The sequence below is a fragment of the Hippopotamus amphibius genome, chromosome 8, assembly GCF_030028045.1.
Source record: "Hippopotamus amphibius kiboko isolate mHipAmp2 chromosome 8, mHipAmp2.hap2, whole genome shotgun sequence".
Taxonomy (NCBI): Eukaryota; Metazoa; Chordata; class Mammalia; order Artiodactyla; family Hippopotamidae; genus Hippopotamus; species Hippopotamus amphibius.
In genome coordinates, this window is record NC_080193.1 from 98,704,159 (window position 1) to 98,992,516 (window position 288,358).

The following is a 288,358-nucleotide window of genomic DNA, read 5'->3' on the forward strand; positions in this document are numbered from 1 at the left end:
ACTTAACGCCCTGAAAATTCCCTATTTCTCCTTCAAGAGTCAGCTCTCACTTCACCTCCCCTGAAAAATCATCTGCCTGCATTCCTCTGTGTTTAGCCCTGTTATAGACCTACGGATTTTGTCTCTCCCTTGACACTGAGGGCTCTTGATTCACCATAATGCCCTCAGTACCCAGCATAATATCTGGGACCTAGTGAGCACTCAGATCTTGGGTGCTTTGTGTATATGAGAGGCGGCAAATTAATGAATAAGTAAATAAATATGAATAGCTATTTTATGGTGACAACTATAGAACTCTCTGGAAGTAAGTCCTGACATATAGTAGAAACTCAAGAGATATTTTCTAAATTTGTAGTTTTGAGAATTTTAAGTCTGGATGCTACAAATCATATGAGCCTGGTGGTCAATGGCATTCTTTTTTTTTAGGTTTTCCTTTTTCTAGAAATGAAAACTGCTCATTTCAGTCTCCGGCAATAAAAAGCTCTGTTTTGAGGTTGTTGCATGTCTCTTAAACTAAACAAAAATCAAACATGGAAGATCAATGAAACTAATTAAATTGTGGGTCCTCAGCAGAAGTAAGGGAGAGAATTACCTGTATTTTCTTATTTAAACCATACAAATACCCTCAGAGGATTGTAATATAATCCCCACTTATCTGATGAATACACTGAAGATCAAAGTAAACTAGTTTCCCCCAAAGGAAAAAGGAAGGAATGGACCTAGATGTGGCCCCAGAGCTTTCTCTTCTCCTGCAGATTCTGAAAGGGGTGAATACATACTCAGGGCCTGGTAAGTGCTCAGAAATGCTGGCCACTGCTATGATGAAGGTGGTGGGAAAAGAAGGTATATTAATAATTCTTTTCTGCTTATAAGAGTAACGTGCTCTTCATAGAAAATTAAGGTAATATTGACAAGTAGGAAGAAAATAACTAAGAATTCAGGCACTCAAAGACATCCACTGCCAACAAGTTAATGAATGCCGCTAGAAATTAAGCTCCACGGGGCAAGAATTTTTATCTGTTTTGTTAACTGCCATATTTCAAAAGCCAAGAATCATGCCAGGGCCATATAGTAAGAGCTCAATAAGAACCTGCTCAGTGAATGGATGGAGAGCTTCTGAGTCATCTTCATAGGTGCATAAATGTGTGTGCATATGACTAGAAGACATTGACAAACTGAGTTTATATTCTACAGATAGGTTTTTATCTTATTGTTCAGAAAGGGAATTTCCTTTTTATATAAAAAATGGATAGCTTCATGGAGGAGTCCTCCTCACGGGGGCGTTCCTTAGTTTGGTGGGCTCAGAGGGGGCTCTCTAGGGTCTCCTGCAGCCTAGGAGAGCGTAGTCCATTATTACTTGTTCCCAAGTGGGAAGGAGAGCTCTAGACCTTGATTTCCTCACCTGCAGAATAAAGTAGGGCTACATGCTCTCTAGGATTTCCTTCCAGGATGTGGGATTTATATAATGAGACAGTCCTTCATGTATGACATTTCATGTTTTCTTTGCAGATGCTCTTAATAGTATTGAGAATTCCATTTATAGAACTGCCTTCAAATTACGATCAGTGCAAACCCTGTGCCAGTGTAAGTACAGGCTCTCTTGAAATACTTGAAGTAACCTGACCCTGATGTGTAATGTAAAATTCACAGAGAGCCAAAAACTTCCCCCATGTGAGTGACTGCCTGATCCAGAAAGTTGGACCTATCTGTGTGTTTACCCCACTTGTAACAGAGAAGATGGAGTGGGGAAGATACACCTGTGTGCTCAGCCCACATGCAGCTTTGCTGACTGACAATAGATAGTAATTCATGGATGAGGATTTTAATTCTTTAAAACAAATTTTCTTTCTCGGTTTCTGGAAATTTTTTTTTTTTTTTTTTTTTGGTTTCCTTCTCGGGATACCAATATTGACGCAAAATAAAATTACAAAATAAGTTAGTTTAATCTAATTTGTAGATTCAAATATAGACATTTCTAAATTCCTTCTACCCCTTAAGGCTTGCATTTTTAAGTTGTACCCCCATCTTTCTCTGAACATGAAAAGTAAATTCAGATGAATAATCCTCAGGCCATAAAGTTTAAAAATCTCTTGAAATTTTTCTGAGAACTGTTCTTTTACATTAAATTTTATCTGATTGAATGCCATGGTTTCTATTTCTATACTGTTATAGGCAAAATAAGGTAAAATATAGTAAAAATGTTTATCCTGTAAAAAGCCTCCAAAATGAAATGACTTGGGTCCTGGCTGTGAAAAACATCAGGCATTCAGTGTATCTAAAGTTATTGATTTCTAATAAATTTTATATTGCATGTAAAAAAATCACTTCATGTAAAATGATTTATGACATTTATTACAGCAGACCTAAATGAAATTGTCATATATATATATGACATTTCTCCTAAAGATTGAAATTTTTTATATTTTACCTTCTGCCTAATAAGTTAGATAGACCAGTGATTTTCAAATTATGTTCCACAAAGTGGACATGGGTGTGAAGTAGGGCAAGAAAGGCTTAGCGAAATGGGAAAAGGAAGTATAGGTAAGTTGGAAAAACCCAAAGACTATCTCATCTGTCATAATAACTCTGTTTTTCTCTATCTTCAATACTGCACTTTTGTAAAAGGGTCCTTAGAAGAAGGGAATCTTGGCTTAAAAAAGTTTTTTTTTTTAATCACTGATTAGACAAGTCACATACTATTCTAGAAATCAACAAAGGCAGAATATGCTCATTAAAAATTTACCCTCAGTTATGCTATTTTCCTGGAGAGTGTCTCATATTAAAGAAAGTTAGCAGCCAATGTTTATATGAGCCTCCATCATTAATGCCTGGTTGTGTACCAATAGTATAATTTGAGGATGTACCTTTTTGAACTCTTTATTACACACAGCATCAGAAACAGTGAATATAAATAACATTCATGGGAAATAGTAACAGTACACAAAATCAGAAGTTGAAACGTTCTACCTGTAAAAGATAGCCAAACACTGGAAAACAAAAAAACTCCCAAACACCAAGATAAAGCATATCGTGAGCTCCAGGCAGCAGGCTCTGGAGAGCTGGAGAGCGTCCCTGCACAAATCTCGTGGTGAGATGAATGGACACCACTATTATCTGTTTTGCTGTAATACAGAACTCTCAGCAGAAGACACAGCATCCTGTGTACAGCGCGCCAGGCAGAGGTGATAGGTTTTGCGATTGAATAACGATAAGAGTTTGCAGCCTCCACCACCCGCAGCCAGGTTTTTATTAAAGTCACATCCCCAAATCTACCCCTCACTTCCTTAGCCTCTCCCTTGAAAAGCTGTATCAGAGAACAAATAAAAAATTTTATTATACTTGCTAGATTTGTTATCTGTGAGCTTGATTTACGAAGTAGACAGAAGCGCAGAGTTTTATCACTGCACAGGCTGAAGCATTTTAAATGCCAGCAGCTCTTGGTGCCACTGACATCCCCATCTCTCAGATGGCACAAGTGGGTGTTTATTCATTTTGTCTGTCATCCTCCATCTGCAAGAAACCACAGGGTTAGTTCTATTTCATTCTTCCTTATATTCATTGCCTTGTAACATTTTTAGGAGAAGGTGATAAAAAATATGTAAGAAATAAACCATTATTTTCCGTAAGCAACTTTGGTTTTATTAGGTGCCTTCCTGGATAATAATACTGAGGAGACCAAGATCAAAAATGTAAATATTACTAAGGCAAGGGTGAGACCTAAAGAATCTAATTCAGCAACTGCTCTTTTATAAAGATCAGTTTTTTAAGTAAGGTTTTTTAAGTAAGGGTTTTTTTTAAGTAAGGCATTTGCATTTTAACACACAATATTCCTTCTCAAGCTAGGCTATGGATAGGAAAAAGTGATATTTGAATGTGAAAGGTGAATTTTCTTGATCTACTTGATAAAGGGTATAAAATTTTTTCCCTTCTTTTCACCACGGTGTCCTAACTTCCTTGGAAAGCTATTTTCATGTTTTTCACTTTTTTCCCTTTTAATTTCCTTTCATAAAGCCACATCCTAGAGGTTATACTGGGAATAATGTTTTAGCTATGCTTTACTAACAATTGCACTTTTCTGAAATCAAATCAACTGTCAGAATAGGAATGCCTGAATTACACAAGGGAGATGTATTCAAATAGTGATCATATGTAGTTCCCTTATAGCTGCCATAAAAAACAGTCTTAATTAGAGACTAGGTGATGTTTACTTTTTTGAAGCCTTTTGTTCTGATCAGAGATGATGCAGTGTTTCCTTTGCTTCCTGCAGTGGACTTGATTGACAGTTCTCTGATTCAGCACGTCCTGCTACATCAGAGTCTCTGGGAGGCAAGAGAAAGCACCCTCTCTGTGCAGCAGCTTTTTCAGGCTCTGCAGGAGCTGTTTCAGAGAGTCAGGGTGGAAAAACCAGGACAAGTGCACCCCAGAGCTTCGGAACTCACTCTGAGCCTTCTCACGACGATGTATGACAGGTGAGGGCGAGGAGACCACGCTGTGACCTCACAGGGTGTATTTAGTTGCTTCTGGTCATTAACCATATGGGGTTGCCTAATGTTTGCTCAAGGTTTGATATCTAAGAAGGCTTCTTTGCTTGCTTGTTTGTTTTCCTCAAATGTATTACTCATTCAGGAGGAGAACAAAAAAGTACATGCTTATCAGCCGCACTAATATAAATGACTCATGGACAGCAAAAAGGGGGAAAATCCACATGTTTGTGCAAACTCATTTCCACTCTAAAGAAGCATACACGCCTTTTGCTAGGGCAATTATGCATCTATATATATCAAAAATTGCACTTTTCTCTTCAGTCCCCAGTGGTTTATTTCTTTGTTTATTTCTTTATAACCAATTATCAGTTTCTGTTAGTGGGATAAGGCGGAATAACCTGTGCATAAATGGCTAATCTTTTGTCTCAGTCGGTCTGGGCTGCTACGCAAAAATACCATCGACTGGGTGACTTAAAACAACAAATATTTATTTCTCACAGTTCTGGAGGCTGGGAAGTCCAAGGTCAAGGCGCTTGCAGACAAGTGGGTCTGGTGCAAATCCACTTTCGGGTACACAGAGGGCAGGCTGTGTCCTTCTGGCTGTGTCCTCACATGTTGGAATGGTCAAGGGACCTCTCTGGGGTGTCTTTTAGTAACAGCAATCCCATTTATGAGAGTTTCACCTGTGTGACCTAATCATCTCCCCAAATCCCACCTCTAAATACTCTCACTTTGGGGGCTAGGATTGCAACATATGACTTGGAGAGGGGAGGTACGTAAACATTCAATCTGTGGCACCCATAAAACAGTTTATACCCTGTCAAAGGCTTATTTATGTGTGCTTTAGACTCAGCGGGGGCATGTGTGTGTGTGTGTGTGTGTGTGTGTGTGTGTGTGTGTGTGTGTGTGTGTCTGAACTCCAGTTTATCATTTTTTTGCCCCACTTCAGTTGTGTTTATCTTATGTGGTCTTAACCGGGGAGGCTTCATCCTGTAGAATGGACTTTTTAAAAAATTCAGAGTGAATATAAAATACTTGGAAATTGCAGAAAATAATAAAGCAGAATAAATATCACCCCAAAGCCTGCATCCCAGAGGCTTTAACCTCTTGATGGGTTTAACCATTTGGCAAATTCCTTACTAGTTTATTATTTATTTTTTTGTTCGTGATTTCAGTCTCCTTAAGCATTAAAATTTTGGCTGTCCTTTCTAGTACCAATGCCTGCTTCTCACAGTCCTCCTGCGTTTGATATAATGTTTTGCAGGTTTGGAATCTGCACAGCCAGTGGGCAAGTGTGATGAGGCTCTAAGTGAGGGCTTGAGAACGGGTGGATTTTTTTTTTTAATGTGAAGATTTGCTCTTTCTGCCTGCCTTTTGGTCCTTGTCTCCATTATTTGGTCTCCCAGCATGTGAGCCCTAAAGGAAGTGAGACTGCCTGGTCTAGGAAGACAGGGCACACCTCTGGGTCCCCAGCGCCTAGGACAGTGCTTAGTACAGAGGAAGCACCCAATAAACATTTGTTGAACACATGAATGGATGAATAAATGAAGGGTGAAATATTTTCATTCAATTCTTAGTCCTGTCAAATTCTAGATATGGGAAAACAGACCATGAAAATCAAAAACTCATAACTCAGCGTCAGAAATGTCCATTCAGGGACTTCCCTGGCAGTCCAGTGCTTCCACTGCAGGAGGCAAGGGTTGATCCTTGATCGGGGAACGATGATCCCACATGCCTCCAAAAAAAAAGAGAAAGAGAAAAAAAATGTCCGTTCATAGTCATGGTTTTTATAAACCACTTCACCAAGAATAACCCCACCTTTCCCATTCTTGTCTCTGTGTTTTGTTGCCATGCAGAACGGGAACGGGTTTTCTCAAGCTTGCACCTGCAGCCGCTGCCCTGATTGCCCTCTCAGGGGACAGTCCTCTTACAAAATACAGAGGTAACATATGCGGGAGTTTTGAGCATCTGAAGTGCAGTGACTGCCAAATCTCTCCACCATGTTATCTTCTTCACTCACTCCTGTGTCCCCACCACACGGCTCTGGTCCAGTGTGTACTTGGCAAGGCTTAGAATTTTTCAAGATGTTGAAACCCTCTATGCTTCCTAACTGTTCATAATGTGGTTATCCTTGATATTTATTTGTATGGGGATTATTCAGACCCCAGTAGTTATTATTCCTTTAAAGACAGACTCTGCTCACATTGCCATTTACAAGCCTTGTGGTCTCCGTCATCGATGTGCTGAATTATCAAAAAGTTGAAATGTGAATGGATCTTCATTAGTTATCAAATTGTGTAGTTTGGGAAGCCTTCAAAATAGCAAGCAAATAATCAAGAATTACAACTTTCCCCTTTATACACACAAATAAACTGTTTAGAATTCAAAGCACATATTCTTCGAAGGTCTATGGCAAGCATTCAATTGAAAGATTTCCTCCCCACCTTGTGTGTCTAGCTCTTTTTCAGCTGTATGCAGAAAATAACAGGGGAGGTTATGATTCTGGGGCACGCATGACTCGGAGGATTTTGAGAAATCTACTAACAGATCTACAGCAGGTAAATCTCTAATACTTAAGAATTCTAAATTTATTCCAGTTATGTTAGTCACATTTATTACTAAAGGATCTGATTTTTTATGGTGTCAATTCTACCTTAATATAGTTCTTCATGCAACCTCTCTCCTCTCTAGCCACTGGTATTATCTCAGTGTAGGCTGATCTATTGCAATTGCATCCTAACTGGTTTGCCCGACTCTAGCCTCCCCTCTCTCCAACTCTTCCTCCACACAGCAGCCAGTAACTCTTCCAAAATGTAAATATAAATGCCTGAAATTCTTCGTTGGCCATATTCTGTCATAGAATAAAACCTAAGCTCCTTAGCGTAACGAGCAAAGCTTTCATGATTTAACTCAATCCTTCTCTTTTCAAAAAGAGGTAAAATCATGATACTTATACAAGTATAAAATGAACATGTATTCAAAATTTTATTTAATGTATTAATTAAAAGAGGGCTCCAGTAAGATGTCACAACTAGTTGAAAGAAATAAGGCAAAGAACAGGCAAACTGATAGATTAAGAATGTTACAATGAATTTGCAGGTGGACCCAAGACTGACTTTGGGGGAAAGGGGAGGATTGTCCCTCAACTAGGACAGAATTTATTTGCATGTCTATAGATAATGATTATTCGCCTTGTGATCAGTTGTCTACAAGTGAACGTTAATCTCTACAAAATTATAAAATAGCCTAGTTGAGGACAATGATGTACATCTCTATAGGTTCAGATAATCCCCATTGAAAAGATATCCAGTATTTTTTTTTTTTTTTTTGGCTGTGTTGGGTCTTCGTTGCTGCCCTTGGGCTTTTCTCACTGTGGCGAGTGGGAGCTACTCTTTGTGGCAGTACACGAGCTTTTCATTGCGGTGGCTTCTCTTGTTGCAGAGCACAGGCTCTAGGTCTGTGGGCTTCAGTAGTTGCGGTGCATGGGCTCAGTAATGGTGGCTCGAGGGTTTAGTTGCTCCACGGCATGTGGGATCTTCCCGGACCAGGGATCAAACCCGTGTCCTCAGCACTGGCAGGTGATTCTCAACCACTGAGCCACAAGGCAAGTCCTATCCAGTGGTTTCTTTTGCGTATTCCACAGTGTTTAATTTTTCCTTACACTCCTTCCACCCTTGTCTCTCCTGCACATCAAAATCCTTACTGTACCTGACATGCGCCAAGTTCTCCACGCCGGGCTTGTGCAGGTGCATTTGTCTGCAACACCACTGCTTCTCCTTTCACTCCACAAATACTGTTTGTCTTTCAAGATCACTCAAATATTAGTCACCTCCTCACTGAAAGCTTCTTTAACTCCCTGTACATAACTTTGTTATAACACTCGTCTAATTTTGCTGCGATTATGTCCTAGATATATGCTTTTCTCGCTAGGCTGCTTCTCAAGGGCAAGGATTATATCTTATTTATCTTAATGTCTTCAATGGCTTGAAAAGTGCTTGATACTAAGGCCTTCAACAGTGCTTAATGAAAACATAGATGAAATGCAATCCTGAATATTCAAATGGTTAATTTTCATCATTTCCTATGCTTTAAGAATGTGCAAGTGTAGTGTTGTTTTTATCTATACTAGGCAAGGGAATTTAACCTCCTTAAAGTAAAAATATTTCTTAAATGTTAAAATGATGTAAAATGATGTAACCAAGCAAGGTCTTCTGCAAATACATTAAGTAGGCTCTGGATTTTCCTGTGTATAAGTGGTTGCTGTCCCTCTGTATCTTTTACCCCTATTATGAGGCGGTCTCTATTCTTCAAGTCCCCGTAAAATCCCCAGAGTAGGTTTCCTGCACTGTGAAGCCATAGTAATTTTCTGTTAATTTTTCCCCTGGTCTGGACTGTAGGGGAGGAAATATTTCTTTTTCCCTTACCCATCTTAAGTTCTATGACTAGGGTCCTGTAAATTAGACTGATGAAAGACAGAATTAACGAGAAAAACAAACCACAGTTTATCAATGTGTATGGTGCACATTCAGAACCAAGGATTCTGAACTGGGGATAATTATGGTAGGGGTGGGAGGTGGGTAAGGAGAAAGATGATCAGACAGGGGACATGGTTTAGAAAAACCTATCCAAAATTACCTTCGCTTTGATTTGGTCTTAATGTTAATAGCTTATGTTCATAATTAGTATTTAATTTATTCTGTACATTCCAAATAATACTTAAGATGTTCATGTTTCTTATGTGTGGCAATAATTTTTTTTTAACTTCTAAATATCAGATGTAGTTACTTAAGGGCTGTTCTGATGGTTGCAGCAGCACATTGATCCCATCACCAGTTTTCTGCTGACTTCAGGTGTGTCTCAAGGAGCTACTACTCCCCAAATCTCCACATTTTTGGATTCAAGCTGGGAGCAGCCAACGAAAATCTGGGAAAATCTGTCCATCCATTTATGCAATCACACTTAGACAGAAGTGGTGAGGTGGATGTGATGAAAAAAGACGGATAAAGGGGCATTTTCCTTCAGCTGAAATCCTGTGCTGCTTCCTCACTACTACAGCTGCCCCTAGGCTGGCTCCCCATCCAAGAGGCCCTAAAAATCTGCCCTTGTTTCAGACTCAGCTGAGGTCAACGAGCTGCTGAAGTGGCAGCTCCTGCAGTGCTGTCTCCCCCTCATGCATTAGTAGGCTCCTGAAAAAGTTGTTAGGAAGGCGGAAATTTGCATAGCTAATTATCATCCCATTGACTGCCATTAAGAACATGGAGAGGAGTTCCCATAGAAAATTCCAGGCCCCACTGTGTGATTCCCAAGCCCTCCCCCCAAAATCCTAATTATCATTTCAAGTGGTGTTCTGCCTGTACCATCCAACCACAGTGCATCCTTCCTTAGAACACCTGCAAATTAGCCAAATGGGCAATTAATCCACAAAATCTTTGTGCGCACACTTAAGAGCCAAAAATGTAGGTTAAAACCCACTACAGAAGTGAATTTTCTTTTGACTCGTGTCGGAATCACAGAACTGGCAAGAGGATCCACTTTCCTTATTTTGCAAATGAGGCTAAACGCCTTTCTCGGGGTTCAAGGATGCCATCCAAATAAGTGGTCCAGTTAGTTCATCAGCACTCACAGGCCAAAATATGGGTAATGAGTTATTTTCTCCAGACGAAAGCTTAAAAACACATAGTACTTAGTTCAGCTGGTGATGGGGTTACTATCAATGTAAAGTACAAGCCATCTTGTCACCATTACGCAAATGTTTGTTGACTCCTGCCTGGCTAATTGTCAGCAAAGTGGTTCTAAGTGACACTTTCCTGATTAGAAGAATGTTTATTCGAGTTGATGGACTCAGCAGGAGGGTCTTTGAAATTACTTCTGAGCTTGGGGGCAATGCCTGCTGACAGTCTGTGCTGTAGAAGACATCAGATGTGAAATTGGGACCCGTGACCAAATGGGCATAAATGGAGGTGACAGGTACATGTATCGGTGCATATAGATAATGTCAGGGCCAAGTCCCTGGCCATGTCGGCGGTCACAAGGGGTTCTTAGTGTTTTAGTTAAACTCCTTAATGTGACTGATTGAAAGATGGAAACCATTGAGTGAGGTAGTATAAATCAAGCCATTGGAATACACGTCAGGTCTCAGCATGGCAAAGCTTTGGGGAAACCCCTCAACAGAGCAAGGAGTCTTGGAATGAAACCTTAATTCTGCAGCTACCTTGCATTTGTTTGCTTGTTTGTTTTACCTTGAGCAAAATATCAGCTCTCAATTACTCCTTGCTTTAAACGAGGATGATGACTGCCCTGCCTCAGAAATTGGCATTTGTTAAAATGAGGTGATGTGAAAGTGTTTGAAAAGGTTTTCCTTAAAACTGCCCTGAACTTGAACACAGTGTCATTGTCATATGTAATTCATAGGTGAACAAGGGCAAAGAAAGGTTAACTATTTGACTGGGGTCGTAAGATGAGAAACAGTGAAAGCCCTCCCTGTACTGCCCCTATTGCCAGACTTTCTCCTCACTCTCCTCCTCCTCCCAGCCCACTTCCTCCCGCTCGTTCCTTCACCCTCTCTGTTCATACACTGCACAAAACCCACACAGGTCCCATTTGCCTGCATTGAGACAGCTCCTCCCGTCTCAGACCCCAAACTTGTGACTCCATGGCTGTGAGCATCACCGCTCAGGCGTGACGGGTGACCACCTGCTTCTCCATTTCTTAATCACTGACATGGGGTTTCTTGCCTCTCGTAGATCCCGACTGTCGTGGGGGAAGGTCGCGCTCTGTGCTCTGTGGAGAGTGCTACACGCAGCTGTTTCCAAGGGGTGAGTGCCATGCACACGTCCTTGGGAGCTGGGGGGAGACACAGCCACATTTAAATTGCAGACCTACTACTCCCCACCGCATTGCAGACAAGCTACCTTAGGAGGTAGACTTGCCCCGACTTTGCACGTGGTAAACTACTTCAGCAGAGCTGACAGAAACAGAGCCAGAAGAGAAGGTGAAAATACATTTTCATCTCTACAAGAGACCAAAGCGTGCCTAGAAACACATCTGAGTGTGCCATTGTTTCTCAGGTGCTGAGCTCAGCCATTAAAGAAGAGAAATTCCTATCCTGGTTACAGTCTGAGCCTCCCATCCTCCTGTGGGTCCCAACCTGCTACCGGCTGTCAGCCACTGAAATGGTCACTCACCCTGTTCGGTGTAGAATCTGCAGGAACTTCCCCATCACAGGACTGAGGTACGGTCATTCATCACTATTACACGGACCGTCACTCTCCAAATGGGTCTAGACTTGGAGCTGCGTCTCTCCAGATTCTTTTCGTGGTCTTTCTCACACGTGTAGAACTCAGTTGATTTGGGGGGAGGGAGGGGGGGTCAGTAATTTCCTGTATGAGTGATCCTGCTTATAATAAATTTTATTTTACCTTCTATAATTAACGGAATATTAAGTTCTATTGACACATACTCTGACCACGAGATATTTTTATTCCTTAAGGGGAAAATTTTTTGTCTTTTGTTACCAAAAACCCCTTTTAAATACTTTGGAGCCAACCATAATAACAATAACAATAGTTTACATTTTTTTGTTTGCTTTTTAAAAATTTTATTGAAGTATAGTTGATTCACTCTATTGTGTTAACTTCTGCTGTACAGCAAACTGGTTTGGTTATACATATATGTATTCTTTTTCATATTTTCTCCATTATGGTTTATCACAGGATATTGAATATAGTTCCCTGTGCTCCACAGTAGACCTTGTTACATGTGTTACATATTGAACAAGTGTTAGGTTGTGTGGTTCACATGGTTCATTTCATGTGAAGCTTCTTATTACTGTATCGAAGGTGATGTCATTATGCCAAATTTGCAGCGAAGCTAAATAACTTAAGCTTAAGCTCACATGGTGAGCAAGTGGCAGAGGCTGCAGAAGGAATCCAGTCGCTGCTTTGCAACTGTGGTGCTCTGCTGCCTCCTTGTGCAGACAGCGGAGAACATTCCTTGCACCCAAAGGCTTTGTGGGAGAAGCTCATACCAGAGCTTCTCTCAGCCTCCAGGAAAAGGAAGCTTTGAAAGCTAGGTTTGGACATAGGAGATTCAGATCTTTCCACAGCTTTGAGGATGACAGTCAAAATCCCATCTTGGTGTTGAAGGTCTCCTGTAAATAAAACAACAAAGAAGTGAAATTTGAGTTATTATTTAAATAAATAAATATAAAGTAAAAGTAAAAAAAAATAAAGATACGTGAGCAACGTAAATACCATCAACAGATGAATGGATAAAGATTTTGTATGTATATATATACAACATATATTGTTACAATGCAATATATGTTGCATAAACATATATATACATATATATACACAATGCAATACTACACAGCAATTTTTTTAAAAATTACCATTTTCATGGGCATGGATGAACCTGGAGGGTGTTATACTTAGTGAAATGAGTCAGACAGAGAAAGACAATTACTGTATGATATCACTGATACGTGGAATCTATAAAATAAAACAAGCTAGTAAATACAATGAAAAACATGCAGACTCGCAGATGCAGAGAATAAACTAGTGGTTACCAGTGAGGAGAGGGAAGGGTGGGAGAGTGACTGAGGTACAAACTTCTATGTACACAGTAAACAAGCTTCAAGGATACACTGTACAGCACAGAGAATATAGTCCACATTTTCTAATAACTATAAGTTGTTTATAATATATAAACATTTTGAATGTTGTATACCCAAAACTAATATTGTGAATCAACTATAACTCAATAAAAATTAAAAAAAAAAAAGACCAGATGGGGAGGAAGCCTGCAGTTGTGGGCCAGTCAGGCGGCCACCATCACCTTGGTGCGTGAACACAGGTGTAACAGGGCTGGAGATGTGGTTGGGTTGAAGAGCTGGGGCAACTTGGGGGCTCAAAACAGGTAAAAGAAAAGGGGGGGGGTGCCCAGGAGGGGCAGGAGGAGTGATATAAAATAGGTCAGCTGAGTCCACTAAAATACTGGAAATCAGGTTTTAATTTTGCTGAGAAAATGAATTGAATTTGTCAAGATTCTGAGGATACAGTGAAACTTCACTTATGACAAACTCTATGCAAATAACTCATATTGAAACAATAAAACACACAAATGGCCCTAACTGTTGGAAACAAGTCAAACCAAAGAAATCTCCATAGTACAATGAAAAATACACTTTTTTTATTGGACAGTGGGCAAACAGGAACATGATTTTCCATGTTATATGTGTATCATAATCATTTACTCAATAAACAAGAATTATTTAAGCAGTTACTGTGTGTCCTGCAATGGGTCAAGTACAGAATTCACTTTGCAATTACGTAAAATACAACTTTTACATTGAAATATTTTTTCAAAATCATTATGTAGATCATAAAGCATGTATTATTATTTTTATTTTATAAAGGAGTCTCAAAGAATTTGAATGACTTGTTCAGGTCACTCAAAAAAAAAAAAAATAGCAAAGACAGAGGACTAGAAGTGCCATGCTTTAAATTTTAGATTACACCCCTATCTATTAAGACTGAGATTAAGCTTCCTCTTAGAAATGCCTCTGTGTGATCGATCCTTCCTCCTAGAAATCTAAGGCAATGTACAGTTCTCATATATGCCGACAGCTGGGTAACCCGGGCATCGCCATTAACCTCTAGACCTCAGTTTCTTTGTAAGCAAGAGAAGGAGGAGTGGGTCAGATGATGACAGGCTTCTTTTAGCTGTAACTTTCTGAGTCTATTATAAATTGCTTGAATGTATTACAGTTCTAACCTTAAACCTGTGTTTTTGGCTCTCAGAAAACTCCAGCAACAGCCTCAAGGCTTTTAGTTTCCGTGAGATTCATAAACGTATTTTAGAGCAGAAGTGTTTGCAGATCTGGAGGTAGCAGGAAGAGGGCAAAGACCTGAGCTCCTAAACTAAGAGAAGCTACAAAGACCAGAGATTGTTCATATGCCAAGCATTCAATTTTAGCAGAATGTGTCACGTGTATGCTCTGTGATAGCCATGTAAGTTAGAGATGAGATTAGGGGAAAAAACTTGGTTCACTATGAGTAAAGGCATCAACAACAGACCAATCCCATTATCCACACTGCACACCTTCTCATGCACCTGTCGATAGTTTGAGAGCATGGAGGAACTAAGCCACGGGTAGGGTCAGCATATTGTCCTAACGAGTCCATTGCAACCATATGGTAATGCTAAATAAAGCAACCAGTATGGGTGGCTCATCAAATCATCTTTACAAAAAATATGTTATGTTATACACTTCATGTCACCCCAATTATGCATGTTGAATAATTTTCAAAGCTTTGTGAAAATTTTGCAAGGCCAAGAGGGCAGGATTTACTAGCCTCGTTTTCCTCATTGAAGAAACTAAGTCATTCATTTAGCTTCACTCAACAAATGTTCATTTGTCCATTGAAAACCTACCATACACCAGGTATCTTCAAAACAGTGAGCTTAAGTTTCCATTTCAAGGTCACCTATTAATAGTGGTATGTGACTCAAACTCAGGTCTTCTGCCTTGGTGGTCTATTACAGGTTTTAAAATAGCTGGCTCTCCATTCAGATGGTATCCCTGGGCGCAAAGCCTAGTTCTACCACTTGCTACGTAGTTGTGTACCTTTGTGCAATTGCTTAAACTCTCTTTGAATCAGTTTCTTCAAAGGAGGATAATAATAAGACTGCCTTGCCTTAAAGCACTTTCATGGGGATTAACTATGTCAACACAAGTCCACTGCCAGCTGCATAATAAAGGCTCAAAAATGTTTGCTACTATGATAGCCCTTCCACACTTTTTGTTAATATCCTACCCTGGGACTAGGTGTCGGGGACAGCAGTGAACAAGGGCCATGGGAACTGGCCTCATGCCACTTGCATTCTCCGGCGCTGCCTTCCAGCGACTTTGGTCAGAAGCCCTTCTGCCATCTGGCCTCAGGAACATTCCAAGTGTTTATTCCTCCGTTCTCCAGACTTGCCTGCAGGTCTGCTAGACCTGACAAGCCTTAAGCCCTTCTTCTTCACCCCAGTCTGCATTACCATGCTCCTCCTTTTCTTTCTCCCTGGGATTTCCTCCACGTTAATCTCTCACCCAGCATTCTATGCCCAGCACGAGTCTCACCTCTTCCATAAAAACGTATGAGACCGTGCCAGCCCCCGGGATCTCCCCCTCTCTCTCCTGCAGCATGTATCTTCCACGCCTCTCACACGGCGCTTCCTCACATGGTGCCTAATTTTGCTAGTTAGTACCTCAAGCTTCCATATCATGTCTTTGGAGCAAGACGTGAAATTGGAAGAGCATAGGCATCTTGTCATAGTTTCCTTTTTGTAACTTTGAAGACAGGTTGAAAACTCAGATGCTTTTGGGGGCAAGGCAAGTAGGACTGATGAGGGCAGAAGGCTGGGGAGAGGCTGTCTTAAAGGTGAAGCTGCCACCTTGCCCTCGCCCACTGCTGCCACTGTGAAGGAACGACTTTATGCCGCATGCACCGAAGTTGAAGAAGGGAGTTAAAACATCAGGGAAGAAAAGTATAGATCTCTGATGTTGCACAGACAAACAATATGATCCCATACATCCTTAAAAGTTATTAATTCATGACTGTGAGGTCTCACCAGCCCTCCCCAATATCACAGCGTTTTCCCTGAGTGCCAAAAGACACCCTTCCCTACCGGAGTGTCTCAATATTTCCTCCTCTCCTGCTGACCTCAGGAGATTTAAGGTTGTAACTGCTCATAATGGGAAGTCTGCAACACTTACGTGTTAAGAAACTTGGGTGTGGTGGTCACTCAGTCTTGGCTGGTGAGGCACTCCTGCTCTTTCACTTTATTCTTCTGACATACAGATTTCTGATAAATGACATGTTTATTTTACTTTTTAATTTTTTTGTTTATTTACTATTTTGGCTGCTTTGGGTCTTCGTTGCTGGGTGCGGGCTTTCTCCAGTTGTGGTGAGCCAGGGCTGTTCTTCGTTGTGGTGCACAGGCTTCTCATTGCGGTGGCTTCTCTTGCTGCAGAGCACAGGTTCTGGGTGCACGGGCTTCAATAGTTGTGGCACGCTGCCTCAGTAGTTGTGGCATATAGGCCTAGTTGCTCCGCGGCATGGGGGATCTTCCTGGACCAAGGATAGAACCCATGTCCCCTGAATTGGCAGGTGGATTCTTAACCACTGCACCACCAGGGAAGTCCTGATGCATTTATTTTAGATTCTTTATCATGGTTTTATTTTCCCCAACACCACGCAGGAATGCAGGTCCAATATCATCATATCCCACACATTTTCAAGAGAAGCTAGAATTCAAACTTTTTGGAAATCTCCCAGTTTTCTTAAGTTGGCAATTAAATTCAAATTATTTGAATGCATTGTGCAGCTACACAAATGTGGCTGCAGACTTGAGTCTGTCCTGAGGGTTGTAGCACACAGTACCCTGCATGTAAAAGGTGCTTCGTATTTTTGGGGAGGGGGGAGGATGAATCAAGCCTCTATGCTATAGTTTGTTAATAAAACGATATCAGTTTAATGCCACATTATAAAAATACCAACCAACAAAAGACTTCCTTGAGTAAATAAACCACGAGTCATTTAGTATCCCTATAAAGTTTGGGAGAATCTTTATCCTCACTTGATAGCATAGACACCTCCTGTATATTTTAGGATGCTCATTCTCCATCTGAATAATGTTTTCTTTGCTCACCTACTAGTAGTGATGTAAGTCACACTTCCATTTTAATTGGCAGATACCGCTGTCTGAAGTGTCTCAACTTTGACATCTGCCAGGTGTGTTTCTTATCTGGTCTTCAGAGCAAGTCCCACCAGAAGTCTCATCCTGTGATTGAGAACTGTATTCAGGTAACATCTAATGCAATGTACCAAACTATTCATGAATCTTATCAGTGAAAGCTACAGCGATTTTAAAACTTTCCCTCCAGGAAAAACATAGATTCTGCTCCTTTCATAATATTTAAGACTAAGGAAGTGGCAAACTCAACCTTAAATATCTCTCAATGTACATGTACTGTCTTTACACTGTAGATTTTAATAACACCTTTTGGTGATAAGAAAAGGCCAGAGTCCAGTCTGAAGCCATTGACCCCGTACTGTGTACTAGAAAATATCTGAGGAGCAAGAGGGGAGAGGCATTGGAAGTGAACACAGATTAAAAAGAAAAAGGTCTGGTTTGGTAAAAATGACGCAACAAGGCCTCTAGTTGCTAGTACATTTCAGGAGAAGTTTTTTGTTTTTGGTTTCTTAATGTCCTTTCCTGAGTGCTGTGCTAAAATTCAAGTGTTTCCTCCTTAGGAAAAACAGAAAAGAAAGGCTACTATCAGTTTTGACTGGAAGAGTATGAAACTAAGACTTCATAGCTGATTTTCTAATTTTATTTAAGAAAACTGTAAATACTTAGGAAGAGAATTCAGCTCTTGCTAACAAGAAAGAGAAATGGGATACTTTTAAATCAGAGAGCACTTAAATTTTTCCAAAAAGAACACCCTCTTTTAATCACCAAGTAGGAATCAGTTTCTCCGGGCAGATGGCCTCACCCTCAAATTCCACAATCATGAAAGATGTTGACTAATTACCTTTACTGAGGACAGTGTTCCCTCATCATCTCTTTACCATGAATGGTCCACAAAAGTCAAGTGCCTCAGTCTTGCCAAATAATTATCAGTGGATGTTGCTTTACTAAATTTTGTTAACTCAGCTCCTCAGGTTTATTAGCCTATGATCTTCCCATTTCTAAATGCCTGGGGGAAAAGAGGTGCCTTATCGATGTTAGACTGACACCATGTGGTCATTTTGTTACTACACTTTAGGTTTCAAGGGTTGAACATTTTAAAACATCTCATTCCTTTGTTCCCTTTTGGCTTACATATGGGATCAATGGGTGGGCTTCAGGTGGTCTGTGAATCTACTGAAATTTTATACAAAAGTAAATTTATGGGCATTTTTCTGGAAATAAATTCCCAAAGAATTCCTCCAATTAGCAGCCATATTAGTCTTCTTTCATACCCTCTGCTAGCTTTAGATTTCCACATTCCAGGAGAGGAGTTATTACCGACTTTAGGGGGTATTTAATTTGGAAATGGATATTATATGTATGTGAGTAGAGAGAGAATGTGAAGAAATTCAGGTAGTAAGGAAGTAAGATGATTTTTCTGGGCACGTAAAAGTAAGTGAAATAATTTCAGAAACTTTCATGGTGGCCAAGCCACCCAAGTAAGGAAGAAAGATTGATGTGAAGACTGACCTGACACCCTTAGTACCTTTGGCCGTTCCAGCAGATGTCAGCAAAGGACAATACAAAACTCCTCCTCAGGACCTTCCGAAACAATCTGCTCCAAGGGCGATGTAGGAGGAAAGAAGCTGCGAGAAGGCAGTGGCTGCTGGACCAGGTGAATCCAAGGGATAAGGCCAACCATGCGCAGGCCAGGTGAGTGTCTCGGAGTGATGGTCCTCTGGGCTGGCAGCCCAGAGCTGGGGTGCTGGGTTATGCAGCCAGCACAGGGCCTCTGCAGCAGGGGAGGGGTTAAGATGCTGTTCTCCTCTAGAAACGACCTTTAATTTTAAAGTAGAACAAGAGGCAAAACTACCTTTAAGTGGCCCATCCAGCCATTTAGAGTTCTCCCAACTAAAGACCTCAGACAGACGCAGAATATTTTTAATATTAGAGAATTTGAATAACTTTGACATCTTTTGTTTTTGTTGGCTTACTTTGGAAAGCCTAAGTCAGAATTAATACTTTATTTTTTAAAAAAGGAAAAAGAAAGACACATTCCATCACTCATAGACGAGTGCTATTCTCATTTCAGTGTTACCAGATCAGGAATTATGCTATAGATAAAGTTTTTCATTCTTTTTTTCCATTTACATTAAATGGAGAGCATTTTCTTTGTCATTTGTCTCCAAAATATCATTTCAATAACCTCACTCTCATCCTTATAAGGAAGTACCTTAATTCACAAGCAATCCCTTAACATTTTGGTTATTTTCAAATTTTGCCCTCCACCAACGTTCTGTAGTCAACATCCCTATACGTGCATTTCCCCATATTTTTAATATTTTATTGAGGTAAATTCAGTCAAGTAAAACCATTGCATCAAAAGTTGTGAATTTTGCTTATCTTCAAAATTTAGAATGCCAAACTATGCTCCAGAGGGTTATCTCAAAGGATACCCCAGCACCACTGGTATCTGAGATCACCCATCACATAGCTGAGCACCAGCCTAAAGATGACTTTTTAAAAGTCCCCATGATCTTAACTTTGGAAGTAACTGCTTCTTTATAATTTAAAATTTCAGAAGATAAAGGAAAGAGGTAGTGTTTCCATGGGCTATGATCATCAAACTTTTGGGAGGAAAAATACCAGAATAATTCATTCACTCTTATTTTATCTGCCAGTAGTATAAAAATAGATCACTTTAATGAAATTGGTATTCATTTATTAATTTCTTTTGTAATTCTCTAAACTTTTCTCAGACATATGCCAGCATATTTCCATCTTTATCCCAGATCCTATTTCTGTGGTCATTTTGTCACTTTACACAGTTTGGTGTAACAATATATTTTTTTAAGCTCTTTATTGGAATATAATTGCTTTACACTCTTGTACCAGCTTTTGAGGTACACCAAAGGGAATCAGCTGTATTTATACATATATCTCCACATCCCCTCCCTCCCATGACTCCCTCCCACCCTCCCTGTCCTGGCCCTCTAAGGCATCACCCATCATCGAGTTGATTTCCCTTTGTTATACAGCAACTTCCCACTAGCTATCTGTTTTACAGTTGGTAGTGTATATATGTCTATGCTACTCTCTCACTTCAACCCAGCTTCCCCTTCGCCCCCCGCCCCCCCAACCCCGTGTCCTCCAGTCCATTCTCTGCATCTGCATCTTTATTCTTGCCCTGTCACTGGGTTCATCAGTACTTTTTTTTAGATACCATATATATGAGTTAGCATACAGTATTTGTTTTTCTCTTTCCAGCTTACTTCACTCTGTATGACAGTCTCTAGGTCTATCTACCTCATTACATATAGCTCTATTTCATTCCTTTTTATGGTTGAGTAATATTCCATTGTATATATGTGCCACATCTTCTTTACCCATTCATCTGTTGATGGGCACTTAGGTTGCTTCCATGTCCTGGCTATTGTAAATAGAGCTGCAATGAACATTATGGTACATGTTTCTTTTTGGATTCTGGTTTTCTCTGGGTATGTGCCCAGTAGTGGGATTACTGGATCATATGGTAGTTCTATTTTTAGTTTTTAAGGAACCTCCAAACTGTTTTCCATAGTGGCTGTACCAACTTGCATTCCCACCAACAGTGCAGGAGAGTTCCTAACTTAATACATTTTTACAGCTCTTTAAAAGGAAAATTACATGTTGACTTTGCATTAGATGCTATGTCTTCTACCTGTACCAGATTTACCTAGCATGTAGTTATTAATGTATTTTTTTTAATTGGGGCATGGTTGTTTTACAATGTTGTGTTAGTTTCTACTTACAGCAAAGTGAAGTTCCCTGTACTATATAGCAGGTTCTCATTCAATGTATTCTTAGAATTAGGGAATTTGAATATCATCTTGATGTATATCTTTAATATAGTACAAATAATTTAAATTTAAAAATAAAAACAAAGATGTCAGGTGCCAATTCATCTGTCTTCTTCAAGCCATTTATTTCACCTTACCCTGGCAGAGTAACAGACAATTAGCAGAGTAAACTAGGACAATGAGTCATCTGGATTCACTGAATACTTGAGATTTTGTCTAAATTCCTCCATACTCTTAGTTAGAACACAAACTATGTGCATTTCTTTTGGCCACAGAAGCCTGACTGATCTTTTAAAAAGGTGAAATATGATGGCATGCCTTACCCACTCATTTTCCCCAAACTTCCATGCCTTAAACCCCTCCATTAGCTACCCATTGTTTTTAAGCTAAAAACTAAAAGTTGTAAGATGACTTAGAAAACGTCTGCATATTTGAGCTACCCTGGGAATCTCTCCAGTGTCATCTCCCCACCGACCTCTGTGCTCCAGCCCTGATTTCTCTCTCCTTCCCATGAGACTAAGCCAGATCCCCCCACTCTTAAGACTTAAAGCTTTACTTTAAAGAATTTGTATTCCTAGACCCCCTCTCTGCATGGCTTGACAACTCACCTCCTAAATACTCACAAAAATTCTGCTCAAATATCATCTCATCCTTAACGCCTTTCCTGACCACCCACTGACCATTTTAGCCCCTGTCCCCACTCTGGGGCACTTCCAATCCTCCTCCCTTGCTTTATTTTCCTTCAAAGTACTTCATTAGCATCTGCCGTTCTGTATATTTCACTTTTATTTTTCAATTTTTTTGCTATAATGGAAGCTCCATCAGGGGAGGAAATTTTTATTGTTTCCAGTTGTGTTTTCAGAATCTGTACCAATGTCAGAATATGATAAATGCTCAATAAATGTTTGTTGAATGACTGACGGACCAAATAATAAAATGGGTGGATGTGTGATAGAGGGATTAATGGATCTATCAATAAGGTGGGTCTTTTAGAACGGGGTGTGAAAGTGTCATAATGAGTAATTACCCAGTGTTGGAAGACATTAGTGAAGTTTGAACCTGGTGCAGAGAGACACAGAAGTCTTGTTCTCAGTCAGCTCAGTGTGTGGCCTTGGTGAATGTTTCTAAGACTTGGTTTCTTCACCTGATAATAGGGATAACCTGTCCTTCCTACACCCAGAGTAATATTTGTGGAGATAAGATGAGGAAAGGGAATTGAAAGTCCTATGCAAAGCTAAACGTTCTTTTTTTTTCTTTTTTGATCTTTATTGGAGTATAATAGCTTTACACTGTTGTGCCAGTTTCTGCTGTACAATAAAGCGAATCAGCTGTATTTACATGTATATCCCCATATCCCCTCCCTTTTGAGCCTCCCTCCCACCCTCCCTATCCCACCCCTAGAGGTCATCAGCATCATCAAGTTGATCTCCCTTTGTTAGGCAGCTGCTTCCCACTAGCTATCTATTTTACATTTAGTAGTGTGTAAATTAAACGTTCTTTAAATGTTGGTGTGTTGTATTCTGTTCACCAGAGTACAATTTAGTTGTTCACCAAAGTAAAACTCTACTGTAATAATTTTCACTTTAGCCTAGATACTGATGAGTTCAGAAATTCTGATTAGTGTTTGGTCAAGGTGAAATTAACGGGGAATATTACTATTTCACATTGATAACAGGCAAAATTACATCTTTGCTATCTATTAAGCTGGCACATAAGTACTGACCATCTTCTAAGAGATTTATGGTTGTTGCCAAATGATAATATTGAATTCATTCATTGATTCAGCAAACATTCCTCATCCTAATAAGCCTCCTTCCTTTCGATGTGGATTCCATACAATAGTTTACACTGATATTTTCACTTGCAAAAACATAACTGAAATCCAGGTGCCAGATATCACCACTATTATTAAATATTTTGGGAAGTTCCTACAAATCTAATAAAAAAGAATATAAAAACTGTGAAAAAGAACAGACAAAATTATTTCCACTTGTAGCTAATATGATTGTGAACCCTCAAGACACCCCAAGTAACTCTAGCAAAAACTACTAGAATTAATAGATTTTGAGTGGTGGAAAATAAAATGCATATGCGCAAATAACTTTTCACTGTATCAGCAAAGCCAGCTAGAAATTTTATAAAAATATCATTTATAATACCTGTAAAACTATTTTTAAAAGAAACTAGAAAGAAAATTAACAAAAAAGATACAAAACCCATGTAAAGAAAGCTGTAATATTTCATTGAGTACAGAAAACAAGACCTGAGCGAAAGGGAGAAACATACCAATGTACGCAATTAAAAAATTAACCTTAAAATCGGTACTCACGATGCTTCTTTGGTCATTTGCAGACATGCACAGAGTGGCCAAAAAATTTGAGCTGGCTGATGCACAGCTGCGGTAGAACTGAGTGACACCCTGCCTTCTGGTTTCAGCCCTTATACTATAAACATATGTCCTTTACACAGTCTATTTTATGCCGTATTTTTCACATTTTTGTGTATTTCGTTGGTGATTTCACTGTTGCGAATGGCCTCCAAACATGCTGCTGAAGTTCTGGCTAGCACTCCTAGATGCAAGAAGGCTATATGTCTTAACAAAAAATATGTGTGCGAAGCAAACTTCATTCAGACATGAGTTTCATGGTTCAATGTTAATGAATCAACAGTATACTTTAATGAAGATATCTTTAAACAGAAACACACAAAAAACAAGGTTATATATTGATTGGTTGTTAAAATATTCTGACCAGAGACTTCAAGAGCTTAACTCTGTGTTTCCCACAGAATCCACTGTTCAGTTTTCACTAATTTGTTGCTCACGTGACTTCATAGAGCATAACTAGTGTGAGGAATGAGAATGAACTGCATTGAAATTAAATACGTTTCCAAATAGAATCCCGGTGTTTTCCAAATAGGATAAAATAATTTTGAAGACATGTTGAAAGGATAAATGTACAAGATTTATTTTAAATTTACTTAAAATTGTGAAATTAAAGAATTGTGAGAAGGGATGTTCTTCAACAGACGTTAAAACTTACTCTAGAGCCAGCAGGACTAAATCATACAGTATAAACAGAAATGAGTATGTTGATCTGAGGACAAGAATACAAAATCTGATTATCGATCCAAACATAAATGGGAGCCTAACAGGTGATAAAGGTGGTATTTCAGTTCAATGGAAAAAGATGCATAACTGGCTATTCATCGGAAAGAAAACAAAAGTGGCTCTTGTTTTGCCTCATAAACTAAAATAAATTCCAAATTGATTGAAGTTTAAATGTAAAAATAAAGTAAAAATATTTGAAAAATTTAGGAAACCTCTGGTTGGAGGAGACCTTTCTAAGCAAGCAAAACAAATAAGGAATTATGAAGTAATAGACACACAGATATATGTGACAACATGCAAATATAGACATTTTCTCATGGTAAATGATATTATAAACAAAATCAAAAACAAGTCTCGGACTTAGAAAAATATTTTCACTAAAAGGATAAACTATGCTATAGAAAGTTCCCTACAGATTGAAAGAAAAAACTGAAAAAGAAGAAAAAGGAGAAGGAGAAGAAGAAGAGGAAGAGGAAGAGGAGGAGGAGGAAGAGGAGGGGGACGAGAGGGAGGAGGAGGAAAAAGAGGAGGAGGAAAGGGGGAGGGGAGGGTGAAAAGGGAAGAGGAGAGGGAAACAGAAATAAGGAAGAAGAAAATGAGGAAGAGGAGGGCAAGGGTGAGGAGGAAAATACACCAAATACATAAATAGGCAATCACAGATGAGGAATTCCAAATGGCCATTAAACACGCAAAAATATGCTCATCTTTACGAGTGGTTAGAAAAATGCAAATTAAAGGAACAATGAGATATTATCACTGTCTTTATCAGAATGGCAAAGAGTAAAGGAATAACATCCAGTGCTGGTGAACAAGGAAGAAATTAGATGCTCTTGAAATTTGGTCGAAGTACAAATGGCTATAGACTTTCCAGAAAATAATCTGAAAAATAATTCATTCAATGAATCTTTAGCAGATACTCTTCCAGGCACTTGGAATATATCAGGGAACAAAAGAGATGAAGAGCTCACGAGGCTTTCATTCTATTCGGTAAAACTAGACAGTTAAAAATAGGCATATACATGAATTATAATAATATATTAGAAGTTAAAAGTACTAAAGCAAAAGAAAAAAAAAGGAGAGCCAGATAAGAGAGAGCAAGACTTAGAGGGAGAGTTGGTAACAAGTTTAAATTGGGTGGTCTTAGTGGTCCTCAGTAAGAGGTGACATTTGAACAAAGCCTTGAAGGAGGTGAGGGAGTGAATCTTATAGGTACCTGAGAAAGCATACTGCTAACTAAGACAGCCAGCTTAAAGTGGGAGTGTGCCTGGCAGCTCCAAAGACCAGCAAGGAGGCCAGTGTGGCTCAATGGACTGAAGGAGGAAATATTGAAAATGGCCTAAAGGGGGCAGCGTAGAAGCAAGGCTATATAAATATTTACCTAAATTCTTCCCTAATATTTCTATTTTGAATTTTAATTTAAATGTTCAACCCATTTGAAATTTATTTTAACACAGGTGTAGTTTTACTTTCTTTTAGATGGATAGCCAATTTATCTTTTTCCACTTAAATAAGATGCCAACTTTATCACATATCAGGTTTCCTTACATACTTGAATCAATAAAATGTATACTCTCTTCCTTAGATCTAGAGGTCAGTTCTTACCCTTATACTAGGTATATGGTCATAGTGTTGCTATATTAAGTAGAAGGATAAAGTTGCTATTATCAGAAATGGGGGAGGCCGTAGATGGAGCAGCTTTGTAGGGGAAGATCAGGAGTTGTTAACACTGGGATGTCTCTTGGGCATCCACATGGAGATGTCAAGTAGGCAGTTTTCTGTTTGTGTGTGGAATTTGGGAGAAAGTCTATTGGAGATGAAATTCGGGAATTTTTAACATATACAGTTTTTAAAGCCATGGGATTGTATGAGATCACCAAATAGGCGGAAGAGATATAGATGAAGAAAAGAGGAAAACTGAGAACTGAACCCTGGGATACTCCACATGACACAGATGGGGAGAAGGTGAGAAACCAGCAAAGGAGGCTGAGAAAGAGTGATGGATTAGGTAGGTAGGAGAGAAACCAAGAATGAGGGATCCTGGAAGACAGGTAAAGAAGTGTTTCAAGGAGGTGGGTGTGGTCTACGGTGTCAAACGCTGCTGCCAGCTCAAGTAAGAACTGACCTTTGGATTTAGCACTGAGGAACTCATTGATGACCTCAAAAAGAGTATTGTAGGACAGCAGTTGTAGAAACAAGTCAGACTGGAAGTAGTTTAAGAGAGAAAGGGAGTTGAGGAATTCAAGATACCAAGCAAGAAAGTTCTTTCCAGGATTTTTTTTTTTTACTGTAGAGGGAGCAGAGATAGTGCAGGTAGTAGAGTGTCTGAAGTTGTTATGTTGGAGGTTCCTTAAAAAACTAGAAATAGAACTACCATATGATCCAGTCATCCCACTACTGGGCATATACCCAGAGAAAACCAGAATCCAAAAAGAAACATGTACCATAATGTTCACTGCAGCACTATTTACAATAGCCAGGACATGGAAGCAACCTAAGTGCCCATCAACAGATGAATGGATAAAGAAGATGTGGCACATATACACAATGGAATATTACTCAGCCATAAAAAGGAATGAAATAGAGCTATATGTAATGAGGTGGATAGACCTAGAGACTGTCATACAGAGCGAAGTAAGGCAGAAAGAGAAAACAAATACCGTATGCTAACTCATATATATGGAATCTAAAAATATAGTACTGATGAACCCAGTGACAGGGCAAGAATAAAGATGCAGATGCAGAGAATGGACTGGAGGACACGGAGTTGGGGGCGAAGGGGAAGCTGGGACGAAGTGAGAGAGTAACATAGACATACACCAACTGTTAAACAGATAGCTAGTGGGAAGTTGCTGTATAACAAAGGGAGATCAACTCGATGATGGGTGATGCCTTAGAGGGCCGGGACAGGGAGGCGGGGAGGGAGTCGTGGGAGGGAGGGAATATGGAGATATATGTATAAATACAGCTGATTCACTTTGGTGTACCTCAAAACCTGGTACAAGAGTGTAAAGCAATTACATTCCAACAAAGAGCTTTAAAAAAATGTTATGATGGGGAAAATAACGGCTTGTTAGTATACTGAAGGGGATGAGTTTGTAGCAGGAAAACTTGATGATTTGGTGCAAGATAGGGGAATTGTTGGAGCAATGTCATCGGCAGCCAAGCGGGGATGGAATCTATGCACATGTTGAGAGATTGGCTTTAGAAGAACGGTACCTACTAAACATAAAAAAGTACACAAGATTTGGCCCTTGATCCATTTTTGGAACTCTGTCCTATAGGAATAATAGCTCTACTACATAGAAAATAAGATAAACATTGTGACATTGGAGAGTGGGGCACTAAACAAACAAACTGAAGATCCCCTGGTAGAAAAATGGTGGAATATACATGATACAGACGTACAAGAGAATGTGATGAATCTACTTAAGAACAAATGTTAGCGCCTATCTACTATACTAGAGGGCATTCATCAACATATATTAAGAGAAAAGGGCAAGTGGCAGAATCATGTGTATGGAATGATGCCATTTTTGTTTCAGAAACAAATACAATATGTATTTTGCTGTTTGTAAGTATCTGTATGAGTACAGAAAATGGTGTTGAACAACCCCAAGATATTAAAATGGCATTAAAATGATTTGAGATGGGGTAGGAGTGTGTTACTCAGAAGGTATGTGACAAAGAAGTTATGGGTTATGCTTTTTTCTACCCCAAAGTGCCCGATCCCTTAATACATAATTACTGTGTACCACAGAGTAATCACCTCTTTCCCTGTACTCTCATTGCATTCTGTGGAAATAACTGCACTATGTCAGAAATGATTGTGTATTTGTCTGTTCATTACATGTAAAGTCTCTGTGAGCAGGGAGTTCTCTGCTTTTTTAAAAAGTCTTTTTATCTGCAATAACAAGATGGTAAGTTGCTTTAAATGGTTTTTGAATAAGGGAATGAAATTAAATGGAATTGTACAAAATGGAATATGCCTGACCTTAAACTAGTCTACTCTATTCTACGCTCTTTCAGATATGTTGTAATAAACACACATCTGCACTTAGAACCCCTAGTATCTGACCTGGACAAGATGACCTGGGGGATTTTCAGTAGTCATCCCTGAACTTCTTTGCATTCTTATTCTAAATTATCAAGAAGGAGGGAAATTGAATTTTTGTTCCTGTTATTAGCTAATTAGCTCTATATCAACTAAGTAGTTGGAAAAGAGCACAGAGAAAAAAGTTGAACTACTTTTGTTATTTTTTGATATTAAATTGAATAGCTGATTTAACATTTTCTAAAAATACTCTTCTCAATGTCATACCTGATCATCACAAATTATTACAACCTCTCATAAAATTCTGCTTTTATAACAGGCTCTCCATTCAGTACAATAGATCTGAAGTACCAATGTATGTAAGTCCAACTGGACCAATAGAAACAGCAGCCGCAGAGGACTTCAAACAAATACCTCAAAGAGTATCTCAGGCTCAACAAACCAATGGCAGCAGCCCACATCTTCAGGTGAGTCCACAGGGGAAAAGAACAATTAAGGCACAATTACTGAGTAAAGTTTAGCTTTGAGGGGACTCTTTCCAGGTCTACATCCTAAAGGAAAGCTGTATTCAACTTTGATATCTTTAAATTACTCCAGTGTCCATAGATGTTAAGTCTCTGCCCAAAACTTCTAAATGTAGCTTACTTACAGACAAGGCTTTCTTCTGCCCACAGTGCCTTAACTTGACATTTCAGTATCCTAAGATTAGATGTAATTAAAAAGTAGGGGAAAAGGGAAAATTAGTTCATCCGTACATAAAGAAAATGTTCAGGAATTTTCAAAGGGAAGAGTCAAGAGAGGGAAGTGAAAGAAATATGAGGGAAGAAACTTTAAAAAAAATCCCAATGAAATTTTTTTCATCAAAGGAATTTGAAATGCTTCTTGTTTTCTTTTTTAAGCGTACATTCTGCAACTCCTTTATCGTGTTTTCAATCAGTCGTTGATTTGCCCTCCCATGTGCAACTCCACTTGTAGGTTCCCTTCATCACTGTAATCAGTACAGTCAGATCCTAAGGAAGGTCTTCAAAATATGATCATCTGTTTTGATGTTTTTCAATCATCAAATAGAAATGAGAGTTCTCCTACTGGAGTTGTTCCTGGTAGAAGTGTGTGTGTGGAGAGTAAGTCTGTGACCACCCAGGAGTGAGCAGCCTGTGCGGCTGCCTCCAGGTGATGTTCTTTTAGGTCTGTGTGTGTTTTCATCGGCAGCTCATGCAGCTGTGCCACTCAGACACCCCTCACTGCACACCTGATACCACCTCTGGCCAGAGGGCCAGACAGAGAGCTGGAGTTACACGTGTGCGGACAAATGAAGAGCTGCTCCATTTCCTGCTTCGAATAAAAGAGGAAGAAAAGCCATTTTCACAATGTGGACAGTTTGTTTCACTTTAACGTTGCTTTGTTCTGAGGCAAGAAATTTAAAAGAGGTTTTACTGTTTTGGTTTCCCTCCTTTATTTCACTTTCTTTTTACTCCCTCTCACCTCTTTCTCATTTTTAAAGTTACTATCTTTTGTATGTAATACATTTCTTTCTTTGATTTTTTAAAAAACGTTTTTGATTATACAAATAAGACCTGAATCTGTTTGCCCTACAGAAAGTTCAAATATTACAGATGAAGGTAAAATCTTTTTCAGCCATAATTCCCAGCCCAAATCTCGTTCTTAGTTTTCCAGAGGTAATCTCTCTGGGGTATATCTTTGCAGACCTTATACTATGCATACAAATATTCAAATATTCATAAACACGTGTGTGTGGTCAAAGAGGGCAAATTGCTATTATCTATTAAACTTAAAACCTGGGAATCTTGCACATATATGCACAAGGAGGCATGTACTGCTTTGCTTATTGCAACATTGCTTATAATTCTGAAAAGCTGGAAATGGCCTAATGTCCTTCCATTGCAAATGACTAAATCAACCATGGTGTCTATTCTCTGGTAGGTCCATATGTGCTAACCTGAAATGCTTCTCAATTGCAGAACGATATGTACCATATGATAGCATTGATGTTAATGATATAAAGTTCACTGATTCAAAGTGATCTATATTAGGCATGTAGAAACTGTTTAAATACTTGAATGAAGAGACACACAGGCACCGGTCACTCAGAAGGCCCACAAAGAGCATGTACCAACCAAAGGATGTGACTTCAAGTCTGTAGCTCACTTTTTTCTTCCTTCCATACCCTCTTCCTCTTGTAGGATGTTCCTGTGGAAGAACGTTCTCAAGGTGGCCAGTCCCTCTTCAGATCATTTGTAGGGAGGAGATGAGGCCACAGAGTATAGCCACAGCTGCTTATAAATGTAGAGTAATGAAATCCAACCTCCCATCCAATGTGTGGGAGCCATAGGCTGGTACATGGTACCCCAGGAACCTGGGCCAGGCTGGGTCAGGTCAAGACTTGCACTTGGGATGCAGTTCAAGAAGCAGAGTGTGATGTGAGAGATAAGGTTTGGTGAAAAAATCCTAGATGGGAACTGAGCTGATCATTATTCACTCAAATAGACTTGGTGAATGCAAAGAGTAGTGATGAGTCCAAGTACACACGCAATGGACAGAGAAGTGGAGCAGGGGAAACTGGACAGCTGCATGCAAAAGAATGGAATTAGAACACTCCCTAACACCACACACACAAATAAACTCAAAGTGGATTAAAGACCTAAATGTAAGTCCAGACTCTATAAAACTCTTAGAGGAAAACATAGGCAGAACACTCTATGATACACATAAAAGCAAGATCCTTTTTGACCTACCTCCTAGAATCATGGAAATAAAAGCAAAAATAAACAAATGGGACCTAATGAAACTCAAAAGCTTTTGCACAGCAGAAGAAACCACAATGAAGACAAGAAGACAGCCCTCAGAATGGAAGAAAATATTTGCCAACAAAGCAACTGACAAAGGATTAATCTCCAAAATACACAAGCAGCTCATGCAGCTTAATACCAAAAAAGCAAATAACCCAGTCCACAAATGGGCAGAAGACCTAAATAGATGTTTTTCCAAAGAAGACATGCAGATGGCTAACAAACACATGAAAAGACGCTCAACATCACTAATCATTAGAGAAATGCAAGTCAAAGCCACAATGAGATGCCACCTCACACCTGTCGGAATGGCCATCATCAAAAAATCTAGAAACAATAAATGCTGGAGAGGGTTCAGAGAAAAGGGAACCCTCCTGCACTGTTGGTGGGAATGCAAATTGGTACAGTCACTATGGAAAACAGTATGGAGGTTCCTTAAAAACTAAAAATAGAACTACCATATGACCCAGCAATCCCACTACTGACCATATACCCTGAGAAAACCATAATCCAAGAAGAAATATGTACTATAATGTTCATTGCAGCACTGTTTACAATAGCCAGAACATGGAAGCAATCTAAATGCCCACCAACAGATGAATGGATAAAGAGATGTGGCACATATATACAATGGAATATTACTCAGCCATAAAAAGGAATGAAATTGAGTTATTTGTAGTGAGGTGGATGGATCTCGAGTCTGTCATACAGAGCAAAGTAAGCCAGAAAGAGAAAAACAAATACCATATGCTAACTTGTATATATGGAATCTAAAAAAATGGTACTGATGAACCCAGTGACAGGGCACAAATAAAGATGCCATTGTAGAGAACAGACTTGAGGACACGGGGTGGGTGGCAAAGGGGAAGCTGGGGCGAAGTGAGAGCATAGTATTGACATATATACACTACCAAATGTAAAACAGATAGCTAGTAGGAAACTGCTGCATAAAACAGGGAGATCAGCTTTGATGATGGGTGATGAGTTAGAGGGATGGGATAGGGAAGGTGGGAGGGAGTCGCAGGAGGGAGGGGATATGGGGATATACATATAAATACAGATGATTCACTGTTGTACAGCAAAAACTGACACAACAATGTAAAGTAATTGTATTCCAATAAAGAGCTTTAAAAAAAAAAAAGATAAAGTTTCAGTATAAGGTGGAAGGTAGAAGTGAAAGATTTCTTGAGCCAAGAGAAATAAAATAACCCAGCTGTTTTTTGCAGATACCTTTGGAGAAGGAGACGTTCTGGGAAGAAACTTAACTCGAACAAAAGACTATTGTCACTTATTTTTAAAACCTAAAACTCTTGTTCATGTTTATATATCTTTAAAGAAAAGTGTTATATAAAAATGAGATGGCATGACTGCACTTTGAGCATATGAACACCAGTCACTTTTTGAAAAAGAAATTTTTTGGAAATATCGTTATCAGGTTCTTATTATGAATTTTTAGGAATATGGGTTAAATTCAAACCCAAAACTTATTTTCTCTATTTCTCGCTTCTCTAGACCATAGTCAGCATTAGGAATGAATTGTGGAGGACTCATGACTCCATTAACGCTCTCCATAGGGACAGAAGGTAAGAACCACATGTGTGTGGACAAATACTAACAGCAGAGACACATCAATAGCCTTTCACTTTGCTTTTATAGGAAGAAACTCTACAAAGCTTTTACTGTGCTCTTTTTTTTTTTTAATTTGCAAGACATTCCTTAAACAAAGAAATCCTATGATTCCAGTATGAAGGTAAAAAGAGGCTTTGACACTATCCAAGTAGTTAAACATAACAAAAACCATCCAGATAGTTACGTGAAGTTTGGGGTTTTGATTGACTGATTTTGTTCCCTGAAGTTTGGTTAAGCATTTTCAGTGAAGTATTGTGTATGTCTTATGTGAGTCTTACCTGCTTCTAAAATAAATCAGTGCATTTCTCCAACAGCATATAACTTTCTCGAAAATTTACTAGGTTGTTTGGAAACTGTCTACCATCTTATTGTGTCTCAAAGGACTAATCATTCCTTTAAAAAAAAAGCTTATTTATTTATTTGGCTGCACCAGGTCTCAGTTGTGGTATCTGGGATCTTTTAGTTGGGGCATGCAGGATCTTGTTCCCCGGCCAGGGATCCAACCCGGGCCCCTTGCATTGGGAATGTGGAGTCTTAACCGCTGGACCATCAAGGAAGTCCCAGGACTGATCATTCCTTGAGTTCCTATATCATGTGGGCATTCCTTTAGAAGACAGGATTCCTGGCTCGTCAATAAGAAGGTCCCCCTGGGGGAAGACCTTTGTTTGCAGGCACAATGCCTGGTATCTAGTGGATGCTCAATAAATTAATGAGTAAATATATATTAATAAATATGTATTAAAATAAAAGTAGGTCATCAATAAATTTATTGTGCATCTAGTATATATGATATATCTAACATATATGTGTATGTGTATATATATATGATGAGATGTTCTTCACAATATAAAAGTGTGAAAGATCACATATTTAAAAATTCCTCGCTAACTCATGAAAAGAAGCTTAATAACACTTTTAAAGTAAAAAGTAAAAAAATTAAATATTTAAGTAATAATTTCAAATTTAAAAATAACTTTGATCTTTTTCATGGTATAAGAAAAATAAATGAGAAATGAAATGAAAGAAAATAGTATAGAAATAAAAAGGCAATTTTGAAACTTAAAATGTAGAAATAAAAAGGAAGTTTTGAAATTTAATTCTTTAAAACTTAATTCTTAAAGCAATTATCTCAAACAATTATTTTAAACTAAATGATTCCCTTTTATATCGTTCATACACACTACATACACCACTGGTCTCCTAGTAAGGTATTTATCAGCACAAAGAACACCAGTGTGAGTCTGATTAATGAGTAAAATCTATGTGAAGGCTTTATCCTTCTTCCTGTCTGCCCCATTGTTTTTATCAAAAATTTGGATAAAATGGTAGAGAGCATGCTTCTCAAATGTGTGTGACATGATACCAAAAGGTGTAGATAATAAGCTGAATGACAGACTTGAATCACTAAGATGTAGTTTGGAATAGTGGGGCAATTAATAAAGACCAAGTTTTAAAAGATTAAATGCAAATCCTACAGTTATAGGGCCAGGTTCACAACAAATAGTGTGCAAAGACCTGAGATATATAGTCAACTGTAAGTTCAGCCATAGCCCACGTTGTGTCACTGATTACTTGAAAAGCAATGCAGGGACTTCCTAGGTGGCGCAGTGGTAAAGAATCCACCTGCCAATGCAGGGGACACGGGTTCGAGCCCTGCCCTGGGAAGATTCCACATGCCACGGAGCAACTAAGCCTGTGTGCCAATTGAGCCTGTGCTCTGGAACCCATGAGGCACAACTACTGAGCCTATGTGCCACAACTATTGAAGCCCTCGTGCCTAGGGCCCGTGCTCCACAACAAGAGAAGCCACTACAATGAGGAGCCTGCACACCACAATAAAGAGTAGCCCCCGCTCTCAGCAACTAGAGAAAGCCTGTGTGCAGCAACGAAGACCCAATGCAGCCGATAAATTAAAAAAAAGCAATACAGTCTCAGGCTACAGTACAAGGAGTATCCTTCGAGTATTCATTATCTATTTATTACTCTGTACTCTGCTAGATACTGATCAAGAAAAGTAATGTTCCACTGCTCTGTGCAAGATTAACTTGCCTTGTGAATTAAGTTGCCTTTATGTTGTATTTGAAGACCTGATATATGGGAGATTCAAGGTCCTTAGCTCCAGAAAGCAAAACTACATATAAAGATGTAAAAGTTTAGAAAGACAGATTTCAGATCATTTGAAAGGAATTATTGCTCAAATAATCTGAGCTGTTTGTTAACAGTAGATCTTTACCTTGAAAGTATTGGGCTCCCAGTTGCTGGAAACATTGGCATTGGGTAAATTATGTTCACTGGAGATTCCCTGAGAATTTCTCCATTAAAACAAAACAAAACAAAACAAAAAACCAGAATAGAAAAGAGCTGCACTTCTGATAGGGCTTTCCCTACTTTCACCTAGATTGTGGAAGGATGGGAACACATGCCTTCTAGATGTCCAAACATGGTGGATGGGCCAGAGAGAAGGAAGGGGATGGAGGTGATGGACAACATGGGAGAAAGAGAAACTGATGTCACTACTGGTCATAGCAAGCACAACACTCCAAGTACAGAACATACTGTCTAGAGAGGACTTATGAGAATGTTTCTTTGTTGTCTGCTATATAAAATCCCTGGGCTGACTCCTTTCTGAAAAGTCCATCATGAAGATGTACTTGAAATTCCAATTATGATCAAGGATTTTAGAGTCAGACTCCTCTTTCACCTGTGTGACTGTCTGGAAGTTGAGGGCCATCTTTCAGAAATGCCTTCTTTGGATAGGAGCCCCAGCTAAATTCCAAGACCTCTCCAAAATCTGTGGCAATTAAGAATTTCAAAGGCTCTACCACTGAGAGATGTTGTTGCATTTTCTGCCAGGGAGCTGATTTCTACAACTTCCACAAGTATGACAACAGCACGGGTCAAAGAATAAGATTGTACTTTAGAAAGCCAATTTTAATTGTATACACACACTAATAACAGGAACTATTTTAGGCCTGGGCCGGAGGATATGGCAAGAAGCAAAATAGAAAAAGAAGTTGCCAGAATAAAGAGACAATAAACAATTAGTAATAGAGTAAGTAAGATATAAATAAAATAACAAGTAAAACAGGTAGTATGTCATATAAAGTAACTGTCCAGAAGTCTGAAGGCTCAAGACTAAGTCAAAATCTAAGATCAAGTCATGTTCTGTAGCAACTAGACATGGCAAAAATCCATGGAGACAGGGAGATGGGAAGGACTAGGGAAGGAGATGGGAGGTGATGGAGGTGAGATTGGGGGTTCTAGTCTGCTGTTTCAAGTAGAGCAGTGAAGGAGAGCCCCACTGAGAGTATGACGGTGAGGCAAGGCTTAAAGATGAGGGGAGGACCTGAGCGAGAACCTGGGGGAAGGAGAATTCCAGGCAGAGGGGACCAGAAGAGCCAACTCTAGGGGAGATCATGCCAAGTGTGTCCAAAGAGTTGCCATGAGCTCTGTGTGGCTGAAGGGCAGTCAGTGAGCAGGAGGAAGCAGAGATGAGGTCGGGGAGGGAAGCAGGGTCTTGGCCATCTTGTTGAGCTTTGGCTGCCTCTGTAAGGACTTTGGTTTATTCTATATAAGGAGGGGAATATTGGAGGGCTTTGAGCAGAAGAGTAACATGATCTGCCTTATGGCGGTATTTTTGGTGTTTTTTTTTAAATTTTTTTAAAGATTTTTTTTTCTGGATGTGGACCATTTTTAAAGTCTTATTGAACTTGTTACAATATTGCTTCTGTTTTATGTTTTGGTTTTTTGGCCCTGAAGCATGTGGGATCTTAGCTCCCTGAGTAGGGATCTAATCCACACCCCCTGCATTGGAAGGCGAAGTCTTAACCTTTGGACCACCAGGGAAGTCCCCTGCGTTATATTTTTAAAAAATTACCCTACAAGAGTGTAAAGCAATTATATTCCAATAAAGAGCTTAAAAAGAAAAAACAAGAATTACCCTGACTATCTGGTTCATTCTGAAACCAATGAACAACTAGACTTAGGAAGAGAAGGCAAGATGGACCCACAAGTCACAAATTGCGTCATTGTTCCTTCCCTGTGGTTTTGGTCCGGTGTTAGGTACTTAGCCATGACATGTATGCGCTCATTCTGAATGGAGTGCTCCTGGACAGAAGGATGATGAGTGAAGTCAGTATTCACATTTAGTGAGCTGCTGAAGGTATGCTGTCAAAAGTAATCCATGAGATGCATGATGTTTTCGAAAACACCTCTAAAACCAATGAAATTCTTGGGGGAACTGTGCATATAATAGACATGAAGGACAGCTGTACATGGTGAACAGTTTAAAGCGGGATTGATCAACGTTAGGTAATAGCTGAGGCACAGGCTTCTCTGGCATCTTCTCCGAGAGAGGACCCAGAGTACATCTCGCTAGGGCTCTTGCTTCTTCTTGTGCTCGCCTCTTGTCCTTCCAACCCGTTCAGACCTGTCTTCTTTGCAGGCTTCTTAAAAAACAATTAAACCGATACAAAGACAAGTTGCAAGCCATATATGCCTGCCAGCAAGAAAAAAGTTGCAGATTTGAAACAAAGATTCACAAACTCACAACCAACCAGGATAGTCTGTGGACCAAGCTACAGCTAATGGGACAGGATCTACAGGTACAGAATGTGGGAGACACTGGCCGCCTGGGCCATCTGGAAGTCTGACCTGGAATCCTCTGGCTAAGGTTCGGCTGCAGCGTGAGGCTTTGCACCTCACTCTGATCAGCCTCTCCCCTTTCCCTCTTCTCTCCATACCCAGACCAACTCCCCCTCTCATCAGCCAGAGGATATCTTCCCCTTTCTGAAGGTAATGCCATTGGGAGAGAACAGCATCGGAACCATTTAGAAACAATAGACCTGGGGCAAGGTGATTCTTTATAGCTTTGTTTCTCAAACCTTTAGTTTCAGCATCTCTTTTAGATTTTTACAATTTTTTGAGGATCCCAAGGAACTTTTGTGTTTACCCTAATCAAAATTAAAATTGAAAAGTGGTTTTAAAATAAATTTATTAACCAATTTTGAAAATGAAAATAATAAACCCATTATGTATGTGACATTTTTAAACAGTAACTATATATACTTATATATATTTAATTAGAAGACTGGCATTATTTTACATTTTTTACAAATCTCTTTAATGTCTGGCTTCATAAAAGACAGTTGGATGTTTCCTAGCTGCTTCAGCGTTCAGTTTGTTGCAAGATGTTTTGGCTGAAGTATATGAAAAAATCTGGCTTCCCACAGATTTGCAGTTGAAAAAAAGAGGATTATTTTAATAGCCTTTTCAGATAATTGGAGATCTTCTTCAATACTACACCAAAACGTGATAAATGATTGTTTCCTAAAGGATGTTTGCAATATTGACTCTGAAACCATGTCTCTTTCACATCCTGTTTCATTAAAATGCAATATTCTGTTGTGCTTTTTGAATGACTCTTCTATCCAGGTATGATTTTATACCATCATACATTGGTTATTTGAAAATTCACCAAGCTGTGCTGAACTTCCTAATGCTCACCCATTTCATTATAGAAAATTAAAAATAATCATATTCCTTTAACATTACCAAAAATCTCATCAGAAAAGTCTTTAAGAATTGGAAAGCAGGCAAGCTCATGGTAGTGGATGCAAGTTTTCCAAAATTCTAAGTTTTGCTTAAAAGCTTAACTGTTAAAGTTGGCAACACATATCATTGTTTTCCTTACTGTCACAGTCCCACTTCATTCATTTTTGAAAAAAATGTTTGCCAAATACCCAAGTTTAATTCTTTTGCACAAGAAGCAACTTTTATATTTTGGTAAACATCAGATATGTTTTTTGTATACTTCCCATTTCATCACATACAACATTAAGAAGACGTGTTACTAAGAAAAATAAGAATTTTTGCTGCACCTTCAAGGATATTCTTTTTTCTTTTTCTTTTTCGTTGAAGTATAGTTGATTTATGATGTGTTAGTTTCAGGTGCACAGCAAAGTGATTTAGTTATATGTAAATACATATACTCTTTTCAGATTCTTTTCCATATAGGTTATTACAAGAGACTGAATATAGTCCCCTGTGCTATACAGTAGATCATGGTTGTTTATCTTATTTACAGCTGTGTGTATGTTAATCCCTAACTCCTAATTTATCCCTCCCCCCTTTCCCCTTTGGTAACCATAAGATTGTTTTCTATGTCTGTGAGTCTGTTTCTATTTTGTAAGTAAGTTTATATCATTTTTTTGAGACTCCACGTATAAATGAGGTCATATGACATCTGTCTTTCTTGGACCTCACTTAGTATATTCCTCCCTAGGTCCATTCATGTTGCTGCAAATGGCATTATTTCATTCTTTTTTATGGCTGAGTAATGTGTCATCGTGTATATATACCACATCTTTTTTATCCATTCATCTGCATCAACTATATTCTTAAGAGGAACTGCCTTTTTTTAAACTGCAAGTGCATTATGGTAAGAATACCGTGACTACTAGCATTGCTTGGTGATGCTGCCTTGATGTGTGGTAAAGCATCAACAACTTTAGCTTTACTTACTCTTGATTTTGTAGCATCAGTGTAAATGTCAACATAATGAAGAAACAAAAAAATATGTGTTATTGTGAAAATAATTTTGACCTCATGGACCCCTGAAAGGGTCTCAGGGACCTCCAGGAGTCTGTGGACCACACTTTTTTTTTTAAGAACTTTTATTGAGATACAGTTAACAGACAATAAATTGCATATATTTAGAGTATACAACTTGGTTTTTTTTTTCTTATTAGTAATATATATATGGCAGTCCCAATTTCCCAATTTATTCCCCCCCAACCCTCCCCACTTATCCCACTTGGTGTCCATATGTTTGTTCTCTACATCTGTGTCTCTATTTCTGCCTTGCAAACCGGTTAATTTGTACCATTTTTCTATATTCCACATATATGTGTTAATATTTTTTTTTTTTTCTGACTCACTTCACTCTGTATGACAGTCTCTAGGTCCATCCATGTCTCTACAAATGTTGTGGACCACACTTTGAGAGCTGTGCTTTGTAGAGAGCACACCCCCAGATTTTATTCCTATGGCTTATTATGAAACCCCTCACAACATACCTACCTAAATAGATCATTATGAACGTTTGTTGTAATACTTTTTATCTATCAATCCAATATATCTTGACACTTTCAGATATTCCTTGTGATGTTTTTAGAACCTGAGCTTTCAGAACCTAAAGTTTTCCCAAATTCCTTGTGACTATTCCCTGTGATATTTTAGAATCTGAGCTGTTCCAACTTTAGGTTGACATTAAATTAACAGCATAAAATAAAATTAATAGTAATGTATTCAGAGAAAAAAGGAAAATCTTGCATTAAAATTTCCTATTGGAATATTAAAATTTAATACATAATGAAAAAAAGCAAGATAAATGTTCATTTCTTCATAAATAAAGTTTTCTTTATCCAGGCAATGTTGCAGCCCCTCCATCCTTCATCTTCCTGGCAAAATATTGTTGCCAAGCGTGACCATGGCAATGATGAAGAAAGTTTTCGGAGGGGAGGAGAGTCTTCCCAGATCAAGGGTGCCACTGAGGATGGTTCAGAACAGGAAACACTTCCTAAGTCTACTGTAATCGACAGAAGCTACCAAAGTCCAGCACATGCAGTATGTGCTCTACTAAATTCACAATCACCAGAGGCCATTTTGCAGCCAAGGTCAACGCAAAGCACCAGGGTGCAAAGCCAAACACAAAAGACCTCGAAGGAAATCTTTAGTTCCCTAGCCAGTTCCCAGGAAGTACTGCTGCAGGACACCCCCCAAATTGTTCCTGCTGAAATGAACAGTCCTGCCCTGGCACCTGTTGAAAGGAAAGGGGCAGTTAATATCCAGGAGGGAGAGGATGAGCTGGAGGAAGAGGAACTGCAAGAATTGTTGTCAAAACTCACGGATGCCTGCACTCTAGAAATGCCTTCAGGTAAGATTTTCACAATCACTAGGGATAGTGATGGCCAGGGAGTCAGGCTGCCTTTTAAAACACTTGACTCTGTAACATTAGCCCTACAGCTACAAGTCATCTAGTGAGTAACAGAGTTGTGAGTCTTTTGGACATTAGTAGCCTTTCTGAACTTGATTTCTAGTATCGCCTAATTGACAGGGTTATTGTGAGCATTAAAGGTGAAGTTTTAGTCCAGCATCTGGTGCAGGAATTCAATAAAATGCCTATTATTTTGTTATTGCAATTTTTATTATCAATAGAATTAAAACATATATAACTGGGCAGCCTCATGCGACCATTTAAAATTGGGAGTAAGAATGATACTCTCTTTCTAGAGGAAATTTGATTAAGATTTCTGTATTATTGATAATACCATCATGTCATCACGTTCATAAGCTGTCTCATTGCTAAATCTGAAGGCTCTTTATATTAATACTCCTTTATTATAGCTATTTCTTTTGTTTTACAGTGACATTGTCTTATTTATAGAGTATTTGTCATCTTAACATATCTGTATCTGTATTTATATCCATTTCTCTTTAAGAAAGTATAAGGTCTTTTACATTAGAGCGATCATCTAGAAACTGGTGGTAAAACAAAGGATAATATTCTCATGCATTTTTGCATCAGAGAAGGGCTTCCCAAAATATTTCTGAGTTGGTGTATTAGTTTGTTAGGACTGCCGTAATGAAGTATCACAGATTGGGTGGCTTAAACAATTTTGTTTCTCACACTCCTGGAGGCTGGAAGTCTGAGATCAAGGTGTCAGCAGCATTGGTGTCTTCTGAGGCCTCTCTCCTTGGCTCGTGGACGGCTGTCTTTTCCTTGTGTTTTCATACCATTTCCCCTCTGTGAGTGGCCCTACCCAAATTTCTTCTTCTTATAAAGACACTACTCATATTGGATTAGAATCCAGCCACATAAATTTTCTTAATTTAATTAACTCTTTAAAGACTCCATCTCCAAATATAGTCACATTTAGAGATACTGGAAGTGGGGCTTCAATATTTAAATTTGGGGAGAGAGACATAGTTCAGCCCATAATAGTTGGCGAGCTGTAAAATGGGAACATGATAGTGTCAGTTATATATTGAACTTGGTAGAGCCAAGTAAATGAAGTAATTACTTGGTGATTCTAAAAATATCTATTGTGAAGAGAGTTGGAGTTATACTCTTGTATTAGAGAAAACAAGATCACAAAGATACCAGAAGCATGCTCAGATTACCTGAGACAAAGCCTGGCTGAGAACTCTCTGTGCCTGATTCTTAGGCCAGCACAAGATTCCACCCACTCATTTCCATCTAAACATCACTGGGGTCATGATGAGTATTCAAAGTAAAACCAATATCCACTTGACATTTTTAGGAAAATTTCACATAAAAATTGGCTTTTATTTTAGAAACTCCTACAGGATTTCACATATTCATTTCATTTTTTTATTTTTTGTTTTTGTTTCTCCAATTGAGTCTATGAAAGCTGTTGATTTTTAAAATATTGTATTGGGTCAGCCCTCACAAATATAGTAGACTCTAGTGTATATTTCAGATTCCTAATAAACTAGGTCTACTACACATATTTGGGAGATAATATCCCAGCACTGCATGCAGTTTGATGCCTAAAAGATCCATGCATATTGTAAGTAACTTTATCACAGTCTATATATATGTGTATCTATATCTGTATATACACCCATCATTATATCATTAAAAGGGAAATCATGAAAAGGCAAAGTTTATTTTTAAATTCAGATAATGTAATAATGTATAAAGATGCAATTAGCATTATCCAATCTTGCAGAGAATATAAAAAATACGTCTCAATTAACTTACCTCTGCTTCCATTTACAATTTAAATATAACCATTGAGATGCTTCCTCAGGTAGTATGCATTATTAGTCAAAAATGCTTACAATATTAGCAGGGAAGTGCACCCTTCCCTTTTTGTTATTATATTGCATTGTATACTTTGTGACAATTTAGCAAGTACTAATTGACAAGATTTAAATTTATAGTCATTTCTTTTATATCAGTTTTATTTCTTTGAGGCTTTTAAGCATAGGATCTATGTTAATCTTCATGGTTACTATTTACATGTATTAAACATTGCCATTCTTCACTCAAATATTTCTTATTAAGTTTGTATCCTTAGTCATGTACTGAATATGATTCTGTTTGTAAATTCTACTTAGCCATCGGCAACATGGATTATAAAAATACTCCCTGTAATTTACACATCCTTATCAAAATCACACCAAACGTAATCAGAGACAAAAATGTGATAACCACACTTATGAAGATGTGGAAAGGCGAACAAACTAAATTAAGCTATCGGTCATTTTTGTTTTATTTCTATCTCTGTTACAGATGCATCAGATAGCAGCAGATTTCTAACCATTTTACAGCCTCAGTTTTTTATTTTTTAATTTGAGAACTGTTGAAGAAATTAGAAAGATCTATTGTTTGTAATGTACTATGATTTGCTCAGACTGTCAACATATTCACCCAGTGTTGTGATAATCCTAGCAGCTGACTAGCCTTTTAAATTGGAACTTTGCTAGGAAGTCAACACATTTTGAAAATTAAGATGAACTTTATATGAGTTAAGATTTAATAAGACAAAAATGGCAAGAAGCCTGATGGTCAGTTTGGGGGCAGTTGTTGACATTAATTGAATAGAGTCTTTTGATATCAGTATCTAGGATAATAGGATTTCAGGAGACTGAGAGCTTAATGGAAAAGAGAAAGTGTGTAGAAGGGGTTCCCCAAACCTCCTTAAATTCCAAATGTTGGACTGAAAATCAGTAGCAAACAATTTGTTCAAATTTTCAGTAAAGGAATTAGATTTGAAAGAGCATCTAATACTACTTGCTTCTGTGGTGACAAAAAAATAATACTCTAGTCTTACTTTCTCATTAAATTACTTTCTTTCCTTTGTGAGCAAAATTTCCTACATACATCTCTGAAATTCTTTCCCCAGCTTCTCTTCCATCCCTCTCCACCACAGTAGCTTTCAAGGATGAAAAGGGAAGGTGAGGGAGTGATGATGGAATTAGGAGGGCATGGTTAAGGGTGAGGATGTGGGAGGATTATACCTGTTCCTTTCTTCCCCACCTGGAACCATTATCTAAACTATTATTTTAAATAATCAGAAAATGAATTTTGGACTTTAGCAGATTGTAGCAAAGTAAAAAGCAGTCCTTTAGCAACCTCAGGTAGGAGAAGTTCAACACTGGATCTTTACCTTACTTATTTAGAAGTAATTTTTCTTGATGGGAAAAGATACACAGAGTCCCAGCATTAAGCTCCATGGAGGTAGGAAAAATGCCTAGTTGGTTCATCACTCATTCATTCATTCAACAGATAGTCATCAAGATTTAATTATGTGCCAAGAGCTGTGTCAAGTGCTGAGAATTCATTTTGAGAGTGGTAAATTTATGTTCTTAAAACACTTTCACATTGTGAGGAAAGTGGCTTGGAGAAGGGCAAGGGGTTGAGTAAAGAGACCAAGTAAGAGCCTATTGTAGTCTAGGCAGGTGGTGGTGGCTTGGACTGGGTAGATGGTCATACACTTATTGCTATAAGGAAAGCTGGGAAAGCTGAGATGGAGGTCAGCAAACCAAGGATTCTGTTCTGAACACATTGAGTGTGAATTGCTTGGAGACATCCAGATGGAAATATCAGAGTGGCAATCAACATGTACAATCTGGAGCTCGAAGGACGGTCTTACTCCAGAGTAGATATTCAATACATATTGGCTTGCTTAATTAATTATTGTTGTAAGGAAGACATGGGCTCAGTATTTCAATTGCCAGAAGAGTAATCATAGACTAGATAATCTAATATTTCTAAACCTCCATAGCCATCATTCTGATAGCCTTCTCTCACAACCCGAATTCATTTAGAGACCAGATAGATTGTTAATTACATTCAAGTGAATTATTTCCCACTGTGATTTTCTCTGGACTGTTGATTTCACAGGTATTTCTATCTAACATCTCACTAGGCCTCCAACTATGTATATATTAATCCAGTCCCTATATGTGTGGAATTCCAAGTTTATGCCAAGCAACATGCATGGTGCTAGATGCATATCTTTGGCTAGTGTTAACAGGTCAAGGGACTGGAGCTTAAAAATGAAACAACCAAACAAGAAAAAAAACTGTGTATGAAATGAATTATTGCTTCCCTATTTCTTCATTGTATTTAAGGTTTTATAACTGTGGGCTGAGGAACAGAATATCCTAAAATAAGTTTGCCTCTGGACAAGGTTTTTTATTCAGGCAATAAAATATTATTTATTCAAGGTTCTGGGCAGTGTTAGAGAATAGACAGTAAAAAAGGCATGAACCTCTCCTCTTATGTTCAACAGAAAACAGCACAGATGGAGCCATGATAAATCATGTAACTTAGGAGTATAACTAACAAAACAAGCCTTTCCATGTTTTTATTTCCTGTGATCTTATTTTTTATTAATTATACAAACAATATTATACAACATGTTCATTGTAAAATTAAAATGCCTAAGTGCACATATTTTTCAAAAATGAATTCATCTTCATGTCCTTCACTCCCTGCCACCTGTTTCTCAGAGGTAAACACTGTTGGCAGTTTAGTGAGTTTTCCTTCAGACATTTTGCTTTGCATATATGTGTCTTTACTTTCTCAACATAAGTTAGATTGTACTTGTTTTTGCTTTTTTCACTTGACGATATATCTTGAACATTGGACAATGTCATTTTTTTAAGTGCTGCATAATATCCCAGGATATAAATAAACTATAATTTATTTATTAGTGTGTATTTAAGTGACTCCCAATTTTTTATTATCATAAGAATATTTTGGTGAGTATCCTTATAGCATATTATCTCTGTACTCATATGTAAATATGTTTTTAGGATCAATTCTTAGAAATGGACCTCAGCTTAAAAATCACACATATCCAACTTTTGGTTGATAACTGCCAAATTGTAGCTCTTTCTACAGCACAATTCCTATTACAATAGATCATAGGGGACCACTCAAACCACTAATCAGTAACTATAGAGCAGAGGTCTCAAAGCATCGTCCTAGACCAGCAGCATCAGTATCACCTGGGAATTTAAATTAGAAACAAAATTCTTGGGCCCCATCCCTGTTATACTATAGTAGTCAGAGTTCTCCAGAGAAGCAGAACAAACAGGATGTATATGTAAATAGAGAATGAGACTTATTTTAAGGAATTGGTCCACATGATTATGGAGGCCAGCAAGTCTAAAGATCAGTAGCAAGCTGGAGACCCAGAAGAGCCAATGTGTAGTTCCAATGCACAAGCTGGCAGTCTCAAGCATTTGGAAGAGCGGATATTTCCTTTTGAATCCAGAGGCGGAAGAAAACTGATGTCTCAGCTGGAAGACAGTCAGCCAGAAGGAATTCTCTTACTCAGAATTTTTCTTCTATTCAGGTCTTCAATTGATCGGATGAGGTCCATCCACATTAGGGAGTGCAATCTGCTTTACTAATTCTACCAACTCAAATGTTGACCTTATCCAGAAACACCTTCACAGATACACCAAAAATAATGTTTGACCAAATATCTGGGCACCACAGTCCAATCAAATTGAAGCATAAAATTAACCACCATATATACTGAATCAGAACTCTGAGGGTGGGACCTAGCAATCTATTTTAACACTCTCCAGGTAATTTTAACATATACCAGAGTTTGAAAACCACTGCTCTAGAGTGGGCTTTCTGGCTAGTTAGATTTGTGCTTAAAGTTATGGAAACATGCTCTCTAAGAACCCACAACTTGGTTGGATTAGTAATTGATCATGGTAAATGATACCCATCTCATTTGCAAGCTGGCTTAGAGAAATGGCATTGTCATCAGGAACTGAGGAGAGATGGATTTTATTTATTCTCTGTGCTAGAGCTTTATCAAAATCAGCTTGAGAACCTACAGGTGCTGTCTCTGCTTTCTCTGAGGGACTTTCCTGTTTGTTGATTTCAGACCTGCAATCTTCAGTGAAGACGGACCTGTATTGTGGAGCTGAGCGAGTGTGCAGGGCCTTCTCTGCCCTTGTTGATCAGATCACCTTGCCCAACTTGAAGTGAAAAGGAGTCCAGGCTCAAAGACCCCTTAAGGTGATGAGGAAACGGGTTTTCAAAATCTGTACTAAAAGAACTAAACCTTCTACCTCTTTCTCAATAGTCTGGCATGAAGCATGAAGAAAATTTTATTTTTTAATCTCTCTACTCATGTGTCTTAGTTGCCTCCCAGAGTAAAGCCTTGGGAGTGAGGAGGAACAGAGGGAAATGAGAAGAAGAGGCTGAGTCAAATACAGATGTTCTGCTCTTTCTTTGAATACGTTGGTAGTAATATTCAAGTGTGTGATCGACAGGAATTCATGCAACTACCTTCTTCAATATCTAAACTACCAAACTGATGACCTAATTTCCTATTTAGATGCTTCTGCTGGAGAATAGTCTTGGCAAAGAACTAAATATGCGCGCGCACACACTCACAAACACAGACACAGACACACACTAGGGTGCATGCAGAACTGGTGAGATCTGAGTGAACTCTGTGGATTGTACCGATGTCAGTCTTCTGACTGTGTTATTGTACTATAGTTATGCAGGATGTTACCATGGAGGGAAACTGGATGAAGGGTACACAGGATGTCTTTGTATTATCTCTTACAACGTGTATGAGTCAGCAATTATCTCAAAATAAATTTATTTTTAAAACATGAATGTTTCTCATTAAAACCCCACATTCAATGAATTTGGCCGAAGTACTTGTGTGCCTTTGTTCTCTATATGTATGATTAGGGTATAGATGCTTAACTTAATAATGTCCAAAGTAGTAGCTAACATTGTTTGACTGTGAGAGCACTTAGCTTCTAAGCACATATATGTATTAATACTAACTCACTTAAACCTCACAACAAACCTGGTAAGTAGATATCTCATTTTATGAGAAAACTGAGGCACAAAGGGGGTCAGTAACTTGACCAAAGTCATTTGATCACTACTGGATGAAGCTGAGATTCAAACCCAGCTCCTGGGCCTATACTCTAACCACTGCTTGTACTTCCTCTTAGTGAATGTTGTTATGGTTCTACTGTTTCACCTATTATCTTGATGTGCAGTCCATATTACACTTAGAGAGGCTCTAGGCTCTTATTTGTATGATCCATAACTTCTAGTAATGTTTCCAGAGTGAAATAATGTCCAACTGGGTAGGATTAGGATTAGGTTACTCCTGTTCAATCTCATCCTAATCTTTTTTGTTTTGTTTTGTTTTTGAATTTTTTTTCTTTAACAACTTTTATTGAAAATTGACATACAATAAACTGCATATATTTAAAGTGTACAATTTGATATTTTTTCTTGTTGGTAACATATATATGGCAATCCCAATCTCCCAATTCATCCCACCCCAATCCCCTGCCGCTTTCCCCACTTGCTGTCCGTATGTTTGTTCTCTACATCTGTGTCTCTGTTTCTGCCTTGCAAACCTGTTGATTTGTACCATTTTCTATATACTGCATATATGTGTTAATATATAATATTTGTTTTTCTCTTTCTGACTCACTTCACTCTGTATGACCGTCTCTAGGTCATCCTAATCTTTTTGAATTTGCTTTTCAGCCTATCATGAATTTTTTATTTTCGTTTCGTTGTTCAACATATTCACTCTCCTTCTTACTTCATTCCAGCTTGTTCCTTACAAGTTTGCTAAGTATGCCCCGGAGCACCAGTCAGCAAACTGCAGCCCGCAGGCCAAATCTGCCCACTGCCAGTTTTGTGCAGGCTGTGAACTAAGAGAGGTTATTGCATTTAAAATAACTGAAAAAAAATCAAATGAAGAATAATATTTTATAACACTTGAAAATGACATGGAGTCAAATTTCAGTGTCCGCAAGCCAAGTTTTGAAATTGGAACACCGCCGTGCTCATGTATTTACACACGGTCTACAGCAGCTTTCATCCTACAAAGACAGAATTGATTAGTTGTGCTAGAGCCTGGATGGCCCACAGAGCATCAGAAAAAATTGGCAGCCCCTGTTGTGTAGTACCAAGGTGTGGGAGGAGCAAGGGGCAAGCATTGCAAGAGTGGCATCTCTGGTGATTTATAAGAGGTAATGAGTTTATGTGACGGTTTTTAAGAATGTGATGGAAGATTAGGAAAAATAGCACAAAAGCAAAACCATAAGCCTCTGTAGAAATGATAAGTCAAAGAGTGGCAGCTTTTAATGTTCTTATTCTTCTAATCAAGTTAAGACTGAGGCTGGACCCCCTCCCCAGTTCCTTCCCCAGAACTTGTTTTCCCTATTGTTAGGATTTGGCTAATCTTCAGATGCAGCTGTGTCTTCTAATAGTAACCCTTTGGATAAGATTTGTTCACTTAAGGAGGGCCCTGAACCTTCAGTGAAAACACTTATTGAGGCTTCCTTTGACCTGGGAAAAGCAAGTGAATTGCTAACGTATCTGAAATTCAAACTGGTTCTCAACCATCAGTTATAATAGTCAGAATGATTGGAGAGATGAACGTAATTAGAGATAAAAATAGCATTGTGTCTGGAACTCAAATACATTTGCTAATTGGACTTTGCTATGAATCTTATTCAAGCCTGGTTATTTTAAGGGGCAAATATTTCTATGGGTTCTTTTCTTATAATGCTGTTCATTTTATTTTCAGTTTTCTTTTCAGTGTGAAGTGTAACCAATTATAGTCTTAATGTTTAATATAATAGAAAATATGCTAATTGAGAAAAAATTTATACTTATTGCTGTTTTATTAGAGTTTGGATTGTCATTAATGGTAACATTGAATATTGAAATAAAAAGACTCCAATAACATTACTTGGGGTCCAGAGCTTTTATTAATTTTGTTTCTGTTAAAAGAATGCTTTATTCACCAGTTTTTTGTTTTGTTTTTTGCTTCGCTCAGTTCAAAATATTCAAAAATATTCTTTCAAACAAAATTCAGGTAACTCCCATCAATAACTGGTAGTTAATAAATATAGCCTCTTCTATGCCTGTACATAAGCAATCCAGTGGTTAATGTCTTCAAAGTCATGCAGCATATTCAAGTTAAATGTGTAGCACTCTGGTTCATTAACAATGTCAAGCATCCCCAAACAATGATCAGATGAACACAGACAACCTGAGTAGCAGGATCCCCTACTCATCTTTGGAAGCTATTTTAACTGTTTTAGGCAGTGGAATGATCTGGCAGTAGTGTCACCATTTGAAGGAACATGCTAGCAGCCTAAAAGAATGAAACTAAATACTCTGAGAGAGTGTAGCTTAATAGTTATCTCTGGACTCTCCCACCATTTCAAGTAAATAAATGATCACTAGTCAAGAAAAAAATATATATTTGTTTAAATTCCAAGGTGTGTGTTAGCTCTGAGGTTAGATTTATTTTCTCTTTATTTCCAGGCCACTGGTCATCTTTCCAATGAACTTAGACCCACTCCTACGCACATGCATGCTTATCAAGTCTTCAATCAACTCTTCCTTCTTTAAGGAAGGGATTCTTGGTCGCTGAGAATATCCACCTGAAAATAGAGAAAAGGAACTAGTCATTAGCTCACCAAGTTATTTTCAGGCTAATTAAATATCAATGACTTGGGGGGGACTCGAGGGAGGGTGGGGGGGAGTCAAGGGAGGGAGGGAATACGGGGATATGTGTATAAAAACAGATGATTGAACTTGGTGTACCCCCCCAAAATAATAAATAAATAAAATTTAAAAAAAAAATCAATGACTTGGTTTCTAAAAGAAAGTTTGCTGTTTCTGCCACTCAACTATTAAGACTCTATATAAATTTATTGCAGAGGTGGATTTGTAAATTTTTATTTATATAAAATATTGTGTCCTATGACGTTTAATTATATAATATGAATTAAGTGGATTACAATAAATACATTTGCTATTTGATTAATATGTATTAAAAAATATTTTTCTGACTAAAAAAGTAAAAAATTTTCATCATATAATTTTAATATAAAAATATAAAGAAAAAGCTTTAAACCACCCTTAATATAATCTTCCAGAGAGAACCATAGTTTTACACATACACACTTTATACCATAAGTTAGTTTAACATTACCCTATTATGGGACATTTAGACTATTTCCAATTTTCTGTTGCTATACATAACATTGTAGTGAAGAAGCTTGTACTGTAAAATTGGCTACAGCTCTGAATGATTCCTTAGAATAGATTTCTAGATTGGTAATTTCTGAATATGTTGCTTATGAAATTTCTAGGAATAAGTAAAATAGGAAGTCAAGCATTTGTGAATCTAATTTATATTTCTGAAGCATTGTTTTCTCTTCCACTTAATGTTTTAAAAAAAAGCACTGTGAACATTTGCCAGCTAGTTAGACACCAACTGCAAACATCATCAAATTATAAATCTAAATTTTAATTTTCATGTCACAGAAGAAAGCAAAAACTCACAATTTTTCTAGACCATCCAAACTGCCAGGCTCAGTCAGGCAAGTTTTTCTGTCCCTCTCAGGGGCAGAGCAAGATTTGCTGAAGGAAGATATCATCATTTTTTTTTTTTTTTTGAAACAAACAAGGATGTACTTCAAAATGGTTTCATTTGTGTTGAAGCCTTTACTAACCTGTGTGTTAACCTCAACTCTGTTATTTTCTATTTGGGAGATATTACCAGCCCACTCTTTTCCTAAATCAATTTCTCTCTCTCTCTCTCTTTCTCTCTCAACTCACCCCCCCACCTTCACAGAATCCATGATAATTTAGTAGTTAAGCCTCGGTATACCCTCTTCAGCCTTCTAACTATTTCAGCATTCAGCTATTAGCTTGTGTCTTTCTAGACAAAATAACAATGCTCTTTCAAGTCTTTTCTCAAATGATGATATCTTTGACCTCAGAATTCTTGGAATTTTCATTTCCAGATCGCCTCTGTTCCTGCCTATCACCGTTAGAAACCACCACGGTGTCTAGGTCATCACTCAGCTCGGTAAGCTGTCTTTGGAGTAAAGCTCTTCCATATTCTTTATAGGGTTAAATCCACACTTTTCATACATTGATTTTTTTATAGAATCACAGAATATCAGAACCTGAAGAGACTTTGTCTTCTAAATTTTTCCATATCCCTCTTTTTCAGGTGACGAAACTGAGAGCTAAATAAGTCAATTAACTTGCCCAAGGTTACATAGCTATTTGATATCTCTCGTTTTCATATTTGTTTTCATATTTGCTGACTCAATATTAACAAATATATTAACATACAAAGTTATATAGGAGTTTTGTGTTTTAAATAAGGCATAATTCATTGCAACATTTCTCTAGTATATTTAAATTATTTAACTTGAAGACATCAAGACAGCAAGAAACTTTTTGGGTATTACATAGACACTTATTTTAGTTCTTCCCTACTTCTCTGATGATGTGATTTTCCTGAGAAATATGAAGACAAACACCTCTTCACCCTCAACCCCATCCCAACCTAGTAGAATATTAAATCCCCAGGGACAAAAGAAAAAATTAGTGGAGAATCTGTGCAGGTACATCCAGAGCCCAGTTGAGCCACTAGAGATTTAATCAAGCCTCTTGAGATGAAATCTCGATGTTCCTGAAACTATTTAACTTTCAGACATGGTGTCTTCTTGACCCAAGACCCTCTTTGACTGATTATACAATACAAATGGAAAGTCTTATTTCCTGGTCTGCAACAATTGTTTATGTCAAACATTAAAATAACTTTAATAAAGTGAAATGTTTACTCCTAATGCTTGCAAAGCAACTCCTAGTAAAGTTTGCAGACAAGCTGGGTCAATAGCACCTCTGTAGCAAGATGGAGGAAGTGACTTCCAAAGCTGAAGACAAATCTACTACTTTTTTTTTTAAAGAAGGTAGAAATGCCATGTTGAAGTATGCTCAGAAAATTACATGTAGTCTCAGACTATTATGATAGCCTGTTGCAAGCAAGCAAATTGAAAGCTGTTTTTGAGATTTTTTATATATATATAATTATAATACATAATATATGCAATTATATAATATAATTAATTTAATTAATTATATAATTATAGATAATAATTTTCATGTTAAGTTGAACACAAATATTATTTTCATTTATTCTATAGATATTTAAAGTAATTCAAAGTGAGTGCAAAATACAAAAACAAGAAATATTGGTAGTAATTAGAGTACCACTGCTAAATATAATGAGAATGGAACAAAGAACCTACAGTACAGATGAAGAAAATATGCAGTCTTTACTGATGCAGGTGCCTAGGCAGCCTCTGTTCAAAATATTTTTAAAATCTTGGTAACCAACATTTAAAGACAGTAACTTTGTATTTCTGCTTTAGTAGCTAAGCTGCGAACAGAATATTTCCTCTAGAACAGGAAATTGGCTTAAGTGAGTTTGGCACTAGTCAAAACAATACATTTATCTAAAAAGAATTGCAGTGGATTATCTGGTGTTATGGATCAGCTAATCATGCTTCTTGTCACTGAGGTGAAAACAAACCGCATATTTAAATATTCTACAATATCTTGGGGAAAGATTGATCTAGAACTATTACTGTTAATTGCTATCTTAGATTTTTTTACAGGAACATATAACAATTCTCACAATAAAATGTACAACTGCAAAAATTACTTATGCTTCAGTTTTCCAATAGTGCATGAATAGTTACTACCACCCAAACAGACCTTGCTGCAAGCTTTAGAAGCTCATTGGTTGAAACATCACCAAAAAAGGAACAAAAACAGAATGAATAAGGCTAAGTTATCTCTCAGCTTACTCACAGGAGTTCATTCACCCTCATTCTAATTCTATAAAGGATATTTTTTTTCTAGTGCCCCCAGAGAAGACTGCATTTGAATAAAATATTTATTTCAGTGAAAAAATCTCTAAATTTGTAGGAAGTTCCAGATTTCTAAAAATTAATTGCTCAGCTTGCTGGAAGTTAATTACTTATTTGAGATTTGTTCAAAACACAAGGAAGAGTGAATTTGCAAGCCAGCTGATTTGTCTACCATTTATCCATCAACTAAGTAAGTACATCTCAAGGAGTCCTTCCCATTTACATGAAAGCAATTGTTGCTGTTGTTTTTTCCTATTTAAAAGGGGCAAGAACTTGCATGCTGTGAGTGTTCCCCAGGCTTATATTCAAATCTTCCCAATTCCATAGCAAGTGAACACAGGTTATGACTACTGATATTCAACCTAAATGAAAAAAATAATACTAATTTTGGGGCATTCCTTTATACCTTGATATTGTATTTTAGGAATGATGTCTTTTCTTACTTGTCTTTCTGATTCTTCTTTGCTGCTGTTCACAGGAAGTATGAAGATGAGGACAATATGTTGATAAAAAAACAGCTACTGCAAATTACAATAGGAAGTGCTATCTATCTTCCTATCACTTGCGTGCTCTTTGGGCTCACCCCTGAGGAGACTATGTGTGGCAATAGATTCCCCTAAAGCCATTTCCCTCTTCCTCACAATTCAGCACATTCATACTTGATTGACCCTTTCAAAAGACATGGGACCTGAGGTTGACCACCTTTTTTTCTCCCTGTGTGCTGTGGATGCACTGCTGAGATCTTCTCTTCCTCTCCAAACAATTGCCTCCTTCCTAAGCCATGGTTTCTGGATAGGACACAGTCCACATAGATGTCCCAGAAGAGTTGGGCCAGATCCCAAAACAATGCCCCATGCTGCAAGTTCTCAGATGACTTCAGGTAGATCATAAAATCCCAGAAGTCTGAAACAGTGTTGGAAATTCGAGGTTTCCGCATTTCCAGCAGAAGCACTGAAGAAGATTCCCAGCACTGAGGATCAGCTTGGTTAAGAGCCAGCAGATCTGTCTGGCTATGACAGAAGAAAGGAGACACACAGCACAGTCCCACAATGATCAGGGAGCAGGTGAAATTCAAAGGGCGGTAGATCCCTCCTCTGTTCCCAGGATCGGCCATGGCCTTGAAACTGCACAAGATGGAAATATCTCATATGAGTTCCTGCTTGTGCTCTACTCATTAAAGAAAATAATTATGCCTTTAAGAACGTTGGTTCCAGCAAAGGAAATATACCATCATCTCTAGGAAAAGTCTTATCCTACTTCCCATATAACAAGCCCCATTCTATCTAAAATGATGCATTGTCAAGCCAGGTAGTATAAAAGTAAGATATTTAGATTAAGAAAGACTTATTCCTAAGATATGCTCCTCTGTAAGATAAATAAGTAAACTTGTTTTTCCCTAGTTCAGAGAAATATAGTTTAAAAGAGTATTAAGTGAAAATTTTCAGTCTTGCTGCATGGGTTTTATTATTCTATAATATCATAATTTAGCCTAACTATCCTAAACCACTACTCACATGCAATTAAGAATTTGAACATATTTTACCCTTGAATGCTTTCCTCTTATGGTTCCTTTTATTATTAAAAGAGGCATAAGAATTGTAAAATGTTATAAATGAAAATAAACATAAGGTAGTGTGATAAAATTATGGGAACCAAGGTATATTCAACCCATTAAAGAAGAATTAATAAACATTTTACAAACACCTAAAATCTTCTGCAATTCTCACAATTTTCATAAAGATGATCTTTTCTCATTTTTTTCTTCTTGTTATAAATCTCAAGAATTTTTAACAAAAAGTATTTACCTTTCACTCAACTTTTCTGGCTTTCAAAGCCTGTTGCAATAAAACCAAGGCATCCATGTGCACTTTGAAATTATTATGTTAACACTTCAGACACGTCCAATGAGAAATGATGTACTTAAAATAATAATAAACCAAGTTTTTTCCCCCAGAAAAAAAGGCGTATCTGAATCTTCACAGGCTATGCAAAATGTATTTCACACAATTCTAGTATAAAGAAAAAGCAGGAGGGTATACACAGCCGGCTTTCAGTTTTACATTTCCAAATCTTTTAGATGTTAGTATCATGAAGGTAAGCAAGGCACAGCTCATAAGAATACTCATGAAAATATGTGTATATTGGATAACATCATAAGATGGAATCTATCTCTTCTGTACAGCAGCAAAACGTATTGAGTCTCCCTTAAATCGGTATTTCAGAAACTGTCGTTTGAACAGGCACATTCCTGAAGAGGCATGTTGAGCTACAAAGTTATTCAAAAATATCTCCTCTGTATTTTAGATTATTTACGCAGGGTATCTACCTGGGCAAAATCAAATTTAATGTGTCCTCTTCTGAATTAAAACATCAAAGTCGAGGGGCCGCAAATGCTGTTTTTCCTTAGGGAACATGTCAAAGCAGGCAGTTTATTAGCAGACCAAGGGTGAGATACTGTCCAGGGTGCTGAAGTTCTCGAGTCCGGGACTCTCCCCTAGCGCCGTGGCGCTCACTCCGTCAGGTTCCCTTCCCTTCGGCAGAGTTTTCCCCAAGCCTGGAAGTTCCTCAACTCTGGGATCCTGCGTGTGTTCTGCTACCAGCCCCGCGCCGTGCTCCCCACATCTCGACCCCGCACCCTCCTCAGGATGGAGCTGCCTGGGACGCTCTGTGTCCTTTGTGCCCCGTTAGCCTCCTTACTCCGCGGCTTTACTGCCAAGTGGCAGAAGGGGCGCCCCCCACCCCGCACTTACCAGCGCAGCCCTCCTCTGGATTCCTCGCAGCGCGCGGAGAGGAAGGGCTTAGACTGCTCCCTGGGCAAGCGACGGTCCCCAGCTTCAGCGTCCTGGAGGCTATGGTGCCTCTTAAGCAGTGGGAGTGCTCTGCGCCTCTCCAAGTCTACGTCAAAACGCCGGGAAACGGCCGCCACCTCTCGCCCCCAAGTCCATCTCGCGCACCCTCCTCTTCTCTCCCTCCCCTGAAGATTTCGCTTCGGGAAACAAGCAGGCTGAGCCGCACACACCTCATTGACCCTGACCCACACCCACCCTCCACCAGCGGAACTGAGCCTTTGTGCAGTTGGCTTCCCGGTCCTACCGTGGGCAGGAACTGGAAAGTTGGAACGCAGTCCCGCGCCCGTCTAGGAGCGAGTCGGGCTCCCCAGATCTCTACTCTTCAGACGTGCCTTGTTTAAGAATAAAGTGACAGCAGGGAAGACCCAGGACGCCTAGGGTCGGAGAATGCACGTGGGCGCCCTCCCAGCGGTCAGTAAGGGCTCAGAGGAAAAAAGGTGTATCTGGAGACATCCTGGTGTGAATTTCTCCTGCCAGCCTGTGGTCCTGGTCTGAGAAAAGAAACACCCTTGGGGCAAGAATGAGGAGCTGCTGGAAGCTCCCCTTGTCTGTAAACAGGAGACCCCTGTTATCTCCAGGCTCTGTGGCTTGGATCACCCCAGGAGCTAGGGTTGCTGCTAGTATTGCTTGTATCAGCCCGCTGCTCCAGATTTCACGCAGAGGTTCCTGCTTTCCAAGAAGAGGCGACACCTGGGATTCCCTGTGGTTCTCAACTCAAATCTAGTTAATATCCTAGTCAGTCGTCTCATCCTTGGGGGTCTCTGCTGAGCATTAGGGACCACGCTAACTGAAATACACCCAGACCAAGAGCATGAGGCAAAGGTCTTATCTTTGCCACTGTTTGCAGATTTTGCCCCCTCACCTCAAAACCCTCTAAGCATCCTGAATACCACTTGTAGGTTGGTTATCTGAAAACCACTGCCCGCTTTTGTGCCAGCTCAATAGTATCCATGGTTACCTTCCAGAGGGGCACAGGAAGGAACCCAGGCTTACAGCAAGGTTTACTAAAAACATGAGTAACCTTCCCCCTACCCAAGTGATAGAAAGAAAGAGCCCTCGAGAGGATTCCTAAGGATTCTGGGCTTTTTCTCTTTCTCTGAAATCAGTTTCTCAATCTGTGAACTGAACATACTAATGTCTGCTTCTGTTTATCTTCTGAGGAAGTGGGAAAAGATCATAAATGGGGGCTTCAACTTGCTTCCTGAACTTCAAGGAGCTCTCAGCCTCTTGGAGAAGATAGAGAAGCACAGTGTGTGAGCACAGGGGATAGAGATTGGCATGGGAGAGCCCCAAGAAAGGAAAAGGGGAAGGAGGAGGCAGACAGCATTTTTGAGGAGGTGACTGGTGACTTTCTTGAAGAAAAAGTTACACAGGGGCCATAAGGGAGGGGATGGTCTCCTCTAGGCAGAGAAGTCAGCGTGATCAAAGGCAGGGAGGGAGCACTCCAAGCAGTCCTGTGCTTCTGGGGAGCAAAGTCAAGGCAAGGAGTGCAGAGAGAGAAAGGAGAACAGAGGTAAGGATGTGGGGATTTAATTCAGGTTTTAGACATGTTGGAAGTTGCATTACCCTTGAAAATATCAGTACATAAATATGCAGTGATTATTTTCAAGTGCCTGTGTGTCAGGGACTATTCTAGATGCTGTGTACAAAGGAATAAAACAAAGTCCCTGTACTCATGGAGCTTGTACTGTAGTGGGGGTGGAAGAAGAAAATTTATATTCTAATTTAAAAATTATATACGTGTAATGATTTGTGTTTCTAGTTTCTGTGTTAAATGATGAGTTTACAGCTATGTATCAAAAACAAACACACAACCAGCTAATGAAATAAACAAATAGTGCCATGAGTCAATAATGAGAGTTTATCATTCTGAAGCCCAAGGAAAATTATGTGTAATGTGTCAGTTATGGTAAATAAGAAACAAAGGGTCACCAAGAAAAAGTAAAGTCAGACTAGGAAAGGAAGATGGGGAAAAGCTAATTTACATGGAATACTGAGAAGTCCTTCCGGATGAAGAGATATTTGAGTAAAGATTTATTAACATGAAAGAGTGAGTCGTGCATATCCATGTGAGAGAACGCTCCAGGTAGAGCGTAGGGGAAGCATAATTGCCTTGGAACATGTGTGGTGTGGTAAATGTTCCAATGTGCCTTGGAACACTTCTGGGTATAGTGGTAGGAGATAAGGTCAGAAGGGTAGTCAGAAATCCACTCTGTTTGCTCCATAGAGCACAGACTGGAGGGAAGCAAGGGCAGAGGCAGGGAGTCCAGTTAGGAGCTACTGCAATAATCCAGATGAGATGTGATAGTGACTTAGATAAGGGTGGTAGCAGGGCAGTTGGTGAAAGTGACCAGGTTCTGAATAATTTTTGATGGTAGAAAGGACAGGGTTTATTGATAGACTGAATGTAGTATGCAAGAAAAAGAGAAAAAGCCAATATTACTTCAAGTTTTGGGGACTAAGCAAGTGGAAGTTTGGAACCATCAGCTAAGACAGGAAAGTTGGTTGAGGAATAGGTTTGGGAAAGGGAACTCAAGAATTTTCTTTTCTACAAGGATATATTTAACAGCATAGGGAATAGAGCCAATATTTTATAGTATTTTTAAATGGACTATAATTGATAAAAATTTTGAATCACCATGTAGTACACCTGAAACTAATATATTATAAATCAACTACACTTCAATTTTAAAAAAGAATTTGCTTTTCAACAGGTTAAGTCTGAGATGACTGACATCCAAATGGAGAAACTGAATAATCAAGGAAGAGGAGGGACTAAAGATAAACACACAGATAGTGCTCAGAAAAGAAGTGTAAATTTGGGGTTTTGTCAACCTGTGGGCAATAGTTAAAAACTTCATAGTAAGGTATGTAAAGTGGGTGCAATAGTAACCAGGGATAGACTCTGAGAAATGCCAATATCTAAGCGATTAAAAAATAGAGTTAACAAAATCTGGAAACAACAAATGTTGGAGAGGGTGTGGAGAAAAGGGAACTCTCCTGCACTGTTGGTGGGAATGTAAGTTGGTACAGCCACTATGGAAAACAGTTTGGAGGTTCCTTAAAAAACTACAAATAGAACTACCATATGATCCAGTCATCCCACTCCTGGGCATATACCCAAAGAAAACCATAATCCCAAAAGAAACTTGTACCATAATGTTTATTGCAGCACTCTTTACAATAGCCAGGACATGGAAGCAACCTAAATGCCCATCAACAAATGAATGGATACAGAAGATGTGGCATATATATACAATGGAATATTACTCAGCTATAAAAAGGGATGAGATGGAGCTATGTGTAATGAGGTGGATAGAACTACAATCTGTCATACAGAGTGAAGTCAGAAAGAGAAGGACAAATATTGTATGCTAACTCACATATATGGAATCTAAAAATGGTACTGATGAACTCAGTGACAAGAACAAGGACGCAGATACAGCGAATGGACTGGAGAACTCGAGGTATGGGAGGGGGCGGGGGGTGAAGGGGAAACTGAGACGAAGCGAGAGAGTAGCACAGACATATATATACTACCAACTGTAAAATAGATAGTCAGTGGGAAGTGGTTGTATAACAAAGGGAGTCCAACTCGAGGATGGAAGATGCCTTAGAGGACTGGGGTGGGGAGGGTGGGGGGGACTCGGGGGGGGGAGTCAAGGAAGGGAGGGAGTACGGGGATATGTGTATAAAAACAGATGATTGAACCTGGTGTACCCCCCAAAAAAAAATTAAAAAAAAAACACAAAAAAAAACCCAGATGATTGAACTTGGTGTACCCCCAAAAAAATAATAAAAAAAAGAAAAAGAAAAAAAAAATAGAGTTAAGAGGAACCAGGAAAGTGTGGTACCTTGGAAACCAATGAGGCAAAGATTTTCACAAAAAGGGAAGAAATAAACCACAGCACATGGATTCAGAAAAGGAGGTCCATAAAATGAAGACAAAGAATCTTCCACTGGCTCTAAAAGATAAGAGGTCACCAAATTGGTTATTAAGAACAATTTTGACTTAGTGTTGGGGGAGAAGTGGTGAGGCTGAGGCAGAAATGGGAAGCAGAGAAATGCAGACAGCCCCTGGGAAGCACTTTCTATGAAGTTTAGAAAAGAAGAGGGAGGAGAATTGAAACAGGAGATTAGGGGCCAGCTCTTTGTCATGTTTACAGGCTGAGGGAGAGAAGACAACAGACAGGGAGGAGTTGAATCTCAGAAGACACAGAAGCAATAGACAGAAGGGAATAAGGAGGAGTCAAAATTTCACAGAAAATATAGCTTGCTCTCTGAACAAGGAGAAAGAAAGTCTGCCTCTGGATGTGGCTGCATCTGCCTATGGTATGTTGGATGGGGGAGCAGGATTTGGGAGAGATGGTGACCAGTGGTCTCAATTTTCTCAATGAACTAAGGTCCATAGTCATTCACAAAAAGTGAATGAGAGGAGGTATTAAGTAAGGAACTTAAGGAGAGTGAAAAGGCTTTGGAATAATCTTTGAAAAGAAGAGAAAGAAGAGAGAAGATAAGAAAGAGGAGCCAGACTAAAGAAAGTACTAAATGCCTAGGCAAAGGTTGAGACCATGAGTTTGTAACAGACTATTTTGCACACTGTTTTGGATTTTATGAGGCAGAGTAGCGTATGGATGAAGATCCAAACTGCCTAGGTTTGCACTATATCTCCCTCCTGTGTCATATTGTATTGATTCTTAGATGTAAATTTTCACATTTAACACCACTGAAATCAGGTTGTATCTATCAACTGATGGCACCTTACAGTCAGAATTGCAACATTTTCTTTTGCTTTTTTCAAATAATGAGATGTCTACAATTAACAGTGTCTTTAATTTGATGTAATACTTTGTACGAGTTACTTAACCCTTTTGAAACAGCCTTTCTTGCTTGTAAAATGGGCAAAAATTTCCTACTGTCTAGTGAGGATAAAATAAGCTCATACATGGAATGCACATAGAATGGTGCTGCATGTAGCAAGTGCTCATTAAATGCTAGTTATTATTTTTCTCCTACAGTGCTCATCTGACTGAATGTAGGAGAAAAGCATGGTCATGATTATATTGGTCCAGTGTTAGAGCTTTGTTGGGTAAATGCTGATGGAGAGGGATGCAAAGAAATCGAGGGTATACACGGGTTAGAAAGAGAGAAGGGACGAGGGGTAGAGAGATGAAAGACTGGTTGGAAATGAAGAAAACTGAAGCCTTGTTGAAGGCAAAAAACAGGCTTAAGATGAGTAAAAAAGGGGGGCACTGAAAGGTACTAGTCAGGAAGAGGGATGTTCAGGCTTCAGATTTTAGAGGTGGAGCAGCTCTGTATTCTGAGCACAACCTCTGAAGTGAGTGGCTGAAGCGAAGTGAAGGCAAAGACCACTGTAACTGGGCTCCACCTGTACCATGATAAGTAATAATAAGATACAAGTTTAATAAGATAATAAATTGAAATGGTCACCCCAGCTTTATAGCAGCTGAGGGTGTGTGACATTGCTACCCCAACCAGAAAACCTGGGACAACTCTTGCCAATGGGAGCTAAGACTTTAAAAAAAGTATATTTTTAAAAACCTAGCTAGTGTCTGCTTATATAATTTTTTTCTTTTCTTTTCAATGTAATTACTTGGGACTGGAAGTTTTGACCATTAGTAAAATTCTTTATAGTGCCAGTCTGGAAAATAATGCTTTGATTAAACATTTCTCTTAAATACCATTTACCAACTTGCACTTGAAATTTAAGTACTCACCTTATGAATATTTTTATTTAGAAGAAGATCCTAATAACTGTATACTCTGTTGTAACAACATTTAGAATTCCTTGGTCAGGGCAATTTAGAGATTCTTGGAAAAAAATATGTATCTTTAATCTGTCTTACTAATAATTGCAAGAGGAAAATGGCACACTAATCCTTGCATTTTGATAAAAAGAAAGCCACGGTCAAAGCATTTTAATGAAACAGTTAATACTCTGTTAAACATATAAGGTTGCTCAGTTGGATATCTTATCGCTGTGCTTTTATTTCCACAGACTAGCCTCTCTCTAACAATGACACACATTTGATCAGCACCTACATTTTACAAAACATTATTTTCATATATATGGTCTCACATTTTGTTCTCCTCTTTCTCTCCAATTTGCTCTTACGATATTTTCCTTGAGTCAGTTAGTTGCTAAGAGTTAGAACAAAATTCTGTTGCCAAAGCTTAGCTTTATTCACTGTGATTTATCTATCCTAAACAGTGTGCTTGTACAAACACATACACTGGCTGTCACTATCCTCTTCACAGTAGTCTATCCTTATTCCCTTACCGGCTCCCCAATACCACCTGGGAGGGAGCACATGGCAGGTACAACCTCCAGAGAGAATAATTTTACCAAGTTACATCTGGAATCAATCCATTACATTATCATACTGATCTGTTAAAAAATATTCGGGAAACCAATGGGTCATTTAAAATTACATGATGCTAAATAACTGGTATGACTGGCATTTGTCATCCAGAGAGTTGTTTCAGTTTTGTGCGGTTGCAGCCTGGGGCGCAAGAATGACTAGTGGAGAAGCAAATCGCAATTAGCTGAATGTGCCCCATGGGTAGATTTTCTGATTTTTGCCACTTGAAGCAATTCTCAAAGACATTAAAAAGGACTTCCGATTAATTTTAATGAAATTCGAGAGCAGTTATATAGATAGTTTGCATCTTCAGCAGTGCATTAATTTGCAAATGATGGGGCCAACCTTTAAGAATAGGATGCTTCTTTAACATTTAGGATCAGATAGTAAAAATAATTACTTTCTCTCATTCTTTTATGCTTTTCCATCTTTTGAAGATGGCAATAAACAAGGACAATTTCCTGGAATGCCCATTGGGGTAAGTGGATGAGTCAGTCTTTAAGTGTCATCAAATTCATAAGGACAAGTTGAAGTAAAGTAGTCAGATGATATTGAACATTGTAAAATGTGCAGGAAAGGAAAGTTACTCGGGGATACAAGAATGGTTCATTCATATTTTTCCTACTTAAACAAGTGAAAATACTATGGTTATGATAACAGGTTTAGTGGTGGTTTCTTTCTAGGGTACTTCTCAAGATTCATTCATCTTTCACCCATTCTTTCCAGTATGTTGCAAAGTCCATAGGGATTCTTGTGGCTTTGTCAAGGGTTGAGTTAATGTCTTTGCAATAACCCCAGCATTTTAAGAGTGACCATTATAAGTAATGACCTTTCAGAATTGTCCCATCTTTTGGGCTACTCATTTCCAAAGGAAACTACAAGTGATTTGTTTTCTGTTTGTTTTACATACCAATGCAACAATGATGAGGTCTAAGCTTTTAGCAATGGTAAGTTTTTCCCCTGAGGTCTCAATTATGATGAAGTATCAAAAAACAAGGTATACGTATGCTAAGGCTTCAATTATGATGAAGTATCAAAAAACAAGGTACACGTATGCTAACGCATATATACGGAAGCTAAAAAAAATGGTACTGATGAACCCAGTGACAGGGCAAGAATAAAGATGCAGATGTAGAGAACGGACTTGAGGACACAGGGGGAGGGGGCGAAGGGGAAGCTGGGATGAAGTGAGAGAGTAACATTGACACATATACATTACCAACTGTAAAATAGATAGCTAGTGGGAAGCTGCTGCATAACACAGGGAGATCAATTCAGATTGATGATGACTTGGAAGGCTGGAATAGGGAAGGTGGGAGGGAGTTGCAGGCGGGAGGGGATATGGGGATATATGTATAAATACAGCTGATTCACTTTGTTGTACAGCAAAAACTGGCACAGCAGTGTAAAGCAATTATATCCCAATAAAGAGCTTAAAAAAAAAAAAAAAAAACAAGGTATAATCTCTACTTCAACATAATAGGTGGAGCAGAGAGATTGGATTCACAGCTCAGAAAGCCAGAGGTCTACTGACAATTAAGGACTTCTGCTAAGAAGAAAACATCCGTGAAAGGACAAATAAGGACACAGACCTATATGTTGAAGGCATAAAACATCTTACAGTATGAACAGGGCTATTGGGATGAGGAACTTTTCCTTGATTTTGTGTTTCTAAAGGAGTTAGCTCTACTCTGCTCTAGATTCCTACACAATTTTGTTCATACTTCCATTTTATGTTTACTATATTCTATTTGTTATGCATGTTTGTCTGTCTCTTCTCACCATCCCCCTCCCACCCTCACCAGCAGTGAGCTCCTTCAGACTTGGAATCATGTCTGACTCCTTTCAGCTTTAGAGCCCAACACACATATATCAACTTCTTAATTGACATTGGTTGAATTAATTTATGAGAATAGTCTCATTTTGAACCTAAGGCTGGAATAGTGAGTGTCATTAGTCAACTTTGCATTGATAAAATTTCTTTCTCATGTCTAGAAAAAGAACTCAAAACGCCTGTCAGCCAATTTAGGGTTTTTTTTTTTTCTTCATTTGGCGTCCAATTTTTTTAAGTCCTGCTTTTGCTGAATGGAAATATTGCTTTGATTTGATTATGGACACATCCTCTGAAATGGGGTTTTTGATTGAAATATTATAATCTAAAAGTCGATGCTAAGCATAAAAGTATAAAATCATTTTCCCTGAGGGAAAAAGCATTTCTCATCCAATGAGAAGATTTTCATGTCCAATCATTGGAAAAAGAGAAATATTCTAAATCTAGTTTCCGATCATTTTTGTAACATGGTGTCTTAACTAGGAATTCATTTAGCTACCAGTAAGAGGAAACCTAAATACACACACACACACACACGCACACACACACACGTATATAGAGAATGGCTTAAATGAAAAAGGGTTTATTTTTCTTACCTAATAAGAAATCTGGGGACAAGTGGCTGCTGATGTTAGCTCAGTGGCCCAACGATATCAGACCCAGGTTCCTATGATTCCCTTAACCTTCCCTTAGGCTCACAGGTTAGTTGCCACAGTTTCAGACATCATATCTACATTTAAGGCAGGAAGTAGGTGGAAGGGTTTTTTCAGCCCAGCCACATCTGTTATTTTTAACCAAGAAAGTAAAAGCATTTCTATGACCTTCATCAGTGGGCTAAGGCTTAATTCATGGACCACAAGGAGGTCACGTGGTCATTTATAGATACAAGTGAGTCTGAAGAAAAGAGCTCCAGTGTAAGACAGTAAAGTGCTTTGTCCAGGGAGTTGGGAATGGCTTTTGGGGAAGCACTCAGCAAAGTCAACCCCATGAGGCAATGTGAGCTGATGGAAAACTGTGCACTAAATAAATTCGACTTTAACGCTAAATTGGCATAACTCCACTGCTGTTTGTCTTTTTTATCTTCTTAGATCTTTAGTTCTTTACCTTAAAAATGGAAGCTTTAATATTAGTCACCAAACACTACATATTTGAGAAATAGAAAATGCTGGTAAGAATGCAATGATGGTTGCATAAACTACTTGGTGACATACCTGAAAGCCCCTTTTTTCTAGGACTTTGAGCAAATAATTTCAACTCTCCCATATATCAATGTTCTCTGCCAATTAAATGGATCCAATCACATAATCTCAAAATTGTTTTCTGCTTTACAAATTTATTATTCTATGATTTGTGGTAATAATCTATTAATTGAATAAATGTCTAGAAATCCTGGAGTTTAGCAAATTATTGAAATTAAGAATTAAAAGTGGTACAATCACTGTAGAAAGGAATTAAACATTGTTATACCCCATGACTAAGCAATTATGCCCCTCAATATAAACACCAGAGAAATTCTTGCACTTATATACTAATAAATATATACAAGAATGTTTACAGAGGTACTATTCATGTAGAATATATCCAGAAACAACTCAAATGCCAAAAAAGTAGGGAATAAATAAATAAGTTGTAGTATATTCACTCAATAGACTATTTCTCAGCAGTTAAAATGATGTACAGCTAGTTGGAAAACCATGTATGGTTTTATAAATATAATATTGAGAAGAAAAACATGCTTCCAAAGATTTTATACAAAATTTCAATATCCTTTTTATAAAGTTAAAATAATTAAAATAAAACAACATGTTTATTAGGAATATGTAAAAACATATAACTATGCATGTTTTCAAATAACAATGAATAAGAGTCAAGGTAGTAATTACATTAGATGGGAGGAGTCCAATGGATAATATGGAAAAGTTTCACTAGATAATAAGTACACCACGACTGTGTCATTTACTGTTATAAGGTGTGGGGGATATATATCAATGAACAAAATAAGCAAAGGCGTTGCTCTTTAGAACTTACATTCTACTGGAAAAGGCTAAAAATATTTAAGTACACAAATAAGATAATTTAAAAGAGCAAAAATGAAATGAAGGAAATAAAATCCTGTATTCTAATAGAGATTGAGGGGAATTAAAACGTTCCTTAAATGCTCAAATGACTTCAGTCCTCTAACTTTTTACAGTCTTCAATCCATGAGAGTTTTGAGAGTTGCATCAGAACTCAGAATGAAATTGCAGCCCCTTATGCTTGTAAAATTGACTTGTAACAACCAAATTCAAGTGTCATTAGGCACACACAGCTGAAACTACTGAAACCTACCAAAATATGTGGTGAGCACATGTGCTTCACCATTCAGCCACTCTGCAATCAGGCTGCTTTTTAACCCTCCCCTCATCCCTTCCTTAAAAACCTTCAGAAATCCAGGTGACCTACCCCTCCTGCAACCCCTGAAGAAGAGCACATTTCTTTTAACAGGCCCCATGCTTCTGACGTATCTGATGGTGATATCCTAAGGGAATTTAAATTGACACATAGTTTTTATAGGTATAGATTTAGAAGAGCACGTGACACATTCAACTACACGTACACATATATGTTTGTACATACCTGTATATGTACCCATCTTGCCTTGGGATCCTATATTTTGATGAAGTTTCATTCCTAACAAACATCTTTGTGCATCCATTCACATGGCTTTGAATTAATAATCATGCAAGAAAATATCTGGACTCCAACAGAGGTGTGACATCAGCAAAGCCATCGATTAAACCTTTGTCAGAAGTTTACAGATTTTTATAAATAAGCTTGTAAGCCTGATCCAGAGCTGCTCCCGGAAAGTTGACCCCCTCTCCTCTCAAACATGACCTCTGTACTTGATACCCAACAGAGCTTGTCATCACCAGCAGAAAAACAAATTTTATTTTGGAACAAATTTTTTGAGTTTCCAGTTCAATACTTGTCCCTCACTAGGTAACAGCCATAAATGAGAGAATCGTCCAAAAGATTTTTATACAACCATTGCATCGATCCACTTCAAGACCAGAAAGATCAAGCAACAGACCACACACCAGGAAAATTTGTATTAAACAATTTATCGAACACCCAGAAGTTTTGGAAACACTCTAGCGTGCTGCTGCTTATAATCCTTTCCTTACCTTCCCCAGTTATAAATATTTCAGACATAAAACCATAGACCAGGGGAGAAAATCAGAGTAAACAAAATAAAGTTAAAGCGATGCTCATTTGCTAATAGACCCAAACTCTGTCTCTCACCATTGTTTAAAAGTCTTATTTACAAATATGAGGCACTTCATTTCTAAATCACCGTAGTTTAACCTGTGTCCAGAACCAGGATCACAGTAGCTTTCTTTTTTTTTTAACTTTTAAATATATATATTTTTAATTTGAATCATAGACTTATTCTTTTTTTTTCTTCTTTCTACTGAAGTATAGTTGATTTACAATGTTTCAGGTGTACAGCAAGGTGATTCAGTTATACACATAAATATAGATGTATTCTTTTTCAGATTCTTTTCCCTGATAGGTTATTACAAGATATTGAACATAGTTCCCTATACTATACATTAGGTCATTGTTGTTTATACAAACATTCTTTTCATGTAAAGAATTGGAAACAATAAAAAAAGAATTGTGACATAATCTAATCTATATAATTCTACTTCGTATGGTTATTTGAATGTTTCCAAACAACTGTTGGCTCAAAATGGCTATAACTTTTCTTAAAGTTATCCTGCTAATACACTCCTTTTAATATGTCTTAACCATAATTTCCTCGATTTCAACTTTAAAACAAAAATCCTTTCATAATCACTATTAAGATTGTAGCATTTACTCTTTTAAAGGTTGTCAGTGACCCCTATGATCCACCTCTCAGGCTTTAGCTTACTTGACTTGTCAATAGCATTTGGCATAGTTGATTTCTCCCTCCTCCTTGAACTCATTTTTCATTGTTTCCAGGATGCACTCCCTTTTTTTTTCTTCTTACTTCACTAATGGTTATATTTCTAGAATATGCTAGAATATATACTAGCATATTCTTTGCTGGTTCCACCTCTCCTGCTCAACCTCAGGATGTTTTCTAATACCATGTTTCACCCTTTCTCTAAAATGGTTCCCAAAGCAAGGGTGAGCCCCACTTAACACATTGTATAGAACAATCTCTCTCACATTGAATAGAAAGGTTAATTCATTCTCAGCCCCTCACAAAATCTGTAAAGGAGGAAGAACAGTATTATGAGGATTTGGGATTATTCTGATAGGAGTGCTTTCAGGGTTTAATTTTTCCATGGTAGAAAAAAAGTCTGTTGTTTCAAAAGCAAGATGTCAACATCATTTTTAGCTGTCAATCACTTTTTGTGCAAGAAATTCAAATTTTAACCTTCTCTTTCACTGTAATAAAAGTAAATATATATAAAGCTTTTAACCTAACTAACTGCAAAGCTATTTAGCTATCAAATTATTTCAGGAAATTCAGCCAAACAGAGAGATGACTTATGTCACAAAATATTTGTAACAGTCTGCTAATATAAGTGAAATGTGATTTGTCAATATGCAAATTATTTGCCTTTCTAGGTAACTAACTGGAAATTTTACAAACTTTGATAGTCAAAGGATTTCTTCCAAGAACATTCATCTGTAAAAAGTCAAAGGCTTTTTATTTCATATGGGCAGCTACCTACTTGGTATAGATCCTGAGAACAAAGCACAAATGGGCTGACGTGACTACATTTTCCTCCTTTTGTCTGAGTGTTTGGTCTCATATAAATATTTGATTATAAGGCTTTCTCAGAGTTTTTTAACTTTAATAAAGAAAAATCATCTCTTTGGTTTTTTTTTAAATGTGTTTATTTATTTCTTTATTGGCTACGTTGGGGCTTCGTTGCTGCACGGGCTCAATAGTTGTGGCTCACGGGCTCTAAAGCGCAGTCTCAATAGTTGTGGTGCACAGGCTTAGTTGCTCCACGGCATCTTCCTGGGGCAGGGATCAAACCTGTGTCCCCTGCATTGGCAGGCAGATTCTTAACCACTGAGCCACCTAGGAAGTCCCTACCTCTTTGTTTCTAACCATAACTAATGAAATGTGGCTCCAGGCAACACATCACCAAGAAAGGAGAGATTATACAAATTTCTGAGAACTCAGTGAAGTACAGAGCCATGTTGATTACCTGTAATCAACATGAGTTTCTACCTGGATTGGCTCCTCTAATTTTTTAGGTTCAGCTCACATTTCTCAAAGTACCAAATGCCTGATAAAATGCCTTAAGCATCTTATCTCTCTGTATGGCAATGAGACTCAAGAACAATAACCACCTTTCTTGTGCTCCACCTTAGGTCATAGTGGCTCAGGAATAATATTTTTCTGTGGAAAGCTACCATGATGTTATTAACAAACAACTACTCAGCTGATAAGTCAATATTTGGCTCCTAAGAAGTATAGGAGTGTCATTCTCATCTCTTGTTTCTGAAATGCTGAATGCTTAAAATTTCAGTTGCAGACCAAAATAGTATAATTATGGTTATAGTCGTGGAAGTAAGAGGCTTTTTTCTTAATTCATTCTTTTGCTACACAGAGAGATTGTCAAAAGTTTCTTTAAGTGTAGACATATCAATTTTCCTCAAAATTTTTTCAGATATCCTAGTGAAGCTCCCAGTTTTTTTGGTAGTTGAGTTGTATATCGCTCTTTATGGAAAGCTATTATAGATTTCACATCAGTTGGAATCATGGCTATGGCAGGAAAATCAGATTCACCCTTTCTTGCTCAGTTCTGTTCTTGTGACCAACAGAATTTAGTTTCTGCTGTCAGTAATCTTTTACCACATAGTATCAGTCTCAGGAAAGTATCTTTCTCTGCTGCATTTATTCATATTTTCTCCCAATCTATTCAGCCCTTTCCCTCCCCCACCCTCTTCCTTTCCCTTTCTATGATACCTCCTTGAGAAATTGCCTCTAATTTTATGGCTCAAATTATTATATCTATAGATGGTTCTCAAGTAAGTATTTCCATCCTAACCCCTCTGAGGAGTTCTATAGCCTCATTTCAATAGCCTTGCTAGATGTCATCACCTAGATTTCCTTCAAGTCTCTCAAATCCAACAGATCCAAAACGGAAGACATCTTTGCACCCTAAATCAGGATCTCTCCCAGATTATCCCCATGGTTCTAATCACCAGGTATCAAATCTGGCCTTTATCTTCTCTGGTCTTTTCTCTCTCTCATACTTTGCACAACCACCTGCACAGTTCTGCTCATGCTCCCTGTGTGATCTGTCCCGCTCCCTCCTGCATTGTCAGAGCCCTGTTCCAGCTCATCATCCTGCATCTGTGGGGGGGGGGGGGGGGAGGGGGGCCTAGGTATACTAACTGGTTTGTAAAGTATACACAAAGGAGCCAATCCAAGTAGAAACTCATGCCTCTCTCACGCATAGTCCATCACATGTACTGCTGCCAGGCAGCTTCCATTCCTCCAGGCCTCAGAAACCTGCTGCTTGCAGCAGCCAAGTCCACACACGGCAGTTCACGATCTCTACAACTTTACCCAGAGCTGCAGACCACTCCTCACTTCCTGCTTTCGCCTTCATACACAATATGCTCCAGTAAAACCAGTGGCTGGGCAGCTGTCCCAGATGGGGCTCCCTGGCAAGCAGACTCCAAGGCAGAGATAAGTGAACAGAATGTTTATTAGGCAGTGCTTTTTCTACAGCTGTGGAAGGGGAGGGACAGGTGTAGCACTGGGCAGAGGAAGATGAGCTTGCATGCATGCCCAACACTTGGAGGAGCTTTTGGAGCCGGTCTGGTCCTGAGTTGGGGTGAGAGGGTTGGGCCTTGAGAACCAACCCCACATTGATCCATCACTGGATGCAGCCTACTTTGAGGAGGGCAGTTTTCTTCATTAGGGGCCATCTCCAAAAGGGCCAACAAATGATGCCCGTCTTCCTGCAGCATTGCCAACAGACAGAGGAATAAACTTTATATATTCCCTTTATTTCTCAAAGCAGATCTGACCAGTGCATCACGCACGCACCAGGGATCTCCACTGACACAATTTTCTAGGGGCACTTTTCTATAAGCTCAGTGGCAAGCTGAGAGCTACCTCTCAGTGCCCACTTCTAAACTTCTTCTTTAGTAATAAATTTCTAGTTTCTGTTAAACTTTTACTCTCCTTTGCGACTAGGTGTGACTAAGTTCTAACCAATGCCTGTGATAAAAAGGGATACGTGCAACTGCCTGATTGGTATGCAGAAGAACTGACAGGCCCTCCTTTCCACTTGCTTCCTGGAAGGTAGACAGGCTGACAGGAGCTGGAGCAGAGAATCTGTTCCCTGAAATGGAAGCCATGTGCTAAGGATTTCACAGCAAGAAGACAGAGGGTGTGTGGGGCCACTTACTAGCTCCGGATGGCTCCTGCGAGAGACAGAAGCTTCTATCTTATTTAAGCTACTGGCATTTTGGTCTTTTTTTCAGCTGAACTTGGACATCTACCTAGTTCAAGCTGCAACACTTTTTTCCCCATTTCCATATGTCCATAGTTCACCAGTTGTTCAGATACCAGCTCAAATGCTTCCTCATTGAATTTCGTTGATCTCCTTCCTACACCCCAAAGCAGGAAGTGGTATTTTCCTCTGCTGATCTCCCATGGTAGTTTATCTAAATTTCTTTTACCTAGTGTGACACTTTTATCATAAATGGTCATTCCTGAAATAACACCATTTGCAGAAACACAAATGGAGCTAGAGGTTATCATACTAAGTGAAGTAAGTCAGACAAAGATAGAAATCATATGATATTGCTTATATGTGGAATCTAAAAAAACGATATAAATGAACTTATTTACAAAACAGAAATAGACTCACAGACATAGAAAACAAACGTATGGTTACCAAAGGGAAAAGGGGGAGTGGGATAAATTAGGAAATTGGGATTAATGGATACACAGTACTATATGTAAAATAAATAAACAACAAAGACCTACTGTATAGCACAGGTAACTATGTTCAATATCTTGTAATAACTTATAATGGAAAAGAATCTAAAAAAGAACAGACACACATATATGTATAACCGAATTACTTTGCCGTACAGCTAAAACATTGTAAATAAACTATACTTCAATTTTAAAAAAAGAAAAATAAATAAGTGGCCATTCTTTCCCTATTCCTCAGCTCCACTACTAAACTCTAATCCCTGTAGAGCAGCATCTGGGCATCATATTTTCTGACCTACCATATCTAGCAAAGATCTTTTGTTTAGTAGATGTTTGTATTACTTGCTGACTCAATGAAGTTTTTTTGAATATGGGATTAAAAGGGACATTCCTGTCAATTTTCACTTATCATTTTTGTAACAGAAAACTTTCACTCAACATAGGTAACAAAAAATCCCATTTCTTCTCTCACTTAACATCGTGCAGATTTGTGGGCTGATGAACACATTCCCTCTCAGGTAGAGTAAGTTTTGTAGGAATAAATTTTCGACATTTTCCTTTGGTCTTGCTATCCTCTCTCTCTCTAGTTCTAACAAGTGACCAGAATGTACATTTAGAGAGTGAAATACAGACTCTCTAACCTGGGACATTTCTGCTTTCTCCTACTGACAGCAGCAGTGGTTCCAGTAGTTGTTTCCAGCAGAAGCAGTCCACAAACATAGGCAGAAAGTGATTCTCTCCAAGGATTTACTCCTTCCACCCTCCTGTTCATTTTGCGTGTGCGTCACATGTTCTCTTGGGGTCAGACAAGGATTCAGAATTGGGCTGTCTGCGTCCTGACTCTGGCCCTGCCACTTGCTAGAATGCTGATTTCAAGGAAGGTGTTAAACCTCTTCAACTTTGAATTTTTTCAACTGTAAAATGGGAATCTAACAGGGGTAATAAAGTGACGTAGTTGGAACATGGACTCTGGAGCCTAAAACATCTGAGGTTTCGTTCTAGCTCCATCACTAAGTAGAGATCTCCCACTCTCTGAACATACCTAGAAAGCTGTGGAAGAACTGGGGAAAAGTTTGTGAAGGAGGTAATATTGGAGGTGACACTTGGGGATGCACAGGAATACGTCTGGGGCTGTGGGAGGAAGGGGAAGTCTTCCCAGCAGAGGAGACAGGCCAGGAGGCTGGAAAGAACTCCTTTGCCCTAATGATCCAACTGTCCCATCCTTTTCAGGAGCTAGCAGAACACAGAATATGGCATATAGGATGCGCGCGCGCACACATACACACACATACACACATGTACACAAACACACACACATACACACACGCACACAAATGAGCAGGGAAATAGAAATGCAGATTCTCAGAGAGACCCACTAGGCTGCCTACTTTGTGGACTGATTCCATGCTGGCAGGAAAAAAACAAAGTTTCAAGAAATTAACAAAGTATTAATGAAGGGTGTATCTTGGTGATTAGAGTATAGTGATTTTAATTTTCTTTAAACTTCTGTTTATTTTCTGAATTTTCTTCAATAAACGTAGGTTTCCATAATTAGAGAAAAAAATTTAATTAAGTTGCTCCTTCCTGCTGGATTTTTCAATTTCTGCATGTCTTTGCTCAGGAATCCTTTACTTCCTTGGATCCAAAACATTACATAGGGACCTCTGCATTGGTCACATTGGCTGATTCATCCGTACATCTAATTGGCCTGGAGAGTCAGACTGAAAGAAAAACTGTCTTTGAGATTTGTTTGTATCCAGTCAGGTACCTCGTTGCCAGGTAGCAGACATCCACAGTCAACCTCAGCACTCTCTCTAACCAACGGTAGGTACGGCTTAGGAGCCAGGCAGCCACTAAGCTGCTTTAGCAAGTGGTGAGACAACGCCTATTTGCCAGCACTAGACCAGTTTATCTCCCACAAATGAGCACATCTGAATAAGCTTAGCACATGAAACACCACCTAAAGGAAGTAGTTTCAGGCAGGCTGTCTTTGATCCTCTGTGACTTTCACAGCCACACGAAACAGCAATAGGTTGACATATAAGTGGCAACTCATGAGAACGCCCACGTGACTCTTCACACAATCAGCTGCAGCCCTGACTGGGGTCAAGGCCACGTCTGCGCATTCGCTGGAACTATCAGATGATTGCACGGGCCAGATGTGAAAATGTCTCATTATTTGCTACAGAATTTACTGCTGGGGCCACAGTCTCAATCCGGTGCAGAGACAGTTTCTGTTAGCACTGCCTTTATCCACACAATGTTTTTGAAATATGAATTGGCTGCATGATTTAAAAAGTAGGAAATTTTAGATACAAATCCGGACTTAGGGCTTCTCTAGAAAAATAAATGGGGGGGGCGATGAAGGGCCCCGTTTTCCACATGGTGCGCACTGGCTGGAGCTGAACAGAGACAGGGTGTGTGCTCTCCAGCTCAGCCCAATCTCCTTCTCTCTGTCGTCTCCTAGTCTGTGCTGTTCTGCTCACCTGGGGAACTGGCTCCTGTAGATGCTAAGGGGTGTCACTCTTGCTTCATAGCCATTTCACCTATGTAGGGAAAGCAGTTTAAACCTACTGTGTACCGTCCATTCACTATCTCTATGGGAGTGACACTGGCTAGGCAGCACTGTCTCTTGCTGCAAGACAGAGGCCTCCCTGATGTCATTTACAAGCTACCGTTTTCAGTCTTCACCCTGAGACCTGGGTCTGAAGAAGCAGAGAGCTCTGCTGTAAACTCATTTACCTCCTGAGGCTGGAAGCTATTTAAAGCTCCAAAGAGATCTGAAGAACACTCGATACCCTCCTGATCATTCAGGATGAAGATTCTTCTGTTTTGTTTTGTTTTGCCTTGTTTTTGTAGGACCATTCAATTTACTGGGCCAATTTGGCTTTCAGTGATCATCACAGTCAGGTAAATATTCTCACGGGTGAGCTCTGCGGGGTCACAAGTGCAGCCTCTGCAGCCACACCAGGGCAAGTGTGTGTGCTCACGCCATCAGTGGGCAAAGGGGTGTTGGCAGATCCCAGCAGGACAACTATTTTCAGGTAATGAGGGATTGTGGCATTTCCTTTCTCTCCGGAAGTCGGGTACGTGACCGGTAACTTGTTCTAGTCAAGGAGCCAGAGAGGCTAATAGGTTTTTGAAAAGATTGAGAAAGGTTAACCTTCTCTCTGAGGCATAAAAGATAGATAAACACTAACTTTTGTGGACCGGAAGTGAAGCTGAACCTGGAAAATGATTTTGACCCCTCGTTAATTGAAGGACTTACTAAATGATGCTTTAAAAGCATTTATGGTTCTTATCCACCCCCTCACTCCAGACTGAGATTAGCAAGGAATTTTTACACTAAGAAAATATTAGAGGTTTACAGGTCGAGTCAAGAAGCCCTCTTTGTCATTACTGACAGCCGCCAATATTAAGACTGATCCATGACGGATCCGTGGAAAAGTATCTTAAAATATAAAGTTTTGATGGAGAACCGTAAAACCATCATCATCATCGTCACTCAAGCAAAATAAATCCATTCGAGCTGAACATTACAGGTTATTTTACTCTGAAGGCATTTGTGGATGGACTTCCTTCCAGCAACCAAAATGAGCCCTGGTTAAACGTAACAATACATGATCATGGTTTTAGGTCCAACTGCAAAGCCTTTTGCTCAAGTGCCACCTCCTCTCTGAAACCCTCCTTGATCTCAAGGGCAGGGATAGAGTCCCTCTCTTCTGAGGCACTTAATTACTTATGTCTATTAGGGCACTTATCACATTGAATTTAAATGTTACATCTTGCTCAAAGATTGAGAGCTCAGAGTCATTGTGTCCTTGAGAACTGACACAGTACTGTAGAATTTTTATAGATCAAGTTCATGAAAGGTAGAGAGAAGGTAGGGTCTGGGAGGGGAGAAGGGGGTGGCGGGCTAGCAAGATGGAAGGAAACACAGGCCAGGTGGAAGGAAACAGACATTTAGCACTACTTACCCAAAGTGTCTAAGCTCTTCTTCTTAGGTCTTCAGGCATGCTGCTTCCTGTGCCTTGAGTGTTTCCCACTTTATTAGATTGGTGAACTTATCATCTTTCAAGGTAGTTCAACACTGATTTTTGGAAAGCCTTCCTGCATCCCTCTCCCCATATCAGTTCTCTTCTTTTCATTTCCTACATAATTTAATTTACTTATCACCTTGGGCTCAGAGTTTTTTGATTTTAACACGTCTCTCCCTGCTAAATTGTGAACAAATTTAGGCCAAGAATTTTCTTTTGTTCCTTCAATTCCCAGGAAGAGTTCCTGGCATAAAAGCTTAATAAATACTTGTTGAATGAATAAATTAATGAGTAGAAATCCCTACCTTTTGTATCAACACATTAACCTAAAGGGGTTGACATTAAATTTGAAAAGTTACTTAGGAATTCCATTGTGAGCACACGGATTATCTACCTAATTATTCATATCAAAGTTTTAACTCTAGGGCTGCTGTTCTACTTTCTAGGAAGTTTCTGGTTTCTGGGTCACCTTTCACAGTCAGTTACCAAGGGAGCATGGAGAACTCAATTCACTGTCAACCTCAAAAACAGAATGAGAAAGGAAAACATATAAAAATCAGATAATTCCTTTAAAGTCAAATATAAATTGTACTCATATTCTTTCTTATTTAAAGTATAATGTTCATGTTATTTTAAGTGGTTCATATTTCTTTTATTACATGAAATGACATAGAAACAAATGAACTATGGTGCTTGGACATAAAATTTACATAAGACTGTTCAGACTTGGGCAGAAGAGGCTTTTTGAGGGGAATTCTAAGTAGGGTGATAAGAACTGGTAAAGACTAGAAAAATAAACAAGGGTGAGGTCGTGAAAGGCGGCCAGCATTTTAAGTCACATTATTAAGTTGGGACATTTATAGGCAATGAAGAGCTCCTACACACTCTATCAGAGGAATCATGTGGTCAGACTAGGCTCTCTCCATGTTAGTGTAGTACATACATGTGAGAAACACGCGGCTGTTGAGGCCAAACCAAAGCATGGCAGTGGGGAGGGAGAGGAGACATTGAGAGACATTGTGAAGAAGGAATATTATTTGATGACCAATCCCATGTAAGGTGTGAGAAAATCCTTTCCTTCGAATATTTTTGATAATACAATTTAGATAACCAAATACTTCTATTTTATTTTCAGTTTGATTCTCATGGTACCATGTCAAAGGTGTGGATGTTATAACTAGCCATCCCCTCTTTAAACTCAGAAGAGAGACACTAAAGGAAAAAAAAGGTAATGGTATGATCTAAGGTAGGTTTTTTCCCCTGACTTATAAAAAGCAAAGCATTTTCAATAAATCCACTGAAACAAAATCCTAATCAGCAATATATTTATCAGTAATCAGAGATTTTATTTTGCTCCTTTGACTGATTAAATTTTCAGTGAGCCTTTGATTGAGAGACCGGTGCTAAAACTCTTGATGATGTCAGGCGCACGGCCATTTAATCAACAATACAAGAGAACACAGAAAAAGGGTTTGAGAAAAATGATAAAGTATAAAGCTACAACATTCAATGTTAACAAAAGTTTTAATATACACTTGACTAAAGATGCATACAATGACTACTGAATCTCCACCCACAGACAGCCCACAAGATATGAATGAATTTATTAACTTCCAACAAAACTTCAGGTTGTGCACTTAAAAAAACTGGAAACCATTTAAAAATAAAAATTAAAAATGGAAGCAACAATGGCTATAAAATATGATGGGATGACTTTAAAGAAAGGATTCAAGTACTGTTTGAAAACTTCTTCAGACTGGTCTTTGAGAAGTTTGTGCATTTCCCATCTTTGCATAGTAAAAAAAGAAAAACAGAAAGTAAAACCACACACATATCACTTGGTAAAACTCCACAGCTCTATGTGATTCATGTTTTATAACATGCATCTATGTGTACTGCTCATTTATCTAAGAGAAGTAGCTCTAATTCGATGGGCTCATGCAGTATCCCAGGGAGAGCAATGAAGTCAGCGCACATCTCCTCATCCAGGTGTTGTTCATTAACGTAGCAAAAGTAAGCGGGTGAAATGGAAACTTGTTATCATTTAACACTAACTTTTGTTGGGTAACATTAAACGGTGTTATGCTTGTGCTTTGGGCTCAAATGAATAAAAAGGCGTATTCACACCACAAGAATCAGCAAATGAGTGGCATATGAAAGAGAAAATACAACAGAGTTGGAAACTACATAACCTAATGCCACCAAAATTAACTATAATCCACTGTTCACAACTGGTATGGTTGCATTATCTTTCATAGTCATACACAGATAGCTTAAAGCTTGTGTATTTTACATATACACACAAATAATTTAACATTGGAGCATAGGTTTGGTTACCTATGAAATTGCCAGTGTAACGAAAAGTTACACTGACACTTGCCCATATGTACATAATATTTGGGGACCACTGTGGTCTGATTTAAAACATAACATCGCACATTTACAATGTTGTTTGTGAAATGCTCAAAAGTTAACAATAGATTTAACTTGTTTGTACTACCATGGTTTTTGTATCTATTAAGTCATCATGGTGCCTCTGGAACAGCAGTGAGATGTGTATGGAGGACTCAGCAGCAGCTCAGTATCCACTAGTGAATAGGATCCAGCAACAGAGAGACATAAACAATGTAGGGACAGGAAGAGATGCCGAGTAATCTGAATTTCCTCCAAGCTTCCTCTAAGAGCCAATGCCGCTTGGTAGAGGGATACATCGTGTGTCTTATGAAGCCAAGAGTAAGGCTGATAGACCTTGTAGGTAGCCCTGTTATTACAATATAAACATACAGCTAGTTCTAGAGAAAGACTGCACACCTGTGTAGCACCTAGGACTCAGAAAGCAATAACAGGATTAAGATGTTAGATTATGGTCTGTTGTAGCACATAGAAATTAATGTTTCTGCTCTATGCAATACTTCCACAGTTAAAGGTAACTTGGGAAAAACCCCACTGTTTAAGCACTACATTTTTAGGACCTTTGCAAAGTCCAAGCAAAAGTGGTGAGACTAGTGTCATGATTCTTGCTGAGGATGAACTTAAATCTCAAGCTAGCAACTAATTTGGTTGTCATGAAGATGTGAATAGTACAACTGGCTGTCCTGTTTCTAAAAACAGGACATTAGAGAAGCGTGGGCTCTTTGCGGGCCTTCAGTAGAATTCATCTCTAGGTGGATGCTCACTGAAAGGCTCATGTACAAGGTTTTACATTGAAAACAAAGCTGGGACCAAATTTCTTTATTAACATATATACTTAACACTTGAACGAAAGCTATCTTGACCATAAATGGAAGAAGAAATGACAGTGAATTAAATTCAGAGGGATTTGGGAACCCAGAGTACATCTGCAAATCTTCCTGGAGGGAAAAGAAGGATGAGAATTTGTATATAGTAGAATCCCATTGTAATCCAGCACAACATTCCACAGACCAGCCACACAGTGGGCTGAACAAGGTTTGTTGAAAACACAATGTACAGAATTAAAGCCTATTTTAACAATGCTCACAAGAAGGCAATTGTTGCTTCTGTCTCCAATACCAGCTTTACAGTGGGGATCTACAATATATATTTTGAGGCAGGAAGTTGAAGGCATGAATGAAATATTGACAATAATAGATATGAATAAAATGGAAAGCTTAACTTTTTCCTCAAGCTTTCAACAATTAAAAATTATTTTTTAATTTAAGGCTTTAAGTTTATCCTCCTTTCACATTAAGGACAGGGAAAGAAAAACTGTCAAAACCAAAAACTAAAATCATGAGCTTGGCACTTTTGTGATTAATTTGAGAGGGTGTCTACTTTCTTACATTATATACATATGTTTATAATGACATCAAAAAAAATTTAGAGACTTGTCAGTACATATATTTGTATTTACATACTTTTTATATTTTTCATACGTGTTATTTTGTTCTTTGTGTCCCCACCCTTGGTTTGTTTTTGGTTTCAAGCATTTCATCTCATTCAAGCATTTCATTTTTCAATTGCACCTGTTTTGTGCCCAAACTCCCTGAATCTGTGGCCACATCTGTCTTTTTTTTAAGCAAACCCAAGAATCATCATACAACAGGTTACAAGAGAAAAGGACAGAGACAGAGACAGAAAGAGAGAAAAGAAACCAAAAAGATGGGGAGCAAACAATAAACTCAAATTTACAGAGAATCTTTACGAGAGAAATATTTCAGTACAGACAAGTGAAAATGATGTGTCAAAATCTCTTATTTCCATATTTACATTTAAAAAAGAACTATACAATAGCATCACTGTTCAAATTCCAGCTCCCATTTCCAAAGGATGCTCAACCCAGGAGAAAAGACAACGGGAAAGTGAATCAACAAGAGCAGGGGTGCGTGGAGTTCCTCGTGGCCTGGTCCACACCAGGGGGCAGGGGGCCAGGCAGCTTCCATGGGTTCATCTGTCACCTTCACCTTAGGAATTCAGTTGCAGGTTTTGCTGTGAGTTGGCTTGCTAGCTGCTTGTTGTAATATGCCATGCAGATTTTACCCTTTCGAAAATTAGATCTTCATGCCACTGGAGTGTGTCATTGGTAGGAAAAGGAAAAAAAAAATCATGCCAAATTATTTAGAAGAGATTAAGTGCCAGCAGGCTGAGGAAAGAAAAAAATCATTTGCTATTTTTTAATGGTTCTTTTATTGCACTTAATTTTTGCTGTTTTTCCTTCTTCCTTTCGTTAGAAAAAAAAATGATTCTGAAATAGTTCTTTTTATAACATTGTCTTTTGCTCCCTTTCATTGACAGGTGGTGGGAGGGGTTCTTTGAAATTATTTCCAAAAAGGACAGTTTTCTTTTACCCCATCCCTTTCACCTCCAACTTTAGTTCTGTAGTCATTACCACCCAATGTTTTTGTTTACAGACTTAACAGTTCCGGCAACGATGCGGCAAGTATGTCATACCCAGAATCCAACAGTGCAAGACGCTGTTCCTCCGGTGCCGCTGATTCAGATGGGGCCTTGCTGAGTAGGGTCGAACCTCCTCTTCTTGACATTTCTTCCAGAGTGCGTCAAAAGAAGATGCAAGCAGAGGGGAGAAATCCACAATATTAATCAGGTCATGATGAGAGAAAGGCAATGATAATGACAACGCCGCTAGTTCCAGAGCAAAGTAATCAACTCGCCCCAAGGCAGATTTTCCAAAATAACTTGAAATTGAAACACAGAACAGCTCACCCTTTTGGATGCTGTTACAACCTCCCCACCAGTGTATATTCATTTATGAACACCAAAGGAAGCTTCAAGTTGTTCATTGTAAATCACAGAAAGCCTCAGCAGCCCAATTGCTCTACTTCCAAAGTAAATGACATGGCTAATTTTAACTAGGTGTAAATTATTCTAGGGGGGCTTTTCCAGTTAGGGGGCTATGAGGAAAACTAAGAAAAGTTCTGCAGGTCTTATAGCTGCTTCCTTCCGGAACTTGAGAGTTCTGTAACAATGGATCAGCCTTTACCAAAGGGGCAAAACCAAAAACAAACAAACAGAAACAAAAAAACTTTGCTCTACTCAGTTATCTTGCTGCCTTGGGGGTGTGAGCTCTTACCCTACTCTGGAACAAGCATTTTTCTCACCTAGAAAGTTGAAAATCAGAGTGCATAGTAAGACAGTACACTCAAAGGAGAATGGACACAGGCTTGGGTTAGTTAAGCAAATGCAGCAGCTTAGCTTAGTTTGAAATAAGCAGGTGAAGGTGCCTTGCTCACAGTGTCCAGCCTCCTAAAAAGAGGTTCCTATGCTTAAAAAGAGAAAGGAAAGAACCAGCAAGACACCACAAGGCAACAACAAAAGTTGGTTGCACCCTCCCCATGGTCTGGCTTCACGTGGGGCATCAAGCAGGGGGGCTCATGCATTCAGTCTGCACACTGGGCGGGTGCAACACGGCTGCCACCGCGGCATCATGCAAAACTGGAGATCCCTCATCCCCCTGCCCACTCACTTGGGGCCAGCTGGATACCCTTACAGCCCTAAGTACCAAAAGGATTACAGTATACTCCTCCTCCCCCATAGGTAATTCGAAATAAAAACAATACCAAAGCTCAACATATGTAGAAAGACATCCTGCAAAGTTCTTATTGTTTTTCCAAGATGACCACTTTGATGCTTCTCTTTTGAAATAGCAAATATAAACATCTTTAAAGAAAACCTCCCTTTTCTTTTTTAATATTTTCATTATGGCGTCTTCATTAATGGCTTAAGCACATGGATCACTGGCTAACATGTAGCACCAACACTGTTGGCAACAGTGCGACCTTTTTTCTCTTCATCATCCCCCGCTCCCTCAACCCTTTATTGGGTCAGTATTCTTAAAAGCAGCCGTTACTGATGCTGCCCAGAAAAGAGAGGTGAGAACAAATGGGAAGTCTCCTGTGATGTATCTGTCACTGAGTTAACTTCCTTCAGAGCACAGGACCAGTGTCTCTACCCATGTTCACTGCCCTTGAAGGTAGATGTATAAGGAACCACAGTTCCTGCGAGTCAGGTGGAGAAAAACAGGGACTGCCTGACCTTGTGAAATGACCCTGAAGGACTAGGAGCCCCAACGTATTTAGATATGTACTGCTGGAACTCATGGGAAACGTGAAACTAATGCCTCCCCAATTAAAACCGGATGTGGAGGCAAGATCAAGTGGGCTTGTGCTCCCCACGTAAATGAATATTACCCTCATCTAGATTCCTTTATTTAAATTCAGGCAACATCCGATAAGTAGCCATGTTTAAGGTCATAATGGCAATCTGCCGCGCAGATTGCAGGATCTTAGTTCCCAGAGCAGGGATCAAGTCCAGGCCCAGCACAGTGAAAGCACCAAGTCCTAACCACTGGACCACCAGGGAATTCCCTGGTTCATTTTTAAATGGAGATATGAAATTCTATTACAGTCTGGTATACAGGCAACCTCTAGTGTCCAAAAGCTTATGCCCTTTTTAAAACTCAGTTTTTGAAGCTTAGGTTGCATTTTTTATAGAAAAACATGTTCTACAGAATGACTGGGCTGCCAGGGTAGACCAGAAGGCCAAGCCATCCTCCTGTCTACAAAAAAACAGAGTCTAGATACTAATGCAGAGTTCCAGGAGCACGTTTCTTCCACTGATGTCCCAGCAGGGAGAAGGTGGAGCCCCATGACGAAGACAGAGAGGGGCACTCCTGCAGCAGGCTGACTTTGAGGGCTCCTCAGGGGTAAACTGTAAAACCACTACGGGCTACCATGTGTTGAGAACTACCTGTCAAGTCTTCTTGTTCTATTTTAGTATGAAAGACTGCTCTTGTGTAGGTGGTTGCTGCTTTTCTTCCACAGCTGTTTCCCCTGAATACCTCTGCTCACAAGATTCTGAAAGCAGCTCACTTTTTCACCAAAACCTGCAAGGTATTTCTGGATCATTATAAAATATTAGTGTAATCCATAAACCCTGCATTGACCCAGTTTTCATCCATTTTTGCTACCTCTGAAAAACTTGTACTTTTGTCTACTGTATATTATACTATATATACACATCTATAAAAAAAAATTTTTAAAGCTCTTCAGGTAACAATAACCACCTTGGAATTGTAAAGTCTTAGATCTTCTTTTAAGGATCAGTTTATCCACCGCTAAGACCTTCTTCTCTTTCCATGATGAGTCATCACCTGCCGACCAAGAACCATTTGCCCAGTCCTGCCTCCTTGGTCACCTGAGACTGAGTTCACTTCCTCAGGGGGTTGAGTCAGGGAGCTGAACTGAGTCTTTCTGGCCAACCCAACACCACCACCACCTGCTAGGTCTGAGTGAGAAAGTGCCTAACCCAGGAGTCGCAGGTACTAAGGGAAACAGGCTCCTTATTTTGTACTGGAATATGCCATGGAATTCAGATAAGCAGCAATCTGGTAACCCTCCTCGTGGAAAGACAAGCTATAATTGATCCCATTTCCTAACTCTATAAAAATGAAAAGCAAAAAAGAAAAAAAGACATTTGCTTTTTTGAGAAAATGTAATTAGCAATATTAAGTTCTTTTCAAATTTCATCTGATGTGACATTCAAACAATTCAGTTAACTTTCCTTGTGATAGTCCAGATATGGTCCTTTAAATTTCATTTATTGCAAGAACCTAAACAATCTTTTCTTTAGCACTTCCAATGGCAAGGAACACAGGCCAAACAGAATCTCCTAGAGTCCAAGTCAGGCTCAGTAAGGACTTGTATCCCAAGTAACTTCTCATAGAGAGGAAACCACATATTTAATCACACAGACTTATTAAATTAACACTTTTAATGCCAGGAGGAACTCTGCCAGGTCAGGACGGCCACTCGTGCCACGAATCCCATGCAGAGAGCACGTAGAGCACGGGACATGGCAACGGTCTTCCACAGACTGAGATTATAACTTGGTTGGGAGAACTCAATATTCATCCTAAAAATCTTGTGATATGAATTGTCAGCAAACAATGGCACCGTTCGGTACCTCCAAGTTCTTTTCCTACCAGTACCTAGAATCCCTCTTTTCTACTATCATCGCCTATGGTGTTGATGTGCTTTATGTGCATATAAATGACCATATTGCTCACATCAAAATTCCTGTCTTCACATGTAGGGAATTCAGATAAAAAGCCATATCCGAGTTAATAACTGCAATTCTGTTCATTTTTAGATGGAGAGATGAAATTCTCTTTTTATACACTTGTCACTTTTCCTAGGCTTTAGAGAATGATCCTAAATGCTACTAAAATGATCCTTCATCTTCTCAATTTTTTCCAAAGTCCAACAGCTCTAATAACCCAGTGGAGCAGCGTTATTATTCAACATGAACAGAGGCCACGAGTCTCCATGAGTCAACCCGGACAAAGGTTTGCAATCCTCTGCACCACAACTCGTAGCTTTATTTAGTGTGTGTAGCATGGAGAGAAAAAAAAGAGCATGGGATGAGTGTAAATCGATGCAGATGTGGTGGAAAGTTGGACAAACTGGTGTGCCAAAGGTCTCAGAGAAAAATCCTGATATCCTAAAGACTCAGAATTCATAGACTGAAGTATCCCTTAGCATCCTCATGCTTCTGGAATATGGGATTAACTGAAGTCACTAAGGTATGCCTTCCACATTATTCAATATATCAGAATGTCAAAAAAAATAACCTACCAAATAAAGCATTTTTTTCTTTTTAAGAGTTTCAACAACCTTGCTCATGGAAGTCTTACTTGCATTAACCAAAGCTTTCAGACTCTACTATTCTGCTAAAAAGAAGTAACCTAAATTCATATTATTTTTTTCACCACAACAATCTTGATAAAGCTTCATTATCACTTTACACACACAAATGTGCACGCATTCACACATGCATGTACACTCACATATGCTTACGCTTTGACCACTTATTTCAGGGGAAATACGGTTTCAGAGAGCCATAAAGCATGACAGTGTGAGGAGTCAGGGAACAGCTGCATTTCTCACTCAGATTCTGACAGGTTATGTTTGGTATGATACTTCCTCCACATCTATGTTACTCAGTGTTCTGCCTAGAGAAATGTGACATTAGGAAAATGCAATACTTCCCCTGAGCCATTAATATGTTCTTCTTTAACCTAAAAGTTTATGTACCCTCGGATTCTTTAGGCTACTTTGCCAATTTCTCGTCCAGTAACAAAAACCCAATTTCAGGAGGGATTTCCAGTAAAGGTATTTAGAGCAATCCTTTTTGCAAACTATTTTCAACTTCTGATTTTAAAGAAACCTCTTTTGTACCTACACTGAACTCAATGAAAAAACTCAGTTTCAGTTCAACTAGCAAATGATTATCCTTCCAAATCATTTCTAAATCATTTACTTCACACTGTTGTGTGCCTTCTACACTGTTTTCCTATAAAGGTCATAGAGATGGGAAGAGGTGTTGACATAGCCCAGCCGCACACATCTGCACGGCATCCCCATAAAGGTTGTTTCTCAACTCACTAAGTGCCCACTTCTCCCCGCTTTTGTTGTTGTTGTTGTTGTTGTTGTTATTCTGATGATTAGACATCTCTCTCAGATATAAATAAACTGTACGGGCCTAATCCACTTATATACACAGTGATAAAGGCTTTTTTGTTTTTCCCCAAAGAAACATGCAATTCAAGCTGTGAGCTAGGCCAGGCCACCGTTTTGAGGTCCTGCTACAGAACAACACTCTTATCTCCAACTGCTGAAGGGGTACATTTGTCACTGCATGTGGCTGGATGGCAAAGATGCCCAGGAGACTCTTCTCCAGGTCTTTGAAACTGAGGTTTCCTAACACCAAGGAGGTACAAGCCTGGGCAGGAACCAAATTTATTTCTCTTGAGGCATGTTTATGAAAGACTTCAAAGGAGCATTCTAGGATGATAACAGATCGTGGAACTACCATAATGTGCAATGACATTTTTATAGTAATGAGACACTAAAAAATTTTTTGCTGGAATTATATCAGCCCAAACAAACATATATTCTTTTGTTAGGTACCACATGAGTGACACATCATCTCTGCAATATTTTGTTAATACCATGACGAGAAACTTAAACTTGAGTTGCCCACTTTGTGTGTGTATGTTTTTGAAAGAACACTGATGCCAAACAAGTTCAAATTCATAAGTATCTCTGTAGGAAAGAAGTACCATCTGATAATACCTTTCTGAGTTGAAGCCACTCAAAAACTTGGAGGCTTACTCATTAAATCTTAATATAATAACAAAATTAGCAGAAAGTGTTAAATTTATTTAAATCATCTTTCGGTTTGTTTTTCTTTCATAATCAGTTTCTAGTAACAACATTTTACCTGGTTTAAATATATTGAATTCAAAATTCCAAATATGAAATAGAATAAAGTTCATAACTAAGGCAATTATTCAGATAATTCAGGTCAAAAACTTCCCTTAATAAATAACCAGACAGAGGGAAAGTGGGTTTTGAATTTGGGTAATAGTCCCCACTTAAACTTGTTTCCTTAGATCTAGCTGAAACTGAATTTATCACAGAGAGCATTTGACACAGGAGGTCTTATCTAAAACCACAATTGTCAAGTCATCATAGTATGAAAGGATGCAATTATCCAATGAATCCAAGGTATGGAAACATCCAAACTGGATAAATTAGGTTCAAAAATTTGGACCACAATTAAGGTTTGTTTGTGATTTTCTGGTGTGTCTATTTAAACAAACCTACTTCAGCGATCAATGTATAATCCAAACTGAAAGGTCATATGAAAACACACGGGCCTACCAGTCATGTCAATATTAACAGTTCATTAGAAAATATTGTGTCACAAAGCCACAGACTTCAAATTCCAATGAGAAACCAATTCAATAGGTTAGGGAATTAATGAAACTATTTTTAAAAATCTGTTTTTATAAAATAATGAAGCTTTTGAAATCACAAAGCTATATATGTTATATGTGAAAAATAAGGGCCAAATGGTTCCTTAGATTGTGAAAATTTCAAAATGTCAGTGGCATATACACCAATTACTTATAGCCACTTATTTCCAATGACATAGTTTCCTTGATTATCTGGATATAAATAAATGCTTCTCAGGATGCTTGCTCCTAAAAGTTCTTTTATCAAAGAACTTCTCCTTTAAGTAGTGCATGTGAATGCCTTATACATTTCATGTTTTTCCACTTGCCCGAAGATAATATTTGAGGTTCCATGTTTCTTCCTTCTTGACCCGTTTCTGAACAAAAAATATTTATTTTTAGCAGTTTTACAGTTAAAACTTGAAATCTGGTAGCAGGAACTCAAAACTTGGTTATGTAAGCAGAAAAGAGAAGAGCCAGAGCCACTGAGAAGAAGACATGCGGCATTGCTTACTTAAATCCCCATCCTGTGCCCCCAAGGACAATAGCTGCTACCAGGATGGCACCAGCGATGGAGCCTATTATGAGATTGGTGGCACTAGGACCTGTGACAAAGGATCATGAGAAGAAAGTCATATGAGCCAACCTCTTTCATTACCACCAGGGACAGGCAGATAAGCGGTTTCAGGAAATAAATCCTCTGTGAAAAAGATCACTAAACACTTAAATCGCCTTTATTTATAGATAGCTACTGCGTGGATTCGTCTGCCTGTAAATCTGAAGTTTCTGCACCACTGACGGAATAAGTTCCATTCCATTCACCTTTCGCAGAATTTGGAACAATTATGGATGCTCAATTGTTACCATTGCCCATCTTTCTTTTCCTCCCCTTTCCCAGGATCATGAATCAAACAAGTAAAAGAGCGAGTAAAGAACACGACTGCATTAGAATTCATTGAATCTGACTGGCAAATGAGGGCATGAAAAGAAGGAAAACTATTCCACTGAAGTGCTCTTTCAAGCAGCACATAAAGTTGTCTGAATGCTAAGTTTTTTATCCCCCACTGGAGACAGTTAAAATTTAGAAGTCAGAAGGAGAGTACCAATAAAAATCTAATTTGGAAGCTCTCAAAGCTTCTCAAAGATGCTTCTTCACTGTACAGACATATTCAGTGTTTACACAGCAACAGGGGGTTCCAAAGACAAGATATAAAGGAAGCATAAAATTCCTCTGGGTAATTTTGGGGAAATGGGAAAAATTTCTTAGGTCCGACTGAATCTATCTTCAATTTTCTAGTTATTACTAACAGAAACCTAAGACTTAGAGATATTAAAAAGAGGGAAAGAGAGAGTAGGAAGGACAGCAAGAAAGAAAATGCAAAGTGGAGTTTCTATCAGTTGCTTGAGTATGAGTTGAAACATACAGTAAATCCTCTCCACTCACATGGAAAACACCTTAGCTCACTATTTTTAAATGTAAGCAACATTAACCTCAGCACATGAATTATTCCAAATATCACATCCTTCAGGACACTAATATGCGGGTACAGTGCTCCTAACAGCAAGCTATTTCCAGTGCTAACTGTACATCCCTGTTCCAGAAGTCACGAGGCCAATTCTGACAGTTCCCCTAAAATCCTGAGTTTGTGTATACATTAATTTCTATGTAACAAATTCTCTTTTCTGCTCACATCAGTGCCCTCAACTGTGTACATAAATGGATGCCACTTTTAGCATCACTAAAATTGTGTGCATTATATGTTTTTACTCAGAAACCACCCAATACTGTGGGTGTGAGTGGGGAGGTGGAGGACGGAGCAATGGGAGTCCCGGGGATGTGGTCTTCACAGGCTTCTGGGCTGTGACACACTCTTAAGACTAACTACTGAGGTTCTACAGAACACAGATCTCAGTGGCCTGTAGAGACACCCTGACAATACTAAATAATAATGAGAGCAAGAAAAGCAGATTACCTGCAGTATATTGAGCGCTTACTACGTGCTGGGTGCAGTTCTAAGCTCTTAAATATTATTTCATGTCATCTTCACAAAAAACCCTACAAGATAGGAACTAGGATTATCCCTGCTTAATAGATGAAGAAACAGAGGCTTCTAGAAGTTAATAAGTGACGGAGGCAAAATCTGAATACAGATTTATCTGACTTTCAAGCTCACGCTACAAATTGAGGGTCAGTAAGCTACAGCCCACAGGCCAAAGCATTGACCCCAATGCTTTTTTTGGCAAAGAAACTTTACTGGGACATGGTCACGTTCTTTGGTTTACATACTGTTTATGGCTGCTTTCATGCAGAGACAGCAGACATACACATGAGTCTATGACAGACATCTTGTGGCCGGCAAAGCCAAAACAATTTACTATCTTCATAGAAACATTGCTAAACTGTATCCCATGTAGCTGTATTTCCTCTCCATATTTTTTTTTCTTTGTTCTTTTTCTTTTTAATTTTTATTTTATGTTGGAGTATGGTCGATTAACAACGTCGTGTTAGTTTCAGGTGTACAGCAAAGTGATTCAGTTATACTGTATACATGTATCTATTCTTTTTCAAATTCTTTTCCCATTTAGGTTGCTACATAATGTTGAGCAGAGTCCCCTGGGCTATATAGTAGGTCCTCGTTGGTTATCTATTTTAAATATAGTAATGCATATATGTCAATCCCAAACTCCTACATTTTAATAAGGAATCAAATTTTGAAACAAACATTCAAAACATTCGTATTACCGTCTACATTCTGTATGCTTTAGAAATGATTTGTACTTTACTAGCTCAGATAAATTGCAACTGTTCATTTAAGGTTTTGCAGGTTTGTACTAAATATCTTCTCTTTCTTGATGCTCCTTTCTCCCAAATATCAATGTAAACCTCCAATTTAGATGATTAACCTATTCTATAAGAAGAAAATAAAGGCAGTAACCTAAATATCTTTTTTAAAAAAAATTAAGCTTAAGCCTCCTATATTACTCTAAATCAATGGAGGAAATATTAGTGGCTACATTTCGATTGTCTTTAAAAGGAGCTACAACTGTTGATCATTCCTAGTTGTATACGTGGATCTATTTGACTGATGAAGATTAAATTTGTTATAACACTCCTAACAAAACCCTCGTATAAAAGCATTTTTGTCGATCGTCTGTCAAAAAAGTCTGTATCTTAAAATTACCTTTACAAATGGAGAAGCAATGGAGGTTTTCGGACCACTGTTTTAATTGTGAAGACATCATAAGCACCCTAATGTTATTTTATGCCCCGCCTTGTTCCAGGCAGGAGAAGGTTCTCCACTGCACAGAAAACCACAGGACACAAACACATCCAAATCACACCACAAGGGGCACCACAGCCATGAGTTACAACACATGGGGGAGTCAGATGCCAAGGGTCAGCTCACACACCGGGAACCAGCGAGAAACACTCTGAAACTCAGAAAGATGCTTACTCTACTCCCCACCCTGTGCCTCCAAAAATCACCCCCAGGGCCAGAGTGGTGCCAGCCACGGCACCTGTGAGCCTGCTTGTGGCCATGGTCACTGTGTGGAGGGAAAACGGAGATTTTTTTAACAAAGGAAATTAATTACACACTGATTTCACTAACACACAACATAATCTGTTCAGGAAATACGTTGAAAATCAGTTAAAGATTCAGATCTTTGCTTTAAGATTTGAAGTTAAGGTCTATATACACATTGCAAATATATGAGGATGGTTTTGAATTTACCTTCAAATCGCACAAACCCTACGTAAAAACGTAATCTCTTATAAATACCTTAAACATGTAAATAATCCAATTTGAGTTATAGGTCCTACACAGAGCGAGATAAAAGTAAAGTGTAATTTTAATTGTATAACAGTAAATCTGTATTTTGACTATGAAAGTAATAAATTATTAGTATACTTTTTATAAACTTCTCAAGCTGTAAAATATGCCTAAGAAGCTATATCTTCTTTAAAATTCAGAACTTTTTCAAATTTTGTGAAAATTCTTACAAATTTAAAAGAGTATCTTTAAAATGAATTGCATTTTTACCTGGAAAGTTATTTTATCTGGAAGAGTATATTTCAAATAACCTGCAATGTTTGGGTTTCTGTCATAGTATTGGGATATTTAGTTTTTTGCTTATAGTCTCTAGTGTATAAACTTTACACTGAGAGAAAGTTAGGGTCTCTGGGAAACTGTATTAATTGCTTCAGACTGCACAGTAGTGGGTGGCTGAGTGGAGACACACCATCCTTGCTACATCACAGCTTCTGTATATTGCAAAATGGGCCTGGAATGAGCACAGGTCCCCAGCATTCCCTGCATGGGCAAGATGAAGTTTAGTGTTGAAGGAGGAAGGCAGGTTATTCAGGATTGTGCATGTCCGTGACTACACATGCAAACCTGTGAGCAAAAATGCACTTTAACTCATATTTCTATGTGAATCAAAAGCACTGGCTTCAAAAAAAAAGAAAAGAAAAGAAAAGCACTGGCTTCAATCACTTTACCAATGAAAATAAGACATCAGCTTCCATAAGGCTGCACTGACACAGATTGTGTGCTATGAGACACAGGGAAACAAACAAAGAACCACGACTTGTAGTCACAATTTTTTAAGGCTTAATATTGGACTCGACCTTTTTAGCTAAATATTCTCCCAAAGAAGAGAGAGGACCTTGGATCTCTAATCCTGGTGAGCAACTGTACAATTACTTTATTTTATCACAGAGCAAATAATATGAGTGAGAGATTCTAGTTTTATCATTAACTAAGCACAACCTGAATTGTTCTTAAAATGACAAAAAAAAAGAAGATGGGGGACACAACAGAAAACAGAGAAAGTCTATGGAGAGCATTGAAGGGAAAGGAAAGAAGACCAACATATAAAGTGGTGGTAATGTTTTCCAAATATGACAATACATTATAATTTTAAACAACCTAAGTAACAGCTAAGATTTCCAAACTGTGGAGGTAAATACTGGGATGAAAGGTATTCCAAACACAGTGCCTCATTTTTTTTTTGAGACCTTAGAAAATCATTGCATTCAGAATACTAAATTAACTAGGATACACCATGTGATAATTTTTGTTTTGCTTAAGTTTTAGGAGTTGGCCCTCAGACCTGAAATATATGAGAGTCCTATTACCTCTTTCATTTTTATATAAGCTATATGTGCTAAATTATAGGAAACACACACACAACATCCCTGTAAAACACAATGCTAAATGAATATTTGTTATTTTTACAATAACTATGTGAATGATTAATAAAAACATTTACCTTAAAAGGCTTTTTGTATTTGCTATGGATGTAATTTCTGACCGCAGAATCAAGAGAATTAGGCAACTGATCACACAGGTGTTAGAAACAACAAGAGGAGCACGATTTCTACAGATGCATCAAATACGTATTCAAGACAAACAGACATAGTCTGTAATCTCCCCTGAGCAAGAACAATTATCTCCAATTCTTAACTGATGCATAATCTTGACACCAAAGCAAGATAAAAGTAAGCGGAAAAATAGCTTTTTCAAAAGTATCCTCTCCCCACTTTGCTCTCCCTCCCGCCCACTGCGTTTAATGGTGGTATACTAACAATACCTGTAAAATCCATTTGATTCTTTGTCATGATACTTAACAGGCTAAGCTGCTGTTCACAGCTACAAAGAATTTCTCTTCTCACTGAAAAAAAATTTCCTTGAACTTCTGGGGCCTATGATCTAGTTTTACTTCTGTACTAATTTAGTTATTATGGACTGTATTTGCTCATTCATTCACTCACTCGTTCATTCATTGTCTACTAAGTGCTTTTGTTGTTGTTGTTGTTGTTCCAGGAACCACGCTGGTGACATGCCTTTTTCTTTTGTTGATGATATACCTTATGTTTCATCTTTCTAAACCTAGAAGGTTGCAGATTCTAGCTAATCACACAATCCTCATACTAGGAACTTAATTTTACACCCTAACTCTAACATACTTACCTCTCATTTAACTTGCTTATGGAAACTGTTTATTACTTAGAAGTATGTTTTCATTTTTGTTTTCTTATTTCTGTTGTTTGTTGGTTTATTTGTATTATTTTTTAATCTTGATCCCTATCATACATGCTAAAAGGTAGACTGTTTTGAGAAGATAGGAACTATGAATTTTCTCCTTTTCTCAGGAATTTCTATTTTATATGCAGAATTCTCCCAGAGACAAATCATGCTCCAGACACTTTGAAATTATGTTTTTGAAACTGAGTGGTTGGCTTTTTTCTTTTCTGACTTTTAGAGACTTTCTGATACAAAAAGTTGCATTATTTCTTCCACATGACTCCAGTGAACCAAAGGGGCTATAATCCTGCATCCTTTAATCCTCCAAAGACAGGAGGCATCAAAGCCATCATTTGTACTCTGTGGACCAGTTCTTTCTGCAGAGATTTATGACTGTGCTAAAATTTAAGATTAGAAATAAATACTAAATATAGTCTTTATACTTCAGAGTATAATATTACCATGACAGATTTTATCAAGCTCTATATTTCAATATTTAGACATATAATCAGATCTGCTTACTCCTTTCTATAAAATTTTTAAAAATTAAGCCATTTTTGGACTCAATGGGATAAATGTTTGAAAGGATGAAAACCAAATCATTTCAAATAAGAATATTATTTCAGTCAGTTTATGCTGTCAATGAAAATATCATGGAATTTTTCTGAACTCAAAGTAAATTCACATTTATTGAAAAAATTTTAAGCTTGGTAAATCCTTAGGTTATTCATGAGGCCCTTGGTAATGAGACAAATACCTGGGTGACACATAATTATACATGAGTTTAATCATATATGATAATCATGACATCTCATATCTAATCACCTGAACCACAAAGCCGAAGATTTGTGCACTCACAAAGGAAGTCATCAAAAAGATACATGCAAATTGTAAATGTAAAAACTAAATAATAATCCTCAAGGTAGACTTAGAAATTACTATTTTCAAAACACTAAATGTTAATAATATAATACTTCCTTTGACACATAATGGATCAGCTAATAAGCTTAATCATGACTTGGTTATTTTTTCACTCTACTTATTACTAGTATAAAAACTAGCAGAATAACTTAACACCCAGCTTTAACTCAGGCTGTGTGCAGTAACAGAAAAAACATTGGGCTGAAGATCAGGTGATCTATGTTTTATTCTTGGCTCTGCACCTAACTAGCTGGTAACGTTGTTAATTAAATTAGTTTTCTCATTTTAAAAAAATGTCTATTTATTTGGTTGCATCAGGTCTTAGTTGCGGCTTGCAGGCTCCTTAGTTGTGGCATGCAAACTCAGCTGAATCATGCATGTGGGACCTAGTTCCCTGACGAGGCATTGAACCCAGGCCCCCTGCATTGGGATTGCAGAGTCTTATCCACTGTGCCACCAGAGAAGTCCCTAGTTTTCTCATTTTTAAAACAACAGGTCTGAACTGAACTGCCCTTAAGGCCTTTCTATCTCTAATTTGATGACTACTGTCATGAGGAAAGAGTCTGACCAAAGTTTGCCAGAACCATTCTTTGCCCTTATATACATATCAGTGAAAACATTTGATCTGTTCCAGTTTCTTCACTTTCCTCCAACAACGGTGCTACAAACCGTCCAATGAGAAAAGTTTCATTGTATTCCATAAGCACCATGCAAAGACGCCAACACATGACAAAAATGACAGGTATTTGGCATGGCTCTCCTTACAGCAGGTTGAAATTCTAGATCTTTTAAACAGAGTTCAAACATATTTTACCCTTGCAGAACAAACCGAAATAATTTCTTTCAGGGAGTTCAGTGGAAACAGGTTGGGAGAAGAGGGACCCAGAAGACTCTTTATACGTAAAATGAATGACCATGTAGAAAACATGAATGAAGTAATATGTGATAGAAACATGTTTTTTAAAAAATCCTCGCCCACAAGTTTTTACTTTGAGATCCAATTTCTTGTCTTTTAGTAATTTTGATTTGGGAGTTGGAACAAATAGTCTAGCATGCTTTAAACAGTGGGTTAAGTGGACAAATTTAGCAAGTGTAGAGTGACTTCAGTGGCAATACTTTCATGTGTGTTTTTCATCCCTACCCAGATGGAGAAGTTGAATTATTATTATTCCAGGAATTTATAGTTAAAATGAAAGAAATACGCAAAAAAACATTGGTTCATTTCTGACTTCCTCAAATCAACAGAAACAGAGTCATAGAATTCACCTTTATTTTTTACTAATTTGATCTTGATCCAAACAGATGTAGTTGGGTACAATTTATCTTTTATGATAAAATCTCATGATTTAAAAGGCAACATTTTCATTTTGCTTCTTAAATTTTTTTCTTCTCAACAAGGAAGTATTGACATCTAATACATTGAAATTAAATAAAACTATTTTTTAATGCCCTCTCACTGTATCTCTGCAGAAAAACCTTTATCTACAAATATGACAGGTCAGATCATTACGGGTGTTGCTCTTTATCTATGGCAAGTTTTTAGGGAGGGTCCAACCACTGTGCTCAGTAAGGCAAGTGCCAACCAAGCCAATTCAATCACGAGAAAGAAGGTATAGCACGAAGTTATACAGAAAAACCCCGGCACCTCACGTAGCGGCTGAACGTATAGTCAAAGAAGTTCTGATTGTTTCAATATCTTGAATTCATTACTCTTAGTCTTCAGCAAGGCAACACAAGGAATGGATTCTGATAAACTGAAAATCAGTGCTAACATGCATCATTTCACTTCCTTTACACATTCCCAAAGGGAAAGGATGTGATATTTATTGAGTGCCTGCTACATGCAAGGATGTGCTGACTTTTAAATATCAGAGAATCAATAAATATTTGCTATCTGGATAAAAAATAGAAGTAAAGTATATAGTTTCTCTCTTATCATCTTCTTTTAACCAGAATGTCAAAATTAAAATGATAAAATCTACAGCAAAGTGTTTAAATTTTGATTTCTGATGTTTTCCATTTTCCTAGTGTATTAACAGAGTTTTCTGTTGAGGCTGAAAAGATATAAACAGCCATTATAGATAGAGTCAATATTTAGTTGTTCTAAAACTGCCTGACTTTTCTGGAAATCTGATAACTTACAATAATAACTGCTCTTCGTTTATATCAATTAATGGCTTTTCTCAAATTAATCAAGATTATTAGCGATTCATGAAGATTTTAACAATTTGAGAACCACTGGATAGGTTTACTCAAATGATTCCACTGTCTTCATTAAGAATAAAAAATAGGAAAATATGCAACAGGAAAGAAATATACCAGAATGCTAACATTGATTACTTCTGAATTACCAGATCAAGAGTGATTTTTATCTTCTTTTTAATCTTTTCTGCACTTGCAAAATTTTCTACAATAAACATGTATTACTTGAACGCCCAAAAAGGTTATCTTTAGATGATAATGAAGACTAGCACCACAGTAAATGGGCAGAAAGCAAAACAAAACAAAACAAAAGGCAGCTCCGGATATTCTCTTCTCTAGAACACAGTTGTTTACTTTATGCCTCCAAATAAGTTTTCTAGGCATGGGTGAGTGAAGGAGCGGGGAATAGAGAGAATCAGACAATGAATAATCCCCTATCCTACCTAACGAAAAAGGACAACGTCTAAGCCACTTTAGCTCTGCCCATCTGTTCAGGCATCCTTATACATCACTTGAGGAAATAGCATCTAGATCTTTAAGAGAATCACAGACATGCTATGGGGAGAAAATTTGGAAGGAATGAATCTCTCCTTCTTGTCAGAGCCTAAATCTTCTCTAAATCTTCTGAAGGTGGATCCGAGAATTTTTTGTACTAATTTTAAAGTAACAAAAGACTAAATGTGAAAGTGGAATTGGTTCCATTTTAGAAATAGAAGGAGAACAGAAATAGACTGTGAGGGTGTGCTTGCGATTCTTATAGAATTTTAATATCATAGCATATTAAGCAAATGCATGAAAAGTGTTTTAACACACCCACTCCTACTGAACATTACACATGCACCCAAATCAGCCTAAATCTCTTCAGGAACTGAGGACTATGGAACTTCACATGCTTTCGAAGTCATAGTTTCCCATACAGACAAAGCTCAGAGAGTTTAAAGGCACTTTCATCCAAAACTAAGCATATCAAAATAACACTATTTTTATATGTATTTTCCTACCTGCAGGAAAAAAAAGCATGATAGTTATTTACAAAATACTGTTAGCAGTACCATGAAAAAGAAGAACCTGATGTACAATGCCCATTAGTGTACAACATTCATTCTAGTAATTTTTTGGTTTCTCAGGTACAATGCTATAGATGCTATAGTAAGCCTATTGTAACTGATGACTTTTCTAGATCTTCGAAAATCATAAAAGGGGTTGGGAATGGGAAGAATAGTGAGAAAGTGACTACCATATTTATGATGACACAGGCTGCATTATAAGACAATGTAACAGAGGAGAACAAGCCTGAGATTGGCCACTTGGGTCCTGGTCCCAGCCCTGCCTCTGGTTACCTGAGTAACCACAGTATGTCACCTGACCTCAGGGACTGAGAGTTCCCATCTACAAAATGAGGGTGGTTCTAGATGGCCACTGAGACTCCTTCTAACTCTAAATTCTAATTTCTCTCATTTTAATGGCTGATTAAAACAAAGGTCCAGATCTTTCATGTTTTCTTTAAAGTATTAAAGTTCTGTGAAGAATTCCAATTTCTTCCTAACCAAAAGTGTGCTTAAACAGCGCATAGAAGATTACAACTTCCTTCCGGAAGGACTCAAGTGTTGAGGAGGGACCAGAGTCTCATGTGAGTTGTAAAGAGTTTATCTATTAAAAAACTGGCATAGCTTACACAAACTATAAAATGATTAACATCTATGATTATGGAAGAAGAATGAGGTTTAGAAGAAGAATGAGGTTTAAAAGAAAGAAAGGAAATCAGTATATTTATTTCTTCCTAATCTCAGTTCTAGACTAAGGGGTAACAAACATTTTTTTTCAATGTTATATATAAGAACCCTTAATTCTGCAGTAACATGAATCATACATTTTAATGGCAAAAAGAGATATTCTTATGTGTCTCCTGTCAAATCTATGAAGTTGTTATATTGTCGCCATTGGAAGAGTACCAATGAATTCAGTATGCAAGGAACTGAAACCGAAGTCACACAAACCCTTGGGTCCTTCGTCTTTGGGGGGGTGCAGGTTCCTAACTGGATCCCGGATACTGCAGTCTGTCCCTGCCCAGGTGAAATCACAGATGCAGGTGGCTTCATTACTACACACCTGTGAAGAATAAAGAACAGCGATGGGCCATTTCACTGTACTTGGTAGAATAACGGTGATAAATGTAAAAAAGACATGGAACAGGGCAGAGGCTTTAAAAACCATGTGGAATTTTTTAAAAATCTCCCATGGTGTTGAATATTAGACAAGGGGAAACAATGTACAAATCCAATAGTTGGATGATGTGTTTTTCAGTTAATTATAGAAAAATCAAGATTAAAAGGAAGAAAATTTTCAATTAAATGTTAATTACTCGTGTTGACATTAAGTACACAAATGTCTGACAATGTAAAAGCATATATGCTTAATTCAAGAAATTAATACATATCGGGCTTGAGAGGCGTTGCCAGAGATCAAATACCAGGAGGCATAAATCAGCAATGCACTGCACTACCTCACCATGTCCAACAAGAAAGCCATTTGGTGGCGCTCTCCCAGCCAAACAAGCACCCCTCCCACCTCCCCCACCTGCCTGTGGCATCACTCCTCTCTCAGTCAGCCAGGCTGGAGACCCTCCTAGAGTGATCTCTATCCCTTTCTCTTCCTCTGGGGACCAAGCAGCACGCTGCAATGGACTTGTTTGTTGTTTGTTTGTTTGTTTGTTTGTTTTTGAGCTCTTTATTGGAGTATAATTGCTTTCCACTGTTGTGCCAGTTTCTGCTGTACAACAAAGCGAATCAGCTGTATTTAGACATATATCCCCATATCCCCTCCCTCCCGAGCCTCCCTCCCACCCAATTTAGATGAAATAAATAACCATCCAAACTAGAGACAGAGTAGGTTAAATCCTCATCTGCCTATGAAATACATTTGGAGGTAGATTATTTAGAGATGATAAAATCAAATTTAAGCCTATTTGTATAAGAGGCTTTTTAATCTGAAATGACATAACACCATGACCATAACCATGGTCAGGCTGAATTTCACCTTTTCTTTAACGAGATGAAAAAGCAGGAAGGGTAGTGGAGAATCATGGGCCTTTTTAATGCACTAAATTTTATAATGCTTTCAGAACAATAACTGAATAACTGAGAGGTCTGCCCAGTGCTTTTACTTTACCATAGCAATTATGGAATATTTATTACATTTACTATGTGCTAGGTACTTATGCTCAGTGCTTTGCATATAGCATCTCATTTAATCCTCACACTAGCACCCTGATGGCTGAGAGAAGTTGAGTGACTTGCCTAAAGTCACTGGGACAGAAAGATGCAAAGCCAGGATTCAAACGCAGGATTCTTTCTAGCCACAAAAATCCAAGCTCTTGATCACTAGGCTGTACTGCCTCCTAGTGAGCCTATGATTTCAACCAAACCAAAATTATAGTCATTGGGCATAAGCTTCTCATGTCTTTCTACCTTGTTCTATGACATATCAGCTGTTTAGCTATCTATATTTTGGATTATTTTTACCTTCACTGCATCATCTTCCTTAGATATGATCATTCTGAGTTTCTTCATGTCTCTTTTTTCCATTTCTGAAGACTATAAATTTTGAACTATCTTTCCTTTACTAAACCCAATTTAAATAATTATTAAAATGTGCTTTAGATATTCAACCTAGGTTTGCTGGGAAGAATCTGCCCAAACACTTTGTGCATAGAATTCAAACTGCATGCAGTTGTGAGTAGAGAGTGTATCTTCTCTTTGGCTGGCAATGGTCCAAGCACAACCATACAACTTTAAATGTGAATTATAGCAGTGATCCAACCTCTAGTCTAGTGTGATCTCGCACACATAGATACTCAGTATGCATGTTGAGTAGCTGGAAGGCAATTATTGAGAGGGTGTAAATTATTGTGAATGGTACAAAGCAGTGACATGGGGTCTACAGTTTATTTAGGAACCACATCAATTTTCTTCCAACTCCTTGGATGCCAAGCTATCTCTAGAGAGTGCAAAGAATACAAATAGCCAGCGGTAAAAGAAACAACAAAAATAAAACCATACCAACACATACAGGTGTTATTCTTAGCAGATAAGGATACTAAGGAAATAATCATAGTTAGTGCATAGATATTGACAAGAGTCACGGAAAGAGAATGGCTGAACTGGAAGTCCAGCCACCCTTCAAGTGAACTTGAAGGATGCCAGACAACGAGGATTTGAGCTGGACATGGATGCCTACTTACCCCATGGCCTGAACAGACTTTACCCTTGGAATCAAGTGGGCAGCTGCTCATATTTAGGGCCTGAATCTGCAGACACTTTCGATCTAAACACATCATAGATGGGCCACATGGTGTTCCATCTTCTACATAGCCCACATCTGTATCATCATCTAAAACCACATGAGCACCACTAAAAAGAGAGAAACAGTCAGACAACCATTAGCATCAGACTTAGAAATGTAACATCAACATGAATGAGGTTTGCTCTTCAGGAAACTGAAGAGGTTGTCAGAGGACATGGATTTCTCCTAGCATTTCTCCCCTTGTTTCTTCCTTTCCCCCTTTCCCCACCTCCCCTTAATAAAAGAAACTGCCTCTCACTATCATTATTGCACTGCAGTTCATCAGAACAAAAAAAAATGTCATTTGCACAAAGTGTGTTCTAAATCTTCCCTTGTTTTCAAGACCAACATTAAAACTAGGGGAGAGGTGTGCATAAGAACAAGACAGGCAATCTTATCATTAGCTCTTCAAGACTTGCAGCTGTTTCATGATGCACAAAGGCAGATGTTGAGCATAAATAGCAAATGAATATATTTTGAAAACTATTACTTTAGAGGATTTGACTATTTCTAATTGACAAAAAATACTCCAGTTCCTCTCTATTGATAGATATACTTCTAAAATCTCAAAATTAAGAACAACTTGAATTTGATTAGTAATCAATGTTATAATTACTAATTAAGTACCTTGCTGGATATTCTTAAAGTATTCTAGCTTAGAATATAATGATATAATTTAACAAGGTTGTTGTATCTAAAGACGTGTGAAAACATACACATTCAAAGGAAGTTTCTGTGCATCAGAGTAACTAGATTTGAAGACTACAAATTTATTCCAGGAGGGATCTTATTGTCTAAGACCTTGTTAGAATCACCCTTAGAGCCATTTCATAGAAAATCAGCAACAATTTGACCAAGACAGCAATAAATTTGGTTACTCAATCAATTTACTAAATTTTATTCAAAATTACTTTGGGATGTTTCCAAATCTTCCATTCACTCATATAAGATGAAGGTTTGCTATTTGGGGAATACTAAAGATAAACATCGCAGACCCTGAAGGCAATTCTGTAGGGGGAATCCCAAAAGTGTTTTGGGCAATGACATTTATCATTTGAATGATAGCATAGCATCTTAGAATTACGACTACTTTAACGGGAACAATATTTATTTAAAATATGACTCCCGGTGTTAAAAAATAAGCCTATATCCTCTGTGCCTTGTACTCACAGATAAGTGGATATCAAATGTCTGACTACAGCTATAAATAATGTTTTAGTATATATTTCTATATGTGATTAGGTATTAATTAAGCCATTTTCTAAACCAGACACATGCTACATAGAGTATAGCTTAAATTCTTTATTTTTTGTCACAAAAAATAAAACAGTGTTCAAATAGTGACATATTTCAACGCTCAAAACTTTAATCATGGGTCAAAATGAATACCATAAAATTCTACTTTTAAGATTATAATTTCAAGGAATGTCTCCCTACTAATAACTGGTATAATTTTTAAGCAAATATAATTTGCAAATCAATATATAACTTTGTTTTTTAAATGACTTTCAACATGCAAGATGATAATAAAATCTAAGTTACCATTTCTCTTATGAAAAATAGAAATATTTCCCTTGATTTTTCTAAATTTGTAATTCTCGTGATTCATTAGGTTTGCCAATATTTGATATGTTACCTGCAGTCAATCACCCGGCCTTGGTGGTAGAAGGAAGTTGGGATGATCTCACCCTGAAGTTGACCAATACGTGGAGCTCGAGTAAGATTGGTACAGAGTAAAAATCCACAGAACACATCGCTGAACAAATTAAAAAAAAAAAAAGAACAAGACAAGAGGAATCAAACTGAAAAAATCAAAACTATTCAGTCCACAAATATTTAAAAATGGGAAATATTCCCCTTCCTTCTAAATTAAAATTTTTTTCAGATATTGTTGGTTGGTGAGGAACCCCTCCTTCCTTGCTAACAGGATCACAGTTTGCTCGGGATGGCAGAGTGCCCAGCCCTGAGAGATGGCTCATGACTGGTGACTGAGCTCATCATGGCACCCCCATTCCCTACACCCACTTTCCTAGCCATCTCTCCTTCCCATCCTCATGGAGCTAAGAGCAGCCCCTGGGTGTTGAGATGTGAGGAAAAGCCAGTTAGGGAGTTGCTGGGGAGAATTTTGTGCTCTGGATAAAAGGTTAGAGAAGAACTTTTGCCCCTACCCCTGCTTCCTCCCTTTGAATGTGGACCCTTTGCACTCACCTTGCAATTGTGAATTCACAAATGTAAAGATACAAATTGAACATCTAAGCATTACAGAGAAGAGGGGCAGAAATCACCTGGGTCCTTGGTGACACTGTAAAAGGCTCACCCACCATGAGGGCACCTACCTCCAGTGTATTTGTTAAGTAAACAATGAACTCCTTAAAAAATGTGCAAAGAATTAAAGTGGCACATCACAAAAAAGGATATCCATGTCCGAGAAACACATGAAAAAGTACTGACTTCCATTTGTAATCAGAGAAATAAAAATTAAAACCACCATAATAAAGCAGTTCACACCCAGCAGAATACGTGAAAGTAAAATGTCTGATAATACCAAGTGTTGGTGAGAATGCAGTACAACAAAATTCTTATACACAAATTATCAATGGTAGGGTTTACTAGTACAACCACTTTAGAAAACAGTGTCACATCATCTGGTGGCACCGAAAATATACATTCCCTATGACTTAGCAATTTTTCTTCCAGGAGAAGCCTTAGAAAAGTATGTACAAGTGTTGGCTAAGCTACATGTACCAAAATGTTCACAGCAGCATGGTTCCTAATAGCCAAAGCATGGAAACAATCTAAATGTCCATCAACAAATCAAGGTATATAAATATGAATGAAAATGAAACAAATGAACAATAAATATGAACGGACAGTGATACACATCATGGAAAACTATTAAAATAATGAACTTAAGAAGCAAAGTATAAAATAATACACGAAATATGATTCCTTTTATATAAAGTTACCAAAAGTTTAGGCAAAATATACTGTTTAGGGATGAAAACTTGGGCCGTAATTCTCTAAAGAAAAATAAGAAAGCAACTGCCAAAAAAATCAGAATGACAGTACCTCCAGGAAAGAGACAGGGGCACTGTGAGGGGGAAGAATACATTTTGGGGATGTTCTACATCTTGGTCCATATAGGGGTTACAGAAGAGTTCACTTTGCATTTATTTGGCAAAATGTATATTTGTATATTAATCACTTTTCTGTTTCTGTTATATTTCCCAATTTTTTTAAGTTTAAAAAAAATGCATTTATTTTCCTTAACTCATTGGTGGTTGAATAGTCTGTTGCCAGATATTCAAAAGCTATCTTCTACAATGATCTAATACAATGCCTCCCAACTTTCTGAAGTCACAGAGGCACAGAGAAATGATCAGATTTGTCTACAACACTGACTTAATGAATGAAGCTAATCAAATCCAGAGGCATCCAACCCCACGGATTTTGACCATTTCAGACCCCACTTCCTCCCTGGCACCTCAAGGACTGAACATCTCAGAACATCTATATCATCTCACTCGTGAGACATCAGATGGGAAGCTCTGTTCTCTAATTTTGGTTTAATTTTAAAGAAGGCAAAGATTTGCCTCCTAAGGGCTCATCCACCATCAAAGACTACATAGAATTGCAAAGTTTCATAAAGTACAACATTAGAGACCATTAACTAGAGAAATAGACTTCCCTTAAATCCTTGCTCTGCTTCAAAATGGGAGAAGAATCTCATTGTTATGTAAAGAAAATGGAGGAGCTTTGCTTTATCACTTAATGGTCCCGTAGATCCAAGTCATTGAGTTAACCTTAATAAACTATTAAATCACAATTTTAATTTTCCTCAACAAATCAAGGGAAAATATTATCAATGTGCTCTGAAAGCATCTCATATCCTGAGTAAAGATGCCTCCAATATGCACTGACTAGATACTTTTTAGAAGGGAAAACAAAACTCTAATATAGACAGCGGATGTTTAATTAAATCAAATGGTGTTATATTCAAGAAAAAAGTGTATATTACTCCACTTTAAATGGTCCCCCAAATATATACAGTCTACATCTTTTGCTTGTAGAATTACATGTATGCTAGTACATGCATAGGACTTTTCAGCTAGCAAAAGTAGAAAATTAAAGCCCAGTATTAATTTAAAATACCTTGGCAAAGTATCTTCAAAACAAACTTCAAGTAAAATACAGCATGCAAGAACTTTCCTGAATTTTACAGAAATGGTGTGAGTCTGTACCACAGAAATAGTTTAGTTCATAGCCATTTGCCTCTAGATATACTAATGTATTTTTAAAATCCATACTTTAAAATTTTAAGTAGTTGAACATTTATTAAAAAAAAAAAAAACAGTAAAATTTATTTTGTGCTCATTTCACATTTGGACTGGGCTTTCCGAGTCCACACATGATGCTCCCAGAGCTGAGCACTCACTGTTTGCTGCATTGGATCCACCGGTCTCCATCCTTCCCACAGTTGCCTTTCTCGGTGCCTTCTGTATTCAGCTTTTCATAACAGAATTTGTCAGACCCCGAAGCCTCTTTTGGAGATGAGCAAGAAAAGACAATTATTTTAGTTCTTTTTGTTATCCATACCAGTAGTGTGCCAGTTAATACTTTAATAGCTGGTGCTCCAGAAAAGGGGGGAAAAAAATCCTAATTTGTAGCACTTGCCAATTTCCACGGCATAAATTTCCATGGTGTAACACGTGGCTCATTTCAAACTAAAGATGTAATGTCGATTGGCTTCTAAAATTTCTGAAAATTTAACCAACTGCTCTTGCAAGCTAAGACAAGACAGCTCCAACACACCATTCTTTTTAACTTGGGAGACAAATTTATTTGCAATCCTTGTTGGTGGGTTTGAGGGTGGGAGGTAGGATTAATTATCAGCAGGAAATACTGAAGTGACACAGAGGAAACTAATAAACATTGTTAATCCTGCTTTTTATTAATATCAGGAAGCAATTATAAAGTCTGAGCTCATTGAGATTTTATGTTGACATGTGGATTTTGAGATTTAAACCTTTTTAAAAGATAAATACACCTCTATTATCTTTCCCTTGTCAAAACTGAAGCACTGAAAGTAAATCTTTCAGTTAAATGATATATGTCAAACACTGAAATCACGTGTGAATGGGTCCTAGTCTTCTTTTTTGTGCTTTCTTTTCCTGGTGGGTGACCCAGCCTCTGCCAGCAAAGTAGAACCATTTCTCTCTCTTCCGGTCTGGCCCTCATGAACTGAAGTTCACTGGTGAGGCACTGCAAATGTCAGGAAGAGAATATGTGTACTGACATGTAGGGAATGTACTGAAAAGCATGACCATATACCTGAATCTCTATCTGTCTGCATCTCAGAAAGTCCTTGTGTTTCTTCAAGAGATTATATCAAACTGAGATAATCAGTTATAGAATAAATATACACACACACACACACACACACACACACACACACACACCCATGAAGTCTGGCACTTTCCTGGGGTAAAAGAACAAAAAGTTAACTTGAGAGGGTGAATGTTAAATCCAAGGTACAAAAAAAATCAGCCAAGTGGCTGGATAATGAGCTTGACCACTGCACTCAACCCAATCTTTGCCAGTGGATGTAGCATTCCTTCTGTCACAGCCACGATCACTGAACGGCACTGAGATGACAAGTCCCCAGCGTCAGCCTTCTCTAGTTGTTGTTGTTGTTGTTTTTTAATCACCCCAAGCTATATATCTCTTCCAGCAAGACTGGCAGTGAAAAACATTAAGAGAAACCTGTGTGTGAGCAGCAAGCAGGAAACACGACCTACTTGTCCCCCAGATGAACTGACACTGGTAATCCCGGGTCTTGCACTCCCCATCATAGCAGCGGCCCTGAGCACAGAACACATGTTATGAGGCACACGCAACCAGCTCCATTTTCCCCCAGTTCTCACTGCAAGGTCTCCTTTTCAATGTTTCAGACAAAATTGTTTTCTTTTTCATTCGGTACCCTAATACTTTCACAGTGAAAATAAAAACCATAAACATCTTAAGAGAAGCATAAGAATGAGAGTTAAAATTTAAAACAGGACATACTTCATAGTACAGCTCTTCAAATCCAACTAACCATCTAAATTTTTAAATTTTATGGAAAACAAGGACTGGGACATTTCTTTGGGTGATACCAAAATGAATTTTTAGCTTTTTTTGCACATGAATGGTTAGGTTATAACATAGCTTCAGGGAAAAAAAAAACATGTGTTACAACAGATTACCGTATTTTCCCATCATAGACAGGCTGGAATGATTAAAAGATAGTCACAACTCAATAAATTAGATTCTTAATTCTTCAGCCATTACATTTTTTTCCTCACCCTCAATCTGGACAGTTTGTACCCAGAGATAAATATAACATATTTACTATTTTATATGACATGAAGCAACTCTGAATTAGAAGACCACTGTAATAATCTACTGTTGCTTGAGTTGCAATTCCCCATTAAAATTACATTTATCAAAAAAAAAAAAACCCCTTGAAATTTAACCTTTTTATAAAATCCCATTTAAAACCTATGACCCAGCATACCTGATTTTGATTACATGCATATCCATCTTGCTTATGAAGATTTGGTGGGCACTGAAAAAAATAAACTTTTTAGTTAATGTTCAGCATGTGAAGTATCTTCCAATTATGCATGCAATATATTAGTGTAAAACAAATGCAAGCATGATTTTATTATTTGTAAATTGTGTGCTACAGATCATTCATATCAGTAAAAGTTATAATAAATATTTTAAAAATGCAATCATGGTGACTCTATAATTAGGAAAACATGAGTAACTCTTTAAGTAGGTTAACCAAAGTTATTCTGCAATTATTGGTAAAAATGGATCAGTCAATTAGGTCTACGCAGTGTGTGCTTTTTATGTTTCTCTGTTTTCCATGAGATGGGCTAGAACAATAACTTACATTCACTTGCCTGCAGAGTTAAAAGTAGAAGGGATTAAAATGGATAATGATGGGAAGAAGTCAGCTTCTTACACAGCAGTGGACACGCTCAGGAACTAATTTTACAAGACCTGGCTCAGCCCTGTGAAAATGTCAGATCTGCATGTGACACCCATGACACTCACCTCTAGGCCGCATTACTGAGAAAGAAGAAATACCCTGCCCTTCAACTCAATATAAGTGCTGTATCTCCATTACATTTCTGACCTCTCGAACTACAGATTTGTTACTAGAACAATTGTGATGTGACAGTTCTTTCTTTTTTCAGGTATATTTATCAAATCATTTTTTGTCAGTACATCTCACTTTCCCCCAACATTACCCTGAATAAATTAAAATTTTTAATCTCTGTGCGTTTAATTTACTACATTTAAGAGAGCTAAAAAAAAGTTCAAGTCAAAGGCCTTATAACAAATATAAAAAGGAAAAAAAATACACCGGTGTGGCTAGTGAATAAGAAACATAGCAATACCCACTGAGGTCCTCCCTTTGTTTTCACCTTCTCAATAAAGGACAGTCCCATTCTTCCAACTGTTCAAGGCCAAAACCATGGAGTCATTCTGTGTTCCTCTCTTTTTCTTACACTCTCCTTCTAGTCCATCAACAAATCCTGGTAGCTCTACCTTCAAAATATAATCACAATCTGACTTTTCTCCATCTCCACCGCTAGTGCCTGGTCCACCCCACCACCATCTCTCATCTCTCTGATTATGCAACAGCCTCCAACTGATTGCCCTGCTTCTAATCTAGTCTCCTTATAGCCTACGGAGCTACCAGAGTGTCGCCTTAAAAACCTAAACCACATCATGTCGCTCCTCTGTTGATGGCTTCCCCACCTACTCACTGGCCTTCCAAGTTCATCGTGATCTGCTCCTATGCTGGCTCTGTCCTCCTCTCTCTGACCTCATTCCTGCTCTCTGCCATAAACACCTGACTCAACGTGAATGTGCCAGCCATGCTGCCACCCCACGGCTTTTGTCCTTGTTCTTCCTCCAATCTTTCTCCCAGATTTCTGCCTGGCTTGCTCTCTCCCTTTTTCTTAGGACTTTGCTCAAATAACAGCATCTTAGAGAAGACTTCTCTAACCATGTTCTTCAAAACCGTAACTCCCTCCCCCATGCTGGCATCCTCTGTTCCCCATTCCCTGCTTTTTTTTCTCCATAGCATGTATCACCAACCAAGGATTCATATATTTTATGCATTTGTTTGTCTACTGTCCCCAACCTAATGCGAGTACCATGCAGGCAGAGATTTTCTGTTCCTGCTGCCTCCTGAGCACGGAGAACAAAACTGGGCTCAGTTAATATTGAGAAGGTGCTCAGTGACTATTGACTGACTGAGAAAATGAAGAAATGACCCACACAGATACAATTAAGTTATTCTATTCTGCAATACCAAGCTGTTTATCAAGGTCACCACAAAAAGATAATAGAACTAATTTAGAATTGCTAAGAAGCAGTAACTTATGAAGGAACACGGTGAGATTAAATGTTTTGGTTCTACGTCTTTCTAAAGAACAACTAACTCTCCTACAAGCTTTCATTCAACTTAATGGTAACTATTGAAAAGGTATAATTAGCAGCACGGGAAGTTGGTTTACTGTACCAACTGCACAAAAACAGAGATCCCTGTGGTCTCTTTCACCCACCCAAAGCCAATCAAAACACCATCATTATCTTATTAATCAAGTAACATTAATTATTCACTTACTCCAAGGCAAACACAATCACACTGAACAAAAATGCAAAAGAAATGTTGCTTCTAGAATAGGTACATCAGAGTCTAAATTTTCATATTTGACTTTTGTGATGTTTCTATAGGAAAAAAAACTAGTAGGGTTCACTAATTCAAAAAAAAAGTTCTTATAAACTGTCATAGCTACATGGAAGAAGATTTCTAATCAATTTATTTTTAGTTTAGGCTAATAAAAGCCAGTTGTTATCACTGAAATGTTTAACAAAGAAAATGATGGAATGTCTATTGTTCTCTGGATACATTTAAAACAGAAGAACCATAAATCTGTGTACTTTATTCTGCCTGTGAGCAGAGCTCTGGATTCGGTCCCTAAGTGGCATTTGAGCCCCCAATTTTATGCCGTGCAGGAAGGTCCAATTGAGGCTGGCTTCCATAGTACAATAGCCTTTAAATGTACTTATTTTAAATTGTGTTATACTCCCATTTTGATGACATATTTCACAGTGCTAACAAAACACATTTCTTACATCCTTCAAAAATATCTTTATTAGGTTATGCAGACTGTTTTCCCAGGACTTCTCTCAGTTCCACAAGTATTATTTCTTCTCTTATAAACTGTGAATTCAAAATGCAGCTCAGAAGTATCCGTAAATGCTAATATCAAAATTAAGCAAAAATATACTATGAAATAAAAGAGATAAAGTCATAATGTTGCCAATGATATTGACTTTCAGAGATGCGGAGATTCTCAGAGATCCTATTTTCTTAATCACTATTAGTATCAATTAAATTCACAGTTCACTTCCTCTTACAAAGCAGAAGAATTTGGGGTGGATATTTAACTCCCTCTATTCCACTTATCTAGTTCAGGTTCATTCTGCTCATATAAGGAAACTGTTACTAAAGGAACATGTTTTCTAATATGCCACTGAGAATTTAACAGTACAGTTTTCACCTTAGACACATGAGATAAAAAGAACATTTTAAAAATTTGGACAATAGAATATTAGGTTGAACACAGAACTCTCATTATAAAAACCTTATTTCCAGTAAAGTCTATGGCAGTTCAGGAGTTAAAGGTTGAAATGGAAAATCTATACTTTTAAAAGAGCTGAATATACAGAACCAAAACCATATATGATGGGTATAAAAATAACCTTATTCTACAAAACTAAAAATAGAACTCAGTGAAACAGTATATCAAGAATGTCAGTACACTTATAAAACACAGAATCCACAATTTTTACATTCTGCCACTATATTATTTAAAAATTGCAAAGAAACCTATTTACATATTTATATATAAGAACAGATATGCATAAAAACACAGAAGAATAGCCTGAATATAGTCCACTATACCATATTTTTGTACCATATCCATTTCAATCGAGCCTCAGATGATGTATACAAAAACCTTTCAAAAAGCTTAATTAGAAGCCTTTGTTTTCCTCTCCTCATGTTTCCTTCCAGGGAGGGGAACTCTGTGTAATTCCAGTTACTCTCTGCTCCTGTACTCACTTCTCCAGGCAGGTAAAACAACTGGTTGGTTGGTTGGTTGGTTGGTTGGTTGGTTGACTGAATAACTTGAGAAGAATAACTCGGCATTCTGGCCCAGTCCGGCCATTCTTCTCTTGCCTACTCACATATACCATTCTCTCTCTATAGCTCCTGCATGACATACAAGACAAGGGCTGCCTCTGCAAGGACAGTTCATTCCAGGCCCAATTTTGTCAATAACCTGTTGCTACAGCCTGAATCTGGGATCTATAAAGAGGCCCATTTAGCCCTCACACTAAGCTTTGGCTTTTCAACTTGGCTATCTGCAATAGCAAAAATGATATTTTGGCTTCTAACTGTACTCTATCAGGAGCCCCGTGTAAATCACAAAACCTGGCAATAGGTAACTCCACTCCTGAGAACTTATCCTAAGGTGTTAACTCCAAACAAGAAATGCTCTTAAAAATGCACAGAGATTCATGGCCATATTAATCATAATAATGAAATACTGCCAACAATCTAAACACCCACCACTGGATGTAGAAGTGACTAGTATATCCACATGGCAGACTTTCATGCAACTGTAAAGAGGATGTTTATAAAAACTGTGTCATAGCATAGGAAAATGCTCTTGAAGTAACATCAGAATAAAAATGAAGGTAGAATGAAGTCAAAAATCCTTACCAAGCCCCTACCTGCCTGATTTCTGACTTGCTCTCTGAGTCGTTCCCACTGTTCCCAGCTATCCCTGCTTTCATTCCATCTCTTGAAGAAGCCATGCTTCTGTACTCACTGGGTTTTTGGTTCATTTATTTGGCTTTTTCCATCCAGCAGAATGCAAGCCCCGTAAGAGCAAGGACTCATCTATTTCAATTCCTCCCATATCCCAGCATTCACAGCAGTGCCTGTCGCACAGCAGGGGCTCCACAAATGTCCATTTGAATGACAAATAAAGACGTAAAACAACATGATACAAGTGTTTAAAAACATTAAAATTAAAGAAGCAATGCCAGAAGGCAACCTTAATGATAATGTGATAACCTTAATGTGAAGAAGATCATGCCAAGTGTGTGGGCTATGAAACCAGGGCTCCATAAGCAGAGTGAGATGGTGACAGAGTTGAGTAAGGGGACTTCTGCTGCCAATCTCATTTCAACCACAGCCGTGCTACTCTTCCCAGATTTCTACATGGGGCTTCCATTCAAAACTTTGTTAAAAGAAAGGGTTTTGTGGGTTTAAAATGCTTGAAAATAGTACTATTAGTGCTTTATCAGTGCGAGGGTACTGTTTTAGATGTGGGGACTAGGAAAGAAAAGTCAATTAGTTGGATATAAGCAATATAAAGGGAACTAATTATGAAGGGGAAATTTGGAAGAAAAGAGATTTTTCCGGTCCAGAAAACCACAGTAAGCGTTCCTAAAATAAAGGCATGGTAGGAGCTAAAAATTACTAGAAAACAGAACAAAACAAAAAACAAAAGAACTAAATCATATTCACACATGTAATCCAAATTGAAAGCTTTATAATATGTATTTGCAAGTAAGTTGTGTTACCTAAATCTCAGTTTGCCATACCTGGCCCGAGTCTCCAGTACAATATTCGGTAATATCACACCCATTCACAGCATCTCGACATTCATACCCTCGTGGCTGAAACTGCAAATCAAAACTTAATATTAGGAACCAGTATGAATTAATATTTCAGAGAGTTAACATTCTTATATTCACCAACAATCGTGACATCCTTTCAGAACTACCGCCAAACTCTTTTTATGAATCAGCAAGATAGTTCCAGAAGACAGGGAATGCCCAAATACCACTCTCCGTAGTAAATATGAATCATTAACCAAGGCATTACATGTTCAGATTTCAAAATCCACTGTCTCGGAGTATTATTTCTGGAAAACATTGTGATCGCAATTATGTAAAGAAGAAACACTGGTGTGGCTTAAGACAAAAGAACAAAACACTAAAATATAAATATTTAGGATTTCTCTGAAGACTGATATGCACACCCAACCTGCACTGATATACTGACTAGCTTGGATATTAGTGTTGCTTTAGCTAAATATACACAATCAGATTTCAACTAATTCATAGAAATTTCCTTCAGTGATGCCAGTGAATGCCTACTGAATATGAGGCATTTTGTTTCTCTAGGAGAGGGGGTGGGTAAAAGAGGCAGGAAAGAGTCCATCATCTTCAAGCAATTTATAATCAGGTTGGGGACAAAAGGCAAGTACAAACTAAGCTAGAATCTCCTAGAATACCAGAGGCTTAATATCCCATTGGTGTTGAATAAAATTAAATCATATACTTTTATGGTTTTAAAGAATATTAGGGATTTTATAGATGAGAAAAAGGAAGATTTAAAAAATGACTTTTTAAAAAATTATCCAGAGGTCTCTAAAGATGGAAGTAACTATGTGTCCACACATACGCAGGTTGTGCATATACACATATAAACATTCATACATATATTACTTCCTTATCTAGCTTTCTTGCCTTTATAAAGGATTATAAAAATCAAATGTGAAAATACAAGCACTAGGTTTTATGCTCAGGGTCTAAAATAAATTAGGATAAGTTTTAAAGAAAAGGGTTATAAGTTAGGGCTTATTAAAAAAAGACCTCAAGAACTGTCCCTTTTCTATTCAATCATTTCATTTGGTTTTCAACCGTGATAGTAGGGCAATTCTCAATGTTTATTCTGGAAGGATTATAGGTATATTTTCTTAGGGAGGTACTGGAGAATGGGATGGTTGGTAGTGAATCACAGTAAAGATAATTGTTGTAACCCACAGAATTTGGGTAGATTTATTGATTTTACAAAATTGCTGGGTGAATACGCACAGTGTCAATCAACAAGTGTGTGACAAGTTGTACAAACGCTCAATGTACACACTGATATTTGGCTAATATATCAGCGATAAGAAAGATGAAACTGTCGGAGAACTCACAAGACATGAGGTATTATTACAGCAGGGCCCGTCGCTGCAGTGGGCCCCGTTGGAGAGAGAGCATTTCTTACAGCACAATCCGTAGCATTCCTAGAGAAGACACTCCACGTGAGAAAGTGAGGAAACCTACCCATTGGCCGTTCAACATCCTCTCCACATGTAACTTACGCATAATCTACATGAGGACATGTACATAATAATAAGCAACTATTTTAGGAAAGAATGAACCACTTTATGCAATGATAGATTCCTTCCTGCTATACCTCTCAGCAAAATATGATCTTTTAAGAAGGGGCTTCTCTACCAAAAAGTAAGCTTATTTTTTAGCAGGCACCCACCCTTAGTTAGCTTTATTATATTCTTAATACTCAATCTAGTTTTACAAAGACAAAAATACAACATAGAAAGAATTTTCATGACAATAAAACTTGCCTGAGATGAATATGAGCCATGAATTTTTAAGCGATATGAATTTGATTAGAAGAATCCATTAGGTTTCTTCAGACAGAGCCATAGCACATGATTAATTCTAATGTGTCTGAGGTAAGATTAAGCACTGATGAGAGAGCTCAGAAATAAAGGCAGTAAGACCACAATGAATGATGGGGTATACTTCTCACTAGCACTATTCCTGTATACTCTGGGTAGAAGTGCTGAAGGTAGAAAAGATCTCTTATACCTACCACATGGATGCCACAATCACACTCCTCCCCAGCTTCCACATATCCATTTCCACATTCTGTGGGCTCAAAGAGCTGAAAGAGATTAGAAAGATAAAGGGAAACCACTTTAATTTATCACAGAAAATCGACACTCCATTCAGGCTACATACATAGCCCTCTAATCAGCTATTACGTGATATTCTTCTATGATCTGTTGTTATGGCATCTTACAAATGTGTCTGTGTGAGAAACACTGTTCATTTATTAATAACACTTCTAAAAAAATGGATTGTAAATGCGGTAATATCTTTTGGAGGATTCCCTGGTGGTGGGCTCCAGAGATGACCTCTCCCATTAGAGTTACTTTTTATAGAAATAAGCTGTCAAGAGGAATAGATCACTTTTCATATTTGCTAATGGAGCTAAAATAAATTGCTAATAAGACTCACAGCTACCTAATTTGTTGACTTATAATCAGGCAGCTGAGAAGATATAAACACAGTCAAAGAGATAAAAATGCTTCAGTCACAGCTAAATGTGATCTATACCGTCAAGTAAATAAAAATAAACTTAGGGAAAAAAATGTTTCTGGAAATCCATGCCCATCATTCTCAGTAAAAAGAAATCTTCACTGTCGGAAGCATATTAAGTAAGTGTGTAGACATATGCACAGATGTATAGAAATTTCTCAATAATTCCTGGAGCAATGGGAGAGTCAAATTTGTAGAATAATCTACCCTACTGGTGCTTTGAACTTGCTTGCCAGATAAACTTGATGACAGACCAATTGTTGAGGCAGCTGATTATTTATAAGAAACATTCCTATTTCCCATCACCTAGGGCAATATTCTTCTGTGTGTGTCCACTACCCTCAGGGGAAGACTGGAACAGGACATCCAAATGCAAATGCTCAGAGCCATATATATGACAGGGAGCAGCACACACCCAAGGAAGGGCTGCCTTCCACTGAGTCCACCCGAGAAAGATCTGATCCTCCTTCCACTTCCAGGAAAGGAAAATTGTTACAAGAAGTAAAGAAGCTATCCAGGATACTTGGATGGGACTACCCCATGGGAAAATCCAATGGCTAACATCAACAGTCCTCATCTCTAACATTTTGATCAGCAGGGAGGAGAAAATGGAAAAGGGAAAGACTGGAACATGAGTAGTGCTTTATATCAGGACTCCCATGTAAGCCACTGCTAGATTTCATTCTTAGGAACCTTCTTCCATCCTGAGACACAAATCAGATGGCAAACATGGCAGTTGAGAAGGTTCCCAGCGCACAGAAAAGATGCACATAGATAACGTGAAAATAACACATAAAGCATGCATACATACATCTATTGACTACAATACTTGGAAAAAAGTCATTTTTCATACATACATATAAACTATTCCACTGCAATCCATAAGGGCTTTTAAAAAATTATTCTAAGTATTCTGTTTAAAAAGAAAGAATTCCATATTTACTAACTTTTGAAATTGAAGATGTATAGGTATTTTTATTTGGTTTCCACATTATTGGAATAATTTTCTTTCTATTCACAGGCAATTTCAGAAATCTAATATTGGATCCTTATACACACACTAGAGATCTTAGTATTTCCAAACAACTCAGTGTTATTTCCTCAGGCGTGATGCTTATAATTAGCTGGTGAGCTGCAAGGCAGGTAAAATTAGCCATGTACTTTGCAATTCAGAAATGCCAGCAGCTCACATTCATTCATTATTACTCACTGCACCCATTTTAAACACTTTGAAGCTTTCAGATTTCTGTTGCATTGAGATCAATGCTATGAAAAGCAGGGAGCTGAGTTTAATGATGCAAGGTCTCTTTAAAATTCCTGTTTCTTTTTCTGTAGCCTTACTGAGATTATATACAGATGTCAGGCATCAAAGTATCATCCCTAACTTAGCAGTATCACTTAATTATGGGGAGAGGAATAAATTACTCTGACCGTTATCCACATCAGTCACCAATTTTTTTTTAAAAAGACTAACATGATTTCATTGCTCTCTCAATTTGCAGAGTATTAAACATTTTGTATAGCAATGGACTATATTCAACTTAAGATGTAGTATCTTAAAAAGAAATATGAAATGTGCAATGTTAGAATGTCTATGCCATCTGCTAATTCGCATCAATTCTTTTTGCCTGTTAAACAACTTCGTTTCTAAACATGCTATTCGTGCACAGTCCCATATCCAAAAGCTCTATAGCCTGTGAGTTTAAGAATTCTGGCATTGCTGGATTTAGAAAAGTATGATACATTTACCATTTTCTATATAACAGCCCTGAGGAGCCTGGTATACACCTTATAATCAAACACATTAACATTTGTGCAGTAAGACTTATGAATATTTACATGATGAGGGATAAATGAAGATTTTCAGTTCAGGACAAGTTTTACTGTCCACTATGTTTTCTACAAACTCATAAAAAACACTTTGGATTTTCAGAATTTTTGAATTAAGGAACTGTGGATAAGAGAATGTGACACTGCATATAGGAATTTTAATGAAATGTCAACTGACAACGTGGACCTTCCCAAGTAAAGAGGTATATACGTATATACATGTATTTATGGAGTCCATAAATACTCTGGGTCATTTTTTTGGCTAGCTGATATTAGTAATGCTTTCTATCTGAGAGAATGGACTACCACCACCAACCCCTCCCCCCCCAAAAAAAGAAAGAAAAGCCAAGAAATTAGTTATACCCCTAGAGAAAATATCAAGGAGAAATTAAATGTTTGTCAGAGAAATGGGCTAAAGTAATATATCTTAATCTAACCCACTATCTCTTAGCAGCAGGGTGAAGACCCTAACATGAAAATTTTAAAGATATTTTATTTGAAGGATTGTCTGTTTGTTTTTTGGAGGGGAGGGCCAAGAGGAGGTACAGCTAGCACTGAAACACCAGAGCTTCAGAACAGTGAAACTATGGTCTTGTCATTCATTTAAACAACATTCAATCTTCAACACGATAAAAACTTTTATAACTAAATATGAATCCAATTGGAAAGAAACCTGCTTTCCAAGACAAGTATCTGATATTTGGCACAGTTCCATTGTAAAAAAAATTGGAGAAATAATTACACTTTCTAAGTTACTAACCTTTGTTGGCCTGTTGAAAAGACAGGCTCCACCCCCTCTCTGTAAAAAATCTCTATACTCCAAAATGCTGCACTTTGAGAACTTTCTGGAATGGGATACCCTGAGGAAATAAAGAATCAATTATGTAAACAATTTACCAAAAGCAGTCATCAGAGAAGAAAATTAAAACCCTTGAATTAAAACAAAATGATCACTCTGGATCCAGATGATTCTACATAAATTTTGACATGGCACTTATGTTCAAGCTGCTGCATAAGTGTGGTAGAGTCTGTAAAAATAGAAATTCCAAAAAAAAAATCACAGATTTGGGGGCTAAGTTACAACCTTCTTAGTAGTCAAGCCCTTTTGTGCTCAGGCTTGAAAGAGGCTTTGGAAAGTTCATCCCCAAACTTCACCTAGGCTATATATTAAAATGTGGTCCCTTTTATTCTTTCTGTCTCAGTAAAGATAAGTATTTTGTTTGCCTCTGTCCTGAATAAAAGGAGCTTGGGAACCTACTAGATTTTACTTTGGAGGAGGGAGTTGTGAAGGTCAGTTGATTAACAATTATATATTGCAGGCTTCAGTAACACAATTGAGGTAAACAAGGAAGCCCTAAAGAGATGAGTTAGACTATATATGTTTCTATGTGTATATATACATACAGTCAAAACAGAATTAGGGTAAGCGCCTTCTAAATTAGAATTAGGTAATAGCTCCTTATTCTCAACTTCAAATACTATTTGGTAATATTCATGATTTTACAGGAATATAATGAAACTCTTTGTGAGTTAAATTACTATCACTATGTCAGTGCATCAGGGAATATTATACATATGGTCAATGTTAAACTGAGTCATACACATTGATTCCTTGGACGTATTTGTCATAGTACTCGATTTGAGAGTACTAGGTCACTTATTCTAGGATGTAATCCAATAGATTTGTATTTCCTGACATATGAGTGTAGTGTATGGAAGTAGCTAAAATTTACCACTGTTGACAGTGATCTCTTACAAGAACTATATGCAAACACACACCTGAGAAAATACAAATTAAGTTTAAGTAGTTTTATTATATTCTATGGGTAGTCAGTCTAAAAATTCATTTAGAAGTTGGAAGTTCAGAAGACTGAAGACCTCTCTGGATAGAACCAATATTATGAATGGTGTTACTGTTCCATAGGAGGCCTCAAAAAAGCCTGTTTAAGTGATATGTTGCTAAACTATGGTACAATAGTAAGGGGAGCATGAACGCTAACAGTTTCAAGTTTAAACCACATTTCTAGAAACTTGTGTTCTAAAGTAGCAAGCATAATGGCTGACTCTCTCTTCAAGCTCACACACCTCTTGTTCCCATGAGCTGGACTCCTGATGCAGGAATAAGGACGGGACTCTGTAAAAGTAGGTCAGGGCTTCCTGCAACTCGGGCTCATAGGGAGGGGGCAGGACCAGAAATGGTGATGTGCTGAGCAGATGTCTGGCATGGGCAAAGGAAGTGAGAGAGACACATGAGTGAGGAAACCTCTTCTATTTATTAGGAATGGGCTCTAGCTTAGGAGGCTGGGCAGTGGATCCCATGGGGCCGGGGTCCCTGGGGAAGAGGGCAATGTTTCTAGGCCTTGGCTCACAGATGCAACGGCAACCCTCTAGTTTCCAATTTAACCACAAATAGCAGAGAGGAGTTAGGTGAGGAAATGTTCAAATGTCTATCAGTAGAAGACTACCTAATTTAGACACGATAAATCTGTCGTTTTTTTTTTAAAGCTTTGTTGATTATATAAGGAATACAGTACAATTTTATTACAGTAAACATGTCTATTTACGGGTTCCTTAAAATGTGAATTGTTGACTAAATTGGTTTTTACTGACAGTTAGACAACCAGCTTTTATCCTAAGTGTATTAAAAAATTAATGCATCCACTAAACTTAGAAGCATTTAATCATATGCTTCCTTTAAGGGTTAATAGAAGTTGAAGTGGTTACTTTATTTTACTTTTATTACCAACTTTAAATAAAAAATTAAAGTATAAAATAAACTAGCTAGCCATTTCATTTTTTAAAATATCAGATAATGAATTACTGAATTTATTCTAAGGCTTAGCCTAAAAGACCAGTACTTGAGAGTCTGTGTATCTAATTACAGGTAGCAATTTCAGTAAAAGGTACATATCAAATACATGTACAATGAAAATTTACCCTGTCTCCTCCATGACGCAGCCACCCCAGGATTCTGTGCAGTCACATTCTAGTCCAATGAAACAATAAAAAGCAACAAAAGAAAAGGGAAACAACAAAAGTCACATCTTTAATTTGAACCACAGCACTTGAGAGAATTCCTTATCACCAATTCCATGTCAAATAGGTACAGAATGTGGAGTGTCACCAAATAAAACCAATTTCTTTTAAGTCAGTATTTCTTTTTCCTTTCCAATAGTATAGCTTGCTTCCTGAGACAACAGCTGCAAGAAATAAAATTGTGCCTCTCTTCATTTTCGTAACTTAGAGAATTCAATTAAGTTCCTGGTGCCAATGTTTAATGAAAAGTACCCTGGTCTAGAGATTGTAAAGCCTGAGTTCTAGTCCAAGTTTTATCTGATGAGAGAGTTTCATGGGCAAGTGACTTCGCATTTCTTGGGTCTCAGTGTTTCCAGCTCTAAAATGGGAATACATCCCTCTGCCTATCTCTCAGAGTGGTTCTAGGGCTCACATCAAATGCTAGCCTATGTGCTCTCTAGGCACTGCAAAGCTCTACTGTACAAAAGCAACGAGTCCTCACTGAAGTCCTGCTAACAGAGCACACCGGACATTAGAGAAGAGAATTCAATTTGCTAGAGTCAAAGCAAGGATGAGCCAGAGACTTGAAGAATACTAGGCTAAAAGGTTCAGTAAAAGAGAGGAATCTAAAATAGAAATGTAAAGTCATCTAAATTAAATAACAATCATAAATTTAATGTAGATACCACACACAGACATATTGTGATGAGCTGTCCTTTTCATTTATTTTTTCCTATTCTCCTTTCTATGAGAGACAAAGATATTTTTAAAGAAAGACTTCCAAATGGATTTTTAAAAATTCAACGTTCAAAACGAATCCACCTAAACAAACAATTCACAAAGGAATAAAGAATTTTAAGAAGGAACTACGCCCGGCATTAGTATTGAAACCTACTGCTCATCCTACTCCATCATTCGACTCAGTAACATTTCTCAGCTGCCCCCAGAACTGGCCTCATCCTGGCTCCGTGCTTTTCAAACAAGGACATAAACCTGGTCCTACTTCCTTCTGGTTTTCAGGCATTGATGCCAGCCAGTGAAACCTGAATCACCTCCTTCAATGAGTACTATGAGTTTCCCTGGGAAAGCAAATACTCTGAGCAAGAAATTAATAGATAAAAGTTTGTGGAGATTTGCTCAGTGCCATCAGACTCAATGCACCCATAAAGTGGTGACTTAATATGTCCTTAAACGGAATCAAGAAACCCTGGATATACTTTTTGTTTCAAGTTTCCGTAACACTATGTATAAATGACAATTATTTGATAGTAGTCAAAAAGTATAAAACATAGGATAATGTTAAGGTAGATTTTTGTCCTTTCCTTCTTTGGGGAGGCTGGGGTGGAGGGGGACACCTCTATTCCTAGCATCTGATATTTTCAGAGGGGAGTAGATTTCCACTTAATTCCTAGGTAGGAGACCAGTTGGGGGTGCATACCTCAGGTCCTTCTTTCCACAGGATCACACTGTGTGTGCCCTAAGCACTTTTGCATTCTGTCACAAAAGTGTATTAGAAATTATATTTTACTATTGTATTGATATAAAAAGGAATATAACCCAAGTTGGATTTTACACTGATTTTAAAAGAAATTAAAAACCTTCAAGGGCCCCCTAAAATTATTGTGGGCCTGCAACACTTTGCCCCTAGACCCTCAGCCTTGTCTTTCCATCTGCCTCTCCCCTGATTAACGAGGAGAATAACAGGGGGAGAGTGACAGCCAGCAGTCACCGGCTGTGTTTTCCTACTGAATGGGATTTGCGGCTGTTTCTACTCCCTCTTGGCCCTGCCTGCCCAGGAGAGGAGTGCTATCCTCTATCACCTGCCCCCATGTTTCAAAGGTCCTGGGATAGGGCTGCCTGTATGGGAAGCTTCTTTAATGTTTCTGGTATAGAAGGTGGGTACGTTTAATTAGAAGTAAGTAGCTAGGTAAGTTTAATTAGAGTTTGAGCTCCTTTTGACTCTAGATCGAAGCTCTTTTCTGATCCAACTGTACTTGTGCTGGCGCTTCACTGACATCTGGTGTCTATACTCAACTGGTTAGAACCCAGAGGGTGAGTATTCACCCTCACCCACCCCAACATTCTGCAGTGTGAGAACGCCCTGAGAAAGTATGAGTATGGACTTTGAAAGGGACATTTCTCCAACCCACACAGATTAAGAATTACCTTAAACTGCTCACTTTATCATGTTTAGAGGAAGGAAATATACTACAGTTAAGCTATTATGACTTAGGAATGAGAAATATTTCTTTATTGACCGGACATGCATTATACAGACAGAATGGCACATGAAAGTAAGAAGGTCAATGTACATACTTGGCTTTCTGCTAGAAGGTTCCCATTGGATTCCAAGGTTTTGAGCCAGACTCTGCGATAATACTTGTGCCACTGCCATTGGAAGACCATACTGTTTTTCAGAGTTGAAAGTGTGTGGGAAACATTTGAGAGAGGGCACAAAGCTAGTTATTATTTCTTAATCATCACCACATATCATCTCAGTCCCCTAAGCAGAGCCTCACAGCATCAGAAGATGGCATATGCTCCTTATCACTTCTTCCTTGCAACTGGGCCCAAGAAGCAGAAAGCCTCTCTTACTGTGGGGCATTACTCAGAATTTGATGTTCTCACGTGGAAACACAAAATCGTAAAAGGCTGTGCCCCATTTCAATTCATACCAAGCCAAGAATAAATTCAACTTACTACAAATCTGTCAGGAGAGGTCTCCACTGAATGATGGCTACTGGGATAACCTGGTTAATATAATATATTCAAGTATTGACCAAGGTTTAGATTTAGTTGGTTCAACTTTGGGGATGTGTTAAACCTAACATAGGCAGAAGAGCAAATAACTTCTTAAAAAAAATCATAAAAGAAGGATTAACAAGCTTATAAAAACTTATCTATAAAGGCCAAGAAGTTTCTGGGCCAATCTTTGGTTTGCATCTGCCTGATAAATATGAAAAACTATCATTATGCTATGAAGCAATACCTCTTTTCTAATACCAAAGACCACTTTGGGTTCTATTTACTAATATGAACCACTCATACTGTATTCTCAATGTCATTGTCATTCTAAACAGACCTGAGAAGGGAAGTAAACTAGGCCATAGGGAAGAAAGAGATCAGATGCACAGATAAAGCTACCTTAGGAAAATTGATAACATTTACCTCATTCACACCAACTCCCCTTGTGCGAGAACAGACACCTCCAAAGTAACTCAGGCTGCTTCTCTTATAGTGGAATGTCACACGCCTTAGGAAAAACAGGTGCTATTAGGAAACCAACGTAGTGACCATTACATTTCATCTTTCCCCAAATATATCTATTCTCCTACATTGAATACCCCAAACAAACCCTCCTTCAGGAAACCAAAAACTGTATTTTAAATACATGTAAATGTTTTAGATTAATGTTATGTTAAATAATCTCAACTGAGCAAATATCACTTGAGCACCTAATTAAGCATCACATACTGGCACAGAAATTGAGGACACAAAGATAAACAGACCACAGTCCTTGACTTTTTTCTAGTAGAGACTATCTAGTAATTATACAAAATATTGATGATTGTAAATTGCTGATTAAACACTGAGAGAAAAGCAAGGAGTAATAGGTGAGAAGAAAGGAAAGAAGACTTTGGTTGCTTTGATCCCAGGACAGAACCTTAGAGGACTGTCTGAAAACAGCTTAGCCACCAGTGGGGAAGGGAGCAACTTATCAAAAGTAAGCAAGGCACCCCTTTTCCTTAGCAACAGAACATCACTTTTATTCAACAGTTCATTTCAAACGACTATCTATCCTAAACTCTCTTGCAGCTCAGTGTAGCCATTGTGACAAAGATCTAGCAAATGACTTGATGAAATTGATACCTGCAATTTTTCAGGAAATCTGCTCTAAAGGAGCTAACTCAGCTAGAAGGAGGGCTCTTTCACGCTCCTCCCTGCCTGGCATTCCTGCTGCCTGTGATGAAGCCTGGACTGTCAGCAGCTGTCTCGAATCATGAGCTGACTATGAGGATGGAAGTTCTGAAGGTAGGGATGTGCTCTGAAACTAGATCTCATGACTGTGGAACCACCATTTCAGCACTGGGCAGCCTACTTCTGTGCTTCTTATATAACAGAGGAATCAACCTCAATCTTGTTCAGGATTGACAGATTGATCTATAACCTAACAGATACAATAAAGGGATAAAGATCAATGTCAAGCCAACGGCTGGGGATACATACGAGATGAGATGCACAGCATCAGCGTGCTGCCTGATACGCTGCCGGTATTTGGAGAATTCGTGGAGCATCTGCACAGGGTTGGTGGTGATGTCAATATGATCCTTCTCAGTCCAGGTCTCTACAGCCACCAGGACAACCCTGGTATTTAGCTGTTCCTTGTAAATCTGAGGATATACAACAGGACAGGTGCAGGAGGAAAACACTGGGTCAAACATGCACAATCAGTGATTCAGAGTCAGCGGAAGGACAGGAGGGGAGGTGAGAGGAGAACACGAGGTCAGAATTAGCTCATCAGAGAGAAGCTTCTTTTCCTTTCTCTTTTCCAAGAGCAAAAAGAAAGAACAATCACACAACTCAGCCTCTCCTACAAAATTACTGCAACCCCAAATCAGCACCTTTAGTGGTCAGGCATCTCACTAGGAGATCTATACTAGGGGCATCATGAGTCTCAAGTCTGGACATAAATTCAAAACAGAGTTCAGAGAAATCACCTTTCCAAACCTCATAGGAGACAACAGGTTGTAGTCTGACATACCCACTCTGGGTAAATGCGATATGACCAGTTACTCCTGCAGGATTGGAACAGATCACTAAATCCTTGGACAAGCAGTAACAGCATGGCTGGCTTGCCCTTGGAAGCCTTATTACGTGCAAAGTAAAATAACACTGGAAGAGGAACACCAATTTGAGGCCAAAAGAGGAAAGAGCAGACTTACATTATCCATGTCACTCTTACCACAGGGTGACATCACTCACAATATTTAAATTGTAACTTTCTGCTGTCTTTCTCTCCTTCTGGCCCAGTAGCTAAATAATTCACACATGTAAGCAATTTTGATGAATGCTGTCATTCTGCCCTGTTTTCAAGCGAATTAAGAAAATAATAGATGATCTTAGAACACACTGAAGAAAGGAAATATTATCATGCCTAAATCAGTCTGAAGCCATAATGATTTTACAAGGAGTGAATTAAATGTAATGTCTTTAAAAATATTAATTGGTCAGTTTCAGAACTTTGTTTGTTAAATCAAAATAAAAATGACACTTTGCAAGATATGATTCTGTTCAATCATGGTGAAATGACAAACACAGAGATTCTACCAAGTAAACAGCTTAGGCAGGGGGAAAGGTGTGTTTAATATTCTCTTTTTCATTTCCACTTATAGTTTTCCTCTGAGAAGACTGAGAAGAGCTAAAAGTAAAGAAAGTGAATAAACCAGGTGATAACTCGCTTTCAGAACTTCAAACCTAACTCTATATGCTATCCTATTCCCCTCCACCCAGATTATACTGCTCAGCTGTGCCTACCAGGTATTATATGTTATGAGTGTTTACATGATTGGAGGCTTTTGGACTGTTTAAAAGGCAGAAAAGAAGGCAGTTCTTTGGAGAAAATAAGTATCATTTAGATATTAAACAATTTATAAAGGTTTTTTTCTTTCCCAGTTAAGAGGGAACATACAGTAAATATCACATAAATATGTATTTAGCTGAGCAAAACAGCACTTTACATTAGTATATACAAAATATTATGCTATATTTATGACTAGTTGAATTGAATTATTTATTGGAATATAATGAATAATATTCACACTTATGGCTTTCCTATCTAAAGCAGGAAAAAGGAAGATAATCTTAACCATCATTCTCTGTAACTCACAGGATGAGAGGAGGAAAAAACATCAATAAGATTTACGGATTTGAAGACTTTGTAAGAAGATATATATTTTACTGTTTCAAATTAGTTTTATTTTAAGACTGCACTTAATTCTGTCATATAGAAATAAAATCTGAAGCATTCTTATGGGAACACTAAGAAAATAAATTTGAGTTCTTTTAAAAAGATTTTGTTTGTATTGCCTATATTCTCCAAACGTAATCCACCTCAATCTGTTAGTTCTTCTGCCATATATTTAAGACGATAAGCTCAACTGATTACGATGAACAAAGTCTCATTTGCCAAGTTTAATTTAGACTTTTTTGGTAGCTAATTTTCTCCAGTGTTTTTGTCCTCTCTAGACTCTGGTGACAATAATATCTAGACATCACTTAGTAGCAACATCAGTGCATCTTTGGGATCCCAAGAATAACTCAGTCCCCTGAAACTCTGGTAACATTGCCCTTTGTGAAGCAGACCACTCCATAATTTCTTAGCCAGATGAGCTTAAGGATAGCATTTTCACTTTTGTCCCAGAAAGAACTAAAGCAATAAGCAAGCAAATAGAGATATAAACCATTCCATCTTGGAAAAATAGGTTCAAGAAAACCAGGATGCTTACAGAATCCACAAGGTTGACCACAGACTTTGCAAAGTTGTTCGTATGCGCAAGAGAAGAGCGACACTTCTTGTACTGGGGGAGAAAGATATTCCAGTCACTGTCAAGCCATAATTTAATGACAAATTTCCAAATTCTGTAAAAACAGAAATCTGACAGCAATTGTAGAAATCGGAATTAAAAATACAGAATTTAGTTTGTGCCGTCTTTGGATATAGTGGTGTTCTTATTTTATTTCTCTGTTAATAGGAAAACTGTAACTGTCTAAAATACCCATGATGTTCCAGGAGGAGAGGGCCTAGTGATTGTGTGTGAGAAACTTTACACTTGAAAACCAAGCTGTTAATTCAGTCTCAATGTCTAACAAATACAATCCTTTTTTTCATTTGTTTGTTTCACGGAAATGACCTTTATCACTTTCTAAAGAGCTTAGACCAAGAAATGTAATCCCAACTGGACAGCCTCCTCACTTGAATTCAAGCTCATACAAAGATCAAGAAAACTTCTTAAGCAACACTTCAGATTCAGTCCATGGTACAGAATGAATCTGTCGTACATTTTAGTATTTTCTTTCAGATGCATGCCTCCTCCAAATGAAGCCTTTTGCTTTTGACAGCTCAGAAGTCAAAATAAAGAAGACACAAAAGGTAAAAATGAAGTGTGCCGATGGTGTATGGTTGTTTATGGTTATTTATGATCATTTAAGAAAATAAAGTAAATTAGTAGAATAATTACATAACATCCAAAGGGTTCCAGTTTTAGCAAGGAGTACTTCACTTTATATGGCTTTGAGAGGACATTTAAAAACTAAAGTTTACCACAGGGGGGTCATACCCTCTGCTGAGGAAAAAGAAAAACATCCTCAAAACTACCAAATCAGGTTTGCAACATGTCTTTAAAATTTGACTTCAATTATAATTATTAAAATAATGCATCTTTCATAAGGATTACAAGTACTTCCACATTGGAATATCACGATTCTTTTTTTCTACTTTACCCCTTTTCACACTATAAATGTCAGGCCCCTTTCATTTCATTCTCTCTTCAACCCTGTTACTATGTTTTTTAAATGAAGAATATGTCTTAATGCTTATATATCTGATATATATTTTTATAATACTGAGCATACTGACAACCCATTATAAATATGCAATAAATTCGTATTGTGTTATTAGTAGCATTCATTAATTTATGACAATTTATATCTATAACACTTGCCGTGGTGTGAATGATTGTGTGTCCCCAAAATTCATGTTGAAATCCCAACTCCCAAAATGATGGTATTAGGAGGTGGGACCTTTGAATGATACTTAGGTTATGAGGTAGAGGCCTCATGAATGGCATTAGAGCCTTATAACAGAGGCTCCAGAGACATCCCTAGTCCCTTCCACCATGTGGGGACACAGTGAGACATTTTAACAGGTTTTTTTCAACTTAGCATAAAGAAGTTGCTATAAAGAGCTCAGCATTTTAAGTTGCCTAGCACATTCCATAAGCTGAAAAATTTCAAAGATATCTTTAAAAGTAAAAGCAAAAGTCTTAACATTAAGTCTCCTGGGGTGATAAAAAGTTTTCAAACTAGATAGACGTAATGGTTGCACTACATTGTGAAGGTACTAAATGCCACTGAATTGTACACTTAAAAATAAAAGTCCTGACATTAAGAAGCACTTATCACAAAAAGAAAGGGAAAATATTAGCTGACACCTATTCTAATGCAGTGTTGTTACATATTTATTCAAATGGATTTTGTTTTGCTTCTGAACATTAATTTGTCCTTTGGGGATGTCTTTTTATAGTAAAATGATCATGGAAAGTATGATATGCAAGTTAAATAAAATGAGGACTTTTAAAAGTTTATCAGAATGTGATGTGCTTTATTTATTTCATATTTGTCATTTCCAAGTCTCTGATTTTCTTTTTAGGAAGATCACTCTGCCTGCTGTGAGGAGAGTGAATTAGACAGGGTCAAGAATGGAAGCAGAGAGACCTGCTGGGAAACTATTGTAATGGTCCAGGTTAAAAAATAATGAAGGCTGGACACCTGTATAGGATGTGGAAGGTAAGGAAAGAGAACAAAAGATGACTCCTAGGTTTTGAACTTGAGTAGCTGGGGGTGGCAGGTGTCATTTAAAATGATGAGAATGAGTAGGGGAAGAGCAGTCTAGGAACAGGGAACGAAGAGTTAGAAATGTTAAATGTGAGATGCCTATTCAATACTTAAGTACAGATGTCAAGTAGGCAGTTGAGTATAGAACTATGGAACTCAGAAGGCTAGAGTATAAAGTTGCGAGTGATATATTTAAGTCATGATATAATTCATAGGCTTAAGACTGGAAATGATCACTTTGAAATGATCACTTGGAATTATAGAAAGAAAAGACAGCCCAAACCAAGCTATATGGCACTCCCATAATTCTAGAGCCCAGACGTAAAAGACTAAGAAGAAATAGCCAGTGAGGTTAGAGAGCTATTGTGTTATAGAAGCTGAATGAAAATGTTTCAGCTTCTATGACACAATAGCTCTCTAATCACAGAGGAATCAACTGTGTCCAGTGCTGCTGAGAAGGCAAGTATGATAAGGACAAAGAGTGACCACTACATTTATTCACTGGAAATTCCATATAATTGAGTACCTAGAATTTAAACTAGGATATATGATGTGTTTCTCCTACAACAAATATTTGCTCCTCACAACTCAGTAAAGTAGGTAGGTTATATTCTCCCCATTTCCGTAAAGGTGGAAAATGAGACTCAGAGAGGACAAATAATTTATCCAAGATCTCACAGCTGGAATTCAATGCTTTCTCTGGGTCGACACAGGAGACAACCTTGTTCAGTTAGCAAGTCATACAAAACAGTTTATGTATACTCCTAATAAATCATGATTATTCATGAGAAATCATAATGTGTTGGTTACCTATAAAATATAGTGGCTTTCAAATAAGGAAAAGCAAATGAGGTTTAAACTGAAAAATATTTGAGTTATCATTATGTATTTCCACTTATTGACTTATACATAAGGATATGGTAACAATGTAAGAAAAATATTTGTTTTTCAGGCACTTTAAAATATTTCAATTAATTTTCTAATAGAATAAGGTTTTTAATATTTATATTTAGCTTAAGCAGCTCAAAGAAATGTTTGCATTCCTTTATCAAGGCTGTAATTGGCTCACAAATTAGGTTCCGCCAGTTAGCTACTAAAATGCTTTATACAAAATTGAGGGATTTTTCTTTTCTAATTGAAGGCCACTGATAATATATTATGCTTGTTCAAAATAAGGTATCTGCATTTTTTTCAGGAAGCCAATATTAGGTTACTCTGAATTAAAGAGGTAAGCTTGAATGTCAACATAGGCAAAATGTTTCTATTTCCTACATGAACGAGAACTAATTTTACATACAAAGAAAAATGTGCAATCTCCATTTATGATAAAACTTACTTTCACATTTTTTGATCCCTGAAAACAATTTACATTTAAAGTGCCAAATTTGCTTTTCCTTCCTGAACAAACACAATCCTTAAGATATTTGCTTTCTGAAAAAAATTAAAATTAGAGCTCAATTTTCAACCAGAGGGTGACAGTTATCAAAATAACTGTTGCTGCCTCATCTAGCACAAAGATTATAAAATGAGTACTCTCGGTGCGATGATCATTCTAAAACCCAATAGCAAATCTCCAAATAGATGTCAATTATTCTAATTCAGTTTTACTTTCAATAGCGAATTTAAGTACTCTGACCCATGTTCTGATTTACCCCTTCTTTGTGGCATTCAAATTAAAAAACTATCTTCATCTCATATAAAGCACACCTTAAGAAAGGACTTTTCTCAACTCTCAAAAGAAAAAAATTCTTATAAAATGACACATTATTCGGTACTCTTATGGACTAGAATGTAACCTGGTCTTAAAGGAAAAAGAACCTATTTAGTTCTATGGCCCCACTGTAATATTTATGTAAATAGTAGAAACCTCCTTTGGTAATTTCTTTCTCCTTTAGGCAGTATTATCACTCAATAATAAAAGGCTTTCATTTTTTTCTTCATTTCCTAACATGTATTCCCTACAAACCTATCAGTACAAATTACAGTTCTTTTTTCTGGTTTCAAAGATAGATGTACACATGCCAAGTTCTCACTCCTTTTAATAATAATAATAAAGCAAATTACCAAGATTTACCATTAAAAGATCTGGTAGCCTACATATGGTAACTAGCACAGAATATATAGTATAATATGTAGAAATTTTCCGTTTATGAAAACAATATTTCATAAAGGATATTATTTTATTACTCATAAGATGAAGACAAGATTATTTAAATGCTTTCCATTTAAAAGGATTAAAAAATAAATTCAAAATATATAATGTTTAAAAAATTATCGTTTCCTATTTGTACAATTACTGAAATCTCCTCTCTGATTGACAGCTTCATATATTTTCCTAACAGAGATTTAGTGGAACAAGAGATTTGGAATTACAAGTCATAGGTTTGAGAATTCTATCAATTACCAGCTGTATGTGAATGTATTTTGTGAATTTAAAGGTAATGTATATATCAATTATTATCTTCACGACTGTAAAAGTATTTGCATATTGCATGTTGGGGAAAGTTTAGGCTTCTAAAGCCTTAATTTTACAACATGCCACAATGTTAAGGTTTGAGAAGTAGCTGGAAAAAATCTCAATGCCCCAATCAACAAAAATTATCCAGATGAAAAAATTATCCTGGGATTTCAAAGAAATTAATGTCCTTCAAGAAGTCATATTTTAGCCTTCATTATCTAAAATGGCTAACCCACACATTTGGCTTTCCTTCCTGTCAGGGAAGATCTGTCCTAAACTGCATGTAATTCTGATAACTCTGCTTCTTACTAACATATCTCAAGCAATGTACTTAAAAGCTACTGGTACAGAAAATAAACCTGCATACAATACTAAGAGGTAGAGACCCAAAAAAAAGTTTAAATATAAATTAAATCATCATCTTTCTTTTTTTTTTTTTTTAATTTAGGCTGTGCTTGGTCTTTGTTGTGCTGCACAGGCTCTTCATTGCGGTGTGCCAGCTTCTCTAGTGCAGCGCACGCGCTTGGTTGCAGTATATGGGATTTTAGTTCCCTAACTAGGGATCGAACCCAGGCCCGCTGCATTGGGAGGGCAGAGTCTTAAATGCTGGACCACCATGGAAGTCCCAATCATCATTTTAAAAAATGTATGGTTTCAAGGCCTTTTCTGCTAATTAGATTCACATTATCATTTTTGTAGGAACAACCTTATCCTATAGTCTACCAATCTAATTTTGATTTCCTTAAAGAAAAACAAGGGCTTAAAGATATCTGCAAAGCAGTCTGCTTTTCTGTTGCAGTCTTTCACAAGTTTTTCACCTGTACCTGACTTTTAGGTATGTCTTAAGAGTCTCATTTTTATAACGTCTCTCCAGAAACATAACTTAGTTTTCATAAAGAAATCATTCTTTGTCTTAGTTTATACAATCTAAAAGATGAAATTATGTAACTACAACAAAAATTACAAGTGGCCTAAACAGTTTGGAAAGTAGGGCAGTGGATTGCTGGAGCCAGCTCCCACCAGTTCAGGATCTAACTGGATGCATCTTTTTCAGTCCTTATTTAATTATCTCACTCTGGTAGCTTGAAATCAGCTATGGTAGGAGTATTTACACCATGGGTATCAGCAAACATTATAAATCAAGGCTTTTTTTCAAAGAGCCAAGTGTTAAACATTTACCAGCACACTACAAGTGTTGGGTGTACAGTTGCCCCTCAGTATCCAAGGAGGGGTTGGTTCCAGGAGTCCCAAAGATGCCAAAAGCCACAGATGCTCAAGAGCCTTATATCAAATGGTGCAGTACATTACAATGGATTCAGTCAGTCACCTGCATCTGTGAATACAACTATACTATCAAATAGCCTACTGACCAAGACCCTTCAGAATACTCTAAGCTTCAATCAAGATATTTTATAAGAGAAATGGTTAAGCAGAGAATGGTTAAGAAAGTTCCTACTTTATCTTCAAGTGGGGCCAACAGAGGACAATAACTTTTTCATGTGTCTTTTAAGCATTGAATCACATTTTACTTTGACAGAAGTTAATAAAAGATTAATATTATTTCTTAAGTAAGCTGTCAGGTCTAAAATCCATTGATTTTATATTCTTACCGTTTTGTGATCATTAACAATCATAAGTTCCAAATATTTCATTTCTTCAAACACACCGCGAGACGGCTGTGGAAAATAAAAATATATGGTCAGAATGGTGGTTGATAGAAAATATCTCTGATGCTGACTGTTAAGTGGGAGACTGACTTGGAATTTCAGAAGAACTCTTTGCTGCTCACTTTATGAACACCCTCAGAGAGACTCGGTCAGGGAAATGAAAGAAAAAAGTGACCATAAACTGTGGGTAAACATACAAGTATTCAGAAAAGCACTGTATTTAATTATCATTAAAGTATTCATCCATACAGAGAGCAGCTCATGTAGTTTTTATATGATTTTTATATGTAAAAATATTCTAGAGAAAAATATTCAGTGTAACTGTTAAAATAAATAAATCTCAATTTCTTTGACATTAAGATATGATAAAAATATTCATATCTACTCAAAACTTCAAAGAAAAACTGCACAAAACTTTAATAAGAATAACATAGTACATCGGAACAGATACCAATGTAGTCATATAGAAACCTGAATTCAGTGGAGTGAAATTCTCAGATTAATGTACTAATTCTTACCCACACAACTTCTCAAAGGAACAAATGTTGACAATCACGATATTTTAAATTCTTCTAAATTTTGATTATTACTAGATAACCCTTTAAGAGCAAGGGCTAAGTATTTTAACTGTCATTTGGACTTTCATTTCTTTTTCATAGTTGGAAGAGTATGTGGTCATTGATCAGTTTACATTTGATATAGTGAAACATCAATAGCTTATATAAAACTTATTCTTACCAACTACATCTTCAAGAGTAAGTAAAAAGAGGTCTTTAAGCTAAAAAAACTGTATCCATAATCACCACAATTCGAAGACAGGCTCATAAAAGAGAGGATGATTTGACCTATAACTAAGTTTTTGATCACTGGTGGTCTAATTTTTTCACAAAAAATACATTCAGCAAAACATTATCTAAAATGTGCAATTTTGGGGAATTCCCAGGCAGTCCAGTGGTTAGGACTCCATGCTTCCATTGCAGGGGGCATGGGTTTGATCCCTGGTCGGGGAACTAAGATCCTGAAAGCCGTGCAGAGAAAAAAAAAAAGTGCAATTTTCAGTATAATTACTCATTAAGTTATCTAGTAAATTACCATGTAATCTATATGCTGTGGAATTAATTTTTGGTTACATAGCATTCACCATGTAATTACTAAACAGTCCCCATCATTACAGCTTTCTAATCTATTATGAAATAGACTAGGAACATAATTTCAGTTACAAAGCCCCTATACATTTATCAATACAAGGGAGCTCTATGATAGTTGTTGATTATATAATTACATGAGTCTTATTTAATAACTGTCATGATACTAATGGTCAAAGAGATTCATTCTGTTCAGAAAAACACATTCTGCTTCAAAGTTTGATATGAATGTTTTTAATTTGAAAAGAAATACAAATAAGTATGATTACCCAACATTTCAAAACCTAACTCTTTCCCTGCTTCTCTGTCAGTAGAGTATTTCATATGATGATAAGTCATATGGGAAAAGAAAAACCCAAAAGCCTACTGTACTTTCAACAGAAAAAATGCACTGCAATTTTCATAAGAAAAATGCTTTGAAAATGGAGCTAAAACAATACATTCTTTAGATGCCATCAGGGTTCACAGAACACCATAATCAGTTTATATCACTTCTAGGGAAAGTTGAATAAAAAGCAGCAGGCCCATAAGACTCAAATCATAGGGGTCTTTTTGGTTTGTTTGTTTTGTTTTGGTGGTTTTTTGTTTGTTTTTTAAAACTCTTTATTGGAATATAATTGCTTTACACTGCTGTGCCAGTTTTTGAGGTACACCAAAGTGAATCAGCTGTATTTATACAGATATCCCCACCCTCCCGCGACTCCCTCCTACCCTCCCCATCCTGGCCCTCTAAGTCATCACCCATCATCAAGTTTATCTCCTTATGTTATGCAGGAACTTCCCATGAGCTATCTATTTTACATTTGGTGGTGTATATATGTCAATGTTACTTGCTCACTTTGTCCCAGCTTCCCCTTCGCTCCCCTCACCCCTGCCCTGTGTCCTCAAGTCCATTCTCTACATCTGCATCTCTATTCCTGCCCTGTCACTGGGTTCATCAGTACCATTTTTTTTTTTTTTTAGATTCTATACATATAAGTTAACATATGGTATTTGTTTTTCTCTTTCTGGCTTACTTCGCTCTGTATGACATACTCTAGGTCTATCCACCTCATTACAAATAACTCAATTTCATTCTTTTTTATGGCTGAGTAATATTCCATTGCAGCACTGTTTACAATAGCCAGGATGTGGGAGCAACCTAAATGCCCATCAACAGATGAATGGATAAAGAAGATGTGGCACACGTATACATAGGGGTTTTTGGTTTGGGCTTTTGCTTGCAAGAGGAAGTTGCCCAAATCTAAACCGTTTCAGGTACACTTAGCTACTGTGTGATGACAGGCACACAATTTAACTGAGTGAAAAAGCCCTGTCTGTGACTCAACGCCACACTCACATTCACTGCTCTCTTCCGTCTCCTTTTCAACCACTGTAATTCAGATAGAAAGGGCCACTGGTCACTGCTTTCCATACCTGTGCAGAAGAAAAGGAATACCAAAACTTATGTTTGACTGCACTTTAATGTGAGAATGTTTTAAAAATGAAGGAATAGTAGCACTGATAGCATTTGTCATTTCAAAATCAAAATAAACTAAGGTGAAAAAGCATGCCAATCATTAAATATTTCATATTTTCATGGTCACAAATATAATTCAAAGGTATAATTTTCTTCCAAACCTCATGAAAAACATTACAAGCTATTCAATTCCTTGGAATATGTATATCTGATCTACAACCACCTGACCCTGGTTATCTGAAAATTTAGAAGAATTCTACCATGCTTAATTCATTTTAGAATTAAAATAATATCTAGCATAAGCTTTTACATATATTACTAAAGATTTGGGGTACTGTATTAATATACAGAAGTAACATCACATACTCCAATAATCCAAAAGAAGCTTTTGCCAAACCAGCATGCTTAAGATGTCTCAGGACCAGAGCATAAGACACTACAAGTTGGTTAAAGAGCAGCAAACTTCCAGGAAAATCTAAGGATGAACCTCCCTGTAAATCACTCTATTAAATCTGGCCACACTCTCTGATTTCTAACACAGCTTTACTTCTGGGCTTCACATTTCAGTCTTTCCATCACAAATGACTCTCCATGCTTCATTACATAAAAGCCACAGTTCACTCCACTCCCCACCCACACTGCTCACTCCGGATCTCAAACCGGTTCCACCTCCCAACAAGCCTGCATGTTCACCGAGCTCCAAGTCAAAGTCCCTAGTATACAAAATAGAATGGCTACTTTAATTAAAACTTACTGAGATTCTTCATTTGCTGAGAATACTGTCCTGCCAAGGTTTTCTGGATTATATGTGGTCGACCTGTGCTTTTCTGAAACAAGAACAATTGTAGTCAATTAAAAAGCAAGATATGATCACACCTCTACAGAACAGTGTTAGCACTTTCTCTAAAATCCTTTCTAAAATGGAAACATTTATATGCTGATGTTTTAGTTAACAAAAATGAAAAGTATATGCCTTCTTGAAACTTGAATTTTAAATAAAATAGAGCATCATTCAATTGCCCCAGTTTAGATAAAAGCATAGTTTCATTAGTACTCTTAAACCTTAGCGTTCTTCAAACCAAATGGGCTATATATTATAAGATGAATACTTTAATACTTCTTCAAAATGCAAGTAAAAAGATATACCAATTTTTGCCATCAGGTTAGTCAATTATGGTTGTAAAGCAAAGACACTCTCGCATACTGCTGGTAGGAATAAGTCGGTAGCATAGTTCAGAGAGAAATTTACCAGTTCTATCAATGATCGTGAAAATATTCATATCCTTTGCCCTAGATATTACACCTTTATAAAAGTCTTATTTCCATCACTATCAGCTTCCATTGCTGAGCGCTTAGTATGTGCCAGTCAATTTAATGCTCACAAGAACTCCAAACAGTGCATATTTTATCCCCATTTTACAAATAAAAATATTGAGGCTCAGAGAGATACAGTGGTGAATTAAAATTATATTACAAAATAATGATCCAATTTATTTTTAAAAATATGGGAATGTATTATTGAAAAACTGGAAGAATGTACACTGAAAAGTAAAGAGAAGTTGTCTCTGGGGGATGGGGTGATGGATAATTACTATTCAGTTAAGTATTTTCTTATTTTGCTTTTCCAAATTCCCTACAATGTTTTATAATCAGAAAAAAAAGTTATTTTAAAAAGCATTCTTAATAAGTTATATAAAAGACTTATGGTAACTAAAAGTTTTGCTATTCATTTATTACTTGAGAAATAACATGAATTCTCACTAGAAATACCCCGCCCATATGACTGGACTTATTATAAATCATACTAAAATTAATAATAATAATAAACACCAAAAATCTAAATTCAGGTGGCTTAAACTCTTAATTCTGGTATCAGGTGAAAAGAAAGATACATAGTGTGATGAAACACAACTAGCAACATAATTTTAAAAACTGACTAATTTAAAGTTTCAAGCACTGTTCCTTTCCCTCTACCCATGGTGAAGATGAGGATAAATCATTACAGGAATGAAAGGCAGGCAATAAAAAGGAAGGCAAAAAAGACAAGGCATGAACTATGTAACAATCAGCTCCTGAAGAATATGATTATGGGTTTAACAATGCAAAAAAAATGCTTTAAACATTATGATAATAACAGTTTATAAATCTCTTCAAGAGTTTAGTAGACATAATCACATATATTTATTAATTCAGCAAATGTGTAAAATTGCCCTATGAGGGATGCGATGAAAAATTATCTCATTTTACTTATTTAAAAACTCAAGACTTAGGGAATTGTTATTTGGGGTTTTTTGTTTTGTTCTTTGATTATGTTTTTGTTTTTGTTTTATTTTGTTTTGTTTTGTTTTGTTTTGTTTTAGAGTCACAGGGCCATTAATCAATGCCAGAAATCAAAGTCAACTTTTTGCTATATGAATTAAATAATTTTGCTGTGTACAGGTTATGTACCTACAAGTGGAGTAGGGGAAAATATTTTAATTAAAATGTCTTTATCTAGGTGGGGTGGTCTTCATTATCTGGTAATTTTTATAGTTACTAGTTGACAAATAACACTGGTTTATTCAAACATAAAACGTTTAAAACTTAATGACTTTTCTGCCTCAAATTTGAAATTACCCCATATGCATATATAAACTACAACATAAAGAAAATAAATGTTTGCCTGTCAACTGTTCTTATCAATAGTCTGAATGACTATTTCCCGTCTCAAAATATATTTTATCTACCTTTGAAATCTCTACAGATTGGGAAAAAAAACATTCTCTGCTCTCCATCAATGATTGCAATATCTTGACTCTATCACTTTCAAACTGTTATTTTCCCATCAGCAGTTCTTTTCACTGATATGACTCCCCTACTGTTACCTTTTAGTGTCTTTACCTCCTACCATTCTCCCCTCATCTGTTCCTCTCCAAGCTAGTCAAGTTCCTTGCAGTCCCTAAAACACGCTGAAAACACTCCTGCCTCAGGGCCTTTGCATTTGCTCTTCTCCTGCAATGCTCTTCCAGCCCCCTAATTTTCTGAAGGTCTTCATTCAAAACTCACCACCTCATTGTGTGTTAAAATATAAATGTTAACTCTCCTCTCCATCTTCCTGGCTTCATTTTTAATCCTTAGCATGCAGTATCTAACATACCATATGCAATTACTTATTCATCTATTAATTCCTGTCTCTGCCCCTGTAGACTACAAGCTCCACTAGGCTCAGGCTCTATGTCTATTTTGTTCACCATTTTATCCCCAGCACCTAAAATAGTACCTAGTATGTAGAAAGCTCTCATTACAATATTTATGACTATATATATATATATATATATATATAAAATTTTAAGTTTGGTTGCATTCTATTAGAGAGCAACGTGATCAGGGTACACAATTTCTTTTTTTCCAGTTTTACTGAGATATCACTGACATACAGCACTGGATAAGTTTAAAGTGTACAACGTAATGATTTGATATATGTATATATTACACAATGATCACCACAATAAGTTAACATCCATCACCTCACATAGTTATGCATTTTTTTCTTGTGTTGAGAACTTTTAAAATCTATTCTCTTAGCAGCTTTCAAATATACAATACTGTATTGTTAACGACAGTCACATGCTGTACACTGCATCCCCAGAACTTATTCATCTTGTAACTGGAAGTCTGTTCCTTTTGGCCACCTTCACCCATTTCCCCCACTGGCCTCTGGTAACCGCTAATCTGTTCTCTGTTTATGGAGTTCAGTTTTTTAAATTCCACATACAAGTGAGATCATACAATATTTGTTTTGCTCTGGCTGACTTATTTCACTTAGGATAACACCTCCTTGATTTCTTATCTAGGTTTCTGGCCTAGACTCTAAACATTATTTTCTTCCCTATCGCAAAAGAAAAATAAATATTGTATAATGTAATCATAATTCAACCCACAAATTTCCCCACTGAAGATTCTTAGACTCATAAAAGTTAGGTACTCACTTACAGTCATACAATTATCTAAAGACCATGAGAATAAAGGCTGATTTCAAGGAAAACAAGTTAGTACAAAATAAAGCATCCTCCCTGCTCTTTCTCCTGACTGGGAGGAACTGGCCTTAGCTTCAGAAAACCTAGGTTTGATGCCTCTTACCACCCAAGGTGCAACCTCCAATGTGCAACTGAAGCTTCAAAACTCATGGTATCAGCCTAAGTGTGAAATAAGGTGCTCTAGATAAATGCACTTTGAAATCTACATGATCATCTCTTTACAAACAAAAAAGCTGGAAAAGTAAAACACCATAAGGAAACTGATGTCCTACTCAGACTCACCTCATTGTGAACCAGCTCCAGTGGTTCTATCATATACACGAAGGTATTGTCTTCAAACATACCACTACGACACAAGGAATCACAGGAGGAGAGAGTCAACAAATACAGCAACCATAGCATGTCTTTAAAAATAGTGTACCTGAAATAAACAGCTTTACAGGGCCCCAAATCAAATTCACGTATCTGCGTGGAATCACACTGTGGTCCCAGCACTGCACTAGACAGCAAATAGGCTACAGAAAGTGTAAAAAGTGTGCACCGAGAGCATACACATTACACCTGGTATAATTAGTTTTTGAAATTAAATGGACAGATAAGAAGATTAAACTGGGATAGAACTATTCATGCTATCCCAGTATCTCAAGTTGTTACTACAGAACCATGTGAAACGAGTACAAATTTGCTATAGGCAGGTTCTTCATGTATAAGAATAATCTAAAACCATCTGATTTTGAAGAGGCGAGAACTATCTTTACGCTTGCAAATTGTGAATTTCCATTAAGACTCTGTGTGGCAGATCACATTTAATTTTGAGAGACACAGGATTTTTTTACAAAGTGTGGAGATAAGATTTTTAAGATCCTTTTGGTCACATGGCCACAACAGACCTTTACATGAAGTGCTACTGTGTTCAAGTCTAAAAGGCACCTACAGATGTTTTTTAAGAGCCTGCCTGAAAGCCAAAGCATTCAAACCCCTTCCTTGCCTGGCCATCGCCTACTTAATCTTAGGTTAAGCTGACTGATAGTTCCTCTGGGAAATACCTCTGGGAAACCGTTCTGGACTAGGTTCAGTCATCTCCAAAGTCCCTATCCTTCCCCTTCATAGTACCTACCAAAATGGCAATTAAATAATAATCTGTATAATCTTTTCTTTAATCTCTAAATCACCTGCAAACTCTAAGTGTTAAGAGAGCAAGGACTTTGCCCTCCTTGTTCATCACTCCACATCCAGTCTCTAACCCAAGACAGGTACAGAAGAGTCACTAAAATAAATATCTATGAAAGACAAGATGGAAAGGGTGAATGGATGAAAATAAGTTCATTCTCCCAGTGAGAGTCGCACATACTGAAGTCCATTGCAGGTCGACAAAGCCACCCTGGAGTCCTTGATACCTCTGATGTTCCCATGGTAGTAACAGTGCTCTCCACCCTGCAATGCAGAAGAAGATTTCATTGATAAATTATGCTTTCTCCATCATGATTCACTCATTGGGATGCTCTGTAAAGCAAAAAGAAAGGCAGGGATGATCCTAGAAACTCCTCCTGGTTGACATGAAATCTCAAAGAGCACTAGGGAATTCTTCACCTTTATTGTGAGAAGTAGGTATATATTCAATGTAACGAAGGAGCAGAGGCTTTAACAGAGGAATAAGACAGCGCAACTAGAACAACTTATATACCTTTCCTAAGCATGTGAAGGAGTAGACACCAGATATTGCTAGGGAATAGTCTTCTACATCACTGAGGAGAGCCCCCAAAAAGTGCTGTTTATAATCATTTTTGATGGAAAACTACATAAAACGTGGTAATTTGCTTTCCTACCATTTGACATCCATTTAAAATTTTTTTTTTAGAAATAATATGTGAACTTAGTTTTCAAAGGCAAATAGTAACTGCAAGGCCTATTTTTAAAAAACACAGCAGTTTCCTGTCGCTTTCTCTCACCACCTCCACAGCAACCATTTTTAACACTTTTAGCTGTTTCATCTGCTGTTTACCTATGTATTTCTGAATGGAATATTTATACTGTTATGTCCTGATTTCTTTCACTTTAGAAATTACCTTCCTAATATAGAATCTTGAAAACCCATCTCACCTCCAACACATTTCAACACGCATCCCAGGCTTTTGGTTAAATTGATATTTGGTATTTGTATTATGACTATGCAAATATTGTTCATAACTGTGCCACTCTGATTACATTGTCTTTTTTGCTCCATTTTAAATTGTTTTAAGAGATTTTGTTTTCTTCTTTCCTTTTCCATGTATTTAGTGCGTATATAGACCCTATTACCTAAAATATTATCTACAATTCTTCTCCTATGGTCAAGCACATCAGGTAATTTATCACATGCATTTTGTTCTTGGAGACACCCCTCTCGTTTTGCCCTCCTGCTAGGCCTGATGCACAGCTGCTTTACAGGACTTGTCTGTAGCATCATCTTGGGAATGCCTTTGTCCCTGTTCTGTATTGAATCCTAGATCCCATGTCTTCTGCATTCATGGTCCCCTTCCCTGGAGGTATACACATCCTCTGGTAATTTGTTGAAAAAGTGTTCATGGAAGATAAATTTGGTGAGAACCTGCATGTTTGAAAACTCTTCTTTCTATCTTCACACTAGATTGATCATGTGGGTGGGTAGACAATTCTAGACTGGAAATTATTTTCTCTCATAATTTCAAAGGCATTGTGCACAGTCTTAAAGCTTCTAATAGTGCTGTTGAGAATTGGAAATTATTCAGTTATACATTGTCTATACAATCGATTTTTCCCCTTTTAAGAAGCCTGTACGAAATTCTATTCACGCCCATTTTCACGAAATCTCATGATGGGCCTCAGTGGGGGACTTTGCTTATTGATTGCGCTGGGCAAGAAAATGCACTCTACCCAATGACCTATATGGGAAAAGAATCTGAAAAAGAATGGATATATGCATACGTATAACTAAACCACTTTGCTGTACACCTGAAAGTAACACAACATTATAAATCCAATATAAAACAAAAATTATTTAAAAACCTCAAACTCCTCATGAAACATATATGACCATGTGGCAGTGCAGGTAGTAAATAAATAATGGATATATTTATCCATTAAAATATTTTTTTTTTCAAAAAAGAAAATGCATACACTTCTTCAGTTCTGGGAAACTTCTATTTTTTTCTCTGATTACTCCCTCCTTTACATTTTTCTCTACAAACTGAAGCTCTTTTACCAGAGTGGAGAAGGGATGGCTGCCTAGTTATCTGGGGTCGGGAGTAGATCAGGGATTTAGTACCTTCTCTATGTAGACTTTCAACCAATCTGTTTTCTGGCACCTTCAATTCCTGGGGCTTTCAGTGAGAAGGAACACGTATTGGCTTGGTTCTGCTTGGTTTTGTTCCAATGGAACTTAGCAGAGCAAGAAAAACTCAAACCTAAGATAATTACTCCTCATCTGTCCGCTTTCTATCTCCTACAATTTTATGGACACCTCTTATCAGCTGTCTTCTCATCTCTTGTCTTTATCCTTGTGGGTTTATACTCTTTTTTAAATTCCTTAACTGTTATTTGAGTGGGTTACTATAAGGAAATACAGATAAATATACGCACTGAATCCACATTGTCTAACCTATTTGTTTTCTTTTATCTATTTATTTTATATTTAAGTATAGCAGATTTACAATGTTGTGTTAGTTCCAGGTGTATAGCAAAAGGATTCAGTTCTACATACATACATACCTCATTTTTTCAGATTCTTTTCCCTTATAGGTAATTACAAAATATTGAGTTCCTTGTGTTATACAGCAGGTCCTTGTGGGTTATTTATTTTATATGTAGTAGTGTGTATATGTTAATCACAAATTCCTTAAATAGAATATTGACTTTGACTTTTTACTGATTATTTCGTCATCTTGAGCACTGCTTATTAAACTATAGTACAATAGCCTCAGAGGCTAGCTAAGCGCCTAAAGGGGTTCACCCACACATCAAATCACCACCAACCAACTCAGTTTGTTTCCTTTTAGTAACTATAACATAAAGTGTCAATGTTGGTTTCTAAAATTGGTATTATAATCTTGTTACTATTTTGTAAAGGGTTGGTTTTCTGTTCTCAAAAAGCAACTCTGTATATAAATACTGACTTCTATATAACATGGTAAGTTCTATTTTCATTTTCAACTCTGGAACTTAAAAGGACAAATGGTATCATACATTTCAGTAATTTGAGAATCCAGGTCAATACTCTGCAATTAAACATCAGACTCTTCCCATGAGTCTAAAAACAACCATAGGTAACAATAAATTCCATTAAACCAGTTATTTAGCATCACCCCAAAAGGCTATCTTAAGTCAGGTGATTGTTAAAAGAGCACAGCAAACACTGTCATATTTACTTGACCTTTCTAAGAAGAGCTCTATTTTTTAAATTTTTCCTACAAATATTTTTTTCCCTAGAAAATATTTTCAAGTCCTTTCTTAGATTTCAGTTTCATTCAGTTGCATTGAAAACTGAAGGTTGATGTTCCCTCAGTATGAAGGTCATTGCACCTGTTTCAATGAAGGCAGAATATTATCTGAAGGGAACTGTCTGGTTCACTGTATGTCTGGATGTGGATCACCATATTTTCTGGACTTTAAATAAGACTTGTGGTAACATCTAGTCCCCGAGGCTTACCATTATAAGAAAGCTTTATTATCTAAATTGTGTAGCTGTATTACGCACTATAAGCAATTTGGCAGGTTCTAATTTAGTGTCAGTATTAGTCGCATTAGAGGATTTTCTGACTTTCTTATTGCTAAGTTCATACCAAGTATTTGAGAAAGCATTACCAGTAAAATACTATTTGGCAACTCTCCAGATTAAGCAACATTTTGTTAATACCACTACAAAGTAACATCTTCAGGTATTTCATATTAAATAAATACCCATTGAGAAGAAGCATTTCCTTTTGGGTATCAGGCTGACAGGAGCGGGTCAGCGCAGTCGAGCCACCTCCAGAGGGCCTGGTTAATGAAGACATTGAACAGTGAGCTCTGGGGGTGCTTCCACCCAAGGATCTAGCCATCTGGAACACTCCCTGTCTCACAGTAACCACTATCTCTGTGTACAAAGAGGGAGACAGTAACAAAGTGCTAAAAAGGCTCTGCCAAAGACAGCAAAAAGCTGAACTGAATCCCACACCTTCAGACTCTGGTGCTTCTTTCTCCAATCAGGAAGGCCTCAGACAGTTCAAGAGCGCTAGACAGAGGCTTCAAGATCACCACCCATGAGTGGATCAGAGATCTGTGACTAGGCAAACAGCAGGCAGGGGAACCAAAAAGGGTTCATTCGGAGCATGACACAAGGCTATGTGTGTCTCCATGGGCATGAGCATTTTCAGATTAAAAATTGTCAGTTACTTATATTCAACAAAAATGGAGTGTTTAATAAATGAAGACTATTGGCTAGTCAAAGGAACTTAAAAATCCTAGTAAGTGTGCCCCCAACTTCTCAGTCCACCACCTCACATAAAATTCCACAAGCCACATGAGGCTCAAATAACCCCATTGAAAACTATCAGGTCACTTCTGCAAATAATGAAACACCGAAGTCATGTGCATCCTTTAACACACCTCCTAATCAGGTGTAGCTGGAATAACAACTCTGTACGTCTAGTGACAACCCGGCAAAAGGCAAAAAAAAGATTTGGCTCATTTGATATTAATGACTGAATGACAGGAATGATCTGATTCTACTCACTTTATTTTTTCACTTTTTGGGGTTTTTTTATTGAAATACAGTTGATTTACAATGTTTTGTTAGTTTCAGGTGTATAGCCGAGTGATTCAGTTATCTATCTACCTATCTATCTACCTATCTATCTATCTATCTATCTGTCTATTCTTTTTTTAGATTCCTTTACATTATAGGTTATTACAAGATATTAAGTATAGTTCCTTGTGCTATACAGTACGTTCTTGTTGATTATGTAGTTTATATACAGTAGTGTGTATATTTTAACCCCAAATGCCTAATTAATCCCTCCCCTCACTTTCCCCTTTGATTTTACTCACTTTAAATAGAACCTATTGGAAACAGAAGCTATCATTTCAACATAACTTATTTTTAAATTGCCCCACCTTTGTGTCTGTTTAATTATCTCATCTGCTTCAGTAAAGTTCAATCAGCCAATTCTATTATCTTCATTGCTTAAGAAACCCTTGTAAACCTGGGCATTCATGGTGACCAGGCACTGATGTTTTCAATCGACTCCTGTACATCTAGATAAACATTTGAAAAGAAACTGTATAGGTCTCCTCTCACAAATGTGTATATTATGATATCCTAGGCTCTGAATATGGTGATTACAAACTCCTACACTATACTCAAGTGATTAATTCTATGTGCATAGCTTTAAATACTTCAAACTTATCAACCATCATAGCTTTAAATACTTCAAACTTATCAACCAATCTATTTAATAAATCACTGGGCTGTTTGCAGAGAAATAAGTTTTTAAAAATCTATAATGGGGCACATGTACCTGAATTTGAATACTGCAGAATACGTATACAAAAAAAATATTTCAGAGAATTGGACAACTTGATAACCTGACACCAGTTGAACTATTTACCTTCATTAAACTCAAGGGGAAAAAATGTTCAGGTATTAGATCAGTTTGGCTGTACTACATATATTTTTAATGCTATATACATCTTTAATAGTTCACACAAATTATACTATTCAAATTTAAAATAGCTTTGTGAGGAGCCAGTGTGGTCTGCTCTCTTGCTTTCCTGGAGAATTTTTTTTAACCTCCCAGCCAGGAACCTTGCCCACAGAAGCCCATTCCCTCTGACAATACTCCCTGCCAGGAAGCCTTCATGGAAGAAGTGAGCTTGAGCTGAACCAGGGTGATGATTTGATAAGGAAAGCATAAAAAACATTCTAGGAGGGCGACATGATTAAAATGACAAAGCAAAGAACAAAGGCAAGAATAGAATATAGGACCCACAAGGGCAGAGATTTTTATCTGCTCAGTTCACTAATGCACATCCAGCTCCTAGAACAGTGACTGGATCAGAGCGGGTGAAATAAATATCTGTTTAATGAATGGATAAGAATGGCTTCCTCATGAGCCTAAGTGACAAGATCAATCTGAAAGGACCAGAAGATTTATGTTTGTTGAAAGAGTGGGTAAATAAACTCCCATTACCTGCCTGAGAGGTTTTTTATTTTGAGATACTCTTTTATAGAGTATAACTCAGTGGGTTGTAGTATATTAAAACAGAGTTGTGTAACTATCACCACTATCTAATTCCAGGATATTTTCATTACTTCAAAAGGAAATCGTTTGCCCATTAGCAGTCATTCCCCATCCCTCCTTACACTTGCCCACCTCCCCTAGCCCCTGGCAACCACTCATCTACTTTCAGTCTCTATGAATTTTCCTATTCTGGACATTTCAAATAAATGGAACCATATAATATGTGATCCTTTGCAACTGATTTCTTTCATTTCGCATAATGTTTACAAGATTCATCCATGTTGTAGCATGTATCAATCAGTACTTCATTCCATTTTTCAGCTGGATAATATACCAAGTTTTTTTTATTCACCAATTGACGGACATTTGGTTTGTTTCCACTTGTTCACTACTATGCATAATGCTGCTATGAACATTCATGTACAAGTTTTTACTTGGACATATGTTTTTAATTCACTTGGATATATACCGAGGTATAGGATTGCTGGGTCACAAGATAACTTTATGCTTAACTTTCTGAGGAACTGCCAAACTATTTTCCAAAGAAGAGTCACCATTTTCCATTCCTATCAACAGTATATGAGGGCTCCAGTTCTCCAGATCCTTGTCAGCACTTATTGTCCATGTTTCTGATTATAGCCATCCTAGAGAATGTGAAGTGGTACCCATTCAAGTTTAAAACCAAATGAGAGAGTAACACAGGACTGAATCAGACATCAAAATATCGCCTTCAATTTTAATGTTGTTACACTGGGAGAGAGGATCAGCTGAGAATCCAGGGGACCTGCTAATGCCGCCCCCTAAGTTAGCCAGATTTACCCACCAAGGCACAGACAACATGGGATAACTAATACCCTCCTCCAACCCCCCTATACCGACACCCACAGGGGCTGCCACTGTACAACTTAGAACATGGCAAAGTAGAGAAAATGTGCTCTTCCTGTAGGGAGGTGGATCTCACCCAAAAAAGGGAGGAAAGGACTATGTAGATGTGCCCAGTTCCTTCCCATCAGTTAAGTCACTCTTCCGTCCCTGGGCAAGAGGAAGAAAGGGAACAGGAAGAAACCAGAGTGAGAAAACAAAGCTAGGAAAAAATTTCCCCACCCAATAAGGATAAAGAGTGACACAGGGAATAGAGACAGAAGCACTGTATCTATCTATTCAGTCTTACACTGCTGGCCAGGTGGCAGTTCTTTTCATAAGAAGAGAAACCAAAGTATTAGTAAGCATTGACAGTTAATGGTTCACCTAAAAGAGATCTAATAGAAATATATTAAATTTGGAAATAACTATTATACCATCATATTGATGCTTAGCTCTTTTAGAAGAACTGACATACTAAAAATTGACTTATTTTTAATAGGTTCATCAATAAAGTTGACCAACAAATCAACAAAGTTGTTTTGTCATATATTGTGTGCAAAGCACTGTGCTAGGAACTCTAACAAAAGCTATCGCTCTGTTGGTGTGGAAGGAAAGTTCTTCCACACACATTTGCTAACACCTGATGCCTATTCTATACTCCCTACTTAATTGTTGATCTCTCCAGTTCCTATATTTGCTTCACAAGGAAATAAGCCCCTTTAACCCACTTTCATTCCATAAAAATAAAACCTAAGACATTACCCTCTTCTTAACTAGAAGTGGGAACTAGGTAGGGGCCTGGTAGTCATGATATGGGAAGACCTAGACAGGTTTCTCTGAAGTATGGTTCATCATTTTGTTCTACACTAATTCCCACAATATTTTAAATGTACACATTTAGATTTCACTTCAGAGCCAAGTAGGCTATTAGTGATTCTGTTCCTCCCTGGTCTATTATATGTGTGTGTGCTTCTGTGTGTGTGTGTGTGTGTGTGAATGTATGTACTTCTGTCTAAATACTTTGAGATCTTCGGAAGAAAGGTTGCACAGGTATAAAAACAGGTTGATTTAACCTAGTCATTCTTACATACTGATTTTCTGTTCTGGTACTCAGTACAAAGATTTTCTTAAACAATATGGAAGGCAATGTGAAGTTTAAAAACATGCTTCTCAATCTTGAGAAAGAAAATCGGAGCTGGAGGAATTGGGCTCCCTGACTTCAAACTATACTACAAAGCTACAGTAATCAAGACAGTATTGTACTGGCACAGAAACAGAAATAAACAGGATAGAAAGCCCAGAGATAAACCCATGCACATATGGTTACCTTATCTTTGAAAAAGGAGGCAAAAATATACCATGGAGAGAAGACAGACTCTTCAATAAGTGGTGCTGGGAAAACTGGACAGCTATATGTAAAAGAATGAAATTAGAAAACCTCCTAACACCATACACAGAAATAAACTCAAAATGGATTAAAGACCTAAATGTAAGGCCAGTTACTATAAAACTCTGAGAGGAAAACGTAGGCAGAACACTCTATGACATAAATCACATCAAGATCCTTTTTGACCTACCTCCTAGAGTAATGGAAATAAAAACAAAAATAAACAAATGGGACCTAGTGAAACTTAAAAGCTTTTGCACAGCAAAGGAAACCATAAACAAGACAAGAAGACAACCCTCAGAAAGCGAGAAAATATTTGCCAATGAAGCAACTAACAAAGGATTAATCTCCAAAATATACAAGCATCTCATGCAGCTCAATATCAAAGAAACAAACAACCCAATCCGAAAGTAGGCAGAAGACCTAAATAGACATTTCTCCAAAGAAGACATATAGATGGCCAACAAACACATGGAAAGATGCTCAACATCATTAATCATTAGAGCAACGCAAATCAAAACCATAGTGAGGTATCACCTCACACTGGTCAGAATGGCCATCATCAAAAAATCTAGAAACAGTAAATGCTGGAGAGGGTGTGGAGAAAAGAGAACCCTCCTGCGCTGTTGGTAGGAATGTAAATTGATACAGTCACTATGGAGAACAGTATGAAGGCTCCTTAGAAAACTAAAAATAGAACTACCATATGACCCAGCAATCCCATTGCTGGGCATATACCCTGAGAAAACCATAATCCAAAAAGATACATGTACCACAATGTTCACTGCAGCACTATTTACAATAGCCAGGACATGGAAGTAACCTAACTGTCCATCGACAGATGAATGGATAAAGAAGACGTGGCACTTATATACAATGGAATATTACTCAGCCATAAAAGGGAGTGAAATTGAGTTATTTGTAGTGAGGTGAATGGACTTAGAATCTGTCATACAGAGTGAAGTAAGTCAGAAAGAGAGAAAAATAAATACCGTATGCTAACACATATATATGGAATCTAAAAAAATGGTACTGATGAACCTAATGGCAGGGCAGGAATAAAGACACACATATAGAGAACAGACCTGAGGACACAGGGCGGGAAGGGGAGGCTGGGATGTAGTGAGAGAGTAGCATTGATGTATGCATACTACCAAATGTAAAATAGATAGCTAGTGGGAAGCTGCTGCATAGCACAAGGACATCAGCTCTGTGCTTTGTGAGGACCTAAAGGGGTGGGATAGGGAGGTGAAAGGGAGGCTCAAGAGGGAGGGGATATGCGGATATACGTATACATATAGCTGATTCACTTTGTTGTACAGCAGAAACTAACACAACATTGTAAAGCAGTTTAATAAAGATGTATTTTAAAAAGTACATAAATAAAAAATAAATAAAAAATTGTAGAGATTCAGAAAAAAATAAAATAAAATAACAAAAATAAAAATAAAAGCACTCTTTTTAAAATGTGTATGTAATGGTAGTAGAAGAATGAGTTTATACCAACTTTCAGAAAGGAAAACTGTCGATATGTAGCAAAAGCCTTAAAAATATATCAACTCTTTAACCCAGAAAATTCCATCCTCAAAATTAATTAATTAATTAATTCTCAATCCTTAATCAATTATTAAAGAAGTGTTCAAAATGTATCTGGAAGGCCTTTCCTTAAAGTTATTTGTATAGTGAATGATAAGAAGCAATCCAAATGTCTATCGCTATGGGACTAAACTAGTTATAGCAAATGAATTGGAAACAATATTGCACATTTTTTAAAAATAAAAGTTTAGAAAAAATGTTAATGTATGCTAAAATGCCTATAATATTGTTAGGTGAAAAAATTCTCCCACAAGATAGTGTATACCATATAATCTCAGGTTTGGGGATGTATATATAGATACATATAAAAAACAGACTGTTACCATTCACTCATTACATACGAAGCAAGTAAGTTTGGGTACATAAGCTGTTTGGAGAAAATCGTTCATAAATAAGAAAAAAGCAATGAACAAACACAAAAAAAACTGCATTGAACACTTCTTTTGCCAGAGTTAAAATACCCTTTGTTTTAAATTTTAGTTACAACTGATGCAAGATTTGACATGCCTTATTCATGATAAGGCTCCATTTGGGACCTCAAATGACCTCTGGAGGCCAATTAGCTATTCCATTTAAACTAAAAAAAAAAAAAAAATAACCTTAGTGAGAAATTTGGATTGGGTTACTGCGGCCTGCAAAGGTGGCTCAGTTTGCTGAGTCTGTAAAGGTCTCATGCAATCTTCTCTTCTCCAGACTCATGATTCAGCATCTGCTGTGCTCACGGCACTGGCTCAGCTGACAGAAGCTTTGGTTTGTACAAATGCCAGGCAGCACTGTTCTCAGGCTTGATTTAGCATTTCTGTTCACTTTCCACAGCCTTAACTTTTAGGGAGATTCGACAACCCCCAAGATGCAGCCTAAGGCGAGAACTGACAGACTAGTAAGAATAATATATGGAAGTTCTTAATCTAGGGCATAAGATTCAAAGGTCTGGAACGCACATCAAATTACAAATGTGGCCATTGTTACTTGGACAGTTATAAATCCTGAGAAGTACCATGAGGCCTTGGCAGCAGTCTCAGTTCAGGACACCTATAAATATTTGCTGGAAGGCTACAAGATTGACAAGCCCAGGTCTCCACACTGTACCACCCAGCAAGCTCCCACATGAAAGGTCCACTTTTGTGCCAGTGCTCATTAGCAATCAAGAAAAATGAATCCACTAATGTGTCCCCACTTTGTTTTGTTTCCCTGTTTGCGTCCCATGCCCATGATATCCGTGGACACTGCTTAGGCTCAGTGGCCCTCTGTGGGCTTCCTACCAATCAGAGTCTCTGGATGCAGCCATTCCAGGGATTTTCACCCTGACTGATGGAGACCAAACTGTGTTCCTTACATACAAGGAGTCTCTCTCTCTTGTTTTAATCTAAACCCACTTTTCCTTATTAATCTTCCAGGAAGAGGACAGTTAACCTTCAAATGAAGGAAATCAAGCACCCAAGTGCATTTATATTACAATGCTTGGTGGCCTTGAGGAGGCTTACGTGTCCTCTTTCCATCTCAATTTCTTCCTTTGCACAACAGGAACAATAATACCCACCTCACAGAATTGTTGTGAAGATTGAGAGGGAGAATGTTTCCTCTATCTTCCTTTCCTTATCTGTGCTCTGTGCTTCTTGGGCACCAAAGTCCCTTGGACTAAACAGTCACTCTAACAGCCCACCCAGTCTAATCATTCAGTTTTTCTGACTGTGAGCCTGGTGCTGCCATAGAACTGGTGAGCTCTTGATACCGTTCATTTACAAAAGCTGCTCTATGTATCACCAAAACAATGAACATTTCTTTATTGGCTTGAGTCTCTAATGTTATCTCAAACATTTGTAAATTTTAGTCAATTTCTCCTAAATCTATTTTAAGTTTAAAAATAATAGCCTTGTATAAGAGGCCAGAGGATTTTAGTGAGATAGACAACAAAACAATGCAGTGTGCAGTGAACAGTTCTATGATTATATTCATACGACAGGATGTCCACATGCTATTGACCATACCTTAGAGTACTGTGGTTTCCCATTTTCGTAGTGAATCTCCACATAATCAGAAGACAGCAAACCACTACAAAGGAAAGAAAATAGAGTGATTTCCACATCTAAGACACTTGGAGGTTTAAAAACAACCAGCTCAATAAATGGTTGTGAGGTCCATGTGAACCACAAAGAGCTCCCGTCCACAGTAAGGACAGAACAGGAGTCTCATCATCAAGAGTCTCAAATGTTATCCAGCAGCACATCATTCCTCCGTCTGTTAAAAAAAGATAAAATACAGGTAATTTAAAGATGCACTCCTTTTTTTTTTTCCAGATCTTTATTGGAGTATAATTGCTTTACACTGTTGTGCCAGTTTCTGCTGCACAACAAAGAAATCAGCTGTATTTATCCCCATTTCCCCTCCCTTTGAGCCTCCCTCCCACCCTCCCTATCCCACCCCTCTAGGTCATCATCAATCATTGAGCTGATCTCCCTGTGTTATACAGCAGCTTCCCACTAACCATCTATTTTACATTTGGTGGTATATATATGTCAATGCTACTCTGTCACTTCGTCCCAGCTTCTCCCTGCCCCTCTCCAAGTCCGTTCTCTACATCTGCATCTTTATTCTTGCCCTACCACTGGGTTAAAATGAACTCCTTTTATACACATGCTCATCATTTGATTGATATGTTAATATGAAACAAACAAAAAGGCAGGTATCGGGAGAAGACAGGCCCTATAAAAATCCCACAATTATGCTCTAAATAATTGGAATCTCAAAACAATCACTGAGAAAGCGTACAGAGAAAAGACCAGATAGAAAATATTTTAGGCTTTTCAAGCCACAACTACTCAACTCCACTGTTTTATCACATAAATAGCCACAGGCAGTGGGTTGTACTCCAATAACACCTCATGTATGGACGCTGAAATCTGAACTTCACATAATTTTCACCTGTCAAGAAATTTTTCTTCTTTAATCTTTTTCAACCATTTGAAAATGTAAAAAACATTCTTAGCTTGAGGTCTGTACAAAAACGAGAATGCTGGATTTGGACCTCGGGCTGTAGTTTGCTAACTCCTGGAATAAAATAATGGTTAAGAAGACAGATCGTGAAGTCAGAGTGAGGTTTAAAACCTAGCCCAGTTCTTTATTAGTACTGTGACCGTGTGCAAGTTACCCAGCTCAGCCTTTACATGAGTCACATGGAGACGACAGAGTGTGAATCTGATAGACACTAAGAAGATTAAATGAAAGCACCCATATGAGAACTCAGCACTGAGTGCATGCCCAGTAACGGGCACTGCTGCTGTCACTATTTTTAACTCAGCTTCTTCCAACACATTTCTCCCTGTTCAATGTAGGAAATACGAAGTATGTGCCTCAGAGGCAGCTCTGGACTATTAAGACATCTGGGTTCCTGTTTGGGCTCTGCCACTAGAAATGATGGTAACAAGAGGTTACTCACATTGACTGAACACTTACTACATCCCAGCCATTGTTCTAAGGACTATAAAAGGTAGAACTCATTTAATCCTAACAGTAACTGAAAGGGAACTCTCCTGCACTGTTGGTGGGACTGTAAGTTGGTACAGCCACTATGGAAAACAATTTGGAGGTTCCTTCAAAAACTACAAATAGAACTACCATATGATCCAGTAATCCCACTCCTGGGCATATACCCAAAGAAAACCATAATCCCAAAAGAAACATGTACCATAATGTTTATTGCAGCACTATTTACAGTAGCCAGGACATGGAAGCAACCTAAGTGCCCATCAACAAATGAATGGATAAAGAAGATGTGGCATATATACACAATGGAATATTACTCAGCTATAAAAAGGGATGAGATGGAGCTATATGTAATGAGGTGGATAGAACTACAATCTGTCATACAGAGTGAAGGAAGTCAGAAAGAGAAGGACAAATATTGTATGCTAACTCACATATATGGAATCTAAAAATGGTACTGATGAAATCAGTGACAAGAACAAGGACGCAGATACAGAGAATGGACTGGAGAACTCGAGGTATGGGAGGGGGCGGGGGGTGAAGGGGACGCTGAGATGAAGCGAGAGAGTAGCACAGACATATATATACTACCAACTGTAAAATAGATAGTCAGTGGGAAGTGGTTGTATAACAAAGGGAGTCCAACTCGAGGATGGAAGATGCCTTAGAGGACTGGAGCGGGGAGGGTGGGGGGGACTCGAGGTGGGGGGAGTCAAGGAAGGGAGGGAATACGGGGATATGTGTATAAAAACAGTTGATTGAACCTGGTGTACCCCCAAAAAAATAAAATAAAATAATAAAAAAAAAAAAAAACAGATGATTGAACTTGGTGTACCCCCAAAAAAATAATAATAAAAAAAAAAACAGTAACTGAAGGACAACAGTAGGTTCTACGATGAGCCGGATATGTGTCCGACATTTAGGCCTCCATTTCCTACTCTGCAAAAGAAAAGTTTGGAGTAGACGATGCCTCAGGCCCCTTCCGGCTCTGACATTCTATTTTCTATAGTTCTTCCTACCAGTAGGTTTTCTTGTTAGGAAAACTTGACACTGCTTCTTTAACAGAAGGATGGGAGGATTCAATGATTTTGCATCATTTTGAGAACTGCACCTGATGCAGGTTTAAAATGACCCAGTGCGGAGGGCTGGAGGAGGCTTGGAGCCAGTCAACAGAATAACTGGGAGCCACGTGTGTGTCTGATCCAGCCTGGTTTCTCGCATGAGCTGAAAGACAACCTTTACAACACGGAAATAAAGCCGATGCTTGTACCTTTCTATTGAAATTACTAATCAAACGTGTGTCTATTGATGATTCTACATTTGCAACTAACTTACGATATGTCTACTCATTCCATTTTCAAAATCTTAGTAACAGCAAGAGTAATGACAGTTCTTGGCTCTCTATACTTGGGAATACCTGAGAGGGTACAGAAACTTCTTTCCATTCTAGTTAATGAAGTCAGCACTGCAAATGTACATAAACAGGGTTGCTGATGGCAACATTTCTCTGAGGAATGTTTCTGCAGCACCAAGAGGCAGGGAGGTTGCAGTAACTACAGTTTAATTACCTCTGTCTACAGGTAATTCATTATTTTCAAAATTCTCAACCACACCATCACTGGAGCATGTCTGACAGTTGAAAACAAGGTTATTTTAGACCCCTACTTTTGCTTATAATTACAAAAGCAGATAATAACATTCTAACCATTAAAAACCAAACTGATAAAGTCACTTTAATTATCATACTTCTCTCTTTTCAAGGGTCTTCTCCCCACCATGGACACACCTATTTCTAATATCTCCCACATCTGAGAATCTTAAAGAAGGAAAATAGCTACTTTTCAAGGAGCCTATGATAGTCAGAGATAGACATAAGACCATATGCTCCCTTTCATAGAGACACTTCACTCTGCCACCTCCTATAAATAGCACCGTATCCCCATTTTGCACCATCCTTTCCTCCTGTCTGACCATGGCAATCTCTCCCTTAAAACTGTTTCTTTCACTTATTGCAGTGTCCCCAGCACCTGGCATAATGCCTAGTGCAAAGCAGATGTTTAATCAACATTTGCTGAGTGAGCAAACATCTACCAACCTGCAACTATATGCCAGGCCCATACCATGTGCTGGGAAGCTGGGATGAAGAATGCAACTCTAGGGACTTCCCTGGTGGCGCAGTGGTTAAGAATCCACCTGCCAACGCAGGGGACACGGGTTCCAGCCCTGGTCCGGGAAAATCCCACATGCCGCAGAGCAACTAAGCCCGTGAGCCACAACTACTGAGCCCGCATGCCGCAACTACTGAAGACCGCACACCGAGAGCCCATGCTCCACAACAAGAGAAGCCACCGCAATGAGATACCCACACACAACAAAGAGTAGCCCCTGCTCGCCACAACTAGAGAAAGCCCATGCGCAGCAACAAAGATCCCTCCCCCAAAAAAAAGAATGCACCTCTCTGAAACCAAAACTAAGCAAATCAGCACAAATGTATGAAATTCACCATCTCATCCTAAAATATTTTTAATCTTCCTGAAAGTGAATTAATGTCAACTGAAATGTAATCTAATTATAAAAGTCTTAATGTGATTTTGAAATGAGACTTTTTAGTGAGGAGCAAGTAACACTGGAAAGGAAGAACTGAATAGCTAATTGTGTGCTGGCGTGTCTCCAGCCCCACCCTGCAGATAAGGAACAGGTCATCTGTATCTCTGTAGGCCTGAAGATGAGTTGTCTGGCAATCTTGACCATTAAAACCCATGCATGATTACCCAAGGTCTCTCTTCCCTGGAACCCTGGCAGTCACATGCCCTGGAAGCCACATGCCCCACGTTGTAGTGCTACAGGGTGGATGCAGCCTCGGTTCCTACATCTTGATTTGGAGAAGAGCTTCATAGAAAAGCCACTCAATTTGTACTAGACCATAATGTGAGTAAGAGACAAAATATTACTGTGTTCATTCTCAGATTTCATCTTTATTATTGAAACACGGTCTAAACGATCCTAATTCCAGCATCTATCACAAAGAAATGTTTTAGGAACGTATGTTCAAAGAATTTCAGACTCATCAGCAAATATACAAAGATAACTGCTATAAGATCTAGGCATTGGAAATTCACACAAAGACAGAAGTTTTGCCTATATAAATATCTGTTGGAGTCCTTGAGTTTGAGATTTATGTGTCTAATGAAAGAAGGTACATGAAGAGTCAGGTGGTCAAACTCCAAAAGTTTGTATCTTACATTCCTCCAAGGAGGCTCATTATGGAAAAGCCAAGGATCTGAGTAATTGGAAAAGTAACTCATCAAGAATCCCTAATGCCTGGAAAAGTCATTAACCAAGAAGAATGAATGACTTCTAGTTTTTTGGAAAATAACTTGAATTCCTTACTTTAAAGAAAGAATTATATGCTGTCTTTTGGACAATCCTGGTCATGACAGGCTGTGAGTGTGTTAATTAAGCAAACTAAATTGTTCAGAATGAGGTGACATAGAGCACAGGGCCTTGGGCTCTAAGGAAAACTACTAGGAAAGACAAACATTGGACGGCAAGAAAACCATTTGTTCTACATGTGTTAAAAATCATTTACTTCCTATAAAAAATAGTCATACTACCAGTCTCTAGAAATCCCTTCCAGTTAAATCCACCTCCATTGAAACTAATGAGGTGAGCCCTCAGTCTATATCTCTGATTAGGAAACTGAGAACAAGCTCTTCTGAAGGGATCTGGAGGCCAACAGGGCATTTCTTCACCAGCAGAGGTAGGGAAAAAGACTAGAAGAATAGTAGCAAGCACCAAGGCTGAATAACTGGGTGACCATATAATTTATCATCCAAATCAGACATTTATGGGCATGAAAAGATGCATATTAATAATTATTCCAGGATAACAGACACACACCAGGAAGGACTGTCCTGGGAAAATGGGGACATATGGTTACTCTACCTAAGGGTCAAATTTAAGGTACATACATCAAGTTCTAGAGGGAAGGTCAGGCTAGTCTATGAGATGAAAAAGGCCCCAAAGTTGAGATGCTCTTAAGCAAGTGGACTGTATGTCTCCTTCTCAGCTGCTTCTGGGTTCTGTGACTACATTTTACATGGCTACTGCTTTTGGACAGACTTAGGTTCTGTCTCTCTCTCAGAGCATAAGGTCAGGAGGTAGGTATATGGGATGGAGTCAGCAGTTTGAGATGCAGAAGGCAGGAAGCTGTGAATCCACGTTCACTGCAATACACTGGACTTGTCAGGTGTTGATCAGCCATGCTCCTTGCCACACGATGTCTTTGTTTTTAAAGCAGGTAGCACAAATATCCTAATTCCATTCTCAGTGGTACAATATGTAAATTACTTCCATATGTTTTCAAACTGGGACTGGAACAGAAGTCAACATGTAAGTGAACAGTGAAAGAGTATGTCTAGAAAAGAAAGGAGTGTCGCTGATGTCCATTTTCACAACGCAAATTCACTCGTCTGATTATCTTCTGCTTGACAATGCTTAACTTCTCAGTGTTGGGAACCCTGATCCATCCTGCGTGGCCCCTGACAGATTCTTGCCCCTCACCCCTCCAGGTCTTACATTTGAAGTATACTGGGACCTGGGACCCTTTACCAAAGTGCTTGCATTTGCACCTGGACAACAAAATACAAAGAAACCATAAGAGACTAAAAATAACTACATGTATGCCAGTTGAGGCAATTATGAACAATAAGATACAAAAAGGTCACAAACCAACTACCATTTTGGAAGCAAAAGCAAGGTACTGCACATGATCCCTGCACACAGCACCACCAAGGGTGTAGGCAGACTACCTAAGCCACCCCTCCAGCCAGATACCCACTGATGCATGCCTACCCTCACCCCATTTGAGGAATCAGCCTGCCCTCCGTGGAAAGTGAGCAAGGGCACCTGTTACTTGTTTTTGCTCCCTCCTGCTACAGCACAAGTTTTATAAAGCCTTGCCTGGAATTCTCACCTGCCCTCTTATCAATGTCTATTGATTAAAGAGTTGAAGGACCCAGATCAGTAACACACATATTCATTCATTTAATGACAACAAATGCTGAGCACTGTGGAGGTTCTCAACTTCATGGGGTATCAAGGATGACAGCACTGGACAACTAAGCACCATGCCTGCTCCCTCTTTCCACGGGAAGCTTCACTTTTTTCCTTTTATACACATAATTTTATGTTTTAATTTGTTAAATAATTACTCTAAGTTGTAATGAGGAGGGACACAGAATTTAAACTTAGAACATTCATACAAGCAAAAGCATGTAACTTTACTATTATCCTTCGATCATTACGTTGCTTTCCTTTTTGAAAACAATAGACTTAAAAAGTAAGATGATTCTCCAACCACCACTTTTCTCGAGTTCTGAGAAAAACTTAGACTCATCCCACCTAAAATAATTTTTTATACCAGAAGTTATTTCAGCTAGAAAATATATACTCCTTTGAGTGTAAACAATACAATAAGAGTTTTAAAGCTGTGTTCCAGAGATTGTAGACATGGAGAGGTTGAGATTTAAGAGTATAGAAATGATATGTTAAGTGGGTGAAAGTAATTATAGGTTGAATTGAGGCTTGGTGTTAAGTCAAATAAAGATGGCATGGTAGGCCAAGGATGGGGAATGTGGGCATATTTCATGGGAACAGAGCTGGAGGGGGCGACTACTCCTAGCACAAGCAGGATGCAGAGAAGTAAGCTTCTTTGAGGGTCACGACAGGAATTTAATGAGTTCCTAAACCACCTAAGAGGCTGAAGTACTTGAATGTGTAGGCACTCATAAGTAGATGGCGCATGTACCATAATACAGTTAAGAACACTCGAATATAATAAGAATAGGAAACATAGGCAGGGCTGCAAGTTAATAGATAGGGCAGGAGAGAAATGAGGAATTAGGGGAGAAATAAGGGATGAACTTGAGGTGATGGAAAAGCCGAGGACACCCTCCCAAGCTGGCCTGATCAGCCGATAAGAAGAGCCAATTATGAGTTCTCCTATGAGGAAGTAGCATCAATAGAGACATTTTAAATTACATAAAAATGAAAGATGTTTAATTTCTCCTCGCCAACTTTTAAGCCATACCACTTGAAGTGGCTAACACATTCCTAGTGCGGCTGCCGGTATCTCTACAAGTATACTGGCAATTTTGAGATTCCTCTATGATAGAACTGTAGTTACTCTCACACAAGTGGTTTTACGCCCATGTACAGTGAAACAAAAACAATTTTAAACACAGGGAAAACTGAATCCAAATAAAGTTACCATACTTTTTAACACAGTTATACATAACTGAAATGCTTTGGTGCACCTTTTTCAAAGTGAATAATGAATATTATAGTTTGTTGAATATTGCTAATCCAAGTTCTTTCCTGATATGTCCAATATTTACCTACACAATTATCAAACCAGGCTTCACACGTAGTGAAACTGTAGAGAAATAGATATGATCAATTATCAGCCTTGCCTTCTGGTAACTTTGACTAAAAGAAAAAAACTCTCCTCCAAGTCTAGTTTTTGCCATCTCCCAGGACAAGAGATCCCTACTTCTTTCATTTTTCAGTCTATAGAGAAAAATTGCACATTTGTTTACACAGTGTCCATTCTTCCCAGGTATGCATGAAATAGTCAAAAGAATAAAAAGGAAATGAATGGAAAAACTACCAGAAATTATAAGAATTAAGTGAGATAGCCAGTTAAAAGATATATGTGCAAAAATATATATATATAGGCACACAAACAAAAATAACCTAGAAATAATCCCTGGGGAAAGTTCCTACTAACAGTGGTAACGAATGCTATATATGTATTATGTATGTGGATATACACACATATAGGTATAGATGTATGTGTACTCTGTAACTTTAATGTAATTCCAAACAAAATCTCAGAAAGTTTGTTTAGCCTGACGAAATTATTCCAAAATTCATCTTAAAGAATAAATGTTTATGACAACCCAAACATTTTTTTCAAAAGAGGAGTAATAAGAGAATCTTATAATACTACTACAATAAATGAAATACAGAGCACTGGCCTGATTAGATGGACCACCCAAAGGACAGAACAGAAAGTCCAGAGATTTAAGTTCATATAAAAAATGTAATATATGAAAATAATGACATTTTAAGTTGGTAAAGAAAAGAATAAAGAAAGAATAAAGAGGTTGGCACAAGTGACTAAGCATTTGGGGAAAGTTAGATCCCTACATCAGATCTTGTACCAAATAATAACATATGCATTAAAGGAATGCGCTTTAAAATAAACTTACCATAAGAACACAGCTGGATGTTAGAAAGGAAAGACCATTATATGCATGATCTTAAACCCAGAAGTAACTTTAATAACAGATAAGACTATACCATTTTTTAAAATTTCTATGAGTTAAATTTAAAAATACCATAAACAATTTCAAGACAAACTGAGAAAAAACAAATATATGAAAAACAAAGCATTGCTATTTTTTGACATAAGGAGCCAAAAACAAATAAAAACAAACAACCCAACAGAAAGTAGGCCAAGGACATGGGCAGATGATTCACAAAATACTATGTACAAAATGCAATTCACAGCAGAAAGAAAACAGAAATACTAATGATAATCAATCACATACAAATCCACAACTGTGTTAGTGATTAAACACCTATAAATTAAAATAGCCATAAGAGACCATTTTCCCCCTTCAGTTTAGAAAATCAAAACAAGTAATATGAGCTAGAGCTGGCAAGAGTGTAGGAAAATTGGCACTTTACACATTACTGTTGGTAAAATGAATTCATATGCCTTTCTAGGGAACAATTTATCAATAGCCATCAAAAGCCCTGAAAGCATGTTCACCTTAAGTCCATAAGTTTTACAATCTTCTAAGAGCTACTTATAAAGGTTTCCCGAGGAAATAACTAGACAAGAGCAAACACACACACACACACACACACACACACACACACACACACACACAGCTCTTCTCTGCAGATGACGTAGATGCGAGTAGGCTTAAAGGTGCTTTTACACTAAAGATGCTTGGAAACACGGGAAAGATGCTCATTGAAAAATGCTAATGAAAGAATATTATGATGTTATGTTTGGTAACTTTTTAAAAGTATGTTTATATGTGTATATTCACATATAGCAAAAAATCTGCAAAGGCATACACACAAATATAATAGTAGGCTATTGCTTCCTGTAGAACTTTCAAAGGTTTTTATTTTCTTTCTTTCGCTTACCCATAATTCCTAAAGTTTTCACAATGAACATACACTGACTTTTAAAATGAGAAACCACAATACAAGCTATATTTTTTAAAGGAAGAGAAACATGGCTCCTTAGGAAGGGGAATAATTAATTAGCTAATTAATTAATGACTATCTCCAGGCCCAGGAAAAGAAAAGAGTCACAGGCATTGACAACCACCACCAACCACACTGGGAGCAGTGGCCAGGCCCGGCTGCCTCTGTCCCCTCAACTCAATGCGACCAACAATTTCTGAACACATGGAGGTTGGGATGAGGACAGAAAAAGAAACAAAATGCAATCCTCACTTTCAAGGTGATTATAATCTCACAGCTAAAATAAGATAGGATAGCATGTACCCTAATATCATAAATAGTAAACCATCAAGCTGCCCCAAAGGGAAAATTAATTTCAACTAAGATGATCAGGAACTTTTCAATAAGAAAGCAGGGCCAGGGCAGGTTCAGGACAAAATATAGACAGGGAAATATAGGCAGGAAGGAGCAAATCACATAGACAGGGACCAGGGTGTACAGCCGGGAAGGATATTTAGGGTATAGCTAGAAGTCCAGTGGCCAGGGCATCAGTCATAAGGGGATGGTGTTTAAAAGGCAGGATTGGGACTAGACAGTACACAGGTTTAAGCACAGGAGCTGGAACTTCCTAGGACCAGGAACTCAGACTTGGAAGAGAGTAAGCACTGCATTCTATGTCTTCAGAAGCTACAAAGTCTTTGGGCCTGGGAAGGACTGAACACAGATAAGCTTCTTTTACTAGGTCAATTAGAGCCATCTGCAAAGTAATTAATGTTAGCAGTGGGAGAGAATGGCATGAGACCAGCAAAGACACTAGCCAAGGCCTTTCCACATGTGAAAACCTGTAGCTTTAACTTTTCTTCACTCATTCAATTAATGGCTGAAGACTGGATGAGAAGAAGGAAAAAAAAAAAAAAAGCAGATGAAGGTTAAAGAAATGATTAACAAAAATTAAAGATTATTTCATTTTTACTTAAATTTTCCATTTCTCTTTCATTTGTATTAATGCAGTTAGTTTTATTTTTTAGTTTTTTATACAACTTTTAAAGGTTACTTTCCATTACAGTTATTACAAAATATTGGCTATATCCTCCCATGCTGTACAATACATCCTTGAGCCTATCTTGCACCCCAGAGTTTGTACCTCCCACTCTACTACCCCTATGTTGACCCCCCGCCACAACTTGTTTGTTCTCAGTATCTGAGTCTGCTTCTTTTTTGTTGTATTCACTAGTTTGTTCAGATTCCACTTATAATTGATAACATGCAGTATTGGTCTTTCTCTAACTTATTTCATTAGCATAATGCCCTCCAAGTCTGTCCATGTTACTGCAAATAGCAAAATTTCTTTAAATATTTTTACTGTGAATTATAGATATTTGTCCTAAAATTTGTTATGCAAATGTTAGTGTGAACTTTGCGATTTTATGCTGTTTTAATAAAGAGTGAGATTGTTGTAGAACAACAATCACAGCTGTCTTCTGCGTGCTCTCTTCCTCTCTTTTTACCCTACCTAGGAGGAGCCTAACCCTTTATTTCTCTGGTGCTGCCGCAGTCTGAGCATGTGTGGTACCTGCTGGCTGACCTGAGACCTAAGGCCTCTGCAGAACCTGCACGGCCCTACAAAGGAAAAGGCACTTGATGTTGTCACCCTAGGTTTCTCTGTACTAATTAGAAAACAACATTCTGTGTAATCATGGGATCCTTCATACATAGAACACAGGGAACTTTAGAGATGATAATCGTGTTCCTTCCTAAATATTAGGTATGTTTATGAAATTATCATAATGTAGCAATTGGTTCTGCAGTAATATCAAACCAATACAGCTGATAAGAACACCACATAGCAAAAAGAAGAGGCAGAAGAGGAGGAGGAAGGAAAAGGTGAACTTTTTCACTGTTTCTTCAAGAAACTACAAAATTATTCTCATACAAAGTGGCACCTATTTTTTAAATTACCACTTAGAAAAATGATCTTCAAACTTCCGAGCACATCTCATGGCATCAAGAAATTATTCACTGGGACTTTGTTTTTTTTTTTTTTTTTTTTAAAAAGGCATGATTTTCCTAATTTCTCTAACCAAAGAGATTTTTTTCATTCTTCCAAATTATGTACCATTTCAAAATAATGACAACAGACCTCTGAAAATTGTAGAATTTATTGGAAAAACCACCATTCATTTGTAGCTTCTTTGGTAAAGGGATTTCTTCCAACTAGTGTGGACTTTCCAATTCAGTGCAGTTCATTCGAGCGTTAACCGGGCCTTTTTCCCTCTGCTCACTGTTATACCCTCAGTCAAGGAACAATGCCTGAACTGAACAGGCACCCAGGAGTCATTTGTTAGTTGAATTAATGAACGAATAATTAATGAATGAACAGATGACAGGAATCAGGAGATCCAGCTCCTAAGCTGATTCTCATTGTCTCTGAGTCCTTGGAGGAGTCCCTAACATTGTAGACCAAGTTTTCTCCCTTACAAAACCCAAGAATGTTGAATTATAGGATCTCTAAGGAAGCTCCCAAGTCTAAAATAGTGAATGCATGACTGCCATCATCTCCTACCCTAAAAGTATAGCTGTGCTAAGCTGGCACTTGGGATTGTTAACACACACATCTCATCTATAATATTTGGTACCTGCTTTATCAAATAATCAACTGTCTGTATACTGGGATGACTTCAGGCCAACTTTTCCAGAATGGTGCTAAAAGAATGGTTCCATTCATGCTCCATATATACTGCACAGAGCTCTTAATAATTTTTTTTCTAATTCTACATACTTCTGTGCACCTCTACCAAAAAAGAACACCCCCAATTTACAAGAAGGAAAGTGATAAACTCTTTCTACAGATTAGATTAATAAAGAACAAAAAATTTAAGATGCAGATGTAGAAAACAGACTTGAGGACACAGGGTTGGAAGGGGGCGAAGGGGAAGCTGGGACAAAGTGAGAGAGTAACATTGACATATATACACTACCAAATGTAAAATAGATAGCTAGTGGGAAGCTGCTGCATAACATAGGAGATAAATTCGATGCTGGGTGATGACTTAGAGGGCCAGGATAGGGAGGGTGGGTGGCAGTCGCGGGAAGGAGGAGATATGGGGATATATGTATAAATACAGCTGATTCACTTTGTCGTACAGCAAAAACTGGCACAACAGTGTAAAGCAATTATATTCCAATAAAGAGCTTAAAAAAAAAAACCAAAAAACTTTTACATAGAAATTCAACTGAGCTGATAATCAAGATCTGCTAAAGCTACATTGCATTAACACCAACCTATTTAAGGGGTATGTTGCAAATCAGACCACACAATCACAAAACTGTTACTTGATTACAACTAAAAATAAGCCAAAAACTTAAACTCAACTATCATGCTTTATCATAAAGATATTGAAAACCAAGGATAACAAGGAAAGATAAGAACTTATCCTGCGTAAGTTGTGTATGATAAGCAAATCTGATGACATCTGATGTCATTTTGAAAGACATGTATACAACAGTGATTACAACTGTGTAGCAATCTATTCCAGTCTTATTATACCATCTGGACATTTTGCATAATACTAAAACTGAATTTTTATTTCTCAAAAGCTACTCAGATCATTAGTTATTTGCACTTGATTCTCTGAATATGTCTTAAAATTCATTTAAAATAATGTATAGACAGACACCTTCCTTCTATTTTAAGAAATATAATGTGCTGGTAATAAAATCAAGTCAGTGGTGGTAGAAAAAAGCAGAACAAATCTATAAAGTTTTAAGACAATTTCTGCAAATGGGCCTTTCCTCCAGCCAGACAACTTTTATTAAGTTGTCTTGAAATTTTAAGTCCAAGTAAATAATCTTACCTGCATTCACAATTAAAGTGCCTCTCAATGTCTGGAGGAAAAGCAAAGCCTTTATAAGATTCTAGAAGCAGCCAAATCTCAGAGAGACTGACACAGAAAAAAGAAGAAATTATCCTATTTAGGTTCTTTCAGAGAAACTATTTTTAGTTTAATCCTAAAACCAGACATTTTTAGAACCCTGGTGGAAATTCTGACAACTAACTGTGTGATCCATAGTGGCAAATTCACTAAGTATCACTAGTAAATTCAAGGATCATGAGTACTTAGGGTTGGAGATGATGGGGAAGAAGAAAGATTCCAAGTGAACTGATTCACATCCAAGAAAGCCATACCAAGGTTGGTAATTCACCACAGGGATAGAGAAAAATCCAGAAGCTAATAGTCTGATAGAGCTAAAACTCTGGGCCAAGAAAATATTCAGGAGTTGAAATGCATACAGAGTCTAGAGATCACGCCAGCATGTAAACAACAGACAAGCAAGTGAGAGTCTCCAAACTACCATCCCATAGAAATGGCAGGTACCATGCTGTATCCATAGCTCTTGGTATTGCCACCTACACAGAGGAAGCATCTAATAAAGTTCTGTGGCTGATGAGTCCACAGCCAGGAAGCTCAGAAGAAACAAAAGACAAGACAAGATGGCACGTCACACTTTAGTCAGAGGAATCCTCAGGAACCAGAGGGGTCCCTAAGCAGAGCTCAGCCCCTGCAGATAGGCAAGCTGAGGGCAAAGACAGTCCATGGCAGAAGCAACAAGAAAACTAAGACTCAGGCTACTTTCTGTCTCATTCTTTTACAGATAAGTATCTCATTCTTTTATAGATAAGTAAGTCAAAAGCCAGTCCCAGGCAGTCAGCCCATGAAGAGTGCGAATATATGGCTGAAAGAAGAATGAAGGTTGAGAGCAGATGTGATAGTAAGATTACTCTAAGAGCCGTGCTCTTCACTATTTCAACACCTATTTAGAACTTTATGAAAGGGGTGTGTGTGTGTGTGTGTGTGTTTCTTAATGGGCTATCCATAACAAACAGTGAGACATGGAAATGCCGCAAGTATATATATCCTCAAGGACCAGCAGTCAACGAGATAGAGAAATTGTGTGCTCTCAAAATGATAGACCAAGATAGCAAATTTCTAATTCTTCTTTATAACATCAGACAAGAGTATGGTACATCAGAGTCCACTGAGTATTTTTATGACATGTGTTTGGAGCTTTCATGTTACTCTAATTCTGATTTCAGTAAGACAGCATGAATGGCTGAACCCCTTCAGAGTGTTAATCCTCCTTACAATCCTAAACTAAGCTTTCTTTTACAGAATGCAAGGAATAAACATGCATCCACATTTTATTTTCTTCTGAAAACTCTATTGTGATTATTTGTTATTACTATTTTGCTTTTTGTGTATGTAAAAAAAAAAAAAATCCCAAATCTCCTACACAGGCTTTAGAACGAGCGGTTACCCGGGTGGGGGACGGGATGGAGGAAATGTTTTGGTGGAGGGACACACAGAGAGCTTCTAAGATACTAGCCATGTTCCATTTCAACCCAGGTGGTGGGTGTTATACGAATATCCATTTTACTCTTCTTCTTTAAGCTGTAAAAATCTATTTCCATTCCTTCACGTGCACATTTTATAATTTTAATAAATTAAAGAAAAAGGAATCCAAAATATCTGGAAGTAATAGAAACAGAAGAGCCGAGTCCAATTCTGACATTGAAAAATTTGTGCAGGAGACAAACTGAGCCAGAAATGGACCAAGGAAAAGGCATCTGGAATTAGAAAGCTATCACTACTAAGACCAGAGGGGAAAAAAACTTTAAAGAACATGTGGGAGGTGAAAAGCATAGAGAGAACAAAAGGCAACTTTCTCTCCCTCTAAAAATAGCAGGCTTATTAGGCCACTTTTAGACACCAGTGTTCATGTAGGAGTCCATTTCTATTAAAAGAATAAAACTTAGAGAGGAAAAAGAAGTTCCTGGAGGATACCAAAGTATGGAAAAGAAAAGTTTGGAAAAGTAACAAAATGTAATAGACCAGACAGAATTTGAACTATATATGACTTTATTATCAAAATATTTAACTCTCAGATTAAAGAGCTAAAGGAACAGAAGATTAGAGGGTGAGGCAAATAAAATCCTTCCAAGCACTGATTTTCTGCGGAATTACACTTAAAAAGTGAAGACTGTGTGTGGTATAAGTTTAAGTAAACCTCACAGAGAGCACTGCCACAACAAATGACTACTTTCTAAATAAAATGGCAAAAGATACCATCCTACTCCCTTCACTGAAATACTCAAACTTAAATTTCACTTCAAAAAAAATCCTCACTTTTAATCACCAAGACTGCCATGGCTGGAAAACATCAATCTCAGCTGTTTCAATAATCATTTACAATCACATTTATGAATTCATAATGCCAACTATCTTCCCTTTCTCACTCCCACATTCTCCTATTGTTTAACAGACTTAGCTGTACACAGGAAGGTGGAATTCATGGATAGCAACAGCAACAGCTGGTCCAAGGACAAGCAAGACCCATGTCACAGCTATATGAAGGCATACTCACGTTACACAATACAAGCCACTTCTAGATGTTTCATGCTCAACAAGATAAAATCTTCTCCAGAGTTCCTATTTTTCATCAAAGACAATGTATTACAAGGTTAAACATTTAAAACATCCAATAATTCTTTAAAAGGTCATTCTAGGAGGGTTTTCACATGCATGCTCTGAGGGTCAAATCAGTATCTCTATATTTATACACAATTTTAAAAATCCTAGGGCCATGTAATGGCACTTAACAGCCTTTTTGGATGACTAAGAATATCTAAAACCAGAGAATAGTTTTGAGATGACTAAAAATTAAATACCCGCATTAAACTTCAACCCCAAATCACAAAGGCTGAGTGAAGTAATAGTATAATGAGGCTTTTTTCCTTTTTTCCGTGCCTCAGGCACAATCATTACTATAATTCTTAACTAGAAAAGAATTTTAGTTTGCTTATCCTTTAAGAGGATATTAAACAGCTTGTACAAAAAAATGGAAAGATAATTCTCATTTTTTATCCCATAAGCTCAGATAACTGATGTGAATATCAGTTCTCTTTAGCTCTTTTATCTGGATTCTAGGCATTGCATCATTTTCTAAAGTTGCCTAAATTTTAGCATAGGTGTCACCGAAACAAACCCTAAACCCCCATCATCTTCACCTAATGTTGGATAACTCGGTGAAAGTTCCTAGTTCATAGACCCTCATTGTTACTAAGTCAGCCATTTTACAAATTCACTGTAAATCCATTCTACAAATTCACTATAAACACCTAAAAGAAACACATGATGGTCAAAGTACTTCAAAAGGCTGAAAATGTTCTCCTCCCTCCCATTTTCTGTCTTAGACTAGCATTGATTTTTTTCCATGTTCGCATTCCTTACACAGATTATAAATTCCTCATAAATTACAACAGAAGAACAAAAAGTAGAGGAACAAAAAACTACTACATTTCCCTATAAAGAGAAATGGTCCTAATTTCAAGCTACTAAAAACTATGAAGCTAAATACTGGGAAATCTGAGCCAACATACCTCTCCTCAGGATTTGAACAGGTCAGAGCAAAACTTTCATATCCAGCCATTATTCTTCAAGTATAAAAGTAATAAACATTTTTAAGAATTCAAGAACTCATGAAATCTATCTTGAATTACATACTTTCCAATTAATTCCAGTCAAGCAAAATACAAATAATCCAGGAAGAATGGAGAAACCGTGGTAAAAGGATTCACGGTGGGGTGTTGAATCCCTTAAGTAAAGAACTAATGCTTATTATAGAAATTATGGTTACTGAAAAAAATGCAAATGTTATACACCTTGATGATGTAAAAAGTATTATAGCCAACAGGTGAGAAAGGAAAGTGGAAAAAGTGTAAGTGTATTAATTTTAATCTTCATTCAAATACACAATCTCGTTGAAATAAGTTTTTTTTTGATGACTCCAATGTTCTTCACAACTTTAGTAGGACTTTTTTTAGCAAGTAACATCTCTTGTTATGAAGAAATATTCATCTGACCTTCATAAATCCCTTTAATTTCACTTGTTTTCTTTTCTTTTGTTAAATTTAGTATTCATTAAATTTGCATTTTGTTAAATGTAATCATTTATAGTTAAGATATTATTATAAAATAACCCCATTTTTTGCAAACTATCTACTACACCTTCTACCTGTATGTATAGAGAATTCACTAAATAAAGCATACAAATAATAATTGTTACTTCTGAATGGTAATTTTTAACTTTTCCTTTGCACTTATTTCGTACTGACTAATTTTTATAATGAGCCGCATCATTTTATGAAAACAATAAAATATTTCCATTCGAAAACTGCTTTTGATTTAACAGCTACTCTTCTATGTCCCAGAAGTGGAAACTAATCGAAACATTCACCATTAGCTGCTTCTTATATGGTAGCTGGGTAACAGCAGGCCTGTAGCTTCAGTGTTGAGAATGAAGAAGTAACAGGAGATCCATTACTTGGGATATCCATTACTTCGTCATGGCAAGCTGCCATTTTAATGAATTCTTGCTTCTGGATGGAAATCTATAAGACCACTTTGCCAGTAATCTCAGAGAAAAGTTGAGAGAATTACCCATAGACCTACTAAGGTGCTTTTGTTACAACTCTGTGTTGCCGCTGACTTCTCAGAAATAAGACATGGTCTTTATTACCTAAATACAAAATGCCTACATCAGCACCTGGAACCTGCTAGATGTTCAGTACCTGCTAACATCTGCCTTAATTAAGTGAAATCTGAAAAGCAGAAGGCTTTACTAAGCCCTTTTCTAAGCACTGTTGGGAAAGTAATTTCAAATGAACTAGGAAATTTTTTTAAAAAAGAAAAAAAGGTAACTTTTATCTCTTCTTCCCCATTCCCTCCATACCCTTACCTCCACTGGAAAACAGTGCTAATAATGAAGGAAGCCCAAGCAGGCCACACAGTGATCACTGCCCTGCAGATCTGTGCTCTACAATCACTGTCTGGTCCAAATTAATAAAAATAAAAGCTGGAATAAAGTCTACCAGGAAAAAAGGGCACTCCTGCAAAGTTTAAAGACATCTACAAACTTAAAAATATGTTTGCATTTTTTGTATTGGTGAGACCAAACACAAGCATAAGACTATGACTTGAAAATACAAAGCATTGAACATTCAGACAAAATATCATTAAGAAAAGTGCATTTTTAAATGAAGCCATTGGGAAAATTTCATACAGTAAATCCTATCAGGCAAGGATCTGACTGCAACTTGTCATCAGAATGCCATGACTTTGTCAACTGTCAAAACTTTAAGTACAATTTATTCTTGTTTAAAAAAAACAAATAGCCCTGCATTTATTTATTTTTTAAGCTCTTTACTGGAATATAATTGCTTTATACTCATGTACCAGCTTTTGAGGTACACCAAAGGGAATCAGCTGTATTTATACACATATCCCCATATCCCCTCCCTCCCGCGAATCCCTCCCACCCTCCCTGTCCTGGCCCTCTAAGGCATCACCCATCATCGAGTTGATCTCACTTTGTTATACAGCAACTTCCCACTAGCTCTCTATTTTACAGTTGGTAGTGTATATATGTCTATGCTACTCTCTCACGTCATCCTAGCTTCCCCTTTGCCCCCCGCCCCCCACAACCCTGTGTCCTCCAGTCCATTCTCTGCATCTGCATCCTTATCCTTGCCCTATCACTGGGTTCATCAGTACCTTCTTTTTTTTTTTTTTTTTTTGATTCCATATATATGATTTAGCATACAATATTTGTTTTTCTCTTTCTGGCTTACTTCACTCTGTATGACAGACTCTAGGTCTCATTATATATAGCTCCATTTCATTCCTTTTTATGGCTGAGTAATATTCCATTTTATATATATATATGCCACATCTTCTTTATCCATTCATCTGTTGATGGGCACTTAGGTTGCTTCCATGTCCTAGCTATTGTAAATAGTGCTGCAATGAACATTATGGTACATGTATTTTCTTGGATTATGGTTTTCTCTGGGTATATGCCTAGAAGTGGGATTACTGGGTCATATGGTAGTTCCATTTGTAGTTTTTTAAGGAACCTCCAAACTGTTTTCCATAGTGGCTGTATCAACTTACATTCCCACCAACAGTGCAAGAGAGTTCCCTTTTCTCCACATCCTCTCCAACATTTACTGTTTCTAGATGTTTTGATGATGGCCATTCTGACTGGTGTGAGGTGATACCTCATCGTGGCTTTGGCTTGCATTTCTCTAATGATTAGTGATGTCAAGCATCTTTTCATGTGCTTGTTGGCCATCTGTATGTCTTCTTTGGAGAAATATCTATTTAGGTCTTCCGCCCATTTGTGGATTGGGTTATCTGCTTTTTTGGTATTAAGCTGCATGAGCTGCTTGTATATTTTGGACATTAATCCTTTGTCCGTTGCTTCATTGGCAAGTATTTTCTCCCATTCTGAGGGTTGCCTTCTTGTCTTGGTTATGGTTTCTTTCTCTGTGCAAAAGCTTTTAAGTTTCATTAGTTTATTTTTGTTTTTATTTCCATTACTCTAGGAGGTGGGTCAAAAAGGATCTTGCTTTGATGGATGTCATAGAGTGTTCTGCCTATGTTTTCCTCTAGGAGTTTCATAGTGTCTGGCCTTACATGTAGGTCTTTAATCCATTTGGAGTTTATTTTTTTGTGTATGGTGTTAGGAAGTGTTCTAACTTCATTCTTTTACATGTAGCTGTCCAATTTTCCCAGCACCACTTACTGAAGAGGCTGTCTTTTTTCCATTGTATATTCTTGCCTGCTTTGTCAAAGATAAGGTGCCCATATGTGCTTGGGTTTACCTCTGATCTCTCTATTCTGTTTCATTGATCTGCCTTTCTATTTTTGTGCCAGTACCATACTGTATTGATCACTGTGGCCTTGTAGTATACTTTGCAGTCAGGAAGCCTAATTACACCAACTCCATCTTTCCTTCTCAAGATTGCTTTGGCTATTCAGGGTCTTTTGCGTTTCCATACAAATCGTAAGATTTCTTGTTCTAGTTCTGTGAAAAATGCTGTTGGGAATTTGATAGGGATTGCATTGAATCTGTAAATTGTTTTGGGTAGTACAGTCATTTTCACAATGTTGATTCTTCCAATCCAAGAACATGGTATGTCTCTCCATCTGTTTGTATCATCTTTGATTTCTTTCATCAGAGTCCTATGGTTTTCTGCATACAGGTCTTTTGCCTGTTTAGGCAGGTTTATTCCTAGATATTTTATTCTTTTTGTTGCAATGGTAAATGGGAGAGTTTCCTTAATTTCTCTTTCTGCTTTTTCATTGTTAGTGTATAGGAATGTAAGAGATTTCTGGGCATTAATTTTGTATCCTGCTACTTTACTAAATTCATTGATTAGTACTAGCAGTTTTCTGGTAGAGTCTTTAGGGTTTTCTATGTATAATATCATGTCATCTGCAAGGAAGGACATTTTTACTTCTTTTCCAATTGGATTCCTTTTATTTCATTGTCTTCTCTGACTGCTGTGGCTAAAACTTCCAAAACTATGTTGAATAATAATGGTGAGACTGGACACCCTTGTCTTGTTCCTGTCCTTAGAGGGAATGCTTTCAGTTTTTCACCATTTAGAATGATGTTGGCTTTTGGTTTCTCATATATGGCTTTTATTATGTTGAGGTAATTTCCTTCTATGCCCATTTTCTGGAGAGCTTTTATCATAAATGCATGTTGAATTTTGTCAAAAGCTTTTTCTGCATCTATTGAGATTATCATACGATTTTATCCTTCAACTTGTTGATATGATGTATCATGTTGATTGATTTGTATATATTGAAGAATCTTTGCATCCAAGGGATAAACCCCAATTGATCATGATGTATGATCTTTTTAATGTGCTGTTGGAGTCTGTTAGCTAGTATTTTGTTGAGGATTTTTGCATCTATATTCATCAGTGATATTGGTCTGTAATTTTCTTTTTTTGTGACATCTTTGCCTGGTTTTGGTATCAGGGTGATGGTGGCCTCGTAGAATGAGTTTGGGAGTATTCTGCCTTCTGCAATATTTTGGAAGAGTTTGAGAAGGACAGGTGTTAACTCTTCTCGAAATGTTTGATAGAATTCGCTTGTGAATCCATCTGGTCCAAGGCTTTTGTGAGTTGGGAGATTTTTAATCACTGCCTCAATTTCTGTACTTGTGATTGGTCTGTTCATAGTTTCTATTTCTTCCTGGTTCAGTCTTGGAAGATTGTATTTTTCTAAGAATGTATCCATTTCTTCCAGGTTATCCAATTTATTGGCATATAGTTGCTTGTAGTAGTCTCTCATGATCTTTTGTATTTCTGCTGTGTCCATTGTTACCTCTCCTTTTTCATTTCTAATTCTGTTGATTTGCGTCTTCTCCCTCTTTTCCTGATGAGTCTGGCTAATGGTTTATCAATTTTGTTTATCTTCTCAAAGAACCAGCTTTTAGTTTTATTGATCTTTGCTATTGTTTCCTTCATTTCTTTTTCATTTATTTCTGCTCTGATCTTTATGATTTCTTTCCTTCTGCTCACTTTGGGGTTTCTTTGTTCTTCTTTCTCTAATTGTTTTGGGTGTAAGTTTAGGTTGTTTATTCGATATTTCTCTTGTTTCTTAAGGTAGGACTGTATTGCTATAAACTTCCCTCTTAGAACTGCTTTTGCTGCATCCCATAGGTTTTGGGTTGTTGTGTTTTCATTGTCATTTGTTTCCAGGTATTTTTTTATTTCCTCTTTGATTTCTTTAATGATTTCTTGGTTGTTTAATAGCATATTGTTTAGCCTCCATATGTTTGTATTTTTTATAGTTTTTTTCCTGTAATTGATATCTAGTCTCATGGCGTTGTGGTCTGAGAAGATGCTTGATATGATTTCAATTTTCTTGAATTTACCAAGGCTTGATTTGTGACCCAAGATGTGATCTATCCTGGAAAATGTTCCATGTGCATTTGAGAAGAAAGTGTAGTCTGTCATTTTTGGATGGAATGTCCTATAAATATCAATTAAGTCGAGATGGTCTAACGTGTCATTTAAAGCTTGTGTGTCTTTATTTATTTTCTGTTTGGATGATCTGTCCACTGATGTAAGTGGCGTGTTAAAGTCTCCTACTATCAATGTGTTCCTGTCGATGTCCCCTTTTATGGCTGTTAGCATTTGCCTTATGTATTGAGGTGCTCCTATGTTGAGTGCATAGATATTTACAATTGTTATATGTTCTTCTTGGATTGATCCCTTGATTGTTATGTCGTGTCCTTCCTTGTCTCTTGTAATAGTCTTTAAAGTCTAATTTGTCTGATATGAGTATTGCTACTCTAGCTTTCTTTTGACTTCCATTTGCATGGAATATCTTTTTCCATCCCTTGACTTTCAGTCTGTATGTGTCCTTTGGTCTGAAGTGGGTTTCTTGTAGGCAGCATATAGAAGGGTCTTATTTTTGTATCCATTCAACCAGTCTGTGTCTTTTGGTTGGAGCATTTAATCCATTTACATTTAAGGTTATTATTGACATGTGTGTTCCAATTACCATTTTCTTAATTGCTTTGGGTTTGTTTTTGTAGGTCTTTTCCTTCTCTTGTGTTTCCTACTTAGAAAAGTTCCTTTAGCACTTGTTGTAAGGCTGGTTTTGTGGTGCTGAATTCTCTTAACTTTTGCTTGTCTGTAAAGCTTTTGATTTCTCCATTGAATCTGAATGAGAATCTTGCTGGGTAGAGTATTCTTGGCTGCAGGTTTTTCTCTCTCAAGACTTTCAGTATATCCTGCCATTCCCTTCTGGCCTGCAGAGTTTTTGCAGAAAGGTCAGCTGCTATCCTTATGGGTTTTCCCTTATGTGTTATTTGTTGCTTTTCTCTTGCTGCTTTTAATATTTTTTCTTTGTATTTAATCTTCGTTAGTTTGATTAATATGTGCCTTGGTGTATTTCTCCTTTGGTTTATTCTCTATGGGACTCTGTGCGCTTCTTGGACTTGATTAATTATTTCCTTTCCCATGTTGGGGAAGTTTTCCACTGTAATCTCTTCAAATATTTTCTCAGACCCTTTCTTTTCTTCTTCTTCTTCTGGGATGCCTATGATTCAAATGTTGTTGCACTTAATGTTGTCACCAAGGTCTCTGAGCCTGTCTTCCATTCCTTTTATTCTCTTATCTCTTGCCTTCTCTGTGGCAGTTATTTCCCCCATTCGATCTTCCAACTCACTTACTCGTTCTTCTGCCTCAGTTATTCTGCTGTTATACCATCTAGAGTATTTTTAATTTCAGTCATTTTGTTGTCTATTATGATTTGTTTGCTCTTTAGTTCTTCTGAGTCCTTATTAATTGTTTCTTGTATTTTCTCTATTTTGTTGTCGAGATTTTGGATCATATTTACTATCATTACTCTGAATTCTTTTTCAGCCAATTTTCCTATTTCCTCTTCATTTATTGGGTCTTGTGGGGTTTTTTTTTTCCTGCTCCTTTGCCTGTATGGTGTTTCTTTGTTTTCTCATTTTGTCTAATTTATAGGATTTGCTGTCTCCTTTCCCTATGCTGCCTAGTAGTAATTCCTCTTGTTTCTGCCCTCTGCCCCCTGTGGTGGGGTTTGTCCAGTGTCTTGAGTAGGCTTCCTGGTAGGGGGGTCTGGTGTGTGCTTTCCAGTGTGTGGCTCTGTGTCTTTTCCCTCTGATGAGCACGGCCGTGTCAGGTGGTGTGTTTTAGGGTATCTGTGAGGTTAACATGGCATTAGGTAGTCTGTGTGCTAATGGATGGGTTTGTGTTCCTGTCTTTTTTGTCATTTGGTGTGATGTGTCCAGCACTGGCAGTTGCAGACAGTCGGACAAAGCCGAGTCTTAGACTCTGATACAAGGCTCTGTGAGAGTTCTCTGCAGTTAATCTTCCCTGTGTCTGAGGACTCCCTAGTAGTCTAACATCCTGGATTCAGTGCTTCCTCTCCAGAGCCTCCTACTTGACTTCTGATGGAGTAGTCCAGACTTCAGAGGTTGCTTGTCCCGACAATAAAGGGGTTTAATGAAGACTTTCCAAGCCCCAGACTAATGGCAGAGTGCTGAGTCAAACAAATACTAAGTCAAGGAAATACATACATTTATAAGACACACAAATACTGAATCCAATAGAACATAAGGCACTAGAAAGACTGACAGGAGAACCCCAGTATGCCATCAGATAATCAAAGAGAAAACCAACAGAAATTCAAAACAAAACAAACAACAAAAAAAAACCACACACACAAACACGAATCCAGGGAAATTTTGAAAGTTAGGATCAAATATAATAAAGAGCAAGAGTACCACCAGACAGACTGAAGATTCTCAGAATGAAATCAGACAATTATACTGAGAACTAAGATAAAGACAAAACCTAATAATAAAAAGCAAAGCAGTGTGTCATCTGGAGAATAAAGCAAGGAAACAGAGCAGACCGATAATATTGCTTATAAGTACGTTAAGATGAAATAAACTAAAAAAGGATAGAAGACAGGGCAACAGAAGAGCGTAGTGTGACTGGAAATATGAAAAGAAAAAGAGAGAAATAGAAATATATAAAAGATAGAGATGAAAAGAAGGTAGGAGAGATACAGTCAGACTACAAAAAACAGTTAGAAATATATAAAAAGGCTAAAAATAAAAATAGAATAAAAAATAGAATTAAAAAGTATGTTATAAAATGTGTAGATCCCTTAGGACTAAGATTGTAATTAATAAAATAAAGTTTAAAAACAAAACAAAACAATACAAAAAAAAAAAAAAACCAACTAGAACTGATCCCAGAATGGACCGGATCAATAGAATTAATACTAATATTTCTGTTTCCTTGGGGTCTCAGCTGTAAGTGTCCTTCTACTCACCTTGGGCTTTTTGTATTACTCTGCGACCAGCAGAGCTTCCTTTATTGTTTGTCTGTAAGCACCAGTGTGTGGGGAGAGAGAGGGTGCAATAGTGGCTTCTTGCCCTGGGAGTGAGTGAGCAGTAGCGCCCTGCCTGGGTCACAGCAGCTAAGTTGGCTGTGGTGGTGCCTGTTGCAGAGGGACGCTGGCAGCTCAGGTATAAACAGAATGTCTCCAGGGCTGGGCCACTCTGCGGGCTTTTGGCTCTCAGCTGCAGGCACCCTAGGTCAGCCCCGCCCGATGCCTTTGTTATCCCTAAGTGCGTTAGCCAGGCCCGGAGGGGTCCTTCCTTTGTCCGTTGCAGGTGCCGAGAGAGAGAGAGAGAGAGAGAGAGAGAGAGAGAGAGAGGCTACACCCATGGCTCCTCCCCCTGCTTATGAGTCAGCAGTGTTGAGCTGCCACCATGGCCGCCCAGCTTTCCGTGGTAGACACTCTCCACTGTAGATTTCTTCCCTCCTGTCCTCTCAGTCCATCTCCCCATTGCCAACAATGTTTCTCACCCTGAATCAGTTCTCCAGTTCCCACATTCCAGCTCCAAGACCCCCTGTTCAGCTGTAAATCAACGTCTCAGTCCAGACACGCTGAGCTGTGGTGTGGACCCTCTGTGTGTTTCTCACTCTTTCCCATCTGCCACAGCTCAGCCGCTTCACCCTCTCTGAAGTCCCAAATGCCTCCCTTCTGACCCAGGGAAATTCCCCATTGGAGAAGGGGTTTCCCTGTCAGATAAGGGACGTTTCCCCAAATTTGGCAATCTCCCCTCTGTTTCAGATCCCCCAGCCCCAGGGTGGGGGGCCCATCACTTTCCTTTCTTCTCCTCCTCTTTCTCTTTTTTTTCTTTTCCCCCTCTGTCCTACCAAGTTATGTAGGGATCTTTGCAGTCCTTTCTGGTGTCCAAGGTCATTTGCTGGTGTTCAGCTGGTTCTCTGTGGGAATTATTATGTCTTTTAGTGTATTCCTGACGCATCTGTGGAAAGGGACGCGTTCCACGTTCTTCTACTTCACTGCCATCTTTCTTCTCCCAGCCCTGCATTTATTTCTAACTATAGCAATGTTGGAAAGCAAGAGTCCTTAAATAGACATGAATCTCCTCTTATTGCAAAATAATGTATAATCCCACAACGTTTTTCAGATCCCCTGAACACCTTTTTTACAGTCTTTAAAATGATTTCAGCCATCCTACCCTCTTTCATTTATACTTCTAGGTTTAGACAATCATTAATTTTGACAAATGTCTACTGTTTCATGGCAAAATAAAAGTATGGTTGACTGGAAAACAAAATTTTTCTCATTTCACTTAGATAAAACTAAGGGAGATAAGCGCACATCTGTTAAAGACAAAATGGTTGTTTTGTCAGTAACAGAGAAGTTAAAAACATTTTTTTCCAGCAAATAATAAAACATAGGAGGCTTTCCTATGTTTCCTTCCAACAGCAAACATCTGTAAAAATAAAAAGATTAGATCTCAACACTAAGATGGTAAAATTCAAATGCAGGTAAGCTGTTTACCTGGAAATGCAAATATAGATTCAAGCTGTAACCAAGGAAAAATTTGAAAGAGCAAATGCTGGAAAGTGGAAACATAGGAATATTAAGCTGTATGATAGCTTGTATTGTGAGCAGGTGGAGTAGCCCTGGAGAAAGAGTCCTAACTGAGGTTCTCTTCTGCCCAGCAAAAACACTCACTGCTTGGTAAACCTCGGGAACAGAGGCTTAATATAAGATCCTCAGGTATCACTCTTCAGCTGAAGTAACTATAGTTTGCATCCCCTCCCTCCCCCTTTGCTCCCCCCACCATTCTGTCTTCTCCAGGCTCAGCATGTGGTAACAAATCTCTTCCCATAAGCTCTTTCCTCTGCAAAACTTGCTCAAATATAACAAAGAATCACCATGTAGATAAAGACTGCTTTCTGTCTGCAGAGACTGTAGCGGTGAAAAATAATGCATGGCTTGTCTAGAATCTTGGTAAGAAATTCAAAAAAACCTCTGACCCCTCTGAGAGTCAGATGTTAATTTAGGGGAAAGAAGCCATGCTGTCTTGTAAGAGAACTCTAAACTTTAAATCTAACCCTTCTTAATGTGATGACCCATTTTATAAAATGTCAACACACAGGTAAATTGAAACCAGACCTTCCTGGAAATCAATGTAACTCTGAGTTGCCCCACAAGCTACCCAAACTCTCTGTCTCAAGACAAGGAAAAATTTGGGTGAAAATCTAGGTTTCCTTACAGCGAAATGGGGTTACCTCTTTAGAGAGGAAATGGAGTTCTAGAGCTAAAATGGGGGTTAAATCCCAGGGCTAGATGTGTGATTTTAACATGCAACAACTAATTAGGTGTGTGATTTTAGATATCTAAAATATGATACAAATGAACTTATCTACCCAAACAGAAACCAACTCACAGCGAATAGACTTGTGGTTGCCAAGGGGAAGAGGGATGGAGAAGAGAAGGATTGGGAGTTTGGGATTAGCAGAAGAAAACTATTATATATAGAATGGATAAACAAGGTCCTACTGTAGAGCACAGGGGACTACATTCGATATCCTGTGATAAACCATAATGGAAAAGAATATGAAAAAGAATATATGTGTATAAATGAGTTACAAAAGAAATTAACATAATATTATAAATCAACTACATTTTAATAAATTTTTTTTAAAAAACATGCAACACCTAACTTCTCTGTGCCTCAGTTTCACCAACTATAAAGGGTGGGTAATAATGTACCCATCACTGGGTTATTCTGAAGATTAAATGAGTCAGTTCACATAGGACACTGAACTGCAGCACACCCTGGAAGTGATCAATAAGTCATTTATTATTGTCATTTCTGCCTGAATTCCAAGTCTTGCTAACTTAGTCTGTCTGGGTTAAAATTTGTATCCCTTCGCTGATAATTCTGGAGGTGAAAACCAGATCTAAACCACTGCTGTTAGAAGCCTTAATTTACAAATACATACCCACTTGCAAACTCAGTCACTGGGTGGCTTGTTAGTCCCTTCTATGCTCTGCAAACCACCTGGCTCTACCAAAGTTAGGAGAGGCAACTTTATGGAAATCATGTCTGGTATTTAATACCTCAAAACCTACCTTCTCAGTCCCAGAGTCCTCATCAAATTTCTGATACACTCATTCTTTCTTCTACTTTATCTTTGCTATTTAAATAATTTGAAATATTTAGGTACAGAGTGTTCAGTTGAATAATATCATGTATATAATCCATAGTCATATATATAAGAGCCTTAGAGGCAATGCCCTCCATACTGGGAAAGGAGAATGACAAGAGCCAGAAGTTCTGGGTCCTGGGACTCCAAACATACCCGGGTCACCTTGGGCAAAAGAGTCTATTTTTGAATTTCAGGGTCTTCATCTGTAAGTGGTGAAATTTGGTGCAAACTCTGTGACTCTACAAATTACAAATTATGTATCAAATTGATAGCTACGTTTCTACAGTTACTCTGTGATAAAGTAAAATAATACCCCTTATTTTCCTCCAATTCATGATACTTTTAACCACCTGGAACAGGGCCAGCATGCAGGACATAACACAAAAAGACTTATTGAGTCTTTGAAATCACTTATCTCTTACACGTGGCTAGAGGAGACCTCAAGTCTATATTCAAGGTTACTAACTCTTACATAAAATGCTAATAATTTTGATTATTTCTTATTCTGACTAGAACGTATCAAAAACAACAAATTAGTAAGACAGGGGCTAAAATGACAGGTTCTCTGAGAGCAAAATTTACAGCCTACAGCAAGAAACTAGACAGAATATCTATTATATTGCTGGTCAGGCAAGCAAAACAACAACCTTGCACATTTTTGAAAAGTTAAATTACAACTAAAATATATTCTATCAAAGAAACAGGAAAATATTTTACCCATTTTAGAATTCTTTCAAAAACATTTCTTTTTTTTTAAGCTTAGCACGCCAAGGAACAAACTTTAGTTATCTACTTCATGTAGAACACTCCATCCCCTAGCAACCTTGTGTAAATGAAGTTTCACAATATAAGACCTTTAAAAATAGTCCTTTATATAACGTTTAGGTGATGGGGAAAAGATAGATCAAAATTTACATAGTTTAAACATATATAATTATGTAAGTGAAGCGGTCATCATTTTGAATGGTTTTTAAATAGAACCTTACTATAGTTTTCAGTCAAATGCTTCTGTGAATAGCAAAATAGAAAATAAGGGACTGTTTAGAAACCCTTACATCAGTCATCAGAAAGGCCAAGACCAAAGTCAACTTATGATAGAATATTTGCAGAAGACTGTTAATGGTCAGGGAATAGAAAGTGTACCTTACTGAAGGAACTGAACACCTGTTAAGTGTCTATTATACATGCTGGTCTCTTCCACATATGGCACCTTGGTTATTCTTCCCATCAATCTGTTCACAGTTTAATAAAGTGAGGCTCGAAAGAGTTCTGTGATTTTCCCAACATACAGAAAATAACTATGCCTGGAGGAAAAAAAAATCATCTTTGATCCATCCTACAAATGCATGGGATTTGAACACTCTACTAAGCATCATGCCTTGCTCAAGAGACTAGTGCAGCCTTTCTGCAGGGTAACTTTGAAGTACTTCATCAAATTATGTATACACCTGTCTCATACGTATATGATCCAGCATCCTGCTGCTGGGTACATGCACCAGAGAAAGCCTTACACACATCCAGCGGCAATGGGTCAGATCCATTACAACATGGCTTGTGGTTGTATGGAGCTGAACGGAATCTAGACTTCTCCCCTGGGAAAATGTAAGAGTGTTGGACATATTCCATAGGGTACTCTCCAATGGCTTGGTATAATGCAATAGATATACATAGTCACAGGTATAGGTCTTTAAACATTGTGTTGAGTAGTAACTCACAAAGCTGAAATATATATATTGATAAGGACATATACAAATAAAAGATCATGTAAGACACCTTAAAATGGTTGCCTCATTCAGATAGGGGTGGGGAGAGTAAGAAGGGGACTGGAGATCGACCAAAATGAAAACATCAAACAATATTGGGGCTTTGCCCAGATCAATGACACTGTGTATTATGTCATTGTCATATGTATTCCCAATACATGAATGAGAAAGATGATTAATGGTCTGTTGTTTGTGTCACAGCAAACCTCTGCACCTGAAGTTCATGTGGAAATTAACAAGCTATCAGTCATAATCACCAAAACATGCTATTTATTGGTGCTTGACTTCTTTTCTACTGTTCTTCAAAGTCAATGGAAAATACTGATTTTTACCACCAATATTTGTTTTACATGATAAAGATTCAATAAACAGCATGCTATTGGAAAAGTACATGCTTTTAAAAAAGCAAACTTTTAAATCCCTTAATCCAGAGGAAACATTATTGGTTCACAGATGATGCAGGAGAAAATAACTACAGTTATTTATGGAATCTTTTTACATAAACTCATCAGAAGGTGTGTTTTGAATGAAGACGGCCAAATACTTCGCCAATTTAAAGGGCACACTCTTATATACAAGTGCCTGCTATGTGTATATAAAAAGAGAATTTTCAATCAGATTTGAATGGTAGATATGTTAAGAATAATAAATATAATAAATGATACATTTAAAAGTATAGTATTTCACACGGATGGTTCTTAGATTATTTTTCTATGCACTACCACCACCACTCTCCAAAGTAGAGCAAAGGAAGTTCGTATGTTTTTTATATTGTCCTTCCCAATACAATCAAATCAGATACAGATTAATTTAGGGCATCAAATTTGATTTTTGAAACAGCCTAATATTTTCTCCAAAGAAGACACTAAAAGCATATTTAAGTTACTGCATTTCAATTCTAATCAGAATACTAAAATGTTTTATCACACTTCAGTGCAGTTTTAGAAATAAAACTAAATGATACTTAATACATTGGGTTGTATATTGACTAACGGGTAGTTAGTTATTAACTGTTCTCTTAATAGACTGTATTAAGTTCAGCTCTTCTGTAAAACATATTGAGATAGCAAAAATCTGGCAGAATTCAACCTGAATTGCTTTTGCCTTGCACAAAGTTCTTACAGACTTCAAAATATCATTTTTTAGACTGCAAAAAGCTCCTGCTGTTTAATAGTACTGAACACGGGCAGGGAGAAACTAGAAATAACTTCTTACATGCTTAAAAAATCATATTTTTTAAGTATTAGAAAAATTCTTTTTATAACTTTCCAATCTTTTCTTCTTGGAAAATGATCTCTTCTTTGTATTCTAGGTGAACAGAATCTTGGCTATTTTGGGGGGACAATAGCCATCTGAGGAACCAGTTTCTAGGAAGTGCTGATAACTGAATGAAGTAGACTCATATTTCATCTCCATGAGTGAGTGGCTTTTAAGTACCAAATTTGAGACTGGAGGGAAAAATTTCAGAAAGATATTTTTTAAAGGACTTGATAAATCAGCACAGTCCAAGAATCAGCTGCCTGAGGCCTGGAGGTGTTCTGGAATACACTAGAAGACTACTCAGTGGGAATAAGAAAGGATTGGAGAATCAGCTAGGGAGCTGGACTCTCTGACTTTTAAGAATTTATCTAACCTCAATCTCTCATGATTCAAAGGAAGCTCATAAAAGAAGCTGAAAGTTGTTCTTGGAAACAGGAACCAAATACACAAATATACCTCTAAGAGTTTTCATTCAGGAATCACAAAGCACTTTTTTGGAAAAAAAATTTCACCTTCATTGAGGCATAACTGACAAAAGTGTAAGATATTTAAAGTATACAGTGTGATGACAATATATGGATACATCGTGAAAACCCTTTTAATCAATTCAGCAGTCTTTGTGAGTCCCTCCAACTTCAAAGTGGAGATTCAAAACTCATACACTTTAGCCAAGGCGAAGGAGAAGCAAGCTCACCAAACTCTTAGCCTCCTTTAATACAAGAAACAAGACCTTTAAAAAGGACATTTATACGTTGACTTTTACCTCTCAAAAACACCAGAGTAGGAAATACTGTGATTAAGTCCAACTCTCTAAAGATAATTTGAACCATGCTTCCTTTCTTTTCTTTTTTTATATACATCTTTATTAGAATATAATTGCTTTACAATGTTGTGTTAGCTTCTGTTGTACAAAAAAGTGAACCAGCTATATTTATACATATATTACCTTATCCCCTCCCTCTTGAGCCTCCCTCCCACCCTCCCTATCCCACCCTTCTAGGTCCTAACAAAGCACCAAGCTGATCTCCCTGTGCTATGCAGCAGCTACCCACTAGCTATGTATTTTACATTTGGTAGTGTACATGTGTCAATGCTACTCTCTCACTATGTCCCAGCCTCCCCTTCCTGCTCTGTGTCCTTAAGTTTGTTCTCTATGACTGTGTCTTTATTCATGCTCTACCACTAGGTTCATCAGTACCATTTTTCTAGATTCCATATATATGCGTTAGCATACGGTATTTGTTTTTCTCTTTCTGATTTACTTCACTCTGTATGACAGATTCTAGGTCCATCCACCTCACTACAAATAACTCAATTTCATTCCTTTTTATGGCTGAGTAATATTCCATTGTATATAAGTGCCACATCTTCTTTATCCATTCATCTGTCGATGGACATTTAGGTTGCTTCCATGTCCTGGCTATTGTAAATAGTGCTGCAGTGAACATTGTGGTACATGTATTTTCTTGAATTATGGTTTTCTCAGGATATATGCCCAGTAGTGGGATTATTGGGTCATATGGTAGTTCTATTTTTAGTTTTTCAAGGAACCTCCATACTGTTCTCCATAGTGGCTGTATCAATTTACATTCCCACCAACAGTGCAAGAGGGTTCTCTTTTCTCCACACCCTCTCCAGGATTTATTGTTTCTAGATTTTTTGATGATGGCCATCCTGACCGGTGTGAGGTGATACCTCATTGCAGTTTTGATTTGCAATTCTCTAACGATTAATGATGTTGAGCATCTTTTCATGTGTTTGTTGGCCATCTGTATGTCTTCTTTGGAGAAATGTCTATTTAGGTTTTCTGCCCATTTTTGGATTGGGTTGTTTGCTTTTTTGATATTGAGCTGTATGAGCTGCTTGTATATTTTGGAGATTAATCTTTTGTCAGTTGCTTCATTTGCAAATATTTTCTTGCATTCTGAGGGTTGTCTTCTTGTCTTGTTTATGGTTTCCTTTGCTGTGCAAAAGCTTTTAAGTTTCACTAGGTCCCATTTGTTTATTTTTTATTTTATTTCCATTACTCTAGGAGGTAGGTCAAAAAGGATCTTGATGTGATTTATGTCATAGAGTGTTCTGCCTATGTTTTCTTCTAAGAGTTTTATAGTGTCTTGGACCATGCTTTCTTTAAATAGTAACAAAACATCTTCAATTTTAAAAAATAGTAAAATAAAATAGTAAAATAAGCATTCAAAGCCTTAAATCAGAAGTGGAAGATGGCAAAGGGATTAATGGTGGCAGGAAAGTATGCCCCAGCTAACCATGGACTCCCCTCACGGGTGAAGGCAGATGACGGTAGACCTAAGTACATCTAGCTCAAAGATCTACACTGTCATGTTCTTGGATGTACCTTGATGCCAAAAGCAGAGCAAGGATAGGACTGACCCTCTGGATTTTGCACAAAGGAGTGGAAAGAGGCACCTAAGCTGTTCTACAAAAAGCATTGCCACATGGAAATTCTACTAAGAAAAACATTTGGATTCCAGAGTCCTGTATCATCCTCTGCTGTGACAGAGATAAGTCTTAGTAACATAAAAGGTTTTGTTTCCTTCTTAAAGGCCAATTTTCATGAATGTAGTAGTATCATCCATTATCAGGGCTAACCACGCACATGCCTGTGCTACACCCATACTGAGTAACACCTAAGGATTTGTAGGCCTTGTACTCTGAGGGCTATGTAATTTAATTATTACTTGCCAGGAAGTGGCGTTCAAAGAAAGAGCCAAAAATATTGGCTTTCTGTTGGCTTTTTATGTAGCTTTACTATAGGACAATGGGGACAATGCTATAAGATACTATACATTGACGTTAGTGGCTGATCAACAAAACCAGACGTTATGCAAGCCTTATCCACTGAGCACTGCAGGAAGAAAGAAAAATGTCCCGCATATAAAACAGAAAAAAATTATGTTCAAATAAGTCATGCAATATTTGAATTATAAAAAGTACTTCCAGGCAGCATATCTTGAGGAGAACGATACAGTCAAAACAAAGAACACACAGTATGGGCGTCTTGCTGGTGGTTCCGGGTATAGGAACAGTTTGATGCCTTTAATCCTCAGACCTGGAAATCTTGCCTTAAACTGCTCTTATGAAAAGAATAATTAATAGTCTTGCAGTTTGCTCTTTTTTTATAGTTCACCAAATCAAAAGCACACAAATAACCCAGGTATTCAAAGCTGGTTGAAAAGGTAGATGTATTATTTACTTCTGAAAGCACTGCTATCACTGAATGTTTGCATTCCATCATGAGTATATTAATGATTTCATAAGAACAAAGTTAAGTAAACCTCCCAAGGAAAAAGGGCACAGATGCCTTTTTAACCTCAGTGAAATAACAGTACTTCATTTTTACAGCCCATAAAACTACTCCTGACTATTAAAGCTGTATCAGGTAGAAATACTGGTGGGGGAAAAAATGCAAAATAACTACCCTGTATTAACAGCCCATCACTTGTATATATCCAGTGAACATTCCATATCAAACATTGACCTACCAGCAGAAGTAAACGGGTGCCCCAAAGACTTACTGACTCCCAGCCCATCCAAAAGTATTAAACCATTCATCTTTGACTTATTCTTCAAAATTCAGCTCAACCATCCCCTCCTTTGTGTAGCTTTCCCTGATTCCACCCTAATTTGTGGGCTCCATAAAGACACTGCAACTTATTCTTCTTTATTTTCCCTTAACCTAGGACAGTGTGGAGGGACAGAGGGAGGGAGGATGGGCAAGTGCCAGTACTTACATAAAGAAACCCTTTACCATTGTTTGAACGGCTTTAGAGAGCAAAGTATCTCCTTAGGGTCAAGCACCAGGTCAGTCAGCATTTAATGAATAAATACTAACAGCAACAAGGAAGAACCTCAGACGCAATTAAGTCTCTAAAAAATTCTACTGATTTGTAAGAGACATAGTCTTGTCCTTATGCTGTGAGACCCTTCTTATTACATAGTTTAGTCTGATTTATTACATGTATGAAGTTATTTGGGCAAAAAAATAAAGGAGGAAGAAATGAAATGTGCATTCTACAATGTGTTAGAGATTTTCAGCCTCTTGTTTGAAAAATATTCGTGTAAGAAAGATAGATAATCTTTTTTAACTTTAAAATTATTTTAATTGAATTAAAGACCTGAAACTTTTTGCAGAAATGGTCACATGAAAAAGCCTATATAGATTTTGTCTTTAAACACAATCAAAATACTAAAGCACATGGTTATCAGCATAGAAGATGGGTTAGAACTGACCATTTAAAGAGAAAACTTTTATAAACAAATCATAATAAACCATAGTTTGGGTTCTAATAATGGAGATTCTAATATAATAATTTTAAAAGATTAGGGGAAATGATCCTATATGATGATTCTAATCTATGAATCATCAAAAAATTGGTTTGAGAACAACATAACTCTTATTGGCGGCAGATGACCAAGAATCTTAATGAGCTCTTTTATCTGATGTCAAACCCTTACTTTGTATGAATTTTACAGTACTTAGAGGAAATTCAATAAATTACTGTTTGGGACTAGATTTATGCAAAATATAGGAGCAGTGAAAGTAAAGCAAGATGTAAAAGGCAAGTGATATAAAATTTATTTCTCTATTTATAGCTAAGGTTCACCTTTGTAGAGCTTTTGAATTATAACTTCAGTGGGATTACTTTATCACTGAAAAACATCTCAACTGTCGAAGGCTTTGACAGTGGGTAATCCTGAATTCTGATGCCAGTTCTGTCACTTACTGTGTGATTCCTTTTTTTTTTTTTTTTGAGAGTAGGAAAAAAGACTATTTAATGAATTAAAAGTCAGAACGTGGCATAAAATAAACTGCCAGGATAGAGTACATGAAATAATTTCCATTAATTATGAAAACTGTACACAGAACAGCCATTATCTCAGAAGCACGTTGTAAGAAATCTAACCTGTAGGTAGGTTGGCCCTGCTTCCCTTGTCTATCACTTCCTCTGTGGAGGTTACATGAGGGGCAGGGGAGGCATATGGGCCATTTTTGTTGGGACAAAATCCTTCTGAGATGTACTGAAACAGCAATTACTGTTTACTCACAGCAAAAAGCAATTTAAGCCAGGTGATGAGAAGAAGGTAGAATTCTTTAACCTTTCTGCCCACAGCTCCTTTAGGAGAAAAAAATTCTATTGCCTAAAAAATATGATTTAAAAAATAGCAAGTGGTGGTACTTTCAGGTATGTATTTACAAAGCTGCCCCAAACATACCACCCTACGTGACAAAGTTTCTGTTTTTTTCTCCAACTTGCTCTGTGGTTTTATTAATTTCTCCAAGCCTGCATTCACTCCATGCCTCATCTCTCTCACCTACCTTACAGAACCTCACACTCTCACCCTCAAACCTTTGTCTGGCCAACCCTTACACTTTAGATCTGGGCTTATACATGTAGCTCCATAAACATTTAGCTTCCTATTCAATCCCACTCATACAGGGGATAAAAGGATCCCCACCACGGCACTTCTCAGAGTGTAACTGAGATGCCTGTAGGATTGTCTGTCTCCTCCATTGTTTTGTAAGCTTCATGAGGGGAGAGTTTCTCTTTGACAGCTTCACCATTGTCTGGCACTTAGCAGGTACTCAGTAAACATTTCTGAAAAAAAGTACTTGAAGCGGTTCATAAAAGGCTTCAGTCAATAGAAAACTATCCATCAATCCGCTGACATTACAAAGTACCTTATGCACTTGGCTGCTACAGAGGGTCAATGTGAAAGCCCAGTTGAGTAACATTTCTGGTCATTCACAAAATCGTGGTTGCAGACATTAACCATTATGCTACCGAATGCCCTGCTACATCAGCAACAAAGGGATAAATCTCTCCCTGAGAGGAAAACATTTATACCTCTAGACAGATAGATAAACTTCCTTTATCAGATAATGGAAATTATACACCCCAGGACCTGACCTTTCTCACTTAACTGTCAGAAAAATAAGATCTAAAAGCAGTAGCTAAAGCAATTAACTCATCTCAGATAACTTATAACAGCTAATCCTCTGTGTTTTTCAATTTTTTGTCAGAATTAACTTCTGCTGTAATTCTTCATTAATCATTAATCTGTCTTGAGTTCTTTTCACATTTAGGTTATTACAGAATATTGAGCAGAATTCCCTGTGCTATATAGTAGGTCCTTGTTGGTTATCTGTTTTAAATATCGCAGTGTGTACATGTCAACCCCAAACTCCCAGTCTGTCCCTCCCCCACACCCTTTCCCACTGGTAACCATAAAGACCAAGAAGTAGTCTGAAGAATGAACCAAGTTCTAGTTTAATTTGCTCACATTCTGCATTGGGGTGGACACCTGCAAAGGGTTTCCTTTAATCCATCAGTCAAGAAATAGTCTCTTAATTAGATATATATGCCTTTTGTATCCTACATTAAAAACAATGCCGTGTGATCCCATTGACAATTAGATGCCTTTGAATTTGCTAGAAATTCTTCAGATGCCTTTTTTTTTTCTTTTTTGCGTGAGAGGCTATCACCACAGCTCCTCATTTCTGGGCAATCCCAGTCTTCTCATTTCTTAGGATTTAGAGAATCTAAATCTAGCTCCTATGGCCCTCCCAACTTCCTCAGCCTGGTGTTTAATTTCCCTGGATCCCATTCACCCAAAATAATTATTGTCAACAGGCAAGAAGGGGAGGGGGTAATGAAATCTCTTACTGCAAGTAGAGGGCAAACATCCACAGTCCTTCACCACTCAAGAGTTATACTAGACCTCATCCACCTATGGAAATCAAGAATCAGTACATAAATACCAATAGTTTAATTGTGATTTCATTTTTAATACTTCTGCTATTTTGTTTAATTGTGGAAGTCATTCTCAACCCATTTTGAAAGTAGGTCAGATACACATCCTGAAAAACAGAACTAGAGCCTACTAACATTTAGGCAATACTTACTTTATTTTAAATTTTTTTAAGAGTTTCAGGACCTGATCTCCAGCAGCTGACAGATGGCTCATCAAAAGCAAATGATAATGATATTATCCAAAGCATCCAATATAGGTTTAACTCTTCAAACAGAAATGCCCAAGGGAGACCTGATGGGTACTCACCTGATCAGAGAAAGTAAGGCAAAAAGAACTACCTTGTACTATGGAATCAAAATGTTCAAAAATACACAGGAAAGATGACTTAAGGAGAGAAACCCCATAGCAACTCATTCCTGCCAGCACTAGAAATCTTAGAACACTACTGGTCCTCTGGGACATATAAAAGGCAGTATTTATCTAAATCATACTGTACATGGCACAATGGCAATCAATACTCACAGCAGCTTTGGGGATCTCTGTCTCAAGATTCCTTATTATCACAGAGACATTTTCAAAGTTGCACAAATAGTTCTACTCTTCCTGAAGTACATAAATGCAAAAGAGACCATAATCTCTCAGAACACTTGGAAATCATAGTAGCAGAATTAGCTACCAGAGACAGACTTACCCATTAACAAGCAGCAGCAGCTTAATACTGACTGTCCCACTGCAACAAATAAGCAATAAATGGATGAAGCTGGTATATTTGTTTGCAAGGGCTGCCATAACAAAGAACAACAGAAATTTATTTCCTCATAGTTCTGCAGGCTAGAAGTCTAAGAGCAAGGTCTGGTTTCATTTTTTTTAAATTAATTTTTATTGGAGTATAGTTATGTTAGCTTCTACTGCACAGCAAAATGAATCAGCCATACATATACATAGCACTTGTTTCATTTTGAGGGCTCTCTCCTCAACCTGCAGATAGCCTTCTTCTCACTATGTCCTCACATGGTCTTTCCTCCATGCACACACATGTCTGTGTCCAAATTTCATCTTCTTAAAGGATACCAGTCATATTGGATTAGGGCCCACTGTAAAGATTTCATTGCAACTTGATACTTCTTTAAAGTCTTTATCTCCAAATACAGTTACATTCTGAGTTACTAAGACACTAGGTCTTCAACATATAAGTTTGGTGGGGGAGGGGGAAATTCAGCCCATAACAGATGGTCTGGTCTGCTCAACAAACAGGATTATTTTTACTAAAAGGGAAGTTTATAACAATACAGGCCTTTCTCCAGAAACAAGAAAAATATCAAATAAACAATCTAAACTTACACCTAAAGGAACTACAAAAAGAAGGGCAAATGAAGTCTAAAGTCAGTAGAAGGAAGGCAATAATAAAGATCAAAGTGGATTAAACAAAATAGACATTAAAAAGAGAACAGAAAATATCATTGAAACTAAGAACTGGATCTTTGAAAAGGTAAACAAAATTGACAAACCTTTAGCTAGACTCATTAAGAAAAAAGAGAGAAGGCTCTGATAAATAAAATCAGAAATGAGAAAGGAGAAAAAGCAAAGGATGCCAGAGAAATACAAGGATTATAAGAGAATATTATAAAGACCTATATACACCAACACACTGGACAACCTAGAAGAAATGGACACATTCTTAAAATCACATAACCTTCCAACACTGAATCATGAAGAAATAGAAAGTCTGAATAAACCAATCACTAGTAAAGAGACTAAAACAGTAACCAAAAACCTTCCAAAAAACAAAAATTCAGGACCAGGAGGCTTCACAGGCAAATTCTACCAAACATTCTAAGATCTAATACCTAGCCTTCTCAAACTCGTCTCAAAAATTGAAGAGGAAGGAATGTTTTCTAACTCATTTTATGAGGTCAACATTACCATAATAACAAAATCAAACAAGAACAACACACAAAAAAGTACAGGCCAATATCTCTGATGAATATAGATGCAAAAATCCTCAAAAGAATATCAGTGAACTAAATACAATACATTAAAAGGATCATACACCATGATCAAGTAAGATTTATTCCAGTTATGCAAAAATGATTCAACATCTGCAAATTCAATCAATGTGATACACTACATTAACCAACTGAAGGATGAAAACCACATGATGATCTCAATAAGTGCAGAAAAAGCATGTGACAAGATTCAACACCAGAAATTCTCAATAAAGTGGGCATAGAGGGCGTGTACCTCAGCATAATAAAGCACATATATCACAAACCCACAGCTAACATCATACTCAATGATGAAAAACTGAAAGCCATCCCTCTAAAATTAGGAACAAGACAAGGATGCCCACTCTCACCACTCTTATTTAACATAGTATTGGAAGTCCTAGCAAGAGAATTAGGCAAGAAAAAGAAATAAGGCACTCAAACTGGAAAGGAAGAAGTAAAACTGTCACTATTTGCAGATGATTTTGTTGCATATATAGAAAATTCTGAAGATGCCACACACCAAAAAAAACTATGAGAATAATAAATGAATACAGTAAAGCTGCAAGATACAAAATCAATATACAAAAATCTCTTGCATTTCTAATGCTAACAATGAACTAGAAGAGAATTTTTTTTAAAATTTTCACATTTATAATCACAACAAGAAGAATAAAACACCTAGTAATAAATTTAACCAAGGAAGTGAAAGACCTGCACTCTGGAAACTATTAAGACACTGTTGAAAGAAATTGAAGAAGACAAAATAAAATGGAAAGATATTTCATGCTCATAGAATGGAAGAATGAACAGTGTTAAAATGTGCATATTATTAAAACAATCTATTTCCAACTATATTACAAAGCTATAGTAATCAAAACAGTATGGTATTGACCAAAAACAGATACATAGATCAATGGAACAGAATTGATGGCCCACATACATAGTCAATTTATGACAAAGGAGCAAAGAACATACAATGGAGAAAGGATCATATCTTCAATAAACAGTGTTGGGAAAACTGGACAGCCACATGCAAAAAAAAAAATGACACTACACCACTATCTCACACCACATACAAAAATCAACTCAAAATGGACTAAAGACCTAAACGTAATTTCTTAAACCATAAAACTCCTAGAAGAAAACATAAGCAATACGCTCCTTGACATCAGTCTTAGTTTTATCTTTCTGGATATGTCTCCACAGGCAAGGGAAACGAAAGGAAAAATAAACAAATGGGACTACATCAAACTGAAAAGCTTCTACACAGCAAAAGAAACTATTAACCAAACAAAAAGACACCTATCAAATGGGAGAAGATATTTGCAAATCATATATTTGATAAGGGGTTAATGTCCAAAATATATAAACAACTCATACAACTCAACAGCAAAAAAACTAACAATCCAATTTAAAAATAGGCAGAGGAGCTAAATAGACATTTTTACAAAGAAAACATACAGGTAGTCAACAAGTACATGAAAAGATGTTCAACATCACTACTTAATACAAATAAAAACCACAATGAGATATCACTTCATGCTTGTTAGAATGGCTATTATCAAAAACGCAAGAAATAACAAGATTGGCAAGGATGTGGAGAAAAGGGAACCCCCATGAACTGTCAGTGGGAATTTAAATTGGCGCAAACTATGTGGAAAACAGTATGAATAGTCCTCAAAAAATTAAGACTAGAACTACCATGTGCTTCAGCTATTCTACTTCTGGGTATTTATTCAAAGAATATGAAAACACTAATTTGAAAAGATATATGCACCACTATATTCATGACAACACTATTTACAATCCAAGCCAAGATATGGGAACAACCTAAGTGGCCATCAACAGATGAATGCATAAAGAACATGTGGTATACACATATACAATGAAATACTACTCAGTCATAAAAAAAAGATGAAATCTTGCCATTTGTGACAACATGGATGGACCCTGAGGTATTATGCTAAGTGAAATAAGTCAGATGGAGAAAGACAAATACCATGTGATTTCATGCATATGTAGAATATTAAAAACAAACTAACTAAATAAATCAGCGGGGGTCAACACTGACACACGTGGCCAGTCCACTTTAGGTCAGGAGTCAAGCCAACTCACAAGCCAAGATGAAAGACAAGATGGCCCACCCCAGGCTGCAGTACAGTGGATCTGCCTCACTCTTCTCCAGCCACAGTTCTGAACTCCTGCTCCTATTCATTCATGAAAGGAAAATGGGGCAGGAGGCCTGTTTCTCCTCCACATGCTTCTCCTTATAAATTAAATTTTAAGTTCAAATCTCCAAATTTGCAGAGCTGAAAAGACATTCAACAGAATAAGACTGAAATTCCCCCTCTAAATCCAGTGACTCCAAGCAGGCAGCTTGCCTTCCATCCACTGATCAGTGGTTCAAGCTTCTTTGATGGAAGGGGTTCACTAGTCTTCACTCACACCAGGGATTCAATACTTTCGTGCTCCCAAACCTTTGCTCTGCCACTTCCCCACATGGAATGTACCTTTCTCCCTCCCACATCTTTCCAAATCGAAGCATCTGTAGCAGACTCCGACATGCCCTCAGCAGTCACCTCAACACCCTGAAGGCAGGTGACTGGAGATACCTAAGATTTTTGGCTTTATTCTACTTGAGAGGAGGCATGAGGGACATACTGAAGAGTGACTGCCCCCAGAAACAGCTCTCAACCAACAACAGACTGGCAGTTGGTGAGCAAAACTCCAACTTCCTCACCCTTCAGTTGGATAATATTCTGGCATGTTCTAGAGAATGAATCCACAGACTCCCAGGATTTCCTCAGTAGGAATGAGCCCCAGTTGGGCATGTGGGAAATAACCCTTTTTTAACTCCCTTCCCTTCCACATATCACCCCTCAGCTCCCTAAATGTATTTCCTGGAATTCTTGCTTCCGGATCTGCTACCAGGGGAACCAAAACCAAGACAGCATTCTTTAAGACAAATATGAAATCCCATATTCCCCATAAAACCTTCCAACACCATGGCCTCCCAAGTCCCTCCCTATCATGTTTACTACAATTTATATACGTTTTAATCTCATTTCTCTGCTATGGGCTCTTGGAAGGAAGGGATTCTTTTACATAGCTCTGAATTCCCTAGGTTGCTCAATAAATATTGTTGGCTGAATAAAGAATAAATTAACCATGCTAATGAGCATGAAAGGCAGGATCTTTATTTAATTGAGGTGAAACTACATCAGTGTGGCTGTTTTCTTCTTTCAAAAGCATTGCATGAACTGCTTTTCATGAGCAAACTACTATGTGCATATATTTCTTTACATCAGCATTTTCTAGACATTCATCTTAAATCAAATATCTCTGACTCCCCCAAAATCAGAACAAAGATACCATAAACTGGGTGGTTTAAACAATAGAAATCTATTTCTCATACTTCTGGAGACTAGTAATCCAAGAACAAGATGATGGCTGATTCAGTTCCTGGTGAGGACTCTCTTCCTGGCTTGCAGATGGCTGCCTTCTTGCTGTGTCCTCACATGGCAGAGAGAGCAACAGTAAGGTCTCTTGGTGTATATCTTATAACAACACTAATTCTGTCAGATCAAGGCTCCACCATATGACCTCATTTAACCTTAATTACCTCTTTAGAGGTTCTATCTCCAAACATAGTCATGTTGCAGGTTAAGATTTAAACAAAGGAATTTTAGGGGGAATTCAGTCCACAGCATTGAGCATGCCTTTCCAATTAGCAGACATGTATAAGCACCACACATTATCTCAGTTAGTCCTTACAGCAACCTATAGCTTAAGAAGGAAACTAAAGCTTAAGAAGTCAAGAATATATCCATACAATGGCATGTTATTCAGCTACAACATAAACGAACCTTGAAAATATTACACTACATAAAGAAGCCAGTCACAAAAGGTCACAAGTTGTATAAATCCACTTATATGAAATGTTCAGAATAAGAAAATTCATAGAGACAGAAAGTAGATGAGTGGTTGCCAGAAGCTTAGGGGAACGGGGATGAGGAGTGACTGCTATAGATACAGGGTTTCTTTCTGGGGCAACGAAAATGTTCTGGAATTAGATGATGGTTAGAACTGCATAACTCTGTGAATATAATAAAAACCATTCAATCGTACACTTTAAAGGAGTGAATCTTATGGCATGTGAATTGCATCTCAAGCTATTACTAAAAAAGCAGTTAAGAAATTTGCCCAAGGTCACACAGCTAGTAAATGACAGCCTCCAGATTCAAAAACAGGTCTATTTGACTCTAGAACCTATGCTCTCAACCGTTATGTAGCTCTGATCACAATTATTCCCAATCAACATTTGCTGAAGACACCAGCAAATTTAATTATAGCTAATATGGCATAATTCCAATCACACATATCAGGGAGACAATTCTCAGACTTCCCAGGGACTTCCAAGGATCAATACACATTGAGAATTGTTAATCTAGTAATCCTTCTTAAGTCTCCCATAACTTGGAACAACAGCTAATCTAGAGAAAGAACAAAACAAAATGGAAAAGGGGAGTATCCTGAAAGGAATATGACAAAAGGTCCTCTGAAGCCACAACTAGGACCTCTGGGGCTAAACCAAATGTTAACTCAGTGGTGTGATGCCTGTGCTTCCCACCCTCCAATGGCGTCCCACCCAAACGCCTCACCATGGACAACAGCCTTTCCCGGTCTGACCACATGACTTCCTCTCTGACCTCATCTCCTCAGTCTCCCATCATCCCCTGCCCCTCGCTGCACTCCAGTCACACCAGCCTCTGTCCTTCTTGAACATTCCATATTCTCCTCAGCACTTGCTATCTCACGGTCCCAGCTGAGTGGAACCTTCACCTTCTAGCCTCATGTGGTGTCTCGTCTTGGACAGTCAGGTCTCAGCTCAATTCCCCTCCTCAGGAAGACCTTCTGGCTTCTGTGACATCTAAACCACACTGACCACTCCCAGCTGAAGTCTCTTTCCATCACATAGCCCAGCTATATGTTTTTTCAATGTACTTGTCTTTATTTAGTGGTTCACCATCTGTCTCTTCCCCTGGAACAAAGCTCCATCAGGGGAGACAGAGACCTTGTCTATTTCATTCCCAGTAGCATCAGTACCTACAGCAATCACAGACATACAGCAGATGCTCACTCAACATTTGTTGCCTAGATAAAACATACACCTCTGCCATGAGATGCCTCAGCAAGCCAAGGCCTCACGTGTTCAATCTATGAAAGCATAGATTCAGATATAGTTCCTCTATATCTGAATACTTTTATAGATTCAAATATAGTTCCTCCCAGGAACTCATATCAGGGCAGTCTTCACAAGCTGGCATTCCAGTCCTGGTTAGGTCATTAACCATTTGGATTCTATGGATACCACTTTGATTAGCTTATGTTAACATCTTTATGCTTTCATTTCTTCACTGAGCTCATATACCTACCATATACTTTTTGCCCTTCCCCTCAACGACTTAAAATTGTAAATAGTGTGACAGTGACCACCTTTTGGTGGAAATGAGATTCCTTTTTGCTCAGAAGCTCTTTCTCCATGACTGATTTTAAAAATTCTCTTGACTCTTTAAGTTTTTTCTAATGGAGCAGACTTTAGTTAATCCCAACCATTGAACATTATTTAAACTAGAGACCCACCCTGGTCAACTCTCATCACACTCTTATCCAATTCCCTTGTCTCTGGCAGTCATGTGAGCATTGAAAACACACACTGCGCTCCGAAGGCTCAAGACTCTGAACAGGGGAGATACCATGTGATTATAGCTCTCTTGGTCTCCCTCTCACTGCATCTACTTTTCCCTATGGAGACCTCCATTTTTCTCCAGGTCCATAAGCCTCCTCTTGATCTCATCTCCTTTCTTACCCAAACTGGATCCTGGTGCCAAACTACCCAAGTTATTCACCAGTATTCAAAGAGCTCTGCCTCCACTGTCCTTTCTCTGTGCCACCACCAGAAAACCTGAACCCTGATGCACACTACAATCTGCCTTCCACCCTCACACACTGTAGTGCTGGAGTTACTGGGGCACTCCAAGTTAAAAAAAACAATAATAAAACACCATCAGGAACAATGACACAAAGACCAACACATAACACATGACTTCTAATGAAAGTTGCTCCTAAATTCTTTAACATGACCTTGGTGAACTTCCTCACCCATTTCTCTCCATGTTAGCCTAAACTTTCATCATTTTCCTCAAGCCCCAACCCACCCTCCTTCTCCCTCCCAATGGAAGATGATGCTGTCTCCAAGAAGGAAATCTTCAAAGATGCAATGAACTCCACCCCTTCTCCTGAAAACAAATCTCTACCTGCATATGCCCTAATATCTTCATACAAATTGTAAATGAACTGTCTCTCCAGGTTCAAAACTAAGTCCTGCCCTTGTGCTCTTGATCTCACTCCCTTCTATCTTCACCCAGACTTTGCCCCCTAAATTATCTCCTCTCTCTTCTGTATCTTCATCTCTCACTCTTAACAGCTCCATCCCTCAGCCTAACACATGTGCTCTGTTATCCCTAAAAAACCCCTTCCTTGACCCTAGTGTCTTCTTCTGGCTACTACTCTAGCTCTCTTTCCTTCTCACCCAAACTTTCCCAATGAGCAAGGCTGTCTCCACACCACCTCCTCTCAAACACTCCCAGCCCACTGTAACCTAGTTTCTGCCCCAAACTTTACTGAAACTGCTGCCTTCAGACCATCAGTGATTACTTAATAGATAAATACAAAGGCAATCTTTGCTCCTTATTTCACTAGATCATTCTACTGGATGTGAGGCATTATATCACAACTTTCTGTTTTGAAACTCTCTATTAAACCATGCTCCTGATTCTCCTCCACTACTCATTCTCTATCCCTTCATTGGCTCATCTTTCTCTCCTCAACTCTTAACAATCTTCCCAGTTTATGCTCTCCTTATTTTACCCACCCTTCCTGAATGAACATAGTCTCATTCACAACCGTGTTTGTAATTGACATTCATATGGAAAGTACCTTCAACTCTACTATCTCCAGCCCCTGCCTCTTCCCTGAGCTTCAGACTGTTATATCCACCTACCTCCTAGACATGGCTTCATGTATGTCTCAAAGCCCCTCAAATGTCTACTCTGATTTCACATTCTTTTCTCTTCACCATTTAAACCAGTCTGTTCCCTGTGCTGCCCATTTCAGCTAGATACCACCTTCTACCCAGCTATGCAATCAAGGTACCTGTTAACTTAAACTCTTCTTTCTGCTTTGTCACCCACATCAAAGCAATCCTAACGATTTTTATCAATCGAAGATTTCTTAAAAGCTTTCCCTCTCCATGCCTTTTAGCACTTCCTGAGAACAGAACTTCTGTTTATTCCCCTTACCTTATTTTTCACAGTCCAGGGGATAATAGCCAAGCACTTGAGCATGACATACAAGATCTTCCATGGGTTGAGCTGTCCCTGGGCTACCTCTCCTGACTCACCTCCCTCTGCATCAACCTTGTAATTTACCAAGAAGTTCAACAAAAGATTCGTGCTCACTTTAATATGCCACACTGCCACATGGCCCACCTCCTTAGCACACTCTATCCTCTGCCTAGAACACAATTTGCCATTTTCTCTTTCTCTCTCTCTCTCATCCATCCCCAACACTTCCCTTCCTCACTAGCACTTGCCCTCCAAGATTTAGCTCAAGCATCACCTTTCCAAAGATGCCTTTTCATGCTCCTCCAGCCTGAAGAGCTTCTTCTTCTTAGTGCCTCCATACCATTCCATGTTTATCTCCAGCACAACCAATTTTACACTCCTCTAAAATTACATATTTATCTATTAACCTCTCCCAAGTAGACTATAATCTCCTTAAGGCAAGGGCTACTCATCGTAGGTGCTCAATTTGATTCCTCTGTGTGGTAAATAATTTTCTGATGTGTCTCCAGACCTCTAAGTACCCTGGACATCCCCATATGAGTTGTTCTCAGTCATGTGGGAGGCTCTGCCATGGCCAGGATGTTTTAACATTCAACCACAGAGCAATGTTGGTTGCTATCACCAAGATACAGTCTGGAATGACAGTCTCCATTGCAGTAAGAGTTAAAGGAACAGAAGATCTAAACAAACTAAAATTAACTATGTCTTGTTACTCAACATAGTCTAAGAGTTGGCAAGACAAATCTCTTAGGCAGGCACAGTGCTGACCCAGCATGGTGAAAAGGAACTCAACCGATGCTCAGCAGACTCAAAGAGGAAAACCTGCAATACCTTTAACACAGGAAATTCTGAGTTCTGCTGATTCATTCTGACTTAAAGCTGCAATTACACTTGAGTAAGGAGCACGCAAGCTGACTCTGCATTTTTTTTTCTGCAGAGCTCACAGAATTTGGCACACAAGAAATTTAATAGTCGTTCTTTATAGTCTTTTGCAATTTCTCAGATATTGACTGTGGTCACCTACATTATAGTGTCTGATAGCATTATGTGGTATTTTTCTGGCAAAAATGCAATTTTGGTCAAAATACTGATGAGAGTTTGAAATACTGACTGGAGCTTCTTAAACTAAAGAAAACCATGCAGGAAAGCTCTTTCACCAAAGAAAGTCTCTCTGCTGACTCAATTAGAGGCTGAAGAGCCCTGCTTCAGGCAACAGCTCTTGTTTGTGCTTTGTACAAAGACATATGTGCAATTGGTTCCAACTTGGGAAATAGCATTTAAATATCAACATAAACACATGCTCAGAGGAAAATTGGGTAAATCTTCATCAGGACCCAAGTTTCTAAGAAACTGTATTAGAGCAAACTATGAAGCAAAGAAGCATCTCAAAATAGTATTTGCAAGTCATTGTTTTCTTTGTTCTTCATACAGAAGTCATATGAATTGCATACTGAAAGGTAAAGTGGAATTTCTAGACTGAAGTCTAATTATACTTGTCAGTAATTTATCATGCTTGTTATAGATAGTAAAGATTATAGTTACACTTAATTAACTAGCATTACTTCAAATATTTATTCCACTTAAAATCACAATATCTAAGTACTATATTTGAGATTTTTAACAAGTTAAATGTTAAATGCCTCTTCTTTCAGGAAAAAAAAGACAGAATTAACTTCAGACTTTCATATTTTTCTTTAAGTGCTATATGACATACAATGAGGTAGAAAATATCAGTTGCTTCAACAGTAGATATTATTTTGACTAAACGATTATCATGAAGTAGAATTTTATTTCACTTATTTCTTAACAGGATAACGTAATACTCACTTGTTCAGTGTGAGGTCAAGAATGAATTTGGAGCCAAAAGCTTCAATCTGGAAGCTTGCCTGGGCCAAATGGACAGCCTATGGATTCAAAAAGACAGAAAGAACCTCAGCTTACTTTCCTATCTTTAAAGCTGATTATATTGATATCAAGAACAATATTTAATGAGAACATTTTATGGAGTGATTCATTTCTTTATAGAACCTTATGTAACAATTCATTTCTTTAAAAAGAGATCAGGTGCACGGCCATGGCTTTACTTAGAAGACCTAAATATCTGTGCAGCAAGGAACTAATAAAAGTCTTTTAAAAGGAAACCATTGTGATAAAAATTAAGAGCAGATTCAACTGGACTTTCAAAGTGACCGTGATGAATTATGCAAAAGTCTGACTAATTAAAGCTTGATGTCAGCCTATTTTGCACACAAAGCTAACCAGTTCTTTCTGCACACCTAAGTGAAAAATCATGTCAGCGCGCTGCTCTTCATCGGGAATTGGAACTTTCTCCAAATGATGTATCAGCAGAATGTGCTGGTAAAATGGGATAGCACAACCTTTTGACTTCAGAAAGCACTTCAAACCAGGCCCTTCATGGATACTGAGGGTTTATGTCCCCCTTTGAAAGTCACACATTTACAAATACTGCCCTCATTGTGATTTAACCCAAAATACAAAAGATAATCTCATCTAAACATGAATCATATGTTCTAGGTATTAAAGATTAGTATAGCTCACAGCAGCGTCTTGCATAATGTAAATTAACAAATCGATGAAGTTTTGTGAAAGTATTATCCGAGATAAAACTCTCTTTTGTCACCTATCAGGAAAAAAAAAAAAGGACAAGGATAAATGCAACACCTACACCCCCCACCCTTCGCTCACAAACATCCTTCCTCCAGACTTCATTCCTAACACACAGTGGGTGTCATCTGTGAAGTGCTACCTGCATGGCAACCAGACACTTTCCGCTTCCCCTCCCCCCCGCCCCCCATGCCACCCCATGCTCCTCTTTGCCTTCCTCCTCCACCTCCCATTATCAAAATCCTACTCCTCCTTCAAGGGCAGCCCAACGGCATTACTTTCCAGGAAGCCTCCTTCACCTGCCTGCTGGGAATGAACTCAGGGCTTCAGAGGCACTATATCTGTCCCCCCCGTCCACAATGATGTATGATTGCTTCCCACCCTGAATGGTTTGCTCCACAACTGATATCACAAGGGTCTTGCAAACAGTTGTACATTAACAACCCTTCCCCCAAATATATGAACTTTCAATTAATTAATCAAACACTTATTGCCAGGACTATTTTACCATGCCAAATCCATAAAATACTATAAATAAACCATGTCTTCTACTTCTTGTCAAGCATAACTGCTGACCAGATAGTCACTTTGTAATCAATAAGTAAAATTAAATGGAAATTAACATATTAAATTGCAAATACAGAGCAATGAGAGAGAAGGCACCTCAATCCCTAATACCATGGGATGCCACATTGAACCCCAAACAACCATGTATCAATAGAACAGGGTCATCATCCTTGATTTGAGCTTCCTACTGTATTCAGACAACTCCTTGAGAGAGAAGGAAATTTCTGTCTTGTCAGGTATGGTCTCTGTCATCTGTAGCAGAACCTCTATTTATCTAATCACAGAGTCTTTAACCTAAATTCATTCTATGTCTTGAAGCATTAATTTTTGCATGAAAATTTTTATTTGATGAATAATTTGTACAAGGGGAAATTTTTCATCTCTGGGTCCCAAAAGTTAAAAAAAAAAAAAAACAGATAACAAAAAACCTTACTTCCTGAGAATAAGATAGGTCCTTAGGCATATTTTCTCTTAAGAATATTAAATAGCAGAGAAGAGTTCATTAAGGGCACCTTGGCCTAAAAGAGCTGATAAATGTACTTTGAGCATCTTTATACATAAGAATACACTGTGGTAAAAAGAGTAACTACACATAAAAAACTGCACATAAATTATGACATCAACACAAATGAAGCAAAACTTCCAAATGAATATTCCAAAGAAAAGTGTTTAGAATTCAAATTTAGGCAAATCTCTGTATGTCTGTTTTTGATGTAAAGGACCTCCCAGCAAAAGGCTCATTTACAGCAAACAAGCAATGAGACAAATACAAACCCCAAGAAAGCTCTGTTGCAAAATAACACAGCCAAGGAGTAATTGCTTAAGCCATTTTAAAGAAATTGTTGAGAGTCAGACAATTTGATCGTTATTAAATAAGTTTATATCAAGTCAATGTGACAAGCTTCAGTTTAACAGAATTTAATGAAAGAGCTGGCAAATAATATTAATATTGGGATTTCCCTTTGTTTATTTTATTTACTCCCACACACAGGTGTTGAGTCCCACCCTGTATAGAAAGATGGCTGGGACACAGCCCCACACTCAAGGAAGCAGCAGCCTCCAGAGAAGCAGGCAGGACTGCCATCCTCCGCATGTCTAAGGGGCCACAGGGACCAAGGCTTCGGTGACAAGGTGCAGTTTGAACAAAATTTTTAAAAATGAGTAAGAATCTTCCTGCCAAGAGAAGAAAAGACATTCAGGACCTGAGGGAAAGCATTTGTAAAAACAGAGTAAAAAATAAAAATGAAAACAAACTTTAAAAAATTTTTTTAATGAATATGGTCTGTGGGCAAATGGCTTTCGGAGGAAATGTCAAACAATGAATATGAAAAGGTGGGCTGGAGACTGTGGAGCTTTGCGTGAGATAGTCAATGACCTGTCTGCTCAGATACACACATGTGACAGAGAGCTTCCCTTTAAAGGTCCCCCCACTTACTCAGCAGTGTCTGGCATACATCATCATCATCGATACCAACACTATGATTCAAACATATTGACAGATTACTCTCCACAGCAACTGAAACAATTAGTACAATGCCATCAACAGCATTCTTGTTTCTCCATAAAAAAGCAAATCTGATTTTGTTACCTTTATCAGGAAGACTGTTTTTAACATTTGAATTCACTTTAATGCGGACAGGCAGCATATTTTCCTATAAAATGATTTAAGATTTCCTTAAACATTCATCTTCCTTGCACAGATAGCAAATGGAATTAGTATATTCATCTAAAATATCTGTATTCATTTTAAGTAATTTCAATACAGTAGCGAATGTTATTTTTCTTACATTCTGTTTCTCTTTCCTTTGCTATACATTCTGCATTTGTACATAGAGTACAGATTCTCCTCTAGACCAAAATAAATACCTGACAAATGCTACTTTTCCCTATCATTCTGTTATTTCTGTTCTGTCCTAGAAATGATTAAAATAGGTTTTAACTTCTGGATTCTCTATGTTATTCCATATCAATTGATCATTTCTTTCTTTAACAAAATACAACGAATACAGTCTTTATAATTGTCAATTTTGGACTTCCTAGGTGGCGCAGTGGTGAAGAGTCTGCCTGCCAATGCAGGGGACACGGGTTCGGGCCCTGCCCTGGGAAGATTCCACGTGCCACGGAGCAACTAAGCCCGTGCACCACAACTATTGAGCCTGTGCTCTGAAGCCCGTGAGCCACAACTACTGAGCCCATGTGCCGCAACTACTGAAGCCCATGTGCCTAGAGCCTGTGCTCCACAAAGGGAGAGGCCACTACAATGAGGGGCCTGCGCATCACAGTGAAGAGCAGCCCCCGCTCTCAGCAACTAGAGAAAGCCCGTGTGCAGCAACGAAGAGCCAATAAATAAATAAAAATAAATAAATTTAAAAAAATTGTCAATTTTAAATATGTTTTCAAATCAGGTAAAATGAGTCCTCATCACTATTGTTTTACAAATTACATTTTTTAATATTATTTGGTTTCATTTCATATTAACACACTTCTTCCAAATAATAGAAAAATTAGAAGAATGGCCAGGATGGGTAGAAAGTATTTATAATATACAGCCATATTACTTATGGTTTATTATATATTTTAGAGTTGACTAACTGACCAGCACCACTGAAACCCACCAAAAATACAAAGACAACCTCAAAGAGTATTGCTCTTCTTTTACAAAAAAGGACCTGCACAGCGAGGTTTAGAAATGCGTCCAATAATACAAAATCACAGGAATACTTCAGAGAAGAGTTCATGAACCGCGTGTAAGGTCGTAATGGGTTATTTTCTCCATTGGGATATCTCCTAAACAGACTTGAAGATTAACAGTTGTTTTCATAAGACCCGGCACTGTAATAGTGGAAGAATGCAGGATTTTAGAGTCAAAGAGCATCATTTCACAACAAGAATAAGCACAACCCTGGGCTCAGAACTACCACCCTGAAGGACTGAGAACAGCTGTTGCCAAGCACTTTGATATTTTCCTTTTGACTCAGAATCTGGCACAGGGAAATTACAGAAGCTCTATAAACAAAAACAACTAAACTCAATTATATACACAAACCTCCTTCACTGAAGAACAATTTACACATCCTAATGATGTTCTCTTGTTTTTCTGGGTTTTTTCCTCTTAGTAGATGGCACCTCATGGTATCACATTCAATAACTTTAGAAGACTTTTAGGTTCCTCAGCTAAGACTGGATTTGCATCTAATCCAGCAATGTTATACTACTAAGCAATCATAAATGCTCGGCTTTGGGTAACATACACTATATAAACTGAAGAGACACAGTTATGTTTCCTTGGGACTTATATTCTAGAATAGTTAACATTAATATGGACATGAAAACAAGAGAAAAAGATGACAATCTACATATAGAAATAAAAAGCAGGTATTTCCACGATATATACGTTTTCATGCAAAAATGCTTCACACATAAGAAGTATTCAATTCGTATTCTTTACTACTTGTAAGGAGTTGTGACTTCTAAGGAGTATGTGCATAACCAAATATGGGAAATGAACAGTTTGAGGTTCCTCAGAATTCAGAAAATATTACAAGACTGAATTTTATATTTCAGTGGAAAGTGAGCAATTTGAATTGAGGTGTCTATGCTATCAAGCACAACATCCACTGAGCATGTATTCTACTTTAGTATGCTCTATAAGGTATATTGTTTGGATAACAGAGGAAAATTTAGACGAAGTTGCCCTGCTTTTAAGATATATTCAGTTTATTTAGGGAGACACTCATTTAAGTAACAAAAGAAACATATCCAGAGTGGCATAGCAATAAGACAAGAAAATGCTTCACGAATGGAGAGCAGAAGACCTGGAAGGTAGCAAGCAAGCCTGAGCAGACACCAGGGGGATGATTTAAGCTCTGCTTCCTAAAGAGAAGAGCTGCGGGCTTCTAGAAAAGAAGATGCTTGAGAGAAAACAATGCTATAATTAGAATTAGAAGCGAGGTCAATAAAAATGTCTTCTCTGCCGGAATGGATCATGGAAAAGGTAAAACAGCTAAACAGGTGATTACTAATGAGATTGTAGGTAATTTTTTTTCTTGTTTTTATTTCCCTCATTGCTATGATAATATTGCTTATTCTATGTCCATCAAAATATGAAACACATATGGTGTGTGTGTGTGTGCGCGCGCACACGCACATAAACTATAACCTTTGCAGGAGATTTTTTCCCTCCCTTTATCTTTTTGCTCACGGTTTTCCCCTACTCTCACTGATTTTTCAATGACTCCTTCAAGAGTTTCCACCCTTTTCTCTTCAAATACAGAAGGAAAAGTTCACAGAATTTCAAAGACCACCTTCTTTTGCAATCCAGGACATTTTACGGTATTTCAGAGAAGACAGCTTTGGAAATTCCCCAACAAAGAAGGAAGGAAGAGAACCAGCTAATCAGATACTAGGAGCCTGCTTTGTTGTAACGGGTTGAGTTGTTGAAGAAACAAGCCTCACTAGGGAGCCTTGCGTCAATCTTGGTTGCACAGTATGTTTTTCTCCTCATAGAAAAACAGGAGATACAGAATCCACTGACTCAAATAACTGAATTGCAATAAGAAATAAACTGCCAAGTTTAAATTGAAATCAGTTTGAGGAAAATACATCCCTTTCCTAAGAACAGATATATGTATATGTAAATTGAATCACTTTGCTATACACCTGAAGCTAACACAACACTGTAAATCAACTATACTCCAATATTTAAAAAAAAAAAAAGTGAGAAAGGAGCAAAATGTAAAAGGAAATGTCAAGCAATCTCACTATCAACAGATTTTGTCATAAGTCTTATAAAATCACAACTTGAGAACTGAACTGATCTAATATTCTATTGAATAAAGCTGCATAACAGATTTATAATCATAAATAAATAAATAAATAAATAAGAAAGTACATTACTTTCTTTAGCTCATACAGGCTTTTCTGTACATAGACTAATCTGGGTCTATCCCACAGCTAGAGAAACATAAAAGTCCAGCTTGTGGATCTTTTTTCTATGTAATAGAAAAACTCAAATATGGGAATATGTTTTAGGAGTTTTAAAGTGCAAAAGAAAACATCAATAGGCATTTTTAATTACAATCTGGTTCTAATCCCCTATTCTAAGTTTGTGCATTGGTGATCACCAATGTGATCAAGACTCATATAATAAGATAATAATGCCCTATATTTCTTGTGTTTTAATTAACTCAATTATCTAAAATAATATGAAGTTAATAGGGCAGACTTTTTTATTACTCTCTTATAGAAGAAAAACATTTTTAAAAAGCACAGAGGGGTTAAATGATGTTTTTGTCCAAGATCGCACATCAGAGAAAGAAAGATGAGATTCAGTGAGAAAAAGTGCCAAGTTATGCCAGAAGTCCTTAAACCTCCAAACTTCGATGTTTACTGGTCATTAAAATATAAATAATAATAGCTTACCAATAGGATGTAGGCTGATGATTAAATTATATAATAACGTAACAGAAGGTTCCTAGAAAAGGTTGGCCACATAGAAAGAGCTCAATAATTTAGAAGGGGGGCGGGGGGGGGCGGATAAAGTAAAAGGAGAAAGAGAAAAATAAAGAAGAAAACTATATTAATGTTTTGGAAAGGTTATCAGTCAGCTCCACCTTTAAAGCTCCCTCCCAATATAGCTGGCCACCTCTCAGAAAATCCAATGTGCATTTAGACTCTGCAAAATTTGCAAATTTTATATCCGTATAAATCTGGTAATGCTAACTACCAATAAGTATTATGCTTTGACCTTGTTCAAGTTGTCATGTCTTTAAAATAATATGAATCATTTTCCTGTGAAGTGGAACAGCTGCAAATGTTACATGAAGGCAATTTTGCAAATTAAGGTAATTTGTTCAATGTTCTTCCCAAGATGCATTTAAATAGGTAGCTCCTGGGAGAGAATATCATCACATTTCCTTCTACATGTTCCATTTCAGAGGATTATTGGTTAACCCATTAACAAACTTGCACTGAATCTCTACCTTGTGTGAGATACTGTGGCAGATGTAAAGATATAGAAGAATTAGTATTTAGACCAAAAAGTTTATCATCTGGTTAGGGAAACAAATGAGAAACCAAAAAGAAATACAAAATTTCAATTAAATGATAATAGTAAATATTATTTGTGAAGATGCCACACATAATTTAGCCATGATTGATTACTCAATTTAATGTGAAAAAGTGTACGGCATGGGTAGCAACTACCTTTAAATATGAGGAATCAGAATGCTGAGAGAGAGAGAGAGCCAAGAAAAGTTGGAGAGGTCTTCCTCAGCATTTAAAGATAGAATTCAGATAGCTCGAGGACTAAATTAATAGGATGAAATTTCAATGTGTTTCTAAGTGTTTGCTAACGAAGAGAGACTTAAGAAACATGCTTTTAAAGTAAAAAAACAGGGAGCCTTCCATTCTGGAGGGTTAAACTATAGTTTGGATTGTAGAATTTAATTGTGAGAATTAACACATGGTAATTTATTATAAAATAAGCATTGCACGAAGTCAATAAGTCGTGTGAACACATACAAGTCCAACAAAGGCTAAGGTATTCTGTTAATCTATCTTTTAACCTTAAATTAGGAAGTCCTAGCCTGGATGGATATGACAGAAACGACACCAAATCATCAGCAATGCACAGTTTTCTCAGGTCACGGCAGATCAGCATCTCCCAGTGAAGGAAGCAGGGCACTGTATGACCATGTTCTCTGTGCCAGCCTAGCCAAGAAAGATGGAGCATCTGCTCTGAAAGAAAATCTAGCCAACATTCAATTACCCAATCTGATAATACAGAAAAAAAGATTGCAGTTTGAATTCTAATTTCCAACCAAATCTTTTACAGGGGCTCTTTTCTAAATAAACCAATTTTAAAGAGAATCCAGTTTCATCTTCCTCTCTGTTCTTACTTACCCCCCAGTTTGAGGTGCTCTCAAAGTCTGATACAGACAAAAGACAGACGCTGAAGAGAAAGAGAAAATAGGCATTGATAATCCAAACAGGTATTCCAGTGAATAAATCACGAGTTATCTCTACTAAAAATGTGTTCGTAAAATTCCTCATGACCAGCCAAAGAAGAGAAGCTACATCTAATATTATCGAGGGTGGGGGAGGTGAATCACACTAAGATCTTCCTTAGCGATCATTCAGCTACCCAGGAGCGATTCGGAACAATACACTTTCACTGATACACCATCTTTGGACATTTATATGAGCTGTCTTCTATACATTTACCCTTCTATATAATCACCCTCAGTTATTAATGTTGGCTGAATATTAAATCGACAATGTCAGCTCCAGAGAGAGAGGAAATCATAAGCCTTCAGAGCTCTTGCTATTTGAAAATGAGTAAATCATTACAAGTATCACTACAGCTATATTATTGGGCTTTCATATATTTTCTGAAAGATGAGTAAAAATACAACTCTGACAACAGTTACCATGGAAGCAGTAACATTTCATTTGATGCATTAATCTAGTAGCTGAGGTGTGATTCACCTTGTTCTTCTCCCTCATCAATTTCTACATCATCAAACCGTGCGTCTCCAAGGAGTGCGTCTCTCACTGCAGACACTTTCATCATAAAGCAAGAACAAATCCTGTCTTTCTAGCCAGAAGTATTGAACACCCACTAAATAATTTAAATAAAAGAATAGAAATAGGGTATAAGGTTTGGAAAACAAAAAACTCCAACCTCCATGCTTAATGGCTTTGACTCATGACACGACAGGGTTTTTTTAATTTGCTTATATAACATTAATACTTTCCAGAAAGGAAAAAGCCTTTGAGAGGCAGTTCTCCATGACGAGCGCTACTTTCCCGACCTGCCCACTCTGGTCCTTGGAATGCTACCTATGACAGCCCAGTGGACTCAAGTCAACTCAAATATCTATCTCGAGCAAAGGAAGCTTCTTTCATTTGGATCTTTATGATGAACACATACGGATTAGTTAAGAATGAGTGAGTCTGAAATACAAACTGAGAATTATGACACGGTAATTACACAGTTCGCTTAAGCACTGTTATATACAGCAAACCATAAATGACATAGAACAAATTCAAATATTAATTTCCAGATCTCCCTCATTAAAAAGCTACTGAAAATGTACAACCAAGGGAGGCTAAGCAGACCTGTCCAGGCCAGATCTCTCTTCTCTTGCATTACCTGATTCTATTGATCTACATTCGTGGATCTAACACTGTTCTTGCCCAGAACTGATTTGTATTGGGATCTCTAGACCAGCTCTGTTATTTCTATTTGAATAAATGCCTCAGGCTCTGCTTATGAGCTCATGGTAAATACATAGCTGTTTGACAACAGTGTTCCTAAGAGGTCTCTGCTTCCCTTAACTACCCTCTGCAAGATGTGTGTCACGAGTTGTGTGTTACTGGGGTGGAACTCCTTTTGTCCACAGGGGTCCAGCTCTGTCTACATCTATGGATTAGAAAGAGTTCTGTGTTTTCTGGTTCTCAGCTGTGTCTGGCTCTGTCCTTTGCTCTGATCTTAGCTATGACCATGGATGGGTTGCATTCTGCCCTTCTGGATGGAAAGTGTAACTTTCAAACTGGGGGCCAAGCCAAAAATGGATTTTCCCATTTTACAAACATGCAGGTGCCATTAGGCTTCCTAAGTCACAATATTAAAGTGTGTTCCTGGACATAGAGGCTCATGACTGTCGTGTATCACAATTTTAGACAAAACAAATATCATGTTCACTACACATACCTTACTCAAAGTTAGATGTGAAAAAGCTAATATTGATGTGATCTCATTTTTTCTAACATTCGACTTCCACAGAATTCTTCAAGTGCCAACCACACAACCTGTAGTCACACAATTTTTAAAACTAGCATTTAGAATACTGACTGCTAGTTAGAATATTCTATTTTAGTAAGCAAATGATAGATCTCACTATGTCTACAGAATGTTTTAGGTTCATTAAAGCTCATTTTTACTTCCAAATGAGAGCCTATAATTAGATGGAACCTTGAAGACATACAAAAATAAAAATAGTACTTCGAAACACACCTACGTCCTCAGATTATATGCGATCTCATTGGCTTCCACATCACATATGAAACCATTTACTCATTCAACAAATAATTATTGTGTCTACCATGTTTCAATCTAAAGCTTTGGTTTTCTAGAGTTTGCATTTTAGCATGTATTGAGGGGCAGCGGGAAGAAACAATCAACAAATAACTTTAAAGCAATTTGGATGGTGATAAATGCTATAGGTAAAAGGAATAAAGTAAGTAAGAGGCAAAGGGAGTATATAGTATAAAGAGGTGACAATATTAAATAGAGTGAACAGAGAAGGACCCTTTGAAACGGTGACATTTGAGCAAAGATTGGAAGGTGAAAAAACAAGCCACATGGATATCTGGAGAAAGAGAATTCCAGGCAGAGGGAATAGTGGTTGCAAAAGTTCTGAGGCAGGAGCATACTTGGTATGTTAAAGAATTGCAGTAAGGCCAAGTTGGGACAAGTAGAGTGAGTCAAGGAGAGTGTCGTAGGCACTGAAGTTAGAGAAACAATAGGGGGTCAACTGTATAGGACCTTGTAGGCCACTATAAGAGCTCTGCCTTTTACTCTTCATGAAATAGGAAGTCACCAAGCTGAGAAGTGACATGACCCGCCTTCCATTTTCCAAAGTTCACTCAGGCTGTTGTGTTGACAATAAACTAAAGGTGAGGGACCAAGAGAGAAAGCAGAAAGTCCAGTTAAGAGGCTGTTGCAATAACCCAGGCAGGAGCTGATGGTGGGTTGGACTCGGGTGGTAACAGTGGAGTTGATGAGAAGTGATCAAATTCTGGGTATATAGTGAAAGCAGAGTCAACAGGAGTTGCTTACAGATCAGATATGGGTTATGAATGAAATAAGGGAACATGGAAATCTCCAAAATTTTTGGCCTATATAACCAGAAGGAGCAAGCAATGTATTGAGATGGGGAACACTGCAGGAGGCAAAAGTGGTATTGGGAATCCAGAACTTTTATTTTAAACATATTAAGTTTGATATGCACATTATATATCCAAGTAGATATGTGACGTTAGCAGTTAGATATAAGCATACAGATGTATCTTTTCATTAGCATTTATTGAGTGATGATTAAATGAGTGATTGAGCATATGAATGAATGAATGTTGGGAGATACAAAAAATTCCAGTGAAAGAACTAATGAGGAGAGTATCATTCAGCAGATAACATTGTCTGAAATACCTTGAGCTTAAATGGGAAAGCAAAGATAACTGGGGAGAAAGGGGGCGGGGAGAAGGGGACTATAGACCTCAGTACAAAGTAACCCATTCACTGGGTTTTACAATAACATTTTCTATTAAAACAGTATCACTTTGGAACCCAAGAGGTATATTATGCACTACAAATTCCCCCAAAAGAATTCAAGTCTGAGAGCATCATTTTAATATGTCATGTATATATAAGTATTAAAATTACAAAAGAATAATTAGCAAATGAGGATGTTAGTTCTTTAATAAACCACATGGGTTAAAAGTATTAATGTATCTATATTAAGTATTTCCAAGAAACAATACAATGCTTAGCTTTGATTTCCCAAAAGTCATCTTCATATTTTGAAAGTCGTGCTATTTTAACTACTTTTATTTTTTTAATATATAATTTTATTTATTTATTTATTTATTTATTTATTTTATTGGCTGTGTTGGGTCTTCGTTGCTGCACACGGGCTTTCTCTAGTTGCGTGAGTGGGGGCTACTCTTTATTGTGGTGCACAGGCTTCTCATTGCGGTGGCCTCTCTTGCTGCAGAGCACAGGCTCTAGGCGCGTGGGCTTCAGTAGATGTGGCACATGGGCTCAATAGTTGTGGCTCACAGGCTCTAGAGCACAGGCTCAATAGTGGTGGCGCACGGGCTTAGTTGCTCTGCGGCATGTGGAATCTTCCTGGGACAGGGATCGAACCCGTGTGCCCTGCATTGGCAGGCAGATTCTTACCCACTGCGCCACCTAGGAAGTCCCATCTTAACTACTTTTAATATTTCAAACTGTCACTGCTTTTAGGTATACGTTGTCGTATACCTCATTTTAGGAATTTTTAAAGGTATACACATCTTAATTTACTAACTGTATCTACCATCTTGGGGGCTTAATCTTTTTTTACTTGATTTTTCTTCTCTTTAGTAACAAGAAACATTTAGCCCATTTTGTCAATTTATTATTCGCCTGGAGAATTAAAACATACAACTCCTAAATATTTCTCTTTTTTATTTTTATTTTTTAACCATTTTTTAAATCAAAGTATAGCTAACTCACAATGTTGCGTTAGTTTCAGCTGTACAGCAAAGTGACTCAGTTATTTACATATATTTATACGTGTTTGTGTATGTATACGTGTGTGTATATATATTCTTTTTCATATTCTTTTGCATTATAGGTTATTACAAGGCATTGAATATAGTTCCCTGTGCTATACAGTAGGTCCTTGTTGTTTATTTTATACACAGTAGTATGTATATGATAATCCCAAACTCATAATTTATCTCCCCTTCTCCACCCCCCACTATCCCCTCTGGTAACCATAAGTTTGCTCTCTATGTCCATTTAGGTTTTGTAAATAAGTTCATTTACATCATTTTTTTAGATTCCACATATAAGTGATATTATATGATATTTGTCTTTGTCTGACTTATTTCACTTAATATAATAATCTCTAGGTCCATCCATGTTGCTGCAAATGGCATTATTTCATTCTTTTTTATGGCTAATATTCCATTGTGTATACATACCACATCTTCTTTATCCATTCATCTGTTGATGGACATTTAGGTTGCTTCCATGTCTTGGCTATTGTAAATAGTGCTGCTATGAACATTGGGGTGCATGTATCTTTAAGAATAATAGTTTTCTTTGGATATATACCCAGGAATAGGATTGCAGGATCATATGATAACTATTTTTAGTTTTTAAAAGAACCCTCATACTGTTCTCCATAGTGGCATAGACATATATATACTATCAACTGTAAAATAGATAGCCAGTGGGAAGTTGCTGTATAACAAAGGGAGTTCAACTGGAGAATGGATGATGCCTTAGAGGACTGGGATGGGGAGGGTGGGGGGGAGTCAAGGGAGGAAGGGAATACGGGAATATGTGTATAAATACAGATGATTGAACTTGGTGTACCTCAAAAAAAATAATAAATAAAAAAAAATTTAAAAAAAAGAACCCCCATACTGTTCTCCATAGTGGCTTACACCAATTTACATTTAGGGGCTTAATCTTAAATTATAGAAATTAAGGTATATCCCACATCCTACTAAATAATGTAGGTTTCTCAAAGTCTCTAACCAATTTAGTAATTAAATTTCAAATTGCAAAATCTACGAATGAAAAGACTCAAGATCATTGTACAAATCTCTTCATTCCTACACCTATTCCTTGGGCTTCAATATACTTTTTTTAAATCACAATGCTTCTATTTCAATACTGCCAAAGAATAAGAAGCACAGCAATTTTTACAATTTTATTTTACTTCAATTATAGTTATCTCAAGTGACTTTTTTACCTGAAATAAGCAAATAACTATATCAGGGAAGTATCTAATTAGTCATGACTAGCAAGGGCACAATGATAAGTAGTTCAAAATGAAAACTGCTTATAGAATATGAATTTTTTTCCTAAAACATGACTATAATAAATTTAACACATTCATTTTAGCCCCCCAAAAAGCCATTTAAATTGACTTCAAACCCTTCTTTGCTTTCCTTTCAAGTTAACACTAATTAGCCAGTTTCTCACAAAATAAAAATCATAGAATTTGCAAGAATATTGTAGTACTTACATCAGGGTAGCAAAACAAAGTCTGCCAGCTTAGTGTGCAACCAGATTTATGTAGGAAAAGCGTATATGCTAAGGGACGGAAAGATAATAGTTTCCATTTTCCTAACCTGTAGGTTTACAAGTTCTATTAGAGGGTCTGCCAACCTTAACACTATTGACATTTTAGGCTGTGTGCATCTTTGATGTGGGTAGGGGTTGGGGGTTACCCTGTGCACTGGGTTATGTTTGGCAGCATCCCTGGCCTCTTCCCAAAAGATGCCAATTGCATCCCATCCATATCATGATATCCAAAAATATTTCCAGACATTGTTAAATGTCCCCTGGGCAATGTAAAACTGTCCATGGTTGAGAACCTTTGATCTATATGTTTAGGAGATATATGAATTTGTATAGATTCCTCTAGATGTGTTGCCTTTACACAAAATTTAACCTTAATTTCAAAGCTCCTTTTCAACTGTCACCAAAGCCCTTGAAACAAAACAGCAGGAAGTAACCAATACCAACAGAAAAGGGGAGTTTGGTTCTCTCAAAAGTTAAAGGTTACCCACCTGATAATAAGCAAATTCTTAAAAATTTATACCCATAAATATCCCCTCAACTTAAACTATAGGCTTAAATCTGTTAAATGAGCTCACATGTATTCTTCAAAAAAAACAAAAACAAAAAAAAAAGGAAGAAAGAAATACTGCAACTATCTACACAGTCCAGAAATTTGATCTTTTAAAAGGATGTGTAATGTTGGTTTTTTTTCCTTCCAAAGTGGCAGCTTCTTATTATCTTTTGAAATGTCATTTGGTGACTCAAAAGAAAACAACTGTAATTTAAACAGCAAGAAATGATGGGGAATAAGTCTGCATGTGGCCTCTGTTTGGAAGTTACTAAGCTGTCTTTCCATGATTAATGTAATATGCTTTCTCCAGGGGTGTAAAACCCCAATCCTCTAAATACCACTTATATGCTGGTGGCTCCCACATTCCCATTGCATCCCAACCTGCCCCTGAGACCAAGGCCAATTTGCCCATCAACATATCCATATGATGACCAACTGTCCACCTGAAGGGGACAGGTTCAGTTTTCTGTTAGCCTTCTTTCCTCCCCAGCCTTTCCCATATTGGGAAATAGTATCACTGTTCCCCAGGAAAAAGCCTGATAGTCATTCTTGACTCCTGTATTAATTTCCTATTACTGCTGTAACAAATTTCCATGCTTTTGTGACTTAAGACAACACAAATAATTATCTTACACTTCTGGACATCAGAAGTCCAAAATCAAAGTCTAGAGCCAAAACTTAAGGTGTCAGCAGGGCAGTTTCTCTAGGAGGCTCTAGGAGAAAATCTGTTTCCTTACCTTTTCCAGCTTCTAGAGGCTGCCTGTATTCCTTGGCTTGTGGATTGTATACAAATACTGAAGAAGTCTATTCTAGCAAAGCCACCTTGACTGATCGACCTTTAGAAAATCCAGACATAGAAATGTTTACAGACAGGAGCAGCTTCATGGACCAGGGACTTTGAAAGGCTGAGTATGCAGTAGTAACTCATCAGGAAGTCTTCGACACAGAAGCCCTCCTTCCAGGTACGTCTGCCCAAGAGGCGGAGCTTATAGCCCTCAAGAGGGCCCTGTGCCTTGGGGCTAAGTAAGAGGTAACCGTTTATACTGATTCTAAGTATGCCTGCTCTAAGTCAGAAAAAGAAAAGCAAATATCGTATATTAATGCATACGTGTGGAATCTAGAAAAACAGTATAGATGACCTTAATTGCCAAACAGAAATAGAGACACAGACAGAGAGAACAAATGTGTGAATACCAAGGCGGAAAGGGGTGGGGTGGGAGGAATTGGGAGATTGGGATTGACACACATACACTATTGATACTATGTATAAAATAGACTACTGATGGGAACAAACTGTGTACCACAGGGAACCCCCCTCAAGACTCTGTGGTGACCTAAGTGGAGGAGATATATGTATATGTACGGCTGATTCATTTTGCTGTGCAGTAGAAGCTAACACAATATTGTAAGGCAACTATACTCCAGTAAAAATTAATTTAAAAAAATAAGTAGGCCTTCTCTGTCATGCATGCACACGGGGCCATATGGAAAGTGAGAGATCTAACTAACACCAGGAAGAAACAAAATTAAGCACGCAGAGGACATACTGGGCTGATTAGACTCTGTTATAACCATAGAAAAAGTAGCCATAGGATATCTCCTGGGCCACCAAAAGACTGATAGTTATATAGCTAAAGGAAATAATTTGGACGATCAGGGAACAAAACAGGCAACCAGAACCAAAAATCCCCATCGTAACACCCTAGCACTCATTCCGAGTGTGAATCTGTCCCTGTTTAAGCCTCAGTATTCAGAAATGGATCTAGACAAAGCAGATGAAGGGGGACTTCATGCTGACTTGAGACTGAGAAGATCAGTACTAAACAACCAAAGAAGGCTGGATTTATAACGAACAGGAACTAGTGCTTACACCCAAGCGTTTAATGCAAAGAAATGTTACTGACATCGAGGAACCCATTAGAGAAATGACCTAACCACTCACCAGCTACAAAAGTCTATTTCTGGTCCACAAATGCAAAGGACCAACCAAAAGGGAATGCAAAATTGCCTGATCTGGCCAGAAACAATCCAAAAGACAGGCCATCCCCAATAATAAAAGGGGTGCAAAACCGAGGGACAAAACCAGGAGATGGTTGGCAAACAGACTTGACTGTTATGCCAAGAGCCATGAGAAATTACAGATACTTGCTGGTATTTGCAGACACCTTCACAAGACTCATTGAATTTTGTATTTATTGTCTGCCTCGATTATTTAAAAAGGCCTCCCCACTCGCATGATGACTGCCTAAGACTTAAGAGTTCAAATTGGGACTTGTAAATATTTACAATTAAGTGCAAAACAGTTTCATCCCTCATAAAACTCCATACTCCTAATCAGCAGGAAGCACCTAGAGTGATGTCACCCTATTTCCCTCACGACTGAGGAATGTATAAAGAAACAGGGGGAAATTGAAACAGCACATAAAACGTTAACCAGCTTAAACTGGCTCTGCCTCCTTAAAACAGGTTGTTGATTATTCAAACCTGTAGTAATTTTACAGCGACAGCATTGTGCACGCTCAACCTAGGGCTTCAGGATGACCCCAGAACCAAGAATCTCGAGTCTACAGAACTCAGAGAATAGAAATGTTGCCCCCGGAGCCCTTTACAAAGCGAGGAGTCTTTCAATAAGGAAAATCAGCTTCCAGATGGACTGATTTGAGAGTAGCCACTCAGCTTTTGCCAAGTTTGCCCTTAAATCTTGCCCTAAACTCTGGATGGGAGAGACAGATTTGAGCCCAGCCTCCTGTCCCCTTGCCGGTCAAACGTGAAATAAAGCTCTGTCCTTCCTCGGAAGCCAGCGTCATAATACTGTCTTCTGCACACGTCAGGCAGCCAGCTCAGTAAGTTTTTCCTCACATCTCTCCAACCTCGGTTTCTGTCATGACATCTCCTTCCCTGACTCTGACTACTGTAAGGACCCTGAGGTGATGCTGCCCACTCAAATATTCCAGGATAAACTCCCCATCTCAAGATCCTTAACTTAATCACATCTACAAAGTCTATTTTGCCACATGCAATATTGTGATTTATAAGAAATACATGTATTTGGTCAGATGACCAAAATATTTTTTCATATGTGTTTGGTCTTCATCCACAGTTTCTGGCTCACAACTCCCCAAACCCTGGGAATTTCCTGGGCAATAAGAGCAATAGGAGCATCTTTTGTCATAATATTTGGTCTGTCTTTAGTTCCTGAAAGTATTTCAAAGCCATGTTATTCATAACAAGCCTTTTTTCACCACAACTAAGTTTTTGTTAATGAAATGACTTTTGGAAAGCACCTAAGGATGGGGGCTGGTTGCCGGGGAACCAAGCTTGAAGAGACACTTGGAACTTTCAGTTCCACCCTCTGACCTCTGCGGAAGGGAGAGAGGCTAGAGGTTCAATGGCCAATGATTTCATCAACCATTCCTATGCAATGAAGCCTCCATAAAAACAAAAAACAAACAAACAAAAAAAGGAGGTTCAGAGAGCTTCTGGGTTGGTGAGCACATGGAGGTTCAGGGAGAGTGGTGGACTTAGAGAGCGTGTAGAGGCCCCGCGCCCTTTCCTCATACCTTGCCCTCTGCATCTCTTCCACCCGGCTGTTCCTGAGTTACATGCTTTTATAATAAACCAGTGATCTGGTAAGCAAAATGTTCCTCTGAGTTCTGTGAGCTGCTCTAAGCAAATTAATCGAACCCAAGGAGGTGGTCATGGGAACCTCTTATTTGTCACCAGTCGGTCAGAAGCACAAGTGATAACCTGGGCTTGCAACTGGCATCTGAAACAGGGTCAGGGTGGGGTGGTCAGTCTTATAGGACTGAGCCTTAACTTGTGGGACCTGACACTAACTCCAGGTAAATGATGTCAGAACCGAGTTATAGCCCCAGATACCCTGCTGGTGTCCTGAGAATTGCTTGTTGCTGTGGGAAACCCCCTTCACACTTTAGAATCTGGTGATCAGAACCACCTTTTACCACCACGTAAGGTAATATAGTCACAGTTTCTGGAGATTAGGATGTGGACATCTTTGGGAGGCCATTATTCTGTCTACAACGACTGCTCTCCTTTTCTAGCTCACCCACCCCCTACATCATTAACAATCTGGAGGCTCCACCACTAAAATATATCCCAAATCTACTACCTCCCTGTAATTCCTCTGCTACCATCTTAATGCAGGGCCACACAGACTCTGCCCCGGACAACCGTGAGCACCTCCTAACTGGTCGCCTTGCTGCCACTCGTGACCCTCTGCAGCCCGTCTATAAAGCTGCCAGAATGATCTTCTTAAAATATAAATCAGATAATGTTATTTTCTTGTTTAAAACCCATCAGTGGTTTCGCTTTATAACAAAAAACAAAAATCTAATAGGCACTTCATCCTCCTGTCCCTTCTCACCCTTAAAAAATACTGGAGAAGAAAAAATGCAATTTTTTTCCTCCACAAAATTTGTCTGCACCCCTCAGTTCCCAGGCCTTGTATGCTGAGCAGCAGCTCTTAGCAGCTCATCAAAGGGAGGTACGTGTGTTTGATCTGCCCTTCCTGGCCTCCCCAGAGGCAGAAGACAGCAACTTACCACATAATTCTAAACCTATGCCCTCCCTCTCCAAGTCTGTTTTAACTGTACATTCCTGCTAAAACTACCAGAAAATTTAAAATATGTAAGCAATAAAAATCAAGAGATAGAGGAAAGAAAGGAAGGAGGACAACACAGTATGATATATTCTTCACATTTCATAACAGGCAGACAAAAGATAATGTCTTAGGTTGATGGATCTAAAAATAGTGCAGAGATAAATTATTTAACATTAAGAGAACTAAAAATAAAAATTTAACAGCCTTTGGGGAATGATGGGAGAGAAACTTTCACCTTTCATTTTATTATTTATGAACTCTGAATTCTTAGACCATGTAAATAAATACAGTAGAGCAGCTACTAATTTTGCACAAATATTTACACTAATTTTATTCATGAAGGTATGCATGTTTATATATGCACATTAGTCATCGGGTTTTCACCTATTGTAGCATTCCTTCCCTCTGATTTCCAGCACTGTTATTTGGAAGTCCCCCACTAGAAACTGTCCAAGGACCTCTTGCTAATAAATCAAAGGGCACTATGACCCCACTAGCAGCTTCTCTGTGGAAAATTGTTCTTTAGGCCCTCCACTGCCTGTATTTCCCAAAAGCTGTTTCCTCTCTGAATCACCTCACACCAGCTACTTCTGGAGCAAGCTCTTCTTCACATACTTCCAAATAATGAGTCCACACTTTATGATTCCTAGTCTTTTCCCAACATGCCAGAATCTCAGGAAGCAGCTACTCCACAAATGCAGGCATTGCTTGGAATAAAAACAATCCCTAATTCAACCACCAATATCCGTATTTCATTGCCTCTTATGAACACCCAGTCACCTCTCATTGGAGGCTTTTCACAGAATTTTAGGATCAATAAACACTTGTAAAGAACAAACTCACCCACATCAAAATACCCTGAGATATAAAAATGCAAGCCGCTGGACCCCATATGGACCTAACTCAAAATGTTTTCGACAACCTCCCTAGGTAGTTCCAATGCACACAAAAGTTTGAGATTCCCCAAATCTAACCCAATCTCCTTATTTTTGAAATGAAGAAAATTAAATCCAGAGGTTAAATGACTTGTTCAAAATTGCCCACTTAATATTCAGCCAATTCATTATTTCAGTCATACATTTTCCAGTACCCCCTTTAAAGGAACCTATGAGATAAAACATGCATTGGAAAGAAACTACCTCACATAATAAAGGCCATATAAGAAAAACCCACAACTGACATCATACTCAATTAAGAAAATCTGAAAGCTTTTCCGCTAAAATCAGGAACAAGACAAACATGCCCACTTTTTCCACTTCTATTCAACATAGTACTGGAAGTCCAAACCAGAACAGTTAGGCAATAAAAAGGAATAAAAAGCATGAAAACTGGGGGGAAAAGACATAAAATTATCACTGTTTATATATGACAGAATCTTATACATAGAAACCCTAAAGAATCCACTAAAAAAAAAAAAAACCTATTAGAACCAATAAGTGAATTCAGCAAAGTTGAAGGATACAAAAATCAACACACAAAACTTAGTTTCATTTTTACACATGAACAATGCAAAACTGTATAAGGAAATTAAGAGAACAATTCTATTTACAATAGCCTCAAAAAGAATAAGTACTTAGGAATAAACTTAGCCATGCAGGTAAAAGACTTGGACTCTGAAAACTCTAAAATATTGATAAAAGAAATTAAATAAGACACAAATAAATGGAAAGACATCCCATATTCATGGATTTGAAGACATAATACTATTACGACATCAATACTACCCAAAGCAATCTACAGATTCAGTGCAATCCCTACTAAAATTTCAATGATATTTTTTGCATAAATTAAAAAATTCATCCTAAAATTCATATGGAATCTCAAGGGACCCTGAATAGTCAAAACAATCTTGAAAAAGAACAAAGCTGGAGGTCTCACACTTCATGATTTCAAATTTTACTACCAAGCTACAGTAATCAAAACAGTATGATACTGACATAAAGATAGACATATAGATCAATGGACTAAAGAGCCCAGAAATAAACCCTCGTATATATGGTCAAATGATTTTCAATGAGGGTGCCAAGACCATTCAACAGGAAAAGGACAATCTTTTCAACAAATGGTGATGGAAGAAAAACTGGATATCCGCATGCAAAAAAATGAAGCTGGATCCTTAACTTACACCATATACAAAAATTAATTAAAAGTGAATCAAACACTTAAACATAAGCCCTAAAACTAGAAAACTCTTAAAATAAAATATAGGGGAAAAGCTTAATGACAATGGATTTTGCATTGATATCTTGGCTATGACACCAAAAGCACAGGCAACAAAAGAAAAAAATTGATAAGTTGAATTTCATTAAAATTAAGAACTAAATTTTAAGAGCAAAAAATCAACTCACAGAATAATAGAAAAATATATCTGATAGGGACTGATATTTAGAATACATATAGAACTCCTACAACTCAAGTAGAAAACAAACAACCCGATTCCAAAATGGGCAAAGGACTGAATAGACGTCTGCAAGAAAAATATACAAATGGCCAATAAGCAAATGAAAAGGTGTTCAACATCACTAATTATCAGAAAAATGCAAATCAAAACCATAATAAGATACTATTTCACACCCACTAGGATGGCTGTTATTAAAAAAAAAGTGTTAATATAAATGTGGAGAAATTAGAACACCTGTGCATTGCTGGTCGGAATGTAAAATCACACGGTTGCTATGGAAAACGTTATGGTAATTCCTCAAAAAATTAAAACTAGAATTACCATTATGACCCAGCAATTCTACTTCTGGGTATATACCCAAAAGAACTGAATGCAGAGACTCAGGTATTTCTACATCCGTGTTCACAGCAGTATTATTCACAATAGCCAAAGGTGGAACAATCCAAGTATTCTCCAACCGATGAATAGATAAACAAAATGTGGTATATACATACAATGGAATATTAAACAGCCTTAAAGAGAAAAGAAATTTTGATACATTCCACAATAGGGATGAACCCTAAAGACATTATGCTAAATGATGTAAGCCAGTCACAAAAGACAAACACTTTATGATTCTAGTTACATTAGGTATCAAAGATAGTCAGATTCACAGAGACAAAAAGTAAGATGGTTGGTTGGTTGCCAGAGGCCAAGGAGAGGGAGGAATGGGGAATAAATATTTAACAGATACAGAGTCTCAGTTGGAGAAGATGAAAAACATTCTGGAGATGGATAGTGGTGAGAGCTGCACAATAACGTGAATACATTTAATACCACAGAAATGTACACTTAAATGGTTAAAATGGTAAATTTCATGTTATAGTTACTTTACCACAATAAAAAAAAGTATCACGCAAAACTGGAACTGCTCATCTTCCTCTTAAATGTTATTCTCCATTTGTTGCATTCATCTAACAATTAGCAAATCTCAGCTTCCAGCAAAACATCGCCAAATACTTCTTTTGAGCAATTTTCTTCCCAGAGCTTCAGCTTATACTCACCTTTCTGTGACCATCCACTCCCCATGAAGTCCAATGGTCACAATACAATCTGTTTCCTGAAATTAAAAGACCCCCTCCGAAAATTCTGTGAAGACTCCTGTCCCCACTCGGAAGCTCCTCTCCTTTGGCCTCAGTCAATAGCCGCAGCTACCAGAGAAAGCACTGCTCTTCGTGGAAATAAAAACTATGACTCTCATTACTACTAGTGCAATAACCCTTCTCTCATTTAGCCCGCTGTTTGCTGACCTCAGAAGCCTCATGTATCTTTTTGCAATAAATAATAACGTATCATCTTTTGACAAGCCATTGACACATCAAAAGCATTTTTGGACAGTACAAGGTAATCTTGAACTTGTCACAGGTCAATAAATACATTTGGGTGTTATTCTTGTTTTATCTTTTATTGTTACAACAAAAAATACTGCATTTTAATTGCACAATCTATGGTTTGAAAATAGGAAAAATCAAAAAATTTTAATTAAAATGTGAATGGGACAAAACAGGTAAACCTGTTTGTTATAACATTTTTAAGCCATGAGTGAAAGTGATGTTTAAATCTTATTCGCCTTCTTAAGTTGTGTGTTTAAACACACAAATATAAAGAGCCCTTCCTGCTATCAAGTTAACCAACTAGCAGTAGTTTAGTTTTCATCAGTGACTACATTATGACTGGGAAAGAAAAAAAGTCACTCTGAGATGGGAAGCCCTTGCAGGCTACCGAACTGAAGAGTGACATGATCCCAATTAGTATTTAAAAGAATCGCTTTGCCTGCAGTGTGTAAGGAGACTGGAGCCAGACTGACAGGAATAGGAAAAAAGTGGGGATAAGAGGTAGAAAGATATTTTAGTAATAACAAGCAAGAGGTGATGCTAGATTAGACCAGGTTGGCAGCAATGGAGACAGTAAGAAATGGTCAGATTCTGAACAGCCCTGAAGGGAGAACCAACAAGATTTCATGGCTTGGGGTAACGCTTAAAAGAAAAAGAAGAGTTAAGGCTCTTGGGCTTAGTTGGAAGAATGATCTATTTACTCAAACAGAAAGAACATGAAAGGGGCAGGTTGGGGCAGGAGATAATAGAATCAAAAGTTCTGTTTTGGGTGTGTTAAGTTGGAGTTACCTATTAGATATCCAAGTGGAGATACAAGATAAATAGCTAGATATGTAGTCTGGGTATCAAGGGAGAGATTACGCTCTCTGTGAAAGAACTAAGATTTTTAAATGTTACACGACAAACAAGTGTTTCACACAAATAAATCAAGTAAGTTCCTAAACTTTTAACACATTAGGGTGTTAAAAACATGTCAGGGGAAAGCCAGGAATTCTTGAAAACTAAAATGGAAAAACAACTTAAGATCTGATAAGCAGACAGGATAGTTTATAAATACACTATCTGGGAAATAATCCTAAAGTGCATCAGCAGATCTAAAAGGATTAATGTCCCAAATTAAAGAATAAAAAAAAATAGATATATTTCATTAGAAAGGGAAACGATAATAGTTAACTATTTCCAAAAAATGTTTTATGCACCACTGCAAAGCCAAAAATAACAAGACAGCATCCTCCCAATGTCCCACTGGTTCTGAACAGAACAAGTGATGGCTTTTATGCTGCCCAGCAGTGACAAATGCCTCTAACTACGGTCTGAACATTCTACAGAGATGAAAGTCCACTACATTGTACAGGGCAGACCATAGAATTAACAAGAGTTCACGAAATATTTTTAGCCATGATTTATAAGAGAAGGGGAGTCAGCGTAAGAACTCCTCTTGGTTAAGGCCGTTAAGAAGCAAAGCCCAAAATTTCACTTCTTGGTCATAACATGTTCAATAACATTGCAGTGTCCAAATAAACACAGAATTGTATTTCTGATATTTTTACCCTGTTAAATGTTTCTGGCTGTGAGGACTACATATTATTTTGTTTGTCATGGTTTTACAACTGTTACACTTCATTCCAAAGGCAGAAAATTATCAACGGCAGATGAAAGTGTTTCTTGGGTTTTGTTTTGTTTAGGGAATTGAGGGAAGAAGAGATGGGTGGATGTGCAATGGGGACATTCCTGGGGAAATTATCATACGAATGTGTACTATTTATAGTGTTTGGTGCCACCCTATACCCACCTGGGCAATTAGCTAGACAGAGAAAACAGTTCACCTTACCCTGTGCCAAAATGCCTGGTTCCACGCCTGCCCTGGAGTGCACTGCTTATTGGCAAAGGTTTAGGGAAAAGCCCTCTACCCTCCAGAGTACAAACACCAGGGATACATACTGCTGCCCCCACTCAGGTTGGAGGGCGGCGCCTCCAAGGCAGCACACCCCATCCTCGAGTATTTACTCCTGCATAAGCACTCCCGTCATCAGAGGCGAATCCGTCAAGCTCCTCAGCAGCCACAAAACCGGGAAGACGCTGAGAGTCACACGTCCCCTCAGAGGTCAACACAATGACTTCTCCACCCACCTTCTTTTCTCATAAAACAACCGTTTGTCCGTAAAGGAGCAGTTCACTGCTTGGATTCCCTAGGTCTCCAGTCAGTAATTAACAGATAACATTTACGGAGTACTTCCTACATGCCTGGCACTGTGCAAACCACTTTACGTGGGTGATCCCGTTTCGGTCAAGCACAGCCTCTGGGGTGGGGGCGCCAATAACGTGAGGTCCATGTTATTGACATTTAAAAAAAAAAAAAAGCTGGAGCTTAGGAAGGCTAAGTAACTTGTCCAAGTCTAAATAGCGGGTATGAGCAGATCTGTCAGACCCCCTGACCCTTGACCCCCTCGACTCTTGACCCCCCCAAACATTCTTCCCCTACTATGTGGGAAAGGAGTTAAAGATGTCAACTAATATCTGACATTCTAAACAGCCTATACTATATCATTAAAATATGAATCATATTTATCCCACAAATACATGCCTATACGATATCATTAAAATGCCAATTTCCCTGTTTTGCACTGAAATAATATTATGTCTGTGTGGGAACACTGGTTATCACATGCTGGCAAAAAGTTTAAATTGGATGTTAGTGGAAAAGAGAAGGTAAATTAACCAGCTCTTAGTAAACTCAGCTTGTTTGGAAGACCTATTTCTTCAGGCTGCATACAGGCTTCTTATTAGAAAATATTTAAAAAAAAAAAAAAAGCTCTTCTAGAATGGTCACATGTCTGACACATAATTTGGAAACACCAAACACGAACACCCTTGTTCAGTAAATAAGGCAGAAGGGGAATCTGATAGAGGAAAAAGAAAGTTAAGGAAGCTCAACAAGTAAAAGGAAGCAGATAAGCAAAACACTATAAAAATGGCAGCATTTTAAACAAGATTATTTATCTGGAGTACTCATTTGGGGAAAAAAAAGTCAAGAAAACCAACTGGTTGCAGAGGAAAGCCAGAGGAGGTGTGTATGTGGGTGTGTCCTCACGGTGTGATTACTACATAGGCCCTTATCACTGAGAGGAAAGGTGTCTAAAAGGATCAGAAACTTCCCTAGTCAAATCCCAGATGTGCTGTGATAAATGAACAAGGGCCTAGAAGTCTACAGGACCAAGGTTCTGGTTATTCCAGTCATGCCAATAATGCCCAAGACCTAGAGCAATTGACCTGGCCTCTTTAGACTTAGTTTTCTCATTTAGAACACAGAAATAATAATCATCTAATAAAAAATTTTGTTTTATTGCTATGAGGACCATGTGAGATTATAGCTATGAAAATGCCTCAGTAAAACTGTTTAGGTTCACTGCATAGTGAATATTATATTTGTTACTACCAGTGTATTGCAGCGTGAGTGCAAGTTGATGCAATGCATTCTATCTTCTTAGCTGAAAAAGTAAAGAGCAAGGAGGCACATGCAGGATGGAAGACTCCTCTAAGTGCTGGTTGATTTATATTATTAATGGAGCCCATCTGCAACACAACTATTAACTATTATGGTTATGGTATTAGCAAGCCTGTTTAGAATTAAAAGACAGCACAAAGCACCCGATTAAGGGATCCACACTACGACTTGTTATAGCAAATTCTTGAACATCCGCAGTCAGGGAAAGGAAGCACTGGAACAGACATTGGAATTCAGTAGATACTCAAAACTCAATATCTTCGTGGCTCTGGAATGTTTTGTACGATATGCCCCTAAGTGTGCTTAGATTTGACTTCTAAAATTAATCTTCAGCTCCACTGAGGGCAGAAGGAAGTGGTCCAGGGGCATGTGATTATCTTGTTCGCCCTGCCCATCTAGGATTTAAAATGTGCCAGAATGACTCCCTCATATGGACACTGCCATGCAAATAAGAAAGAGGGGACTGTCCCCAGCTATACAGTAATAGATCAAAGCTAAAGGGCAATACAGTCACTGGTTATAGGTTCCCATTTATACTTCTCTGTTCATTGGTTTGTTTGAACTTGTCTCTCTGTCATTCATGTCTATCAGTAAAGGAGACTTATTTGCATTTCTATTCATTCCATGTCTAAATAGAAAGTTTTGAGAACATTTAGCATTAAGGTAGTTCTTATTGACAAATAAATATCTTTCACAATAGACTTGAACATAGACTTTGAATTCATTAACTTGTAATGTTTCAGATGAGGAAAGTACCCTCTGTCTACTCTTTAGCCAGAGAAGACACCTATATAACAACACTCCAAACTTATCTGGAATACTGAGCTAGTTAACAGGTCTGGCTCTGTGCAGACTGGGTACCCAGTGATGGAAGATGCACTGCTGATTTACTCTATGAAATGCAAAAACTGTATCTTGATTTGCTGTGAATGAACATAATTGTTTTTAACTTACTATTCTAGCTAAAATATGATAACTGGGTGTACCCTTTTATAATAGAATTCCTAGCATTGGATTTGATTAAAATTGTACTGAATTTATATAAGTTCTAAACAGAAAACTCCTTTGTAAGATTGCGAAATTCAGATGCTCGGTGGATTGTGAATGAATGAATTATGTGAATGAATGAGTCTTTCATAAGGCTATGGATACCCACGTCACTTGTGAACTGAATACTCTGTGTGAATAAAGCCTTATGATTACGTACATTTTTAAGAGGAATAAAATATTTTCATTCAGAAAACTTATTCTCTAGGAGCAATGAACTACCTAGATCTTAAAGATGGAGAGGAAGGACCTTCTGAAGCAGGAATTCAACAGTATTTGAACCAAAAACAAAAGCCTGAGAACACATTACTTACAGTTTGGGTTATTGCCACTGATCACAAGGGTTTTCCATAACTAGCCCCAGAGTTTGGACAGATATGAATGGAATCATCCAGACAAAATCACCTTCTGCCATGGACTGACTTTTGGGTAAATAGGCCTGGAAAAATGCTAAGACGAGAACAGACCAGCAAATGTGCAGTATTCAGAAGAGGGGCAGGGGCAACAGCCCTCCTCCAGAGCATTTCACTTTCTCTGAAATCATGCTTGTTGCATGTGGATAAAAGGAGTCACGTGATGCACTAAGTGTTCCAGGAATATTAACCTGTCAGCAGTGGGACTGATGGATTGACAGAGAGAGAGAGAGACAAGAGGCGATGATAAGAACACAATACAGAGGAGGAGGAAAGGATGGATTGGGGAGAAACGTCAAGACTTAATATGTGACTATTTATAGACAGAAGATGAAGGAGAGAAAAGAGTCGATGATGACTCCCAAGTTTCACTCTTAGGTGGCTGGGAAAACAGCAGTACCACTGAGAAAAATGAGCAGGGCAGCCAGGACAGCTCTCTTCCTGCCTGACTTTACCCTCACCCTGCATGAAGCCACCAACCCTGGGCAAAGCGTTGAACAAATAAATGCTCCGTGTTATTTTTTGACTGGCTATAGAGAGAAGGACAGTGGCCTAATCTGTTAACAAAACCTGAGAATAAGTGAAGACAGAATGACACGAGTTGTTATATAGTTAGCAGGAAAGACCCAACCCAAGAGCAGAAAGAGCGGAAAATATTATGTAGGGACACAAGTTAAAGCAAGACTTTCAACAGCATGACTTACTGCTGGACAACATGGTGGCCATCAAATCAATCCAGGGTGAAATGATTTTAAAAAATGGTGCAGCCTTTGTGGGAGAGAAGAATCAAAGACTAGGGTCCAAACTCAAACACCTACAGAGACCGGGTGAGTAACAGAAATGAAGACAGGTGGGCATTCAGCAGCAAGGAGTGGGCGTCGGGGCAGGGGGGTGGCACTGAAATAGCATGCACCCACCCCATCTAAAGAGGAGTCACAGTAGGTAGGTTACTCCCACCCAAAACCATAGGCCCAATCTTTCCGTTCTTCAAGAGCAACCATCCCACCCACCATTCTCTACCACGTGTGCCATTTTATCTTCTTCAAGCACTTGTCAATACCTGAAATCTGTGTCTTCTTGTTGCTTTTGTGTTTATGGTCTGTCTCCTCCCACTAGGAGGTAAGCTCCCCGAGGAGCCACAGAATTGGCAATTCTCAGTCAATTCTCAACCAGTCATGTGCTCACCTGCGGACTTGTTGACTGAACCATTTGATGCAAAATAAATCCAAACCCTTGATCTCTTCACAGTCTTCACAGCCTTTCCCCTTGGCCACCTGCCGTGCCCAACACACCTTAGTCTCTCTCCAGACTGAGCTTTGCAAAGGATACTGCCTGGGTTCGAATCCTGACTCTACCTGCCACTTACTAGCTGTTTGTCCTTTCTGAAGACACTAATTATAAATTTCAACTGCTACCTCTATAGACATGGACATTACTGGATTTCTAGAGGAATTAGATGAGTTTTTTTCTTTTTTTGAGTAAGTTATATTTCCACAGTTTATCAAAGAATTATTCAATACATTTCCTCACTCTGAGAATTTGATCATTGCAATCATGGAACTTCTTCACCTTAAGAAAAATGGACCTTTCACAGTACTCTTCCCAAATAATCTTTTCAGAGCAACGTTTATGTCATTGTTCCTCAGACTGTAGATGAAGGGGTTCAGCATAGGTGTGACCACAGTGTACATCACAGAGGCTACTGCACCTGAGTGTGAGAAAACTGAGTTTTTTTTTAATTGCTATGAACATAACAATAATGCCTGATTCTTGTAAATTTCCCACGCTTGGGTCTCCCCTTCTCACACTTGCCACGCTGCCTCCCAGCCAGCCAGAGGCTTTGCCTGCTGACTCTGGGCCCCTCTCCACCTCCTCCAACCTCCACCATCTCTCCACCTCCCGAAAACCTGTCCTGTAACTGCTCTTTAGGGCCAGCTCCACTGTTTTCTTTCTCTCTGAGGTTTTCTTTGACTTTCCTGAGTCCCCACAGCCCTTCGTTCCTACAAGCAGCAATGCACTGATGGGAACCACACACACACCACCAGCTGCCCTGCTTCTGATGCCCAGCAAGTCACGGGCAAGGGTAGGGGCTGAGTGGTACTCTTGCTCGCTCTTCCCAGAGTCCAGCACAGTGCCTTATTCAAAATGGGTATCCACCAAACAGAACTGAACGCCTCACAGATGTAAATCTGATTGACTGGAAACTATGTGAGTGGACACCTTGGGCTCCACCATTGAGAATTAACCAGTAGCAATGACAAAACCTCCCACATGGTCAGCACTAACATGCGATTATCCGTGTTAATGGTGGGTGACAGTGACAGGGATAATCTAAGAATTGTTAATAGAGGTAGCCTCACGTTCTTAGGTAATATAAGTGCGACTTAAGCAGTGCTAATAACCTGAGACCAAAATTCTCTCTCCTGCTGCTCTGTCACAGTGCCAAAAATGCCTAACCGTAACTTAAGGCTCTTTTGAATGTCAGTTTGATTATAACATGAAGTTTCACAGAAAGCACTGCCCTCTTTTTAACATAGGAGTGTTCAACCATCGATTCATTCAACAGATATTTACTGGCAGCCTCTTATATGCCAGGCATTACAAGGAGAACCATGACAAGGCTGAATTCTATGTACCATAATTTTGTAATGACTGCTTAGGAAGATCCAGAAAACTTGGGAAGGCCACTGAGGCCAATACCAAAGTCTGTATTACCTAATGGTTATCACACTACCGATTCTACGGACCCTGAATTTCTTTCTGCTGGCCCACACCGAGAGCAGTGGGGGGTCAAGAAACGTGGAACCAGCTTTGTCCTGAAGCAGAGTAGGAAGCAGTAATAATCATCACGATCTAAATTTACTTAAACGTCTCTCTTCTCTCTCTTCAGCCTGGGGTGGTGGGAACAGGTGTGATGAAAAGAACAACTTTTGTTTTTCTGAGTTGCTGCTGAGGCATTTCACAGAATGGAAATCCTGCTCACACCCAGAGTCTGGACATTTAGATAAGGACAGGACTTTGGGATTCCTACCATAGGTCCCTCTTTGCTTTTCCCAGATGCCTTTTAAAATAATCACTTAGCGTTAAGGCTGTGAAAAGTTAGTGACCTCTGGCCCAGCCACCTTATAAGGGATAGGTGCTTCTACCCTCTCTATCTTCTGCTCACTGGTAATAGGATAAAGGACTGTTCTTCGTCATCTCCTCCCCATTCATTGCCCCGCAACCTTTTCTGGGGTCTGTAAGTAATAAATCTTGTGACTCTGCTTCTTTTGTGTGGGTGTATTGAAATTGTGCCTTCAATCAAAACGACCCAGTGGTTTCCACCTCCCCAAAGTGGGAGCTTGGGTGCTGAGGGAGCCACTTGCCGACCCATGTGGGTGGCTTGTGCTCTCTCATTCAACAGTTCATACATAATCTGTATGTTCTTAATTCAATACACCAGCTCCAACTCTCCAACACAGTAGGGAAGGTAACAAAAGACTGAGCTATACCTAAAGTCCTAGGAGGTGACTTTCATCTTCCCCTAGACCCTGTGCTGTACATAATATACCTCTTCCATTCCTTCCCAACTGCAAGAGAAAAGAATCCTAAAAAAAGTAGGATTCAAGACAAGTAACTTTTGACTAAAGGCAAGTTTCAGGAAAAGGTTTGAAGGGGAGCAGAATATACTATCCCAAAATATGCCTCTTTGGCATAAACATTATTTTAGTTATTTTTAAAAAACAGCAAACACAGGAGAAGCTCTATAAACCAAGCAGAAGTTACTTTTTGTAAGAGACATGTATATTTATAAGAAATCTCCATTTGTAAGGAGTTTTCCCTCTGTGTACCAAAAAGAGGAGGATACTCGAAATCTCCAGAAACACATTATCAGCATAAAAGGCAACAATTTAAATCTGCCTAACAACCTTACCCTCGTTTACTGTGCTTTTCCTGATAACCTCCCGTTACTGGCTCCCCAGCTCCCAACATCTTGTCTTTAGCTAGACAGTTATTTAAGCTAATGGCTGGGCCATTTCAAAGTTACTCAGTTTTCCTGGGTCTCTACCATGTACACAGGAGGCATCCATGTTATTAAACTTCTATTTTCCTCCTATTAACCTGTCTTTTATTACAGAGTGTGTCTCAGCCAAGAACTGTGAAGGGTAGAAGAAAATTATTTTTCTTCCTCTAAAGCTTCATTAACTTTCTCAGGAATAGATCTCATAGGATTATCTATGACTGAATGAATGAATCTAAATTGTTTCTTCCTCTTTTTAAATGTATATTTTATCAATATATTGAACTAATGGTTAAGAAAATGCTTATGTTTAGTAATCATAAAATTCCATTTATGCTTGTAAAAGTTCTACAAGTAAAGAAGATAAGTCTTGGTAATAAAGCAAAATGTTCCCATTTCCAACCCTATTACTTCTATGTGATGGTAAACTAACCTCCTACTTAGTAAGAAAAAAATTACAATAAATCATCAAAAAATGAAGCTGTCTATAAGGAAACCTGAATTTGAGTAAGTGCCAAAAATCAAGGAACATAACTGTTTAGATCTGAGGTGACCACGTTCCCAGCCTGCTCTGGACCACCTAGGCTTATGCCAATTATCTTGGCATAATTATTAAGCGTGCCTACTTGCACTCTGAAAAAATGTCATAGTTTGGACAATAAGTTATACATAACCCTATCTAGAGATAAAAGGATTCCTAACCAATCTCTGACAAAGAAAACTTTAAGATTTTCAGAAACATTAGTGTTACAGCGGTGCTTTTAAACTGTCCAATTTGAAAGAGTTAACAAACATTTTAACTTTCACAGCTGTTAAGTAGTAAGGCCTGATCAACTTTGAATATTTATGACAGATACGGAGCTCTGTCTTGCAACCTGTATCTGGGAATTTCCCTCTCCACCTCTACCCCCCAATCTAGGGATCCAGGAGCATGGCACAGTGATTCAGCATTTCTAAGGCATTCATTAAAATGTGCTTGAGCACAATGAAATCAGGGGAGAAACAAATGTACATACTACACAGATACTAAAATCAAAACTTCGTTCATTAAAGCAAAAATAATGAAATTCTATACTTTCTCTCTTACTGAAACATTTGGAAAGCAGCTGAATTGACAAGTATCTCCCATCACTATGATTAGGCAAGTCATCCAAAGATACAGCAGAAAGCATACGGAACACTTTTGGTCAACTAGTTTAAGGGTTGCTTCAAAACAGAAGTGCAGGGGAAATCAGAGAACTCCAAGGGAAATTTCAGGGAACAAACCATATAGGAAGAACACTGTTTACACCTGTATGAGAGCACCTTTTAGAATCTTGCTTTTCTCATTTTTGTGTCTCCTGGAGGACAGACCTTGTCTTGTTCATCCTTGTACCGCTTATCTCTTACCTCTGAATCTTCAGCATACTACTTTGCACATGAGAAATGTGCAGCAAATACTTGTTGAATCAGACTAATAAGAAAAGAAGAAAAATGCTTTCAAATATAATTTCTGCGTAAACATTTTTTTGAAGAAAAAAGAAACCCAACCATTATGGAGGGTGGAAGTAGAGAGGTAAAACCACTTCAACAGCAAGTAGGTGCTCCATAGTGAGAAATCTATTCCTCTACGTGAGTGGTGGGTGAAGTTTTAACAATCTTATTATCATAAAAATTCAGATATACTGTAGTCAAACCAAGTCCCACCAAACAAAGCAACCACATAAGGTTAGACTAGAAGGCGGGTGTTAGCCATAGCTGCCAACATGTGAGTTATAAAAAAATTCCACTAAAGTTTCTTTCAAGTCTCAACTCAAGAGGGCTTGAGCACTCTTTAAAATAGACTTTCAAGCCATTTTTTTTTCTTCCTCCAGCACCCTATGCAAAGGCACTGGAGTTTGAGAACTTGTCACTTAACCGTAGATCATATTAATTAGTACAAAAACCATAAAATGGGCCTCAATGCCTTTATCAAGAGGACTTTGGATTCTTCTTCCTTAAAGACACCACCCACTCCTCCTATCAACAAGACAAATGGGTGGGTAGACAAGATCCAGGAGTCAACCTGTCGAGTTACGTACGAGCAGATGGGGAAAAGGCTATGAGCATAGAGACCCCTTCATCTCAGCCAATGTAGGTAGCAGTCACCTCACAACACTGTGAAGCAAAGTTAACTTCTCCAATAACATCTGACATGAAGGAAGCATTTTCTCAGAAACCTGACTTGCAAATACTAAATATTCAGCCCTCTTGAATTTTATATCAGCTGTTTTACAATCTTGGGAAAGTCACCTGAAGGCCTTAAATTTCTATCTCCCCATTTGTAAAACAGGAATAAATACTGTTACCACTTACCTATATTTTAGAAAACTAATAAAAACAACAATGCGAACCATAGGTACTTTCCCTAAATTCTAGATGTTTAAACAATGATTGCTCTTCTCAGCTGAACGGGTATAATCTGTAAGGGTCCAGAACGAGCCTCCCCCAAAGTGTGTCACATGGCATGAAGATTATTTTGAGCTAAAGGCGCAATCAAGACCCTGCAGGTTCAAGAGAAACTACAGCCCCTCCCTTAACTACCCAGAAGAATCTAAATTGAGTATTTTAACGAGAAAAGAGTTATTACCAGAGATAAATTTTATCTAAGTGGCCCCATCTAGATGGGAGAGCAAACATCTAATTATGAAATATCTTCTCTTTTTCTCACCCTGTGAATGACCCTCATGTCCTTGGAAGCCCCAGGCCCCTGTGCCGTTCCATAGCTCAGAATGGCATATATGCCTCATTTTACCTTTCTGTCTCTGACCCTCTCAGGTTTGTGGGGCCTCTGATCCTCATATACATATACACAAACTTAAATTTGATTTTTTCCTGTTAATCTGTCTCATGTCAATTTAATTCTTAGACCAGCCAGAAGAACCTAGAAGAGTAAAGGAAAGTTTTCCTCCTCCCCAACAAGTCCAAAGTTAAATATTTAATATACAGACTCTATTTTCTGCTCCTAATAAAGAAAAGAGGCACTGATAACCCACTGTGGAAATCTGCCTGGGGTCCAGGCAGTATTAACTCAAATAATGACTAGTAAGCAGGAAAAAAAAAAAAAGGATCCCTTAAACTCTTTGGATATTAAGCACCTTCATCTTCCATTGAATGCCTTTTTAAAAATCAGTGACACTTTCTGAACCAAGCTGAAAGTAAAGCAACTGCTCACAATGAATGTAGATAAAGTCTTAAAGCACTGTGATGACCAAGACTGGTCTCTGTATTATATAAATTATTTGTTTATATTCACCATAATCTTTTAATATGTCATATTGTTTACCTACTGAAAATATAACTGAAAAAAAAAGTATTTTTTCCTATTGCCCAATTAAAGAAAGAGGTTGTTTAAACTTAACCATTCAATTTCTAAGTGGGGGATCTGCAGCCCAAAAGCTTCTTATAGCAATTTCCTGGGTGCAGATTGAAAGAAGTTTTCATCATAGAAGGCAGAACACTGCACCCTTACATAAAGCCTCACAGATAAAAGTCAGGACCACAAACATATTCGCTTAACTACTGTTCAGTGTTCAATGCGCCTACAAGAAAAATGGACCGCATTTCAGCTGTTCAACTTAAAAGGCCATAAGAAAATTCCAATTCCAGTTTAGAGTCAGAGAGGAAAGAAAAACAGCGACCCTATCCCAGTAGATCCCAGGTTAATTCCCTCCAGTTTCTCCCCTATCATAATATTAATTGGTTTCCTAATAAAATGCTGCAGTAAAATTTGTGAAATCAGATTATGGCAGAAAATCAAATCAAAGGACAATTCTTCGTGGCAGCCACTTTTGCATACCCAACCCCTGCCTACCTTGTTATGTTTTTGCTGGTGTCTTGCCTTTGTGTCAAGAACATGGTAAGGGCTTTCCAAGTCTTGGTTGATGTAATATATGAGTCTTGAAGGCAGTGTGATTTCCTTCTGCATTGCATTGCTGTAACTGCTATTACTGCTGCTATTCTGTTGCAATGTGTTGTCTTCATCTGCCAGGATTCCCAAATTTTTTTCTGCAGTTTCATTCCAATGCAGAGCTGGGGTGGGGGGTGGAGGGACACAAACATACACAGACACACACATACCCTATAAATACATAAGTACTAAAATGCATTTTTTCTATTAATTGCAAAAACAAAGTTTTCCACTTATGAGCAGGTAAGGAGTAGAGACACAGGAAAGCAAGTTATTGCAACAGTGAAATGGCTTGGATAGGTTAACAGCCAATAAGGCTTATACAACAATGTACTGTTTATAGTCTTAAATCTATACTTCTAAGTACATTGGCGGGGGGAGGTATAGAATGGACTTGAAGGAAGGGTCATTAAACGGACATGCTCAGGTATTCTGACCCTCACCTCCACCCCTTCAGAGTCCACAGAAGCTCAATGCGATTCTGACTAGGAGCATCCCACCTGAGAGCTAAGAACGCTCCTAAGATAACTTGAGTGCTGAATACATGAAGGCAGAATGTTAATTGATTCATTTAACAAAATGGACAATTCCCTTTTCTTTTAACTTTGAGATACGCAAAAATCTTTTGCCATGGAGGGATGCAGATGCTGGCAGCTTTCCGATTGCTTTTTATTTTCCTGCTATGGCCAGCTACCTGCTGTCACTGATTTCCAATCATCAATGTATTGAACATTATATTATCTTAACCGTTCGTTATAATGACAAGAATTTTGAGAAATTACAAGCCAAAGGTTTATGTCCCCTAAGTTTCCCTCCCCCACCTATAATTCCAACAGCAGTGAATAAACCCACTAGGCAATTTGAGGAAACACGTTACCGCTACCCTCACCATATCCTCCCGCACTCACGTTCAGACTCCACCACCCAAGAAAAAACTTGTTCCCTCGCTGCATTTCCCATCCACCGGTTTCCCCAAGTTGCACAGAAATCAATTAGGGACCCCGCATCCACTAAATACCTTCCAGTGGAAACGGTAGTAATTTAGTGAATGCAACAGAAATATGGACTTCAAAGAGTGATCTGGAATGAACGCGGGTTTGGGAACGAGAGATGGACAGGCAGGGAGTCTCGGAAAGGCCGAACCCTGGACGTGTCCCGAACGGACGGACTAGCATACCCTCTGCTTTCCTCTGCAGGGCCCCGTGGGCAAGGCAATGCAAAGGGCACTGGGGCCATACCCACCGCTGGGTGCAGCAGGCCCCCAGGCTCGGGGCCGGGATGAGGCGGCGAGTGGAGGCATCAGGAGAAGGACGAAGAGCAGGCGGTAGGGCGGCGCGCGGGCCAGGGCGCGGATGGGCGCCGGGTCTGCGGGGCCGCCGCGGGGGCCTCTGGAGGCTCGGGGAAGGTTGCAGCCCGCCTGGGGCGGCCGCCGGGAGATGTTGCCGGGTGGCTTCATGGCTCATAGCTCCCGGGCGCCGCTCGGTGTGGCCAGCGAGAGCGCCGGGCTAGGCTGCGGGGAGGCTGCGGGCGGAGCCGCTCACGCCGGCTCCGCGCGCATGGTGCAGCCGCGGACTGGAGGTCGGGGCTCGGGGCTCGGGGCTGGGGAGCGCTCCCTCCCCTGCTCGCCTCTCGGCCCCTCCCGGGGCGGCTGCTGAAGAGTCCGGGGGTCCCAGTCGCTCCGCCAACTTGGAGCCTCCCCAGATGCTCCTCCCTCCCCGCTGCGGGCGCGGCAGCTCCAGCGACTGCGGGGGCTGCTGCTGGGGCTGAGGATGCCGAGGCGGCGCGCGGGAGCGAGCGGCGCGGGCGTGCGCCCCGCCCTCGAGAGCGCGCCCGAGCGCGGCTTCGCGTCTTGATGCTGATGCTGATGCTGATGCTGTTGCCTGGCACGGGACGCACTGCGCATGCTTTATTGTGGAAGAAAAAGGAGAGAGAGGAAAAAGGCAGCAGAGTGATGCAGCATCAGAGGTGACGGTGGCACCTCCAGAGGTGGAGGCGGGGGAGAGAGGAAGCTGGCAGTCAGGGATTAGCCCGAGGGGAAGAAAGAAGAGTGTGGGGATTTCCAGGCCAGAATGGTCTGGAGGAAACAACCAGTCAGAGAAATCGACCTGCCTTTTCCAGCACCCCAGACCTTACATATCCCCTCCTTTTCCAACCCCGTCCTTCCCGCGTAAAACTTAGGCCAAGCATTTCCTTCTCAATCCTTTATTTATTTCCTTGCTGCAAATATATTGATATATAAAGGATTGCAGCCGGGGAGGTAAAAATAGCACTGCTCCTTATTCAGCTAGCGGGCAGGGCGGGGAACGAGGGCTGGGAAGCACGTTGGCGCGAGGCAGGCTGGCTGGCCGGATGATGCCCAGCGGCCTTGCAGAGCCAGACCTCAGGCGCAGGGATCCCGTGAGCTGAGCCCTCCGCCGGGGACTCTGTCGCCCCGGCTTGTGCCGAGGGGCTTTGAGGAAAGCAAATGGAGCTCAAAAGTTCAGAATGGATGACTGGATGTATTCGGGAAGGAGTCAGAAATTCTGGTGGGAAAGAAATACTGAGATTAGAAACCAAGTGTGTGGCAGCTATCTTGAGAAATCCAGCATTTGTCAATCCTTTGGGCGGGCTTGTATCCAAGAGGGCACATTTCAGATTTTGAGATCTGGTCCTGACTTATGCAGAGAAAAAAAAGAGATTTTTCTTTCACTGATGTGAAAAATGGGGGGAAAAAAAAGTCCTTGAATTGGGTAGATTAGCAGCCTCTAAATCCGATGGTTTCAAATTAGGGCCTGTGGCATATTTCTGCCCCCAAACTCCCAGAATGCAGACATTCATTTATTCGCCCTCCCAATGACAGTCTGAGTAATAACAATGTTGTCTTTCTCAATGTGTATTTAAAATGGAGATAATACCATCTACTTCAGGAGGTCAAGAATTGGGGGAACAATAAAAAGAAAGGATGTGGGTATAACACACCATAGGGATGACAGGACTCAGTGCTGTTAGCTGTCTTCTCCACCCCCACTTAACAGAGAGGGAAGAGGGAGAGAGACAAGATACACACAGAGAGACCAGAGATCTCAGAACTGTTAGAGAATTAAACACGAATATTAGCTCTTCCTCTCTGTATCAGAGCTAGGATTTTAATTTGTTGTCACACATTTATTAATGTGAACTTGTAATTGATGCTACCTCCCCCAAATGTGGGCAGCAAGAGTTTTCCTTTTGGCTCAATTTGTGTCCCTAGAACCTAATGTGGTGGTTGTGGCATAGAGAGCTCTCACAAAATATGTCATGAATGGATAGAGCAGCGGGTGGTGCCGGTAGCAGGAGTCACCATGGGGCAAGCTGGTGAGCAAGCCAACCTCCCCAAAGTTTCTATTTGCAGTTCAGTGCTCTTGGGGGTGTCTCCCTCAAGACAAGCATGTCCTGGCTAGGTTTTCCCAATTTATATTTGCTATAAGAATATAATCCTAGAAAAGGGCTTGGGGGCAAAGGAGGTGGACAAAGAATGAGAAGGGAAAAGGAAATGAAAGGCAAAAGATGCCTGGATGCAAAGTTCTTTAAAAGACATCTCTTACAATTGAGTAACAATCTCTCAAACCCTCTTCCAATAAATAAAGCCATGAGTTACCCTGCACCACCTGCACACCCACCAGCCAGCAGTCACCATCCCATGCACTTGGGGAACAGAATAAGGACTGAATTCCATTTCTAGTGAGGAATGGAAGGTTTGCAAAAAAATAAAAATAAAAAAAATAAGCACTGTCTTTTGCACTAGAATCCAAAAATTGCATTTATTTACAGAACTTTAATGTTTACAGACTCGACTGGAAGCTAGATAATGTATCAGTAAATGAGATAGTGAGTCAGAGAAGGAGTAAATCACTCAGAAAAGAATGTTTGGGCCCTTAAACCATATATTTAAGGGGCGGTTAAAAACAGAATCAACTATTCTTTGCATGGTTAATTTGTTCAATTTAGTAATGTTCTCATTAGGTAGTTTGGAATATTTATTGTTAGTGAGTTTAGCTGTAAATTGTCTCGTCTGTGCTCATAATATTTTGTCATTTGGTTCATCATCCCCTACTGCTTGGCTCTATATTCGTGTCTGTGCATATCATCTTTCTTCTGTCAAAAAGCACTGAGACCTAGGCTGCGTCTCGGTCATCCCTGATCTGCAGAGCCTAGCATAGTACCCAGAATGGAGTAAGCATTTGATAAATGTGTATTAGGTAGAGGTGCACTCACAGGTAGGAGAAAGGGATTCAGCAAGCTGGAGTGGAATGAAGAGAGGTATGTACCAGAAGTTTGAGTGCTGTAATAGCTCTGGTTAAACACGTGTACTGAATCCCAAGAGCATCAGGGACCATTGGAGTGGCCTGGTGAACTTAGAAAATGCAGAAAACTGCTGTAGTCGTAGGTGAAAGCCAGAAGGTCCATGGGAAGAAAATTACAGCAAGCGATATGGATACTAAGGGAACACAACAAAGGGTGTGTGCAAGAAGGGTCCACAAAGGGTAGCTGTGCTGCTCCCAAAAGTGGTTCAGCTGGGCTGGTGAGGGAAGACACCAGAAATCCTCTCTTTGCTGTCGTCTATTGCAGGGGGCAGAACCAGACCTGCCCTGAAACCAGTGAGAAAACTGGGCCTGCACAGGAGCAAGTAAAAGGGTAGAAATATTAGATTCCGAAGACATCTGCCTCAGCAGGGCTTCAATTCTGGGAGAGAAGATTCAAAAAAGGATCACTGAAGAGGGACCTTGGAAGATGAAAGCAGGTGAAAAAGTAGGGCAACGTAGCAAAGCAAACTCGCAAGAGCAATTAGAATGGAAAAATCATTTGACCAAAAGGCCAAGATCAAAGAAGATGTGCGGCAAATTGCTGCATGGTGACAATGCTGAGGAGCGGTCTTGGGGAGTGAGAGCAACGGCCCGAACAAGGGCCAAAGGGCGGCAGCTCTGATTCAAGAGCTGCTCCAGCCAGAGAGCTGGCTGGGAGCAGAGAATTCTGTTACAGAGTCTGCTAGAGGAGGTTTCTCGTTCCCTTTTTAGACTGGCTGTGAAGACTGATTTTACAAGTGAAAATTAATGCCTCCAAGGGGAAATGTGTGATGAGAAAAACAACTTTTGTTTCTCTGACTTGCTGCCTAGGCACTTTACAGTATGATAACCCTGCTCACACCCAGGGTCTGAACAATTTAGATAAGGGCTTAATTTAGGATTCCTGCCTTAAGTTCCTGTTTGGCTCTTTCTGGGCACCTCTCCAAATAACTGCTTAGAGTTAAGTCCGTGAAAAGTCAGTGACCTCTGCCCCAACCACCTTATCAGTGATAGGTGCCTGCTACCCTCGCTATCTCCTGCTCACTGGTGACCTGGGACAGAGAACTGCCCCTCCCCCAGCTCATTGCCCCCCATCCCCAGGTTCTGGGATCTATAAGTAATAAATCTTGTGACTTTGCTTCCTTTGTGTGGGTGTATTGAAACTGTGCCTTCGGTAATTTGATCAGGATTGCATTGAATCTGTAAATTGCTTTGGGTAGTACAGTCATTTTCACTATGTTGATTCTTCCAATCCAGGAACATGGTATGTCCCTCCATCTGTTTGTGTCATCTTTGATTTCTTTCATCAGTGTCTTAAAGTTTTCTGCATACAGATCTTTTGCCTCCTTAGGCAGGTTTATTCCTAGGTATTTTATTCTTTGTGTTGCAATGGTGAATGGGAGAGTTTCCTTAATTTCTCTTTCTGCTCTTCCATTGTTAGTGTATAGGAATGCAACCTCCAAAATATACAAGCAGCTCATGAAGCTTCATAACAAAAAACCAAATAACCCAATCCACAAATGGGTGGAAGACCTAAATAGACATTTCTCCAAAGAAGACATACAGATGGCCAACACACACATGAAAAGATGCTCAACATCACTCATCATCAGAGAAATGCAGGTCAAAGCCACGGTGAGGGATCACCTCACACCGATCAGAATGGCCATCATCACAAAATCTGGAAACAACAAATGTTGGAGAGGGGGTGGAGAAAAGGGAACTCTCCTGCACTGTTGGTGGGACTGTAAGTTGGTACAGCCACTATGGAAAACAATTTGGAGGTTCCTTAAAAAACTACAAATAGAACTACCATATGATCCAGTAATCCTACGACTGGGCATATACCCAAAGAAAACCATAATCCCAAAAGAAACTTGTACCATAATGTTTATTGCAGCACTATTTACAATAGCCAGGACATGGAAGCAACTGAAATGCCCATCAACAAATGAATGGATACAGAAGATGTGGCATATATATACAATGGAATATTACTCAGCTATAAAAAGGGATGAGATGGAGCTATGCATCATGAGGTGGATAGACCTAGAGTCTGTTATACAGAGTGAAGGAAGTCAGAAAGAGAAAGACAAATATTGTATGCTAACTCACATATACGGAATCTAAAAATGGTACTGATGAACTCAGTGACAAGAACAAGGACGCAGATGCAGAGAATGGACTGGAGAACTCGAGGTTTTGGAGGGAGTGGGGGGTGAAGGGGAAGCTGAGATGAAGCGAGAGAGTAGCACAGACATATATATACTACCAACTGTAAAATAGATAGCCAGTGGGAAGTTGTTGTATAACAAAGGGAGTCCAACTCGAGGATGGAAGATGCCTTGGAGGACTGGGGCGGGGAGGGTGGGGGGGGGACTTGAGGGAGGGAGGGAATACGGGGATATGTGTATAAAAACAGATGGTTGAACTTGGTGTACCCCCCCAAAAATACTTAATTAATTAATTTTAAAAAAAAGAAAAAGAAAAAGAAACTGTGCCTTCAAGCCAGATGACCCTGTGGATTACACTTCGCCAAAGTGGGAGCTCAGATGCTGAGAGAGCTACCTGCCTGCTCATGTGCGTGACTTGTGGTGCCCCCCAACCTTTTAGTGGGTCATAATCTACATGTTCTTAGTTCAATCCCCCAACTCTGGCTTCTCAACACAAGACAGTATACTTCTTGGTAAAAGCAAAAAATGAGAGAGCTCTATTATTGGTACTTTCCACAATGTTCTGGGGTCAGCAAGCATTTTCTCTAAAGACTCATACGGTAAATATTTTAGACCTTGTGTGCCATATGGTTTCTGACGCATATTCTTGGTATTTTTTTTACGACCCTTTAAAAAATGTAAAAATCATGCAGCCTACAGGCCCTAGTTTGTCAACCTACCATTTTTAACTATATATGTGTGTGTGTGTATATATATATATGACTTAAGGTTAAATTTTTTTATCAACTGCATTAATGCTTGTGAGCAGAAAAGCATGTGCAACAGTATACATGGCTCTAACTCCAAAAGAAGTAGCTAGCTCTTCATTGAACTTTGCTATTTGTTTAATCAGTAAGTAATTGCTTAATTCTTTTTTTTTTTTTTTTTTTTTTTTTTTTTTTTTTTTTTTTTAATTTATTTATTTATTTTTTTGGGGGGTACACCAGGTTCAATCATCCGTTTTTATACACATATCCCCATCTTCCCTCCCTTCCTTGACGCCCCCCCCAAGCCCCCCCCACCCTCCCCGCCCCAGTCCTCAAAGGCATCTTCCATCCTCGAGTTGGACTCCCTTTGTTATACAACAACTTCCCACTGACTATTTTACAGTTGGTAGTTTATATATGTCTGTGTTACTCTCTCGCTTCGTCTCAGTTTCCCCTTCACCCCCGGCCCCCTCCCATACCTCGAGTTCTCTAGTCCATTCTCTGTATCTGCATCCTTGTTCTGGTCACTGAGTCCAACAGTACCATTTTTAGATTCCGTATATGTGAGTTAGCATACAATATTTGTCCTTCTCTATCTGACTTACTTCACTCTGTATGACAGACTGTAGTTCTATCCACCTCATTACATATAGCTCCATCTCATCCCTTTTTATAGCTGAGTAATATTCCATTGTATATATATGCCACATCTTCTGTATCCATTCATTTGTTGATGGGCATTTAGGTTGCTTCCATGTTCTGGCTATTGTAAATAGTGCTGCAATAAACATTATGGTACAAGTTTCTTTTGGGATTATGGTTTTCTTTGGGTATATGCCCAGGAGTGGGATTACTGGGTCATATGGTAGTTCTATTTGTAGTTTTTTAAGGAACCTCCAAATTGTTTTCCATAGTGGCTGTACCAATTTACAGTCCCACCAACAGTGCAGGAGAGTTCCTTTTTCTCCACACCCTCTCCAACATTTGTTGTTTCCAGACTTTGTGATGATGGCCATTCTGACTGGTGTGAGGTGATACCTCATTGTGGCTTTGACTTGCATTTCTCTGATGATGAGTGATGTGGAGCATCTTTTCATGTGTTTGTTGGCCATGTGTATGTCTTCTTTGGAGAAATGTCTATTTAGGTCTTCTGCCCATTTGTGGATTGGGTTATTTGCTTTTTTGGTATTAAGCTTCATGAGCTGCTTGTATATTTTGGAGGTTAATCCTTTGTCCGTTGTTTCATAGACAATTATTTTTTCCCACTCTGAGGGTTGCCTTTTAGTCTTGTTTATGGTTTCTTTTGCTGTGCAAAAGCTTTTAAGTTTCATGAGGTCCCATTCATTTATTCTTGATTTTATTTCCATGATTCTAGGAGGTGGGTCAAAAAGGATGGCGCTTTGATGGATGTCATATAGTGTTCTGCCTATGTTTTCCTCTAGGAGTTTGATAGTGTCTGGCCTTACATGTAGGTCTTTAATCCATTTGGAGTTTACTTTTGTGTATGGTGTTAGGAAGTGTTCTAATTTCATTCTTTTGCATGTTGCTGCCCAGTTCTCCCAGCACCACTTATGGAAGAGGCTGTCTTTTTTCCATTGTATATTCTTGCCTCCTTTGTCAAAGATAAGGTGCCCATATGTGTTTGGGCTTACTTCTGAGTTCTCTATTCTATTCCATTGATCTTCCTTTCTATTTTTGTGCCAGTACCATACTGTCTTGATCACTATGGCCTTGTAGTATAGTTTGAAGTCAGGAAGCCTGATTCCACCAACTCCATTTTTCCTTCTCAAGATTGCTTTGGCTATTCGGGGTCTTTTGCATAAACTTCCCCCTTAGAACTGCTTTTGCTGCATCCCATAGGTTTTGGGTTGTTGTGTTTTCGTTGTCATTTGTTTCTAGATATTTTTTGATTTCCTCTTTGATTTCTTTAGTGATTCCTTGGTTGTTTAAGAGTGAATTGTTTACCCTCCATGTGTTTGTCTTTTTTGCAGTTTTTTTCCTGTAATTGATATCTAGTCTCATGGCGTTGTGGTCTGAGAAGATGCTTGATATGATTTCAATTTTCTTGAATTTGCTGAGGTTTGATTTGTGACCCAAGATGTGATCTATCCTGGAAAATGTTCCGTGTGCACTTGAGAAGAACGTGTAGTCTGTCGTTTTTGGATGGAATGTCCTATAAATATCAATTAAGTCGAGATAGTCTAATGTGTCATTTAAAGCTTGTGTGTCTTTATTTATATTCTGTTTGGATGATCTGTCCATTGATGTAAGTGGGGTGTTCAAGTCTCCCACTATTATTGTGTTCCTGTCGATGTCCCCTTTTATAGCTGTTAGCATTTGCCTTATGTATTGAGGTGCTCCTATATTGGGGGCATAGATATTTACCATTGTGATATGTTCTTCTTGGATGGATCCCTTGATCATTATGTAGTGTCCTTCCTTGTCTCTTTTAATAGTCTTTACTTTCAAGTCTAATTTGTCTGATATGAGTATTGCTACTCCAGCTTTCTTTTGACTTCCATTTGCATGGAATATCTTTTTCCATCCCTTTCCTTTCAGTCTATATGTATCCCTTGGTCTGAAGTGGGTTTCTTGTAGGCAGCATATAGAAGGGTCTTGTTTTTGTATCCATTCAGCCAGTCTGTGTCTTTTGGTTGGAGCATTTAGTCCATTTACATTTAAAGTGATTATTGACATGTGTGTTCCAATTACCATTTTCTTAATTGTTTTGAGTTTGTATTTGTAGGTGTTTTCCTTTTCTTGTGTTTCCTACTTAGAGAAGTTCCTTTAGCACTTGTTGTAAGGCTGGTTTGGTGGTGCTGAATTCTCTTAACTTTTGCTTGTCTGGAAAGCTTTTGATTTCTCCCTCAAATCTGAATGAGATTCTTGCTGGGTAGAGTATTCTTGGCTGTAGGTTTCTCTCTTTCAGGACTTTCAGGATATCCTGCCATTCCCTTCTGGCCTGCAGAGTTTCTGTGGAAAGGTCAGCTGTTATCCTGATGGGTTTTCCCTTATATGTTGTTTGTTGCTTTTCTCTTGCTGCTTTTAATATTTTTTCTTTGTGTTTAGTTGTCATTAGTTTGATTAATATGTGTCTTGGTGTAGTTCTCCTTGGGTTTATTCTGTATGGGACTCTCTGTGCTTCTTGGACTTGGTGAATTATTTCCTTTCCCATGTTGGGGAAGTTTTCCACTATAACCTCTTCAAATATTTTCTCAGACCCTTTCTTGTTTTCTTCTTCTTCTGGGATGCCTATAATTCGAATGTTGGTACGCTTAATGTTATCAGTGACGTCTCTGAGACTGTCTTTTAATCTTTTTATTATTTTTTCTTTTTCCTGCTCTGTGGCAGTTATTTCCCCCATTTTATCTTCCAATTCACTTATTCGTTCTTCTGCCTCAGTCATTCTGCTGGTTATAGCATCTAGAGTATTTTTAATTTCAGTTATTTTGTTATCCATTGCTGTTTGTTTTTCTGAGTTCTTATGAACTGTTTCTTGTACTTTCTCTATTTTGTTATCGAGATTTTGTATCATTTTTACTATCATTACTCTAAATTCCTTTTCAGGCATTTTTCCTATTTCCTCCTCATTTATTTGGTCTTGTGGGTTTTTTTCTTGCTCCTTTGCCTGCATGGTGTTTCTTTGTTTCCTCATGGTTGTCCAAACTTTTGGGGTTGCTTGTCCTTGGGTTTTTTTGCGTTATTCTGTGACCAGCAGAGGTTCCTTTATTGTTTGTCTGTAAGCCTTGGTGTGTGGGGAGGGAGAGGGTACAACAGTGGCTCCTTCTCCTGGGAGGCAGTGAGCAGTGGCGCACTGATGTCTCAGTCAGGCTTGGAGGTGCCTGTTGCAGAGGGCGCCGGTGGCTCAGGCGTAAACAGAAAGTCTTAGAGTTGGGCCTCTCTCGGGGGTTTTTTTTCTTTTCTTTTTTTTTTTCTCTCTCGGCAGCCTCCCTGCTGCTGGCGTTGCAAGGGGTTTTAATCTAGCCCCACCCGAGTGCCTGAGGGTACTTGTTATCCCTGAGCGCCTTAGGTGGCCCGCAGGGTGTCTCTCCACTGCCTGTTGCAGAGGTGCGGAAAGAGAGAGAGAGGCTATGCGCGTGGCTCCTCCCAGCCGCCAGTGAGCCTGCAGCCTCCAGCCGCCATCATGGCCGGGCAGCTCTCAGGAACGGGCACTCCTCTCCGCGGGCCTCCTCCCTCCTGTCCTCTCGGTCCGTCACCCTACCGGCAACAATGTTTCCCACACTGAACCAGCTCTCCTGCTCCCACACTCCCGCTCCTGGACCCTCCGTTCAGCTGCGGATCGATGTCTTGGTCCGGGAACGCTGAGCTGCGCTGCGGACCCTCCGAATGTTTCTCACTCCCTCCCGTCTCTGCTTAATTCTTAATAGACATTCAGCACTTGAAGGGATTCCAAAAGAAAGAAGCATTCCTCCATTTTGAGATCATTCCCAGACTTAGACAATGGAGGGAAGTGTCAGAAATCATTCACCAAGAAAATACAGATACAGAAAAGATTCCAGGCTTTTTGTTTGTGTGTTTTGCCCAGATGTATTTTCTGGTGAACAGAGAAATGCTGAATGAAGGCTACAGCCATGACAGGTCAGAGGATGGGGTAACACGCCAGTGACAGCCCTTCCTGCAGCCCGTCATCATAAGTGCCCTGAGTTTGTGTTCCTCAAACTCAATCCCGTAGAGTGGCTGCAAGGCATCAAGTACAGAGAGTCGCACAGGCTGCCTGGAAGTTCGTGAAAAGTCTGCAAGTCTATGTTAAATACGCCTGCTCATTCTGAGGGACAGACCAAAGTGGGCCAATTTCAGAAATCAAGGTGTGACTTACTCTAACACTACTGGGAAAAGCAAAAATATTTATTACCAAAACTGCAATGGTCACAGACATATTTCTAACAGAATAGTTGAGCAGACAAAAATGTATCAAAGCGTCAAAGTATGAAAATATCTGAAGAAAGATAACCACTGGAGACAAGTAAACTTTAGTTCTTAAGGGATATTATGTTAAATGAAGGTTAAGTAGGAATAGGATACATTTTTAAAACAGTTGATTTTTCTCCCCATTACATAAACATTTGGCTAGTTTATCCCAGCTTGGTGTACTTACAAGCTGTAGTACAAAGAGATAAGCATGTCATGATGATTTGCGGCAATGATCTACGCTGTGCAAACCTTGGAAGAATTGTGTTTATGGAGAATAATCACTGAGGCAAAGTCATTATTAAACCCTCTCTGGGTTACAGAGCAGCACTTGGAGATTCTGCAGAAGTAAGTTGTCGCACACTAAATGGGGAAGGAAGTCCTCAACTACTTTTAGAAACTGCAAGTAAATTTTATCTGAAAGGTTAGAATCTCATCAACAGATTAATATACAAAAGCTAATCCCTACCATTTCCATAATAACAATAGTTAAACCCTTTAATAATGCCTGCTTTAATAATTACTGTGTGTTTACACCATTGCAAAGTGCTTTTATCTGTCTTATTTTATTTGATCTTCAATTCTGTTACACAAAGAAGACAGTTATTACTATTCTTTTTAGGACCTCCATCTTGGATGCAAGGACACTAAGGCCCCCTGGTTTTGCAGTGATCCTCAATCCTGACTGCACCTTCTAATCACCTGGAAAGCTTTAACAACCTATTGGTGGCTGAGTATCTAGAATCTTCAAGACTGGAATCCAACATCAGTGTTTTAAAATTCCTCCCAGTTTATTTGAATGTGAAGCAGAGTTAAGATACACTAGGTAGAGGGACTTCCCAAGATCATACATCAGAACAAGATATCAGAACTCAAACTGGAATCCTGAATTCAAGTCTTGTGCTGTTGCCAAGGTCTTCTTCCCTATTTTTCCTTTTATAACTAGTTAACCCTGACCAAGGAAAGTTTAAAAAATTAGCTTAGTACAATTGCCGCAAGATCTAAGAAAATATAAATTTAGAAAACCTTTGAGCCAGAAGTTACCTTTAAATTCATCTAGGAGTTCAAACCCACCGTTGAAGAAACAAAGATGCAGCGTTTGTTTGTCGCCCAAGGTCACACCAATCTGTCGCAGACTTGAAACTGGATTTAGAGTCCCTTTTTCCAGGCTTTCCAGTACTTCCCATTGTACTTCGTAAATAGTTTGTTTTTTAAAACTGAGTCTGCGATGTAATTCACTTCCGGTCTTCCACTTGACATTGCTATGTAAAGATAAAGAATAATAGAACTATGAGGTCTGGGTCTCAACAGCATCATTTCCTCTAAGCCCAGTTCCATAGCTAGGCAGCATAACACAGTCTCATATAGCAGCATGGAGGTAGCCCAATATGATAAATACATATATACACACATATATATACACACACACACACACATATAGTGGGAGAGCCCACACATCTTTGGAGGTAATTCATCCAAATAAAATACCTATTGTTCTCCTATTTCTCTTCTCTCTTGTGTCTCAAATATTTCCAAAGGGCAATTTTCTCATCCAGTGAGTTTCTTGTAATACCCTTAATATATCTTCAGACTTCAACAACTGCAGCTTCTTAAATCATGTTTTAGGTAATGCCAAATTTGGTGAAAAACAAAAGAAGAAAACAGGAAATAATAAAAATAAAATAATAATGATAATAATAAAGAGAAGGAGGAAGAGACATTATTTGTGCAGCACCTACCTTGTGCTAGATACTGTGTTAAGCACTTTACCTGGATAATCTCATTTAATCTTCATGCAATTCTATGAAGAAGCTACTATTATTACTCCCATTTTGACTGATGAGAGAACTGAGACTTGGAAAAGTCAAACAATTTATCCAAGGTCATATGACTACTAAGAAGCAGGGCTAGGACAGGAAGCATGTTTTCCTGACTCCAAAGAATAAACTCCCAACCATGTCATAATGACTTACAAACACTATCAATTTATCAAGTCTAATAATAAAATTCATCAAAAATAACTAAAATTCAATCCTCTACCAATTCCACATTTAATTAGAAGTTAATTTTGTTTGAAACTGGAGCTGAAAAACAGTGGTGCTGTATAATTTATTTGGCCACAGCCCCAAAGCAAAACACCTGAAAGAGTTTCTTCAAAGGACCTATAGTACGTTGAAATTATGGCACTTGGTTATAAACAGAATTTTTATTTTTATTTTTCTCTGTTTAAAACCATAGACATATTGATCCATGCAGAGAATTGTTCTGAATTATGTTCCTTACTTCACATTAGAGATTTTTGAATATAGCCATTCTATACAATTATTCGTATAATTCCAAAACAAAACCTGATTATGTCCAGATATTTGTTTCTTACATCAAAATACCATTCCACAAAAGAGGACTAAGATCCTCACTACCAGAGAATTTAATTTTTTCTAAATTTTAAAGTAACCAACATAGCTACCCATTCAATTCAGTTTAATTAAAATTATAATTAGCAACATTTATTAATCTATCCCATCAAATAATATTAGCTTTTGTCAACATATTAAAAAATTTAACATGTTCAGATTTCTAATGGCATAGCAAAGAAAGTTTAAACCCTGATCAGCCATCATTAAATATTTTTATTCTTTTGTTGTTCTGAAGCAAAAAGAACAGCTAACAGTTCCTTAGATTATATAACTTGCTTTTGCACAACTTTTGTCACTTACTATATTGCAGCACATAAGTTAAAGCTGAACTAGCTATGCTATTCCTGTAAGATTGTCGCGGAATTGGACTATTCGTGTCATGGATATAGACATGGCTTAGAGATAGAAAACAAATCATAGAGACAGATGATGATGTCTCTAGAAGATAAACTCTAGCCTCTCCAGAATCCAATTCTAAGACTTTTTGTTTGGTATTCTGATAAATTATCTGAGGGACAGATTACATGCTGAAAAATGCCCTTGCAGAAAACATGAAGTTTTTTCCATGTAATAAAATGTTTGGATGAACTGAGATAAACTATAAACAAAGTTTTTTGAGGCTGTGTGACCTGGCCAAAAAAGCTAGGAAAAGAGTTTTAATATCAGCAAGTAAGTTTCAGAAAAAGTAATCTAAACTATTTATATATCTAAATAGCCATACATCCCACTTTCAAATATCACAGCACACATAGCTTATTATCTATATCACAGTTGACAACAACACACACACACACACACAGTCCTTCACACCAAAATGGGAAACAGACTATGGAGTTGATGGTCCCTTGAATAAAACACCTTTATTTAAAAATGCCAACAAAACAATATTGGTAACCAGATAGAAAATACAATCAAAATTACACCAAACTATGATGCACAAGCCCTATAAAGAAATTGGACATGATTCAGGAAAAAGCATTTTAAAAGACCACGCTGCTACCAGATGAGAACAACCTGCAAAGATAAGAACCACACCATCTGGTAAGATAAAGAATGAGAGGGCATACTTTTTTTTTTAATATTTATTTATTTATTTATTTTTGGCTGCATTGGCTCTTCGTTGCTGCGTGCCAGCTTTTTCTACTTGTGGCAAGCAGGGGTTACTCTTTGTTACAGTGCACAGGCTTCTCATTGTGGTGGCTTCTCTTGTTGTGGAGCACGGGCTCTAGGTGTGTGGGCTTCAGTAGTTGTGATATATGGCCTCAATAGTTGTGGCTCGTGGGCTCTAGAGCACAGGCTCAGTAGTTGTGGTGCATGGGTTTAGTTGCTCCACGGCATGTGGGATCTTCCTGGACCAGGGCTCAAACCTGTGTCCCCTTCATTGGCAGGCAGATTCTTAACCACTGCACCACCAGGGAAGCCCTGAGAGGGAATATTTGCAAAGACTTTAAAAGCATGAACAGTGTAGATAAGGTGAACATAACCATCCAAAATCTAAAATATTTTAATGAAGGGGTAGCATCTGAAATTTGAGAGAGAAATTTTGAGCAAACAAGTAGTCCCACACATGGACCCCTCTTGGGAAATCCCTACTCCTGAAAACATTCTGAGAAGGGGGTTCCCATGGTCTTGCTCCTCCCAGCTCAATGTGGCCAATCAAGTCCTTACTTGAGACTTTTTAAAAAGTAAGACTGTTTTTTACAGCAGTTTGAGATTCACAGCAAACTTGAGAAAAAGGTACAGAAATTTCCCCTATACCACCTATTCCCACAAATGCATAGTCTCATACAGCTCAATATGAAAAAATCAAACAAACTGATCAAAAAATGGGCAGAAGACCTGCATAGGCATTTTTCCAAAGAAGACATCCAGATGGTTAACAGACACGTGAAAAGATGCTCAACATTGCTGATTATTACAGGAATGCAAATCAAAATCACAATGAGCTATTACCTCACAGCTGTCAGAAAGGCCATCATCAAAAATCTGCAAATAACAAACATTGGTGAGGATGTGGAGAAAAAGAAACCTTGGTACACTGTTGGTGGGGGGATGTAAATTGGTGCAGCCACTATGGAAAATGGTCTGGAGGTTCCTTAAAAAACTAAAAATAGAACTACTATATGATCCAACAATTTCACATTTTGGTATATATCTAAAGAAAATGAAAACACTAATTTGAAGAGATACATACACCCCGATGTTCAAAACAGTGTTATTTACAATAGCCAAAATGTGGAAGCAACCCAAGTGTCCATCAGCATTTGATAAAGAAGATGTGAGATATATACATATACCCTTGGGAAATAGTCTTATTGCACTAGCCAGAATTTCCACTATGTTGAAAAGAAGTGGTGAGAGGGGACATTCTTGCCTTGTATGGACTTTTCTTAAATCGGATCTAGGAAAAGAGAGTGTGTCCCTCTCTGGACATATACAGATCAGCAGACTTTTTTCACACTGTACAAAAGTCAAAAATGGTGCCCATCTGCAATGAGAAGCACTTAAGTGGATTCTAACTAAGGAGAACAGAAAATTTATTTTCCAAACCAACAAACTTTTGAGAGTGAAAGTGATGCTATTAATATTTAAGCCAAAAGGAGAAGAGGCATAAACTGGGAATGCCTTGGAAAAACTCAGTTGTATACTCCCCTTACTCCTCACTAATAAACAGAGAGAACAATGAGAGGAATGGATCATGGCTATTCTTATATATTTATTTATGTATCAGTATTTGAATATTGCAGATGCTGGTTTTGAAAAAGAATAATATTCACTTTAGTGGTAGTACTAATGTTAATTAAATAACTTTTGAATATTTCTGGTTGCTATAGCAGAACATTAAAAACAATAACAATAGCAACAAGATACAGGCATACCATGTTTACTGCACTTTGCTTTAATTTGTTTCACAAATGTTGCATTTTTTACAAATTGAAAGTTTGCAAGTCTATCAGCGCCATCCTTCCAACAGCATGAGCTCATTTCCTGTCTCTGTGTCACATTTTGATAATTCTCACAATATTTCAAACTTTTTCACTATTACTTTATTTGTTATGTTAACCTGTGATCAGTGATCTTTGATGTTATTATTGTAATTGGTTTGGGGCATCATAAAACATGCCCATAAAAGATAACCAACTTAGTCAATAAATGTGTATGTTCTTACTGCTCCACCAACCGGCCGTTCCCCTCTCCCTCCCTCTTCTTGGGTCTCCCTATTCCCTGAGACACAACGATATTTTTTTTTTGAAAAAACAATATTGATATTAGGCCATTTAATAATCCCACAATGACCCGTTGAACACTTGTTCAAGTTAAAGGAAGAGTCGCTGTCTCTCACTTTAAATCAAAAGCTAGAAATGATGACATTTAATGAGGAAGGCACGTGGAAAGCTGAGATAAGCCAAGAGCTAGACCGCTTGTGCTAAATAGTCAAGTTGGGAATGCTAAGGAAAGTTCTTGAAGAAAAGGAAGTGCTATTCCAGTGAACACACAAACGATAAGAAAGAAAAACAGCCCTATTGCTGATACAGAGAAAGTTTGATTGGTCTGGATAGAGGATCAAACCAGCCACAGCATTTCTTTAAGCCAAAGCCTAGTCCAGAGCAAGGCCCTAACTCTCTTCAATTCTATGAAGGCTGAGAGAGAGGAAGTTGCAGAATAGTTTGAACAAAGTAGAGGTTGGTTCATGAGGTTTAAGGAAAGAAGCCAGGCTTCCCTGGTGGCACAGTGGTTAAGAATCTGCCTGCTAATGCAGGGGATGCAGGTTTAAGCCCTGGTCTGGGAAGATTCCACATGCCGCAGAGCAAATAAGCCCATGCACCACAACTACTGAGCCTGAGTGCTGCAACTACTGAAGCCCATGCACCTAGAGCCCATGCTCCACAACAAGAGAAACCACTGCAATGAGAAGCCTGCGCACCACAACGTAGGGTAGCCCCTGCTCGCTGCAACTAGAGAAAGCCTGCGTGCAGCAGCAAAGACCCAATGCAGCCAATAAATTAAAAAAATAAAATAAATTTTTTTTTAAAAAAAGGAAAGAAGCCATCTCCATAACAGAATAGTGCAAAGTAAAGCACCAAGGGCTGATGTAGAAGCTGCAGCTAGTAATCCAGAAGATTTAACTAAGACAACTAGTGAAGATAGCTACACTAAACAACAGACTTTCAAGCTTTTCAATATAAAGCTGTAGATGACAAACAGCTTTATATTGGAAGCATATGCCATCTAGGACTTTCATAGCTAGAGAGAAGTCAATGCCTGGCTTCAAAGGACAGGCTGACTCTCTTAGGGACTAATGCAGCTGGTGACTTTAACTGAAGCCAATGCTCATTTACCATTCCAAAAATTCCTAGGGAACTTAAGCATTATCCTAAATCTGCTCTACCTGCACTCTCTAAATGGAATAACAAAGCCTGAATGACAGAACATCTGTTTACAACATGGTTTGCTGAATATTTTAGGCCCACTATTGAGACCTACTGCTCAGGAGAAAAAGATTCCTTTCAAAATATTACTGCTCATTGGCAATGCACCTGGTCACCAAGAGCTCGATGGGGATTTACAACATTACAGATTAATGTTTGTTTTCACACTTGCTAACACAACATCCATTCTGCAACCTATGGATCAAGTAGTAATTTAAACTTTCAAGTCTTATTATTTAAGAAGTACAAGGCTATAGCTACTAGAAACAATGATTCTTCTGATGGACCTGGGCAGTAATTGAAAACCTTCTGGGAAATATTCACCATTCTAGATGTTATTAAGAATATTGGTGATTCCTGGTAAGAGGTGAAAATATCAACATTAACAGGGGTTTGGAAGAAGTTGATTACAACCCGTAAGGATGACTTTGAGGGGTTTAAGACTTCAGTGGAGGAAGTAATTGCAGATATGGTGGAAATAGCAAGAGACCTAGAATTAAAAGTGCAGTCTAAAGATGTGACTGAATTGCTGCAAGCCCGTGATAATACTTTAATGTAGAGTTGTTTCTTATGGATGAGGAAAGAACGTGGTTTCTTGAGATGGAATCTACTCCTAGTGAAGATCCTGTGAAGACTGTTGAAATGACAACAAAGGATTTAGAATATTACATAAACTTAATTGATAAGACAGTGGCAGAATTGGAGAGGACTGACTCCAATTTTGAAAGAACTTCACTATGGGTAAAATATCATCAAAGAGCACTGCACGCTGCAGCAAAATTGTGAAAAGAAGAGTTAATTGATGCAGCAAACTTCGTTATTGTCTCATCTTAAGAAATTAGCACAGCCACCCCAACCTTCAGCAACCACCACCCTAATTATTCAGCAGCCGTCAACATCGAGGCAAGAGTCTCCAGCAGCAAAAAGATTTCCACTCACTGAAGGTTCATATGATGGTTAACGTTTTTTAGCAATAAAGTATTTTTTAATGAAGGTGTGTCTATTTTTTTTTGACATAATGCTTTTGTATACTTAATAGACTGCAGTGTAGTGTAAACATAATTTATCTATGCACCGGGAAACCAAAAGATTTGTGTGACTTGCTTTATTGTGATACTCACTTTATTTTGGTGGTCTGGGACCAAACCCACAATATCGCCGAGGTATGCCTGTACTTATACGACACTTTATTTTGAAAGATTCACAATAATATCTGTTAAAGTTAAATGCTCTGGGACAGTTTTAGTGCTTTTTAACATTTTGTAATTTAAATAGAGGTAGCATGCACTGGGAAACCAAAAACTTCGTGTGACTCACTTTACTGTAATATTCACTTTACTGCGGTGATCTAAAAACCAACCGCAACATCTCAGAGATCTGCCTACCGAGCAACTGACATGGAGCTGGGCTGCCCAGATGACACTTAAGAGAGGACTTGTTGCCCCAGCTGCTGGGAGTGGTGTCAGCAGACATCCCTTAGATGTCAGGCCTTTTAGGGATTGCTTCAGTGGCAGACAGTGATGACATTCTCAGGGGCGCCCAGGGTCACACCATCCCCTGGGTTCTCTGCATGCAATACCTGGCAGGGATATAAAATCCTGCCCATTTTGGCTCGCATTGCCAGCTGTAGCAGGTGAAAATACAAGATAGCCAGTTAAATCTGAATTTCAGATAAACAATGAATAATTTTTTAGAAGTATGAATATGAAATTCAAATCTCACTGTGTGTCCTATATTTTATTTGGCAGCCGTTATTTACCCTAACGCAGTAAAACTCTGATGAGCCATTTTCACTCCAGAACTCCCTGTGGGGTGTGCCAGCGCAGCTCTTAGGTCAGCTTGCCTTCTCCCTTTGCCTCCCTTCTCCCCCACCTTTCCACAGGGCATTGATCCCAATGCCATTCTATAAAAAGCATCCTATATGCCAAACTCCATTCTTTGATTCTGCTTCCCAGAGACCCCAACCTGCAACAGAATGCAACAACCATCTGTTTTGCTCAACTTTTGAAAAATGCAGATCATGAAAATAATACAACAAAAGTTCTCCTAAGTCTAAAATGACAAGAAAATAATTACTAAATGTTTAACAGATGGTTAATTTTTTGTTTTAAAAAATATTTATTCATTTAGAATAATATTAATAACTCATTACATATCAAAAGAAATAGTATTTTATGAAAATAACTATTTTCCAAAATAAAACAGTGTAGTGAGAAGAGTGGATCTCTTTACATTTTACATTTTTGCAAGTTTCATTCTTGTCTGTCTCTTGAGAAGATTATTGGATTTTCATATCTGTTCCTGCATTTGATCTGTTATTATAGTTAAAGGATATGAAAAAATCCAGCCTCACACAAATCTATGAGCATTTTCAATAACCTTTTCAGATAATTATGGATTTTCATCTTTGATACTAAACTAAAACTACACGAGTGTTGGTTTCTGAAAGGTTAGTTGCAATGTAGAACCTAGAACCATATCATTGAATATTTTTGTACTCTGTTACATTAAAATACATAGGTCTGTCTTGCACATTTAATCGATGGTTATTTTAACCAACATATTCACTTTAGATGGGTGATAGTTATGATAAAGTAGAGCTAGAATTTTCCTGGACTTTATATATACTATGCCATATTTGAGCCCTTGTGTAATCAACACGTATAGACATTCCTTTCCATTTTACAGAACTTAATTTTATTATCTGTTAAAGAGGAAATACTGCTGGTTAATCTTTGATTTATTTAATATGGTATGTCATGTTTTAAGTGAAGAAGGCAACCCTCAATTATAACATTATTCTTTGGGGAGTACACAATCCACTTGGTGGTGATTTGCTATATTGAAGGGCATACAGAAAAATGCATTTTAGCAAAAAACTAAAAACTGCTAAGAGGAGCAGAAAGGCAGTACAGTGGCAGGAGCATGCAATTTACAATTGAAGGTCATGTCTCAGCACAGTCTTAGGAGGAATCTTAAACGGGATATACTTGGAATCACTAGATAAACTCTAACATACTGCAAACTTCTCAATTGTCATATTTTGGAATTTACACTTTGTTAAATGCTTGTGGTTGATATAAATTATTAAAGGGAAGTATCAGGTTTGACATATGGCTCCAATATTTGATATTTATGTCATGGAAGAAAATGAGGCTTTATTATAGCATGAGCCTTGGGACAGATCATGGGCTACAGCTTGGTGATATATATTCTATTTCATTTTCTGGGACATATCCCAGACATGGGGCAACATTTGTGAGTGAAAATTCACACTATGAGTAAAGTGCTGCATATATGTTATATTGTAGTGGTTTTATCATTATTAATACACATATTCCCTAGTATCTAGGTATATATTATCACAATATCGTGTTCATCAACGTATCAGCTTTCTGTCAACAACTATAAAGAAATGAGATACAGGCTATGGTCAGTCAACAAGGTGAGGCAAACACAAAAGTAACCCATCTCCAGCGCAGTACCAAAATATACATAAATGTGCAGCAATAATCAGAATCCCAACTTGACAAAGTTTATCCCGCACCAGCTCTGTGATGTCCCTACACTTTGCTCCGTCCCTCCCCTGCCAGTCCCTTCCCTACTGATGCCCCCTTGACCACCTGGCCTCCCATTGTTTCTGTCCCCCTGACATCATTTGCATCTCTTCCTAGTTTCTCTAGAATCATTCCCTGACTTATCTACCTCCTTGTGGATCAGGTTTCCTTGTGCTGACTACAGAGTATATAACCACTCTCTCATGGCTTTGGAATCACTTCTCAAAAATTAAGCCATGCCTAGTCCAATATGCCAACCAGTAACCATGTAGGGTGCTGTGAGGCCCTGTTAAATAGTGACTTTGGAGGGCAAGCTGAGACAATACACCTATAGCAAGGGAGCCTCCATTCTCAGATGGAACACTGGGAGGAAAAAGTAGTACCTCTAGCAAATTTGGCCACATTCCTACTTGCCTGGGATCAGGCCTATCTACAGATTGTGTTGGCCATTTTTATGCTTAATGCCAGATGAAAACCTCACACAGGTGTTCCAAAGCAAAAATAAATATTACCAGAACAACGAAAATGAAATAATGAGACCAAAAATATGGTAATGAAAATAACACATCACAGAAGGCACCTGGTCTTATTGAAAATGAGATAAATTTTGATAAAAATGGCCAAAGACCTTGGAATCAGAGAAGCTGTGAGTCAAGAATTATTGAATTCATTTTCCCTTTCAATGTAGAGATTTCCAGTACAACAAGGGTTGAAAAGTTAAATGCCTACATAGGGACCAGGCAGGTAATGAAAAAAGTAGATACAATTCAAGAAGGAATGGTGGGGACTGTGGCAAACAGTAAAGCACACACCCTGTCTACATGGGGCAGCCCTTCCAGAGCTCTGTCCAATTGTGGTCCTCAGGTAGGGCCAGTGGCGCTAGGTCTTCCGATGTTTCCAGGAGAACTGGAAATCTAGATTTTTGGTGACTTTTTAAAATTATTCAATGTTAGCTACTTATTCAAATATTTTAAAACACTGCCTGAAGTCAAAGAAAACATGAAAGTGGACAAGACGTGACTCACAGTGGTGCCTTTTCCCTATGAAAAACCTGACTGGTAGCCCAATACACATTGCAACATCTCTAATACTGATCTCTTCCTTATACTGAACCAAAACTTTCAATATTAGCGTAAACTTCCACTTTAAATTAGATAACTCTATCCTCTGGATCAACACAGGATAACCCTGTTCCTGTATTTCCTTTTCATTCTTGAAATATGTCTTCCAAAAACAAAATGTCTAAGCCTTTATTACCTCTTTCTTTTTCTAATCCATCCAGTCCCTCTTTGCTTTCCAAATGATCTTTTTTTAATTTATTTACTGAGTTGTGCTTTTCTTTAAATTGTTTTCATCTTGCTCCTTCTCAAGTACCTACAGTGACTCCCTATTGCCTTTTATTTCAGGAGCCTCCATGACCTGAGCCACAGTTTCCGATATAAATCTCCCAGCTTGTATCATTTGCTCTAATGTATCGTTACCAGACAATGATTATTCCATTCCTGATGTTTCTTTCTAAGGGAGCGGAAGTCTACTGCATTCGGCTCCTGGCTTCTCTCTGTCCCTTCCTGTCTCCACCTCTGGGATATAGAAGTGATTTGTTTGACGAGGAAATTTGAGGTGAACAAACTGGGCATGTGCAGATCAGCTTTCCTTTCCCCTACTGGGACTCAGCTACCCACAGAGGACAGAAGTCCTCCATCAGGATAGAGTGATGTTTTGGCCTCCAGCCTTCTTCTAATTTGTACAGAATCTGGTTAGAGAACTGGGGAGCTATTGATTGGGCCCTCTGAAAATTACAGTCCATCACTTTCCTTCTCACTTCAGAAGACCTAGAAGTGCCACAGATCATTACAACTAAAAGGAACCTCAGAGAATATTTAGTTCAGTACAATCACGTATCAGAGATAGAAAATGTAAGTCCCAGAGAATTTAAGTAACTTGCCCCCAAATTAGCTAGTTAGTAGTAGGCATTAATTTTATGTTGATAACAGCAATAAAGTTCCTTATTTTTTCATCCTAAATGCAACCATTGGGTGATACTTGATAGAATTTTCAAAGTAGAAGATTAAGTAAGGCTAAGTTGGAGGAGGATTTAATTAGCATGCAAGGAAAAAATCTTTGGCAAAAATATCAGTGAGACTAAAACAGACTCATTGTAAGCTTGAAAAAGACCCCATTCAATTCTATTTTCATAATCTAGTCTGTAGTCACTGGTAGACTTGAGGACAGCAGTTAAACTTTGACATATTCTGTACCCTCTCCACCCCAAACTCCTGCTAAGGCCGTTTTCAAGTTTAAAGCATTTCTAGAAACAAAACATGGTTTAACATAAAGACAAAAAAAAGTACAATGTTTCCTTGTTTTCTTCAACTTCAACATGTTTTACTAAGATTCATTTATATTAGTGATGGATGTGGAGAGTTAGGCAAAAAAAGGACACAGCCTTATGCACGTGGTCAGGGAGACCATCTTTCTGCTGATCTATGTTGACATTAACTAGCAACATGGCTGACATTTCCCCTCCTTGGAAGTGAATTTTGCCCCGTTTCTGAAATACCTTCCTTGCACTTCATAAATCTGACACTGTGAGCCTCAGGAAGCCCAATTATCAAAGTACTGGCTGGCACTAGCTCTAGTGGGCTAGAAAATGAATAGTTCTACGTTTCTAGGGACTCTGGCTATTTAGGGTGAAAACAGAAAGGACCCAAGGGAGCTATCAAGATGCAAAATCATTCAAACAGTGAAATTTATTTATTTTTGTTCTTCAGACTACAATCTGACAATCACTTTGGATTTTAATGTGCTGGGAATTAAAGGAATTACTATAAAGCAGTGTTTTAGCTGGTAATGAATTATCAGTTTTGAACTAAGACTTTTTTCCTAATGGAGAATTTAGTGCATCAGAGAAACTATTCACCAAGAAGCCTCCTTCTCTTCATCCCACCCTGAGGCCATAACCCCAGTCCCTCTACTATAAACACAAAGGTTCATTGATATAGTAGGAGATCCTTTGAAACCCATCCAAATACTCCACTCTATTCCCTCTACTCACACATCTCTAATGTGAAAGTAAAAATAGAACGTATATACAGAGAAACGTGTTTATCTGTCAAAGACTTATGGAGTAAAATATGAGAAAGATGGACACTATCACCAAGGGTGCTAGTTGCTCACCAACTAGCACATAGCAATCTAGTCTCTCCCTTTTCTGGGCACATAGCAAGACTATATTTCCCAGCCTCCCCTGCAGTTATGAGGGGACACGTGATTGAGTTCTGGCCAATGAAATGCAGGCAGAAAAAATGAATATCACTTCCAGACACAGACCATAAAAATCTCTAATGTGCAATCCTCTCTCTCTCACCTCACCTGCCAATAGAATGAAGAAGCCCCCAAGAACATAAAGAAAAGTAAAGACTCAAGATAAAAGACTCAAAGAGGAGAGCCACTGAGGAACCATTTGTCCAGGAACACATAGGTTGAATTATTGCATGTGCAAAAACCAAACTTTTATTATCTTAAGCCACTGAAATGTTGGGATTGTTTTAGCAGTTAGCCTATCCTGACTAAAACAGATATGACTGCATGAATTTAAGCAACTATAAAAATAGGCATCTACAGAGAGAAATTCACCTATGTTTTATATTCATGATGAAAAACAGAAACCAAAAATGGCAAAGTTGATGTTTTAAGCCCATTGCTAAACACTTTGAATTACTGTGTGATTTAGCAAATCACTTGTTCTATGAATACAACATCTGAAACTTTTTTGCATAACTTGGCTGCCATAAATCTGAGAACTTTACATCACTCTACATAGGTTGTGATTTAGATTTGGGTGAAGACATCCCAGAGGATATATTATTTCAGCTCAGTCTTGAGAGATGTAAGATTACAACAGATGATTACAGTCCTAAAATTTCAAACAGGAAAGGGCTCTTACAGACAAGGAAACTAAGATCCAGAAAAGTTGAAGCTTGTCCAAGGTCACACTACTGTATTGTTGCAATTCTTAGTTTAGATGAGGAATTCCTTGGCTTCCAGGCGAGTGTATGTTATGTCACATTCTCCTCATATCATTTCATCTAGCAGTGTTAATGTTTTCTAAATTATCTGTCATAAGGCAATGACTGCATGCATTTTCAAATTTTCAAATATTTATCTACACACACACACGCACACACTTAAATATATGTAGGGAGGTTCCTAGCTGAACTGGAGCATAACCCTCAATACAATCATGTCTACCACTGAGGAACATGGCCCCATTCTTGCTGTTTTCAGGTAGCAAATATCTCACCACAACACTATGTGGTAGCTGGTCTCCAAAGCCAGCCACCAAGGTGCATGCCTTGTGGTATCCATGCCTTCTTTATAGTCCCCTCCTACACTGACCCCAGATTTCCAATAAAATGTGCCAGAAGTGACATAATACCAATTCTGGACTTTAGGAGGATTGGCTGCTTCTCTTTTCTCTCTCTGAAACATTCAGTTTGAAGTGTCTAGAACCCCAATATAAGAAGTCCAGCTACCCTACTAGAAAGATGATATGGAGAGGTCATGTGAAGAAAAGAGCCTGACATAAAAAGGAATGAAATTGAGTTATTTGTAGTGAGGTGGATGGACCTAGAGTCTGTCATACAGAGCAAAGTAAGCCAGAAAGAGAAAAACAAATACCGTATGCTAACACGTATATATGGAATCTTAAAAAATGGTACTGATGAACCCAGGGGCAGGGCAAGAATAAAGATGCAGATGTAGAGAAAGGACTTAAGGACATGGGGTGGGGGGTGAAAGGGAAGCTGGGATGAAGTGAGAGAGTAGCATTGACATGTATTAACCACCAAGTGTAAAATAGATAGCTAGTGGGAAGCTGCTGCATAACAGGGAGATCAACTCAATGACTGGTGATGACTCTGAGTGGTGGGATAAGGAGGGTGGGAAGGAGTCTCGGGAGGGAGGGGATATGGGGATATATGTATAAATACAGCTGATTCACTTTGGTGTACAGCAGAAACTGGCACAACAGTGTAAAGCAATTATACTCCAAAAAAGAGCTTAAAAAATTTGGTAAATAAAGGAGAAAAAAAAGGAAAAGAAGCTGAGACTACATGGAGAGGGAGAGAGGCCCAGCTGCCTAAGGAGTCCAGTTTCCATCTGACTGCAGCCATGAGAAAGATCACAAAAAACACCACCTGAAGAATTGCCCAGTTGTTCCCAGTCAACACACAAAGCAATGAGACATAATGAAATAGTTGTCATTTTAAGCCACTAAGTTTTGAGGTAGTTTGATACACAGCAATAGAGGACCAAACCCAAATTTGGTACATAAAAGTTGGATGTTGTCCTAGTAAAAACCTAAAATATTGATATATGGCATTGGCTTTGGGATTCAGTGGCAGGCAAAATATGGAAAGATTTCAAGGAGATAATTAGTGAAGGCTTGAAGAACACTAAAGAACTTGCTATTGCAAGCTGAGAAACGGTGGCCTGAATTACGTGCAGACCAATTAGCAAAGCTGTTACCTGTAATGTGGAATGTAGAAGGGGTGTTTTTGCTTTGTGTCCCAACATATGATCGGTCCTAGAGAATGTTCTGTGTGTGCTTGAGAAGAATGCATGTTCTTTGGCTGTTGGGTTAAATGTCTATATATGTCTGTTAGTTTCATTTGGTCTAAAGTATAGTCCAAGTCCAATGTTTCCTTATTGGTTTTCTGTCTTCATGTTCTATCTATTATTGAAAGTAGTATATTAAAATCTCCTACTGTTATTGAGATGGCCAACATACACAGAAAAATATCCTAAACATCACTAATTATTAGGGAAATGCAAATCAAAACTGCAATGAGGTATCACCTTACACCAGTCAGAATGGCCATCACCAAAAAATCTACAAATAATAAATGCTGGAGAGGGTATGGAGAAAAGCACACCCTCCTACACTATTGATGGGAATGTAAATTGATATAGTCACTATGGAGAACAGTATGGAGGTTCCTTAAAAAATAAGAATAGAACTACCATATGACCCAGCAATTCCACTCCTGGGCACATACCCAGAGAAAACCACAATTCAAAAAGACACATGCACCCCAATGTTCACTGCAGCACTGTTTACAATAGCCAGGACGTGGAAGCAACTTAAATGTCCATCAAAAGAGGAATGGATAAAGAGGATGTGGTACCTATATACAATGGAATATTACTTAGCCATAAAAAGGAACAAAATTGTGTCATTTGTAGAGATGTGGATGGACCTAGAGATTGTTATACTGAGTGAAATATCAGAAAAAAAAACAAATATCATATATTAAAGCATATATGTGGGATCCAGAAAATGGTATAGATGATCTTATTTGCAGATCAGAAATAGAGACACAAACATAGAGAACAAATGTATGATACCAAGGAGGAAGGGGAGATGTGATGAACTGGGAGATTGGGATTGACATATATACACTACTATGTATAAAATAGGTAACTAATGAGAACCTACTGTATACCACAGGGAACTCTACTTGGTGCTCTGTGATGACCTAAATGGGAAGAAAATCCAAAAAGGAGAGAATATATTTATGGCTGATTCACTTTACTGTACAGCAGCAACTGTAGCAGAGTAAAGCAATATACTCCAATCAATCAATCAATAATTTTTAATAAACGATCAACCAATCAATAATTTTTAATTAATTAATTAACAATCTCCTACTGTTATTGTATTTTGGTCTATTTCTCCCTTCGATTCTGTCAATGTTTGCTTTATATATTTAGGTACTCTGACACCTATACATATTTATAGCAATAAAAACATTAACTCCAAATATTAATCTAACCAAAATTATGATATGACTATATTAGGAGGTCAGATATAGGCAGTATGTTCTCATCTGCCGTAGCATCTTCCATAGCAGGAAATCAATAGATTTCATTATAAGCCCCCCTAAAAATATATAGTAATTAAGCATGTTATTTAGGTACACGAAAGTAAATATCAAAAGAATCAGCTAAGATGGTTTAACATATTTGCTTCTGAGAAAGGAGAAATGGAGACGATAATAAAGTTGAGGTAGAGACTATTTTTTTTCATAAGAAACATTTTGGAATAATTTGGCTCTTTACATATGTTTAAAACTTCAGTACAGTTTGAAAGTTAAGAACAATAGCCATACTCCTGCAAATCATCTCCATCTATTCCCACTGACATATGAGCTCGACATATGACTCAATACGGCATTTCTTATTTTATGATTGTTATACACAGTCATCTAAGAAAATAGACACATGCATGTTTTTAATTATAAAATTAGTAGGTTCATGACAAGTAAAAACAATATGCAATCCTGAATTTATCCTGGACCAAAAGACAGATCTATCTATCTATCTATCTATCTATCTATCTATCTATCTATCTACCACATTATTGGAACAATTGCCAAAATTAGAATAAGGTCCATATTTCTATCAGATAAGAATATTCTATCAATGTTATTTCCTGATTTTGATAATTGTACTATGGTTATGTAAGAGAATTTCCATCTTCTTTAGAAATATACACTGAACAATTTAGGGGTTAAGGAACATCTGGTCTACAGTTTATTCTCAAATAGTTCAGAAAAAAATACTTACATCTCTATCTACCTTTCTAAACAGAGAGAAGGCTCACAGACTTAGAGAAAAAACTATGGCTAACAGGGAGGAAGGGTGGGACAGAGAGATAAACTGGAAGTTTGGGACTGACATTTACACAGTGTTATATTTAAAATAAAATGCTTGCCATGCAAAAAGTAAAATAAAATAAAATAAATTTGCATCCAAAAAAATAAAAAATAAACAGAGAGAATGATAAAGCAAATGTGGGAAAATGTTAACAATTAGTTAAAATGGGTAAAGGGTATATGGGAGTTCTTTGTATTTATACTAATTTTGCAACATTTCTGTAAACTTTAAATTATTTCAAAATAAAAATAACCAAAGCAGTAGGTGACAGTAATAAGAGGCTAGAAAGACAGCCCCAACACATTCACCCTCGGTTTGTATTCAGTTCTCTAGTCCTTATATGCTACTCCCATTTCTGTAAAATATAGTGGTTTGAACAGTTAAGAAACTCACTGAATTCAATCTAGATACCATAGGGGTTCAAATATTTATCGCCATATTCATTGAAAAACTCTTCTAACAAGAGTTATGAGGGAAATATTTCCTATTCTCTTTTCTTTAAGCACATGTACTTATCTAGTGCAGGTCAGTTAACATGTACTTCTTTTATTTTAGCCTAGAAAATAAAAGTCACTTTGGTCTTTCAAAATATAGATTAAAGGAGCCAACTACTTTATTCCCACACTGTATCAGTTAGTACTGCATATGGCTTAAAGTATGTTGATAAAAGCTAATTTGCCTTAAGTGACAAAATGTCCAATGGTAGGCTACTGCTAGCACCCGCCCAGCTAAATGTGATAGGGCTGGTATTTCTGTGATTCTCTTGGTCTGTCCCTCATTCTCAAGATGGCTGTCACATTTTTCAAACATCAATTTCAAGGCAGGAGGAAAGAGGTAGGAGCAGCACTAACCACATGGCTCCTCTTCTTAGCAGACTTCCTTTTACATCTTATTTATTAGAACTGGGTCACATGATCACCCCCAAGGAAGGATGAGGGAAGCTGACAAAGCAGAGAGCAGGACTGTCATAATTGGCTTCTTGGACCATGGGTTTTACTTGGGAATTCTTCTTGCTTAAGACTGAGCACATTGCCACCCTGAGTAAAATTAGGGCTCTGTTAGCAAAGAAGGAGAGAATAGGAAGATAGGGGAGGAAATCAGAAGCATCTCCCACACCTTCCTCATTCCAGTCATCAGACTATTGGTTACAGCCTAGAAGTCCCAAGAACTGCTATTCATTCAAGCAGATGCATTTTAAGACCTTCCTGTCAGTTAAGGATAGAGTCATACAGGCACTTTTTAAAATTCAAAATCAATTTTATGAAGGGAATACACAGGTAAAGAGAAGGTGAGCTGTCAGAATACTTCTATAACTTACATGTCATATGAATACTTGGAGTTTCTGCAGCTTATTCATCATAGTGCCTGTTGCAGAAAAGTTAGGAGAAACTGCAAGCTGATCTGTGGCAAGTGAGGTATTTTGTATTGGCTGAAAAAACAGCTTTACTGTTCCAGCAAACTATCCAATAATAAAAACCACAGTGGTCCATGTATCATTGGCCATGTTTACATAATCGCACAATTATTCTTGTGACTACCATTTTCATGCCTTTAGGCCATAGGAGGAAACTGAACCCATAGGAGAAAACAAGTTGTGTAGGAAGAACACATACAGAGAGAAAGGGAGAAAGGTGAGAATCAAAGATCACTCTAAAGAGCACCTTCACGTACAAGACCAGCAGAGGAAGAGGGGAAATGTAATATTTATAATATTATTTAATTCCAGTTCACTAGAATATGTTTTTACCATGTCCAGTACAGTGTTTGCCCTATTAAACATTTTATTTCATTAACTTATTTTCATTCTCACAATTTCTACTTGTTTTTTCTTTGTAGTTTATCAGTTCTTTACTCAGATCTGCCTACTCCTATTTTGTAATGTCTTGTTCTTTATCTCTTTGAAGATCTGGAACCTAATGTTTTAAAATCATTCAATACATTTCTACCATTTTGCATTTTACTAGGAGTGAATCTATCTGACTATTTTGCTCACTAACTGTTTTAGTGGTAGTTTTAATGATGGTGACTTTATATTTGGTTTGGTAGGCTAATCTTCAGCAGGACTGGGTTTGTTGTTATTGTTTTGTCTTATCTTATTTTCTCTCTGTGACCACACTTCTCCATGTATAATTATGTGGTTGCCTCCACTCAGCCCCCAGGGACACCCACTACCCAAGTCCAGAACCAGGTCTTACACTGGAGAGACAGCTCCAAGTGCAGAGTAATGGGGCTATTATAGATCTAGTTACTGAGCTAAACAAGTTCTGCTGCTGGGCTTGCTCTACTTCCTCCTGCCCACTACAGGGACTCAGCTTTATAAAGCCACAGCTTCAAGCAGTGATCAGAGCTGTTTCCGCCTCCTTTCATGGTCAGGGTAGGCCCACCTAGCCTTGGCTTTTACACAGTGATGCTGGCCCTGGTGCCCTACCACATGTGGGCCACTTTGGTTTTCACTCCACTGCAGGAGTCACCCTCCTAATTCTGTCTATTTCTGGACCTGTAGCCCAGCAGGCCTATGCTGCAGTCCCGGCTTACTGCTGAGTGTTTCCATTTCTGGCCCATGGAAATGTTTGGTTATAGTTTGGATTTTTTCCCCATTGCTAAGTCTTTTAGGTTTGGAGCAGATGAGAAATTTTTAAGGATACACTCACAGTACCACTTGATGGGGAAGGCTGGAAAGAAAATAAAGTAGGATGTAGCTATAGGTAAATCTCTAGGTCAGGAGTCAGAAGTTGAAGAACATCACATTTTCCTTAAGGATAGCCCTGCTTCCAAAAACATAGAAATAATCTAATCAAAGGCACAGGTATGTCAGCTAAAGAATGAATAATGCTCAAATGTATATTTACTGTTAAGACTAACACAGATACATTCTAAACAGAAAGAGGAAAAAGAGAAAAAGGCATTGCCAGCATAATCCATGCAATTTTCCAGAGTTCATTCCATCAACCCCCATGAGGTTAAACCCAGAAGAAATGCAGTCAAGAGATTGTGATACTAAATTCCAAATTTTATTGAAAATTCCATCACTCCTAAAAACTGTCCTTTTTATTTCATGACTCAGAAATTTGCACTGAGGGTCCCACCAATCCCCAGGGCTTTCTAGGATTCTCTTCTTATTGGTGTTCATTCTACATATTGAAAATTTCTTAAATTTCTTTCATATTTATTCCCTTATTCCTGGTGCCCAAATGCTGAACTGAGTTTGAACTCCATCTAAGAGTATAGGTTCTTCTCTCTTGTAACAGATCTTGACCATTTACAGGAGACATCTCCAAGCACCCAGTGTATTTTTCCCATAGTTCCAATTTCCTGCTCATGTCTATTTCTCTGTTTCCAAGATGCCATCTGCTTGTTTGTTTCAGGTCCTATGATGTCATCTATGCTAAAGTTGCTGCTGTTTTAGACTTTGGAGTCTAAAGTTTTTTAGTCCTAACAATCCTACTTCCTAGGTTAGTGTATCCTTCTGCCACCACATTTGTACCAGCTGGAGAATCCTTCCACCAACGTATTTCTGAGATGGAGTCATTGCTGGTAACATTTCTCAAGCACTTAGTGGTGCAGAAAAAAGCAATATGTTTTATCCCATGGGTTTTATAGCTTTCTTTCAGGCCAAAAAGTACACTGGTTTCTCTACCTCTTTTTCTGCAGCAGCACAACTTAATTCCTTATTCTTGTGTTGCATTTCCATTTCCCCTTAGGGAATCTCTATTTCTTTTAGTTAGAGTCAGATTTGGGGGGGGTTTTCCCCCAAACTTCCACTTGTTCCTAAGTTAGTCTCATCCTCTACAACATGTATGATTACACTGTTTGTCTGATTGATGTCATTGTTTCCATTATGTTCTCTTTCTACTAGATCACGAGACAAAAATGTATTTTTAAAGCCAGTCCTGTTCCTCTCCATGTTCCAGGCTTGCCACTTGCATGTGAAGATGCTCTTTAGAGCAATCTTTGATTCTCACCTTTCTCCCTTTCTAATAGCCTAAATGCATGAAAATGGTAGTCGCGAGAATAATTATGCAATTATATATTACTGCAAACAAATTTAGCCCTCTATGATGAAAGACTCCATGAACAAAGCTAAAAGATAAGCAAACCTGAGCTTCCTGGTAGCACAGTGGTTAACAACCCGCCTGCCAATGCAGGATACATGGATTTGATCCCTGGTCTGGGAAGCTCCCACGTGCTGCAGAGCAACTAAGCCCATGTGCCACATTTTCTGAGCCTGTGCTCTAGAGCCCTCGAGCCACAACTATTGAGCCCATGTGCCAGAACTACTGAAGCCCATGCACCTAGAGCCCATGCTCCACAACAAGAAAAGCCCCTGCAATGAGAAGCCTGAGTAGCCCCTGCTCTCCGCAACTAGAGAAAGCCCTCACACAGTAATGAAGACCCAACATAGCCAATAAGTAAAAATAAAATAAATTTATTTTTTTAAAAAAAGATAAGCAAACCTGAAAAGGAGAAAGTATTTGCCACATACTTAAAAGATTATCTTACAGATTAATAAGAAAAAGACTAACAATATAATAGAAATGCAAATAGAGGTTATGAACAGACAATTCATGGCAGAAAAAATTCAAATGGCCAATAAACGTATGAAAAGATGCTCAATCTCACTAGTAATCATGGAAATACAACTTAAAACAATAATGACAATATTTCTCTCCATTAGATTGACAAAAATGGTTGATTTTCTTATTGAGCATTTGCAAGGTTTTGAGGAATTGAGTACTTTCAGATATTACTAGTGGGAATGTAAATTGGTTCAACCAGTTTGTACATTCCCTACAACTCAGTAAGGAAAATGAGGGAAGGGAGGAAAAGGAGGGAAGGGAGGGAGGGAGGCAGGGAGGGAGGAGGGGGGGAGGAAGGAAGAGGAGGGAAGGAAGGAAAAGGAGGGGAGGAAGGAAAAGGAGGGAAGGGAGAGAAGGAAGGAGGGAGGTAGGAAGGGAGGGAGGAATTCTTCTTCCACATGTTTTCTAGCTTGAAGGAAAGAATGAAAGGAGGGAGAGAGGTAACAAGAAGGACAGAGAAGAACTTTCACCCCTCACTATCTGTTTAGTGATGAATTTCATAGCTCTGGTTTATCAGACACTTCTAGTGATCCAAAATCCATGCCATTATTAGGATTTATCTCAGCTCAGATTGAGAAAAAAGAGATAAAAGAAAACAAACACCTTGGATTGTGAATACACTCTCCTGGCCACAAATGGCGGCACTACCAGTACAAAATTCTCTACAGAGAAGCTGTTTCTTTTCTGAGATGAGCTCTCCTTTGCCCTTGAAACCAAGTCCCAACGCACTATAATCAGTTCTGTCTCATTACCCAGAGATGTTACCTGGCCTGCAATCATCCTCACTATTTGGCTCTGATGGAGAGAAAAGACAATTCCAATCAAATCGCAGTTAAAACAAGGAAAGAAAGAAAAGTTTTTCTTAGTTCTTAGAAATCGCCCATTGTCCCCCAAGACCTTCCAGGGGGCCAGCAGAGCACCTCTGTCTAGGAAGAGCCCTTTTAAATCACCCCAACTGTATGGGGAAACCAATTTTCCTAAAAAAGCCAATCAAAGAAAACCCTGCAACATGAGAACCCAAAAAGAAATTTATCACCAGGAACCGCATACCCTTTCCTTCGGCATAAAGTTCCAGGCCCAAGCACGATGCCCTAAACTGCGTTCTTGGACTTGATCAATCCAATCAATATCTGCTATCAAGCTCTCTGTGGGCAGAGTAATAACTAAGGGAAGTGAGATTTGAGCTCCCCCAAGTGGCTGAAGCCTTCTGCTTACCTGGATGGACGGAATAGGCTTTTGCAGACAATCACGGATTTCTCAGCTGTGTGCAATCCATTTCTCTTTTTTGATGTGTTTTTTATAGCGTTTTCTGAAATAACATCATTTTATGATGAGTTCTTATCCTGAAACATTGAATACTGCAGTGTTTATGACTGGGGTTAGCCCAGAATTTTTCTCAGTAATAGATAATACAATCTGCTTATTCCTTTCTTTCTCTTTTTGCCAACCCGCGCGGCACTACTTATGGGAACTCATTTTTTTTAGCAAGTTGTTATTTTTAGGGCTGTGTCACAATTAACTGAGTATCAGACTTCCCAAATATTCTATGACCAAGGAGAAAAATAACTCATGTGTATGTGATTTACTGTAATGCAGTCCTCAAAACAAGGCATCTAGTCCTATGATTAAAAAACAAAATAAAACATAGTAAGTTTGGTACACATTCCTCACCCCCAAATGCCTCAAGAACACGAAACGCAGAGCCCCTTAGCTAAAGCTTGCAGTCTTTCCTGCCTCCTCTGTGATAGGAACTCCTTCCAGATATAGAGCAAGTCTTGAATTTGGCGATTCTTCTTGCTGTGGCAGCATATTTTCTCATTCCAAAACAAACAAGCAAAAAAAAACAAAAACAAACTTCTTTCTCTTAAAGAGTAAGATAACCAAAATTAAAAGGCAAACCACAAACTGGGGAAGTACTGCAAGGACTATGATAAAGCACTTAATATAAAACTCTAAGAGAAAGACTATTACCTCAATCAATAAAAAGATGTAAATATTATTTCCAAAAGAGGAAACACTAATGAGCAACAAAATTTGCAAATACTTCACCCTCTAGAGATGAAAGAAATAAGAATTAACAAGATAACATTTTATCTATCATATTAACAAAGATGTTTAAAATGCTAAAATGACGCATTTACAAATAGTAAAATAGACATTGGACGACTGATTTTTGAAAATAATCTGATAAACCCTCCTACACTGTTGGTTAGAATGTAAATTGGTACAGCCACCTTGGAGAACAGTATGGACGTTCCTTAAAAAACTGAAAATAGAGTTGCCATATGATCCAGCAATCCCACTTCTGGGCATATATTCAGAGAAAACCATAATTTGAAAAGACACGTGCATCCCAATATTCACTGCAGAACTGTTTACAATAGCCAGGACATGGAAGCAACCTAAATGTCCATCGATGGATGCATGGATAAAGATGTGGTACATACATACGGAATATTACTCAACCATAAAAAAAAGAATGAAATAATGCCATTTGCAGGGACATGGATGGGCCTATAGATTGTCATACTGAGTGAAGTATGTCAGACAGAGAAAAACAAATATCATACAATATTGTTTATATATGGAATCTAAAACAATGGTACAGATGAACTTACAAAACAGAAATAGAGTCACAGATGTAGAAAACAAATTTATAGTTACCAAGGGGGAAAAGGAGGGGAGGGATTAATTGGGAGACTAGGATTGACATATACACACTACTATATATAAGATACATAACTAATAAAGACATACGGTATAGCACAGGGGACTTTACTCAGCACTCTGTAATAATCTATATAGGAAAATAATCTAAAAAAGAGTGGGGAGACTTCCCTGGCAGTCTAGCGGTTAGGACTCTGCACTTCCACTGCAGGGGGCATGGGTTTGATCCCTGGTTGGAGAACTAAGATCCCTCATGCCACATGGCATGACCAAAAAATATAAATAAATAAATAAATAAATAAATAAATACAGATATATTAATATGTATAGTTGATTCACTTTGCTGTACAGCAGAAACTAACACAACATTGTAAATCAACTACACTTCAATAAAAATGAATAAAAAAAAAAACAAGCTGATAGCTTTCAAGTCTTATTCCTCTCCCTTCTGCTGCCCCACATCTGGGCAAGCTGGTAAGAAAGCACAGATGCTCCCTCCTTTCATGCAGATAAGAAGTTCCAATTACACAAGCCCTTGCCCATGCCTGGGAACCCTCACTGGTAGCCCCATCCCTCAACCCAATAAAAGCCAAAGCCAGTCACCCGTCTTGCTCTCTCAAATCATTTTCAGACATGCCTGGGAGTCTACCATACTCCTTTCAAAAAGCCTCAAAATGTGAGTAATAAACCTCTTTCTGTCCTCTTGGCGGGGTGTGAGTGTGTGTGTGTGTGGGAGAGCAAGAGAGAGAGATCACCAATCTCGACATCTGAACCAGCTTTGGGTAGGTGGTCCATCTCACCTCTACAAAAGCTCTGCTACTACTTGATGTGTTAACTTCTTATGGTTAAGACAGTATTTGCCAGATCCTTAAGAGTGTAAAGCTGTGTTTTTCCCCTTTTGTAATCAATAAATATTTTGTGGAGAGATAACTATGTAAAATCTGATTCTTTACCTCAGTTTCACTCACTAGTTTTGACACCCATTAATGTTAATTATTACTCCAATTTTTGCCAAATAGAGATTTTCTAATGTTGTCAGTTCTTCCACATTTAGTAATTGGCTTTCTACTCAAAGGAAGACTTCTCTAGACTTTTTATTTATTTATTTATTTATTTATTTATTTATCCAGATTTACTGAGGTATGATTGATGTATCTCAATCATATGACAAGTTTTTACTCTTTGACCAATATCTCCATTTCCCCCACTCCCTAGCCCCTAACAATCACCCTGTTACTGTCTTGTTTTTTGTTTTGTTTTGTTTCATTTTACTTATTTATTTATTTTATTTATTGGCTGCGTTGGGTCTTCATTGCTGCATGTGGGCTTTCTCTAGTTGTGGCAAGCAGGGGCTACTCTTCTTGGTGGTGTGCAGGTTTCTCATTGTGGTGGCTTCTCTTGTTGTGGAGCACGGGCTCTAGGCATGCAGGCTTCAGTAGTTGTGGCTCACGGGCTCTAGAGCCCAGGCTCAGTAGCTGGGGCACTCGGGCTTAGCTTCTCTGCAGCATGTGGGATCTTTGCGGAACAGGAGTCAAACCTGTGTTCCCTGCACTGGCAGGCATATTCTTAACCACTGGGCCACCAGCAAAGTCCCGAGTTTGGCTTTTTTAGATTCCACATATAAGTGATTCCATACAGTAGTTGTCTTTCTCTGACTTATTTCACTTACCATAATGTTCTCAAGTTCCATCCATATTGTTGTGAATGGCAGGATTTCCTTTTTATGGCTGAATAATATTCCACTGTGTGTATATATTCCACATTTTCTTTATCTACTCATATGTAGATGAATATTTAGGCTGTATCTATGTCTTGGCTATTGTGAATAATGCTGCAATGAACATGGGGGTGCAGATATTTCTTCAAGATACTGATTTCATTTCCTTCAGATCTATACCCAGAGGTGAGATTGCTAGATCATATGGTAATTCTAATTTTAATTTTTCAGGAAACTCCATACTGTATTTTTTAAGTTCTTTATTGGAATATGATTGCTTTACATTCTTATACAAATTTTTGAGGTACACCAAAGTGAATCAGCTGTATTTATACACATATCCCCATATCCCCTCCCTCCTGCAACTCCCTCCCGCTCTCCCTGTCCTAGCCCTCTAAGGCATCACCCATCATCGAGTTGATCTCCCTTTGTTATACAGCAACTTCCCACTAGCTATCTATTTTACAGTTGGTAGTGTATATATGTCTATGCTACTCTCTCACTTCGTCCAAGATTCCCCTTCACCCCCTGCTCCTCTCCATACTGTATTAATTTACTTTCTCACCAACAATATACAAGAGTTCCAATTTCTCCACAACCTCATCAATACTTACTTGTTATCTCTAATTTTTTGAATAATAGTTATTCTAACAGGTATGAGGTGATATCTGATTATGGTATTGATTTACAGTTCCCTGATGATTAGTGATGTTGAGCATCTTTTCATGTACCTGTTGCCCTTTTGTACACCTTCTTTGGGAAAACGTCTACTCATTTTTAAATCTTATTGTATTTTCTGATTGAGTTGTATGAGTTTCTTATATATGTTGGATATGAACACCTTATCAGATACATGATTTGCAAATATTGTCTCCCATCTTTTACATAACCTTTTCATTTTGTTTATACTTTTGCTGTGCAGAAGTTTTTTAGTTTGATATAGACCCACTTGTTTATTTTCACTTTTGTTGCTTGTGTTTTTGGTGTCATATGCAAAAAGTTGTTACCAAGACCAATGTCAAGGAGCTTTTCCCCTATATTTTCTTCCAGGAGTTTTACAGTTTCAGGTCTTACATTTAAGTCTTTAACCCATTTCAAGTTAAGTTCTGTGAGTGGTGTAAGACAGGAATCAAATTTCATTCCTTTGCATGTGAATTTCTAGTTTTCCCAACACTGTTTACTGAAGAGACTATCCTTTCCACATTGAGTATTCTTGGCTCCCTTGTCAAATATTAGTTGACTGTAAATGTGTGGGTTTATTTCTGGGCTCTCTATTCTGTTCTATTGTTCTATGTGTCTATTTGTATGCCACTAGCATACTGTTTTAATTACTATTGCTTTCTGTTTCTGTAACTGGGACCACAGCAAGTCAGTCACCTCGTTGTGAGTTTGTCTTGAACTGTAACGGGGTTTCACAATCTCCTACGTGGTAACCAAAACTCTTATGAAGGCACTTTTGTTTATAGATTTTTTACTATTTTTCCAATGTTATGCTGATACCATACTGCTGTGATTGTACTATCTTTAAAATAAGTTTTGAAATCAAGCATTATAAGCCTCCAAACTTTCTTTTTCTTTTTCAAAGTTGTTTGGTTATTCCAGGCCCTTTGTATTTACATATAAATTGGAAAATCAAATTGTCAATTGCTACCAAAAAAAAAAAAAAAACTGTTGGGACTCATACTGGATTGCAATAGGGTGAATTGGCATCTTAATAATATCCAGTATTTTAATTCATGAACATAGTATTGATATATCTCTCCATTTAGTTGTCTCTTTTAATTGCATTGTTTCCAGTGAGAAGTCTGTGGTTATTCTCATCTTTCTTCTCCTTTCCATATGTCTTTTTTCTCTGCCTACTTTGACTTTTCTCTTTATCACTAATATTAAGCAATTTGATTATGACGTGACAGTCTTCTTCATGTATCTTATGCTTGGAGTTCACTGAGCTTCTCAGATCTGTGGATTTAGAGTTTTCATCAAATTTGGAAACTCTTTAGCCCTTATTTATTTGAATTTTTTTTCTGTCTCCACTTAGCTCCTTTAAAATCTCACATTATATGTGTATTAGGCTGTTTGAACTTGTTGCCAGCTGGGTTCACTTTTTCCAGTCTTTTTTCTTTCTGCATTTCATTTTATATGATTTTTATTGCTACGCTTTTAAATAACTAATCTTTCCTTCTGCAGTGACCAATCTGCTGTTAATTCCATCCAATATATTTTTTATTTCAGGCTTTTTTTTTTGGCCATGCCATGCAGCATATGACATCTTAGTTCCCCTGACCAGGGATTGAACCCACACCCCCTGCATTGGAAGCATGGCTTCTTAACCACTGGACCCCCATGGAAGTCTCTTTCATACGTATTTTTAATCTTTAGAAGTTTGTTTTGAGTTTTTAAAGTTTTTTCACGATTCGCCTTAATTATTCATATTTTTAATCTACCTTCTTGAACATATTAAAGATAATTACAATATCCATTTTGATGTCCTTGTCTACTAATTCTATAACCTATGTTATTTCTGAGTCTACTTATATTGATTGATTTTTTTTCCATTATTGTTCACATTTTCCTACTTTTTTGTATATCTGCCGGTTTTTTTATTGGATCTCAAACACTATTAATTTTACCTTGTCGGGTGCTGGATTTTTTTTTTCCATATTTCTACAAATATTCTTGATCTTTGTTCTTGAAGTAAGGATACTTAGAAACAGTTTGACTTTTTGGAGGCTTGCTTTTATAGTTCTTTATGTGAGGCCAGAACAGCTTTTAATCTAGGGCCAATTTTGTCCCAGTATTACACAGCATTATACTTCTGTGTATATGCTCTGACATCCGTAACTTACGAGGTCTATCCACAATGGCTGGTGGGAATACAAACTCTTCTAAGCCCTATGTGAATCCCAATGATTTCCCTTCTAGTCCTTTTAGGCAGTTCTTTCCTCAAACCTGAGTAGTTTCCTCACAGAAATATGCTGCTCAGTACTCAGGTGAAAACTCAAAGGGGAAGCTCTTTAGACGTTTAGAGCTTCATTTCTGTTTAGTCATCTCTTTGGTACTTTGCCCCATGAACTTCAACTGCTGTGGCCTCCCTGGACTCACACTGCCACCTCCTCATGGGCCCCAAGGAGAAACCAGTCCCTAGCATATCTTGCCCAAAAGCAAACATTTCCTTAATGGCATTTTGATGAAGAAAGAAAAAAAAAGAGCACAAATACTTTTTTAAAAAGAGAATGGAAGGGTAGGGAAGGAGAAATAAAAGAGGAAGTGGTAAAATTGTTTATAGAATTTTTAATAACATTGGAGAAAGCTTATGACACTTCATATTTTAAAGAATACAAAAGTGTATATAGAATACGGTCTCCATTATGAAAACACACACACACACACACACACAAATCTGGGCCAGGACTAAGACAGATACTTTAAAACACTTGCCCTTTGGAATACAATTTTTCTACTTTTTAGTTTTCCTCTATTTTCTATCATTTTAAATGCAATAATTAAGTAGCATTTTCATGATAAAGAAGAAAAATATAACTGAGATTAACTGGATTCACTTTAAAATAAGAAGGAAAATAAGGAGAAAAAGAGATCAAAATGTCTCAAATTTTGTGACAATTTTTTTAGGTAGAAGGTTTCTATGAGTTTTCATATTAAGATTAGAAAGTCCACTTATTTAACTTCCAAAAATATCACCACTCACCACCACCACCACCAACACTACTAAAAATGTAGCTGTCAAAGATCCGACTTATAATTCCAAATAAGATGCTACACAATACTAGGTAAAACTGCCTTCTTCCTTACAGTGACCTGAAGACTCTCCAACGACAGTCAGTGGCCAAAGACTCTCTGGCACCTGAAATGAATGCCAGAAATCGGGCTTCAGCTCTCCAAATTCTAGACTTACTGTGATGATGCTACAAGTAGGTTTTCAGAAGGGATATTGAACTTGACAGTAACATTTACACTCCCTAAAATTCAAAGAAAAAGGGAGCGTTATTTTAAATAGCCCCAAGAACAAATAAGTCTGTAGGGGTTACTGCGTATAGAAACCTAATTCTCTTTGCTAGACTTATATGTAGCATGTCCTCCAACCATGCTTCCTCTGCCATCTTGTATTGATACATTCAGTGTTTGTAGGATTTAAAGAGACTTTGTGTAAAGATAGTTTATCTAAATGAACATAAACAAAATAAAAATAGTCTTTCCCCTAAAAAGCAAACATTTTGCCTCTTTGTTTACTGCTTTCCCAGTAAAATTCAGTGTTTTTTCTTCTATGTAAACCTTGTATTTGCCATGGCTAACTCAGTTTTCTGCTATTCTGTTCATGCATATTAAAGGACTCAATGACATAATTGGCTTTGCTTTTCACTGAGTTGCTTAGGACTTACAAAAATAAAACACAAATACCCACAGCTGTTCAAGGCAATCACTCAGCTCTTTGAGAAAAAAATACAGATATAGGGACAGGTGGCCTCAGTCTCAGCACAACATTCAGAATCAAGGGTGCAGGGACTGCAGCTGTGTTTCCAGAAGAAAACATCAAAGTCCCTGGCTTTGGGGGCTAATTATAGTTATAATATGCACAGGCAAGATCAAGGGAGTGATGTGTCTTGAATCCTGTTTCTCCTGGAAGTTGACCAACCAAAATCCAAATTCTTTGTCTATGGGAATACCTGAGGACTTCTGATTACCCAGGGGAGGTGGGTCAACAATCCAGAAGTCAGCAGCAAACGGACTTCTGGTGGTGAAGATGATATACTGGAGGATCTGCCCATGCTTTCTGCAGCGGGCCTGCTTGCAATAACTTGGCTCTCTAAGCACAACTGAACAAAGGCATGAAGACAGGCCAAGGGAAGGTGATAGCTCAGATGGACCTGAAGGAGAATAACTAAGTGTGTGATACTGTCTGGTTGTACCCTTAATGTCCTCACAGCTCCCAGCCTAGTCAAAGCTCCCGACTGCTACCCAGAGGATGTGAGATCACAGAAATCAGGACTTTGGTTTCAGATATGGCTGCCCTAGCTGCCTCCATTTCCCTTTAGCCTTGGCTACCCCCCAGAGCTTGCCTTATGACCCCCTGAATCTCAGAACTCCTGCACAACAGCTTCCAGCCTTATTTACACTTCTAACTTGAGATTCATCGTGGAATTGGGTTGGGAGCCCCTACACCATGTCTCAGTCCTACTCAGCCACAGCCCTGACCAGATCATCCTTCTGCAAAGTGGCAATTGAATCAAATAGCAGCTTAAATCTTGATATCATCTGTCTACACTAAATCACCATAAAACTGAGATGAAGCGAAAGAGTAGCACAGACATATATATACTACCAACTGCAAAATAGATAGCCAGTGGGAAGTTGTTGTATAACAAAGGGAGTCCAACTCGAGGATGGAAGATGCCTTAGAGGACTGGGGCGGGGAGGGCGGGGGGGACTCGAGGGTGGGGGAGTCAAGGAAGGGAGGGAATATGGGGATATGTGTATAAAAACAGATGATTGAACTTGGTGTACCCCCAAGAAAATAATAAAAAGAAAAATAAATAAATAAATAAATCACCATAAAGCCTTTCCAAAACAATTCAGCCATCGATTTACGGGCTGTATTGGCACTTCTCAAACATTTTTTATGGCAGCATTTTTACCTTATTCATTCCTAATTTTCAGTGGAAGAAGAATTTGAGAACAATAATCAAGATGATGATACAAGAAAAAAATCCAACAAAGGGAAAACCAAGTGGTAATTTTTATATATGTAAATAAATATTTATTAAGCAAATGAATGTGTGTATAAAAATAGAACGTCATACCAACTCAAGTCACTGATGATGCACTCATAAAGGTCAGTCCTTCCAAACTTTATGGACTCTCCTAGCATCTCCTTTTACAAATTCTAAATTTTAAGAAGCTAGAGGACACCAACTTTCACCACTTCTATAGTACTGGAAGCTCTAGCCAAAACAATTAGGCAAGAAAAATGAAAGGCATCCAAATTGGAAATAAAAAAGTAAAATTATCTGCATTGGCAGATGGTAGTAATACCAGTGCTGTGCTAAGCCATAGTGGAGCCTATGACAAAAGGAAAAGTCAGTAATACTGGTTCTGTGTTTATTTTAAAATTTGATATTTTGTTCATCATTGATTTTTCACATTACTTTTGATTTTTCAAAATATGCTTTGTCTTGACCATTTAGTTTTTTGGTGCTTCCTTCAATTTTGTACCTGAGGTGAGTGTTTCACTTGCTTACCCTAGTCTGGGCCTTGTTTAAAACTCAGCAAGTTTCTAGTAAGCAGTCTTAATCATCCCTGAAAATTATGTCACTTTCCTATAAGAATAGAAGGGAAATCCTGTCTGCAGATCACTTCCCAACCCATCCGGAGGCTCTGTACCACCTAGAGCCTTTGCGTTTGCTGCTCCTTACCATGTATTACACTTCCCACCCTTACATGGTTGGCTGCCTCTCATCCTTAACAGATTGTCTTATCAGAGAAGTCTTCACCAAACTACTTCTAAAACGGGTTTCTAAATAAGCCTCCTTTATTATTTGGGCCACAGAATCCTACTTGTTTCTTTCACAGCGCTTAAAAAATTGCCTTTATTTACTTGTTTGTTGAGTTCTTTATCATATGTACCCCCCATTACTCTATAAGTTCCAAGAGGACAGGGACCCTATCTTTTCTGTTTTTCTTCAGATCTTTATTGGAGTATAATTGCTTTACAATGTTGGGCCGGTTTCCACTGTACAACAAAGTGAATCTGCTGTATTTATACATATATCCCCATATTTCCTCCCTCTTGAGCCTCCCTCCCACCCTCCCTAACCCACCCCTCTAGGTCATCACCAAGCATTGAGTTGACCTCCCCGTGCTATGCAGCAGCTTCCCACTAGCTATCCATTTACACTTGGTAGTGTATATATGTCAATGCTACTCTCTCACTTCATTCCAGCTTCCCCTTCTCCCACTAGGTCCTCAAGTCCATTCTCTATGTCTGCATCTTTATTCTTGCCCTGCCACTGAGGGACCCTACCTTGTTCACCATTATATCACTATTACCTAGCAGGCTGCCTAACATGTACCAGGTTCTCCATATACTGCAAGTCCCCTACATACAAATGAGTTCTGTTCTGAGAGCACATTCATAAGTCCAACTTGTTCGTAAATCCAACAGTTAGCCTAGGTATCCAATTAACACAATTGGCTATATACCGCTGCTTTTACACTTGCTTCTGGACATCTTGGGCTTGAAATAAAGATACTATAATATTGTACTCTATACAGGACTGTACAGTAAGGTACACAAAAACATAACCACTTGTAGAGGATGCACAGATGTGACAATGTATGCCAGAGACATGAACTAACTTAAGTGATTGGACATGCAAATGCACATTTGTATCTTTGAAAGTTTTCAACTTGAAGGTTTGTATGTAGGGACTTACTGTGTATTGATTCAATATGGCTGATTTGAATACTACCTATTATTGCTTTCTGTCCGGTCCTAGAATGACTGACTTATAGACTACTAGAGCTGGGCAATTCCTTAGTACTCACGTGTTTCAATCTTCCTTATTTTACAAATGAGAAAGAGATATTATTTGTTCATCCCAGTTTTGTTCCCTTAAAATGCCACCCTCAAACTTCCTAGGTGGTGCAGTGGTTAAGAATCTGCCTGCCAATGCAGGGGACACAGGTTCGAGCCCTGCTCCAGGAAGATCTCACGTGCCGCAGAGCAACTAAGCCCATGTGCCACAATTACTGAGCCTGGGCTCTAGAGCCCGTGAGCCACAGCTAATGAGCCCGTGTACCACAACTACTGAAGCCTGTGTGCCTAGAGCCCATGCTCCGAAACAAGAGAAGACACTGCAATGAGGAGCCCACTCAGCACAGTGAAGAGTAGCCCCTGCTCGCTGCAGCTAGGAAAAGAAAGCCTGTGTGCAGCAATGAAGACCCAAGGCAGCCAATAAATAAATTTATATTTTTTATATGTATATGAAATGCCATCCTCACCTCACGAGTCACGTTGAAATTCATACGGAAGGAGTCCCCACTAAGTGACGTGGCTCCCCCAGCTTCACCTGCCCTGCACTCCCATCCAGGTCCAGGCTCTCACTCTGCTAATGCTTCATCCAGACACTCCATCAGATGCATAACTCAGGGCAGTGTCTCCCCCTTCAGTGGTTCTGACTGCAGAGCCAGCTCCATTTCTAAGCAGTTGCTCTCACTATGGCTCTGCAGTAAAACGCTCTTATGAATAGCTTCTATCTGGGTAAACTTCTTCCTAGTTTGACCCAGCCCTCAAGAACTGACACCAGTATATTGACCAGTAGGCAACATTCTTAGGTCTGTTCTGAGCTTGGCAATGAGAATAACTATCTTTTTTATCTTTCTACATCTTTTTTTTTTTTTTTTTTTTGCTGTGCGCGGGCTTTCTTTAGTTGCGGTGAGTGGGGGCTATTCTTCATTGTGGTGCGTGGGCTCCTCATTGCCGTGGCTTCTCTTGTTGCAGAGCATGGGTTCTAGGTGCGTGGGCTTCAGTAGTTGCAGCACATGGGCTCAATAATTGTGGCTCACGGGCTCTAAAGCGCAGGCTCAATAGTTGTGGCGCACGGGCTTAGTTGCTCAGCGGCATGTGGGATCTTCCTGGAGCAGGGATGGAACCCGTGTCCCCTGCATTGGCCGGCGGACTCTCAACCACTGTGCCACCTAAGAAGCCCTCTTTCTACATCTTGATCTCATCAATTAGATTATAAATTCCTTGAAACAAGGATTATTCACCTTTATATTGTTCCCCACATTACCTAATACAGTTCCTGGCATGTAAATAGTGACAAAAATATTGGTTAATTGATTTAAATGACTCCCTGATCACCAATACCACCCCCACACCATATTCTCAGTGAGCAGAGTAGGCAGCTGCTGGCTTGACATAAATTTAGAATTTAGGAAAGCTCTCTCAGCCCAAGGACTGTTTCTCTCTGCCAGGATCCCTGAAATAACCACATTACTCACTCCTTTGAGTCAAGGCCTTGAAAATTCTTGTTAAAATGCAAATGTCATTTGAGAGGAATAACACAAAGTTATCAATACATATTAATAATATAGAATATCATTAGTTTAGCAGAGAATATGAAAGATCCAAAGTCTGGAAGGGCAGACTTAAGTCAGCCCCAAAATTTAGGACCCGGTGAAATCGTGAACAGTACCTTGGCAAAATGCAGATGGATGTATTTTGAAAGGAACAAGTATCTCTGAAAACTCAAATGAGGTGATAGTAAAAATGGACCTAATACAGTGAAAACATGATTAATAGTAATATAATAACATATTTTATGTACATACACTATGTCAGATAGTTTTCTAGCTACTTTACATATTTTAGCTCACTTTTCATTTCTTCATCTATAAGATAGGTATAATTATTATCCCACACCTTTAGTTGAAGAAATCAAGGCAGAGAGACATTAAGTGATTTGCCCAATGTCATGAAGCCATTAAGGGGTAGGGCTGGAATTGGAATAAGCTCTCTGGTTCTAAAGTCTCCAAGTTGCACCTCCAAGCCACAGTGTTTGATTGTTGTTTTCACAATATGGTCATGATTTTAACCATAGAAAGAGAGGCATTCATTTCTCTCGAGCTCACTCACCTCCAATCTACAAGTCTCTCCATATCTCCGTTCCTTTCCATTTCTCCTCCAACCTAACCCAAGTTCTTTTTATTTCTTTTCTAGAAAGCATTCACTCTCTGCCAAGCACTGTGCCAGTACCTTACCTCATTTAAGTCTCAGATAAAATACTAGTAATTTCTACATGAAGAAACTAAGGCAGAGGAAGGCTCATTACCTGCCCCGCTCAAAGTCATTCTGTCAATATTAGTCCTGAGATTTGAACCCACAAAGGCTGATTCCAGAGCCCTTACTCATATTTCCCATGTGACCCAACCACATGGCTATCCTAAGAGTTTCATAACTTGCCTCCCTTTTGCTGGTCTTTCCCTCACCCCAATTCCCACATCACAAACCCTAAGGTCTCCCCTCCTGGCTCCCAATCTGTCATTCAAGGAACTGGATGCTGAGGCTACCACCTTCCGCTTGCTGCTCCAGGTTTAAGTATCTACTGAATAGCTACTGATACATTTGACCACGTTTAAAAGAAGAGGAAGAAATTAAACATTTCTCCAAGGCCACAAACAATTCAACACACAAAGGGCAACTCAGTGGGGATAGGGAAAGGGGGGGGGCAAGATGGAGGTATGGGATTATGAAGTACAACCACTACGTATAAAATAAGTAAGCTACAAGGAGCCCTTCCCCATCTTGCAAGATGGCAGGTGAAACAGCTGAGAAGCCAGATACTGAGGAGACGAAACCTGAAGCCAGGAAGGCTGATGCTGGTGGCAAGGTTAAACAGGTGAAGAAGGTTAAGAAAGGAAAGCCCCACTGAAGTCAAAACCCTGTCCTGGTCAGAGG

At 38.2% G+C, this 288,358-nt stretch overlaps 3 protein-coding genes and 1 pseudogene across 4 annotated transcripts; 2 read left to right on the plus strand and 2 right to left on the minus strand.

The window, feature by feature from the left end:
* Positions 1-713: 713 nt before the first annotated feature.
* Positions 714-46,692, plus strand: DYTN (dystrotelin). Its single transcript, XM_057746504.1, has 12 exons — positions 714-789; positions 1,510-1,584; positions 4,268-4,469; positions 6,341-6,426; positions 6,942-7,042; positions 11,228-11,299; positions 11,552-11,715; positions 17,227-17,338; positions 18,772-18,920; positions 37,087-37,246; positions 40,071-40,578; positions 46,589-46,692. Exons 1-12 carry the CDS (start codon positions 714-716, stop codon positions 46,690-46,692), a joined length of 1,809 nt encoding a protein of 602 aa, XP_057602487.1.
* A 3,318-nt stretch (positions 46,693-50,010) lies between these two features.
* FAM237A (family with sequence similarity 237 member A) lies at positions 50,011-54,558 on the minus strand. The gene is made up of 2 exons (XM_057744005.1): positions 54,147-54,558; positions 50,011-50,150 (listed from the first exon to the last, which is right to left on the minus strand). The coding sequence occupies exons 1-2, from the start codon at positions 54,556-54,558 to the stop codon at positions 50,011-50,013; spliced, it is 552 nt and encodes a 183-aa protein (XP_057599988.1).
* Positions 54,559-77,816: 23,258 nt separating this feature from the next.
* ADAM23 (ADAM metallopeptidase domain 23) lies at positions 77,817-240,244 on the minus strand. Of its 2 annotated transcripts, XM_057747113.1 has the most exons (26): positions 239,893-240,244; positions 238,555-238,772; positions 202,580-202,656; positions 152,859-152,922; positions 141,140-141,222; positions 140,071-140,134; positions 136,527-136,599; positions 135,653-135,729; positions 133,112-133,177; positions 126,937-127,008; positions 124,658-124,821; positions 123,599-123,683; positions 122,747-122,837; positions 120,353-120,401; positions 118,176-118,275; positions 115,077-115,148; positions 114,394-114,483; positions 113,009-113,089; positions 107,820-107,870; positions 107,062-107,125; positions 105,699-105,804; positions 102,900-103,019; positions 101,163-101,331; positions 98,920-99,031; positions 88,285-88,375; positions 77,817-81,497 (listed from the first exon to the last, which is right to left on the minus strand). In XM_057747113.1, the coding sequence occupies exons 1-26, from the start codon at positions 240,104-240,106 to the stop codon at positions 81,449-81,451; spliced, it is 2,502 nt and encodes an 833-aa protein (XP_057603096.1). In that variant the 5' UTR covers positions 240,107-240,244; the 3' UTR covers positions 77,817-81,448. The 2 variants fall into 2 exon arrangements, with proteins under 2 accessions (XP_057603096.1, XP_057603097.1); XM_057747114.1 differs by lacking the exons at positions 202,580-202,656; positions 238,555-238,772; positions 239,893-240,244 and adding an exon at positions 168,945-169,009 and having other exon boundaries at positions 81,371-81,497.
* Positions 240,245-288,212: 47,968 nt separating this feature from the next.
* LOC130859309 (60S ribosomal protein L6-like) overlaps positions 288,213-288,358 on the plus strand; it is a 906-nt pseudogene continuing 760 nt past the window's right edge.

What these genes read in the sequence shown, in the direction of transcription:
- FAM237A (XM_057744005.1), bottom strand. Translation starts at nt 54,558, where the DNA reads ATGGCCGATCCTGGGAACAGAGGAGGGATCTACCGCCCTTTGAATTTC. An exon ending in GCACACAGGGAGAAAAAAAG is followed by an intron (nt 50,151 to 54,146) that starts GTGGTCAACCTC and finishes CTCTATTTTCAG; the next exon opens with GTGGATATTCTCAGCGACCA.
- ADAM23 (XM_057747113.1), bottom strand. Translation starts at nt 240,106, where the DNA reads ATGAAGCCACCCGGCAACATCTCCCGGCGGCCGCCCCAGGCGGGCTGC. An exon ending in TCGACCTGCAATGGACTTCA is followed by an intron (nt 140,135 to 141,139) that starts GTATGTGCGACT and finishes CTTGTGTCGTAG; the next exon opens with TGGTATGTTTGAAGACAATA. An exon ending in GGGGAGTTGGTGTGAATGAG is followed by an intron (nt 122,838 to 123,598) that starts GTAAATGTTATC and finishes TCTGAAAAACAG; the next exon opens with TATGGTCTTCCAATGGCAGT.
- DYTN (XM_057746504.1), top strand. Translation starts at nt 714, where the DNA reads ATGGACCTAGATGTGGCCCCAGAGCTTTCTCTTCTCCTGCAGATTCTG. An exon ending in CACGCAGCTGTTTCCAAGGG is followed by an intron (nt 11,300 to 11,551) that starts GTGAGTGCCATG and finishes ATTGTTTCTCAG; the next exon opens with GTGCTGAGCTCAGCCATTAA. An exon ending in CACTCTAGAAATGCCTTCAG is followed by an intron (nt 40,579 to 46,588) that starts GTAAGATTTTCA and finishes TGTTGATTTCAG; the next exon opens with ACCTGCAATCTTCAGTGAAG.